General features: G+C 44.3%; 1 protein-coding gene and 1 pseudogene across 3 annotated transcripts; one reads left to right on the forward strand and one right to left on the reverse strand.

Annotated features, from left to right (window-relative positions):
• Positions 1–13,754: 13,754 nt before the first annotated feature.
• On the reverse strand, positions 13,755–14,257 carry LOC114213700 (large ribosomal subunit protein uL24 pseudogene; annotated as a pseudogene).
• A 14,430-nt stretch (positions 14,258–28,687) lies between these two features.
• EGFR (epidermal growth factor receptor) lies at positions 28,688–224,883 on the forward strand. 3 transcript variants are annotated; one of them, XM_028108917.2, is made up of 28 exons: positions 28,688–28,775; positions 166,849–167,000; positions 167,816–167,999; positions 170,707–170,841; positions 175,682–175,750; positions 176,599–176,717; positions 178,052–178,193; positions 179,743–179,859; positions 183,637–183,763; positions 183,863–183,936; positions 184,771–184,861; positions 187,392–187,591; positions 188,750–188,882; positions 190,796–190,886; positions 192,253–192,410; positions 194,658–194,696; positions 196,760–196,901; positions 197,727–197,849; positions 198,523–198,621; positions 204,628–204,813; positions 215,210–215,365; positions 216,267–216,342; positions 219,525–219,671; positions 221,174–221,271; positions 222,445–222,612; positions 222,989–223,036; positions 223,756–223,858; positions 224,525–224,883. In XM_028108917.2, the coding sequence occupies exons 1-28, from the start codon at positions 28,688–28,690 to the stop codon at positions 224,881–224,883; spliced, it is 3,624 nt and encodes a 1,207-aa protein (XP_027964718.1). The 3 variants fall into 3 exon arrangements, with proteins under 3 accessions (XP_027964718.1, XP_027964719.1, XP_027964720.1); XM_028108918.2 differs by lacking the exon at positions 28,688–28,775 and having other exon boundaries at positions 166,857–167,000; positions 222,989–223,035; positions 223,749–223,858; XM_028108919.2 differs by lacking the exons at positions 28,688–28,775; positions 170,707–170,841 and having other exon boundaries at positions 166,857–167,000; positions 222,989–223,035; positions 223,749–223,858.
• The last annotated feature ends 63,475 nt before the right edge of the window (positions 224,884–288,358 follow it).

The raw sequence follows: 288,358 nt of genomic DNA on the forward strand, positions 1-288,358 counted from the left end.
AGAAGGGCCTAAGCTTCCATGACAGAACAGAGAAGGAAGAAACTAAAACTGCGTGAGTTCGGAATGAGAGAAGACTGCCCTGGGGGGTGATGAAGCGTTTTACAATGTTGTTTTTTAAAACATTCATTTCAGGACGCCTGGGTGGCTCAGTCGTTAGCGTCTGCCTTCGGCTCAGGGCATGATCCCAGGGTCCTGGGATCACCCCGCGTCGTCGGGCTCCCTTCGCCCTCTCCTCCCTGCTCATACTCTCTCTCTCAAATAGATAAATAAAACCGTAAATAAATACATAAATAAACAAACAAACAAATAAATAAAACATTCATTTCTTCGTAATTTAACAAGTTCTATCTGGAAAAAGCAGGTCACAGCAAAAACTATTTCAAGTCAGACTTTCCACAGTAGAATCCACTTTGGTTAGTTTTGATAACTTATTAACATAACTGTGTAAAGGGTGAAAAAACTAAAGTGGAAAAGCATGGACTTGGAGGCCATGAGGTTGTTTATTTACCTTAATGAAAAATAGTTTAAACCTTACTTGAAGAAGACACTTTTCCAAAATTCATTTTCTTCATTTTAACAATCATTTTCTTTTTATCTTTGTAAAAGATGTAATTAAAGCCAAACACTGCAGTGTAACCAGTAACCTACCTTTTTCATTTATATATAAAATAAAAAGGAGCATTCAGAAGTTTACTTTTCACAATAAGCTGGAAATGTTCCCAATCATTAAGGAGCAAGTATTAATTTGCCCTTTATCTTCATCTCTGAATATACAATCTCATATATTTTCACTCCAGACTTGGTGCCACACCAAAAACTCTTATACTAGCAGGGATGCGTAATCGAAATCTTTCACTGAATCTATGTCTAATATTTGTACAGTTGACTGCATGTCACCATCTACTTACATGATATCATTGTGTAATAACATAATTGGCCATGATTAAATCATGGCGTTGGGCATTCACCAGAACAATCTTGCCCATGATCCTCACTATCCTGACGTATGGTCACTGAGCCCCCAGCTCAGCACCACTCGCCAGTTGGTCACTTTTCATGACTGCAAAGTTATGCACAATCTAAACAAGAAGACTTCCGTGGGACCGATCTCATTACCCTATAGGCATACCTAGTATAGTCTAGACTAATCACTATTTGTGTCCAAGAGAAATTTTTAGGTTGCAAATGACAAAAATCCATCTCAATCATGTGTAAGGAGTAGAAAAAGGATGATGGGAGTCCTTCTGTGGAGGGATGCCGAAGTAGACGATATGATCCGGGACACACCACCACGACCACCAACAAACACAAAGCAGTCTTCGGGATTTTCTGCTGCTCTGAGGACCAACACCCAGTGAAGTCTAGGAGTTCTGAGCGAGGACAGGCGGTAGGAATCCATCAAGGTATTTCTATTAGAGTATCTATTGGGAAACCTTTCATCTTGCAATCAATTGATTGTCTTTTTTTCACTATGGCCTAGTGCAATGCCGGTCGACACAATTGTTCCTTGCGAGCTGCTCACTGGCAATGCCTGCCTTAGAGTCATAGAGTCACTTCTTCTCCAGGGTCGGCCGCAGTAACGCTGTGCGTGTGGACACTTAATGCTACTTTTTTATAACAATGAAAATATGGCTTGAACCACTTTCACAAGCTCATGACACACAAGCAATATATAATGGCAACACTGTCCACAGACCGCATAAAAGAAATGTCATTTTTGAAGACCAAATGTGATGATGTTTGCGGAGTACTTAACTCAGAATACATCGCATGTGGTCGAATAATGTTTGTGAAAACCTCATGTTGTATTTCCTGATGTGTGTGTGTGTGAAAGTGTCTGTGTGTTGGAACTTACGGTATATGCTTTCATCTCTTTTATGGTTTTGACAGATAAAGAGGGTGGGGTGGAGACAGCCGTAGGGACCTACCTCACCCTGGAGTGACTGGTTGCAGGAAACCACATTTTTATACCCATGTTATTATAGAAACTTACTGGGTTTGTTCATTAAGGAACAATACATGAATTTCATCATCACAGATGATAACTGTGCTCCCAAGAAAAAGTCCACAAATTCTCATTTAAGAGACAGAATCAGAAATGAAGCCAAGCGCCGAGATGCTCCCTTAGACAAACAGCATGGGTTCTACTCCGAAGTTGGGCAAGTGACTCAACCTCTCTTGAGTTTTACTTTCATTGTCAGGAAGAAACAGAATCTCACTTTAGAGTTAGATTCTCTGCTGTGTGACAAACATTTCTCTTACATTCTGTCTAGGCCTCAGAAGAAAATTCAACCACCCCCAGATGTTTACCGTTTAAAATCAAAGGCCAGTGGCTCATTACCTCACATGGAATCTCAGCTACAGCACACTGCTGCTTACCCCTACCAGGTCAATTCGGGGAGGCCCCAGTGGGCATCCAGATTTGCTCAAGAACAAACGCGTGTCACCTGGATGCCAACCTGTACATGTTCCCGGCAACCTCCACTGTTGCTTCCTGGGTGTTCATTTACTCCCCATCCTCCCCACTCCTCAGTCCCTGCTCATCGGAAAGAATGTAGCCCCAATCAGGGCATTTCCCAAGACTTCCAAAGCTGCAAACTCTTCCAGTATACCCAAACACTTTATCCTTACTTTAGGATCTCCTTCTGCCTGTGCTTCCTGCACACTGGCAGGGGATTATCTTTTAGAGTTAACTTTTAGAATTAGGGTCAATGTTCCTCTGTCTTTCTTGCACTGACAGTACTCATAGAATATGCACAGACTCCTTAGCGAATCATATGTAACGCCCATCATGCCATGACCCTTTTCCTCCTGGCTAGCTCTCTCTCCTGCAACATCCTGGTTTTTAGAAACTTAGATTCTGTCAATACTGGAAACCTTGCAGGCTGTGCTATACTTTTTTGCCCTCGTACATGTTCTTTGTGCTCCTTTTCTAACCCTGTTCCAAAAGAAAGTCGGATCTTTCACCTCCTCCAGGAAGACTTGAGCAGAACTCGGAGGATGGTTCATCTTTGCTTCCTCTCTACTCTGTGGTGGGTCTAAACACATTTCTGACGTTGCCTAATCAATTTTATCATTTGTTTTGCTTTGCTTTTAATTTGGATCTTTCCTACTAATCTTCACCTCCAAGGCTCAGCCAATTTTTAAATTCCTTTGGAAATCCCTACCACCTAGCAGAGTGTCTGGCGTTCAATAAACAATTGTTGATGAATGAACAAATGAGCCGATGATGTTCACTGGAAGAGCTTGGTATGAAGGTACCCAGCACGGTGGGCTCTGCATGACTGAGCTGCGTTTGCCCTTTGGGGAAGCGCCCAGCTCACTAGACATCATGGATGCAACAGATGACTTAGAGGTAGGAGTGCCTGCAGAAACACAGAGAACGCTCTCAAGTTCCAAATGATGATCGCTGCTGGGCTTTCTCATTAGAGCATATGGAGTCAGAGATGCTTTGGGGGATTATAGCTGCTGGGGAGCCAGTGACAGCCACTGATGGCAGAAGCATAAATGACACTAGCTGTCAAACAACTGCAACCGCAAGGAGGGAGTGTTGAGTGGCCCTGTGAGATGAGAGCTGATGACAGGCCTCCCGATGCCTGTGTGCATCACATGACAAGCATCGGGTAGAGACCAGCTGGGCTGCCATCATTGCTCAGAGAACAAGGGCCCTCTCTTTCCCAAAAGGCATCCTCTCTGGTCACCCTGTGGGGAGGGTAAAGAAGGATTCCTATATACTCCGCCTCAGAGAGACAGAAAAAACGTTTCCCACCAGAAATCTAGGGAGCAAGAAGACCTCAGTGGGGCTTTCAGCTAACAAGGGAAAACTTGAAATGAAATCCAGTCTTCTGAGTTTGGTGGAGGGCCGGGGCAGGAAAAAAGAGATAGAATTCACATGTCCTAAAAATAGAGTAACAAGACTGACTTTATTTGAAATATAGAAAGAGAGAAGTGTTGAATAAGAACCAAGGCAAATAACAGAAAGTGAGGAATTTCAAACCAAAATGAGGTGTAATGGCCCTTGTACTGGAAACCTTGCAGGCGGTGCTATACTAGAAAAGAACAGACTCCTTTTCTCTTTTCTCATCCTACAAAAGAAACTAATATGTGGAGAGTCTGATGCCAAAATTCCAGCAAATCATTTTAACTGCTGAGGTTTTTTTTTTTTTTTTTTTTTTTAAGATTTTATTTATTTCTTTGACAGAGAGAGGCACAGCGAGAGAGGGAACCCAAGCAGGGGGAGTGGGAGAGGGAGAAGCATGTTTCCCCACTGAGCAGGGAGACCGATGCGGGGCTGGATCCCAGGACCCTGGGATCATAACCTGAGCCGAAGGCAGACACTTAATGACTGAGCCACCCAGCTGCCACTACTGCCGAGTTTTCTAAGTATAGAGGATTTCTTTTCCAAAAGGTTGATATTTCCCAAATTCTGCTCAATAGAAGAATCTTCCTATTTTTTCTCCCCGGTGACCACTGTGGCCTGTGAAATTCAAACAAGTCACCTAAATTAAAATATTTCTGAGAAGACTACAAAACTGCGTGCTATCTTTGCCTCAGGTGTTTCTTTTAAAAGTAAGTTTTTGCATAGAAATTAAATATCTAATCCAAACTTTTAGGAATAAGTATGAAGCATTTTATCAGATGGATTAATTTGGATGACAAAATAATTTTGCTACTCTTACTGTTGGGCATAATATCAAGTACACAATATTTCAAAATAAAATAGTGTTCATTGATCACAAAATAGTTAATACTCAAAGAAAAACGTAAAAATGCAGAAAAGTACTCAAAGGAAAAAACCTTTAGTGCCATTATTCAAATAGAGCTATGTTTCCAAGAGTGCATTTTCTTTCTTTCCAGTCTTTTTCCTTATGTGTAAAGGGGCCCTGTTTTCATAGTTATCATCAGCTGTATGTACAATTTAGATTATGATTTTAAATGACATATTGTAATTTCAACCATAAACATAACAATGGCTCACCAGTTGGGGGACATTTTCGTTTAACAGCCTCTTTGTACACACCATCACCACCTCTAATTTTACTTAATGCTGTATTGACTTCAACATCCCCATATAAAATGTCTAAATGGATCTTTAGGACTTCCATAAATCCACAGTAGATGTAGACTGGTCCTAAAAGTGCCCGATGTATCCACAAAAGCAGCATTTCCAAGCTGGAAGAGTCTAACAATTATTAGAGCGCAATCTCATTTTTAAGAAGAGGAAATTAGAACCAAAAGAAATTATGCAATTTGGTCGAAGTTATACAGTGAATTAGTCTCCAGGTCAACCACTGTCACTGGGCCTCTGGATTGCTCTCTAGTGCTTTCCACAACACCCACTGCCTGTCAATCATTTGTTGCTAAAATTAGTACCCCCTGGAGGAGGCTCTCTGGAGCTCTCCCAGCCCCTCATACCTCGTTCTTAGCTCTTGGGCTAGGCCAGATTTTTGGAAAGCTCTAACAGAAAGAGGACATAAATACTACATTTCTGTTTTGAATTCAGAGATAGTACCTGCAAACTTGTCCTGTAATTCTTGAGTCCTCTCAGGGGCTGAACTCTTCATTTACTGAGGAGGGGACATATTCTCGAATTCAGCCGCACAACTGAGAAAAGCATTTTAGTAGTAAGAACAAAATCTCAATATCAAATCTACCCTTTGTTCCCCTGTGTCTTCAGCTGGCCCTGACTTGGAGTTATCTGAAACAGGGCAGGTATTCTTGGGGGAGGGAAGATGATCTAGAAATAGGAAAAAATTACCCTGGAGGGGAGCTATGGTCACAAACAGAACACACAAATTCCCATTTCTCTTTAAGGATGGAAAGTTCTTTTAGGACTTGCTTTCCTTTTCACTCACCTCCCGCTCATCAAGCTGTCTTGTAGGAGGGGAAAGTTAATTTCAGATGAAACTGGAAAAGGGGTTGCTATAAAAACACTCCTTCTATTTATTCTCTCTTCCATGTGCCTGATCAAACTCAAGTTCAATATGTGTTAGGGTATCTCTGAACTTCTAAAATGACTTATCCATGAACTTGACTCAGGAAGTGAAGCACCTCAGCATTCCTCTTAGTGCATTTCCTTTTTTTTTTTTTAAAGATTTTATTTATTTATTTGAGAGAGAGGATGAGAGATAGAGAGCACGAGAGGGAAGAGGGTCAGAGGGAGAAGCAGACTCCCCGCCGAGCAGGGAGCCCGATGTGGACTCGATCCCGGGACTCCAGGATCATGATCCGAGCCGAAGGCAGTCGCTTAACAGACTGAGCCACCCAGGAGCCCTTAGTGCATTTCCTTTTACCCTAAACACAGTTCTCCTCCCAAAGTAGTCTGTCCCAGGAATGCAAACATAGAGGTTCTGATGAGGGGACACCTTGTCATGTGGCAGAGTTGACAACCATGAGTGGAGAGACAACCATGAGTGGGCTCCACACAGATTCAACTGGTCACCTAATTTGCAAAGATAATGTGCCATAATTGCTTAGGGTTGCACAGCGTCACCTCACTCGTCCAGAGGTCAGTTAGCCTAAGCCCCACTTGTCAGAGTTCAGCCAAGAACACAGGGGTGAAACCATCCCCTGAGAAACGTGATAAACTGGAGTGAGGTTCAGGCTCTGAAGTTTAGGTGCTGGACTCACGGCAGAGGCCTCATCCAAAGCCAATTTCATCTCCGTCTTTACGTATTTCTAATCAGCATGAGTATGAGATTCCTCAGTCCACAAATAGATTAGAAATAGCAAGTATTTTAAAGGTAGTTGCCTTGCTCAACTGGCAGGTGGTGAAGGAGAAATACTAAAAGTTAATGAATGCATAGCCACCTTGATGTGGATTCTGTTTAGAGGCTAATATACCAACAAACCTCATTAGTTCCTAGGGGACCACCTCATGATGGGCCAGTCTATCCATGAGTGTCAAGAATGATAAATGTCCGTGGTTCCTTCATGCCCTTCAGAGGGCAGCTTGCACATCAAATGCTCAGAAAAACTTCTCCAGTGATTCTACGGGAAACAGCCCTAACCCCTCATTTTGTTTCTTAGCAACCTTGATGTTTTCTCCCCAGCACCTATCAAAATTTATAATCATGTTATTTATGACCTTACTTTTTTTTTTTTAACGTTCACCTACCTGCTGCACTAGATATGAGCTCAATGTGGCAAAGAGCCATGTCCTTCTGATTCATCACTGACCGCCCAAATCCTGGCTCAGTGCTTGTCACACGTAAGGTACTTGATAAATAAATGTTGGGTGAATAAAGAAAGGTTACCAGGGAAGCATCTACATTCCTTAATTACAATATATCACTTTAGTAGCTTTTTTTTTTTTTTAATTTAGGGATGCTTCTTAGAAAGATTGGCTAGGGGCGCCTGGGTGGCTCAGTGGTTAAGCATCTGTCTTCAGCTCAGGTCATGATCTCAGGGTCCTGGGATTGAGCCCCGCATCGGGCTCCCTGCTCAGCGGGAAGCCTGCTTCTCCCTCTCCCTCTGCTGCTCCCCCTGCTTGTGCTCTCTCACTCTCTCTGTCGAATAAATAAAATCTTAAAAATAAAAAAGAAAAAGAAAAAGAAAGATGGTTAAAGGGATGTTATTTCCTGAAAAGACAGGAAGGTCAGGAGAGGCTAACCACCGTTTATTGAGCAGCTATCATGTGCCAGGCATGTTAGTCCTCATGATAGTGCAGTAAAATAGGTATGATTAGTTCTCATTTCACTGATGAGGAAACTGAAGTTAAGCAACTTTCCAATTTTGTGCAATTAGTGGAAAAGCCTGCACTCAAGTCTGAGGCTCAGGTCCCATTATTTAGATTGGTAAAGCTCCAGTTATCTTCACTTCTTGGGTTAGCTTTTGTGTCGTCTGAGGTGCTGGATGCGCCAGAAACAACCAAGATCTTGCTTCCAAAGGGACTGATTAGGAAGGGAGGAGGGTCTCGTAGACTGTGGCTGAGTCAAGTCTGAGAGTCACGACAGAAAGCCAAGGCTCAAAGGGCAGACATGGAATTAGGAAAGGACAGAATCAAAAGTCAGGAGTCCTGTGAAGACAGGATCTGAGTCACTCTTCAGCCCACTAAAATCTGGCCTCCAACCCCCAAACCTTGCCCAGACAGCTTATTAATGTCGCCAATGACTTTGAAATCAACAAATCCAATGGGTAATATTTATTCTTTACCCTGCATGGCTTCTCAGTAGCCTTTGGCGTTCTGACCATTTCCTTCTTTGTGAATCATTGTTTACCCATGGCCTCCCTGCCACCCTGTCTCCCGGTTTCGAGATCAAGGTGAGACTTGTTGCTCTCCCATCTCCCGATCTGTACACTTTCTCTAGGTAAACCCATCTCCTCCCATGGCTCTAGATATTGTTGACCAGCTGATGACTCTTTAAAATTTTATTTCCAATCTTACACTATCCCACTATCCTTCTGAGCTTCAGACTTGATTGAGCAATTGCCTACTTGGCACTGCTGTTTGGATATTTCAGAGGCAGTTCAAATTGAACATGTTCAAGTACAAACTTACCCACTGCAATCCTGATTGTCTTTAATAGTCCTAATCTTAATGAATGAGTGCGTCTACCCACTTGAGCAAAGCAGAAATTTAGCATGAACCTCATCTCCCTCTCCCTCAATCCTCACATATAGAGCTACCAATTCTCTCTTTCTCTCTCTCTTTTTTTCTTTCTGGAACCACACTTAATTGGTCTCTCCACCTCTGCTCTTGGTCTCCTCCAATCCATTCTCCATGTTTTCACCAGATATATATATATTTTTAGGATTTTATTTATTTATTTGAGAGAGAGAGAGAGCATTAGAGAAAGAGATCATGAGCATGGGGGGAGGGACAGAGGGAGAAGCAGGCTTCCCACTGAACAGGGAGCCCAATGTGGGGCTCCATCCCAGGACCCTGGGATCATGATGTGAGCCGTAGGCAGATGCTTAACCAGCTGAGCCACCCAGGTGCCCCCAGAGATATCTTTTTAAAACACAGTTCTGACTATGTCATCCCACTATAACCATAGAACAAAACTCCAGTTTCTACACAGTCCATACATTCCTGAATGATCTGACTTCTGCTTTTATTTCTAGGCCCATCTCAATCTATACTAATTCTCTATTTTGGAGTTCTCACCACCAATAGCCTTCCTTCAGTTTATAGAACATATCATGCTCCTTTTGGCCTCAAGGCTTTGACATATTCTTTCCCTCTTCCTGCAACATGCTCACTCACTTCCACCAACCCTCATTTGGTCAATCCTTAGATCTCAACTCAAAAGTTACTTCCTCAGGATCCCTGTACATTTTGGACCCCATTACATGCACAGACACAGGATTAAGTTCCCCTAATACCTAATATACTTGTTCATAGGTCCCTATACACTGCATAATTTGATTAATGTCTCTCTTCCTCAATGAACTATAATCTTGGAGGGGTGGGGCATAGAGATTGCTCATCATTGAGTCCCAGGGACAAGCACAACATTTTGTACAAAGATGATTTGTGAGTATTTGTCAAATTTATTCCTTAAATAGGGGCACCTGGGTGGCTCAGTCAGTTAAGCGACTGCCTTCGACTCAGGTCATGGTCCCAGGGTCCTGGGATCGAGCCCCGCATCGGGCTCCCTGCTCGGCGGGGAGCCTGCTTCTCCCTCTCCCACTCCCCCTACTTGTGTTCCCTCTCTTGCTGTCTCTCTCTGTCAAATAAATTAATAAAAATCTTTAAATAAATAAATATAAATAAATGATATCTTTTAAAAAAGTGAGGGAGATTTGGTGTTATCAGGGGAGAATATGTGTCATTTATTTAAAAGGCAATAAATGTTTGGTTTTTTTTTAAGATTTTATTTATTTGACAGAGAGAGAGAACAAGCAAGGGGAGTGGCAGGCAGAGGGAGAAGCAGGCTCCCCGCTGCACAGGGAACCCAATGTGGGACTCAATCCCAGGACCCTGAGATCAGGAGCTGAGCTGGAGGCAGACTCTTAATGGACTGAGCCACCCAGGCGCCCCAAGGCAATGAACGTATTACTTCATCTTTAGATTTCTTTGACTTTACGAAGCTGAGTTATTGCTAGTGATTTTGTGTTGTGATTGTTGCTGTTTTGGTAAATCATATTTCCCCATTAATTTTCCATTCACTATTTAAGATATATTTCCATTATAGAAATTTAAAATAAGCTTTATCATTTTTTTCTTTTTTTTCCCCAATTTGGACAAAAGTGCAATTAAAATGGCAGCCAAGTCTGTGCTAAATGTTGTAGTATTGATGGCAATTTTGCATAGATCTATGACCATTTCATCAGCTCCAGACAGTCTTTCCTATTCTTATATCCAACTTTTCCTTCTCCAAAAAGAGAGATTTCTTAAGGCCCGAAGACCATCCTCGGTGGATTCAGATTGCTTGGGTTGGTCCAGCACCCAGCACTCTTCCTGCTAATAGCACCTAAGAATACTATCTTAGCATACCACTCTGACTCAGTCTACGTGGTTGGGGTGGAGCTGACCCACCCCCAGCCCCAGGGGTGGGCAAGTGACCCGTGTCTGGAAGCACAGCTTCCCCTGGCCAAGGTGACTGGCACACAGATGGACCCAGGCAGGCCAATGGGATTTAATTCCATTCTCTGAACTGAGTGGGAAAGAGAAACTCTCCTTCCTCTTCCCTCGGCTGAGAGGATAGAGCGTGCCATGGCTTTCTGCACTCTTGCCCCCACAAGATGAAAATGGAGCCAATGCACAGAAAAGCAAAAGAGGGAGATGGTGAGGTGATATCACAGGCATAATTTGAGTGTGACTGCCATCATACATCTAGGGCAGGGGTGAAAACTTTTTCAGCAAAGGGTCGGCTAGTAAATGTGTAAGGTTTTGTGGGCTATCTTACTGGCCTCACTGCACAAAACAGCCCGGACGGTATGTAACCTAATGAGCACAGCTATGTTCCAACAATTTTAATTCTGGACACTGAAATTTGAATTTCACAGAATTTGTATGTGCCCTGACACATTATCCTTCTTTTGATTTTTTTTTTCTAACCATTTAAAAAGTGCAAAAAACCATTCGAAACTTGCTGGCTTTATAACGGGCCATCAGCCAGATTGGCTCACCGAGGATACTTGCCAACACCACTCGAGGCTTTTCAGTAACCAGTAGCGGGGCTTGTAAATTCTCTTTTTTGCCTTGAATCAATCAGAGTATGGGGGTTCTTTGTTTTGTTTTGTTTTTCTTCTGTCATTTGCAAGTGAAAGAACCCTGACCTTATCCCACACCTGGGATTTAGTTTCTCTTTCTTTTTAGCTTTAACAGTTTAGAGGTCTGGAAACCTCCTAGAAATGAATGTCTAAGAAACTCTTTTCACACTTGCTAAGGTGGGAAAAAATGGTTAACAATGTCTCAGCTGGTAAGCTGTAGGAAAGCTGGGACTTCCCGGATGTGGATGCTTCAACATCCATAAGAAAAATTCATTAATAAAAGTAACAATGCAGGGGCGCCTGGGTGGCTCAGTCGTTAGGCATCTGCCTTCAGCTCAGGTCATGATCCCAGGGTCCTGGGATCGAGCCCCGCATCCGGCTCCCTGCTCAATGGGGAGCCTGCCTCTCCCTCTCCCGCTCCCCCTGCTTGTGTTCCCTCTCTCGCTGTGTCTCTCTGTCAAATAAATAAATAAAATCTTAATAAAATAAAATAAAATAAAAAATGTCTTTTAAAAAAATAACAATGCAGTTTGTTATAAATTGACTAACTTAAAAAAATTACTAACATAAGAGCCTGAAATTTGATGAAAAGAAATTATTTCAGCGTGGCGTATTTGTGTTTGACCCTTCCCAGATTGATCTACCCTGACTAGAAAATACCATATTGTATTTTAATGTTAATATTTTTGCCATTATTTACTTATTTATTTATTATTTATTAGCAACCCAGAGTATATTGCTGACTGTATTTTGAACAGTACCCTCAATCATTTACTCCTAATTCAAGTTTTCTCTATCAGTTTGCATATATCTTTCTTTCTTCCCATTACCTCTTTATTCATCATTTGGTTGGTTCTTGGTGTTTTAAAAACTGATCATTAGGAAAAATGAAGGGGGGGAAATCGGAGTGGGAGACAATTGGACTATGAGACTATGGACTCTGAGAAACAAACTGAGGGTTCTAGAGGGGAGGGGGGTGGGGGGATAGGTTAGCCCGGTGATGGGTATTAAAGAGGGCACGTTCTGCGTGGAGCACTGGGTGTTATGCACAAACAATGAATCATGGAACACTGCATCAAAAACTAATGATGTACTGTATGGTGATTAACATAACACAATAAAATAAAATAAAATAAAACCTGATCATTTCATTTAAAGCAAAGTGGTAACAAAGAGAAAGAAATGAACAAATATAATAAATTGATCTCTATGCTAATAATTAACCCAAAATACTCTACAAGCTTGAAATGCATGCTTCAAATTACTTTTAAAAAGAGGAAATTTTTTTTAAGATTTTATTTATTTATTTGAGAGAGAGAGAATGAGAGATAGAGAGCATGAGAGGGAAGAGGGTCAGAGGGAGAAGCAGACTCCCTGCTGAGCAGGGAGCCCGATGTGGGACTCAATCCCGGGACTCCAGGATCATGACCTGAGCCGAAGGCAGTCGCTTAACCAACTGAGCCACCCAGGTGCCCCAAGAGGAAAATTTTTTGAGGATTTTTTTATTTATTTGAGAGAGAGACAGAGAGACAGAGCACAAGAGGGGGGAGGGTCAGAGGAGAAGCAGACTCCCCGCTGAGCAGGGAGCCCGATGCGGGATGATCCCAGGACTCCAGGACCACGATCTGAGCTGAAGGCAGTTGCTTAACCAACTGAGCCACCCAGGTGCCTGAGAATAGGAAATTCATTTTGTTGCCACAATGTGCATCCTAAAGTTGACACTGAATTACTCAGATGTGCAAACTAACATGAAAGGATTGTTATCCATACATCCAAATCCATATTGAAACATTAACAGAGCCTTAACTTTTGAAAAAGTATCCACGAATGACATGCTGCTCTTTGTTCTTCTACTGTAACAAAATCACTACTTATGTGTTTGCATGTTCTCTCTCAGGAAGATAATTTTTACACTTAACCGTTGTTGTCATTATTGCATCCAAACTTCTGCATGTGTTGGGCTCCTGGGTGGCTCAGTCGGTTGAGCATTGGAACTCTTGATTTTGGCTCAGGTCATGATCTCAGTGTTCGGAGATGGGAGCCCTGTGTTGGGCTTCGTGCTCAGTGGACAGTCTGCTTGAGGTTCTCTCTTCTTCTGTCCCTCCCCTCCCCGGCCCCCCTCCCGTCTCCCCCCTTGCACGATTCTGCACACACTCTTTCTCAAATAAATAAATAAATAAAATCTTCAAATTTCTGTATGTGTTTCTATTTTAACTTGCCATTGAAATTCTGCATTGCTTCCTGTTTCTACACAGTCTTCACCGTGACCATTTTATTGGCAACATTACATTACAAAACATTACATTTCCTTTATACAGTAAGCAGAAAGTTTGCATTTTCTTGATGTTCGAGAAAATGCTTCACTGAATGCTCACATGGGGTCTCCGAATCCATTTAGAATCTCTGAGGACCTTTAAAGAGTTCCTTCACCCTTTCCTTCTTGGATATGAAGCAGCGCCTTCTTGGTTTAGTAACTGTCTATTCTCTCCCATCCAGATCATGCAGGTCGTTCATCTACTTTATGGATATACCAAAAACAAAAGTACTAATTCCATTACAAGTCTTTCAGCTAAATATAGATTTCTTACTTTTTTTTTTCATTTTAACAGTTTTTATTTCAAGTCGCATATAAGATTACTTTACTCCTGCATCTTCTCAATTGTTTCTTCCTTATATTTGCCCTTTTCCTTTCCTCCTTGGCCAGATTTGGCTTTACATTCCAGGATCTTTTTGCTGTCTTTGTCCAGTTTTAGTCTGGTGAGAAGCACCTTGCTAGGGTGAATGCCCACAGGGAGGGTTGAGCCGTTTGCCTTCTCTTGCTGCACTTGTTCAATGTAGATGACGTGTAAACCTGCACTACTTTGCCACTCTGCTGACCTTTGTAGTGTCCTCGCACAATCTGCACTTCATCATCCTTTCGGATGTTTCGAACGTTGTACTTTTGTGTCAGCTCTTTGGAAAGACGGGAAGACATGATCTTCCTGCGAATGTGGGAAGGTGCACTGAAATGCCGTTTTCAGTTCTTGCTCTGGTCAGAAGTCACAAAGGGATTGAACTTCATTTTGGCTGCTGATGCTTCAGCAATGGCCACAAGAGGGAAGAGCTATAGATTTCTTACTTTTAACTACAGGCAGTTGTTAGTCAGAGCAGCATGCACATCCGCCGGGAAGACAGGCTCTGGGGGTGGCCTGAGAGGTTTCATGACTTCACCAGCACCTCCCCTTCGCTCCACCTTCCCTTCTCCCCTCTGCCCTGCAATCAAGAGTGGTCAGACCTCCAGCTGGGAGGGTAGCCAGGGCAGCATCAGCAGCCTTGGTGAGCTGATGTCTGCAGCCAGGGTCCCTAGACTGCATAAATACTACATTTTCTTTCACTGGGTCACTTTCATCATTTCTGCAGAACTTGAGGATGATTCAAGCTCCTCTGGTCTCTAAACAGCAGCTGTGAACAAATTCTTAGCAGCAGGGAAATGAGGCTGAGGACTTACCCACACTGGGAAGGCCAGGAGGGCAAGTGAGCCTCTCCCCATGTCTTTTTGGACTAAGAACTGGATCATTTCTCTGCATAAAGACTAGCTTATGACAGGTGCAGGTTGACGTTTCTCCCTTACAGGTTAGATGGCAGATGGCAGGCTTTGGTGTGTTTGTCTATTTGTCCCATACCTTGAAAGGTGGCATTTGGATGAATGCTACATACTGAATTGTTGCTTTAAGAGTAAACTCAGTGGCTCCAAGGGTATTTTTAAAGATCCTGAAGTGTTTTTTTTTTTTTCCATATTGTTTTCAAAATTTTAGAATGATCCCAGAAGGAAAAATATCTAGCTTCACCCTGAACACACTGGCCCTATATATACATCAGATCACTGAAAAGTGATTAAGTTTTCTCTTCTTTGAGTCCCAAGAAAGAAAAACATTTTTCATTTCTATTTTTTATTCCCATTTGAGTTATACAATCATGTTTTATGTCCCCTTATTTGGATGGGTTTTGTTTTGCTCTCCACTGTCATTTATAATTCCCTTTGAACCCTGCCCTGGCTATCATTCTTTGCTGTCCTTTCCATTTTAGATTTTTATGTGTGGATTGTGCTCCATTTCCTTTTATATTTTCACTTTGGCTAGGTGATAAATATCCTCGTTTTTAATACCATGTATATTTACTTTAAGCTCTTACAAAAATATTACTTTATATATCTAATTAATATTGTATTTTGTGTGTAATTTTTCTAATCTTTATTAGTTTAGTTGGAAATTCTGTCATCCCTATGATTTTCATTTCAGCTACAGTTAAATATTTTTAAGTTATTTTATTATTTTTTGTGTGAGAAATAGAGTGTGCGATTTCATTAATATTTAGTATCTCCATGTTTCCTTGAGAAGTCTGAAAAAAGTGCACCCCCCCGAAGAGAGATTGATCTCTGATTTTAATTTACTAATTAACATCACATTTTTAATGCTCACATAGAGTGTAGGCACTCTTCTAATAAATTCCAGGTGACTTGTGTTATATATGAGTCAAAGTTATTTGATTACAAAAAGACATCCACTAGGAACTCATTTTCTATTGTTTTCCTTGGGCAGGTTGAGTCATGGTAAGGAAACAGCAGGATCTACAACACTCCTGAGCTGTCTCACTCATGCCAATAACTGTTATCATGTCCAATCTTACCTCTAGATTCTACCCAAACGGAAATTATAGGAAGTCTGAAACATCAATAAAGATTATTGTTATGCTAAGCTTTTAGAGTTTGTTAAAATACGACAGTATTTAGAGAAATGTGTCGCCAACTTCTTCCCTTTTCTAGCTGTAGGTACACACTTCGATGGAGAAATGAGAGGTAAGCATGACCGTAGAGTCGGAATGTTTCAAGTTATCGCCAACACACTGTCTAAATAACATCTGCTTTACCTTAAAATCCTTAGCGATTTCTTCAAACATTTCAGAAATGTTTTTGGCAGCCCTACCGAAATACAGCAGCTTGAAGGCAGACATGATACAGAAGCACAGGAGGAAAAAGGAGCAGTGAAACCAGCATTTGCCCTGCAACTCCCTAGTTCTGCTCCTAGGTATTTACCCAAGCGAAACAAAAACATATGTCTACACAAAGACTTGTACCTGAATATCCATAGCAATTTTATGGATATCGATAATAGCCAAGAATTGGAAACAACCCAATGTTCCACAACCAGTGAATGGATAAACAAAACATGGCATATCCATACAATGGAGTACTAACTCGGGAATCAAAGGAACAAACTACTCATAAACGCAACAACATGGATGAGTCTCAAAAGCCAGACCCAAAATACTTTATACTGTGTAATTCCTTTTGATGTCTAGATTCCTTCTGAAATTCTAAAAAATGCCAACTAGTCTATAGTGACATAAGGTAGATCAGTAGTTGCCTGAAGCAAGGGACAAAGAGAGAGGTCTGCAAAGGAGTACAAGAAACCTTTTTGGGGAGATGAAAATGTCCCCTCTCTTTCTTTTTTAAGATTTTATTTTTAAGTAACCTCTACACCCAATGTGGGGCTCGAACTGACAACCTCAAGATCAAGAGTCACACGCTCCACCTACTGAGCCAGCCAGGCCCTCCAAAATGTCCCCTGTCTTGGTGGTGGTGATTTCACAGAGGCTGGAAATGTCAGCACTCATTGAATTTTACACTTTAAACAGATACAGGTTATCATATGTAAACAACTACACCTCTGTCAAGTTGATAATTTTTTTTCATAGGCAAAAGATTTAAAACAGATACTTCACAAATGGTCAATAAGTACATGAAAAATCTCATTAGACACAGAGAAATGCAAATCTAAACCATACAAAGACATTTAATGCATACATTTTACTGCATGTAAATTATACCTTAATTTTTAAAGTGCAGATCTTAAAAAGAGAATTAAAATAAATTTTCTTTTAAAATCGGAAACAAAACACTCAGAAATTTCACTTGCCAATGTGTGAAATCAGTACTCCAGGTTATGCCTCTAGCATCGCTTGGAAATACTCTAAATGTCTTTCTGTAAGGAACCAAGAAAATAAATCATAGTATATGCATCAAAGGAAGCACCGTACTAGGGCAGAAAGAATCCCACTCATGTACCTGCAGGTTCTGATGTAGCTGATTAACCCCTCCCCATTGAAACCTGTTCTCAACTTGCTTCCAAGACAGTAGATCAGGCCACTCCTCTCCTTTGCTTTTTCCTCCTTATCTCCTGAGCCTTTTTCACATTGAAGGCCCCAGGGCTCAGGACTCTAATCACATGTCCTTAGCAAGTATATTCTCTACTAATCCCTTTATGATCTCATTCAATCTTAAGACTTTGAGTACTATCTGTATATTGATGATCCCAATTTTTATCTCGTGCCTGGCCCTCTGTCCTAAAGATCCAACTCCCTACCTAATATCTCCATTTGAAAATCTAAAAGGATCTCACACATAGCAAGTTCAAAACCGGATGCTTAGATTTCCCCCTTCCAAACCTCTCTTCCTCTTCTGTTTTCCATATCAGTGAAGACTACCATCTCCTACTTGCTGAACAAGGCCTTGAGGTCATCGTTGGTTCTTGTCTTTCTCTCATACCCCAGATTCAACTCATCAGTAATTTGTGTCAGCTCTTACAGCTAACTACGTCCAGAATCTGGCCACATGTCATTATCTCCACAGCGCCAAGCCAGGCCCACGTCTCACGTGGGTTATTGCAATAGCCTCTTCCCTACCTTCATTCCATTCTGGACACAGCGCCCCCCAGAAGGGATCCAGTTAAGACCTGAGTCAATCATGCATGTCGCTTCTCTGTTCCAAGTCTTCCAATTTTTTCTCCATCTATCTTTCAGTAAAAGCTGGCAACATTACAACGCCCTACCGAGGCCCTGTGGTCCCCCTGCCCCTCTGATCTCAGCTCCTGCCCCTCGCCCACTCTCTACTCCATTCCAGCCACACCAGCTTTCTTGCTGCCCCCGTATAAACAAGGTCTCCTTCCAGACCCCTGTCTCACTGACTCTTCTCCATATATTCAAATGCTCCCTCCTGAGGCACCTGGGTGGCTCAGTCGGTCCAGCGTCGGCCTTCAGCTCCGGTCATGTTCCCGGAGTCCTGGGATCCAGCCGCACTCATCAGGCTCCTTGTTCAGCGGGGAGCCTGCTTCTCCCTCTGCCTGCTCTTCCCCCTGCTTGTGCTTGCCGCCCCCCCCCCCACCACCCTTCTGTGTCAAATAAATAAATAAAATCTTTTAAAAAAAAAAAACCCACCTTGGAGAGGGCACAGCATTCTGGAGCTGGTCCTGGATTGTCTGTTCATAGCAGAGGCCTAATTCCTCTGCCTTGGGGTCGGATAACATTCTAGCCAGAATCCTGGAACCAGGGAAGGGGGCCCTGCAGGAGTTAAAATGTGCTGGAACATGAAGCAAAAGAACTGCATTTTCCAGAGACAGTCTCTTCCTGTCTTCTCTACTGAGAGAACAGCCTGAGGTTAATGCAAGACGCATCACGGACCAGACTGGTCCATGAAGCTGCCCGAAGTCACAGAATTTATCTTAATCTTTTATGTAGAACTTGGGGGCATTAGATCTTTCAGAGATAGGTAAAGATGTCGTACCCCAGTAAAAAACACAGCTGGCTGACCTACCCAAGGGCTAGCAGTAGGCGAAACACAGGGATCAGGAGACGCGGAGAAGATGAGAGCTTCTCTGCTCCCCAGTTTCAGCGGCGTGGGGAGGGTGTTTCCCCCAGAAGATGTGGCCATGGACTAGGGTGAGGGGAGTGGGTGCTGGAGGAGATGCTCAGCTCTACACCAAAGCAGGCTGACCAGGAGAACCCTGGCTCCGTCTAGGGTAAACGTAGAGCAAAACAACACGTTGGGGAAGAGAGTTATCCCCATGCTTGTCTGGGGAGCCCCGCATCTTGGGACATGCCCTCTCTGGGGAGGGCCAGGACTCCTATGGTGGAGCTAGGAGCTCAACCCACTGCACCTTTCGCTGGTTCCCTGAGGCCCCAGGTGTCCGCGCTCAATGAAGCCCAGCTGAAACAGAAACTGCCCCAGCCAGTTTCCCTGGAGACATCTTCCGCAGGTGCTGGGCAAAAGACACTGCAGGAAATCTAACAATTCCAAAGAGAAACTTGAGAAGCATCCCAAATCTCAGAAAAGGAGGCAGGGGTGGGGTGGGTGGGGGGTGGAAAGGAACCAGTATTCCCCTTATCCATCCTGCGGAACCCAGGGAACGCCCCTCAATTCTCCCTGGCTCCTCTTGCATCCAAGCCCTTATTTAAAAGTGAAAGATTTACAAAGAGACAAAAAAGCACCCCAGGAGGAAAAAAAAAAAAAAGAGGGCAAACATAATAAAAAGAAGGAATTGCAAACACCATACATACATATCCCAAGGTGTGGCTCAGATGCAGGGCCAGCTTCCCACACGTCTCAGGTGAAGCTCTACAATGTCAAAATCCCACAGAAATCCTGGCCAAGCGCCTGGCGGGGGGGTGGGGGGGTGGGGGGGGTGGGGGAGGTGGGTGCGGGCAGGAAGCTCTGGGGTTTCCCCAGGCAACTGCCTCTAGTCTGTGCAGAGGCCCTCAGAGCACTACCAGCCTCCTCCTCCCACTCACTGCACTTGGCCTCCAAATCCCTCCAGCTTGAATACAGCTAACTTTCACCTTCACAGCTGCTCTAAGATCCTAAGATCAGTCTGGAACCCGAGACTTCTCCCCACCCGCACCCCACAGGAAGGGGAGCGGGATTGAAAGCAACCTTTGAAGAAAGGCAATCGGGGAGCTATTGTGCTGAGGTGCTGGCGAGTGCCAGTTGATGGAGTATATCGCGTGGTCCCTGTTAGCACGTCCATCTGCAGACGGCTGGAGCACTGAGTGTGGGTGCCAGCCCTCTTTGGGACATTCATTGCCCTTTTTTCCCCCTGCAGCTGCTATAACAAATAGCAGTTCTTTTGAAGGCCAGGAACAAGGCTGGTCCTCAAAGTTCATAATTAGAAATCTCAGAGAAAAATCATTGTTGCTAAGTTATGCCATGGGGAAGGGGGAGGTCTTTTTTTAAATAAAAAAAAAATTAATGACCAGTTCTATGTTTAGATTGTTCGTATGACCGTGAAGACCAACTGAAGGATAAATCTAAGGGGGTGCGCTCCATGACAGGGGGGCTCAGAGCTGAGCCAGTGATCGGTCTTTGTTTACTGTTCTGTCTGCATATACAGAAAACTCCAGGGGCACCTGGGTGGCTCAGACGGTTAAGCGTCTGCCTTCGGCTCAGGTCATGGTCCCAGGGTCCTGGGATCGAGCCCCGCGTTGGGCTCCCTGCTCGGCCTGCCGCTCCCCCTGCTTGTGCTCTCTCTGTGTCAAAATAAACAAAATCTTTAAAAAGAAAAGAAAACTCAGGGAAGTGAAAGAATATTATACATGCAACCCATAGCTCCAAAAACATATGTACGTGGCAGTTATTGTCAAGCTATGTGCTAGGTGTGCACATGATTTCAAGTCATAACAAACCTTTGGGGCAAACATTTACGACAATTTACAGAGAGAAAAAACTAAGGCTTTTGGTTGGAAAGATTGAAAAAATTAAACATGCTCAAAGTCGCATTTACTTACTTATTTTTATTTTTTTAAAAAGATTTTATTTATTTATTGGTCAGAGAGAGAGAGAGAGAGAGTACAAGCAGGGGGAACAGGAGAGGGAGAAGCAGACTCCCTGCTGAGCAGGGAGACCAACGCACGGCTTGATCCCAGGACCCTGGAATAATGACCCGAGCCAAAGGCAGACACTTAACCGACTGAGCCACCCAGGTGTCCCTCAAAGTCGCATTTAGTTAATGGCAATTTTTAGTTCATATGGTTACTTCATGTCCACCCCCTGCCAGTAAAAAAAAAAAAAAAAAAAATACGTGTGTGTATATATTTAAATATACGGAATATTAATATGTATATTGTTTTTAGGCAATCAGGCTTGAGCAATGGGACCCACCTCAAAATATCCACAGGCCCTAGCTGACCAATGGGCTACTTACAACTGGGCACAGTGACCAAAAAAAGGGAGATTTCCATATGTCACTGTCATCTTACCGCTTTAGAAACAGCCCGCACCCACTACCTCGTGGCAGACAGCCTTCTCCTCTGCTGTCCTGTGCACAGCTCCCTTGGTGTATACTCAATACACTTCTATCTCCTTTGTTCTGCCTTGGGTGAATCCTTTTTCTGCCCGAGCCACTGGCTTCCACCTGATCATCACCCCACATTTGGGGGCCCCCATGTGATCGAGAGACACCCCATTTAGGTATCACATATTTATTATAGAAACATATATATGAATGCTTATGTAGCAAACAGAAAACAATTTCATATGAAGTAGACATAAAATATGCAAATATTTAATTAGGGGTTGAATTCTTCTTGTATAAGTTAAAGTATGTTCGGGTATAAGGGAGTAAGAAATAAACTGAGGGGCACCTGGGTGGCTCAGTCGGTTAAGCGTCTGCCTTCAGCTCAGGTCATGATCCTGGGTCCTGGGCTCCAGCCACCGTCAGACTCCCTGCTCAGTGGGGAGTCTGTTTTTCCCTCTTCCCCTCCCCCCTCCACTCCTGCACTCACTCTCTCTCTCTCCCCCCCAAAATAAGTAAAATCTTAAAAAAAATTTCTTAAAAAAAAAAAACAAACACCTGAAAATCCTGATAGCCTGAAAGGGATGATTCTATCCCACTCTTCATGCCCATCATGTAGAAGTGACCTATGTGTCCAGCAGAAGGATCTGCTCCTTGTCATCAATTCCATTGCAGGCCCACGCTGAGGAGGAAGCCCCTCTCCGGAGCATTACCAGCCAACAAGAAAGAGGGAAAAGGGGTCTCAGGGAAATCTATCCAGCTTCCAAGAGCTTCTACACAGAAGGGATCCATTTCCCTCCACTAACGTAGCATTCAGCTGACTGCCAGGGGACCAGAAAGTACCACCATCTTCCCTTGGGGGATGGGCTAGCCAGATCCTGAGGGACACACTCTACATTTCCTCACTGGGCTACAATGAATTGTTCTCAAGCGAGATTACTCAGAAGGAAAGGCAGTAGGCACTTGCCAAATCATCTTACTAGGTAGCAAAACTAAATGCCACACTATCAGAACAACTCACTCATCTCCAATGACACAGTAATCTCCCCAAATGCAGGCACTGAGAATTGGTTTTCATAGTAGAATAGTAAAACATCCTATTTTGGGTGGTGTTTGGAAATCAGTGAAAACGATGATCAAGGTAGAAAGGTTCTTATTCTTACACACACACATCTGGCTAGTCTAGGTGACCTTTTGCAGGCTGACTATAATTTCTATGAGCACAGGAACTGGTGACTGACCTCTGTCTCCCAGCCACTCCAGACTCAGTGAACGTAGAGTAAATGCCATTTATTCCAACTGTGAATTTTCATACAATAGCTAACAGCCCCGAGAACTCCGAACTCCGTTGTGTTTTATTTTATTACTGAAATGTTATTTATTAATCCTTCCCCTCCCGAAACAATTCTTCTGGACAAGGTGCTCACCCTGTCATCTGAAAAATGGCAGGGCCCTATCTCCGATGTTCCTCCCCCGCCTAAGTGGAAACTCAGGCTTTCTTGTGGCTCAGTTCTGCAAAATTAACAACTGCAACAATGTCTCATTTTCCATTCAATTGAAGAAATAGAAAAGCAATTAACTTGGATTTCTCTAGCCCTGTTGATCATTTTTAACCTACAATATCTTCCTCCTTACAGACCCTACAGACCCCACCACCATCTACAAATGCCACTTTAAGGGGCACCTGGCTGACTCAGTCAGGAAAGCCTGTGACTCTTGATCTCAGGGTTAAGTGCAAACCCCATGCTGGGTGTAGAGATTATTTAAAAAAGAAAATCTTAAAAAAAATTAAAATGCCACTTTTAATCTAACTTCTGGAGACTTCCTCAAAAGTGATTTTTTTCTTATTTAGTACAGATAAATCCTTTATTCACTGCATCTATATTCTTTGTGAAGAAAAATAAAGCGAGACAATTCTCTTACTTTGTGGAGTTTCCTGAATTCCCATTTAGAAGAATATAAGCTTGACATAGGTCTTTGCCACATGACCTTTATTATGTGAGAGGAGATATAATATTAATCAAAATAATTAAATTACAAATAGCTAAAATAACTCAAAATGTCTCTAGTTGTTTCCTAATGAAGCACATATTTTATCATTTATTATAATTTATTATAAACAGATAAATGGACAAAACTTGCTGATTTTCAAGGTAAGCAATAATATTTAGTCCAGGCACCCTCCTAAACCCCCACCTCCTACCCCCAGTTTGCAACCATTGCCACCTCATGGTTAGCTCATGGTACATGGTTATTGTACATACATCATCCATTGAGAAGCAGGTCTTCTTTCTCTGTCCTACAACAGGACTCTTATCTGTCTCTAGTAACTTCTAATTGAATTATTATATATATAATTATTTTTTTTTAAAGATTTTATTTATTTATTTGAGAGACAGAGAGAATGAGAGAGAAAGCACATGAGATGGGGGGAGGATCAGAGGGAGAAGCAGACTCCCTGCCGAGCAGGGAGCCCGATGCGGGACTCGATCCCGGGACTCCAGGATCATGACCTGAGCCGAAGGCAGTCGCTTAACCAACTGAGCCACCCAGGCGCCCTATATATAATTATATATATATAATAATACATAAGTTAAAATTGATATATATGTATATATCAATTAAAATATATGCCTGTAGAATGTCAACCATGATAATGGTATAAACATGAGCAGTGATAAACATCTGTTTTTTGGGAAAAAAATCGAAATGTGCTAAAATGTGAAATATGCTAATTTAAGATGAGGTCTATCGTGATATACAGTGTATTATGACCTCTGGACCAAAATCTATCAACAAACGCATATGCGCACACATGAGGTGAGCGAGGACGAGATGGAAAGACAAGGGAAGATAAGGAACACCAGGGATGAGAATCATACCTACAGCATGGTTGACAATACTGTTGCTTAACCAGGAAGGGTGCAGTTGCAAACTTGAATGCCTACAGTTAGCCACAGAGGATCTGTGAACTGATGAATCAAGCTTGGTGGTGTCAGTGTGAGCTGGAGACAGAATACCCTTTCTGAAGGGGACTGTTAATCCCCCAGCCTATTGCCATGTGGCTTGAAAGTAGACCCAGTTGACCAGCACTGCCCCTTTTTCAAAAGAAACACAAATTCCGTATTTTAAATGTGAAATGTCCTGATTTTTAAATGTTGCCATTAATTCAATTAAAATAAATATTGAATGAGCCACACAAGCCACATCTCTATCCTGAACTTGGTCTTCAGGCCACCAGTTGCAACCCGGAGGCTGATGTTTCTGGTTGTAACTATCCCTGACACAAGTAGTATAATACCTTGGACAAAATTATTTAATCTGTTTTAAACCTTTAATATGGGCAAAGCATTGTGCAGGATCCAGAAACTTCCTACAAGATCCTTTGCAAAGTAATTAACAAACATCTCAACAATGCCAGAAACTGGCATTCCAAAATGTGATCCTGCTTTTTAAGCATTACGTAACCCTCAACCCTAGAGATAATGAAGAATACTAATGACATATAATGCTAATAAGAATACTAATGACAAAAGAATGCCTCAGCAGTTTTGTGTCAGCCTATTATCTCTGAAAAAGAAGCGGCTTCTTCCCTCCTGGGCCAGAGATAGGTCTCAAGTCAGAGTCGAATGCAAATAACTTGACTCAAAGGGAGAGAATAAATGGCTGAAGAAACCAAGAAAGTCTGTCACCAGCAGCGCCCCCTTCCAACCTCAACAGGGGGACTACTGAGGTCGCTGACCCTTATCTTACGGAAATAGGTGATTAGGTGATGCCTATTCACAGTACAAAATGGCAAAGGTATAAAGGGACCGTTGAAAAATAAGCCTCCTTCCAACCCCTACCCCCAGCTAATTCTTGTCCCCAGAGGCAACCCCTTTATTGCATTCTTGCGTCTTCTTAAAATATATCTTCAGAAGAGCTGTAGAATGCATGCACGTTGAAATGGGAACCTATTTCTGAAATGCATGTTCTTTTGGAATTTTGGATTGGAAAGGACCTAGTTCAGGCCTTAATTCACAACCTCCCTTAGTATCGCTCCTGCATACAAAGCTTTCTGAGGATGAGAAACCATTCCACTCAGAGGCAGCTCATTCCACTTTTAGATACCTCTAGTAGTTTCCTAAAGATTATTTAAAACTTTTGAAATCTGCCAATCTGTGTTTTTCCTCATCACTCTTTGCTTTGCCCTCAAAGGCCAGAGAAAACAGGTGGTCAAATGCCTCTCGTCTAAGAAGGAACTTAAAATATTTGACACCCTCCTTTCTTTACCCTGTCAAATAACCCGTTTCTCCTCCCTTTCCACGGAGTGTGTGGTTGCAGGGGACTCACCACCATGTTCTTCTAGAAAAGATTAAACTCTTATTTAAAATACTCAGAAAGCTCAAAAAGAGGAAAACTGCTCATCAGAGGCGCAAATAAGTCTCCAATTTGTAGCTGGCAAAGAAACGTGTTATGGAAATTGATGGACCATATGAGATTTAATATGGGAAATGGTAGAGTCTGAATACATACCTGCTAATATGGTGTGCATGGGTGCTTTACCCAGAAATTTTTTGGCCAAGCAGAAATTTTGGTTGTAACTTCTCTAAAAACTTTCCAAGACATACTCTGAAATAGAATTTCAGGTCCTGATGTCTCTACTTGAAAAGTTGTAGTATTAGAGTGATGGAGAACATGGCCTGGATTTGGGTTCAAGGCTGACTTCATGGCTAGCAAATGCACACTTTGGTACATTGGGGAAGTTATTTATTTAACCTTTCCAAGCCAGTGTCATGGAATGTCACCTTGATATGAAAAGCAGATGAAATGTAACCTAGCTAACGGGTAGTCAGATGAGCTAAGTTCTGTTCAGTACTTAGCATGGAGTTGGGGCTGTCCCTGCAACATTCCTATGGTGGTGATGATGGTGGTGGCCTTTGCCTGGCATGTGGCCTGGTACATGCCCTGGGAGCACTCTCTGCAGAGACTGGGTGCATGAGCATCCTTTACGCAAGGCCCAGTCTGGCCACAGCTCTGTTCTCTTCAGAGGATGCCATTCTTGCAGGGTTGGCCCATATAGTTTTTCACTTCACAAGTACCACATTATCAGTACACCCCCACGAACCTGCCAAAGAGTACAAAATCATCTGGAATGTCACCCCTTACATCACAAACTCAGAGGAGAAACTCAAACTTGAGATAGGTACCCCAGTAGGATGTTAAGTTCATCCATTCCTATCCATTCCTCAGGATCAACCCAGTATCAAATGGTGTTTTTGAAGTGTCCCACTGCCTCCTTGAGTAATTGTTTTCCTAAAGCTTTGCTTCCTGAGATGCCATCAGATCAGATCAGATCAAAGGTTGGTAGAACAAGTTATCACTATAAAGGTTAGTACTATCACAAAGAAGTGGCTAGTGAGAACTCCGAAGTCTACACATTGTCTTCTTTGGAGGGACTCATGGAAGAAATGGCTATGCAGTCTTAAAAAGTTAGTTGTAGCTTCAATCGACGGGTGTTTTAACATGTGGACACTATGATTTGTGCCACCCATCATGTTTCCTTGACAGAAGTGTGTCAGAGCCAAATCTGTGGTCTTGTTAAGTAAATGCACAGGACTTTGTGGTGTGCCGATCTTCTCTAAGACTCACTTCCAGATTCATTCTATGTTCCACTGTGATGTTTCTGGTTTGCTCTTCTCCAGCTTGTGTTACTTGTGTGGTTGTGTTTCTTTGCAAACTGCTTTAAGTCCTTGTTTGGAACAAGTGGAGGAAACCAAAACATGGCCTGTAGAATTGTCATAGCCTTTTTCACCCAGGGCCTAAATGAGTTCAGAAGGCTCAGCGGCTGTTCTTATTTGTTAAAACAAAGGAACAAACAAGAATGACTCCACATTCACATGAAAAAATATAGGTCCTACGGATAGTGAGAAACCCTGTGCTCTGGACCCGTCCTCCAGCAGCCGGAAAGTTCTGGGCTCTAACTCCACTTCCTTAGGTTGGTGACTCAGGAAAGTTCTGGGCTCTAACTCACCACTTAGGTTGGTGACTCCTACTCGAACAGTAGGGCGACCAGTGTTGAACTGGGCCTGAATGTCAATAACGAATCTTGTGAGGAGAGGAGGGAATTTGGTTGTAGAATTGGGCCAGAGTCTATGTGTCTGGTCTGGGAAGGAACGGGAGAATAGGCCCTATTTTGCAAACGAAATGTAGCTCTAGTCTGCAGCGGGAGAAAGTCCAATTTCTTCCGGCCGAACCCTTAGTGAATTTCCCCGGCCTTTCTCCTGCTTGGGTTACCTGGTTGTCTCAGGGCAGTGGGGCACCTCGCTTCTTAAAAGTGTCTCCACGGGTGTTTGTGTTAAGCCTTTATTCGAAGCGCTCATCTCTTCTGCGAATTGACCACACGGTGTTTGCTTTTTAGCTCCTCCTGGCTGGTTCCTGGCATATGAAATGCTGTGGACTCTCTTGGTACTCATGCATTCATTCAACTAGTATTTTCCAAGGCCCGTCTCTGAGCAGAGTTAGGTTCCCTTATTTCGGTCAATTTCTAGGGTGCTTGACGGGATGTGAAGGACCCTCAGACTTAAGAGCTCCAACTCAGATGCTTGGCACTCCTGCCAGGCGGGCGCGGCGAGGAACGACTTGGCTGCCAGGCCAGCCTCTGACCCCCATTAGGATCCTGGGGTGCAGTGGAGGAGTTGGGAGCCAGAATAAAGGAGTGGTTTCCAGCCCTGCCATTATCTGGCCTTGGGCCTAAGGCGCGGCCAGTTTGCCCGGAGCTGGTACAAGTCCGCTCCGCAAGTTGGAGGGACGAAAGGCGAAAATGGGGGACCCTGGTACAAATCTGGCTCAACGGAGGCTGGGTCACTTTGTAACTGGGCCAGTCCGCGAGGACTGGGACTTGAGGGAGAGCGCGGGGAACGTCCCACTCGGAAACGATCTCCCCAGTGCGCCCGCTGGCTCCCGGACGCCGCCTCCTCCCTGCACGCCGGCCCTCCCCGGTGCGCTCGGGCCGACAGGGGCCACCACCGTCCGCCACCGCTCCAGTCGGTGCCCGCCTGCGGTCCTCGCTGCTGATTCTTCCTCCCTTCTCAGGCACGCCGCTCCTCCTCGGCTCCCTCCCGATCCCTCCTCCGCCGCCTGGTCCCTCCTCCTTCCAGCCCGGCCTTCCCGGCCCCCGCCCCCACGAGCTAGACGTCTGGGCAGCCCCCGGCGCAGCGCGGCGGCAGCAGCCTCCGCCCCCGGCACGGTGTGTACGCCCGCGGTCAGGGCGGCCCGAGTCCGGAGCGAGTCCCGAGCGAGCCCCGGCGGCTGCCGCCTCCCAGACCGGACGCCAGGCTACCTCCGCGTCCACCCGAGTCCTGACTCGCCGCCGCGGCCGTCGCCGCGCACGGCCGCCCGACTCGGTCCTAATTGCGGAGACCAGGAGCCAGCGCCTGGGGGCAACGATGCGACCCTCCGGAACGGTGGGAGCCGCGCTCCTGGTACTGCTGGCTGCGCACTTCCAGGCGAGTCCGGCGCTGGAGGAAAAGAAAGGTAAGGGCGAGTCCCGCCGGCCGCACGCCGCCTCCCGACGCGCTCCGACCCGCAGCCGGCCCAGCCTGCGCTCGCCGCACCGGCTCGGCGTCCCGCGCCTCCCGCCCCTCCTTTCCTGTTTCCTTGAGGATCAGCTGCGCTTCTGGCCGGGGCTGTGGGAGGAACGGGACGTTTCGTTTCTGGGCTGAGCGAGTCTAAGGCGGCCCAGGACGGGAGGCTCCCAGCGCAGGGCAGCGGGGCTGCGGGCGGGGTGTGGGAACCACCGGCTGGGGCTCGGCGCCCCGGAGCGCTCGCAACTTTCCTGGCCTCCTGTGCGGGGTCCGCGGACGAAGGCGAAAACTTGGCGCGGGGCGGCTCTGGTTCCCGCACGTGCGCCCCGCTCCTGTCCTCCCGAAGGGCCAGGCCGGGCCCCGGGCGCGCGCCCGAGGGGCTTTGGGAAGTTGGGGAACTACAGCCCCCCCGCCCCCCCCACCCCGGGAATCCATCTCACTCCTCGGGCCTCCTGGGACAGGCGGCTTCCCCAGCAGACCCACCGCACGTCCTCCCTACACCCGGGTCTCGTACTTGAGCCACTCGGCTGGACCTGGCCTTGCCAGCCTGGGTCCAGGCCTGGGTGGGTCGCAGGACCCTGCAAGCCCCTTTCCCACGTGTGGTGATGCAACCCTGAGCTGAGAGACCCGAGGGTCTCGTGTCTGTCTCTACCTGTGGCTACCGGGAAGGAAAGGCGTAGTTTTCGTCTTAAGCAAAAAAAAAAGGGGGGGGGGTGGGGTCGGACCCGCCCCTTGGCGCAGACCCCCCAGACGCTTGCGGGGTTCTCCATCCTCCTGCAGGTCGGGGGGGACCCAGACTCCTGGCCAGCCCGGAGCTCCCACCCAGGCGTCCACGCCCCTCGGGCTTGTGGGGTTTCGCTAAGTCGTCGCTTCCCGGGAACTTCCGAGATTTGCCCCCACCTGCAGCCCTTTGGTGGCGTATCCAGGCTTTAAGGCGAAGCTGGACAGAGCGGCGGGACAGCTGGGTCCTGCTGCCGAACTTCATAGGGGCAGAACCCATTCCGGTCAGGTCCCCACGGTTTTTTCAAAATAAGGCTCACAGCAAACTTTCCTTCTCAGAATCCCGAAGATTTTCTCTTTGGGATGTTCCTTTGAGCTTTTGGAGGAGTTTGACATTGGGCCAACCAAAATACTAATTTTTTTAAAAAAGGACCGATGTCCATGGTTCATGGGTGCCAAATGTCCAGACTGAACATGAGCGAGTCTGGCTTCGTGACTACCGGCCATAACCCCACTTGACATGGGAAACATGCCTCAGAAGGTTTAATTACACAATTTCAAAATCAAGCAACCCGGGTTCCAGGAGTCAGGTCGGTACTTGCCGTTGATGTCATTGGCATAGGGAGTCGGGGTTTGGTGCTGAGTGAGTTTGCTAGGGGAGCATTAACGCATAAACCAGTGGTTCCCAAACTTTGTTGCACGTTGGAATCACTTAGGATTTTAACAAAACAAAACGAAAACTGATGTCTGGCTCCCAACCCCAGACATTCTGATTTCATTGGTCTGGGATGAGACCTGGACATCAGGGTTTTTAAAAGCTCCTCTGGTGATTCTGTTGGGCAGCCAGGTTTTAGAGTCACTTCGGTGGAGAAGAGACTGGTAAAGTCTCTGGAAAGATTACCTGCCAGTGTACGGAACATACAAACTTTTGGAACACTGGAGTGTTAATCTTGCAAAATATAGGAAAGAGGAGGTGGGGGTGATTTCAGTAATAAGCTATTGGTCTTATCACTGACAGAGGTGGTGGAAAGCTTTGCGTCCTCTAAGGGGTCTGAAGGGCTCACCTTCATCTCTGCTGGGAGTCCTGGAGACTGGTCCTGCTCCTGAATCAGCCCAAGATAGAGTCCTCTCAGGCAGGTGGTATCTCTCCCTCTCTGCTACAGGGGACCCCCCCCTCCTTATTTTAAATTGACTCTTGGAGCACCTCCAAAGCATCACTTTTTTTTTTTCCTCCATAAGTGTTCACAGCTCTTTGCTATTACCCCTTTGAACACAGCTATTAGTGCTTGGAGATTTGTTTCTGAGAAAAATATAAATACCACTTAATTTGACTGTCCTGTATTCGCTTAAAACAGGATGCTCCTGAATAAAATTGTGAGAGTAGGCGAACAAATGTCATTCTGTTAAAGTAACATCAAACAAACAATTTAAAAGGGTAAATTATTAAAAATATAAAATGAGATATTTTTATAAAAGGTGTTAAAGACCCCTATCAAATTCAGTCTGTTCAAGAAAATTGGTTCATTTTAGAGAGACTTTTTTGGTTCTAAGATATGGTATCTTCTGTTCTTATTGCACTCAGTACTGTCAAACACTGTTTTAAGTGTCCTTTTAATCCTTACATTAAGCATATGTAGTGGGTACTCTATTTATAAAATGAGAAACTGAGGTACAGAGAAGTAAAGTGACTTCCACATTTCGTGAGAAGCAGAGTCAGGATTCCAACTCAGGCCTTCTCACCCTCGAGTCCTGCCTCAACCACCGAACTCCACCACCTTGTGCGAGTTCTGGTTGCAGGACCGCCAGCTCAGGTGTGTGTGATCATCCAACGCCCGATCCTGGGAGTGGGGAGGAAGAGGGCCAGGGAACGGATTCCTTAGGATTGGTCTCTGTGTGAGACTTGGAACAAAACGTCTATTTGGTGGTCTAGACTCTTGCTCATTTCCTCACTAGTCACTCTGCTTGCCTTATGTGGAGGCAGCTGTCACCAGAACAGCAGTGAGCTTGGAAATTGCCTGGGGGTTGTTAAGCAAGCCCCTCCCTCTTGCAAAATGGAGAGGTCAAGGTGTTGCTCTAGAAGAGACCCTGGGGGGTGTTCTGGAGAGTGCAAGAATTCTCAAGAAGCGAGGAGCCTGTCTCAGCTGCTTCTCTGAAGACATTCTCCATTCAGGAGGTCTGGGCTGTGTTGAAGAGGAATAAATGAGAGGATTTTGAATCGTATCCCAGGTGAAGAACCACTACCCTCTTTTCTCTAAGGAGTTCAGATGTGAAGAAGCCCAGTTCAGTCCTGGCCTGGAAGCCAGGAGGTCTGTTTTCTCATTCCAGCTCAGTGTCAAGGGGGACATGTCACTTACCAGCTCCAGGCTCCTGAGTCCTCATTTCTGAATTCAAGGAGTATTTATTGAGTGCACAGAATGTGCCAGACATTGTGAGTTAAAAGGGGCAGCGGTGATCTTAATAGTTTCTACTCTTGCTTCCACAGTGTGACTCTTTAAGCCATTAATTAAGTACAGATGGTCTTCGATTTACGATGGTTTGTCTTAAAAGTTTTTATTTTACGATGGTGTGAAAGCAACACACATTAAGTAGAAACTGTACTTGGAATTTTCATTTGAATTTTTTCCCGGGCTGGTGATATGCGGTAGGCTCCTCTCCCGTGATGCTGGGTGGCAGCCACACAATTATGAGGGTCTACAACCGACACACTGCATCCCATTTTTCACTTTTAGGACAGAATTCGATAAATTACATGAGATATTCAACACTTCATGTAAAATAGACTTCGTGTTAGAGTTTATCCACCTGTAGGCTAATTGTAAGTATTCTGAGCATGTTTAAGGTAGGTTAGGTGTATTAAATGCATTTTCAACTTAAAATATTTTTACTTTACAATGGGCTTGTAAAGTAAAAAACACAGCCCCATCGTAAGCCAAGGAGGATGTGTGTTAGTAAATTGCTTTCCAAATCTGAAAAGGAGACCAGAAATCTATGTATCTGTCATGTATTCACACCTGTGTAGCTCTGTCTAGCAGTAACTGGTTGATGCCTCCAGTAGGTTTTTGACCATTATTTCCAGCTTTATGTATTTAGTTTCCTAGTCTGTAATTTTTCAAGAACTCATTCTGAAGTTTGAAGAAGCCGATTGCCAAAATCCGTCGTGCTACATAATTAGACTTGGTCCACGGGACAGCACTAACGTGTTTTGAAATGTTTTTAGAGGTAGTGTCAGTAAAGATGAAGGATTCCGCCCTGTTTAAGAAGAAAACACTCCCTTTCTTTTTCCCCCCCTTTGATCTGAGCTACAGGACCAGCAGCTAGTGTCTGAAACTTTTCTGACAGGAGTGGCAAGCCAACTCTAATATTAAATTGATGATTATGGATGTTCAGGGAAGATAGCCCCACACTGGTGCCCGAGGCCCCAGCATTAGGGTGGGATCAGAATGTTAGGGATCAGTTGCTTAGCTTGTTGAAGGACCCACCTGGGAAATCATTTGGCCCTGGCCCTGTGGCTTGCTGTGGAAGTTGTGTGTTTGTGTGTGTTTTAATTTGGACTTAGTAAGTACAGTAGAAATGGGCTGATTTAAAGTTAGGTTTTACTAATAGGGGTATGTTTTGAGAAAAATTCAAAAGCTCAAAGTTCTAGAATGGTTCGTTCACCCAGGCATTGTTTCCATGTATAGTTTCAAAACTAGATTCTGCTCTTCAGATCTGTACTGAACTACTTTCACTTTGTTTTCTTCTGTCACTTTCGGACATTTGTAATTATCATAAACACTTTTGGCCTCAGTTATTACTGGTTTATTCTTAAACCATCAACACGTAGGGAATAGAATATAAAACTTGTTCCCATAGGCCATTCTTATTGACATCATAGCTTCTGTCCGTTCCCTCTTTTTCATTTTCCTCCCAAAAAGGTTGTCTTCTAGAAGACAGTTCCAACAGTTGGCTCTTTGCACAACATCTCAGGATAGTCTGCCATCCAGCCCATGGGCATGGGCAGGTTAGTTTGAATTCAGGCAAGGATCCAAGCTTCTGTCAAATAACCGGTTTGACTGAAATTTTCACTTTTTCAGAGTCATTAGGTACAGCCTCCTTCCTACACATTTAGATGGACACACTCAATTCAGTTGTCTAGAAAGTTCCCCCAGCCAGCTGGGAGCAGGAGGGGTATTTTAGGGCCGGTGAGCAGCGGTGGCTTGTTTACTTAGCCCTGTTAGAAACTAAGTGCTGGATTTGACATTTTAATCTCTGAAGGCCCTGAAGTATAATATCAAGTGCCTGACCCTGTTGACTAAGCATCTGTGAATTGCATATGCTTAAAATACATTCTACTCCTACCGAATTTCAGCAGCTTGCTTCAGAAAGTAGTATGTGAAAGTGAACACAGGGGGGATAGAATTTCCTTCTTCGCTCCAAGTTCTAGCCCATGCTGGTGGGCCAGCACACCTGGCCCTGATTTAGTAAAATAATTACATAAGTTACCTCTATTGTTTGTCCTTCGAGTATAAGGACACAAAGTGCTACCTATTACAACTTAAGCTTTTATTTTCTTTGTGCGTGAGCCACAGTGAACAGTTTGCACTGTTCCATCCACATTTGGAGACTTAGGAATGAATCAGAGTTGGTACTTGCCCTTTAGTCAGCCAGGGGAAGAGAAATCTCTAGATAACCAGTGCGTCACAGAGGCAATGATAGAATTCTGTGCAGGATGAATTCTTCTGGTATTACTCTTTGCTTTTAATGCCACCTGGAGAGGGGGCCGAGTATCCGCCCCAAGCTGTGGGTATTTCCCTGGAGACTACAATACGAAGGCATCCCAAGAGTAGGTCCAGTAGTTGCAAAGGCCCGAGTAGCCCTGGTTATTATTCAGTGCGATGGGGGGAGAAAGGGGAGATGGGGCGGCTACCCTTCACAAGGGCTTCGCTGTCCTCCCGTCCCAGGGGAGGTGCACCGGGGACGTCTAAGCTGGGAACTGGCACGAGGGGTTTGGTGTTTGGGAAGGAGAACTCTAGCAGCAAGGTGGGGAGTGGACTGCGGAGACAACAGTGGAAATAGGGGGAGAGAGCTGACTTCTGCGGGCCGGGAGAGATGTGGGCGGGAGAGCAGAGAGGATTGCAGAAAAGTGACTCAGGCTGACCTGGAGGCAGTTAATGTGTAACCAGGACAAGACATAGAGGATCCCAGGTGACACACAGGGTTCTGGCGTGGAAGGCAGGATAAACACGGTCGCCACTCGCAGGGGCTGTGAACACTCCAGGAGGAAAAGCGTCGGTTGGGTGGATGCGAAGTGCCCAGATGGAAAAGTCGAGGGGCCGGTAGAGTATACAGGTCCAGAGCCCAAGAGAGCAGCGTGGCCTTGAATTGTCATTTTATGAGATGTTTCAGTTGCAGGTATTGTCTTTGGCCATACAAGAGCCCTCCCCCAGCCTGTCTCAGGCTCGCTGTCTCCGTCCATGTGGATCCAGGCTGGGTTCTGGATTACCGGCTGCTTTCTTCCCTAGGCTGCTGTGGTTAGCGGTCCGATCAGTTGCATTTATGAGCAACTGATAAGTAATGTAGTGTGCGTATAAGAACCTTGGGAGTCATATTTGTATAATGCCACACATTGGCCATCCCGCATTTTTTATTGACGACACCGTCACCCGTCATCATATAAATGTGAATGTCTTATTAGAGCACCTGCTAAGGTTTTAGAATTTCCTGCTTCATTTTCCTGAACGACCACGAGGAAAGTTACAACGTCAAAAGTAAAGTGCCTGGGAGGTGACACATTTTACGTCTAAAAATGAAAATGGCATTTTTAAAACATATGGCCAGATGTGAAGAATTAAACTAGAATCTGGATTATAGTTGATAGTTCTAGCATTCTTCCCGGGAGCATGATTTGGCCCTTTACAACTTGTTATGAATAAGAAAAATGATTGCTTGACATCCTTTATTTAACTCCTACAGAAAACAGAGAGACAAAAGTTTTCATAATTCTAGACATAATAAATGCACACTGGGTCACACTGAAGTCAGAAAGGGGCTCTCAAATTAACTGGAGAGCCACTGCCACTTGTGAGAGGACATCTGTGTCCTGATTCACTGTTGGAAATTGCACAGATTTACCTGTTGATTTGCAGAGAGCATTTGGAAACAGGTGGATTTGTAACAAAGGATAAAGTATGGCTGTTGGTGCTCCCTTGGGTACTCATGCCTTTATGTAAGAGGAAATAAAGAAGTGGTTCTAGACCGCTTTACTTAGCAGCAGTTTTAAGAACATTTTTGAAGGATTTTACTTTAAAACCAGAAACGTGATACATTGTGCACATGCAGGCATGTGCCTGATGCTAATGTCATGATTGCCTTAGCAATTGCGTTGCCTTACACATGATATAATGATATCCTTATAACTGTTTGAAAGATCCTTTCTTTTACTCCAGGTTTTGTAGAAAATTGATGCATTGCATATAGTCCCTCCGATATGACAAACTTAACATTTTGAGGGGGAAAAACAGTGCATGTTTTAGTTTATTTGCCCATACTCATAAATTCATCCCTATTTTAGAGTCTGGAATAAAAACAAATCACTTATTGAATCTGTGCTAGTCCTCAAGGATGCGCATGTGTGCCTGAAAAAATTCTTACCATCATAAATGAGATTTCAGAAAGATTGTTTTATAACGTCAAAAACCTGGGTTTGCTTATTTACCAGCAAACATTGAATATCTGACAACTGCTGGCTTGTCTGTGTTTGCACAGCATCTCCTAGTTCATTCTTATATATCACAAGTCGTAGCAGATGGTTAAATTGTGCTGAGCAAGATCAGTTAGACAAACTATTTGAAGTGTGTTCTAGTACTTTCTTTTTTTTTTTTTTTTAAGATTTTATCTATTTATTCGACAGAGAGAGACACAGCGAGAGAGGGGACACAAGCAGGGGCGGAGGGAGAGGGAGAACCGGACTCCCCGCTGAGCAGGGAGCCCGATGTGGGACTCGATCCGAGGACCCTGGGATCATGACCTGAGCCGAAGGCAGACGCTTAACGACTGAGCCCCCCAGGCGCCCACTAGTACTAACTTTAAAGATCCGTTTTTGAAAGTATATTTTAACACAGTATTAGAAATTTAAATAATTATCATCTCTTTTCCAAGAAAAGAAAAACACCCAGAACCCCCCAATTTCATCTATTTTGATTCCACATGAATGCCGGAAAAAAGAAAGGTGGTTGTTGAAGAATTATTATGCCACCTGTTGGCCTTTAAGATGCTGATTTTAAGGGGCCTTTCCCTACGATGAATTTCAGAACATTTTCTTGGCTTTGATTTGCTGCAAAGTTAATAGAGAATCAGAAACCTTATCCTTATAGCTACTTCTTGCTTTCTTTACCTCTGCTGGCCTTCCCTGGTGGTTTAATAGACTGTATGCATGCACTGTATTTATGAGTGAGAATAATGTGCCTTAATCTGTCCTCCCTCCCTCCCTCCCTTTCCTGCTTCCTTCCTCTCTTTCTTTTTTGCAAGAGGTTATGAATGCATCTTCAAGAAAGAAAATTTTGATGTATGACTGTAAATGAAAAACTTGGACAAATGACTGCAAAAATATATTACGTAGTTTTTTCAAGTTAGAACGCCAGAGGCATTCAGTGTTTACGGTTATTTTTAATACAAATATGAATAGACATGTACCCTTCCTTCAAAAGTTGTATTGCTCAAGGAGTTTTTCTTAGGACATGCCTTAATGCATTCTTCCCCCCTGCAATCTGCTGTTAGTTATAATAGAGAAAACAGGTTAGGATCTACCTTCCCAGTTTCAGCTTCCATAAAAACAACTAAACTAGATGGTTTGATGGCTCCTAGCAGCTGCAAACATCTATGAAATTAAAAGCCAATCTAAATGCGTGCAAGATACATATTTAAACTTGTAAATAATAAGTGTGCTGTCTATGTGATTTAGATGTTAAAACACTGATGTCATAATAATAATAACACCTTGCATTTGTATAGCACTTTACAGTTTACACAATGCCTTAACATCCATCTCTCCAAGCTTCCTAACAACCCCACAGGATGGGGATAATTATCCACATTGAAGGTGAGGGACTCAGGCTTTCAGCGATTCTGCAATTTGCCCATGATCACCAAGTTAGTCAACATTAGGTGCGGGGAGGTTTTCCTGCCATACAACAGACACCATTTCCTGACACCAGTATCAAATGTCTCCAAAACTCTCCTTTCTCCTCCTTTAAGACACCATTGCTTTTTAGCTGTTGATGCCTCCCCTCACTGGTAGTCCTATTCGTGAATCGAAAGACTAACAGAATATTCTCAAATTTTTTTGTTACACTTCTATTCCTTGTACCCAGTGCCCCTCACAATTCTGGTATATTCTGCTCCAGTTTTGTTCTTTCCCACTTTTTTCTTGTTATGAAGTTTTTGTGTTTTTTTTTTTTAGAGTTAAGTCTCTTATATATGCATTGTAATTGCACATTTCATATGATACAGGGCAATAAATTTATGAGCCCGGAAAACATGTACTTTAGAACTATGACTTTTTGAAGTTGTGTCATGAACTTCCGTAAATTGCCAGACCTATAAATACTTGAGGTAAAAATGAGGAGAGAAAGCAACTTGATGTAGCAGTTGGGTCCGTCAGCAATGCCTATGGCAAAAATGCGGTAACACACACAGATGTGTAGAGTCATTTCTGTGATTTAAATGAAGCACACACTTAAACTCATTAGGGTGGATAAATAGCTATTATGAAGAAGACAAACTTAACGAATTGTGGACACTCCAGGATTGCTGGTTTTCTATATCAGATCCTTTATAAGAAGCCATTCTGCCTGAGATCATACATGGTAGCGTTGAGTTTAAGGAGAAACTATTACAGAAATCACAATTCTCACTTAGAGGAGTGTCATTGTTTGAATGAATAGAATGTGTGATGTGACAGTTAGTAGATCTGTCATTTGATGGTGGTATACCTTTTCCAAAAGAAATTTCAGAATACGTGTTTATTTTCCTCCATTAGGAAGGAAAGAACTTTTTTTATTATTTGTTTCTAACATAGTGGAAACTTCAGCACTCCAGCAGAAATTCCCCCCACGCATGTTTATATTTCTTAATTATAAAGCAAAGTAGGAAAAAGCCCCATATGTAAACTGAATAAATGATCTTTAGTTGTCATTGATGTTGTAGAGGTTTAGAGAATATCACTCAGGGAAAACTTTTTTTTTTTTAAGAGCCAAAGGTGTTGCATCTTTTGTTGAATAAGTAAATTTTCCAGTCAGCATGCAGTTAGTGTATTGATTTTCAGGGTGGCTTGCTTAGTAATTGGTCTTTATGCATTGCAAAAATTATTTGGGCAAAAGCTATGCCACTTCACCTTCAATCAACAAAAGTCCTCCCAGCCAAGGCAGAACAGACAAAGTTGAGCAATTTGGTGAAATGGGACAGCATAAAGTGTCAGACTAGTTGCTCAGTTTTTCACTTCGCTTTTGACTTCTAAAGTCTCTCTCTCTCTCTCTCTCTCTCTCTCTCTCTCTCTCTCTCTCTCTCTCTCTCTTTCTCTCTCTTTCTCTCGTTTAAATGCAAACTCAGTGATGTGCCTGGTTTGGAGTAGAGGCATCGAATGGGAAAAGTCCCAGACGGATTGGAGACCTGGGTGGTTATCTGAGTCCATCTTCCCTCATGCCAGAGTCTTGTTCTTAAAGTCTTGGCTAGAAAAGCCAGGCTTTGAGAGTGTTGGGCAATGACTACTACATATTCATAATGTTGCCCAGTTGCAAAAACAAAACGTTCAAACGATAGCCAGGAAAATAAGTAGGCATGAATTCCAGGCCTGAACCATGCTAATGAAGCCAATGAAAACGGGGTGCCAGGGTGGGGAAAATTGCCAATAGTGTATATACTTCTCTTGCAGTTTGGGGGAATTTTTTTCTTTCCTCCTCGGATCTTGTTCTGGGAGGAGGTCAGACTTTATTTCCCTTCTAGGCTTGCTTTCTCTCATCTAGGTGATAGGGGAAGCGGTAGAGCAAGTAGTAGCCACAGGTGAAGCTCAATGTTAGTCAGCACAGGTGTGCTGAATGCAGGCTTGTAGTCTAGTTGAAATTTTATAGGTTGGGTGACTTCCGAACACTATTTACAAGGTTGAATTTTAATTAAAAGGGAACCACTAGGTACCACATAGTGTAATAACAGTAGTCCTGATCTCATGATCATCCCGAATCCTGTTCACAAGATGTTCTGCTAAGCCCAAAAAGGCCTGAGCTAAGTTTAAGAGTAGTTTTAAAAGTAACAGATAATAATTAATACCCGGTGATTTTGAAAGGGGCCATCAAACAGGTCAACTCAATAGGTGTTGTCTTAGAGGTGGAGAGAGAACGATGAGCTCAGTAAGTCCGTCTCTGTCTGAGGAAGCAGCATAGTGGAGAGGTTCAGTGCACCTCTCAGGGGACAATGTCTGCAGATGAATTTCCTTACAAAGAGAGTTTGACCTGGTGAAGCTTCACCTGCACACACTTCTATTGAGCCTTCCAATATGGAGTAAGCAGAACCTGGTACGATCCAGATTGGTTCTCATATTTTTTGGCGGGGGGGATGTGCATCATGACGTGAGCGACCAGGGTAATGCTTACAGGGGAACACTGACTCCAGATATGGGTGACTGCTTGGTCTGCTGGCCATCTGTGTGGGCGATGGCATCTGTCTGGCTCTCGGACTCAACCACACTCCCTGTTGGTAGTATTATTTCGCAGCAGACGCTTCTGGTCGCCTGTCAGGTGGGTACGCCCACTCGCTGGTACAGATTCTCCCGAAGAATCTCTGTCCCTTTTGTATTTTTTTTTTTCTGGCTGCAAAGTGGAATGCATAGGTCATTGATTAAAAATGGGAAAAATATTCCAGGGTTTCGTGACTAAGAGGAAAAGGGGACATTTCCTCAGCCAAGAGTTGACTACATTTTCGGGGTGAAGGGGACTGACCAAGCCAGAGGTCAAAAAAGCCACCTGTGCCAATTGTTTAGGGCTCTTGGCATAACTCTGCTCTTAAAACAAAGGCTACTCAAGGTAGATTTTGTGAACGTCCTCTGGTTCTAAGTGTGTCCGAAATGATCATGTCTAATTTTCTCAATATGAACATTATTTTTTTTAAGATTTTATTTATTTATTTTGACAGAGACAGCGAGAGAGGGAACACAAGCAGGGGGAGTGGGAGAGAGAGAAGCAGGCCTCCCGCTGAGCAGGGAGCCTGGATGCGGGGCTCGATGCGGGGCTCGATCCCAGGACCCCGGGATCATGACCCGAGCCGAAGGCAGATGCTTAACGACTGAGCCACCCAGGTGCCCTTCAATCTGAACATTATTATAATAGGGAAAGAATGCATTAGGTCAGTGATTCTAGACTAATCATCACTAACATTTGATGGATGTTTTTGTTGTTGTTCCCGAAAAGGCAATAATAACCTTCTTATGGCTAGCATCTATTTGATGTTAAATATTTTTATAAGTAGGAAAACCAAAATGTATACATGGGACTAAATGAGTATACAAGACAATAAATATACCAAAAAAAAAAAATCCCTAGACCTGTTGTGTGGTGCTTTTCTTTGGATAAAAGGAATGCACTAAGGCTTTGTCTCCTCCACATGTATGGGACTGTGCAGGATGTGACGGATAGGGGTGCTGTCTCTGGACCCAGGCCCCACTTTGGTTGCAGGGTGCTGTTGGCCAAGTTGAGTAACTTCTGGGAGTCCTGGTTTCCTCATACGCAGAATGATGATAATAAGGGCACTTACCTTGGGGCACCTGGGTGACGCAGTTGGTTAAGCTTCTGGCGCTTGGTTTCGACGCCGGTCGTGATCTCAGGGTGGTGAGACCGAGCCCTGCGTCGGGCTCCATGCTCAGCGAGGAGTCTGCTTAAGACTCTCTCTCCCTCTGCCCCTCCTCCCACGCTCACTCTCTCTCCCTCTCAAATAAATAAAAGTTAAAAAAATAATGGCACTTCTCTCATGGGGCTGGTGAGGATGGAGGGGGATGATTTGTGTAGAGGAAGGAGCGCACAGGGCCTGTTCCCGGAGCACATTCTAGAAGGCCTGGATGTTATCACTGTTTGAAGGGCTGACTTGCACTGCGACCTATGCCCCTCACCATGACCTTAATGACCCCTCTTGTAGGTGTAGAGGAACCTGAGGTTTAGGAAGGTCCTTTCACTTATCCAAGGTCATCTGCCTAGGAAGGGTAGACTCTGGCCTGTGACTGGGGAGCTCATGCCCTTCGCGGCTGCAGGCCTCTGCCCCAGATGTTGGCCCTGCTCTCGGGCCCTCGAAAGGCCACAGGACCCAGGCAGGGGAAGGCTCAGCCCGCTTTGCCCCCTCGCTCCCCATCTCAGGACTCCCAGGGCACAACCATTTGACCCCTCTTTCCTTCCATGGCAGGTCTTACTTTCCCTTGAAAGAGGATTGTTGTTTTCCTGTGTGGCTCTGGGCCAGCCTTTGAAATGCTCTTCATTTCATTGTACAGCCCACTGATTTATTCCGGTGCTGTTTTTACTTTCAGACTTGTTATGGCTAACGTGAAGGTTACTGTTTTGTCTGTTTTCTCCTGCTGCTCATTCTTTCTCCCCTTTCGTGGCATACATGGCCATGAGGGGCATGCACGGTTCCCCCATCCAGCCTTCATGTCTTCAGGGTCCCCTGGACACCGGGACCATCTCACAAGAGGAAGGCAAACACCCTGGAGCCCTCGGCCCTTTCGGCGACAGTTAAGCTTCCTAAATAGAGAAAATAATGGGTATGCATTCTCTCTTTTAATTATTACTTGATCTGAAATTAATCAGGCTGCTTCAGGTAATGCTTAGTGCACTTGTGATGGCGTTTGAGCCACTGCATGCCCCTCCCCAGGGACTGATACTTTCCTCCGGGACTCCATCCTCACACCTGCCTTTGGTCCCTGTTCTTCTCCTGGTTCTTAATAGCAGGTCCTGCAGGTGTTTATATGGACCAGGAAAAGTGCGTCAATCTCTCTATCATTGTTTTCAAATTTGCAAGGTAGCAGACTGGTCACGAATTAACATACGCTAGGGACTTGCTATTTCCTACCAGCAGTATATTAAAGTTATTTTTAAAGTTGTTTTATATCTGTGAGTAAAAATAAATTTCTTATGCTGCAAGAAACACCAAAAATGGAAAAGCTAACAGTTCAAAGATGGTAATTTATCTTGTAACTACGGCTAGCAGCCTAACTGCTTTATTAAACAGACGATTTCTGAGATTATTTGATTTACAAGTGGGTTGAACAGGGTGGATCTAACGTTTGGGCCAGTTTTCTCCATCCGTGAGCTTTCTGGACTCACCACGGCGTAGTCGTGGAGACGTAACATGCCCAGAGCGCTCTATTTGGAAACAGAAGAGACACAAAAGGAAGAGACTCTCACTACCTATACGTAAAGCTCTGGGAGGCAAACTTTTTCTTTTCTTTTTTTTTAGTATTAACTTCATGGTTAGCATTTATTTTTTAGTGTTAAAGCAGCGGCAGGGGGTGAGTGTAGGGCAGGGGGAATGTGTGGTTAGAAAGGAAGAATTAAGGAAGTTAACTATTATGCATACCCTAGATAATGTTTTTAGGCATTACATTCTTCACTTTCAAAACACATTTTAGAGTAGGTATTTGTTTGAACTTAATATTTTGGTCTCACTTCTTTTCAGTATTTTTTTAGAGGTTAACAGAGAAGTTTAGATTTTTTAAAATTGCTGTAGTTCTTAGAAAAATCATACTAAAAACAAAACGCTGAGCATGTTATATAAATAAGAATAGTGGTTTGCTGCAATAGCAAAGCTTTTTGTTACTAGCTTTTTATTTTGAAAGAATTACGGATTCACAGGAAGTTGCAAAATAGGCACAGGGAGGTCTGGTTGGAGGCGCACCCTCTCCCTAACCTCCCCCAATGGTAACATCTTAGTACAAAGTTTTAAATATTTAGTTTGACATCTTTATCTAATATTGACCTAGGCTAAACGCTCACTGTTTTAATTAGCTAGTGAGATGGTATTATAGAAATCATCCTCTTCACAGTACTGTTTAGAAGTTACTTTTTACGCTTTTTGGTCTTTAACTCTTGGAGGCCGTGCAGGAATGAGGGGGAAAGGGAAAAAGGGATAGAGGAAAAGCATGGGTACCCAGGCAGACAAATTGAGAAACAGAGATAGAAAAAAACAGTATAGAGGTTCCTCAAAAAGTTAAAAATAGAACTGCCCTACAACCCAGCAATCGCACAATTGGGTATTTACTCAAAAAAAATACAAAACTACTAATTCGAAGGGATACATGCCTCCCTGTGCTTCTAGCAGCATTATCTACAGTAGTGAAAATATGGAAACAGCCCAACTGTCTATCAACTGAAAAATGGATAATGGATAAAGAAGATGTGTGTATGTATGTATGCATATATATTATATATTCCATTACATATATATGTATTCCTATATATATATAGGAATATTACTCAGCCACCAAAAATAATGGAATCTTGCCATTTGCTATGACATAAATGGACCTAGAGTGTATTATGCTAAGTGAAACAAATCAGAGAAAGACAATACCATATGATTTCATTCATTTGTGGAATTTAAGAGACAAAACAGATGAACACAGGGGAAAGGAAAAAAAAAAGAGAGAGGGAGCCAAACCGTATGAGAGACTCTTTAACTATAGAGAAACTGAGGGTTGCTGGAGGGGAGGTGGGTGGGCGGATGGGCTAGGTGGGTGATGAGTATTAGGGAGGGCACTTGTTGTGATGAGCACTGAGTGTTATACGTAAGTGATGAATCACTAGATTCTACTCCTGAAACTAATATTACGCTGTATATCAACTAACTAGAATCTAAATAAAAACTTGAAACAAAAAAAAAAAAAAAAGAGAAACAGAGAGAGAGATGGGTTTTCTTTCATTGACTGGACAAACCAAACACCCTCTTGTAGTTTTTGGGTCAATTTGCATGAGCTAAGTTTATCTTCTATTCAAATCACAAATGGTTTGGGTTTCTGTGTATGTACCACCTGTTCTGGAATGCTGATGATGTCATGTTTTTTTATTTAGATAGTGATTACACAGATGTATTCATTTGGTAAAAAATTCACGGGGCTGCAAAATTTTAGTTTGTACACTTTTCTACGTTTATATTATACTGCAATAGAAGTTTTAAATACTGTACTCACAGTCACTTCGTAGAGAAGATAAAACCTTATAGGCTAAAGCTCATATTTTATTAGGAAATTCAGGATCTCAGAGAAGGTGTGGGATGTCAGTCAAGGCAATGAATTTATTCTGTTTTGGTATGTATAACAAAAAATACCCCTTTAAAACTGAGACTCCTCTTTTACTGCTACTTCAGTTTGCTCTAAGTTACAAATTATTTTAAAAATAGGGTTAAAAAAGAGTTACAGCAAAGTAGCATGCTTCTCCTCCTTTATCTGTATATCTAAATCCCTGGAGGGAAAGCCTCTTGTAACATATTAACCAACTGCAGAATCTTTGCAGAAAGACAGTGTCCTTTGGGGGTAACCACAGCTTCCTTCCCTGTCTGTTACTTCCTAGGGTCAGGCTCTCGTGGGGCTATCTTCAGACCAACACAGGGAAAGAGAAGAGAAAGTGAATCCCATGGTAAAGGAAAGTTCTCACTTCACTTAGCAGGTACATACCCATACTGCAGATCCTCTTGTGGAGTTTCCAGAGCCTTCCAGCTCTCTAAGCATTCTGAGCCCCAATTCTTACACCTGTTATATTGCACGGCCATAAACTACGTTTGCAGTATAACAGGGCAGTTTACTTTAGTAGACTGGTATAATTTGGCAGAATCTTACGTGCATGTTTCTTTCTCAGTTATCAGTGTGGTTCAACTCAGTAGGCAAGCATTAAATGTGTATTGCATACTGTATGCGAAAAAGCTGCTGGGTGCTGGGTTACACAGGCAATGTAATCTTTACCCGTAAGGAGCCTGTAGTCCAGAACCCCATTCATTCTGTCACATTCTCCGAAGTGAGAATTTAGTCTAATGTGATTTGTGAGTACTTCACAACTGAAATGATGGTCATAGAAACCAGAATGGGTGTGTATGAATGTTAAGTGTAACATAATTTTGCAGCACACTTTTAGCTTTCTAAGAGCCTTTGACATACCTTTTCTCATTTGAATAATCATATGAAAATAGCCTCAGTTCCCTTTTTGATCTCTTGATCAGGGAGATGCCAGAGATAAGGAGCCTCCAGCCTTTGTGCCCACGGAAGGACTGAGCTAGCTCTGAACATCTGTGTACTCTCTTCATGTTTCTAAGTTGACATCTAAAATTGTTTACCATAGGGGACACCTGGGTGGCTCATTCGGTTCAGCATCTGCCTTCAGCTCAGGTCATGATCCCAGAGTCCTGGGATCGAGTCCCGCTTTGGGCTCCCTACTCAGCCGGGAGACTGCTTCTCCCTCTCCCTCTGCCCCTCCCCCTGCTTGTGCTCTCTCTCTCTCTCTCTCTCTCTCTCTCTGTGTCAAATAAATAAATAAAATCTTTTAAAAAATGACCTTATTTAAAAAGATAATAAAATAGAATAAAATTGTTTACCATAGGCTTAATAGCTATAAGAGATATAATTTCAGCCATTTAAAGCAGCTAGTCAACTGCTTTTCTGCCAGATTGACTGACTTTTTTTGGATTGATTTTCTGCCAGAAAGATTGATGTGGTTTTTTTTCTCCTGATCAAACAAAGCAAAACAACATGTTAATTCTTTCCTCAAAAGATCTGTCTCAGTTCTGCATGCGGATTCTAAGATGGGTATTTGACCACACCGATGGGAGGATGGGACAAAGTGACCCATCATGAGCTGGTCACCTTCAGCCTCAGTATTTCAGAGCTGAGTCAGACACTCTGCACTCTGCCGTCCCTTTGTCCTGGAGGACTGGGGAGGGAAGGAGGAGAGCCTGGGGCCCGTGGCCCGTGCCGGCAGGTTGGCTGTAGGAAAGGGCTGACGCTTGCGGGTGGTGAGTCTGCCAACAGGGTCCCATCAGACTGGATGTGAGCCTGTTTACAAAGCAGCCTTGCATTGAGCACCTACTACGGATCATGACCTGGGCTTGCTTCCGGGACGCAAACTTGTATTTGTTATCCCTGCATCAAGGAGGCGATAAAGAAGCAGTGGGACCTTTATGAACCAGCTCCAAAATCATTTCCTCAAACCGAGAGCCACAAATGTACCCTTGCGGGAATGGCTTGAGCATTTTATACTATTTTAAAATTGTGTTTATTCATTTTTGAGGGTAATCTAAATTCTTTTGAACTTAGGTACAGACAGCACCATTCTGCAGCAATAAATCACAGTCACCCCACCATGCAGTGATATTATTCTAAATAGTTGTATCTTAAGGAAATTAAGAGGGGGGGAAAAAAGGGAAGCTGCTGTGTTATATTGGCTCACATATTTACCATGTGTTTCCCTTCTCTTTGGCCACTCAGTCCCGCGCTGCCCCATTGTCCGTTGCCTGAAAACAGTTGCCCCAAATATTTTGCTTGGTTTTCTGGTTGTTTACAGCAGGAAGATAAGTCTGGGACCAGTTTAGTAGTTGCCAGAAGCAGAAGTGTGTGGCTGACATTTTAAAACCTAAAAACTTAGTTCTACAGTCAGTCCTTCTTCAGTTGGAGTCTGTGGAAATTGTTTTTCTGTTGGGAAAAAAAAAAAAAAGCCAGTATATTATTAAATTTGAGAAGAATCCCCATAAGCGAATGTCCTAGATGTCATGGAGCTCAGAGGAGCAAAGAGATGGACCACCTTTTTCCACATAATATGTTAGGGAGCTGCTCATGAAATGCTTGGTTGACATTTGGTAGTAAAAGTAAACTAAGGATCGGAAGTTCTCTGTCGAACATGTCATCCTTTAAGGGGAACTTGGAAAACAGGTGTGAAATGGTAGAGATGGCCAAGAGCAGAAGCCTGAAGCTCAGTTAAGACAACTGAGGATCTTTAATGGGAAGACGAAGAACCGTAGGGCCATGAGAAGAGGCAGTAAAAGGCATGCGGAGGTACACGTCATTTCAGATCCTATCCAGGAGGAGGGAGAGCCTCTATCAGTGGAAGTTTCCAGAAACTGAGCAGTCATTTGTGGGGTTATTATTGAGATACATGTTCATTTATAGAGAGGGTGATAATGAAAGGTCTAGGAATACTTGAGTATATAGGTATTTAAGAACTAAACTCTGTGCATCCGTTTCTCATCATATTCTCTTGTGTTGTTACATTGGCTGCCAAGGAAGCAGTCCCTGAACTGTGACCCCAATAGGCAGGGGGACTGGAACTGTTTCTAAGCTGTTGAGAGTGCAGGGGTATGGGGATTACAGCCGGGACCCTCTGTGAGTTTGCTCTTGACGGATACCTTTCTCTTTTTCAGACCAGCTAGTTAAGCTCTGGCACATGGCTGTCCTCTCAACTCATACCCTGATGGTGAAGCAGAAATTTAGAGTTCCCAGAATGTGTCACAATTTCTATGTATGAATTTTCAAACAAGTTTTTGTATAATTTAGAATCAGTGTTGTCTCCACTGGGTCTTGTTCCCACAAGGAGAGTTGCTTATCATCCGGTTTTCTTCCAGGGATGCCTGAATTTTCTGCATCAAGCTTGGAAAGTGAGGTCAGAGGAATGTTCCCCGCCCCCCGCCCCAGGAAAATATAAAGAGTAGATTATACCTCTATAGTTATATTGCCTAAATTATTGCCTGTATATGTGTGTGTATATATATCTTCTGTCTTTTTTCAAAGAAATATTAATCCTGAGACCCACAGCTAAGGTAGAATTCACAGAGACCTTAAAAAAAAGATGAGCTTAGAAGATCTGCATAATTATATAAGTTCTCTGCTTGACATACAGGAACATTTTTCCATTGGAGAGCAGCTTTGGTAAATGCAAAATGGGTGGATTAGACTTTTGCCATTTATTTTACCCATTGCATATTTTTATATCAGAACTGATTTGAAATATTACAAAATAAAATTTAAAAGTACTCGCCTCAACTTTTCTTTACCCTGCATTTCATCATCAGACACATAAATAACTGGAGAGAGAAATTTCTTTGTTTTTGTTTTTTGGTGTCTACTTAATAAAACATGTTTTTTTAACTACTGTGTTTTGGGGACAGCATGCGTTTTCCCAGAAAATCTCAGGTTAACGTTAAATAGGCGCTGGATGTTTATCTGATCTTGTTTATAGGAGCATGAGAAATTTGGTAACCTTTGTATATACTTTATGCTGTTAACTAGGTAAGAGGTCATTGAAACATTTAGTATTTCCCTACAAACTTCTAAAATTGTCAGGTCAAGTCTACTGGATCTCGATCAGAAGAAGATGGTTGTTATTCATCTAGCAATAACATCAGCTATGTGAGAAAGAATATATATGGTTCTTTTTGGAAAATTGGGTTCAGTGACAGAAATCCTGACAACTTCATGTTAACTTCAGAGTTAACAAGGGTGGTCTGGACTGTTCACAATGCTGGGCGACCTTCGTAAATTCAGTCTGAGCCTCTGTTGTGGTAAATGTTGTCACTACATGCATGATGTTAGACTCCTTGATTATGAGTGAAAGTTTTATACACACATACACACACATAAGCAGGAAGTGAGCCTTGGGTACCCTGTACTTCTTTTATGACGTTGTCTATTGCATTCTCATTGTTTATGTTCTGGTATCGCTTTCTCACTAGATTGCAAGCTCCGTGTGAAAAGGAGCTGTCTGGTTTATTCAGCCTCATTACTCAGAGCACCATGCCATGTACACAGTGGGCACTAAATAAATACCAGTTGCATGCACTGAACATATCTAAGGTATAATTGCATTTCAAATAAACCTCTGAAATCCTAACACGTCTTTATTCACTGGCAGGCATGAATGTATTTTAACAAAAGGGAGGGAGAGACTTTGTTTAAACCAGCAAATTATTAGATTATAATGATCTCAGTTCATGAATTTCCTCATTGGCCTTCTTTATACTTAATTTGCAGTATATAGAAAAACAGGTATGTCTAACAGAGTATGACAAGTGTTTTCTTGTTTTACTTTTCAGAGAATTCATCTCCAAAGTAAAGAGCATGCGTTGGTTTAAAAGTACTTTTAAGGAATTAGTAGTTGGATTAAAATTGAATTATCAAGGAAGAGGGCATCTTAATTTCATGCAGTCATGATTAGACGTCTTCATACGGAAGAGCCTAAGCGTTATTTGCGGTATTCACCATCATTCAAACAACACAGGGGTATAGACTTCTTTTTTTTTTTTTAAACTCAAATTAGTAGAAATGAGCAGGCAGTTCAGAGAAATATATCATCTTCAGAGTCCTCTCAGTAATTAAAGGAAAACTATTTTTATATGGAATATGATAAAATGAGTTTAAGTGCATAATAAAAGGTCATACCCATGATAACTCTTAAATATTACATCAAAGAAAAATAAGTTTGACTTTCATTTACTTGGAAATAGTCATTAACTGTAACCTCAAGAAACACTATGAACAGTGAGCTCTCTCCCCACCAGAGTGTTATAAAAGTCAAACGACAAGAGGCAGAAATCATGTCCTATGTGTCTTTGTGTCTGGAACTGCCCAGAGTTGGCACAGTGATGATAGGGCCACAGGTACTAAATGAGTTATTAATGAAATAAAATTGAATTTCAAGGGCAGTGAAAACAAAATTTAATTCTGTGATTCACATCCCAGGTAGCATATGCTTTTATACATTCAGGGCAGGGTATCCCATTTTCAATTTATAGTTCCATGTGGCATGGATGTGGGTGAGGGTCTCACTTCTAAAGAGAGTTAATGCGATTTATTCTATGTAAGTGGATGAGGAAGCTAGTAAGAAAATTTTGAATGATCGGGTGCCTGGGTGGCTCAGTCGGTTAAGCGTCAGCCTTTGGCTCAGGTCATGATCCTGGGATCGAGCCCTGCATTGGGCTCCCTGCTGAGTGGGGAGTCTCCTTCCCCTTCTCCCTCTGCCCTCCCCCACCCCAGCTCATACACTTTCTCTCTCTCCTGCTCTCTCTCAAATAAATGAATAAAATCTTAAAAAAATTTTTTTTGAATGATCAACCATGTGATATTTTAAATCTTCCAACCAAGACATAAAATTGAGGGAATCAAAGGAAATATTTAAACAAAATAATGATAGTGGGTCAAACTTTGCTGCCACATGTGAGTCTGGAAGGAGTATTCATCTTGATTTTGCACGTACACGTTGAACAAATGATTATTTTTCATTTTATCTCTGGAAATGTAAATTAGCATTGCAAGTGCCTTCACTGGGATGTAGATGCTGTCTGTAAACTTCCTTTTGCCGTTTTTAAAAAAATAGACCAACACATTTAAATGTCAGAAATTAGGATAAACTGTCATCCTTTAGAAATAGAAAGCACACCCCTCTAGGAGTGTACATTCTACATTCAAATCCAATAGTATCCTTCAAACAGCCATTTAACGACTACATGTAGTATATGCAAGGTGTTATCCTCGAAGTTAGGACTTAAAATGTGGCCTAGGACTTGAGTCACAAAGCAAGTTAATACCTTTCAGGAATATGGAGGTCTAGACCAGTGGGTCAACTGGGGACAGTTCTGCCCATCACTCTCCTCCGCCTCTCCCCCCCACCCCCTACCCGAGACACTTGGCAATGTGGAGCAGTTTTTGATTTTCACACTGGGGGTTGTTACCGGCATCTAGTGGGTAGAGACCAGCGATGCTGCGAAACATTCTTTCCTGCATAGGACAGCCCCCACCACAAAGGATGGTCCCCAACCCAAGATGTTTACAGTGCCGACATTGAGGAGCTCTGGGCTAGGCGGAGCCAACCGCATTCAGCTCTTCCTTATCCATCTTCTTTAATATTACAATAGAATACACTTGTATTCTTTATTCCCCTCGCTTTGGAGTTAGTTATTCCTTTGCCTGGGTTTTGTATGTGCCCAGAAAGGCAACAGCCAGCATGAAGACTGCCATTCCTGACAAGTCGCACTTGCCAACATTCCAACTTCACCTGCACCAGCTTGTCCAACCTGAAAACTTACCAAGTGAAAGCAAGAGTCATGTGAAGACGCCTTAATTATTTATACCCACTCATAAACTTGCTTAAAAAGGAATCATTGGGGCCCTGGGAGTTAAAAATTGGCTCCTTCACTGTTGTAGAAACAACATGAATTTAACATAAAACACGTGCTTTTCTTTTTCCTTTTTGTTTTTCCCCCCTTTCGGCAATGTAAGAGCGCCATTAGGTGAAGAAATCTTTCACCACACCACTTTCTCAGAACCAGAAGAAAAACCAGCTTGTTAGAGCCCAGCTTTGTCATGGAGAGAAGGGAGTTGCTCCATTCTCAAATATCCTTTCTCTTGATAGCAGCCTGCCCAGGGGTGAAAATGTGTTTAATAGCTTGCGTTGTACAAGTGATCAGGAAATGGATGCCTGTTCTTGCTCGGTGGCCTGTTTGCGCTAAGGTTTTCTATTACTATGCCTAATGGCTTAGCAGAGGGAAGGACAGAGTCCTGCCGGGCAGAGGTCATCAGGTCAGTGTCGGCCCCTACCCCACCAGTTGCCTGAAATCCCCCCAAGGGCTGAGAGGTCCCATGCCTTTTGCTGTGCCTGATGGGAGTTAACCAGAGTCTCGTAGCAGAGTCACACACCTGTGGGGTGTTCCCTTGGCATTTGCACAAGGCAGGTTGACCATTGGTCCTGTTGGAGGTGGAGGCCAACTTGAAAAACAGATCTGCTTGTGAGCTTGAGTTGAGTAATACTGGTCTTTCCCCTATAATTCATGTGTATCATAAAACACAATAATTTCTTGAATTTTATGGTCACATCCTATAATAATGCCTGGCATACACCTAGTGCTCAATAAATATTGGGTGAATGAAGGAGTTCAGAACTAGATGAGATCTTGGCCCAACTCTCTCATTTAACAGGGAAAGAGACTCAAGGTCCATAGAGGTTGTATGATTTCAAAGGAAAAAGGTTGTTTTCTTGGCCTGTGGTTGCGTGGCTCTGTGAATCATGTGCTGATACACCCAGAAAAACATGCGACTAGCCACCCTGCTGGCATGGGTACCCTCCTGGTCCTGCTCCCGACTTTCTTAAAAAGGGCCTCCAGAATTGCATTAGCTTTAAGTTCCCCCAATCTTGCATCACCCCCAGTTGAGAAAATCTAAAGAACAGTCAGGGGATTGAAGACCTCCATATAACTCTTAACTTTAAAAACAATGAAATAGATTTCTTCAAATGTTTGGCTCCATTAAGTAAGTTTTTTTTTTTTTTTTAAAGGTTTAGTTTTGGGGCGCCTGGGTGGCTCAGTCGTTAAGCATCTGCCTTTGGCTCAAGTCATGATCCTGGGGTCCTGGGATCGAGCCCTGCATCAGGCTCCCTGCTCAGCGGGAAAGCCTGCTTCTCCCTCTCCCATTCCCCCTGCTTGTGTTCCTTCTCTCACTGTGTGTCTCTCTCTGTCAAATAAATAAATAAAATCTTAAAAAAAATTTAGTTTATCGTATGTATTAGTTATTGCTCTATGTAAATGCGATGCAAGCCTTCCTCTCTGTATAAATTGCTAAGCTTTAGAGTACCAAACATCATTTTTTAAATAAATTGGACACATTTTAATCAAACTTAGTGTGACTATACCCAGCCATATAACTGATTGAACTTAATTTGAATTTGTAAATGATATGTTTTTTTTCCAACAAAAGAACCCAGTTTTCCCATCAGTAAAAAGGAGAGGTTAGACTGCATGGTAGCTGAGGTACCTTCCAAGTCTGAGAAAAGTAGCCTAAAGGGAGGATTCTGGACAGTGTTCATAAGGGGCTCCTAGAGCCCTAAAGTCTGTACCATCACTTGGTGGCTGTGCAATTTAGCAGAGACACCTGTCTGCCTTAGTTCCTCACCTGCCAAACACCCAGCACAATGGCACCTAAGGCCACAGGCTGTCATGGGGGATTCAGAGAGGTCATATATGAAAAGTACATGGCATGTAGAAGGTGTTCCATAAATGTCAATCCTTTAATGCCACTGCTGTTGTTGTTGTTGTGGTTCTAGATCACTGCCGTCCAATATGGCAGCCATGAGCCACATTTGGTGGCTGTTGGGCACTTGAGATGTGGCTTGTCCAAGCTAAGATGTGCTGACAATATAAGATACCCACTGGAGTTTGAAGACTTAAGTATAAGAAGGGTGTAAAAAAATCTCATTTAATGGTTTTTTTGAATTAATTACACATTGAAATAAAAATATTTGAGGTCTGTCAATGAGATACCACCTCACACCCGTCAGAATGGCTAAAATTAACAAGTCAGGAAACGACAGATGTTGGCGGGGATGCGGAGAAAGGGGAACCCTCCTACACTGTTGGTGGGAATGCAAGCTGGTGCAACCCCTCTGGAAAACAGTATGGAGGTTCCTCAAACAGTTGAAATTAGAGCTACCATATGATCCAGCAATTGCACTACTGGGTATTTACCCCAAAGATACAAATGTAGGGATCCAAAGGGGTACGTGCACCCCAATGTTTATAGCAGCAATGTCCACAATAGCCAAACTGTGGAAAGAGCCAAGATGTCCATCGACAGATGAATGGATAAAGAAGAGGTGGTATATATACACAATGGAATATTATGCAGCCATCAAAAGGAATGAGATCTTGCCATTTGCAACGACGTGGATGGAACTGGAGGGTGTTATGCTGAGTGAAATAAGTCAATCAGAGAAAGACATGTATCATATGACCTCACTGATATGAGGAATTCTTAATCTCAGGAAACAAACTGAGTGTTGCTGGAGTGGTGGGGGGTGGGAGGGATTGGGTGGCTGGGTGATAGACATCGGGGAGGGTATGTGCTATGGTGAGTGCTGTGAATTGTACAAGACTGATGAATCACGGATCTGTACTTCTGAAACCAATAATGCAATATATGTTAAGAAAAAAAAAGAAGAAGATAGCAGGAGGGGAAGAATGAAGGGGAGTAAGTCGGAGGGGGAGACGAACCATTAGAGACGATGGACTCTGAAAAACAAACTGAGGGTTCTAGAGGGGAGCGGGGTGGGGGGGTGGGTTAGCCTGGTGATGGGTATTAAAGAGGGCACGTTCTGTGTGGAGCACTGGGTGTTATGCACAAACAATAAATCATGGAACACTACATCAAAAACTAATGATGGAATGTATGGTGATTAACATAACAGTAAAAAAATTATTAAAAAAAATATTTGAGGTCTGTTGTATGAAGTGAAATATCTTGTTAGAATTAATTTTGGCAGTTTCGTTTTTGTTGTTTTTAATGTGGCTACTAGCAAATTTTTAATGATATATGTGGTTCTCATTGCATTACTAGACACTACAATGAGTAGTACACATGGTGAGGGTCCCAGAAATGTGCTGCGTGCTTTGTTACAACCTTACAGTATCTCCTAGTCTCCTCTGCTTCCGGCCCTTGCATCTTGGACCTGAATCTTTTACTTTTTTAGGCTTTATTTCTCTGAAGGGTTGGCCAAGACTGGAAAAAAAAAAAAATAAGCATCTAGGGAAACATGAATTTAATTTGCTGTCTGACCATTCTATTTTGGCCAAGTAGAAAGTACTATCTAGGCATGAATCTGCCTCCAGTAATTGAAGAGAGCTCCAATTCCTTATTCTTCAGAGAGCCCACTGAGAAAGTGTCACCGAACTTGCTGGGTTATCCTTTATGGCAATGGATATCATTGTCAAGGGCAACACTCTGCTTGGTGCACCTTTAATCAGTGGTTCCCAGCTGTATTCGTTAGACACGTTAGTCTTAATAGATATTCTCGAAAAAAAAAAAAGCATTCTGTAGTCAGTTAAGCTTGCAATGCACTCTATCTACAAGACCACTCCTTGTGTACATTTCATATTAAAGATTCTGAAAGGTCCTGCAATAAAGAGGCCCATCTAACATGTTACAACCCACAATTACTTCAAATTTATTTGACTATAGATCATTTTTTCAAACAATACCTATAAGACACACCCCACTGCCCACATGGAACACTGTTTCAGAAACAGTCTCTTAAATAATGAAATAAATAATAAAAAAACAATGATCCACTCACCTGAGCAGTGTTTTTAGGGAAGGACAGGTGGAAACAGTTTCTCTGCAAATGTTTGCAAGATCGCTCTTTACTGATTGCCTTTGTAGAAAGAAATCATGGATAAGTATGTATCTCTGAAAGGAGTGAGGGTGAAAAAAACAAAGGAATTGCTGTTTTGTAAATACATCAGCTTTTTGAAAAAGAACACCTTGTTTAGATAAGGAAAACATTACAAAAGTTCTGCCTTACATTTATATTTATTTATAGTCTATTTTCCGCAAATAGTGGAGACATCTTATGAGAGTTGCAAATATGATAGGACCATTCTGGCAAAATTGTAAAGTGACAAGAATGCAGTCATAAAGGAGTGGAGATGGCTTTTCTAGCAACTGTAGGCGAAAGGGGAGCCAGCCTGTAGCCTCCCAGGTAGAGAGAAAGCCTTTGCAGGTCCCCGGTCCCCAGTCCCCACTCCAGACTTGGCTTCATTGCTGCCTAAGTCACCGTGTGCACGGCCAGGTCTGGGAGCATCTCCCGGGAGCATGTAGTTACTGCAGACTTCTGTTTAGAGGATTATGCATTACTGGAGAAATTGTTATGCAGAAAAACTTCTTTAAAAAAAAAAGAAAAAAGAGGAAACCTAATGCCTATAAAGAGAGAAACCTAATGCTTTCAAGCAAAATGTTCCTTTAAATGGAAAAATGTATGGGGCGCCTGGATGGCTCAGTCGGTTAAGCGCCTGCCTTCGGCTCAGGTCATGATTTCTGGGTCCTGGGATCAAACCCCACATCATTATTTATTTATAAATAAATAATATTTTTAAAAAATGGAAAATGTTTTTGATCCGGCCTACTGGTTTGCAAAGATTAAAACTGAGGTCAAAGAAGTCGAAGTAAAATGATGTAGCTGATAAAGGGTTAATTTCTAAAATATACAGGGAACTCATAGAAATCAACAGCAAAAACCCCAAATGATCCAATTCAGTATGGGCAAAGGGCCCAAATAGATATTTTTCCGAAGAAGACATATAGTCAACAGGTACATGAAAAGATGCTTACCGTCACTAGTCATAAGGGAAATACAAATCAAAACTTCAATGAGATATCACCTCACATCTGTTAAAGTGGTTATTGTCAAAAAAGATGAGATAAATATTGGTGAGGATGTGGAGGAAAAGGGTTTTTTTTTTTTTGAATATTTTATTTGTCAGAGAAAGAGAGAGGGTGAGCACAAGCAGGGGGAGCAGCAGAGGGAGAGGGAGAAGCAGGCTCCCCACTGAACGGGGAGCCCAACGCGGGACTCGATCCCAGGGCCCGGGATCATGACCTGAGCTGAAGACAGATGCTTAACTGACTGAGCCACCCAGTGCCCCAAAAAGGGTTCTTTTGTACTGTTGGTCAGAATGCAACCTGGTACAGCCACTGTGGAAATTTCTCAAAAAATTAAAAATATTTCATTTTTATCTCCTCATTTTCTGTTTCTTAATGCACAACATGTAATTACTGGAATACTATATGTGTGCCTTATAATTAAGTGACATTTTATTAGAAGGATGTTTTCAGAATGTTTTTTGCAAACAAGTAATGATGGTCAAAAATATTTAGACCTTCCTGCTCTACTTGGTCCACTGATTTTTTTCAATCAGCAATGACGGATATTTATAAGAAGTTTTTAAAAGGGCATATGCCTTATTCTGGGGTGACGTGTGAGTCATAGGTGACAAGCATGTGTGTTGTGTAAAGCTGTGTAAGCTGGTATCTGGGTCCTGCAAGGAATGTGAGTTATAAGCAATGATGGAGTTGGCAAAGTTTAGGTAAACACAGCTGGGACTGCCCCATGGCCTTTGGGTGACCTTGGACATCACTGTAATTTACCTTTGGAGATGCTCACATGCTTCTTTTTAGCATGATAGGACCTTCCATGATGCTTTTCAAGGGGTTCTGTTTGTTTGGTTCCTTTTTTTTTTTCCCCTTCTTTTTTTTTTGGTTAACAGACTTTCATGGAGCCAATAGAATACAGTGGTTAAAGGCATCTCTTTATAGACAGACTGGATTCAAACTGGGGCTGCGTCTCACGGGCCTTATGACCTTGGGTGTGATCAGCCTCCGATTCCTCAGCTTCAGAGTGAGGGTAAAGCCTTTGCCTTCTGTTGGAGCCCTGAATGGGACAGTGCATGCAGCTCAGGACCCATGTCGGTGGCGATCATATGGTACCATCTGTGGTACAGCTAGGTAAAATACAGTAGCAGCCGATTCAGGATTTAAACAAGGACAAAAATTAGGTGACCTAGAAGAGATTTCCTTCTTTTGAATGACTTTAAGAATTAAAATAGCGTGGGGCGCCTGGGTGGCTCAGTTGGTTAAGCAACTGCCTTCAGCTCAGGTCATGATCCTGGAGTCCCTGGATCGAGTCCCGCATCGGGCTCCCTGCTCGGCAGGGAGTCTGCTTCTCCCTCTGACCCTACCCCCTCTCATGTGCTCTCTCTCTCATTTTCTCTCAAATAAATAAATAAAATCTTAAAAAAAAAAAAAGAATTAAAATAGCGTAAGATGCTGATGACTCTAGGGAGGAACTGTCCGTCAAACCTGACCAGTCTCTTAATTAAAGGAAATCCAGACTGTTAACACAAATGGTGTGAACAAGCCATTCATACACATCAAACCAAGGCTCACCAAGGATCTCCTTTTTCTGTTAATAAATATTTCCCAGACTTTCCTCTCTGACTTTTGGTGCAGACACTTAAGCAGCCCTGGGCATGTGTCCTGCTCTCTCCCTTCCAAGGACCAAGAGGGGAATCTTTGGCTTTATGAGCTCGGTGTTTGAATTATAGTATGAAGTGGCCATAAAAATCAACCGACTGTTACTGCCTGAGCTTGGAGCCACTTCAGTTAAATCCTTTCCCCAAGTATATTGTGATGCTGGCGTTAGCCTGGCTGCCAATCCAGGTTCTGTGAAACATACAAAGGGTGACCCTGTGTTTAAAATCAACTCCAAGCAAATTCTTGTTCGCCTTGCCTTCTGAGGCACCCAATTCTTTGCAAACTGTGTTACAGGGAAGGGTACATTGTCTTGGTTGTGCTTTAATTGAGCCAATGCTTACAATGTTCTCTGAGTTTACATTTTACAGGAATCATATTTCATTTTGCCAAATGCTTATGACTGGGTCACTTTTAACCAGCATACCTTCATGGAAAGTTTAATCTATAGTTAACTTTTTTTTTTTAAAGAAAACTCTTTGTTATGAATGTATGTTGTGTCCAACGCTTATCCACCTCACTCTGCGCAATTAAAATCAAGCATGCATGGTTATATTTGTGATACGAGAGGTATTCAAGTCTCAACTGGTATACACACACACACTCACAATTTGACAAGAATAATAAATCTGAAAAGCAGTTTAGTAGTCAGAAAAAAGTGCTGTGCCAATATTTTTATTAGCTGTGAAAGACCAGTGAAAGTGTGTGACCAGAATTGGATCATGCGTTCGGCAGCTTTTATAGAATTGGGTGCTGTCTTCAGCTCTGGTGTCCCTAAGGGAAATGTGGTCAGGAGACCATGTGACGAGTTCACAAAGAATTAGAACCAAAACCTAGATCTTTAGACCTTAGTTGCTTCTGTAACATCGGAAGAAAGAAAGTCATTTAGGAAAAACTCCAGGTCTGAGGATAACAGAAGCCAACCAGCTTCCCATTTCTTACTAAGAAGACATTCCTGTGGCATTGACTATATTCCATATGCTGTACCTTTTATTCCTGTCACTTATTCATTCCATAACTGGAAGCCCGTATCTCCCACTCCCCTTCACAAACTTTGCCCACCCACCCCCCCAGCCCTTCCCCTCTGGCAACTGTTAGTTTGTTCTCTATAGGTCTGTTTCTGCTTTTTGTTTGTTTATTGTTTATTTGTTTATAGTCCACATGTGAGTGAAATCATACGGTATTTGTTTTTCTCGGTCTGACTTAGCATAATACCCTCTAGGTGCATCCGTGTTGTTGCAAATGGCACAATCTCATCCTTTTGTTATGGTTGAGTAATAGTCCAGTGTATCTCAAGTAATATTTTCAATTCTTTAAAATAAGCAGAAGTGTTATTTACTTTTAGTAGGTATGCTTTAGCACTATGAAGTACTTGGATCTTGCTAATTCAGTACAGGATTATGTGACTTTTTATGCTAGTAAAAGCATGAATTCCATCCACATTATATATCATAAAATGATCTTTATAGATTGGCCATAGGAATAATGATCATTGATATCTCCATAGAAAGTTCTACCCCATGTTTATAACCTTTGGCAGGAGGCACAGAGAGCATAGAATTTTAATACAGCTTCAGTACGGGGAAAACTTGAAACCACTGCACTCTCCTGCCCCGACAGATTTCGCTCCCAAACCACTCTCCTCTTCATTATTTCCCCTGAAGCACAGATCCGTGGAGACCCCTGCCGCCCAGACTCCCCCCGCCGGCCCCCCCAGCCCCCGCTGCACACCACCATCCACCAGGGCTTAGACCTGAGCTTCTGTTTACATCAGCTTTTAAACATCTCCAGAGAAGGAAGTTTGATACTGCTCTCGTAGTTGGTTTTTGACAGTTGGGGATTAGGTGTTCCTTCACATCAGGCCTCACTTTCTCCTTCCTTCCTCCTCCAGGCCCTTTCCTCATCAGCTCCTAGTGGAGGCCCCTCACTGTTCCATGCGGCTGCCAGCCCCAGCCGTCCACCGTGTCCCTCCCAGGGGCTGCAGGAACCAACAGAACAGGGCCCCGCAGGGCCCGTCTCAGGAACAGACCAACAGGGAGCAGGCAGGGCTCTTTTATTTATAAATGGATAAATTCAAACAAGATCTGGACTGTGTGTCCACACGATCCGAGGAACACAGATTGCTTGCTTACATGTGGTGTAGAGGGCAACCTCTAAAATTAGCCTGGGGCTGGAATCTGGGCATCGTCTTTGCAGAACCCCCACGTGTGCCCTCACCTCCCTAGGCTCCCGCATCATCTCTGGAAATACTGCTTGAATCTGTCCCCCCCCCCCCCCCGCCCCGCCCCGCCCGCGGGTCTCACTGCCAGCAGGGCATTGTGACAACCTCCCTACTCCTCTGCCAAGCCTCCTTTGACCCACCCACCCTTCTGTCTGTCTCAGACTGTTTTTAATTGTGATAAAATACACATAACACAAAATGTGCCACCTTGAGCACGTTAAGTGTGCAGCTCCGTGACGCGGGGTTTAACCACACTGTTGGGCAGGCATTGCCACCATCCGTCCGCAGAGCTCTTTTCATCTCGTCCCCACCAGACCACAGCTGCTCGTGCTCCCCCGCCCCCAGCTCCTGGCAGCACCATTCCACTTTCCGTCTCTCTTGAGTTTCACCTCTCTGGGCACCTCATGTGAGTGGGATCCTGCAGTATTTGTCCTTTCGGGACTGGCCCGCGTCACTTTGCACGATGTCCTCAGGGCTCGTCCGTGTCGTAGCGTGTGTCGGAATTCTCTTCCTTTTTAGGGCTAATGATGTTCCACTGTACATCTTCACCACGTTTGGGTCATTCGTGTGTCCACCAGTTGATAACCTGGGTTGCTTCCGTGTTTTGGTTGTTGTGAACAGCACTGCTTTGAACGTGGGTGTCCGCTGTCCTCTTTTAAGCCCAAATACGATCAAGGCGCTCCTCGGCTGGAAATCTCCCTACAGCTCCCTGCACCTGTGGCACGAATTCCAGGATCTTCTCTGTTCTCTCCTGCCAGCCCTCCCTAGGTCTTCTTGCTCACTGACCTTGGCCAGGCCTTGCATTTTTGTAGCCCTCCGCCTGGGTCCGTGCTCTGCCCTCCATCTAGAATGTGATTGCAGTTATCTCTACTTGGTGAAGTCTTACTTCTTCTTAGCACAAAACAAGACCTAAGGAGCTCAAGTGCGCTGGCCTCGGGCAGGGCCTTCGGCAGTGCCTGCTCCCCATTCCTTCCTCCACTGTTGCACCTTCAAGCGCGTCCGTGTGTCTGTGTCACTCTGGGATCTGAGCTCCTGGCGGGTGGGCAGGGCACCCTCATTTTGGCAGTCCTAGTCTGAAGTGTATGCTCTTCCCTGATTAAGGGACGAACCTACTGGAACTAACTCACTTTAGCAGTGTGACAGATGGGACAGATCCTGACCCCCAGGAGAGCCCCTCTTAAGTGGTTTTTTTTTTTTTTTTTTTTTTGCAGACACCACTTGCTGCCAGGGTCATAGGTCTTTGCATGTGTGTGCCTGGTCACCAGAGAAATGACCTGTGTGGCAAGTGTGACTCTCGGAGCCTTCTAAGCAAAGATCAGGTTTTAGCCCTTTTTTGGTCAAGTGACGGTCGTGAACCTCTGAAGTCTGCTTGTCCAGCGTTAACAGGAACTTTTCAAGAGCTGCTCTTTGGTGCTGTGGCCTCACCGGCTCTCCAGTGTATGTTATCCCTCTGTCCCCTGGCTCACTTAGCTCTGGTCACACTGGCCACGGCTTCGTTTGTCAAACCCAAGTGCTTACTCCCACAGAGCCCAGCACTGACCGGCAGCGTGATTGACACGGAGTGCACTGGGTTGAAGTGAAAGAACCTGGATCCTAGCTCTGGGGCACCTTCTTTAGCTGCGTGAGTTTAGTCAAGTACCTTATTCTCCCTGGGACTTAGCTTCCTCTTCTGTAAAATACGATGACAGCCCCCCTCTTATGGGGTGTCTTGGAGGACTCATGTGCAGGGGCACTGAGGCAGTGCCTGCGCAGTTAGGACAAGGCATAGTCAGTTCCAAGCCTGGCAAAGGAGCCTTACACAAAATTCCTTCCTCGTGCACGATTTAGTTGTTAATTAAATATGTAAGGAGAGATGATTTCTTAGGAAGCGATCCGTCCTCAGCCCTGACTGCGCATCTCGGTCTTTGATGTCCTTGCCCGAGCCCTCCACTTCTGAACCCTTGCTATTCTTCAAAAATCAGACTGACTTTTCAGGGCCCCTGGGTGGCTCAGTCCATTAAGTGGTCTGTCTGCGGCTCAGGCCATGATCCCAGGGTCCTGGGATCGAGTCCCGCATCGGGCTCTCTATGCAGTGGGGAGCCTTCTCCCTCTGCTCGTGCTCACTTGCTCTCTTTCTCTCTCTCTCTCTCTCTCTCTCTCACAAAAATAAAATAAAATGTTTTTTATTTAAATAAATAAATAAAAATCTTTTAAAAAATCAGACTTTTCTTTCAATAGTTTCAGTAATCAATCCGTCAATTCTTACTAACAATTGTAATTATCAGTGGTTGTAGTCATATTAGTAGTAATAATAACAATGAGAGTAATCCTGCCCCATGGCCGTGTTGTCATAAAAGCCAGTTACGGGCTGCTCTCCCCAGAAGCCTCAGGGAGCTTGTCACAAGCTCAGGTGTGTGGATCGCGCATGGATGAGGAGAGGTGCGTGCAGGCAGAGAAGGGCTCCTGCCTCCCCCTGCATTTGCAGCTGTGCTGTGCTGGCCCAGCTTTCCGCAAGGAAAGTTGAAGTCAGTGGCCAAGGAGCAAACGCTGGGCAGGGCTGTGGGTGAGGAGAGGCTCCCGGCGGGGTTGGGGTGGGGCCAGCTGCCACATTGTAAAGGTGGCTGTTCTGGAAAAACAACAGGTGAGAGCTTGCACAGCTCTTGAGTCTCCTTGACTTTTTGTTCCCGCTTCAGCCAAGCAGGTCAGCTCCCCAGTGGTCCCGAAGACAGTGAAGTTGTGAGGAGAGGAAACGAGCCGAGAAAACTCCGCTTCCCCGCGTTGGAAGGTGCCCCTCCCGCCATGTCTGAAAATGGTGCCCTTCAAACATTTTGGGGATATGCTTTTGATGAGAAAGCTGTTATTGTAGCTTTCTAATTCTTAGAAGATATTCGCCTTTCTTAGGTCAGGGAGAAAATGCAACCCGTTGCACATTCTTCAGGGCAGACTATTTTAATTATTACCAGTTTAATGTGTGTTTTGCTTATTTAAGGAAAATCCCTGCGGTTCCCCGACCTGCTTCAATGTCATAACTTCGTGTTTGAGTAAATAAGACTTCACAGCCTGACTCCTGCAGGATCTAATCCTTGGGGCCAGGGAACCTCCTTGACCACTGGGTAGAAAGGACATGCGTCTAGAAATGAGGCCAGCCACAGAGCCGAAGTCACCATTGGCAAGAACCACGTGTGTTCTCAGCTCCAAAGGGTGGGGCCTGGTCTGCAAATGTGTGTATTCCATGGCATTCCGCTTGCCTGTGGCAACTTTTCAAGACCTGCAAGTTGGGTGTCTTTTGGCCTTCCCTGAAATGTTCCAGTTTTGATAGTCATTGGAGCTGCCTCCCTCCCGTGCATGCTTTCTGTTCCCAGGAGGTTCCCAGAGCGATTCCGGGACAACACGTTTCACTAGAGAGCTCCATTTACACTGCTTTGCATTTAGAAACAACGCTGTCCACCTGGGTCGAAGGCACAAAAGGCTGCAGCTGCCTGTTGGGAGGCCTGGAGCCAGGAGCGCTGAGAAGCCATCCTGAGCCTGTCCCCGTCCCCAGTAGACCTGGGAGAAATGTGGATTATGTCATTAGTTACTGGTTTCCCGGCGCCGAAAAACAAAGTTTACAATTAAAATACGAAGGTTGACGGACCCTAGAACTCCTACCTCCCTCGTTGGGGGCAGGCCTGCCCTCTCCTCTCCCCAACCCAGCCTCCCGTGTCCCAGGTAACCTCAGAGGGGTGGCGCATTTCCTAGGAGGACATATGATTCCTGGCCGTTCCTTCGAGGTGATTCACATGAGCTCAGTCTTTTTCTTTCTTTCTTTTCTTTTTTGAGCTCTTAACTGATCCACTTTACAGTGAGCCAGTTTTGTTTGTTTGGAGCAGACAAACCCAGTGATGATTTCTGCCATCTCTGAGGAAGAGTTTTCCTTCTCCCCAACTTGCAAAAAGACAGGTGCCCTCCCTGCCTCTCAGTGGAATGTTCTCCATTGGTATTCAGAGTCACTGAGTATGGTACATGGCAGAAACTTCTGTTAAGTCTGGAGGAGGAAAACACTGTCTCGTGGCTGCCTGTTCTTCTTCACTCTCTGTCTTGGATTCCCTACCCTCGCCCTTTCTGGAAGGTCTAATCTGTCCTGCTTCCAGCTGGCATTTCCACTCCACTCCCTTGGGCCACCTAACCTGTGTCCCTCAGATCCCCCAGGGCCAGATGCTTCTTAAGAATGCATCAGTGCCCCAGCCTGTAGCTCGAACCTAGGCATTCAGGTCTGATACTCCGTGTCTGCGTCTGGGTTCACATTCCTCATGAAGCTGTGAATCCTTGCGGTTCCTCGTGGCATGCGTTACTGCTTTTATGTTCATGGCAGGATCCCCCTGCCCCCATCCTGGGCCTTCCCCTCCTTCTTGTTCTAAATGCTCTTCTCCACGCTCACATTTGAAGGCTGCCTCTGACCCACAGATGGAGAGCCGTCCCCACCAGCCCAGGCCTCCCGTCCGCACCGTTGTTATAGAGCCCTTGGAGGATATACTGGCAGGCCCTGTAACCACTTGGAGTCCAGCTTGTGCAGATGCACCTCCTCCCTCCTGCAATCCAGTGGGGAAGTTCACCCCTGTTCATTTATGCACCTGAGTCACGCACTGGAGCCACCCTGGAGGTCCCCAGCTCCCCCATGATAACGGTCTTGGGTCAGCCCTCACCATCCTCCATAAGAATGGCTAAAATTGCATGCTCCTCATCTCCCCTGCTCTGTCTTAGAGCTTCTCTACAATGCTGCCAGAACCATCTCTAGAACAGGAGTTCGCAACATTGCACATCGGGATCGCCTGGGGGGCCGTGAGAAATCGTAAAGCTAGCCCCAACCCCTGAGATTCTGCAGTAATTGGTCTGGAATGGGGCCCTACGGGTATCTTCTGAAAGCTCTCCAGGTGGGGATGTGCGGTTAGGAATGTTCTGAAATGCCACTCTGATCATGTTACTAACTTTGTAACTCTTTGTGGTAGCTCCTTTTATCTGAAGTTCAAAATAGAACATATCTGGAATCGGGCACATTGAATGAATGAGTTAATGCACACTGACACTTGTGCATTAACTCATCCAGCCCACAGGCATTATTTAGGAACTGTTTAGTGTAGTAGATAACATGTGATATGGGTAATAGTATACATGATTATTTTCCTCATAAATGCATGACAAATGGGTCCGTCCTTGAACTGATCCACGCCTGGTCATCCTCTGCTTCCCTGAACAATCCCAACACGCACGCACGCACACACACACACGCACGCACACACACACACACGCACACACACGCACACACGCACACGAGGATCCATGTTATCTACATTGAACTTTTTCTTGAACTCCTTTAAGTTTGAATGATTTACTTTTTTTAAAAGATTTTATTCATTTAAGAGAGAAAGCGTACACAAGCGTAGGGAGGAGGAGGCAGAGGGGTTGGGGGGGAGGGAGAGGGAGAGAATCTCAAGCAGACTCCTTGCTGAGTGCGAGCCCAACATGGGGCTCCATCTCACAACCTTGAGATCATGACCTGAGTCGAAACCAGGAGTCAGATGCTTAACTGACAGAGCCACCCAGGCGTCCCACTGAATGATTTACTTTTTTGTTCACCTGTGTTTTCTCTTCCTAACTGTATTTCCACCCACTTGAGCTTTAGGCATTCACATGCTTAGCATGGAGCTCAACATACCTGAAGGAAGGAAGGGCAACTTCTGTGAGCCTCAGTATCCCCATTTGTATCATAAAGCATTGGGTTGGCTGATCCACTGGGTGACTCCAGCTCTGAGCTTGAGTTTGCTTTTAATAATCAAGTGATTCGGGGCGCCTGGGTGGCTCAGTTGGTTGAGCGACTGCATTCAGCTCAGGTCATGATCCTGGAGTCCCTGGATCGAGTCCTGCATCAGGCTCCCTGCTCAGCAGGGAGTCTGCTTCTCCCTCTGACCGTCCCCCCTCTTGTGCTCTCTCTCTCTCTCTCTGTCTCTCTCTCTCTCTCTCTCATTCTCTCTCTTTCAAATAAATAAATAAATCTAAAAAAGTAAGTGATTCTTATTTATCGATTAAAAAGAGAATACAAAAGGTGAGTTATATCCTTGGCTTAGAGCAAATGATTCACAGAATATGGAAAACCAGATAGATGAAGGCAGGTTGAATACGGCCATCCTGTAATTCTATAGCAATGTCGGTAGTTTAAGAGGTTTTATGGAAAACTCATGAGAATTTTCAATATTTAAGTAAAATGATAGTCATCCTGAGTTTATGTGTAGGTAATACCTGGGAAATTTAGGATCTTGTCTGATGTGTCATAGTCAAGCATACTTATATAATTTCTACAAATAATCTTTTTCACCTAAAGATTTTATTTCCACTGATTTTCAAACTGACGATAGCTAGTCAGGATCTGCCTCTCAGAAATATACTTTGTGCCCCTCTAAACAAACTCATTTGAACATGACATGAAACATGATGGAATTTTACCTCATTTGTCTCTTGCAGTTCTCGTTTCACATTTCACTGGAATTCAGTGTAGTTGCTTTGCCTTTGACAACAAACTGATAAATAATATAGCTAACTTTTAGGTTAACGTGGAAAAATTTAATTTCAGGTTCACTTGTAGGTCAAAAGTTCTTGTGTTTCATTAATCTGTTTGTCGTCCAATCATCTTGTGGAAAATTGTCGGCTTTTGGTGTGGAAATAATTTTCTTGAAGGCAATATTTGTTGAATGACTGGCGGAATGAAAAAAACACGAATTGCATAAGTGTGAAAAAGATCTGGGTGTTTTAGTTGGCTACGAGTTCAATATGAGCCAACAACAGTGTGACGTCGATGTTGGAGTACGTTAAGAAAAGTCCAGTGTCCTGAATTCAGGAGGTAATCATCTGGCCAATGCCATGTGCTGGTCAGAGTGTATGCGGAGTGTACTGTGTGATTTAGGGCACGTTTTAAAGTGACTACAGCCCACTGGAGCTTGTGACTTGGGGAGTGGCTGAGGGGGTGGAGAGTTAGAGTGCGTGCAAAGAGTAGCTGGAGGCAAAGCGACACTCCGCACAGTGGACAGACTCATACGAGCATCTCATAAGTTAACAAACTCAGGATTTCGAAGAAGCCATTTTATTTATGTTAAGTTCTGCAGCTTGGATTTCTTGGCAACACTGTTCAGTAAAACTTAGCTACTCTTCTGCAAGCACTATAAAAAATGGAAGATTTTTGGTTCGGGTACACTGGAGTTCGAGAGAGGATGTTTATGGTGGGTGTGGTTATCCTTAAGTATTTTATAGGACTTCACTTTGAACTGACACTTCTGTGCAAAATGCAGTTTCACCAGCTTTCTTCGGTGTTTGGGTCAAGTCATTCAATGTAACATCTCAGGGGCTTGATTTTCTTATGTACAATAAGGGTGGAGCTGGAACGTTTGAAGTTCTTGTGGTCTGCACCCTAAATTCTGGCAGGTCAGTAGCCATGTGGTATGGTGCATATTCCAGGAAGCCAGGGGGAGATACACTCTTGCGTTAGGACAGTCATGGAACCTCTGTTTTGTGGGTAGCACTACCTGGTGAAGAATGTGCAAAGATCGATGCAGCACTAAAGTTCATTTCACTAAAGAAATGAGTTCTTTTAAAATAGTTGATCAGGGGCACCTGGGTGGCTCAGCAGGTTGAGCATCTGCCTTCGGCTCAGATCATGATCTCAGGGTCCTGGGATTGAGCCCCCCCCATCAGGCTCTCTGCTCTGGAGGCGAATCTGCTTCTCCCTCTCCCTCTGTGATCTTTCTTACTTTCAGTCACTCTCAAGTAAATAAAATCTTAAAAAAAATAAATAAATAGTTGATCAGAGTTGCATAAAAGCAAGTGGTAGTTTTGCTGTTAACCAAATCAGGAGTTGCTTATATATAGTGTGTGAAACAATACGTCAGTTAAGAATTAGACTGGGCAAATGTTGATTTAGTAGTCTAAAGAATATGTGTCTGGAGGACTCTAGCAAAAAAAAAAAAATGAAAAAAGAAAGAATGAGGTTTTCAGTGATGGTAAGGCTGAAATAAATCAGGAAGTATCAGAATTTTAACCCTTCTTTTTTTCTGTTGGGCTTGGTGCTGTGTCCTGAGGTTTTAGATTTGTGTGTGGATATGGGAGTCACGTGAGCACTAACACGAAACACTGAAGTGAACAAAGGATTAAATGTCACCTGTGAAAATCTGGGGGACAAGTCTTCCAGACGCAGATCACGCAACTAAGATTTCCAAAGGACACAAGAACTAGGAAGCAAGTTCTTGTTCATGATCCCATGAACATGATCTGTGCTAGGCAGTGGTCATTCTCCCTGGTAGCGTCAGGGTGGGACGCTTCTTAAGTGTTTGGAGCAGTTTTAGGTTTATAGAAGAATTCAGAACAGAGGGTTCCTGGATACCTGCTCTTCCTCCACAAACCTTCAGCTTTCACCTTTTATTAAGGTCCTGCATCAATGAGGTGTATTGGTTACAACTGATGAACCAATATTGCTACATTATTATTAACTAAAGTCCAAGGTTACATTAGGGCTCACTCTTGGTGTTAGATAGTTTATGGCTTTTGACAAATGTATAATGACATATGTCCACCATCACAGGATCATGTGGGATAGTTTTGCTGCCCTAAAAATCCCCTGCGCTCCATCTACTCATCTTTTTCTTCTCCAAGCCTGCTGGTAACCACTTAACCTTTCACTAAATTTATTCTTATATTTTGTATTGCATACTGCATATGCAATGTATTTTGTATGCTTGTGACTTGGGGAGTGGCTGAGGGGGTGGAGAGTTAGAGTGCGTGCAAAGAGTAGCTGGAGGCAAAGCGACACTCCGCACAGTGGACAGACTCATACGAGCATCTCATAAGTTAACAAACTCAGGATTTCGAAGAAGCCATTTTATTTATGTTAAGTTCTGCAGCTTGGATTTCTTGGCAACACTGTTCAGTAAAACTTAGCTACTCTTCTGCAAGCACTATAAAAAATGGAAGATTTTTGGTTCCACTCCCCAAGTACTGCATACTCACTGTATTTTGACAATATGAAACTACTTCTACCTATAGTAAGTGTTCCACAAATCTTTGTTAAGTATTTGCATGAATGCATGAATAATCAGAGTTTTGCACGACTTTTCATCCATTACATCATCATTATGAGAAAACAGTGTTCTCACTGAGATATGCTGAGGGGACACTGGATGTGCTCTTGACCCAGAGGGCCAGCTAGTTCTGGGTGAAAGTTGAATGGAGAAACAGAAAGCCAGCTCTCAGTTCCAGGCACTGCTGGGCCTCAGGGGAACAGAGAGGGGCTGAGGGCATGTGTTGAATTCTCTGCTGGCGGCTTCAGGGAATTACAGGCTAATCTATGTTAGCTACCTGAGGAAGACACACAGGCGAGTGAGAGAGACTTGCAGAGAATCCCTCTACCCCACCAAAGAACAATTTAATTTTTTTTTTTTAAGATTTTTTAAACTAATCTCTACACCCAACGTGGGGCTCAAACTTACAACCCTGAGAACAGGAGTCACACACTGTACTGACTGAGCCAGCCAGGTGCTCCCAGAGGAACAACTTAATTTGAATTTATTTCTGTCGCGTTGTTTTCCTGACTTTTCAAGTGCACAATTTTATGCATTTTTAATCATGGAATTCTCATTGAGAGTCATAATGATTTTATTTCATTAACGTGTTCTTGTTTGTTCTACCATCCTTTTATTGGGCCAGTTTGTGTGGTTGTGTGATGTTTCTGTTTTCAAGAGCGCATCAGTAGTTTTACACACAATTATTTTTCTCGGTTATTTCCTGAAGTTCAAGAAGTGAAGTTAATACAATCTCATGGTGAATTTTTGAATTGTACAATGTAATGCTGATTTTCCAAGTCCCATATTCTGTAAGGAAAGTATACTGAGGCACAAAAAAACTTTCAAAACTGACCTTTTCTTAATATCTTTTCCATTTATCTTTGGATTTGGAATAGCTGGCTATTTCCAGAACCCAAGCTCTAATAAATATCCCTGCATAAGTATTACCACAGTGGGCTTCTTGATATGTAACATCCATTTTAGGAAAACATTTTATAACTTTTCACCTTGTGTTTTGGGAGCCGTAGGTGGTTAGGGGCAGGAGGCCAGCTGTATAATAGACACCATAGTTTAGATGATTATTTGCAGTTCCCTCTGAAAAGTAGGTGAGTAGGTTTTTGGAACTCTGGAGGCTGCATGGCCTGGAGAAGGAACCCAGGCTTTGGAGCCCAAGAGACCTGCGCTAAATCCCAGTCCTACCCATTATCCATTGCGTAATCATGCGATCCTTAAAAATTACGTGCATGTTTTGGTTAGCATAGAATGGGAGCTCAGTAAATTATTTTTGTTTTCAATTGTTATATGGACATGGCCAAATCTGTATTTTATCCTCTGCCACAGAGCAGTCTTTTAAAGCGACTCTTGGGGCACCTGGGTTGCACTGTTGGTTAAGCGTTTGACTCTCAGTTTCAGCTCAGGTCACGATCTCATAGTCATTAGATGAAGCCCCACATAAGGCTCTGCACTCAGCACAGAGTCTGCTTGAGATTCTCTCCCTCCCTCTCCTCCCCTGCCCCCGCCATTCTCTCTCTCTCAAATAAATGAATAAATCTTAAAAAAAAAAAAAAAGTGACCCTAAAGAAGGTACACTGTATGTTGGGAATTATTCCTTGTGCTGTTTAAGCAAGGTGGTGCAAACCACAGCCAAAGCACCCATGCATGCTGCTCCTGACCACATTTCCACCAGCAACATTTGTGTGGAAAAACAGCCTGTTCCACCACGAACCATTTAAAATGAATCCAATGGATTTCGTTCATTATATTTAATAGGCCACTTAGTAATGGACGTTAGGTCTCTTGTGTGGAGGGGGATTCTGCCTTTTATGTAAGGTATGTGTTGCAATTCAGCTTTCAGGTCCCAGGCCTGGGAAGGCCATGGGGCCTTTATAAGCTGGCCCACCCACGGCAAGGAAAGCAATTGTCCAAATGTGGATAGCTTTTCCTCCCACTGTTCTCAGCTGTTTCCAATTAGCTCCAATATCCATAACCCTGGGTTGTGTCTTTATCAGTACAATTCTCCCATGTCGATGCAAATTTTAAACCACAGAGGGAAAGGAGACAACAATGAATATGCTTTTATAACACAGCTCTTCCTTTTATTGCAGCTCTTGTACTGCATAAATTTCTCTTCTCTGATTAAACTAGTGCTTCATAGGCCAGATTTGGTGTTTGTGAGGCAAGCTTTTCTGTGCCACGAAGAAGGGTCTCAAAGGATGGCAGAGAGGTAAATCACCATATAAATATAAACATATCTCTGTGTGAAACTTAATATTCCATATGCAAATTTTTGGAACCAAGACAACTGGAACTTAGCCAAGAGACTGAAAAAGGTAGACCAACTATGATCTAATCTCCTTAACCTACTATGCAATTTATTATAACTCGATTGGCATAATTTATATGGCATTCAAGGAATGAGTCTGTTGAAGTATTGCAAACACCAGAATCACTAAGGGTATGGTTTTTGGAGATGAGTGGTTTGGACTAACTGTTCCTCAAAGGATCAAGTGTTTCTTGTCACTTTTCATTGTAGGCTGTGATGGGGGAGCAGGGATCTAATTGCCCAGGGTGATGGAACTTTAAACTATAATTTAGGGGACTTTAGGATGCTGGAGGGGAAATTAAAAGACCCCAGTGAACCGGGAGAGGAACTCAGTGCTGGAGAGATAAGTGAAGAGTAATAAATCCAGCCTTTAGGAACAAGAGAGCCCCAAGGCTGGAAGCTAAAGGTGGAGTAAGGGAGAAGGTGAGGAGGGACTGTTCTAGAACTAAGTCACAGCCCCAGCAAGTCCTAAGACTTGGTAGAGAAGGAAACCTCATTTCTGAGTTCACTGGGAAATCTACCAAATATTGAAAGAAATAATACCAATCCTTCTCAAACTCTTAAAAAAAAAAAAATAGAAGAGGGGCGCCTGGGTGGCTCAGTCAGTTCAGCGTCTGCCTTGGCTCAAGTCATGATCCCAGGGTCCTGGGATCGAGCCCCATGTTGGGCTCTCTGCTCAGCAGGGAGTCTGCTTCTCCCTCTCCCTCTGCTGCTTCCCCTGCTTGTGCTCTCTCTCTCTCTCTGTCAAATAAATAAATAAAGTCTTAAAAAAAAATGGAAGAGGAGGGAATTCCTCCAAACTTACTTATGAGGCCCACCTTACCCTGACATCAAAACCAGACAGGGATGCCGCAAGAAAAGAAATGTAAAGGCCAATCTTCCTGATGAACGTACACGCAAAAATCCTCAACAAAATACTGGCAAACCAAATTTAACAATACATTAAAAGGATCAAACAAGTGGGGATTTATTCCAGGGATGCAAGGATGGTTCAACTTCCATAAATCAGCCAGTGTGATACACCACATTAACAAAATGAAAGATAAAAATCATATCATCTCAGCAGATGCAGAAAAAACATTTGACCAAAGTTCAACATCCATTCATGATAAAACTCTCAACAAAACATAAAGGGAAAGTACCTCATAATAAAGGCCATACATGACAAGCCCACAGCTGACTTCATACCTAACGATGAAAAACTGAGAGCTTTTCCTCTAAGAACAGGAACAAGCCAAGGATGCCCACTCACCGCTTTTACTCAACATAGTATTGACTGTCCTAGCCAGAGCAGTTAGGCAAGAACAAGAAATAAAAGGCATCCAAATTAGAAAGGAAGATGTAAAACTGTCACTATTTGCAGATGACATGATATTATATGTAGAAAATTGTTAAGACTCCATCAAAAAAAATGTTGGAACTAATAAATCCGGTAAAGTTGCAGGATAAAAAATCAATACACAAAAATCTGTTGTGTTTCTATACACTAATAATGAACTACCAGAGAATTTAAGGAAACAATTTATAATTGCATCAAAAAGAATAATAAAATGCCTAGGAGTAAATAAAAATAACTAGGGAGGTAAAAGACTTGTATATTGAAAATTATAAGACATTAATGAAAAAAATTGAAGAAACAAATGGATAGATATTTTGTGCTCATGGATTGAAAAAGTTAATATTGTTAAAATATCCATACTACCCAAAGCAGTCTACAGATTAAATGCTTTTCCTATCAAAATTCTAATGGAAGTCTTCACAGAAATATAGCACAGAATCCTAAAATTTGTATGGATTCATAAAAAAAACTAAATAGCAAAAGCAATCTTGATAAAGAACAAAGCTGGAGGCATCACGCTCCCTGATCTTAAACTATATTATAAAGCTAGAGTAATTAAAACAATATGGTAGTGGCATTAAAAAACAGACACATCGGTCAGTGAAGCAGAATAGAGAGAAATAAACTCACATATATATGGTCAATTTATGACAAGCCAAGAGTATAGTGAGGGAAGAACAGACTTCAATAAATGGTGTTTGGAAATGTGAACAGCCACATGCCAAAGAATGAAACTGGAACCTTATCTTATAACATACACAAGAACTAACTGAAAATAGATTAAAGACTTGAATGTAAGATCTGAAACCATAAAACTCTTAGAAGAAAACATAGGCAGTAAGCTTGTAGACGTTGGTCTCGGTGATGATTGTTTGAATCTGACACCAAAAGCAAACGCAACAAAAGCAAAAATAAACAAATGGGACTATACTCAAAATAAAAAGCTTCTGCACAGCAAAAGAAACCACCAATGAGGGTAAAAAGGCAACTTACTGAATGGGAGAAAATATTTGCAAATCATATCTCTGATAAGGGGCTAATATACAAAATCCATAAAGGACTTGGACAACTCAATAGCAAAGCCTACAAATCCCAAAACAATCCAATTAAAATATGGGCAGAGATCTGAATAGACTTTTTTTCCAAAGAAGACATAGAGATGGCCAAGAGGTACATGCAAAGATGCTTTACAGTACTAACCATTAGGGGAATGCAAATTCCAACCAAAATGAGATGTCACCTCACACCTGTTAGAATGGCTGTCATCAAAAAGACAAGAAATAACAGATGTTGGCAAAGAGTGGAGAAAAGGGAACCCTTGTGCATTATTGGTGAGAATGTAAACTGGTAAAGCCACTATGGAAACCTGTATGGAGGTTCCTCAAAAAATTAAAAATAGAAATACCAGGGCACCTGGGTGGCCCAGTTGGTTAAACATCTGCCTTCGCCTCAGGTAATGATCCCAGGGTTGTGGGATCGAGCCCCACGTGGGGCTCTGCTTCTCCTTCTCCCTCTGCTTCCCCCCCACCCCTGCTTGTGCTCTGTCTCTCAAATAAATAAATCTTAAAAAAAAAAAAAAACAAATACCATATGATCCAGCAGTTCCACTTCTGGGTAATTAAATGAAGAAAATGAGTATACTCACTTAAAGAAATAACTGTACTGCCGTATTCGTTGCAGCATTACTTAGCATAGCCAAGATAGAGGAACAACCCAGTGTCCAACCATGGATGAATGGATAAAGAAGTTGTGATTTATACACACACACACACACACACACACACAATGGAATATTATTCAGCCGTAAAAAACATGCCATTTGCAACAACATGGATGGACCTTGAGGGCATTATGGTAAGTGAAATAAATCAGAGAAAGAGAAAAAACTGATCTCCATCCATGTAGAATCTAATATATATATTAGATTATCTAATCTACTGTACATGGTAGATTAGATAATATACATAGATATAAAGTTGCAGGCATATATTTGTAGTAGATTATATAATATACATATATTAGATATGGATTAGATAATATATATTAGATTCCACATATACACAATATATATAAAATATATAACATCTATATGTATAGAATATGTTATATATATGAAACAAGCTCAAGATACAAAATAACAGATTAATAGTCGCCAGAGGCTGGGGTCAGAGGTGGCAAGTGGGAGAAATGGATGAACTGTTTCTGCCTTTGTTTTTAGTTTAAATAAATTGAATTTAAGAAAAGAAAGAAACGAACAGATCAGAGCCCTGGAAATAACTCACAGATAATTAACTGTCGATCATGTATATCTTACTACTTGAATGGACTTATGTTCTCTCTTTTATCCCTGTTCATTTGCAGGGAAAAGTGGACGTGGGTTTCTAAATATAATGTTGTGCTTCTTTCCATTATATTTGTGCCATTTGGATTATATTTGACATACAGGCAAACAGCCATGTATTACTGCACATTGTTGACAAAAATTGAACTGAGTAAATGTAAAGATCTAATTGACATTACTTAATGATTCATGAACCGGGGCTGCATCCCATCTAACAAGTAGATGGGAGCCCTGAGTTGTTGTATAAAATGAAGCTCTTACAGGCAGAAATGGGGCAAGACAAGGAAGAAAAGAAAGGATTATTTCAGGCAAGGTCACCTTCCTTTAGTGGGAAGGGCAGGGGATCCCTAACTAGTGCTGATCAGGAAATTCCAGACTGATTGGCTGAAACTGCAATGAGGTTAGGTATTAAGTGTGGTGGGGCTTAACATAAGCAACTCCATTTTCAGCCTGTTTCTTTTTCACAACATTTATTCACATTATTATTTGACATGGAGGGGGTTGGGGAGTGGTTTTGGGGATTCCCAGCTGCCTTCTTTCTTTCTCATTTCTTTGAAAATATCAGACACTGACTTTTGGCAGCTTGCAGAGCTACTTAAAATGTAATGCTGTTCTTTGTGCTTGAAAACGTGCTCTTCGTGTGAAGTTTATGGAGCCCTTGCTGCTCAGATGAGATGCATCTTACCATGTTGTGGATGCTTGTTTCATGGCAGCCACTGTGTTTTGAGCCCATTATTTCCTCATTTTAGTGCTCAAAATTAGCCTGCAGGAGACACACCATGGTTCCTTTTATTGGGGGATCAGAGAGGCGAAGTGATTTCTCCAAACTCACGGAGCTAAACCCTGAGCCAGGGCTGTTTGCTGCCAAAGTGTGTTTACTCCTCTACACCACATTGCTTCTCCATTCTCATCATCTAGGGTCAAATGAAGAGAACAGATGGGGTCAGGTTTCAAATAATAAGAGAAATTAAGAAATCTGTGCCCGGAAGCAAGAACGCCTGCCCTCATTAAAACTGGCTGCATTCACCTCCTCTCATTCCTATCCTGTTCTGCCTCTTGGCAGTTTTTCTCTCCCCCATATTTCCTCCTTGATCTTGTTCGAAACCTCTTCCCTGGCGAAGTCATTAGGTCCAAGCTATTATTTTCCTTTGGTCCATTATTTAGATGGAACCACATGTGCTGATGTGATTATGGAAATCTCTGGACAGCAGTAGAATTGTGGAGGGGTTGAGTGTATGTATTTGAGATTAAAAGACCAGGTCTGGGGGAGGAAATATAATGAACAAAAAGTAGATTTTTTTGAAAAGTGAATACCAAACCTATACTGATGGAAAAAGCTCTCTTCCCATGAGATCCCCTCAAAGTATCTTACCATTGGCACACACACAGGTTGTTATGCTCAGTCTTCTGAGCTGGGGCCATCTTGAAATCAACTGGAGGACACAGAGCATCGGCCAGGTGAGCAAAAAGGATGTCGTGAGCATGGAAGGCAGGTAGTGACTTCAGTTTGGGACCTGTGTCGTGAGGGGAGCAAAGCAAGTAGACAGAGTGATTTAGGGAGATGTGCTATTCATAAGAGAGAAGGAACAATGAGGCAGACCAGCGCACCTCAAGCTTGGGGGCGAGTCTTGATCTGGCTGGTAAATTCTAACTTCCCTTCTTAAACTAAACAATAAAGCTTAATTAGTGTAGCGGTTCTTGGGATTATTTGCTTAGTGCTACACATTTGTCTCGTTTTCCTTGGCTTTCACTTCCACATGCAGACCTCAGAGAATAAAAATCTTAATATGAAAAACGGATTGCCACTGTTTTTCATTGCTGATGAGAAAGTAATTCCTTTCAGTATTATTTCAGCAGTGCCTCATGATGTGTGATGAGCAAGAGGCAGGAAAAATTGTATTAAGTATTTTAGGTTTATTTGCCTGAACATAAGAGGAGATTTATTATTTTTTTTTTTTAAATATGCTGTAGGCCCATGAATACAGAGAACAAACTGAAAGTTGCAGAGCAGGGGGATGGGCAAAATGGGTGAAGGGGAGTGGGAGGTATGGGCTTCCAGTTGTGGAATGAATAAGTCACAGAGAGAAAGGTGCATCTTAGGGAAGAGAGTCAGTGACACTGTAATAGCATTTTATGGTGACGGATGGTGGCTGCATTTGTGGTGAGCATAGCATAACCATGGACTTGTTGAGTCGCCATGTTGTACCATTGAAACTAAGGTAACATTGTTTGTCAACTCCAGTAAAAAACAAAAACAACAAAAAACAAAAAACAATCGTGTCTTTCATGGACAAAGAAACTTCCAGGCCCAGGTCAACATCAGTTTTTGATGTACAACAGGATATAGTTCTTTATGTCCTTAATATTCAGAATTTAAAAATGCATGCAAGTTTATATATAAACCAATAGATACAGACTGAATGTTTAATAATAGGTTATATCTATTATTCACAGGCCCTGTTTGACTGTCAGAAGTAATTTTAATTTACAATAATTGTGTCATGTTCTTCCCCATCAGAAAGCCAATTATGCAAGCTTTGCCATCACAAATGGAAAATAATTTAATGGAGTGTTCATTGCAATTTCATGAGTCCAGAATTGGATTTTTTTGTTTGTTTGTTTGTTTTTACAGAGCAGCCTGTATTGCCTTGTTAAGGAGGATATATTACTATCCAGACATCCAGAAAGGGCCCCTCTGCTTTTTTGGAGTCTGCTTTTTTACTGATTCTTAAGGTGATTCCACTGGTGTTTATGCACTTTTTTTTTTTCCTATTGGGTCCTTCAAATTCTTTTTTTTTTTTAAGATTTTTATTTATGTTTTTGACAGAGAGAGAGAGACAGCGAGAGAGGGAACACAAGCAGGGGGAGTGGGAGAGGGAGAAGCAGGCTTCCCGCTGAGCAGGGAGCCCGATGTGGGGCTCGAACCCAGGACCCTGGGATCTGACCGAAGGCAGACACTTAACGACTGAGCCACTTGGCATGCCAGGTCCTTCAAATTCTTAATCAGTGCCATTTGCTCTTAATTTAGGTACAATTCAAGCCTAATTAGAAACCAGAAACACTTACATGTCCACAACAGATTTAAAAAGCTTGACAGAAGCTTTTTAAAGAAGAGGCATTGAAGCAATTGTATAGCAAGGTCAAGGTTATTTAACAACACAAAGATAGATTTTCTCATTGAATTTTAGAAATTCTCATGTCAAGTTCTACAACAAGAGAAAGGTCAGGGGATAAAGGACATGGTGGAAAGTAGACACAACCTAGCGGGCTAAGTCATTTGTGTAATGGCAAACATCCCACACGTAGGAGCCCCAAAGACCTGGGTGTCTCGGCACTGCCTGGTCAGTGTGACCAACCTGCACCACCATGGAAAAGTTCAGCTACGCGCCATACCACAAAGCAAACATAGTAACATTGGAAGGCATATAGCCAATGATTTAGAGATATGTATCCAGAAGCATTAAGTAAGCATTCTCAAGGCTTACAAAAGTCAACCTGCGTTATCTAGAAGGTGACTTTTTTTGATGATGGCTTGATCTTTAATAAATGGGAAGAGCAGATGAGGGAGGATTTCCCCTTCTCCTTTCTCAGAAATGTAATTCTGGAATTCCTTAGTCTGCCTGGAGATTCTTGCTGCATTCTGGGGTTTTCATGTATCAACACTTAGATGTTCTAACTAAGTGACTCCCTTGGGAGGAGAGGAGTGAACAACGAGTAACCTTTCCTGGTGACTCATGTGCTGGGTGGAAGGTCCCTGTACAAGAAAGCTGTGCTGGGTGAGTCTGAAGAGTTAATGCACTTTCAGAAGCCTCTAATTTACTACTCCCGAAGAGTAATTTACTCACTAGAAGTATCTGGGTGACTATTAACGCATTTGTAGCCTTAACAAGATCGGTTCTATTTTAAGATTAAAAGTACAAAGCCAGAGCTGGAAAGCCATTAAAAACGGACAGCCAGTTTCCCATTTTTGAGAGTATTCATTAAAAGGTTCCTGTTGCAAAAGGAACAAGGAATAGCTTGGGACCATGGCACCATGAATCATACTGTAAACATGTTCACTCTGGCTGGGGAGAGGTCTGTGAATAAAACCAGAGGTGAGACAAAGAAAGTCTCTGGAAGGTGTTGGAAGAAGCAGGGGACAGGGACCAATGTATTTCCCCTCTTCTCTCCACTGACAAATTCTTGCAAGGCGGAAAGGCACTGGGGGACAACAGAGCAAGTGAAATAATTTTTCTACCAGATGAAGTTGATTCATAATAGCCTCTGCCAATACAAGAGGATCCTCTGCTATTGTATGCCTCTCCCTGCTGTCTCCCTTTATAACTCTGGAGAGGGGCTCCTCAAGCGTGTCCCTCCCTATGCAGTATGAAAAAAGTAACTATTCCAAATAGTTTCACATTGTTTCTAGCATCATTGTTTCCTAGCAGTGACTGCATGATTAAAATGCAGGGCAGATGTGTCACCTGTTTATGGAGCTAAAAATGCCTCCATCAGCATTTGGAGAAGTCACCCTGTGCATTCCTTTCTAGCTTCCCTTTTTTTTCTTTGCAAGTTAACACTTTCCCTCTATTTAGAAAGACATTTTTACCTTCTAGCAGGTGGGGGTCTCATCTTCAGAAATATAAAGTAACATTTGCAAATCACTATAGACTGATTTTGGAGAATGATAGCCCGTGTTAAAAAAAAAAATCACAGAATTGGTACCTGAAGAATTAATACTGTGGTCATAATATTGTGGCATTTGTTAGAAAACGAGTCATTGCCATGATCAATATTATTTTCAGACTTTTGCTGTACTGTTTTGTTTTGTTTTTAATACAAGGAAATGTTTTGTGTGAAATGTGCCCTGACAGGTTGGTGGAGGTATAACTAGGGTGCTCAGGTCATAATCTCAAATACACACCAGCCGAGGAGTGCCATCAGCCTGCACCGGACCGGTTTCAATTCTAACAAAATTTGAAACCAAGATTTCTAGGTGCAGTTTCATTCAGAACTCACCATAACAAATTACCTTATACTTCACAGAGACGTCTCTTTTCACTGTCAAGTCTGGTTTGCTGAGTTACAGAAAAGGGCAGCTCAAAAACTTTGATTCTTGGATTAATATTAGGAAAATAAGATCACCTTTTCCTCCCTGCGGGCCTGGGGGCCAAGCTCAAGCTGAACGTCTCACTGTACTCAGTGCTGTCGATTTGCAAGGAAGAGGGCACCTCGCAGAGCAAGCCTCTCTGCACCTGAGGGTCATGTTCTCTGGCTGCCCCTGAGGCTGACTGAAATACACTGCAGCATAAGCTAATTTTTAATATTTTATTTTTAAGCAGTCTCTACATCCAGTATGGGGCCTGAATTCAACCCGAGATTGAGAGTCCCATGTTGCACCAACTGAGCCAGCCAGGCACCTGATGTGTGTAATTCTTAAGCTTGAAAAATGATACAGCAAGAAAAAGTACATGCTTTCACATTCACAGGGACATCCTACAACTTGAAAATAACTCATATACTCATGTAGAGTTGACATTCTAGAACTCGATCGAGATTGAGGTTGGTAGACCCAGGAGGCAGGGTGGTGAGACACAGGGGCTTATAATCCAACAGATTCATGATGATGCCTCTGCTCTATCCACCCAGTAGCTGACTAGGTGATCTTAGGTGATCCTGAGCTGCTGCTGGGTTGGCCAGAGGGGAGGGTGCGTGGCACCTACTACAGCCCCTGGCCCATGGAGACCACGTCAGATTGAGTACAACTCTGCAATTTCAGAGTAAATGGTGAAGGTCTGGGGGGGTGGGCGGTGGGAACTGAAGATGGAAAAGAATGCTGTACCCTAAAATGCTTTCAAGGTCAATTAGGAACACAATATGAGGGGAGAAATGGAACCTGTGAGAAAATTATTAAAAAGTATTCCATTTAGGGGCACCTGGGTGGCTCAGTCGGTTAAGTGTCTGCCTTCGGCTCAGGTCATGATCCCAGAGTCCTGGGATAGAGTCCCACATCGGGCTCTCTGCTCAGTGGGGAGCCTGCTTCACCCCTTACTCGTGCTCTCACTCTCTCAAATAAATATATTTTTTTAAGATTTTATTTATTTATTTGACAGGGCACAAGCAGGGGGAGTGGCAGGCAGAGGGGGAGGGAGAAGCAGGGTTTCCGCCAAGCAGGGAGCCTGCTGCGGGCCTGATCCCAGGACCTGAGCCAAAGACAGACACTTAACCAACTGAGCCACCCAGGCGCCCCAAATAAAGTCTTTAAAAAAAAAAAAGTATTCCATTTATTAGAGAAAGTCCTCATGACCTAGAAGGTCTGCAATCCTTGAAAGAGGACAGCGTTGAGTGGGGGGGAGTTCAGTCTTAGCAGGTAAAATACCTGTTGAGGTCTGTGGCCTCCGGGACCGAGCAGAAGCCAGGTCTCACGTACGTACTCAGTAGGACACATGGGGCCCCGTGGGGAGAAGTCAGGGTGAGGTGGAGCTGGGGGTGTTTCAGGCATGGCACCACAAGCCCTGGCCATCACCTACTGCCTCTTTTACTGAGGCTGTTTATTATTCATTCAACAAATACTGAGCCTTAGGCTCAGCTCATAATCCCGGGGTCCTGGGATCGAGTCCTGCATAGGGCTTCCTGCTCCGCTAGAAGCCTGCTTCTCCTCTGCCTCTGCCTCTCTCTCTCTCTCTGTCTCTCCTGATAAAAAAAATCTTAAAAAAAAAAAAAAGATAACAGACATAGGTCTTGTCAACTAAAATTATACTCTTCTGAGTCTGCTAATATCATGGATTTATTATTCTCTTTTAGGTGTTCCTATGAATCGCTAACTTTCCTGCTTCAGCAAAACCTCCACTGCCTAAAATATAGTAAGGTGATCCGTTTTTGTTTTTTTTTTTTTTAATTTTATTTATTTATTTGATAGAGCAAGAGAGCACAAGCAGGGGATTCAGTAGGAGAGGGAGGGGCAGGCTCTGTGCCGAGCAGGGAGCCCGATGCAGGGCTCGATCTCAGGACCCTGGGATCATGACCTGAGCCGAAGGCAGAGGCTCAACCGACTGAGCCACCCAGGCGTCCTGTGATCTGTCTTTTAAAGGATTGCCGTAACTAGAATGGGAAAAGAACCAAAATGTGGAACTTCTGTATCTAATTTCCACATAGAGGTCTGGGATTTACGTACATATATACACACATAAATTCATACAGAAGACAAAACCGCACCACCCTTTAGGTGACAGCAAGGTGCCGGAATTGGAAGCCGTCTTTGCGGGCTCGGGCTCCGTGGTCTCTTTTCACAGACGAGAGAATCAATGTGGATGGTTCTCTAGTCCTCCAGGGTATGTGGTGATCATGGCTAGTGCTTATTAGGAAGCAAATGTGTGCAAGAAGGAATCACTCAAGCTAGGGCTTACATTTTTTCCTACCTTGCTGTTTTCTATCCATAGATAGAGTATCTGATCTATGGCTCTGTTTCTCTGATTCCCCCATATCCTGTCTTGCAGATGGGAAAGGAGGTGGAAAAAAGGAAAAAAAAATGAACAAAGCCGGTAGGCTTTCTTCCCGGAAGAATCTTATTTAATCCTAGCTTTCTGTGTTGCTTTATTCCATGGTAACATGGAATACATCTTGCTGGATGTTTTGGTCACTTGGAGCAGGTGAGGTCTGTGCCAGATTCTTCGAACTGGGAGCCATGTAAAGATGAGCCCCAGAGTTAAAATGCTGGCTCTTCACTTATTCCCTCAATGTCTCAGCCTAAAGATCTCCCTACTACCAACCACAGCTTGCAACACTGTTAGGAAGAAGTAGCAAGGAATTTGGAGGATTTGTGTTACAGTTCAAAAGCAGGAAGAGCTATGTGAGTGAAAGAGAGACCTGCCACTCCCATTCCATTAATTATACGTGATAGTGGAAAACTCACAGAGGATACAAATGCATATGCTTCTTTCCAGAGTTGACTTTGTGTGTTTCTGTGTTAAGGCTTTCAGGGGCAAGAGGAGAGAAACCGTCATTGTGAATATATGCTTCAGTTTGTCTTCTGTTACTTACAGTTCTGTTTTACCTCTTCTTTTTCTTTTTTAAATTTCAGAATCTTCTAGCACTAAATGAAAATTTCTCTCAGGATTTTTTAAAGAAAATTGAAAACAGGTAGCTTGAGTGTATTAAAACACAGGGCCTGGGTTATTCTGTTCCTCACACCCTTTCCTGTATAAATTAGCAGAGTCGTGGTTATTAATCTGCTCTGTTCGATATTATCATCTCTTTCCAAGTGCGGATGTCCTTCCTTCCTACACAGTCTTACCAATGTGCGTGCGCGCGCCTGCAAACACTGGGTAGCTCGCAGGGCCTCTAAATAGATGTGTTTCTGCATATGTTTGGAATCTTTATTTCTAATCAGTACAGAATCACGTGATTCTCTACAAATTGTATATGAAAGAGAAAGAAAAAAAAACAACAAAATTTATTTTACAAAAATACCCTCAGCACATTTAGGGCACATATACAAAAACGTTCCAGAACGTAGCCTATCTCTTTAAAGACAACACTCTTTTCTGGGCAAGTCAAGGCAAAATATCCAGTAACTTAGCAACATAAACAGAATAGAGGTGATATCGCAGGACATTTTTCTCTTGGATTGGATCAGAAAGTGCCACAGAGGAAACAGCGAAGAGAACCCTGAAATACATCAGTACCGTTAGTAGGTATCCTACAGAAATACGTGCGCGTTCCCCGAAACTCCCTGACGAGGACTTCGAATGCAGCGCTCCTTTTGTATGTCACCTGCAGGAGAGTGAAATGTGCATGGTTTATAAATTTCAAGTGCAAACCTGTTTTTAAATTTACGTGACATTACTTTAAGTGTCACAGTTACCACTAGCAAAATAATTTGAGACTTTCTTCTTCAAGGCACTTTGCTCAGACTTTGACACATACAGTTTACTGACAGTGGGTTGATGGTAGTGCTTTATTTGTCGAGTTTTATCACAGTGACAAAGCCCGTGCCTCGGAGTCGGATGAATGAGGTACAAATCCCAGCTCTCCTCCTTAGCAGCTGTGGGCTTTTAGGAAGTTCCTTAAGTCACCTGTGCCTGCGTTTTTTTGTGAGACCGTGAAGCTGATCCTCGCACTTCCCTCGGAGGGCTGTGGTGTGGGGGGTGGGCTGGTGGGTGAGCAGGGGAGCAGGGCCGGGCACATGGTATGTCGGCTGTCACTAATGATGCCTCCAATGGGCTTCCCCGTTTAGGGAAGAGACCTCTTGCCGAGGCACCAACTACATAAGGACCGTTTCATGTCAACTCCGTTCACTGTGTTCACGAACAGGACCAGAGTCAAACTGCTTAGTTATGTTTACATAAATACTGGGAAATGCTTTTAAACACTTGGTGTTTTGTCTCCTTTTGTGGTCCTTAAACAGGTCTCTGAAAGTTGACGGGGCACATGTAAAGATGTCAGGAGCCATCCCACATCTCCAAGTGAATCGGTTTCCCTGTGTATTTGCCAGTTTCTAAAATGTCACATGCAAAGGACTTCCACTAATTTATTTTAGGCACATAGCTACAGTTCAGTTCATTTCACCATTTGGAAAGTTTCCTAGCAGACTAAAATTTCTCATGCTGGACGCCTGGGTGGCTCAGTCGGTTAAGTGACTGCCTTCGGCTCAGGTCATGATCCGAGGGTCCTGGGGTGGAGCCCCGCATCGGGCTCCCTGCTCCGCGGGAAGCCTGCTTCTCCCTCTCCCACTCCCCCTGCTTGTGTTCCCTCTCTCGCTGTCTCTCTCTCTCTCTCTGTGTCAAATAAATAAATAAAATCTTAAAAAAATAAAATTTCTCATGTTAACATCTGATTACTTTTAGATAAGAAATATTCAGGCTTTGCTGTATCTGATCACCCTTGCAGGCCAGGCTTCCGGCTAACGACCTGACCAGTTTTGTCATAGTTTTCCCTCCCTTGCAGTGATGCAAATGTCAAATCTCTGGCTTTTTTCTGTTATTTAACCGTTTAATTATGATTCTTCCAAATACTCAATTCAAATATGTCCAAGATCCAAGGCTGGGTGATCAGTTATTGGGAAACATCATAATGTGATGGCTGAGTACCATCACCCACATCAGACTAATGGGTTCTGTGTGCCCACCGTTCCTGGGTGTGAGTATCGTGCCTTCCTAGTAAGACTTTTGTGAGGATAAAATCAAACACTCACCGACAGACTTTAGCAAGGCGTGTGCCGTAATGCTTCTGCAGTCTCCTGGATCGACCCCACGCCCAGTGTAGACACTGCAATGATATATGCGTATTACCCCAAACTCCTTGTCTCCCAACTTTCGATGCAGCTCACGGTCTGTGTGTGGCCCCTAGGGAAGTGAAATGTGTGACATTTTATAAAGTTCAAGTGTGAACTCAGTTTTGAATTTACAGAACATTATTGGCTCTTGGCTGCTGCTAAGAGAATTTATATCTATGCACTCTGTCCCATTTTCCCCTGAGGGAACCAGGGAACACACATTACTTTCTAGAGTCATCTAAATCCCATTCCTGTTCTTTTGCCACACTGTTAATTATACAGGGACATCCACACCTACATCAGATTTGGTTTTTCCTAACTCTTAAGATGTTATCAGCTTTGTATTAAAAAAAAAAAAAGCAAGCAAATTTGCTATTTACTCTGGCCCTTAGTCAAGCAATTATAACAACTATAACATAACATTTCTCCTTCAAGATTTTTGCACACTGACAGGGATATAATGTCCTCTACAAGTAATAAATTTTAGGCAAATTATAATTAAAATACTGGTTACGTCTCTTTCCCTTTAGAATTGACATAAAAATTTCTTAGACCGTGTAAAAGTAGGCATGGGGCAGGTGGAGGGCTTACTCTGATCACATGTTCGGCGGTGACCGGTGGCCATGAGTGGCTCTCTCGTTCACTATTTGTGGTTCTCTGGTAGTACTCAGCCACATTATGTTATTCCCGCAGTGCCGTGGCTCATTCTAAGGTACACACTATTAACCCCAAGAGAAAACAGAGAGGCTGGCGCCGCACCCTTCTTGCTTGCTGTGAGTCATGCTGCAAATGTTTCAGAATATCTGTTTTCACAGTGAGTCCTCATCTAGATCCACGGACAACTTCTGGAGAACCATGTGTTCACTATAACATCCCATTTTGATCTCCCCACCATCACTGATCGATTACTTCATGACTTTTTTACTCATGCTATGTTTGCATTCTTGGCGTCTCCAGGTTAGAACTGAAAATATGAAGATGTCATCAAAACAGAGCGCTGGCTAACAGCTGGTTCCCTTGTTGGGTTTGTGTATGTAAAATACAAATGCAGAGTGTAAGTCGTGACATCATATTTCACTCAATGTGAAAGGCCACTAAAAGTTTTTTCAGAATTATTTTTGAGACTAATGGATTTTTTAAAAACACCTAGTTATTTTAGGGGCACTTGGGTGGCTCAGTCAGTTAAGCGTCCAACTCTTGATTTCAGCTCAGATCATGATGTCACGGGTCGTGAGATCGGCCCACATTGGGCTCCATGCTTAGTGCAAAGTCTGCTTGAGGTTCTTTTCCTCCGCCCTTACCCCCACTTGCTCATGTGCTCTAGCGCGCACTCTCTTGCTCTCTCTAAAAATAGATAAATCTTTTTAAAAAACCTAATTATTTTAAACATCTTGCTTGGGCGCCTGGGTGGCTCAGATGGTTAAGCGTCTGCCTTCGGCTCAGGTCATGATCCCAGAGTCCTGGGATCGAGTCCCGCATCGGGCTCCCTGCTCCTTGGGGGCCTGCTTCTCCCTCTGCCTCTCTCTCTCTCTCTGTATCTTGTGAATAAATAAAAATAAAATCTTTAAAAAAAATAGAAATAAACATCTTGCTTGTTCCCCAAACACCTGATGCTTTTACCTAGGATATATGCGGTATTATTAAAGAATATAAAACATTTAGGGATGCATTTTTTATATTATAAACTACTACTACAAATTGGCCCATTCATTGAAGTCAAAAGAAATTTGTAATTAATTAGTAAGCTGATTAGCTGGCAAAATCAATATTATTTTTTCTTAAGGTAGCTGAGAAATAATGGTTAACCTGTCATTCTAATTACTAAAAAAAGAGTTCTCTTCATAAGGGTATTTCAACAAAGCATTGTCATCCAGAATTTGAACCTTATGATTGTAAAGTATTTTTTTTTTTTAAAGATTTTATTTACTTACTTGCTAGAGACACAGGGAGAGAGGGAACACAAGCAGGGGGAGCGGGAGAGGGAGAAGCAGGCTTCCCGTGGAGCAGGGAGCCCGATGCGGGGCTCGATCCCAGGACCCCGGGATCATGACCTGAGCCGAAGGCAGACGCTTAACCACTGAGCCACCCAGGCGCCCCTGTAAGGTATTTTCGAAATCTGTTTTACACATCTTTAGTGAAGGTTCTTACTGAAAGAGTCACAGGAATGGAAAATCCATATAAAAAAACAACGCAGGAAGATAGCTCACAATACTAGTAAAGTCATTTTGTCACCAACTTAAAGCTTTTACAGAATTCTTGTAAGTAAATAGAAGGTCAAGGGTATGTGGGTAGCCAGAAACTTCAACTAACTGCTAGAGCAGGATCAAGAGGTTCTCGTGTTCATTCCTCTAAAGGGAGGAGCAAATTGACACAGTGGAAGGTAAAGCTAAACGAAACAAATGTTTTAAATAATTCCACTGAGCAGAGGGCACCACCTATGACAATTTGGACTGCACTGGTCTCTGTACTCTTATACCCTTGTTTTAGGATGAGCAGAGCCTCCCGCTTCTCCAGCACCTGGAGCCATGTTCCTTTGGGTCTTAGCCCTTCTTACGGAGGTCATTTTGTCAATTGAGTTATAAACACAGTAACAGAAGTTCCTGTCTTCGGGCTTTTATAATAGAAACATTATATCGAATTTCAGAATAGGCTCCCTGGGGAGAGAACATAGCAACAACAATGACCCAAACAGAAAAAGAAACGTGGTGGATTTGGGACCAAAAATGTCAATCTGATTTTCCCCCGGATTTGGTCACACTCACATCACAGCTGACACATAGCTGTGTCCCTCCCAAACCTTGGCACCGTGTCTTCTTGCTCATAATTATGACAGGTTACCTGAAGCCCAGGTTCCTCTGACACGGACCCTTGAGGAGGCGGAGCCAGCCGCGGCGGTGGGGACGATGCTTCAAGGCTATCAGAAATGCACAGCTGCCTTCTCTGGCAAGCTCCGAGCTACACGATGTACTCTGGAATTGGAATGCTTGATTTTTTTTCAGTTGGTTTGTAAATAGGATTGCACAAAAATCCATGCAAATCAACTCTCCAAATCAGAATTTGCTCAGCTGAAAAGACCATTAAATTAGATGGGCTGGCTTTCAGTTGGTTGGGGCGGGGGGGGGCAATAATGTAACTCTGCCTAACAGTCCTTTAAAAAAGACAGACAAGCACATTACATGATAATTTCCATTAGACTGGAAATGTCCAAGCCTGTTTACCTCAGTTACTTGTCCTTGTCTACTTTCCCAGCCTAGCAGTTATCCATTAGTAATTAGTCATGAATGGGGCATTTGATATTAAAGCATCTCATTTAAGGTACTGTTGCTGTTTGTTATGACATTCTATTAGAATTTTTTTTTTTTTATCAGCTTGAAATGTACTAAAATCCAAACTATATGGTGAGCTTTCTTAGTTTTTCATGGGGCATACCTAACTGAAATTCTGAATTGAAATACGATTCTCATCCTAATAAGGGGCACTACAAGACAGTTTTGTCATCAAGACTCAGGGGTCCCAGTAAAAGCTGGCTACATGGATTAGAGGGAATCCTGATAACCACTGTGCTTTTTCGTTTTTGTGATTAAAATTTTCAGGATATTATGTGGCCTGTACTTAGGGACACAATGTCAACAAGAAATCTCTTATTTTTTAAAAGATTTATTTATTTATTTTAAAGCGAGACAAAGAAAGAGCATGAGTTGGGGAAAGGGCAGAGGGAGAGAAATCCTCAAGCAGACTTCCCTGCTGAACAGAGAGCCCGATGCGGAGCTCAATCCCAGGACCCCGAGATCATGACCTGAGCCTAAATCAAGGGTCAGATGCTCAACCGACTGAGCCGCCCAGGTGCCCCAATAAATCTCCTTTCTATTTCTATCATCTAGAATACCTATTTTGACAGACACACACCCCCCCCCCACGTATACACCAGCCTGAAATAACCAAGCAAACACACACGCGCACTCCGCTACCTTCATCTATATCATTTCTATGAAACATAGTTCATCTGAATGTGACTGACTTCATACCTGATCCCTGCTTCTCCCAACAGTCTTCCCTGCAAAGCAAATTTCTTATCCTTTGAATTTCTTTTGTAGAATATATGGCCCATTCACCTCTGGAGGAGTTATTTGTATATATGTGGTCCCTCCTTTACTTAGAATATAATGTCCTCAGAGCTCTGAATATCCCTTTATTTATTTGGACCTTTGTAATCCCTGCCACCCTGTCATTGGCATTGTCCTGCACGCTGTCAATAAATCTGTGATGAATAAAACAGCAAGAGAATGAGGGAAATTTACTAGCCACCAAAGATCTGAACCTTCTCTGCTTTGGTGTTTGAAAACTGAGTTCACTACCATTATAGGACATAAAAGGCAGAATGAAAATTGTACAAAAATCCATTTTAATACCACTGTGTCAGTAGAAGTGAACAAACACCTATGTAGTGAGGAGTTGATAAGTTGATAAGGATTCGATGTCTTGAGGAGCTTTATTACAGATGTTTAATTAGACTCAAAAATTCCAAAAAGGATCCTTAGATCCGATCTTCATCCTTTGTAAATGTAGGTGAAAATGGGCAGTTTAATACTCTGCACTAGATGTGGTGTTCTTTAAAAGACACATCGGTGTGCCTGGCATAGGACCTCGGGCACATGGAAATTCTTTGATAATTATAGAATAAGATTGCAAGGTAAAAGATCATATTAAGACTGAAATTGTTTTCCTGGGTGGTTACAATTGTAAATAAATATTTTGCACGAAATAATTGTACAATTTTATTGCAAAATTTTCTGATCTTGGTCTTGTCATTTATATAGACAAATAAAAACCCATCTTCCCTATTTTCCTCTCTAGCCGCAAGAAGTAGGTTATGTGTTGTACGCTCTTTCACCTGCCCTGCCATACAACCCCTGGTCTGAAATGTTCTGGGAGGCCACAGAGACTCTTTGGAGCTAGAGTTGGTTAAGTCCTCATAAAAAGAGGCCTCGGGAGGGTACTTTTCTGGATGTAGCCTTGGTTTTCCTTTTAAACTAAGGTAGCAACAGACAGCTGGACATTGTCCCCTGGGCTGGGACTGGAGGGCAGGCTCTGACGCCATTGGGCTTCGTTTTGTTTGGCTAGCAAAGCTTCACACAATTGTAATGTTTCACCGGCTAAACATTATCATAGTAAAGCCAATGACACTGGGTGTGGAGGTAGAGGAGGAGGCGAGGCCCTTGAGCTGGCTCTCTTGGGGTAAAGTACACAGTGGGCCTGGCTTCCGGCTCTGGGCAGAGGAATTGTCTAGAATAAGGCTGCATATACCCCTCTTGGCTTTCTAGAAACTTTGGAGTGTTTACCCTTTCCCTTTTTTGATATGTTCTAGTTCCTGAGCCTTCTGCTGCTTGTGGGCATGTGGAGAGGGGAAGGTAAGGGAACAGGGTGACGGCTTATGGGGGCCGAGGGTGGGAGGGGAAATGAGGACCCTGCCCTCCATGCCCCACCCCATGCCTTCCCTAACGCCCACAATAGTCCCAGAAAGGTTTCTCTTTACAGCCATACCTTTAGGTATCCCACTGTCTCCAGAGGTACCATATGCATTTAAAACATACCTTTTTACTTTATTTTCCTTAATACTTAGAATATATGCTGAATGTACTACTCCAGATAAGACCTACATCTGCAAAGAGTTTATAAACTTCTTCCTCCTTTTCTCTGATCCCAGCGCCCTGAGGAGAACTGTGTTTATACACTATCATGTGTCTTTCCACACCTGGAGAAGATGTTCATATGTACTTTGAGGAGCACATTGATGCTGCGGTGGATGAGTCCGCAGGGCTAAGGAACTGCCCATGTGGGCCGGAGTGATAAGAGCTTGGATGCTATGACGGGTCCACAGACGGGGCTCTGCTCAGGACCCAGGTTTGGGCTGCCCGTGGACAGGGCGAGGTTTCTGGGTCCCAGAGTATCTGCTCCACCACCTGTGCCTTCTCCACAGAGAAATGGGGGTGAGACAAGGGAAGTAAAAGGTTCAGGATTAGCCCACCTCGTCAGAGGCCGATGAGACAAGGACGGACGGGCCTCCAGGGCTGGATGGAGCAGAAACACTTAACAGAGGGTTGAGCTGGAGCACCTGGGAGGTGCCGAGAGTGGGGACCACCATGTTGGAAGAGGGACAGGCAGGTGAGCAAGGGGACGCTTTGGGGAAGCTCAGCTACGCAGGGAGGAAGATGGGCACCTCCAAGAGTGCGGCTGCCATTAGAGGTGGGAGGAGCTCCATTGGTATGTCTGACGTGCTGAAAATTACTTAAGAAAAGAAACCGAAAATGTCAGGATTGCGTATTTTTACTTTCTTCCCCACACAGCCTGTTCTTTCCATTGTTCTTCCTTTCACGGCCAAAATTAGGTAATGAGTGAGGTGGGCGTTAAATCTTGTGTGCATTAAATTTTGATATTTGATTCATCGTGGATTTTATGACTTCTATTTGGGTTGTTAGAAATACGGCAATGAATATTATTCTCATTACACAGTCTTTTGGTGTCCCCTTCGATTAAAATGCGTGAGGAGCGGGCCCTGCTTCCTTCTGACCTTCCATCATGAAACTAGCCCTTTCTCCCCTGGCCCACACATCTTCCAAAGCTGGCAACATTTAAGCTGTGGCCAGAAGTAAACATTTGTATATCTTGAGAGTTTTGTGTACGTTCTGTATATGAATCTTTGGTCAGATATGTGGTTTTCAGATATTCACTCTCAGTCTGTACCTTGTCTTTTCAAGTACAGGGCCTTTTGCTGAACAAAAGTTTTTAATTATGAAGTCTAATTTATCCATTTTTTTTTCTTTTATGGCTCCCTTTTTTTTGCATCATGTCTAAGAACTTTGCACTGAAGTCTGAATCCTAAAGGTCTTCTCTTATGTTCTCTTCTAAAAGTTTCATAGTTTTGTGTTTTAGACGTAAGACTAGGATCCATTTTGAGTTCATGTTTGTGTAGTGTGTGAAGTTTAGGTAGAGGTCTTTTTTTTTTTTTTTTTTTTTGCCTCCGCTACCCACTTGGTCCAGCACCATTTGGAGAAAAAAACTACCTGATTTCAAGCTTGATTCTATAGCCATAATATTCAGGAGCTCTTGTTTCTGTTTGTTTTGTTTTTAACAACTGTTGGTCACTGCAACATGGATGTGGTAGGGACAAATGTGGGACATTCCACTCTGTTGAGCTACAGTCTGAGGTGACCCAGTGATATTAATCATTTATCAGGAGGTCGGGGTGAGGAAAATGTCCTGCAGAAGGTACACATCAAAGAATGGGAGGTCAGTCCTGGATCTTAAATGCTTGAAAAGCATTCCTGATTGCCGCGTTATGTCAAAGAGTTTTACAGGTAGAATTTTTCCTCATGGAAAGCAGCAGCGATTTAATCTGAACAGAAAGCATTTTGAAATGTGCTCTTGGCAGGGCTCCTTGCTGATAGGCAGTGGAAATGATTAACAGGGGAGTTATCAACTGTGGACTTTTGGTAGCAGAGGGAACATTATCTTTCACTGTGGTGGGCCTGGGACACATACCCTAGATATTGGCAATTATCACATCACCCACTAACCTGGAATAGGACTGACCAATGTCTGCACAGCTCCTGGGTTCCTGCAGAGTGGGCGAAGTTTGTTTTTAATTTGCAAGCTGTTTTCCTCTCTCCAGAACACGCTATCAGTGTTTTCTTGTTTATTCTATAAGGAATTTTTGGAACCACTTGTAAACTCCCAAAAAGGTGGCACAGGAAAGGCGGCAAGATAATACAAATGTTCAGTGACTTTCAAACCATTTTTAACCTTACCAAAGTAAGAAATGTGTTTTAAAATCAGGACCTGTGCAGCTGTACATAAAGTTTTGTGAAGTAATTACTATCTTGTCAGTACCTCGTTGAGTAGAGGGATAGCCTTAACCTCCCGTGTCTATAGAAGATGCATCATCTCACCTTATTCCCCGATCCTCTCCCTTTTGCTGCGTGCCCCCCCGACCCTACACTTCCTTCATAACCATCTTTGTTTTCCTTTCATTTCCTTTGTCTCCTACCTATGACTTTATAGCCTTTTGGAAACTTGCACAGAAACAGTTTATTGAAACTCAGCTGGTGGCCCCAGGGCTAAAGAGATTCCTTAGACCCAGAACCACCGAGAGGAGCAAAGCAGTGCCGCATTGTCATGTGGTTGTTTTCCAGAACCTCCAGCAAGGAGTTGTTTCATGAAAAATTATTGTCCAAGGTTTGCATTTTCATCCCCCGGTCTACATACATAATGGGCCACTCTTCCATCTCTGGAAGGCAGTGTGTCCGAGACCCTTCCTTGGAGGTCTGGTGGGAGTGGCAGGTTCAGGCAATCATAGTGTATTAGTTCCTAAGAACTAATAGCAAATACAACCAACCATAGCAAATTACAACCAACTGGGTGGCTTAAAACAACAGAAATGTATTCGCTCACAGTTTTGGCAGTCAGAAGCCCAAAACCAAGGTGTTGGCAGAACCGTGCTCTCTCTGAAACCAGTAGGAGAGAATCCTCCCTTGCCTCTTCCTAGCTTCTGGTGTTGCCAGAAATCCTTGGTATGTCTTGCCTTGTGGATGAGTCACTCCAGTCTGTGGCTCCATCATCACATGGAATTCTCCAGTGTGTCTGTTTCTATGTCTTCACTAGGCATTCTCTTCTCTGTATAGGTGTTCAAACTTCCCTCTTCTGAGAAGGACACTAGTCACTGGATCAGGGCCCACCCTAATCCAGCATGACCTCATTTTAACTTGATTACATCTTCCAAGGACCAGTTTCCACATAAGGTCTCAGTCACAGGTACCAGACAGAGATTAGGACTTGAACATGTCTTATTGAACCATTCAAGTCACAGCACAGTCATTTATATATACTCCTCCCTCAGGACTTTGAGTTTGGTGGTCTTAACCATGACAGTGTCGATAATAGCCACAGACAGCCGACCTCGAAAGGGAAGGCCTTCCTTTGGATTTTCTTCCTGACTCACTCCTCTGAGTCCTTGCCACAGTCCAGGACTGTAGCAGATGCCTGTGCCCGTTCCATAGAGCTCTCTGTGGAATACTGCCTTTGGTGACCGCGGCACGAGAATGATCCTAAGACAGAGACCACGGTAAATGGAATAGAATTCGGGAATTTATTCATAACAAGGTCAAGGCAGAGTCAGCTGCCGAGATGCAGGGTGGAAGAAAGCTGGCTTAACAGATGCAACTGCGGAAAATCATTGGTCTAGTTTACCATAGTGGAATAAAAGCCCAAACTGTGATGTTGGAGCAAATTACCACAAATGTCATGGCTTAAAACAACACAACACGGGCACCATCACATTGTTTCTGTGCCGTGTTCTTGGGGTCCCCCAAGGCTGGGTTCTCATCTGGAGATCCCAGTTCTCCGGGTTCATCCGGGTTGTTGGCAGAATCCAGTTCCTTGAGGTGATAGAAGACTGAGGGCTGTGCCCATCGAAGCTGCCGCTCTCCATAGCCTCCTCACAGTAGAGCTGTCTGCTTCTTCACGGCCAAAGCGTCTCCTGTCAGGGACCGTGTAGACCTTTGTTCAAAGCTTTTACCTGACTGGGTCAGGCCCACCCAGGGTATATATCTCCCTTTTGATTTGGGACCTCAATGACATCATGCAAAATCCCTTCACCTTGGCCATTTGCCTAATCCCAAGAATATTACCCATCACCCATTTGGGTCAAGTTGCAGTAAGGGATAAGCAAGAGGCATGAAGTCGGACAAGCTTATGTTGGTCAGAAGTGCTCATTTCCAAAGCTGCCCTTGGGAGGGGTGTTGGCAAACTGAAACGGGCTAAGAGGTAGGGAAGGCACTTGGAAAAAGTCCCAACCACGGATAAAGACGGGGAGGGGTGCTTTTGTGGGGGGAACTAAGAGAAGATATAATAGTTGTCTTCAGTATTTGGAGGGCAGTTACTGGGAGGAAGAATTTGTCGTGCTGGTGTTCTGGCCTCAGACAGGAGCGATGAGATGCCCCGAGGCACTCAGTCCAGCCCGATGCCTGCTGCATTCCAGCTCGGTCACTTGTAGGAATTCCAGAGGAGTGCAGCCTGACCATAATCTTTAGCCATCAGACGTGTTGCGGACACTCAGTAAAATGTGGCATTCAGTTTTCTTTGGAATGATCTACTAAAGGGCATGCTCAAATCCAAGAAAGGTATTTCCTTGCCTGTTCCATTTCTCTAGACCCTCAAATGATCATTTAGCAACAGAAAGTCAGGACACCAGAAGCCTTCAAAAGTGGACCACAGTCAGCCTGCCTTGAATAAAAACACCCTCACAGGTGTTTTTATATTTCATCAGGTAATGGACACATCCCAGATTGAAAACAATACTAAAGGCCACGTTATGAATGGTATCATGCCCGAGGTATGAGAGAGTTGACATGTCAGTTGCTCCTTTTCCCTCACATTCTTGCAAATCCTTTCAGTGTAACAAAACCCCAAGTCATTCCGTATTCCTGAAGGCTGCTGAACGCATCTGTTCTTCCCTGGGTTTCTGTATGGTGGAGTGGAAAGCACACGGGCTCCTGGGTCAGAGAGGCACTGGCTTTTTAAATCCCAGGTCTGCCCTACTCCTGAGCCCCTAGACGTCCCTCCATCGTAGCCCATTTTATTCTCTATAAAGTAGGGGTGATTCTTATCTCTAAAGGAACGGAAGCGTACGGTACATAGTTGGTGCTTCCAAAGTAACATTTCTGCTGCTTCCGGAAAAATTACATCGGAGGTAACTGGACAAGAATCCCTGAACATTTAGACATTTGGTTTTAGCCATACCATAAAGTCAGTGGTATGAAAATCTGCTAAAGAAGATTTGCTGAGTATCAGGGCAGAGGAGAGAATTGACATGTAAGGCGTGTTTCTGTCTACCGGCTGGATACTGGGTTCTTTATATATCATATCTTTTAATTCTCACAAATAACTTTTTAGTCCAAAAATAAGGAAATATGGGTTCATCGTGGCCCTAAGAGACAGTGGGGATGCAGAATGCAGGCTCATGTGTATTTTGCTCCAGGTTTCGTCTGCCCTGGTTTGACAATACTCATGATTTGTGTTGGAACATGACCCTGCCCCAGAGGCAGATGACCCTCTTCCCCTAATAACTTCCTTTGTGTCTCGTCCATAGTTTAAGACCATTATGAATAGTACTGTAATAGCTGCTGTTTGTCAGATGCTTACCATATACCAGGCCCTGTGCTAAGTAATTTCTACGAATTACGTCATTTCTATATTGCTTCACAATTTCCCTGCTTGGTCCCTCCATTTTACAGTTGAGGAAAGTGAATCTCAGAGAGAGAGCAGTTTGCTCAGGTTCACACAACTGGTCAGTACACACTCAGGACACTTGTTTTTTGTTTTTTTTTTTAAGATTTTATTTATTTGAGAGAGAGAGAGAGAGAGAGAGAGAAAGCAGGGGGAGGGGCAGAGGGAGAGGGAGAAGCAGACTCCCCGCTGAGCAGGGAGCCCGACGTGGGACTCGATCCCAGGACCCTGGGATCATGACCTGAGCCGTAGGCAGACGCTTAACCAACTGTGCCCCCAGGCGCCCAACCCAGAACACTCTTAATACCTTAAAAGCATAATGACAGTTTGTAAGATTTACCAAAAAAAAAAAAAAAAAGTCTGTGGCAATCCCCAAAAGTGAGATTATTTTGCTCCCTCGGAGGAAAAAAGAGCCCTGGAAAGACGTATCACTAGAGTATGGGAAAAAATGAAGCTATGGCTTTTCTGCGAGCCAGTTCTTTCCTGGCAGCCTCTTGGAATAAAACCACCTATCGCAGAGTTTTCTGGTTTCATAGGAGCTGCACGGTGGCACTTTGCTTTCATCTCTGTCCCCTTCCTTATGGCTGCCTGCCCTGCTGCGCGAGGTCCCCGGTGCCAGCCCCCCAGGCAAGGGCCCCGCAGTCTGAGGAGGACGGAGGGCAGCCCCGCAGCTGTGGACGTGGAGTGAGATGTGGGGCTTTGACGGCCCATGAGAGGGCACAATTTTTTTTTTTTCCTTTTGTTTTCCCTTCTGAGCCATGAATCAGTCTCTCTCCCCTCCCGCTCCCCTCCACCAGCCGGCTCCCCTCTCCCTCACTCTGTTCTCCTGTTGCAGGCTTGCAGGCTTCAAACGCACTGCTATCCTAGTATTTCTCTTTTCTTCAGGCAGGAAACGAGAGACCCATTTTTTTTCTTTTTTTTTTAGAGCCATTCAGGAAGTCGTCCAGAGTTATAATGGCCCATTATCTAACGGTCAGAGTTTACTTAGGCTTTCACTACGTCCACTGCCCACTTGAAACCAGGAAAAATATTTCCCCCACCGCCGTGAGTGTGCTATTCACATCTGACCGCAAACGCTCAGAGGTTGTGCCTGTTCCCATCGAGAACTCCCAAGTCAGCAAATCCGTGCAGTGGTGCCCGGCACAACAGTTCTTGTTAACGCTCTTTTATATGCTTTTCAAGACATTTCTCAATTACTTGTTTATAAATCTGTGCCCTGAACGTGCACTCACGCGCCCTTTAAACCCAACATTTCCTCGCGTGAACGCCAGCAGTGGCACTTATTAAAAATGCCTATTCTTGGGCTCTGCCTGGTGCCCACTGAGTGAAATTGTGGGAGGGTAGACCTCAGCGATGTCCATTCTAAGAGTCTGATTCCATGCGGCCAAACTAGGAAGAGCCATTGCCTTGACAAAAGGGGGCCGGCACCAGAAGCATGTGAAGCATTTAAAAGGTATGGCAAAATGTGTTTTATTAGCACCAATGGCGGGGGGGGGGGGGGTGGGGCGGAGCGGGCGGTGGGAAACACCAATGTTTTTTTATTAGGAGTATTCAGAACAAGATCAAACTTTGAAGGGGCACTAGGATAGTGGCATTTTCTCTTTTTGTGATGTGGGGATGAATTAGAAGCTTTCCTATTGGGTTTATTAGCGCATGCACACCCGTGTCCCCAGTGGAGACCCAGCCCGGCCAGGCTCTCATCGGGATGTAGGAAGGCTTGAGCATGACTCACAGCTTACAGCAACTTGTGCAGGTGAGCGGAGAACATTCCAGCACTTGGTGTGCAGCGGCCTCCCCGCCCCCTCAGCTCCCCTCTCCCCGTGTCGCAGGCCACAGAAGAAAGGAACTGATAGTCGTAGTTTCTATTCTTAATCATGTCATCAGAGAGAGGAAAAGGTATGTATGCTGGTAGCTGATTGAGGCGGGCCCACGGGGAAGGTGATAAATGGAAATAGCGATCTCCTTCCTCAAACCTTGATATAATGTAGGAGAGTAAAAAGCTCACTCTCTCCCGTATCCTTGGCACCTGCCCTACCTGCTCCTTTCTCTCCCATCTGGCTAAAGGGCCCTGCAAAGCCTGAGGACGGGGTGGTCACCTTCAAGAAGAAAAAAGGAACCCTTTCCCAGACTCTGCCCTCTGAGTCCCCCTGCCCCTACTCTGAAAATGGGACCAAATCAGGGGAGGCCCCCTTTGGCACAAAGGACCCCCATGACAGAGCCCAAAATAGAATCTCTAAAGCTGCAGAGCAGATGCATGAAATGTCCCAGGACTCCTTCCTGAGTCAGAACACGGGTGCAGGGGACGCCCGGGTGGCTCAGTCAGTTAGGCGTCGGCCTTCAGCTCGGGTCATGATCCCAGGGTCCTGGGATCGAGCCCCGTGTCGGGCTCCCTGCTCAGCGGGGAGCCTGCTTCTCCCTCTGCCTCTCTGCCTAATTGTGCATGCTCGCTCTCTTTCTGTCTGTTGTCAAATAAATTAAAAAAAAAAAAAAAAAACAGGTGCATCTAACACCTTCACTAGAAACGTCGCCCCACAGCCTATACTTTCCCGTGTGCCACTGTCCCTGAGCAGCCCTGGTCACACTTCTGGTTGTTTCAGATTACACAGGGGTAATTTCAGAGTCCTTTTCAAGTCACCCAGCAGGCATCTGCACTCGCAAATTAAATGCCTGGCGCATGATTTTGCTAAGGTAATAGTTCATTATGCTACAAATTACAGGGGTGCGCCTGGGGCACGTGGCCTTCAGTCGTCTAACTTCCCTGTGATTCCTTCGCCTGTCAGCCCTGACGAAAGCCTCCTTCATCCTGCTCATGGGGACCTGGCCACATTATGAACCCCATTTCTTTAATGCTAATGTCGTTTTCTTTTTGGAATGAAAGGCCTTTGCCAGTTGCTCTAAAACGTGTGTCTCACCCCTGTCCCTTTGCCCGTGAGGACGTCGTCATCGAGCTCTGGAATTCGCAGGCTTGCCTTGCTGTCCTCCACTCCTCTGTCTTTCCTTCCTCTCTTTCCATTTTTTTTTTTTTTCTGCCTCCATTTATTTATTCACTTGGCTGTGTTTTAATGACATGACATGGAAACAACCCCTCTTGGGAAAAAGTGCACTGGGGGGCAGGAAGTTGGAAAGTTAGAGGGTGAAAAGCAAGAACTGTGCTTTCAGCCGCCCTCGGAGCCTCCTAACTCGGTCAAGAGCTTGGGAGGTATCCTTCCAGAATTTGTCCTCTGTAGTTTACATACAAATATGTGTACAAGTAAACATAGTTTAGGTTTTGTTCGTATTTTTATACAAATGGGTTCACATACTGCATACCGTTCCCCCCCCCCCTTTTAACTTAATTTCACTTTACTTGAGAGCTTTCCAAGTTGCAGCAGGTCTAAAACAGCATCTCTCTGATTTTGCCTCATCCTCGGTGTGGCCTGTCGCTATTGATGGACATTTCAGTCGCTGTGGGTTTGTCAGCCGACACACTGGTGCTGCCCTGAACATATTTGGACGAGCCTCTCTTGTGCACATAAGAAGTGGTTTTCCAGAAGAGATCTGGAAGGGGGGCGTGTCACGAATGGGTTTTTCAATAATTTTTTTTTAAATTTCACTTACACACAGAAGTCATAGTACGTACCCAGGGCCCCAAATCATCTTTGCATCTTGCATCATCTGCCCTTTTCATTGCTGAAATATTTTAAGGCCAATTATGTCACAGCTAAGAAATCATGTCACATTTCACCACTCTGTACTTCACTATGCATCTCTGAAAACATGGATTTTGCTTGTGTAATCAAATGTCAGCATCCCACCTAAAAACTTAACCACTGATTTTACGTTATCTAACAACCGACCTCATTGGCATTTCCCCAGTTGTCTCAAAAAATGTCTTTTTACTGGTAGATTGTTGGAACCCTGATCCCAAAACTGGGCCCACACCTGCCTTCCATTATCATCTCTAATCTTTGAGCCGGCTCAGCCCCTTTCCACAGTGTGTGGGTGACTGTGGGAACCGTGTTCTTTGCATCTGTGCTGGGAAATACCCCACCTGCTGGACTTGCTTCCCGTACTTTCGTCCAACTTGCTAGGCTGTCTTCTCTACTTCCAGTCAGTACAAGCTGCTCAAGGGATGGATTAGGTGCAAACTCATCTTTTTAGGCTGACTTCTTCCTAGGTAATGCTCTCTCCTTCATACTGCATCAAGGGTTACGTGTGTATTTTTAGTTTGGTCATAATGTTCATTTTCTAAGGAAAGACTTCAGGTGATCTGTGAGGTGCATGCCCTTGTTTGCCGACAGAAAAACTGGGATGAGGTGACAGGCTAAGGAGGCACGGCCAAGAAGCCCCATTCCCAGGCCCACACTCTCCACAAGGAGCACTTTCTTCGGTGCACTTTACCAGCTTCCCACGAAATGGCTATACGAATTAGGATTCAGGTACAGCGATGAAATAGAGCATAAAACATAAGATAGAAACATTGTAAGAGTGGAAAACATATGATTTACCACAACCACCGATCTTGTAACTTGAAAGATTCACCAAATTTTTGAAAAGTGCACACATTAAGCCCTGATTAAAAAAGTCAGGCATATGCCTGGAGATACCAAGGAATGACAAGCCATGTGTCTTGAGGGAGTAATATGTTACACTTCGGATTTTTGAAATACTTTCTGCATCTTATCTTTTTATATCTTTCTTTTAAAGACAACCATCTTGGCTTAAAGGAATGAGGCCAGTAAAAGGTAAAATTTTATCTACAGGAAGCAATAACTCTTATTTGTAGAGGAAATCTCATTTTAACTCTGAAGAACTGAAAATGCATTCTGGTTTTCAAGGACCTAATCTATAGTTGTGTGTTTTATAAAAGACAAGGTATACTTTGATATATGAGTTTTTTTGTTATGTGGATTTTGTTTTTACCAGATATGCGATATTCTTCTAGAATATTCTTCTAGATGTCAGGTGTCATGCTTGACACTTCTCCTTTGACCATGATCTCATCTGACCTTCTCAGCAACACAGCTAGAGGGGCGCCATCCCCATTGCCCGAGATCACCAGGCTGTTAAATAATACAGCCAATATGTTAACCCCAATTTCGAATTTAAAGATTAGTGTTCTTTCCACAGTATCATGCTTTAAAGGAGGGTGCTCTCAACTTTGCAAAATGGGTCCTTCAAATTAAAGGGATCAGCAGTATCTAGAAATAAGAGCTATGATAATAGAATATTATAAATGAGTCTCCTAGCTATAATTATGGGGTAAAAAGTGATGAAAGCTGCCATCCTGAAAGATTCTGGTGATAGTGGTTCCTAATGCAGAGAGGTATGTGGGTTGAAAAACTAGTACCAGTTCAGGAAAAAAGACATGAAGGATTGCCTGGCGAGAGCACATGGTCGGCTGTCCTCCCCTCCAGCCTCCCTCTAACACACACACCTCTGATTGTCACCTGCCAGAGAGCAGGGCTGGGGAGAGTGAAATGATTCAAGAAATGCCAAAGCTGGGGGACTCAGTTGGTGAAGCGTCTGCCTTCAGCTCAGGTCATGATCCCAGCATCCTGGGAGCGAGTCTCGCATCAGGCTCCTTGCTCAGCAGGGAGCCTGCTTGTGCTCTCTCTCTCTCTCTCTCTGACAAATAAGTAAAAAATAAAATACTTTTAAAAAATGCCAACGCTATCAGTTGAAAAAGGCCGTACTGTTTTTTAAACTCTCGCCCTGACAAGTGGCGAGCAAGAGTCATGAACTTGAACCACGGCAGAGCTTGCCTCGTCATCCCATTCAAGAGTGGCATGCTGGTGGCAAGATCCAACCCTAATTCAGTGTGAGCCCACACAGTAGAGGTGCGGCAAAACTGTGTGTACCAGAAGGAAGCCTTACTGAAAACTAAGCTGCCTCTGTTCTCCCCTCATGCCTGATTCCTGAGGTGCCGAGGACAGACTCACCTGTAACACAACATTGTGGGTGAGATTTTGTCAACTGTCCCTTGCTTCCCTTTGCATTTGGCCCAGCAATTCAGTGAGATGCTGAATCCTGCAGATTTATTTGAGGAGGACAGGAAATGCCCCAGAGGGTGAGATCAGGTGGCTCCCCATCAGGCTGAGCGTTCACCTTAATTACTGCAGCAAGATCTGCATCAGTCGGATTAGCTCCAGCCTCGTTTGGAGCCCTGCAGTGACGTGCGACACACTTGGTGGGAAGCGTGCTCCTATTTCTTTGTTATCCCACAGGGTAGAGCACTTGCAAATCCACACAAGACCCCCAGTCCATCACCCTTAAATTTTACCCACCCCCATAAAGGCAGCAAAGAAATGGATCCTGGTTTTCATTCTCTAGAACTGCCTTTTCGAGATTTACTACGGAAGAATCGGTTTGGAAGAGAGTGTTTGAATTTTATATGACTTGAAATATCTTTATGGAATCAAGTTTATGTGCCTTTTTCACCAGTTTGAAATCTGCTGTGCTATCAAGTGTCACCTGGCACGGTGACGAGCAGATGGATGTCATTTCTATGCTGGGCTAATTACAGTCGCCTGCCCTGGCGTCAGCCACTGGGCAGGGCTAGCTGGCCTTGCAGCTCCGGCGATTTGCAGGTACTGCCTGTGGTTCTGATGATGTTGCTAGAGTATTGTTCATTTCGAGACCGGGTTAGGCACGAGGGGTTTGGAGGCTTCTGTTCATAGTCGTCGTATAATTGACCAGAGTGTTGAGTTCTAGCCCAGAAACCTCTATGGAAACCCATATGGACAAAGTTTAGTCAATTGGTTACCCGCACATGTCCTACCCTTCTAACTTGCCCAACATTTTCACATGGGCCTTTTCATTTTAATCAAAGAATCCAAACTTAGGGGCGCCTCGGTGGCTCAGCGGGTTAAGCGTCTGCCTTCGGCTCAGGTCATGATCCCGGGGTCCTGGGATCGAGTCCTGCATCGGGCTCCCTGCTCAGCAGGGGGACTGCTTCTCCCTCTCTCTCTGCCGCTCCCTCTGCTTGTTCTCTCTCTCTCTCTCTCTGTCAAATAAATAAAATCTAAAAAAAAAAAAAAATTCCAAACTTAAATGGGACCTTGGCCTAAGGGGTCCCTTAGTCGTGAACTACTCATGCGGGGATCAGGCCAGTGATGCCCCTTTGTCAGCAGTGCTCCCTTATAACACCTTTTATCTTCTACCCTTTTAGTTCTATGTTCCGTGTTTGAAATGATAGAAATCCTATTTCTGTGCTTTGTGAATGGAATGGCTTTTGTGGTTGTATTTGTCATATTGATCCTACTTGGTTTTGGAATCGCTAGCCTGGCCAATTTACAATCCAAATTGGTAAAACACAGTTAGCAACAAATCACACACTCTCCCCACTGCCTGTGTCCAGGTTGGAGTCCTAGTTAATGATAAACAAAACAAGAGCATTCCTCACCTGATTGTGAGGTGCCTCTAGCCACTTGTCCTCCTTTCATGGTATTACACCAGTTTCCATTCTGGAAACTCATGTCGGTGCACAGTCAATAGCGAAGAAGTGATTTTTGGATGAGGAAAACTGCATTTGGACCCGCTCCAACTGTGATGGAGACTTTCTGCCAGGGACTGGGGGTGTTGTGTGTTTAGGGCTTTCGTTTGTTCACTTTTGGCTTGTTTTGTTTTAACATATGAGAGTTTTCTTAATTTAAGCGCATGAAGAAATCGGTGTCTGTTACCTAAGCACTGACTTCTCAAAGCTTTTCATAGGCAGTGTGGTTTAGGGCCTAACGCTGGAGTCCAGTCTACTCGTGGCGGCAGCTGTGGGTTTTCCTGGTGGTGGTGTAACTGTTCCTGGAAGCGCGGGGAGTTGCTGAGGAAGCATGGGAGAGTGGAGGTGCCGGCAGATTGGAGGAGTTGGCTCCATAAAACATCGCTTACTTTGCAGATGATGGCAAAACCGTACATGGGACAAGAAGCGCAGCCACCAAGGCTAATAATAATACGGTCGGCGTGAGGCGTGTATCGCACACACCAAAAAAAATGAAACTTTTGTACAGAACTGTGTGCAGGCTCACTGAAGTTACGTTTTCCCCATTACTAAGGAAAAGTTTGTTTTCCAGAAGGGCAGAGGCATAGAATGGCATCTGGTGGTAACACGTATTCGTTTGGAAATGCACTGTAGAGCGAGTTTCCATTGACGGGTGAGGGAAATGAATTGGCCTCAGTAGCATCCGGCTCCTTATTCTCAGGAGAGATAGCTCGTGGCCGGGCATGAGAGGCAGCTGACTTGTTGAAGGGCCAAGTCTGGGAGGTTTGCACGGCGCCTGTCCGGAGCCCAGCGGTGGCGCCTCGTAGGCGTCGGCCCCCCTGCTCTTGAGGTGGTCGTGTGGGGACAGACTGGCCTGTTGTGTCAGGAGGTCTGGTCATAAAGAGGTTTCCGAAGATCCAGGGTTTGAGCAGCCAAAGACCAGTGCTTGGAGAATCCTTAAGTTGGAGGCTGATGTCTAGGTCTTAGTTTTCTACTGAGTCCCTAGGAAATAGGGAAAGGAATGTGCTACAGAACATTCCAACAGTTCCCTTCAAACTTCCTCTTTCACGTATGCTAGATCCTCTAAGGCTGTGTATCTATGCCGTCATCTTAGATCCGGTGTGGAAGCAGGGTGAAAAGAAGTAAATTCACAGTGCCGTAGGTGTGTTTTTGGCCATCATAATTGCTCCGGAGTTAGAGTTTCATGTCTGTTTATCCTGCGGGCTCTAGACAGACCCTGCTCTTTGGCAAATGAGGCAGATGTCTTTGGGATATTAGAAAGGCCCAGATTGGATCGCCTGGGTGGCTCAGTCGGTTAAGCGTCTGCTCAGGGCATGACCCCGGGGGCCTGGGATCGAGTCCCCATCGGGCTCCCTGCTCAGTGGGGAGTCTGCTTCTCCCTCTGCCTGCCACTCCCCCTGCTTGTACTCTCTCTCTCTCTGTCGTGCACGTGCTCTCACTCTTTCTCTAGCAAATAAATAAATAACTATAAAATAACTCTCAAAATAACTATTAAAAAAAAAAAGGCCCAGATGAATTTAGCAGCAGCATTTTGGACCATTCAAAACCAAGACTAGTAGTAATGCAAATTCATGGGCTCTAACTTTAGTTAAGCAAAAGAAACAGAGTTTTCTGGGGATGTCCAGGCTCGGGAAACTGCTTTGCAGACTTTGTAAGACAAGGGGAGGGGGCTTCCTCCTGAGTAGTTGGTCTCCTCTCCTTTCTCAAGTGAAGACGCCAGTAATTTGGAATTGCCCTTTTCCAGCTGAAATGCCTTGCAAGTATGAACGAAAAGATAGTCATTTCCTTGAGGACACTGACTTGGTCCTCTTACTCTTTTGTAACTCTCCCGGTGCCCAGACTCACGGCTTTGATGGCGTGGTCTCTCGAGACCATCTCTGTACCCTCGAATGCTCACCACAATTCATGGGTGCATACACTTGGGAAATGTTGGAGGGCATGAATTTGTGACCTTGGGAAAAGAATTATTTCCAGCTAAACAGGAAAGTCAGGGGTGAATGCAGGTTGACCCTGGGGCTTTATCCACTCCCAATCCTGATAAGGGAAGCATTTTTGGAAGATTTGGTTGAATCGATGTCACAGAGAAAGGAGGAAATTGTATTTTAAACCTAAAGTTTGTATTTTCTTTTACTTTTGGTTCCGTCAGCACCGTAGAATAGTCTTCTTAGAAGTCATCTTGTGAGGACTGAATGTTTGAATTTTCCATTCCACAGCTTTGAGGAAACGATCTCGTTTAGTGTCTTAAGCCAGCCCATCTTGCACTCTGCTCCCTGTTACCAGCTTCTGGGAGGTGCCTTCTCTTCCTGCATGTGAAATCACTGACATTCTAGTTGTCTCCACAAACACAGGGCAGATTTCCTGCCAGAGGAATCCACCTCAAAGAACTAACTCTCTGGGGTCCCTCTCGCATGCATCCTGCACACCTTGCACCAAGCATTTCTGCTGGGCGCCCAGTCAGCCATTTCCAGCGTCTAGAGCTTCAGGTGGAAAAACAAGGTGAGGTGGAGAGCAGTCCCAGGTTGGCCTCAGATCCCATAGGAGACAGCAGGGCGGCGGCAGTCCTGGGAAATCCTTCCCCACAAGCTCAGCCCAGTGCGCGATCTAACGCCGGCAGTCTTATCTCTTGCCTCTCTCATCTCTGGCTTTTATTTCTCCTAATAAAAGAGGAAAAAAATGACTTGTGTCTTAAAGAAAGCCAGGATACAGAGGTAGGTTCTCTCAGAAGCTAATGACGCCCAGGCTCCTGGGCCTCTCTGGGTCCTGCTCCCACTTCTGTAATCATAATTCAGCACTGTCCTCTGAAGCCCCCACCCCACACGTCCAGTGTCAGGCCCCCTAAAACAAGGGTCCACCCCTGCAGGAACATCTCTTTTGTCCTAGCTGTTTGCTTGGTTTTCCCTCCACTATGCAAAATTCAAAATCACTTTACCCTTTCTAAAATGCAATTTCCTTTTCTCTCTAAAGTAGAGAAATCATGAGATAGTTGTGAGGATTCAATGAGGAGAGATGCCCCATGATGCGTGCCTGATAAGGTTCGTGGCCATTATTTCTTATTAGTAGTGTCCTCGCTGTTTCCAGCCGGCCAGCCACGGAGGATTCACTTCAGTCATGCTGCGGTAGGTGCTGTCGTCTGGGAGAGACAGCCCCGCTTCAAGTGACCATTGCCCTGCTCTGTGCAGCTGTGGGAGTCCAGGCCAGCTTAGGCTCAGTGCCTCGGTTTCCTGACTTGTGCAATGAGAGAATGAATACCTGTTATCAAAGGATCACACAGACACACAGACACACCTACACACGTACACATACACGCACAAAGAGACACACAGAAACACACACACGGGCGCCTGGGTGGCTCAGTCAGTTAAACGTCTGTCCTTGACGCAGGTCATGATCCCAGGGTCCTGGGATCGAGTTCCTCCTGCTTCTCCCTCGCCCTCTGCCCTTCCCCCTCACTCGTGCCCTCTCTCTCTCTCTCTCATAAATAAATAAATCTTTTAAAACACACACACACACAAAGAAAAGTAATATTTACTAGTCAAGAGGGGTAAAGTGAAACTCATTTCTTTCCACTTTTCATGGAAGGAAACACAGACACTCACTATGAGGCGAGTAAAGTACAAGTGAATCCCAGGACCCACCTAAGCCTTTTCTCTGTGATATTTTCTCTCGCTCACACTGATACACATCCTCAAATATTTTTCAGTGTCTTTTTTTCAAACTTAGTCTGCCATGATCTGATAGCAGGAAATGATTATAATTATGCAGCTTACCTCAAAGGGACCGAGGATAAATGTGATGAAAACATACTGAGAAACAGACTCTCTAAGTGGGAAAACCAAGTTACAAGAGCAGTGCCAAGAGCATAGAGGCGAGCAAACAGAAATAATTCCTTACGTGTGCCTCTGTCTTCATAATTAAAATACACATGCACATACCAAGTTAATCTTGCTTAAATTGGAGCCTATATTAATATCCAGCAGATGGGAGCATGCAGCATCAGCTCTTAGGACCGAAGCCAGGTAGAATGCAGACCGAAGTCAGGCCGCTGTGCTCCCACCAGAAGCTCCTTTTCCTTTTGCCAACCCTCAGGTCAATGGTTCTCAGCTCCGGCTGGCCAGTGGAATCATCTGAAGAGCTTTTAAACACCAATGCCTACCCCAGAATGATCAATTCAGACTCTGCAAATAACATTTTTTAAAAGCCCTCCGGTGCCTTAGTAGGACTTACTGAATATCTGACCCAATTAGGCAGTTGACAAGTTTTTTCCTTTTAATTGTCTTGTTTGTAAATGGAAGCTTCCTACTTGTGTCTTCTCGGTTTGGTACCTCTTGGTTCTAGTTCATGGCAGTGCTGACCCTGCCAGTCAGAATTCAACTTCTGACGACTTTCTAGAAAAGTGTAGGGGGATTTGTGTCCCCACTACGTATTCAAGTGAATTTGTACATTAGGAAGTTTCTTCTTACTGATGGCAGTTGTCTGATTGTTGTGTGATAGGTCTGTTTCTAAACAGTTTACAGTTACATTGGATGAAAAAAAAATGTGTTGGCATATCGTGAGTTATCGTCGGTGATGGCTGGTTATTAAAGGATTCATTCCCTCACTTGTGTATTCCATAAGTATCTACCAGGTGTCTAAAAAGTGTGTATTGACTGTTGGGCACCTCTGGGCGTGTAGACCTGAAGCAGGCTCTGCCCCACCTTCTCATTGCCCCCCATTGGGACAGTCCTATTAGGACACATCCAGCTCTTAGTGTTAAGTGAATTTCATACACCTCTTGGTATCCTGACAAGCCCTGTTCTTAGCGCCCTTGTTTGTTGTTGACCTGAACTTTACCTTTTGGGTTCATTTTCCTCATAGGTGAAATTTAAATACTAATAGATGCTATTGGCTGGGTCCTTAACCTGTTCTGCAACAAATAACTTATCTTCAGCTCATTTATGCCTCCCCAAATTTGCCTCTGCTCTGTGCTTCCGTACGTGTGACTCCCAGAGGGATGGATGGTACTTCGTAGCTCTCACATGCTCTGTCCAGACAGGTGCTCACCTCCTCATCCTTGAGGCTTATCACTCAATACTGAGGAGGGTGACTCATTGAGAAGCCCAGAGATCCTCAACTCCAAAGCACTTTTTCTGCCTACTTCCAGGATATTGGAGCTGTGGAGCTGTTTCACTTCAGAAATCTTAAAAGCTTAATATCACAAACCCAGACTTAATACTGTCATTTAAAAAAAATGCTAGGGTTGCACAAACACCTACTTCATTTCTTCATAGTGAAGCTCTTGTCCCTTTATCTAAGGATGTGTCTCCTTGACCCTCCTGGTTAAATTCTAGTATTCAAGGCTTCATTCTGCCTTCAGTTGAAATCAACTGTCAGAAGGTCAGTAGCTCATCGTGGTATTCTCAGGACACTGTTTCCTTTTCTGTAGATATCCAGTGTGTTGCCTGTTAACAGTGCCCCAGGCAGCTTCCCTGGCTGAGGGCTGCCCCGTGGCGTTAGGCTAAGAGAGATTTGGACAAGCTGATGAGACATGTTCGGTTCTTCTGTGTCCAGCCTTCCAAGCATCCTGATAATTACTGTCATTCCTCCTGCAATTAGAAGCCGTTTTTCTTTGTGTTAATTTACATAAAGCTCACTTTGCAAATTCTTGACAGGATGAAGACCTTAAACTTTTAGTTGAGATGATTTTCCATTTATATTGACCGAAGTACTTGGTAACAATGAAGACTCCTGGTAAAACATACCCACGTGTATGGAAATTTGTTTTAGAGTTAACTTACGAAGCACCCGTGGACTAAAGTCTGAATGCATGTAATAGAAATAAGATATCTTTGCAATTCATGTGTAGTTTTTTTCTGCTTCTATGTAAAAATGATACCAAGCAATGGAATTAGGTAGCAGAGATCACCTGTTATTTAAAAACAACAAATTCTATATACAGCTATTTACCTCCAGGAAGCTAACGGAGCATCGTGATCTCAGGGACCAGGAAACCAAACTGTTTTTTCTGCCCTGACATAAATTTCTGCTCTGTTGGGTGTTCCAGGCCAAGCTGCACCTGATGAAACTTCCACTTTCACGTTCGTAAAGTAGAAATGTATCGGTTCTCTTGGAAGAAGAAATCTCTCCTCTCCCTCATGCTGGTGACGGAGTCTGCACCATATTGTAATCATCTGTCAGCTCCAGCCAGGCTTGTGAGGCCGGGCAGAGCACTGGGGTGGGAGTATTGCTTGATTTGCTCCCTTCCCAAAGTTCCTGGAGGTTCTGCCTGGATCAGATATGAATGAAAGCTGCCAAGTACCAGGCTTGTGTGAAGGATCTAATGGGATGGAATGACCGTAATGTAAATTCATTACCCCCCACCACCACCACCACCAGTCCTCAGGCACTCCTTATTAGCTTCTTTAGACCGATAAGGGAAATTGTGACTTACCCAAGGCTATGGAGCCTGTGATCTTTCTGAAGCCTGAATTACTGGTTCTAGAACATTAGCATACAAAGAAGGCTCTGAGGATTTTTTTCAAAATGCAGGTTTCTGTGCCCATCCCCGCGTCTCCCCTCCCCGAGACAGAACCAGAGTCTCTGGAGTGAGGCCCAAGAATCGGTGTTTTTCACGGGCACCCAGGCGAATCTGATGACGATTTGAAAGCCACTTTCCTAGGGGTCCTGCCACCTGGAATACAGAGCTCCAGCCTTCTTGCCCCTGGCCTGTGCCCTCAGTGTTCTCAGATCCACAGAGGAAGGAGGCACAACACAATCACTGTAGGGGATGCCTTCAGCTGACAAAGCCTCCCCCTCAAACATTTAGCCAGTACTGTTTTCAGAAAACAACAAAACAGAACTGTAACCAACCTAAATATCCCATCAGAGCAAATGGAGAAGTATGTCACCCCACATTCACCCAGAGGGGATTCACTGTAAAGTTAATGAAATTTAAGCCCCTTCTGAGGCCCTCGGTGGTCCTAGCAGTGGGCTGGCAGAGTCTTATATTTTATGAAATTTGCATAAGGGGAAAACATTTTGTCAAATTTGTGTGATTTCTCATTCCAGTATTCACTTCCACTTTGTACCTAATTTTGTATGCATCAGCCTCAGGACCCACAGACCCTGTGTCCGGGAAACACATCGAGACTGAGGACAGTGTGCCCAGCGAGCCATGTCCAAAATGGATTCTGTACTTTGCCCAGCAGTCTCCACAGGACAACTCTATTTGTGAAACAAATACATTTTTCTGTGCATCTAAGTGTCTGTAAAAAATTGCATACTTTTTGCCCCATACCCTTCTGTACTCTTTCTCTCCCCAAACTTTTAAAAAAACTCACATTCATTTATTATCTTTCCCAATTAAAAAGGCATAGATTCTTGTCCATAGGAAGTTTGAAAAATAATTACAAATATAATGAGAAAAAAATAATAGGAAAAATTCTCAAGTCAATAGCAGTAACTATTGCTAACATATAGAAAATTGGAAAGAAAAAAGAAAATTGATGTTTCTTCCAGTATAGGCCCCAGAATCGCCCTTTGCGCTAATGGTGTAGGTGCTGGAAAAAAGTCTCCTAAATTTAGGTTCTGTTTGGTTTCAGACCATGAAGAGAGGAAGAAAATAAGGGTGTTGGTACCTTAGCAGCAGCTGAGAGCTCATTGCTTTTTCAGTATGTAAATAGCTTGAGTTTCTCTGAATAACCAATTTGTTGACTGGAGGAGGGACCCTCCTACTCACCACCTCCTGTGAGTACCCTGGCTTGACACTGCATTTCTAAAGACCTAAAAACATGCATAACCTTCCAATAACCGGGGAGGGACGGGTTAAGTACATAATGGTTAAGTATATAACTGTATATGATGTAATATTCTCACCCAGCAAAAAATATGTAGATAAATATTAAAAACCTTTGTAATATAGTAAATGAAAAAAGGCAAGTGTCAAGGAGTATATGTAGTAAAATCCCACTTTTTGGTAAATAAATTCACCTATCTGCCATGTATATATAGAAAAAAAATTCTGGGGCGCCTGGGTGGCTTCAGTTGCTTGGGCGACTGCCTTTGGCTCAGGTCATGATCCTGGTGTTCCGGGATCGAGTCCCGCATCGCGCTCCCTGCTCAGCAGGGCGTCTGCTTCTCCCTCTGACCCTCCCCCATCTCATGCTCTTTCTCATTCCCTCTCTCAAATAAATAAATAAAATCTTTAAAAAAAAATTCTGAAACTATAACTGCCATATGAATATTGTTGGTTATTTTTTTTTCCTGTTTGCTTATCTGTGATCCCTGTTTGCTTCAAAGAACATGTTCCTCCATCAATCTAAAAGTAAAATAATTAAAATATCTTATACTCAGAAAGAACGAACAGGCAAACCTGGCCCTCCAAGCTGTCATCCTTTGTGATGTGAATCTTGTTTTCTCACTTGTTGAAAGGTTCAACAAGGCACAGAAAAAGCATTTGACAAAGTACAACATCCATTCATGATAAAAACCCTCAACAAAGTAGGCTCAGAAGGAACATACCTCAACACACTAAAGGCCACCTATGAAAAACCCACAGCATGCATCATTCTTAATGCGGAAGAAACTGAGAGCTTTTCCCTTAAGGTCGGGAATGACACAGAGATGTCCACTCTCACCACTTATATTCACCATATAGAACTGGTAGTTCTAGCCCCAGCAGTCAGGCAACAGAAAGAGATAAAAGGCACCCATATTGGCAAGGAAGAAGTAAAACTTTCAGTGTTTGCAGATTACATGATACTACATACAGAAAACCTGAAAGACTCCACCAAAACACTATTAGAACTGATACGTGAATTCAGGAAAGTTGCAGGATACAAAATCAACATAAAGAAATTTGTTGCATTTCTATACACCATAATGAAGCAGCAGAAAGAGAAATTAAGTAAACAGTCCCATTTATAATTGCACCCAAAATAATAAGATACCTAGGAATAGACCTAACCAAAGAGGTGAAAGACCTATACTCTGAAAACTGTAAAACACTGATGAAAGAAATTGAAGATAACACAAAGAAATGGAAAGACATTCCATGCTCCTGGATTGAAAGAGTAAATACTGTTAAAATGTCTATACTACCAAAGCAATCTACACATTTAATGCAATCTCTATCAGAATACCAATAGCATTTTCCACAGATTTAGGACAGACAATCCTAAAATTTGTATGAAACCACAAAAAGACCCTGAATAGCCAAAGAAATCTTGCAAAAGAAAAGCAAAGCTGGAGGCATCACAATTCTGGACTTCCAAGTTGTATTTCAAAGTTGTAGTGATCAAAACAGTATGGTACTGGCACAAAAATAGACACATAGATCAATATAACAGAATAGAAAAGCCAGAAATGAACCCACAATTATATAGTCAACCTTCAACAGAGTTGGAAAGAATATCCAATGGAAAAAAGACAGTCTTGTCAACAAATGGTGTTGGGGAGACTGGACCATTTTCTTACACCATACACAAAAATAAATTCAAAACGGATGAAAGACCTAAATGTGAGACCTGAAACCATAAAAATCCTAGAGGAGAACACAGACAGTAACTTCTTCGACATCAGCTATAGCAACTTCTTTCTAGGTATGTCTCTTGAGACAAGGGAAACAAAAGCAAAAATAAACTATAGGGACGACATCAAAATAAAAAGCTTCTACGCAGCAAAGGAAACAATCAACTAAAAGGCAACCTATGGTACGAGAGAAGATATTTGCAAATGACATATCCAATAAAGGGTTAGTATCCAAAACATATAAAGAACTTACAAAGCTCAACACCCTAAAAACAAATAATCCAATTAAAAAATGGGCAGAAGCGGTGAACAGACATTTCTCCAAAGAAGACATCCGGATGACCAACAGTCACATAAAAATGTGAAAGATGCTCAACATCACTCATCATCAGGGAAATGCAAATCAAAGCTACAAGGAGATATCACCTCACACCTGTCAGAATGGCTAAAATCAACACCCCAAGAAAAAAAGGAATACTTGTGCACTGTTGTGAGGGATGCAAACTGGTGCCATCACTGTGGAAACCAGTATGGAGTTTCCTCAAAAAGTTAGAACTGCCTTATGATGCGGCATTTGCACTACTAAGTATTATGCAAAGAATATAAAAACGCTAATTCAAAGGAATATGTGCACCATTATGTTTATAGCAGCATTACTAATAATAGCCAAGGTATGGAAGTAGCCCAAGTGCCCACCGATTGATGAATCAAAGAAGATGTGGTGTGTGTGTGTAGATATATATAATGGAGTATTATTCAGCCATAAAAAAGAAGGAAATCTTGCCATTTGCAATGACATGGATGGAACTAGAGAGTATAAGATACAGCAAAATAAGTCAGAGAAAGATACCGTATGATTTCACTCGTATGTGGAATTTAAGAAACAAAACAAGCAAAGAGAAAAAAAATAAGAGACAAAGCAAGAAACAGACTCTTAACTATAGAGAACGAACTGATGGTTACGAGAGGGGAGGTTGGTGGGGAGATGGGTTAAATAGGTGATGGGGATTAAGGAGTGCACTCGTCATGATGAGTACATGTATGGAATTGTTGAATCACTCTGTTGTACACCTGAAAGTAATATAACACTGTATGTTAACTCTACTGGAATTTATTTAATTTTTTTTAAAGATTTTATTTATTTATGTGACAGAGAGACAGCGAGAGAGGGAACACAAGTAGGGAGAGTGGGGGAGGGAGAGGCAAGCTTCCCGCTGAGCAGGGAGCCCAATGTGGGGCTCGATCCCAGGACCCCGGGATCATGACCTGAGCTGAAGGCAGACGCTTAACGACTGAGCCACCCAGGTGCCCCAACTCTACTGGAATTTAAATTAAACTTAGAAAAATAAAAATTGAGAAAAAGAAAAGGTTCAACAAAGTGTTGAAATGATATGTGAATACGCCTTGAAAGGTGTCAAGTGTTTTCTGGGCGTCGACTTATTAGGTAATTCAACTCCTGACTCCCAAAGTCTTCCGCTTTCCAGGCAGCGGTGGGCACAGCAAGAGCCTTCTCTGGCCTCATTCTCTCCTGGCGGAGCCCAGGACAAAACCTTGAAGGTGCCTCCACAGCATTCAGAACCTTAGCAGGCTCTTAGTAAACATGCTTTCTCCCCCTTTTCATTCTTTCTTCTCATGGCCTTAAAGAGGAAATGCAAGCCAATTTCTAAAATATTCCTGTGTTTTCTTTCTTACCTGTTCTTTGCACATGTAGTTGTGGTGCTTGGTTTTTTCCATATTTGTCTCTTGGTCTTTCCTCCGGAATCAGTTGAGTCATGCTTTCATGCCCAGAATGCTGTGAATATGGTGGTTGATCTTCCCCGCACATCTCATTCAATTAGACATTTCAGATGATATCACAGGTACCTATTCTGGGGGAGGGTGGCTCCATCTGACTCCTTGTGTTTTTGGGGGGGACATGGGATAGGTGGTTTGTTTTTTTTTTTATTCTACATTAAGAATGAAAAGTCACCGTTTGGCTGTCAGAGTTGGGAGTCAAGTGTGATGGTACAAGCCATGAGGGTGAGGGCAACATTCCTTTCTATGAAAAGGTGAAATACTTTCTTGAAATAGCTGAGCAGGACACTTGGTCTCAGAGGCATTGGAGGAATTCTCCATTAGCTAGGGAAAGAGCACTTTGCACTTTGTAGCCTTGAGAGCGACAGTCAGACACTGCAGGACTTAGTGCTGCCAAAGCCACCTTCTCGAGGGCTGTCCGGCTGTTACCAGCTGTGGCCCCCCTTGGAGAGCAGTCTCACCAGGCTGTGGTGGGGCGAGGGGCATCCTTCTCAGTCTGATCCGTGAGAAAGCGCAAATGGGTTTCACAATTGTTCCCAGTGCATTCTGCCAACTTCTATGAACAGATGTGGAATTAAAAAAAAAAAAAAGAAAAGAAAGAAAGAAAAAGAAAAAAGCCAAAGGATCTTCATTCTCAACTTAATATTATAACTGGAACATTTTTGATAGAAGAGGATAGGCTAATCACTTGTTTAAAGTCTCAGAAATAGAACCGATATATTAAATGCACTGGTGTTTACAGATATTAGAAGGTGGGCTGCATCCTATGGTTTCTCTTTTCTCTTTTTTCTTTTTGTATTTTGTTTGAGAGAGAGAAAGAACGAACAGTGGGGAGGGGCAGAGGGAGGGGGAGAGAGAGAGAGAGAGAAGCAGACTCCCCGCCTAGCAGAGAGCGCGATGTGGGGCTCAATCCCCGGACCTGGAGATCATGACCTGAGCCAAAGGCAAACACATAACCCACTGAGCCACCCAGGTGCCCCCATTCTGTGATTTCTGTCTTTTTAAATTTTTTAGCCATTGGGTCTAGGAGCACTCCATGCAATCCAGCAGACTTCCTGTTTTGTCAGAAGGAGGTCAGTTTTCATCGTGGGCTTGGTGGCCAGTCTGAATGGCAAGCTCATCTCCAAGAGCGCCCCAAGAATGGCCTGCCTCTTCAGTGGAGCCAGCCTCCTCTTGGACACCTGACCATGCTCGCAGAGAAAAGAAAGCCCTAGAAGATCACAAAGCTTTCCACCGGAGCTGCACTGGGTCACCTGACCCAGTTTTCTCCCATTTTAATTATGTCAAGTGCTTAACAAAGACAGTAGCTCCCTCGGGTCCGTCATGAGCTCACGGTCATGAAAGTGCTTCAGTCACAGCTGTGTCGTGCACACAGCAACCCTCTATGACCTAGCAGATGTTCTTTGTAAACAGTTGTGTTAATTGCATCTTGAAAACATCGTCCTCCTCAGATTCTCCAAGCTTGGGTGAAGTCTGAGCTGGGCGGGAGGGCCCTCGAGAGAGACATGTCTGTAGGAAATTCTCTCCCTCCTATAGCTGTTTTCTGAATTGTCTTAGAGCTACCACAGCTGTTTACTGCAGAGTGACCCTGCTCACAGTTGTGGTTACACGAGGCTTTGAAGGGGGATCTCAGCTTCCACCCTCTTAGAGCACCACGCAGGGATGTCATTGTCAGCCCTGCGTGCAGCCTCGAGGTCCTGCACTCACTGGGACACATGAAAAGGAGCTGGCCACCCAAACCCACCACAGATGCTCGGCTATATGTGGGGCCTGGCCATGAGCCTTACACAACGCCCCCGAGGGCTGCTGGGCCCGAAAGTCCCATTTGAACGCTTAGAACGACAGGGAACTCACCACCACAAGAGACAATGTGTGGGCTTTTTGTTGTTTTTTAGGGGTTGGGAGGCTTTGACAGCTATAAGAGGTGTTTTTTGTTTTGTTTTGTTTTTAAGATTTTATTATTTATTAGAGAGAGAGAGAGAGAGCACAAGTAGGCAGAGTGGCAGGAACAGGGAGAGGGAGAAGCAGGTTCCCTGTTGAGCAAGGAGCCCAATGCGGGACTCGATCCCAGGACCCTGGGATCATGACCTGAGCCGAAGGCAGACGCTTCACTGACTGATGAGCCACCCAGGCGCCCCGCTATAAGAGGTTTTCAAAAAACTTGTTAACACAAGTCTCTGCGTCCCTGCCTCACCTTTCTTCTGGCCCTCTGACACCACGTACTAAGATTTTTTTCCTTCATGCCAGCCCCTCAGTTGAAGGCAGCTGATTCTCCTCTTCCAGAGGCCGAGCAGCCCCCTCCCTGAAGCAGCTGACAGCCCGTGTCAGTTTGGCAAGCTCTGTGAGCGCTGCCCAGAAAGAAGCCTGGTGCTTCCCTTGCAGCCCAGGGTGGAAGGTGTCGGCCAAGACCATGGCCCTTAGCACTCCTGCCCTCTCCCGTCTACTGCTCTCTACCCGAGTCTGATCGGGGTGTGGAGCCTACGCAGAGCACTTGTTATGTGGCCTTCTAAAAAATGAATATTGTTGCATATCTTGAGGTCACCTCAGAGCCAGTTTTGTCACCTGGCATACACACTTCTGCTTGACATTGCTTCACCACGCTCCCTCTGACTCTATTTACTGAATCATGATGAAAATGTTGAACAAGGCTCCGTTTCCCATTATGAACTGCAGGACCCCTCATCTGTTTAGGAATCAATCCACTATCAACAGGCTTTGTTTACGCTGCAGGAATCCGTGAAATCCTATCAGCCACCCCATCTTTCCTTGTAGGCCGACTTGCCAAGTACATTGTTATCTGTGTAGCTTGCCGGCCTCGGCTACTGCCTGATCTGTAAACTTGCATGCTGCCCCCAAAGTGAAACAAGCTAACCGCAGATGATCTGCATTCCTGGACTTCCTTGAGGTACCAGGAACAAATCCCTTGTCTTCAAATGCACATGCATCAGATTTTAATAACTGTATTTTTCCTGAGATACATATTTCTCTTCATTTTCCTTCCCTTTTTGAAAATGAGAACGTTTGCCTGCCCCCAGTTTTCCACATCACAAGATTCCCAAAGGGTGACCCATGGTGTTTCAGCGATCTTGACTCTCCTTCTTCCCATCACGTTCCCAGTTCATTTATATTTCTTACATTAAGCCTTAAAAAATCATTCAAGAATTTTCTGCATGTTCCTTTAGTATTTACCCAAAGGAGTTGAAAATGTATGTCCACGCAAAACCCTGCACAAAGATGTTTATGACAGCTTTATTCATAATTGCAAAACTTGGAAGACACCAGCTTGTGCTTGAGTAGGTGAATGGATAAATAAACTGAGACACCCAAACGGTGGAATACTGTTGTTCAGCACTAAAATGAGCTCTCGAGCCATGAAAGGTCACAGAGGAACCTTAAATGTATATTAGTAAGTGAAAGAAGCCGTCTGAAATACATATATACATACTCTATGATTCCAACTGTATGACATTTTGGAAAAGCCAAAACTATGGCGACAGTAAAAAGATCAGTAGTTACTAAGGGTTGGGTCAGGGGATGAATAGGCAGCGCACAAAGGATTTTTAGGGCAGTAAAACTACTCTGTATGATACTACAATGGCAGGTGTATGTCATTATACATTAGAACATACAACACCAAGAGAGGAGCCTAAGTAAACTAGGGACTTGGGTGATAACTGTGTATCATTGTAGGTTTGTCAGCTGTAACAAATACACTACTCTGGCAAGGATGTTGATAATGGGAGAGGCTATGCATGTATAGGGCCGGGGGTATATGGGAACTCCCCTGTACCTTCCCCTCAATTTTGTTGTGACCCTTAAACTAATCTTTCTTAAGCCATAATAATAAAACCCTGGGGGAGCCTGGGTGGCTCAGTCAGTGAAACGTCTGCCTTTGGCTCAGGGTCCTGGGCTCAAGCCCCTCCAGGGAGCCTGTTTCTCCTCCTTCCTCTGCTGCTCCCACCGCTTGTGTGTGCTCTCTCTCTCTCTCTCTCTCAAATGAATAAATAAAACCTTAAAAAAAAAAAAACAGTAAGAGCCCTGATGAAAATTTTCCTAAGACACATTATATAACTGTTGGTTGATATACTTAGCTAGAATAAACTGTAAAACTTTGTTCAAAGCATGGAGGATGGAAAATCAATCCCTGCAGATTTTGAAGTCCTTATATTTGAAAGGGAAATTTCAGGTATTATAAAAAAAAGCCCCATGCTTTGACTCTGGATTTAAAAAAAAAACCTCTGTATGGTTTTCTCTTTCCTTTGAAGAAACTGGGAAGTTTGGGAAGATGGAGAAAAAAATGGAAGGAAAAGAATTCCCAAGTGGGTCACAGAATATCTTTTTTGCCCTGAAGTTCTTATGTTCAGTTTCAGTATTTGGTTCATTGAGATGGTGAATCGCTACAAAACATCTTAATGCTTCTTTGAGGCTTCCTGGACAAACGAGGCAGGCAAATACTTCTCACTAAGGAATTCTCTCAGCATCCAGTATCTTCAAAGACTGAATTGCTAAATAAGAATCCCAAAGACATCGCTAAGACTTTGATTCCTTTTGAACAGTTCTATAGGAGAGGCAGAAAGGTTTATTAAGTTGATAATTGTTGCCAAGTCTGGACAAGTCCTTCAAAAGTGTCTTCTCTGAGCATTATCTGAATCATGTGCTTAATATATAGAAAAGGATATTTTATTTTGGCGTGACTCTTCAGAATAATGTACTGATTAAAATGATGGTTTAGCTAACTGGATGGCCTCACTGCAGAAGTCTGTAATTGTGATGTGTCTTAAAATATCTCTGCTTTTTCCCCCCTAACACTGTCTAATGCAATGTAAAGGTAAAGATACCCTTACAGAATTAAACATTCATGAACATGTAGTGTCACATTAAGAGAATGAATTGAATACTGGCATATTTCATTTGAAGCTCAGTCTAAGGAAGAACATGTGTATAGATAGAGCCAGGCAGGTGGAACTCTTGGGAAGTAATGAGGTGCTAGTGGTGGTGGTGTCCACACCTGAGCAAGGAATATGGTCAAGGCAATTTAGACATCAGACTATGTTCTTCCAAACACACATCTATAGAATTATATCCTGTAGAAAACCCCGAAGTATTCTGGAAACTGTCTCTTCCTTTTTATATCTTTGCACATAATTGAACCTAAACATGACTTAGGGATTATTCACACAGGTTTTGTCATTTCCATTTGCAAGAGTAAAGAATGCTGTATGGGACGTTCACATCTTTTCATTCATGAGAATTAGTTTGTCTTGAATGATATGGTTTCTATAAACTCATTACTCGCCTTACATTCTTATTTTTCCGTGCCAGACTGTAGAAGTGCCTGTGCTCATATTAAAAAATAGCAGTGTGAGGGGCGACAGGGTGGCTCAGTTGGCTAAGTGTCTGCCTTCGGCTCAGGTCATGATCCCGGGGTCCTGGCATCGAGTCCCGCATCAGGCTCCCTGCTCGGCGGGGAGCCTGCTTCTCCCTCTCCTTCTGCCTGCCTCTCTGCCTACTTGTGCTCTTTATCTCTCTGGCAAATATATAAATAAAATCTTAAAAAAGAAATAGTGTGGATCTCTGCCTAAATCAAAGCCCAGTTTAGAGGATATATCGTGCATGCACCTGTTTGGAAGCACCCATGGACTTGCTGAGTATAAAAGAACATCTGTTGCTAATAATAATAGGAAATATTTATCGAATGCTTGCTATGTGATGGGCACTGCCCTGTGGGCTTTAGGTTCTCATTAACAACCCCGTGTGGCAGAGAGCATTTGAAGCAATTCAACGTGAAGAAATGGAGGCATGAAACTAAGTAAATTTCCCAAGGTCACACTGCCCACAACTCTCCAAGCTGGACTGAAGCCCTAGTCCGTTCGTTCCACAGCCCCCGTGGATGAGTGATGTCTGGATAGATGGAGATTTGAAGTCCCATTGGATGCTGAGACAGGCTGGGTTTAGGTCCTATCCCAGTTCTCTACAGGCTGCATGACCCTGGCGGAGTCATTTTCCTGAACCTCATTTTTTATCATCTAGTGCCCATTGCGGGGTGTCATCTTAAGGATTCCAGGGGTGTGCGTAGCACGGAGTAGTCCCCAGGGGATAGCAGAGCTTTATATTCTCAGAAAGAGGCCGAGTGTGCCAAGTCACACAGCCACCTGGACTGGCCTCGCTCTCTGGGTGATTAGCCCACTTGCCCACTTGGTCCAGCTCCCCACGCCCCAGAGTAAAGAAGGGCTGGACTCGGTAACTCGGGGGAGGCCCTGACTCCTTTCATTCAAAACCCATGTTAATGACCCTGTATTTTCTTTTTCTTGTTGCTCTCCAATGAGGTAGGAAGTGGGCAGCCTGTCAGGGAAAGTGATTTAGAATCACTTATTGTTTCTACTTTGGCTTCATTTGATCTAATGCAGATCAGCTGCTCTCAGAAAGTCACTCAAATGAAGAAAAGTTGGGGGGGGGCACTGATTTTGGTTAGTAATCTAGATTCATGCAATATTATTGAGACAAATATTATTAAGAATTAATAACCTTTTTTGGTTGACATGGTCAACTTATACTACAATAGTTCCCCTTTACAAATTAATTGTACAGTGGATGTTTGCTTTTGATTTTAGGATTTGGCGTATAATCAGTGTCTTAAATTATTATGTGAGCTTGTGGTTGTTTCATGTTTATCTTTATTGCTTATTTTTAGCTATCTCCCCTGATGTCAAATACTCAAGGCAGGAATAATACATTCAATTATAAGGTGGCTCCTTCAGAACAATTCCAGGTACTTTTTTTGGTGTGGTTTATGGCTGAGAAGAATAGAGTCTCTACACGTGGGAAACTGCAGAAAGTCTGTACCTTAATTGCTTCAAGTACTTGAGATGAAACCAGTTCATTTGCTGTTACTTTTTTTTTATCTCATTCCAAGTGGTTTTGTAAGTCCTCCTAAGTTTTAAAAATGGTTTTCTGTTGCTGCAAGAGAGGGATTTACTCTATAACCTTATAAAACAGAATGTTAGTGATATCTTCTGTGATCAAAGAGAAATTGAGTCTAGGGGAAGGGGAAATAGGGAGACGTAGGTCCAGTTTTCAGATGAATGAGTTCTGAAGATCTAATGTACAGCATGGTGACTCTAGTTAATAATACGGTTTTGTAGATTTGAAATTTGCTGAGAATAGATCTCGTGTTCTCACCACACACACATAAAAGAGTTAACTATGCCAGGTGATGGGTGTGTTAATTATCTTGATCTTGGTGATCACTCCACAATGTGTATGTATATCAAAGCATCACACTGTACACTTTAAATATATACAATTAGATTCGTCAATTATTCTTCAGGAAGGCTGGTGGAAAAAAGAAACGAGCAAGCGAGCGAGCGAGAGAACCTGGGTCTAGTAGCTCCATGCCCTGCAGACACTGATTCTCTTCTTTTCATCGTGAAAACGGCTCCTGCATAAATGATGTACATAAGTGAATGAGCAATGAGCACAGCTTAAGGAGCACCTCGGGAGCTCTGCTGCAAACCTAGACCACCTAGATCTGGCCCTACAGGGTTTATCAACAGCCAGGGTGAATCACAGAACTTATTCTAACTGGGGCCTATGCGTAAAAAAGAGTAAAAGAATCCTGGTTGTAGGGTGGCTCAGTCGTCAAGCGTCTGCCTTCGGCTCAGGCCATGGTCCCGGGGTCCTGGGATCAAGCCCCGCATCGGGCTCTGTGCTCAGCGGGAAGCCTGCTTCTCCCTCTCCCACTCCACCTGCTTGTGTTCCCTCTCTCGCTGCATCTCTCCCTGTCAAATAAATAAATAAAATCTTAAAAAAAAGAGAATCCTGATTGTATGCTAAAGTTCTTTTATATTAAGCATTATGCCAAATGTATAAAATCTTTTCACATAGCTGTTTTGGTAGAAAGTTCTATTTGATAGATAGGAGGACATCATTTAAAATTAATGTTCAGGGGCGCCTGGGTGGCTCAGTTGGTTAAGCGACTGCCTTCGGCTCAGGTCATGATCCTGGAGTCCCGGGATCGAGTCCCGCATTGGGCTCCCTGCTCGGCGGGGAGTCTGCTTCTTCCTCTGACCCTCTTCCCTCTCGTGCTGTCTCTCATTCTCTCTCTCTCAAATAAATAAATAAAAAAATAAATAAAATAAAATTAATGTTCAGTTTAATGAACAGGTTTTTTTAAGCTGAGATATTTTTGTTCTTTCCTTTGAAAGAAGTAAGATGATGAGAGTAAGTGATAAATTTGTAAGCTCGAATGAGAAGGGCTGACCCATGGCTTTCTGAGTTCTTCCTTAAAAACAGCAAAGTTCAAGAGTTTGGTAAAGGAGGTGTGTCAAGCAGTATTGAGAATCCCTGGGAGATCCAGAGACCCAGGTCTGGGGCCAACTGTGAGACCTGCAGCTGGACCACTTCAGGAGAAAGCCACAGCCATGGCCGTTCTAAAAAGCAAGTAGAAACCTTGTGTCAGGATGAGGAGCTCAAAGCCTAGGTAATTCTGGTAGCACAAAACTGGATATTAAAGATACACATAAATGCTTAATCATCTCCCGAACACCACGGGGAATAACGTGAGCCCCAGTGTCTTACTGTTTGCCCAGGCCCCCTCTTGGCTCCGGAGTGAGAACTGCGTACTTCTCACCCCAGATCATGAATTCATTCTGGATCAGAATCCGATGCTAGTGTCATTCTACCCAGGAAGCCCCTCCAGCAGGCCATACTGTCTTTTCCTTTTGTACTTGTAGCCGTTGATCTGTTTTTCATAACGAGTTTTGCCCCACTCCTAACATGAAATGGATGTCGTTTCTTTGGGCACCAAATTGTCTAGTGGTTGTTCATCAGCCCTCTGTCATTTCCCTTCACACATTGCCCCATGCGTCTGGAATGCGGTGTTCTCTATCTATCCACAGGTCTGAGACAAACTGTACCTTTGATGTAGAGACTTAAAGTAAAACTAATTATTCCATGTGGAAGTCTAGATCTGATTAATGCAAAAGGACTTTTCAGACTTTCATTCTAAGACATTCTTTGCCCAAACTCTGGAATTTTGTTGCATCCTATCAATGTGGATCCTTAATGCAGTAGTTTATCATTTGTTCCCATAAACCTGCTTTTTATAGTGTATATTTTAAGATTAGTTTTTGGGGGCTCCTGGATGGCTCAGTCTGTTAAGCATCTGCCTTTGGCTCAGGTCATGATCCCGGGGTCCTGGCATCGAGCCCCGCATCGGGCTCCCTGCTCAGCAGAGAGCCTGCTTCTCCCTCTCCCTTTGCCTGCTTCTCTGCCTACTTGCGCTCTTTCTCTGTCTCTCTGCCAAATAAATAAAATCTTTTTAAAAACTAATAAAATCAGGGTTTTTTTTTTTTTTTTTAATGGTATTTGGAGATCTTAAAAACCTAGGAGTCAAGACATTACCCTACGAGCCATGAATTGTTTTCAGTTCTCATAACTCAAGGATTCCTAAGTTAGATTTCATGATAAACACATTCAATACCTATCTGTAAGTAGAAGCATATGTCTGTGCTTCCAACTCTGTCTGTGCCTTTCCAAGAGAATTACAATACAGGAAAAGTCAGTCTGTCTTGTCAGAAAAAAAAAAAAAACATATTGAGAATCATAACTAAGAAGCATCTGGTTTATTAAAACAAAGGAATCCGTGAGGAGGAGGTGTTGGATGGGGTGAGGGAGGAGTGCAGGTCACCTGCCGCTGGTCTCCCGTCCCAGCAAGGTCCTGTGGACAGAGCACCCTGTAAAGCACGGGGGTGAATTCTGCTTATCCACCCTACATTTGACTTCCAAGTTCCTGAGGCTGCAGGTTTGGAGACAGAGCAGTGTTGACCTATGAAATTGAAAGATGATTTTTGCACAAGTGCCCATATATGACCTAGAGTTTGCCCGTTCAGTCTGTCCCTCCCCGCTCCCCTTATCTGAAGCAATCCACTACCAAGATAGGCCCATTGGTAAGATAAATGATTTGCAAACTAAGAAAAATATTTAAAATCCATATAAATAGTTATACTGTGTTACATTATGCATAAAAATGGCCATAAACCAGGAACAAGTCATAAACAACTCCACTGCTGTGTAAGTGAAGCATCTTGTTACTGGATCCCACTGGATCTCTTAGAAGGATCTGTATAGCTCCCATTCAATGATTATCCTTGAAAGATGAAGTTGAAACAAAAGTTCTATTCTTTTTTAAAGTTGGCAGAACTTCTGAAAGGTGATTCTTTGCTGTGTTGTGATTCATCCCCAGTGTAAAATTCTCTGACCCTGAGCTCGTTCTGTGTTTTACGTATTGGAGCCTAGAAAAGCCATGAGGGAGGGGAAATGGCCGTATGTAGGCTCTTTGGTGAAGTGTGGGCCAGGAGACCCGAGGGACAGACCAGCAGTTGTGGCTGACTGCAAGCTTCGTGGGAGGCCACGTGTGGCTGCTTCCATCCCCACCCTGAAAACTAGTGCAGACTGACACGTTGCATTACAGAACAGTCCTGGAGTTCCTCTGGGGAATTAACGGGGGTGGGGGGGTGGGGGTGGGGGTGGTGGTGGCTGGTATTCCCTAGCCAGACCCACTTCTGGAGTGACATTTGGCTTCTCTTATATTCAAAGTAACATTATACTTACATGTGGTATATTTGTAAAAACCTTCAAAATTATAGAAATATATGGCACAAAGTAAAATATCCCCATAAGCCCATCCCTATGCTCCTGAGAAATAACAAGTTTATAGCTTTCCCCCAAATTTTGCCTTCATAAGCAAATATGTGTGTGTATGGATATATATGTATGTGTATGTATAAATATATATATATATATAATGAATTTTCAACAAAAATAGAATCATACCATGTGCTAAACCATAAATCGGAGCTTATAACTCATGTTCATAATCATGTTCTGAAAGTTCCTTTCTCCTTTTAACATCATACTACAACTTGAGCAGATTTCCATGGTGATCCATCAAGGCTCATGTCATTCTTTTAATAGCAGACCTGTACTTCAATGTCTGCTGATTCCCAATTTGTTCAGTCCTCTCTCATTGGATATTTGGGTTATTTCTATAAACAGTTACGAGGAGCATCCTGGTTCATACATTCTTACGTACTGGAGCAAGTCTCCACTGGACCACTCCTAGAACTGAAATCTCTAGTCAAAGGTGTGTGACAGTTTTAAGTGCTACACTCTAGGAAAGTAAGAAACTACAGTAAGACTGAAGAACAGTAGCCTGATTAGTTGTTGAAAAGGCTGAGGGCAGTTAGTCGTGAGGGCTGAGATGGGGAGGGAGTTGCTGTATGGCAGCCAGCCTCAAATTTTCAAAGAGTTGTCCTTCAAAAGCAGAATAAGATTGACACTTGACCCTTAAACAGTGTGGGGGTTGGGGTGCCCACCCTCCACACAGTCAAAAATCCAAGTATAACTTTTGAATCCCCCCAGACTTAACTACTAATAGCCTACTCTTGACCTTACTGACAACGTGAACAGTTAACACATATTTTGTATGTTATATGTATTATTTTTTTTAAGATCTGTTTATTTATTTCAGAGAGCAAGAGAGAGCATGCATGCTCATGCAGCAGAGGGAGAGAATCTCAGGCAGACTCGCCATTGAGTGGGGAGCCTGATGTGGGGCTCGATCCCATGATCTATGAGATCACGACCTGAGCCAAAACCAAGAGTTGGAGGCTTAACCGACTGAGCCACCCAGGCGCCCCTGTTACATATATTACATACTGTATTCTTATGACAATATAAGCTAGAGAAAAGAAAATGTTATTACGGAAATCATAAGGAAGAGAAAATACGTTCATAGTAACGTACTGCAATTATCGAAAAAAATCTGCATGTAAGTGGCCCCCTGTAATTCAAGCCGGTGTTAATCAAGGGTCGTATTTTATCTGTTAGGACCCCAGGAGGCAGAATATGAGCCATGAATGCCAGGGGAGCGGGGGAGGAAGACATGGTACCAAAGTTTGACTTCATATACAACTTCCTTAGGCTTGGAATTAAATGAACTCACAGAGTACCGAGCGCCAGCCGGAGCCTGCTTTCATGGAGCTTACACTTCGGTGGGGAAAATGGAAAATGAAGAAGTAAATTTGTAAAAAAAAAAACAAGGAATTTTTCCATTACAGTCAGTGCTCATGGAAAAAAAAAAAGTGTAAGATGGTAGTGAGGGGAAGGGAGGGGGGCAAGAGCATTTAATAGGATAAACAGCAGACGCCCCGAATGAGGAATAGGCTGCCTTGCTAGGAGGTAGAAAGGGAATATATTAATGTGCACGGAGGATTAAATCATGGGATCTGCAAAGTCACTTAAAGTCTCTTTCCACAGAAGGTATATTGATGTCATCCAAACAAAAGGTATTTACAAGGGCTCAGATTCTTCCCAAGTATCAAGTTTTACTGTAGTTAAACTGGACGCTTACGTTCATGTGGGGAAGATTGTGAGGGGGGTTGGAAGATCTTCTAGAGGAATGAAAGGTCTTCAGACATTGGGCTGTGTTCCCCGGTAACCGTAACTTCAGGCTGATTTTGCCCTTGAGGTGCAGCCTTCACAACGACCAGGGGCCTGTCTGAGGCACAAAGCACAGTGCTCGCTGCTCACTGGTTGGAGAGACCAAGCCGAAAGCAAGACAAGACAGGTCCTGAAGCAGTAATTCAAAATCTTTCTCTCTTTCCCATATGAGTCATTGTTAGTCAGAATATTACCTTTGCAGAGAGGCTTAATTCCTTTTAGACTTTAAAGCGATACTTCCTCTTGGCTGAGGTGTAAACTTTGGTCTCAGAGGACATAGTCTGTCAATTCTTTGACCCTAGGACCGTGGCCATTTGTTTATTTGCATGACAAAGAGGTCTGTTTGGCCTTTCAACAAATAAAAACAGACATATAATGCCATTCTTTTTTTTTTTTTTTTTTTTAATAAGTACCAAAATAGTTCTCCTGTGAACTGCAGAGGAAGGTGGAAACCCTGGGGCCTACTCTGGGGTTGGCTGTGCACGACCTCTAAGAAGTTTCCTCTCCGTACTGAACAAGGTTATCTAGATAAACAAATGTGAAAGTACATTAGGGGGCTTTAAAGGATAGAAAAATGTAGGCTACAATAATATGAACTATGTCGTTAAGAGGTATAATACCATCATTATAAGATTCTGTTGGGGAAGGAGGTAAGGGAGAAGATTCACATGAATGTTATGAGAAATGCCAGAGAGCGAGGACGAGAAGTTTTAAACTTTCCTAGGAATGTAGCCAAAGTGAGAGATAAGGGGTCTAGAGATAGATGTCTCTGTGAATTGATCACCACGAATCCCAGTAGGTCACAAAACCGAAGTGTGTGTCTGGGCCACTGCAGCCAAGCCTGCCCGACCTTCCGGGGACAGTCCCTCGGCGTTGTACAGTCCCCCCCAACCTTGCCCTACACCCCCAAGAAAGACAGGCAGAGAGATTGGGCACAACCCAAGGTTTCCATTGGCACCAACCTCAATGATTTACAGGCCTTTGTGTTACATCTTAAATGTCTTCAGATTATGAAATTATTTATAGCTCGATGAATACATATCTATAACCAAGAAATTCATCAGAGACTCTATCTGCGTGAACAGAATCAAGGACCCAGGCAAGCTCTCTATCTTGTAATTACTGGGCTTCCACACTGCTTCCTGTTCGTATCCGGAAGTTGAATTTCAAGTATTGCTTTTCAGACTTTATTTGGGACCGATTTTAGCTCCGCTTTCCTTTCTCCTGCCTCTGCTGGCCATCCGCCATCAGACTGCACAATGCCCAGCTGGCCCCTGGCAGATCTTGGGCCCAGGTGTGAAGTAGCTGGAGAAGCATTTCAAAGCCAAGAAGGGAGTGATTTCATTTTCCATTGACACTATGCAGAAATGAAGGGGATTCAAGTGCCTTCAGAAAAGCTTCCTTCCAGTGAGTGGAGTTTTGGGGGATTTCCAGACATGCACTGCTTTTATTCTTGGAAGCATCATTGTTGCTTTCCCCCCCCTTCCATTTATATCCCAGGAACTGATTCAGAAACCATAGAAATTGGATTTGGAATCGCTGAATGCTAGCAGACAGCTGACTGCTCTCTTCCCAAGAAATCCTGCCAGCCGGGTGAGGGTATCAAGTGGTGCGGGCCTCTGGGCTGCCCTGCTCGGGCCTCTAACTCCACCGACTTGCATCTTACAGCAAAGTGCGCTAGAACTCAAGTGTTTGGCTTCATTCTTTAGACAGTTTGTGGTTTGGGCTCCATCAACCAGGGTATGATTTGCAATCCACAGTAACCGGTTTCGGAGCAGCTACCCAACTAGGCAGGTTTCATCTTGCTTGCTTGCTGCAGTTTTTGTGTGTGTGTGTGTGTGTGTTTTTTTTTTTTTTTTTTTTTTAGACTTGGCTTTAAGTTTCCTGAGCCTTTCAGTGACCACTGAATCGGACAGGATCCGGGCAGGACCTGTCCGCCTTCCTGAATAAAGGGCAGCGACGAATGCATTTGTAGGTTTAAATTTGCCCCACAGGTGGTCTAAAGATCCTTAAAATATTGTTACCTATCCAGATCGGATAAAATCCTTCAGAAATGAATGCCTTGCCTTGTGTCAGTGAGCTGGGCTTTACCTCAGGAGTGACTGAGTTCAGGTAAATCAGTTAAATTAAGATAAGATCAAAATAGATGAGCGTGAACCTGAGAAGCATTTTGGAGCCCTTTATGGTAGAGCGCTCTCCCATAAAAGACCTGGTCTTTCATGTTAGCAGCCCACCAGGCACGTACCAGATAAATAGCACATTGAGGAGGGCTTGGGATGGTGCCAGTGAAAGGAAACGGTTTTAAAACAGGAAGGAGGTGAATGGGATGCCCCTGATTCTATGTTCCTCGGTGCCAGGCATTGTGCAAAATGCTCGTCTACGTTATCTCACCTCACTTGAGACCAGCCCAGGGCTGAGGTTAGGCTGGGGATACAGGAGCTGGGAGAGGTTGAGGGCTGGGCTTGGGGTCTCATGCTAATGATGCCTGACAGCTAGAACTCTAACTAGAACCAGGTGACTGGTGCCAACCCCCGGGCTCTCCAGCTGATCCGCGCCCGACATTCGGAGGCTGTCGGGCAGCAAAGACCATTCTGCCTGATGCCCAGAAGCTGCCTTTTATGGACTCTCTCTCAGGTTGGAAAAAAAAAAAAAAACAGCACAGGAGGAACAAGAATTTAGTCTGTGCCCTACAGCTGACTCCCCAGTTTTCTAAGAAAAACACCTTCCCAGAGTGATAATTTCCTTTCCTCTGCACCTTATGGATATTCATGTCGGTGTCCACACGATTGTAAGGGTGGTGCAGTCATGATGTTTTGATGGCTCCTTCTCAGTGTTCTTCCTTCATCCTGGCATTTCCGTGCTCCCAGTGCAGCAAAGACATTGGTGCCCCGCGTCGCGGGGGACGGAATCTCGGGCCAACCGTGGGAGCACAACAACCAGGCGACTGAGGCAGCTGGTAGGAGGGGTCTATCCTCAAACCCGTAATTTGGGGTCAAAACAAACAGATGATTAGCTGGGGGTTGTCACTTTCAATCAAGGGCTTTAGCATCGTCTAGACATGGCCTCAGATCCTGGGGGCTCCCTGGCAGGCTCTGTGGCAGATTGGGGGGAGGGAGCAGGGAGGAAGGGCTACAGCAAGTCCCAATCAGAAAGCCAGGCCGCCCCGTCTGTGCATCAGTAGCCTCACCTGAAAAGGGAGAGGGTTTTCCTAAGTGCTTCTCAGGCTTGCTATTAGAATTGAGAAAAAAGAAACAAGGGGTGTGAAGACTATTTAAAATATGGTATCTTCATGATCTTTGGAGAAGCTCTGAAATTGCTGTCCACGGGGGCTTTTGAAACTGGCCAAGGTCACACGGGCACTCAGTGGAAGATGCAGCATTGGTGTTGTCTCTTGACCTTCGCTTTTCACTCCTTACCTGGGGCACACTGCTCATTATACCCCAGAGCCTTCCAGTCACACCACAGCTGTGGAAGTACGCAGATTCCAGCCTTGGTCTCATACGATGGGACGGAGAGCTTGAGATAGTCATCAAAGGGAGATAAAATTATGCTAGAGAGAATCCGGATGTCCCATGTAATTTTCCATCCAAACGAGGACACTCTGAAGAGTGAAAAGTGAGAAACTGACCAGACCCTGGAAGCACAAGCATGAGGAAGACTGGACAGGTGGAACAGTGCCTCCTGGGTACCGCAGAAAGTGTTTCAGAAGTCAAGTAGGAGGGGTGTCTGGGTGGCTCAGTCGGTGAAGCGTCTGCCTTTGGCTCAAGTCATGATCTCTGTGTCCCGGGATCCAGCCCCATGTCATCTCCCTGCTCAGCGGGGGTCTGCTTCTCCCTCTGCCTGTCACTGCCCCTGCTTGTGCTCTCTCTCTCTCTCTCTCTCAAATAAATAAAATCTTTAAAAAAACAAAAAAAAAGTCAAGTTGGAAAGAGGTTTCATAACTCAACCTCCAGTTAAATAGAAAGTTCACCGCATAAGAACAACTCATTACATACACATTCTGACTAATAGTGAGACAATGCTGATCACCACTACTAACTCCATCCCATGGATGACTGAATGATAGTGTACGTGCTTAATGTATAGTGAGCATTCAGGAAACATGTCAATCCCGTAAAAATATTTCCTAGTCAAATCACTAGCGCCCAGGCAATTTCCTTATTTTCCAAGTGAAATACACAGTTGAAAACACCTGAGAGCTCTCACTTTCCCCATGTGTTTACAGGATGGTGATTTTAGTTGCATGTTACCCCTGAAATAGTGGGGAAAGTCTTTGGTATATATAAGCATTATGTTTTTGTCCTGTAGATAAGTAAATCACCTTCTCCCCACATTCCCAATATTTTTTTTGATGGGCCTCCTCCAATAAGAAATCGGTAAGTGCAGGGGGGTGCGCCTGGGTGGCTCAGGCGTCTGCCTTCGGCTCAGGTCATGATCCTGGAGTCCCAGGATCCAGTCCCTCATCCGCTCCCTGTTCAGTGGGGAGTCTGCTTTTCCCTCTGATCCTACCCCCTCTCATGCACTCTCTCTCTCTCAAATAAATAAAATCTAAAAAAAATCAATAAGGGGAAATTCATTGAAAGCTTCGATGACATTCACTATTGACCCAAAAACATGGCTCAGAAATCCAACTTTTGTTCAACATTCTTGCCCCGGACGTTCACAGAGCTTCCATTCTAAAGAAATATCCCTGAATATGTAGTTTTGACAAAGACCCCAAGGTGATTTGCTAAGAAGCAGGGAGGACTGTTTGGGCTCTGTGATTTTTGGATGTAAGTTCGAGTCCTGTTCAAATGTCCACAGACCTCCAGAAAGCAAGAACACACGCTTTACTGCAGTGGCCCTGGGACTACCTAGGGAGCTGTGACCAAATCCCAGACCCCACCCTAACATTCTGGTTTCCTTGGTCTGAGCACTGCTTGGAAAGCTCCCAGGGACTCTAGCGTGGATCCAGGGTAGGAAACTCTGCTCCAGAAATGTGCTACTAATATCTTCGATCCTTTTTCTCTGCACTTACTACCTTCTCTTTGATTTAAAAAGTTAAGACATGGCCATTCGGGATTATTAGAAAAATACAGAAAAGCATGATGTAGTAAATAATAACCACACGTATATTGTTATCCAGAGACACGATTACTGACATGTTAGTGTGTATCATGATTTTTACTCATTGACAAGTATATGCTGAGATTTTTCTATGCCATTTAATATTTTTAAGAGATACATGATTGTTGGAGGACTCAACTTTATGTGCAGTAATTTATTTAATAGTTCCTTAATATTGGACATTTTACGATTTTTTAAAAAGGCTATTTTTAAGAAACCTAAATTTTTACTTTTTTTAACTTTCAAGAAACCATTGGCTTTGATGGAATCGGAGAATCCATTCTCTTCTATAGTATCCATGTCCAATAGACTGGAAGTATTAAAGTACGCGTTTGTGGGTTTTTTTTTTCCTCTGGAATTCCCAAACAATGAAATACAGTGTTACAACCTATGTAAAATATCTGCTTTTGAGAGAAGGACGTTGCATAGAAATAATGAAACATCACCATCTTTTATTTATAATTCTTTAAGTTCACATGAAAAGTTAAGATGATTTCAAAAAAATGCCTTAAGCTAAAATATCACCAAGACTCTACTTAGACAAAAGTACAACAGAAGTGTGTTAGACACTTTACAGGCATGATCTCTTTTAACCCCATGCTAGGTTTGCAAAGAAGGATTTTACCTGCCAGGATTACTGCTGAGCCATCGTGCATACTGGCAGCATAAAGCAAATATTTCGTCAGTGGTTGCTATTTAATAAATTCTGTTTGACAAATATGCATTGTCCTGTATCACATTTAAGAAGTTATATCTATTGGCGTGCCTGGGTGGCTCAATCAGTTAAGGGACTGACTCTTGATTTCAGTTCACGTCACGGTCTCAGGGTCGTGGGATTGAGCCCCACGTTGGGTTCTACACTCAGTGTGGAGTCTGCTTGAGATTCTCTCCCTCTCCCTTTGCCCTTCCCCTCTGCTCGTGCTCTCTCTATCTCTCTCTAAAGTAAATAAACAAGGGGTGCCTGGGGGGCTCAGTCGGTTAAGCGTCTGCCTTCAGCTCAGGTCATGATCCCAAGGTCCTGGCATCGAGCCTCACGTCGGACTCCCTGCTCAGTTGGAGAGTCTGCTTCTCCCTCTGCCCCACCCCCTTCTCGTGCTCTCTCAAATAAATATTTTTTAAATAATAAATTTTAAAAATCTCAAAAAAAAAAGATTCTATTTATCATTACCTAAGATTTTAACTATTCTATCTTCCAATAAACCCTCTTTGGCCATCTATGTGTAGACAGACAAGCCAGGCTGGAGGGCGGGGACCTGTAGTGTGCTCTCAGAAACGCCAGGAGCTCATCCTGTCCATGGCCCTCCTGCCAGGGAGCACGGCACCTGAACTCACAAGAGAGACAGCAATGTGAGAGAGACACTGGGAAAGAACAGCCCATTCTGGCCCGGGTGGATGGCCCTGGGTCCATTCAGGCTGGCAAGAAACAGAGAGATTCCTCACTTGTATCCAGCCACCCAATTAGAACACTGACCTCAGCAGTGTCTGTACATCCAGAGCTCCTTAGACCACTTCTCAGAGCCTGATGAACACTTAAATTGCCCAGGATTTTGTTACAATGCAGATTCAGAGACTCCCGGGGAACCTGAGAGTCTGCATTTCTAACAAGCTCCAGATGAAGCTCATTATGGGAAGAGTTAGGGAGATGATAGAGCCTTATCTCTTATCAATCATGAGATTGATTCTATAATCAGTCAGGAATGGGAGAGTGACTCACAGACCTCCAGTCTCCAGGGTTTCCTGGAAGCCTTCTCAAAGGTGGAGACTGTTGGGAATCCATCAGCACCTTGGCATAGGGTTGCTGGAACAGCAGGGATGCAGCCCACCACAGGCTTCCCTGTCACCCAGAAGTTTCCTGCAGAAGATCAGGTTGCTGCTATGGAGCTTTGAACAAATACTGACCTGGTAATTTCTGTACAACAGTCCTGTCAATTACATGGAGAACTTACTGTGTGCCCATCCCTCTGCTGTCTGAATCCATGACATGCCAGTGTCTTTGCTGGGTAGCTGGTTGGGTTGGCCCCTGATTGCAGAGCTGGAACGAGGAATGACATCAGTAAACTTTATAATCCTCAGAGCAATCATGTATTGTTATAATTTTACATTTTAAAAGACAACAGGTTATGGGGGCGCCTCGGTCGCTCAGTCGGTGAAGCATCTGCCTTCGGCTCAGGTCATGATCCCAGGGCCCTGCGCACGCGCACACACACACACACACACACACACTTCCCAAGTAACGTGGATAAGCATCTGAAGTTGGAAACAGAAATATTCCTAAGTGAAGATTCAGTGTTTTTTATTAGCTTACTCAGTTAGGAATAGGGGGCAAAACACGTGGGTCCGTAGTTACTGTTATAACCCTATTTGTTTGACACCTGAAAATGTATCTTAATTATGCTAGAAAAAAAAAGATTACCATAGGAAAAGGAAGACTTGGCAGCACAGTTGATCCCCTGATATCAGGCTCTGGAAGAACTCAGGCATTTCATTCAGTCTGCTTGTGCTCTAAGGCAGGCGATTGAGATTCCGGAGCCTATGCTATACTCAGTACCCCACCACCCCACCCCACCGCACCGCCCCGCTGGGAAGCCCTCCAGAAGGAGTCCAGTTATACCAAGCATTTCATCTTTTGCAGGTAACTTAGTGAGGGGCTGTGAGGGCCCTGAGCCAGATCACATTATTCTGGCCTCCCCCTTCCTCCTGTCGAGCCCCCTGCACAACTCCATTCTGAAACCCTGAATTCCTGACACGGGATTCTGTTCCACCAGACAGCTTTCCTAGAATTTTGTCAAGTAAATTTTCAATTCAAGAATAATGTAAAGTCAGGAAAGTCCACAGATCAAAAGTGTGCAATTGGACAAATTTCACTAACCAAACCTCCCTTTGTAACCAGCATCCAGATTCGGTCTTCGAGTCTCCATCTGGGATACAGTAATCGCTAACACTGATGCAAACTCTATGGGTTAGCTTTGACTATTCTTGAATTTTGTATAAGTGGAATCATCCAATATGTACCCTCATGTGTCTGACTTCTTTCACTCAACCTTGTGTATTCAATTCTGTCCATGATGTTCTTTTTTTTTAAATTAAATTTAATTTTATTGTGTTAGTCCCCATGCAGTACATCACTAGTTTTTGATGTAGTGTTCCATGATTCATTGTTTGTGCATAACACCCAGTGCTCCACGCAGAATGTGCCCTCTTTAATACCCATCACCAGGCTAACTCATCCCCCCACCCCCCTCCCCTCTAGAACCCTCAGTTTGTTTCTCAGAGTCCATCGTCTCTCATGGTTCGTCTCCCCCTCTGATTTCCCCCCCTTCATTTTTCCCTTCCTTCTCCTAATGTCCTCCATGCTGTTCCTCATGTTCCACAAATAAGTGAAACCATATGATAATTGACTTTCTCTGCTTGACTTATTTTACTTAACACAATCCCCTCCAGTTTTATCCATGTTGATGCAAATGGTGGGTATTCATCCTTCCTGATGGCTGAGTAATATTCCATTGTATATATGGACCCCATCTTCTTTATCCATTTGTCTGTTGAAGGGCATGTCCACGATGTTCTATGTAACTGTTTCGCTCATTGTTAGGTGTACAGCTCATTCTAAGGGAAGACCACAAAGTGTTTATCCATTCTACCATAGACAGATATTTGGGGTGCCTCTCTTCTTTTGCAGTTATGAGACTGTGATATCATCACATGTGTCTCTTGGTGTGCTTTTGTATGCCACAGTGGGGTACCTATTGTGGAATGCTGGGTCCTAGGGTATGAATTTGCTCAGCTTTAGTAGATATTCCCAAAAAGTTTTCCAAAGTGGTTTTAGCAAACTCTATTCCACCTGCAGTGTTTAGAAGTCTCAGTGGCTCTGGACCTTCCCCAAGACTTGTTTTGTCTGACTTTTTCATTTTAGCTGTTCTGATGAGTGGGCTCCCTGGAAATCTAATGACGAAAATGAATATTAATCAGCCTTCTTAAAAATTAATTTTCTTAAATTCATAAATACAGTCTTTCAAACCTAGGAGGCAGCATGGGTCCTTGAACAGCGTATGGGTGTGTATGGAGTCAGGCAGAAATGGGCTTGAATGTTGCTTCTGCCTTTTGTCAATTGAGTGTCTCTAAACCTTGGTTTCTTGTTTGGTAAAATTAAAATAAAGGACGGGATTGAGTGAAGATTAAATGACATAATGTCTAAAACCAGCAAAGCCCTAAGGCAGGCTAGAGTCAGTAATGGTTTGTTGTTTATACCCCCCTCCCAACAGATTTTCTTTTTTTTTTTAAAGATTTTATTTGTCAGAGAGAGCACAGGCAGGGAAGAAGCAGAGGGAGAGGGAGAAGCAGGCTTCCCGCGGAGCAGGGAGCCCAACGCGGGGCTCGATCCCAGGACCCTGGGATCATGACCTGAGCCGAAGGCAGATGCATAACCGAAGGAGCCACCCAGGGGCCCCCATGGATCTGATTTTAAGTGATAATGAAGAGGAAAATTACTTCTGACATCTGCAGTTAGTGTAATTAATCAGTTGCTCGCAATAAACCCTAAAAGATTGCGGTATACACCTCCCATATCAATAACTTGATCATTTAGCAAGTCAACTTCAGAGGGAAATGATCTGCTATTTTGATTCAAATGGTTTATAGAGTGGGATAGGTAGAGTATGGTTAAAGGTTTTCTGGCTACCTTCTTAGATCAGTAAGTGGCTGTTGAGTGGATGGGAGTGATGTGATCTATCAGAGTATCCAAAGAAAGATGTGCAAACTAGAAGAGAGGAGCATTTCCTCTGGGAAAACCCATACTTTCTAACTCCCACATTTGGGAAGCATGTTACAGTTAAGCTGCAAAAAACAAACAAGGCAGCTCATCTAAACGGAAGAACTTTTGGGCAGAGCTGCTGCAGTGGCTGGGGGCGGGGGGAGGAAGGGGAACATTCAATCCTAGGAGAGCTAGGGCAGGCCTGGAGAAAGGGCTCTGAAGGAGCCGCGAAAGCCCTCCGGGAACGGGGCCCTGCCCTAACTGGAAGAGCTCCATAGAATAACCCAGAGGAGCCCCAGCAGGCATCTCGCTATGAGTCGTTTGCAGACTGATTTCTCAGACTCATCCGTAAGCATTTTGCAGAATGCCTTCAACAGAGTGTGAAGGAAACTCTTGTCTCTTAAGGTTCCCATTGGTGCGTATTTGTGCTTGTGAGTGATACGGTGGCTGCAGAAAACCACTGATAAAGTATGTTTGAGGTCTTGGAAATTTCAAAAGATTGGATTTTGCAGACAGGAAAACTGAGCAGGTATTAGAGTCAGGACCTCCGTGCTAGTGCCAGGGAGTCAGAGGTTAGGGTCTATGCAGACCTAGGACCTGGAGAAAGGAGAAGAACAACAGGACCTAAATATGGACGGGCACCATCCAGACTCTGCATCTGTAAATCCCTGTTAGAACTGCATTCTAATTGTACCCTTATGGAACCCTCTTACACTGTTGGTGGGAATGCAGACGGGTGCAGCCCCCCTGGAAAACAGTTTGGAGGTTCCTCAAAAAGTTAAAAATAGAGCTACCCTATGATCCAGCAATTACACTACTGGGTATTTGCCCAAAGAATATAAAAACACTCATTCAAAGGAAAACGTGCACCATTATGTTTATAGCAGCATTATCAACAAGAGCCAATTATGGAAATGTCCATCGACTGATGAATGGATAAAGAAGATGTGATATATAGAGAGAATGGCATATTACTCAGACGTCAAAAAGAATGATATATTGCTATTTGCAACAACGTGGATGGGGCTAGGGAGTAGTATGCTAAGCAACGTTAAGTCAGTCAGAGAGAGACAGATACCATATGATTTCACACATACATGGAATTTAAGAAATACAACAGATGAACATAGGGGGACAAAGAAAGAGAGGTAAACCAGAAAACAGACTGTGAACTGTAGAGAACAAACAGGGTTACTGGAGGGGAGGTGGGTGGGGGGATGGGTGAAATAGGTAACGGGGATTAAGGAGGGCACTTGTTGTGATGAGCACTGGGTGTTGTATGGAAGTGTTGAATCACTAAATTCTACACCTGAAACTAACATTAAACTGTATGTTAACCAACTTGAATTTAAATAAAAACTTGAAAAAATTTCAACTGTACCCTTATATTATCGGTAGCTTTAAAAGTCACGCAAGTTGAATTTTTGTTAATGAATCCTTCATTTGTCTTCATAACATGCTTAGCAGGAAGTGGGGCACCTAGGTGGCTCCGTCAGTTAAGCCTCGGACCCTTGATTTTGGCTCAGCTCATGATTTCAGGGTGGTGAGATCGAGTCCTGCGTCAGGCTCAGTACAGAATCTGCTTCTCCCCCTGCTCTCTCTTTCTCTCAAGTGAATAAATAAAATCTTAAAAAAAAAAAAAACAGCCAGAAGTAAGTTATCCCTTCAGGTTTCAAGCAGAAATGCTGGAGTGTAGGGCCAGTAAGTAACTGAGGAGGCCATCCAAACCCAGGGCGGAAAGAGCATCCCAACCACACCAACGTGCTCACTCCCTGCTGCTTAGAAGACTCATCACCTTTGGATTAGTCATCCAGCAAACGTGTATCAGTCATCAACCTCCCTCCGTGCGTCGGTGACCAACAAGGCATGGGCTGTAGCAAGTCCAGTAGACACCGGGCCTGCACTCCAGAAATCTCACATTCAGTGGACACACAGACAAGTAAATCAGCCATCCACAGCCATAGCCTGAGTCATGGCCACTGCAACCAGGCTGGGAGTCTGGCGGGTCCCTCTGGAAGGCTCCCAGGGAGGACTGAATATTGAAGTGACAGATTAGAAGGCCTCCACGCGTGTTTTCCCAGTACCAAAACTGTCGGGAAAATTGGTCGAGTCATGTCACTTAAAAAACTCCAGCTCGAGTTTTTTAAGTAAAGCTAGAGTTTAACTTTAAAAATACATTGCAAAGATATTTTTATTTTTAACAAATCCTACCTTTCCTCCAAAGTCAAGGAGAAGAGAATAGGGGTCCATCAGGGGATCAAAGAAGCCTGAAACGACTGTCCCCCACCCCCATCCCCACTGCTCATTTTACAATTCCAGTGTTAACTGTGATGCACTGAGTGTCCACACACAGTATCATGGTCTACACATCTCTTTCCCATGAGATCTAACAGAGTGACGTTACAGACTCCGAAGGGGAAGTCAGACCCTCCTGTTCTTTGACACAGTAGGATCTGACGTAAGTGCCTGATACCAACACAGCCTTTCAAGTGTTTAAAAAATATACGGTGGCTATAGTTAATAATACTGTACTATATACTTGAAATTTGCCAGAAGAGTAGATCTTAAGTGTTCTTACCCCCGCTGCTCCCCACAAAAAGCTAACTGTGAGGTGATGGACATGTTCATTAGCTTGATTGTGGTAATCATTCACATCGCCTATTATTAAATCGTCACATTGTACACCCTAAATATGTACACTGTTTTTTTTTTAAAGATTTTTATTTATTCATGAGAGACAGAGAGAGAGAGGGAGGCAGAGGGAGAAGCAGGCTCCCCGCTGAGCAGGGAGCCCGATGCGGGACTCGCTCCCAGGACCCCGGGATCATGACCTGAGCCGAAGGCAGAGACACTTAACCGACTGAGCCACCCAAGCGCCCCTAAGTATAGATACTTTTTACTTGCCAATTTTCCCTCAGTAAAGCTGGGGGAAATATATGGAAATAATGGGCTCTGAAGTTGTACTCCTCCAGCAGCTGTTTCATGCTGGGAAACTAGAACTTCATGATATTATCCCAGCAGATGTTGTGAGTAGAGAATACCATGGTGCATTTTCTCCTCCTATCCAATGTCTGAATTTCTTCCTAATATAATCTCTGTTCTGGCCACTCCACTGAAACTCACCTGAGAAAGGTTCAAAGAATTTGCCACTACAGTCACTCTGGAGCTAAATCTAGCACATGCCTTTCCCTCTTCATCTGCGAGATCTGTTGCAGGATATGACAACGTGGTATCTGCTTTTGTCTTCTGCCTTGGGCCCTCTCCCTGTCCTGGTTCCTCTGTCTCCCTGAGGTCTCTCCTTGTTCGTGTCCTTGGCAGGCTCTCCTGTCGGAAGGACACTGTTGCAATCGGTGAGCCGTACAAGGCTCCAGCTAATCATCTCCCTAACTCCTCCCGTAATGAGCTTCATCTGGAGCTTGTTAGAAATGCAGACTCTCAGGTTCCCCGGGAGTCTCTGAATCTGCATTGTAACAAAATCCTGGGCAATTTAAGTGTTCATCAGGCTCTGAGAAGTGGTCTAAGGAGCTCTGGATGTACAGATACTGCTGAGGTCAGTGTTCTAATTGGGTGGCTGGATACAAGTGAGGAATCTCTCTGTTTCTTGCCAGCCTGAATGGACCCAGGGCCATCCACCCGGGCCAGAATGGGCTGTTCTTTCCCAGTGTCTCTCTCACATTGCTGTCTCTCTTGTGAGTTCAGGTACGGTGCTCCCTGGCAGGAGGGCCATGGACAGGATGAGCTCCTGGCGTTTCTGAGAGCACACTACAGGTCCCCGCCCTCCAGCCTGGCTTGTCTGTCTCCACATAGATGGCCAAAGAAGGCTTATTTGTGATTCGTGTCTACTTCCTGGTATTCGGTATGAAAAACTCAGCTCACTACATGGATGTTGAGCAGCGTGATTAATGGCAAAAGGAACTACTTTCTTGGTTTGACACATAATCATTTCCATTCTTTCATTCGAAAATCATTCACTTTCGTAGGAAAAAGAATGTCTGACAACGATGAGGACATATTTATGTGGAAATGACCCATCTGAAAAGGCAGATACTCATTTTCCCTTTTAATCAGCTAGTGAATGGTGGTGTGAGAAATATTCACCTGCAGTATTTGGTGTCTGTCTTCCTTCCTAGACTACCCTGTCCATGAGGACAAAGACCATTTGTACCTCCAGCAGCAAGCCCAGGACCTGGCACGTATCCAGGGCCCAATAAACATTTGACGAATTATGCAGGAGCCCATTCGTTCTCCTTGGAACATTGTTGACACATCTTCAAACACTCACTTGGAGTGGAGGCTCTTCATCCGGCTGTGTAATATTATTATTTTATTTTCCACTGGTTACAGCGCCTTCAGACTTAAAAGGCATTATTAATATTGCTTGAGAGAAGAAATGTTGATGGAAACGAGTCAAATGGCATTATGGTTAGAAACTTGCCAGGTGTCATTTTTGGGAGATTAGATAACTGTGTTTTCTGGTAGAGTGAATTGCCTGTTTGTTGTAAGTTAAGGCTTTGCTGGACTGGTTTACAGGGCCAGGGGGAAAGAGATAAGTGAATCTTCTAGTGAGAGGTCATCTGTTTTGAAAGCGGGGAAGATTGCATGAACCAGATCCAAGTGTTACAACACAGGGAAATGTCTCAGACTGCAGGGTAATGAAGCCCCCGATGGAACATTAAAACAAAAATCCTTCACGCTGTCCTCTTAGGAAAGCCCACAGAGTTCAAACCTCTGAGTGCTTGGATGTTTATGGCCGTGAGTCGCTTTGGGATAAAACTCTGATACCAAAGGGAAAGTGAATCTGCAGCAGGTATTCACGGGAAAAAGTTGCTCCTTCTCCTTTCCTTGCTTCTGCTCTTTCGGAAGCCATTTTGACCGCGGAGGTGCCAACAGAGTGTATGACTCCTCCCCCAGACCTGGAGCAAGACAGATATGTCATCTCAATGGTATCCTCTGTTTCCCTGCCTCTCAGGTAATGGCTTGACCATTAGAGGAATGTCTTAGGCTTCTTTGTGTTTTCCTTGACAGGAAGAACAAAAAAGCCCTGCCCGTCTAGAGATTTCATGTGTCCTAATAACCAGCTGGCGGGAGCCATGCTCTCTGTTGCTGTCTTCCTCTCCATCCGCCTGCCCAAGCACAGCCACTTCGACTTCTTTCTTTCCACAGAACTCCTGGTTCAGAGAATTACCATTAAAAACAGACTAGAAATACAGCTCTGCAGCATAATGGGTGGTTTTTCTCTTCCGCTTTAGATTACCAAGCTTTCCTGGATACCTTCAGTTAATTGAACTTAATATTAGAAGAACCTCCCCTTCCCACAATAAAAAAGGCATTTATGTGATGTAATCAAGTGTGTGCTGTAATTAATTCAGTCATCTAACAAGTATATTTGTCATCCTGATGTGACTGGTGACCTTGACTGGGGAATGGAGAGCCTCCTGTTAGGATCTGTTCAGTGCAGGGGGCCCCTTGCTGTCCGATTCCATCAAGTCAGGCTGTATTGTGCACTCGAAACTTGTTAGGAGGACAGGTCTCGTGTTAAGTGTCTCACCGCAATGAAATGTTTAAAAATGAAATCGACATATTATTTGATCTTTTTGAAAAGTCAATTCCGACCATTTGAGTCTCTTTAATCCCCATTAGGGGAGCTTTACTATCCAGAAAGATTCAGAGGGTGGGTCTGAGTCCACTTTCTGGGAGAAATAACAGTTTACTTAGATAGTCTTCATGAATCAAACCTAAACTCACCAGAGGACTCTCCTCCCAAAGAGCCCTTTGAGACCCTCCCACACCCAGAAGTCTCTCTCGCCCTCTGCAACCTCAGACAGACATGTTTCGCTCACACCCCCTTCTTCCCTGCTGTCAGCCTGGCTTCTGGCTCGCCAGACCACAGACACCCCTAGCCTTTGATAGCGTGAATTTTCATCCAGCAGCTCCTGGGTAAGGCTGCATCCTCAGGCAGGTGGCTCCCCCTCCCCTCTCACTGCCCCAGCCCTGCAAAGCCTCCTGCCCAGCCTCCTGCGCCCTCCCTCCCTTCCAGCCAGAGTCTGGCTCACCGAGAGGGCAGCCATTCTCTGATCCGACTCATCAGCCGAGCTGCTTGTGTCTTCCTCCTGCCTCCACTTCTTTACACGGGTCTTTCCATGCTCTGTTCCTCTGCTTTCTCCCTTCTTTTCCTCTGCACAGCTGCAAGGTACAGCTCAAGCATCGCATCCCTTAGGAAGCTTTGTTGTTAAGTGCCCTCTGGCCTCTCCTAGCTGGAAACCAGCAGTGTGCGTGCTTGTTTTAACTTCTTTTCCAGCATGTCCCACTCTGTCTCTGTCATTGATGGAGTTCCTTTGGGGCAGGAGCCAATGCAGTGTCTTGCATTCAAGTGACGAAGAGATAAATCTATTGGTTAATTAATTAATAGTCTACAGTTGCACACCTTCGGTGCAAAGAGCGCCTTAAAATAATCCACATGTTAGGCTATTTTAGAATGATGACGAGGCTAATCTATGATCAGCAAAAATCATAAGACTAGGTCACAAATTCCTTTTTAGTCTCCTGGCTTGCTGTAAAAGATATTGGTTCCTCTGTTTTAACAGTTTCATCTTAAATTTCTTGTCTGGAAAAAAATGTGGCTATAGATCCTTCCTGGTGTGACCTAGTAAGTGTAGATTAATTCATGAATTAATGGGGACATGGCGGTGAAACCAAGGAGTAAAAGAGGCATTCTTGGGCACGTAAATATCTGCTCAAGCAATGAAGAAATTAATGTTCAAAATTTACTTAATTAGCACAATCATTCCTTTTATAAACAAATATAAAGAAAACTTAACTAAAAATAGTTTATATTTTTGCTCCAGATTATATGCTCCAGAAAGGATGTATTCTTATTAGTTTTTTGGTCTTTACTTCCCTTTTAATATAGAGTCTGGGAAAATGCATTTCTTCATAGTTGAAGTGAACCTACTTGTAAAATGTGTTCAGAGTTTACTTGTATACAAACAATTGCAGGCAACATCTTGAGGAGTTTCATCTCATATTTATCACGTGCTTCATTTCATGAGGCTTTGGAAGAGGAGCTTTAGAACTGCAGTGTCTCACTGATATAAATGTGAATTCGAGATGCTGTTTTTGAGAAGGAAAGCCTTCAATAGAAGACACAGGGATCAAAATGTGGGGGAAATGGAATAAAAGACTGGAGCATCAGACATGTCCCAGCTCAAACAGAGAATTAAAGCTGCATGTATGTGTATGTGTGGAGGGCAGTGTGCATATGTGTGCATGTGTGTGTGCACGTGCGTGTGCGTGCATGAATAGGGATATGAGCAAGAGAGCTATAGCTTAAGTTACAGGAAAAAACTTTGCTCTAGATCATTCATGCTTTTAAAATGCCCAGACTTGTCCATATTTTCCCCTTGTGCTATTGGTACGAAATGTCCTTGTGACATCCCATACTACTTCAGATCTAAAAGCTGTGTCTCAGCATGTTTTATCGATATCAATGTGTTCCCCATCTCTACCAGGTTTTGTAAACATCAGGCATGAAACTGACTAAACCATTCAAAACAGAGGCTAAATACGACATATATGGACCAAGCAAGGCTTCAGAGACTTCCTTGACTATGTTGTTAAATTTTCAGATTTTCAAAATTTCCAGTTTAAGCCCTGAATTATGGTGGTGTTTATGATATTCTTTGGTTGTAAGCTATGGTTGAAAAATTATAGGGGACCCTTTGTGAATACCAGGGATCGTGGGATCTTGATGAAATCTGCATTGTCTTATGTGGGTTTGGACAGGGTGTAACTAAAGCAAAGGATGGACCCGTCATGGGCAACGCACTTCGCTGACTTGAACCCAACAGAACAGTGAGGAGCCAGCACCGCATGGTTGTCCCTTGGGTGCACTGCTCTTCTCCACAGTTCTAGTGGGGAGACCAAGCACTACCCAAGAATGTCAGCTCTTCTTGCCCCGGACAGACTGAACTAAAGTCTTCCCCTACAATCTAGGCCTTTGATGTTCCTGCTGCTGGAACATTCCAGATTTTTACCTGAAAAGATAATGGCTCCTGACACTCTTTTATAGTTCTATAACTGAGCCATCCCCAGTTCTGTTGATTCAAACCCCTTAATACCTGTCAGGATTGTCTATGACCCTTTCATCATTCCGGTGCTTGGAAAGCTCAGTGCAGAGGCATCTCCTGGAGAGCTTGTGAAGATGCAGATTCTGATACTGGGGGTCTGTGAGGAGGCCCAGGACTCCCCATCTCTAACAGGCTCCCAGGCAAGGCCAACATTGCTAGTCTGCAGACCACGCTCAGAGACTTGTGCAGCCACCTCACTGTTCTGTCTACCCTCCTCTGGAGGCCACACTCGCTTCTCCATGTGGTGGCAAGACCTTTTTTTTTTTTTTTTTTAAGTTAGAAGGGGGAGATTATTTGATTTTATCAACATGCAGCGTGGCATTGAAAAAAATAATTCTTAGTCATAAACCAAGAATGTACCATTGAAACCCCATGCTTTAAAAAATGACATCTATCTTTACAAGAAAAAAGTCACAGTGTTTGAAAATTATAAGCTACTATGCTTTACTCTGTCCATCCCACTTCGAGGGGAAGAGTCGCCTGTCACCAGGGCACTGCCAGAAGCCAAGTTCACTCATTGCCAATAGTACCGAGGGCTCCTGCATTGTGTTAGCTCTTTCCACAAAGCCAACACCTACCTAGGGATGACTGTTCTTTGTGAGACCTCTGCCTTACAGCATGTACTTCTAAACAAGTTGTGTAATTAAACCTTTGTTTTAAGGAAAGTGTAGATTCACCTGTTGCTGTAGGAAATGATACAGAGAAGTCCCACGTACCTTTTACCCAGTCTCCCCTGATGGGAACATGTTGCGATATCACAACCAGGATCTGAACGGCAACGCAAGATTTCTGTCACCACAGGGATCCCTCCTGTTTCACTCTTACAGACATGCCCACTTCTGGGCGCCAGCTAGGTCCTTCTCTAAAAAGCAGCAGGTATTTTAAAAACACAGTCTAGGGCGCCCGGGTGGCTCAGTCGGTTAAGCGGCTGCCTTTGGCTCAGGTCATGATCCTGGGGGTCCTGGGATCGAGCCCCACGTCAGGCTCTCTGCTCAGCGGGGCGTCTGCTTCTCCCTCTCCCTTTGCCCCTCCCCCCCCGCTCGTGTGCTCTCTCGCTCTCTCAAATAAATAAATAAATAAAATCTTTGAGAAAAAAATAAAAAATAAATAAAAACACACTGTAAGGCAAGTTCCTCCTTATTTAAACCCTGCCAGTGGTTTCTTACTGCCCTTAAAATGGAATCAAAACCCTTAGCAACAAGCCCCTCACCTGGCACCTCTGCCTCCCAGCTCCCGGTTCTTTCCCAGCTTCCTCTCTACTGGATTTCTTTTCAGCCAAGGAGCCTTTCACCACCACCATCCGTCCCGCAGGGAAGTCCCCCAAACTCCTCCACACATGTTGCTAAGCTCCTCTCTTGTCCTTAAGAGCTCCGCTGAATGGCCATTCCTCAAGGAATCCTGCCACGACCTCTCAGACCGGGTCAGGCTTCTACACTCTAGAAGCATCCACACAGCCATGATCACAACTGTAATTCCATACCGCATTTGGTGAACGCCTGTCTTCCCCACTGGGATGTAAGTTTCATGAGGCAGGAACAAGGTCAGTCCTATCTGGGCACATCCCTGGACCTCGAGTATTGCCTGGCGCACGCGGACACTGAAGTGATGGCACTGATGATGATGAAGGCTTATGGGAGCCAGACACTATTTTGCAGATATTAACATCTTAACCCTTATGACCGCCCCATGAGCCAAGTGAGGCTCCACAAGAAGTAATTTGCTCAGGTGACACCACCCGGTCCTTCACAGGCAGGCGTCCAGAGCTGAATCCCATGGGCTTAGGTAGGGTAACTTTCTGCCCCCATGGCTGACCTCCACGCACTTGGCCACCATGCCTGTCAGTAAGGTGTTCAGTCAATACCTGCTGGCTGAATGAGTAAGGGGAACGTTTTCTGAGCTGGCACTGATTAACCTACTGGCACGGAAGTTACACGTGGACAAAGATTACAAGGGGCTTTTCATTCTGGTGGCTTGAGTCTCAGTAATTTCCTAATTAGGGTTTTTTAAAAAATAAGTATCAAGTAAAAAAATAAGTATTGTAAAAAATAAGTGTAGTAGGTGTGAATTAGAAAGTCTAAATTATTTGCAAGTGTAAACTCGAAAGCATTTTGTAAATGTTTTTTTCTTTGTGAGTGGCTGAGTGTATAATGAATATAACATTCATTATATGACAAGTATCGTGGGATTTAGGAACTGTTTTATGAAATAACACAAACATGCAGCACAACACAAACATCCCCACTTAACCTCAAATCAACACTCAATAATAAATGAATAGATGTAGGGGGAAAAAGCAAGTGTATTTTTACTGGCAAAAACCATACCCAGTGAAAATTAATTAAGTTAATAAGAGTTCCTCTATCCTTTGGCACATTAATACTTATAATTGTTATTTGATATTTTTGGTTTTGTATTTCTCTTGCAAATTGAGCGAGCATTTGTTGAATGACCGTGTTCTGCTACCCAACTTTTGGACTGTTTCCAAGCATGAAATTACAATTCCAGATAATCCTGTCACAAAGATCTGGGTCTCATTAGGAGGGAGGGGAGCTGGGAGATGGCCCAGTTTGGCCTCCCCCAAACCAAGCTGCCGCGGCTTTCTCTAGTTCTGCACACGATTTAAATTTTTTAGTAATCCTAAAAATTGATGTGCTTTTTCCATGAAAGGAAGTGTGGCCACATTTTCCAGAGGGGGAGGCCTCTGCATCCTTACTCCTTCATGCTCTCATCCCCAGCCCCTCACCCTTGCCACCACCCACATAACATCTGTAGTTCTTAAACTAAAAGCACAAATTATTGTAAAAGTTAATTGAGCTTACAAAGAAATGCTTGTGTAGAAAACTTTCTCAGCTGCAAGGAAAACAATCTGGCTTGAGTGGCCGTTCAGCAGAGTAAAAATTAGTTCACTGAAAGGCACTTCTACAGCCCCTTAGGAGTAACCCTTCTGCGGCCACCACCACCCCCTTCTAAAGATTTGATGATGTGCCAGAATAAACAGCTTAAGGATGAGTTTGGTAAAGCCAGGAAGCACACACTTACAGTTTTTTACTTCTCTGGTTACTGGCCTCAATAACCAGATAGTCAGCTGAAAAAAACAAACAAACAAACAAACAAGGACCTTAGATTACAGATTACTGACTTAATTGAAATATGTCCATGACACTGGGCCTAGGCCTCCGGCCATTTAAAGGCCATTGGATGCCACCCTCACACAGCTCTGGCCTTGCAGGGACATGCAGAGCCCCAGGTTGCCAAGAACGACTTTATCTTCATCAACATGTTCTGTCAGATGGAATGGGACAGCCAGAGAAGCCAGGACTGGCACAAGGACAAATAGAAAGGTTTCTGATCTCCAGGAGTGCGTTGTTGAGCCAGGATTTGGTGCTTAGACATATAATGGGGGTAAGGAGCTTTCATTTTTAGGGGTTTTCTAGTCCCGACGACTTGGCTCCAGCCACATCATTCCACTCCTCTCCCTTAATTACCAAGAGTCTCCTAGACTTACATCACAAGCAAATGCATGAGGTTCCTTTCATTGCAGAGCATCCTGGTGGATGTCTTGTCACTTAACAGGACCCATGTTTTCAGGGATGCTACTGATGAGCAAAAGCAGTGTATGTGGCTCCCGGAGATTAGTCGCTAATTGTCCCCACAAGAAAAACATCAAATAGTTTCTTACTAAGCAATAAGGAAGTCCACTCCTGTATTCTTTGGCCTGGAGTTTTTATCATGGCGGAGCAGTTCACCTTAGTCAGTGTATTTAAACGTGAAGGCTATTTTAAAAAGCTTAACAAATCTGTGTCTCTGAAATGCAATATATGTTAAGAAAAAAAAGAAGAAGAAGATAGCAGGAGGGGAAGAATGAAGGGGAGTAAGTCGGAGGGGGAGACGAACCATGAGAGACGATGGACTCTGAAAAACACACTGAGGGTTCTAGAGGGGAGGGGGGTGGGGGGATGGGTTAGCCTTGTGATGGGTATTAAAGAGGGCACATTCTGCGTGGAGCACTGGGTGTTGTGCACAAACAATGAATCATGGAACACTACATCAAAAGCTAATGATGTAATGTATGGTGATTAACATAACAATAAAAAATTTTTTTAAACTTAACAAAGAAGAGAATTATAAAATGTCTATGGTAAGTAAGATAAAAAACATAAAAGTTGAAGGTAGGCAGTTTTCCAAAGGGAGATATGAAATATGTTTTGTAAACTGCCTGTATGAGTTATTCTTACATATTTGGTTGATTAATAATTAATAACGAGGCAAGGATGGCAATGATGTGTTTTCTTGTTTGTTGTTCTAACAGAGTCATGTTTTTAGAAGACATTGCTCTGGTTAAATCTCAAACATGGCCAATCCAAAAATGGTCGTTCAACAACCGAATTCTATATCTGCACTCAGTAGCAAATCTAATTCTCATAGGCTAGCGCGATGTGATAGAAACTAAAACCTGAGAGAGACCCGAGCAAGGAAAAATACTTCCTCGTCCAAGCTGGAGAGGAATTTACCGTCAGCCCGACTATTAATAGATGCAGTTGGAGATTCCATTTCCATTGCTCAACTGTCATATTAGTTATTAAACTTAAAAGATGTGAATCACATCTGCTGAAAACTTTTTTCTAAAGATTGTTTTATTTATTTGACAGAGAGATAGAGAGGGAGCACAAGTAGGCAGAGTGGCAGCCAGAGGGAGAGGGAGAAGCAGACTCCCTGCTGAGCAGGGAGCCTGATGCGGGGCTTGATCCCGGGACTCCGGGATCATGACCTGAGCCGAAGGCAGACACTCAACCAACTGAGCCACTCAGGAGCCCCAACGTCGCCTGAAAACTGATATATGATGTTAACGCAGACATGTGAGTAATTTCGGCAGCATTTATCCATCTTTCATTCCCTGCTGAATTTCTCAGTGTAATGAACTAAAGGGAAGCCATGGGAAGCAGAATGTTTGCTGCTGTTCTCAGATGACACATTATTCTTTAAAGAGACAAAATGTGCTGGGAAACAACAGAACGCTTCATTCATCACCCAAGTATGAGCAAGTGTAAGACTGTAAGAGGCGGCCGCAGGACCAGGAAACCGGGAAGAGTTGCTGGATGGGGTAGTCTTTCTGGAGGGTATCTCTGTGAAGGGAGGCCACACACATGGACTTCCCAAGAGTGCTGAGGAGGAGGGAAATCTGGAGCAAAGTCCCCGAGTGGGAAAAGCAGGGGTGAGAAGCCACTGTTGTCTTCCCATATCTGCAGGGCTGTAAGGTAGAGGAGGGATGAGGCACATCTCTGTTCAGCCGGAGGAAAGTCTCAGGGGACTAGCTGCAGATCACCATAGGGAATGAGAGGTATAAATTCAAGAATATTGCCTCACAAACTCGTGGCAAGATTAAAATTCAGAACAGACAAGCCCGACTTGACAACCATTTGTCATGAATATGGAAGGCCAGGATTCTTGGGTGTAATGGGGTATCTAGAGTTGGACATCCAAGTCTGAAAGTAAGCGATGCCTAGCACGGAGCTGTAACACCCGCTACACAAAACCACACGCGAATGATGCTTCTCAGCTCCTGACTTCCCCGTCCGTTTTCAGTACCTCGTATCTTCCATTCCTCTAATTTAGCTGATGATGAAATGGGAAGATCTGAACCCTAAGAAGACTCTTTCAGAGTTTGGCCTTGGAGGAAAATGAATCTGTTCAACCACATTTGCCTTCTAGAAAGTACAGGGTGAAGGGAACCCTCATCATAGACCCCCCGACCTCCTGTTAGGCCTTCCTCTAAAGCAGAGCTTGGTGAAGTACAGCCCATGGTTCAAATCCAGCTCCCGCCTGCTTTTGTAGGTAGAGTTTCCAGGCACATGATGGTGCCAGGCCTATTTATTTGCTTCTTGACTATGGCTGTTTTTGAATGGTAGCAGTGGAGCTGAGAGGTTGGACCAGACCCTGTGTGATCTGCAAACCTGATAATATTTACTCTCTGACTCTTCTCAGAAAAAGTTTGCCAGCCCCGGCTCTGGGATGTCATAAAGGACATTTCAGACTCTCTCTTGTCTAGACTTAGGTCTGCGGCGAGGGAAGGCCGGCTTTAGCAGCACCACCAAGTTACTTGCTCAGGCAGGTGACGCATCTAAGAGCAAGTGGTTGCGAATGGGAATGGCTACTTTGAATTCATAGCTATCCTCATGGAGGGGAAAATATGATCTAGAAAGAATAGTATATGAGCTAAAATTGCAGTTCCCTTGTGACAGAAACTTGGCTTAGGCTTCTCCTGAGGTCACTTAGTAGGTGTTAGTGATTTTCAGGTCAGTCTGTCTTAGTCGATGAATGCAGGAAGTGGGCTTTGGGACGCAGAGCTAGCTAGGGAAAGAGGCTTCGGGCCTCCCCCCCCCGCCCCCCCGGGACTCGGTCTGTCCTCTTTAATTCTGCTCTTTGCACTGCTACTTCCTCTTCCCATTTGAAAGTGAAACTTAAAGGGAATATTTAGATTAAGTAGGAGTAATGAAAAGAAAAAATTGTCCATTTTAAAGCAAGCATTAAATAAAAACATGTGCATGCACACAGCACACAAATCCAACTATGCTTACGAAACCACCGCAGAGGGTCAGACGAGGGCTTTTTCTAAGTGCAAAATAACAGTAGAGAATGTTCTGAGCAGCAAGCTGGGAGTTCTCTTAAGGGAATTCTAAAAGGCACATTAGAGGTGTGGCTTCCTCAGCTCTTAAGTGCCCAGCATGGGCTCCCCTGCTCAGGGTTGGGTCCAGATGCCTTACTTTCAAGCCTTGGGCTCGTCCCTGCGACCCAGGCAGGCTGGTTCGCTCAGTGGCAAGAGCCCACAGCTGCTCACCAGGCCACACACAGCTTGTGAGCAGAAGGCAGAGGGGTCTACCGCTCAGAGTGCTCGGAGGAAGGAAGCAATTCATTCTGCTGGGGTCCAGTCCAGATTTAATTCAGATTCAAGCCATAGTTATATTTGTTAAGGGTCTGCCATGTGTCAGGTGCTTGGGCCAGGAATTCTGCCATCTCATTGATTCCTCCCGAGTCATAAGTCCTTGTTTCACAAGAAAAAGAGACTCAACATGATCAAGAAGTTGCCTTGGTGGTGGTAGTGAAACCAGAGTTCTAATCCAGGCCTTGTGACTCCAAGGCCATGATCACTGACAGGTGCCAATGGAAGTTTGATTGCTTATTGTTCTATAGTCAAAATGGCCTTCCGGTAGCTTGCCACATTTTTTGTTTTGTTTTGTTTTTGTTTGTTTTTGTTTTTTGGCTTTTCTTTCTTTCTTTTTTTTTTTTTTACTTCTTTTACTTTTCATATCCTTTATGACATGAGATATTGGTTCAAATAGTTCTGCTGAGAACCTGACATGTTTCTGTAACTTGGAAAAAAAAAAAAAAACAAGCAGTAGGCTCCCCTCATTGGTGAGATCAAGCCACTAATCTTTATAGGCAGATTATTTTTCTTCCTTCCACTGCTTCTCATTTGTTCCCAGCAGCAAAAGGGAGGAGATGGATGACACAGAGAACAATTCCAGCCCGAGGTAGCATTGTGGCTAGCTCAGACAGGAGCAGCCTGGAAACCTCAGCCCCCTCCATGCACTCCAACCCTGTCTCCCAAATTCACTTCTTTCCCAAGTACCCTGTATAGAGTGGCTGAGCTTCCTTTTGCCTCCAATATCTTTGCTTCATTCCCCCCCCCCCCCCCCCCCCCCCCCCCCCCCCCCGCCTCCTTTAGCTCCTTTAGGTACTGATTGTTCTATGTTGATGTTTGGGGCAGATTCCAGATCCACCCTTGCTCCTGGAGGTCCCCCCCCCCGCTCCGTAGAAGAGCTCTTTGATCTCCTTGCACTTCATTTCCAGGCTTGCCTGCAGTTCTGCAAGAGCCAGACCTGTGGAAGTCTTTACACAGCAAAGGCTCGCAGGCTGGCTTAGGCACTAGACATACCTTCCCATGGCAGGTGCCGCCAAGGGGAGGGTCGGAGGGGGGATGCTGGGACTATCTTTGTTTTACTAGAAAACACAGGTTTAATGGCCTTTTCCTGGTGTCTTAGCGATTGCTCCCCTGTTTCAAATTTTTACTGTCGTCATTTGCTTTGTTTTTTTGCGGGGGGTAGGGTGGCTATTTCTGTTGGTTTTTTCCTAATGCTCATTGGTAACCAACTTAAATGTGTGTGTTATTTAGAGAGAGCCTTAAAACAATTGTGCGTTAGAGGCTGATTTTTTCAAAGCATGGATAATAATAGAAAGTTTAAAAGAACATTGAAACAACTTGGGGTGGGGGGTAGGCAGGCACTGCTCCATAGAACCCAGAGGCTTTCTGCAGAGAAACGCTTGCATTAAAGGTCCTTGTTCCCCGTTCTAGACTAGAAATCTTTCATTTCCTTGCAAACTACGCATCTTTTCCAGAATTTTGTTCAGTAAGCATGGATGGAGACATGATCCTTACAGATAACTGTAAACAAACCCAGAAAGGGTCACTTGTACCCCCGAATTAGGATATGGACAATGACCCAGAGGAGAGGAATGCAGAAACACAGACAGGAATGGAAGAAACCTGATTTTTGGCGTGTGGCATATTGTGGGACTGTGTGAGGCAGTCACCAGGCTCAGCACCTGGCACTTGTTGGCGACTTGTTCTTTTACTCTGAAAGTGAAGTATCATGTTTCCACTTGCTTGGTAATAAGAATATTGGAGTCCTTTCCCCAGATAACTCCAGGCTGGTGACTTCGCTGCTTTCTGACTTGTGTTCCTTTAGTACGTCTCTACCCTGAGTGGCTTTAGGATGTCCTGTGATTATTTCATGTGTAAAGTCATCTCCCCAAAGGACTCATATATTCCTTCAGGGCAGTGAGTACTTCTGATTCATTCTTGGCAACTGTGGCTCTACTATTTTATTTTATTTTTTTATTTTTTTAAAGATTTTTATTTATTTATTTGACAGAGAGAGACACAGCGAGAGAGGGAACACAAGCAGGGGCAAAGGGAGAGGGAGAAGGAGGCTTCCCGCCGAGCAGGGAGCCCGATGCGGGGCTCGAACCCAGGACCCTGGGACCATGACCTGAGCCGAAGGCAGATGCTTAACGACTGAGCCACCCAGACGCCCCTGTGGTTCTACTATTTTATCAAATATGCTTTAGTTAAATAAGTGAATGAACAAAAGAACAAACAGCCCCTCATGGCCCAGGTGCAAATCACAGAGCATAGGGGAATGAACCCTTTCTGAGAGGCTGTAACCCCTAAGGCTAATGACTCCACCTTGCCGTGATGCTTCTCAGCCGTGCATGGCATTCAGATGAATTCTAGAAGGACAACTCAACCAGCACGTAAAAAGCCCAATATGGGGACTATTACTCAGCCTTTGTCATTAGAGAGTGAGTCATGTGGACCTGAGCAGAGTACAAAACAGAAGGCAGGTGAGTTGGGTGAGGACTGTGCCCAGAGGAGTGAAATCTTGTCAGCCCTGCCTCGCTTTACCTCCACATCATCTTGCTGGGATTGACAGATTGTGAGGGTGTATGTAGGAAGAGAAAAGCTGCACCCTGAGACGTAACATTAGACTGGACTGGGAGAAGCTATTGAATATGTAGCAGGTTGCCAACCATGCATGCCAAGGGCTTTGGGAATGTTGGACCTGAGGGCTCACACTCTCACCCACCCACTGTTTTCTGCTCACCAGTTCGCTATTGAACAAAGTCAGAATTGAAAGGTGGTAGTAAACTGAGAGCAGTCTTCTGTCAAACCTTCATCAGCTTTTAAACCTGGTTTTCAAGCAATGGCAATGGCCTTTGCCACCAACCCCGTTTTGGAGTTTTATATTTCCCACGTCCTTCCACCAGCCCTTCTCTGGGCTTAACCGTCTGTGACAATCACTCCTGTCACCTTTCCCGCCCCACCCCACCCCGGAAGTTCCCCATCATCCCTTCAAGTCTCCTGGCGTTCTGTGAGGCAGACAACCAGTCAGTTGGGCAAACCCATCCTCATTCAGTGGGTTCTTCGGTGGTAACTAGCTCTTCAACACCTCTTCCTCATCCAGGTTTCAGGGCAGCCTTGGAAACTGGGAAGGACGGTGGTGATGTCAGGCATTGACATGATTCGTGACTCTGCACTGCCCTGCACTGGTAGGTCTGAAGGACTGATCTGAGAAGGCAACAGAACTCGAAAGAAATAGGTCAGAAGCAAAAATGGCAGTGGAGGCGAAGGATAGAAGCGGTGGTTTGGCTACCAGACTGTTGGAAGGGAAGTGGTATTAGTCACTTCGGAAGTATCCCTATATGTGAAGAGAGGGCCCCTGAACATGAGTAAGCAATAGTCCCCAGCTAGGAGATTAGAAAAACAGAACTCAGGCCAGAGAGGAGGAGCTTACTCATGATATCTCTAGAAAGGAAAAACCAGACACACTCAATTCACTGTTTATATTTTCTCATAGAGAGATTTTAAACCAGATCCAGCGGTTCTGTCCTTTCTTCTGTGTGCCCTGCTCAGCCTTCAATATTCAGTGAAGGTATACGTTAACCATGTATACATCTAGTTCTGTATAACCTGATAAAGATGATGATATATGTAATTCTTCCATCCATGAATTTTTGTTCAGTGCATGTCCATATGTTTAAAATACTGAGACCCTGGCCACCAAGACAGAGGGTTGTCTGATACATACTAGGTATTCAAAAGAGATTTATTGGATTGAATGAATAAAAGGTTGGTGGGTATTGCTTTATGAAATCTTTTTTAGTCCAAATCATTTTCTCATAGTTCAGTAATATAGGTCAGATTCATCTCTGACTGACCATTAAACTACCTATAAAAAAATAGAATGGAGGGGCGCCTGGGTGGCTCCGTCGGTTAAGCATCTGCCTTCAGCTCAGGTCATGATCCCAGGGTCCTGGGATTGAGCCCCACATCCTGCTCCCTGCTCAGTGGAGAGGAGTCTGCTTCTCCCTCTCCCTCTCGCCCTACTCATTCTCTCTCTTGGTCAGTCTCTCTCTCTCCCTCTCAAACGAATACATAAAATCTATTTTAAAGATGGAATGGATTGCCAGCCCTGTGATTTAAGATATTTAGTTTCCACAGTTAGGACCATTCTCGGGATAATATCCTATAATAAGAATTACAAAATCTCCCAAATTTCAACACAACTCCTCAGTTCTGCTGAGACTATTTTAAAACAATTTTTTAAGTCCCTGGGTAGGGGGTGGGAAATGGCTCGTTGGTATCACGAAGACATAGGCAGAAGAAATAGATTGCCAAGGTTTGGTTGCTAGGGTAAAGCCCCGGTGTCAGACATAGTTTATATTTAGGGAGTTGTGAATTATGAAGTACTTCCATGTCCATGATCTCTGGTGATCATGGTGAGCATGGTGAGCATGATCATGGTCACCCTACCCCGTCAGATATGCTGAGCTGGTCCTGTTTTTTTTTTTTTTTTTTTTTTTTTTAGGATTTTATTTATTTGACACAGAGAGGGAGAGAGAAAACACAAGCAGGGGAATGGCAGAGGTAGAGGGAGAAGCAGGGAGCCTGATGCGGGGCTCGATCCCAGGACTCTGGGATCATGACCAGAGCCAAAGGCAGACGCCTAACCAACTGAGCCACCCAGGTGCCCCAAGCTCGTCCCATATATAACGAGTGAGGAACACTGAGACCCAGAAAGTTGAGATAACTGGCGGGAGACCGTCCCATAATGATACTATCACCATCATCACTCTGATAGGTGTTTGATGATGTCACTGGAAGCATATTTCAGAGTCTCTCAGAGAATCGAATTTCCTGGGGTTCAGATGCATCAGTTAACCCCCGCGAGAGTAGACACGGTATACAAAGGTATCCTAACGCAGGGGGATATTGTTTAAAAATCATCAACTTGGCTTGGGATTATTTGAGTGGCTAGGACGAGAACCATGGGGATAGAAATCAACCAGTTTAGGTGTTCTGTTCCCTAACTCAAAAATAAAAGAGGTGTTATTTTAAAATCTTCTGCTTGTTAACTTAATTGGAGTTCCTGTGGCTTGCAGTTGTGTTGGACAAGCCAGACCTTGGCATGTTTAGTCCAGTAGGGATATTATAATGCATGTGGCAAGTTATCAAATATTTAAGAGGACCTTTTGACTATTACATATGCATTTCCAAGTCACAGTGTAGATTCAAATTGAGTTTGACAACTGTGTTTGGATGCCTATAAGCTGAGAACTATTTATTAGTTAAAAATCAAATACGATAAAATAAGGAACTACTGATAAAACATAAAGTTCTGGAAAATAGAGAAACATCTTCACAACTATGAGACTTTTCCCGCTCTCCAAAACCTTTGATTAAACCCACAATGACAATGTAAATGCTGCCTTGTATTTACTTTTATTTTTTGCCCAATTATTTCATTATGACTCAACCATAGATTTTCTACTTTCCTATTACCAGCTGTTGTGAGTTAAATAAGTTGCCTAGGCTAGTCTGGTACTGTAGTCACAATCTGTAACATTTTTCTATGGGATAAATTACGCTATGCTCCCCAAAACCAATGTAAAATATGTATAGATCAGGGAAAAAAATGCAGCTTGGGAACTCTTCAAGCCCATTGCCGTATGAACCAAACTACCTCTGTGCAATGCATTGTGTTTTCCAAGAGCTGTCGTATGCAACTATTGAGAACAATAATAAGGTGAATTATCTCCAGCTTATTCTCCCTTCTCACACTTTCTGTATATAGTACTTCACTGTTCATCAATTACATCTAATTTTTAAAGCACTTTTACAAAGACGTTTAACGTGGACAGTGTAAAACTTTGAGGATCTTAATAGTTGTGCTTGATCATTTCTCCATTAAAAATGTATTATATTAAGATGTTTTTCTTTTGGCCTTGTTTAACACAGATTTTTGTAAATTTTCCCCTCAGTAATTTTTTATTATAAAGTAATATATGGTCACTATAATTTTTCAATGAAAAATTGAAAAACTATAAGGAATCCCACTAGTGATAAAAGACCATTTTTTAACAGCTTGGTGCATTTTCTGGGCATTTTTAGCGTAGTTGAGATGGATATACATGCACATTTTGAAATCACCACCACAATACAATTTCAGTAAGGCAAAAGAAATGATAAATTCTGATACAGTGAAACCTCTGGCAAATTCTCTGAGCATCTTTTTCTTCTATATTTTTAAATCTATTATATAAATATCATCTTATTTGGGATTTCCTTAAACCTTCTCAGCATGAAAGTGGAAAAGAGTCCTCCTCTGGCTTTTAAAGCTTCATCAGATATGTTACTTAGACTAGAAAGATTTTACAGTGACCAGACAGAAGGTTGTGAGGGCTGACACTCTTGTAAGACATCCTGTCTCCTTCCTCTTCCGTCGGACGTATGGAAACAAGAGAAGCAAAGAGACCCCGTCAAGTCATCCAAGACTTTCATGGTCTCATCCCTGTCATCCATGGTCATACAGCCACCCATTGCTTTCCCATGTAAAATGGAAATGCAGTAACACATGGACACGCATCATAGTGGTCGGTCCAACGAGATACACATACATCTGTGTAAAATCCGCCTCTGGGTGGCTCAGTTATTTAAGTGGCCGGCTCTTGATTTTGGCTCAGGTCATGATCTCAGGGTTCTGGGATCCAGCCAGTCACGCTCTCTCCCTCTGTCTCTCTCTCTCTCTCTCTCTAAAATAAATAAATCTTTTTTAAAATTTTAAAAATAGGGACACCTGGGTGGCTCAGGCGGTTAAACGTCTGCCTTCGGCTCAGGTCCTGATCCCGAGGTCCTGGGATCGAGTCCTGCATCGGGCTCCCCAGCGGGAAACCTGCTTCTCCCTCTGCCTTCCGCTCCCCCTGCTTGTGCTCTCTCCCTCCCTTCCTCTCTCTCTCTGACAAATAAGTAAAATCTTTTTAAAAATTAAAAATAAAATCCACTACTTCCCACCCTATAGATGAATGAATAAATAAGTACATATATGTGCATAAACAAATGATAATTCTAAGTATTGATGAATTTACTCAGAAGTAGAGAAAGCAAGGTGATACGATCGAATTCAATGGTGGGCACTTACACTAACCTGGTTCTAGGACAGGCTTTTCTGAAGGGATGGCCACTGAGTTGGAACCCCAATGATAAAAGGGAGACAAAGATGCGGACATCTGGAGGGAAGGGAGATGAGACAGCGGGTGGGGCAGCCCCGAAGTGAACGAGGAGTGGGCCAGTTGGAGAGAACTCGGGGAGTGTGGCTGGGAGAGGCCGGGAGAAGCAGGGGTGATGACAGCGGAGCTTGTACTATGTTCTAGTAACACTGGGAAACTTTGCGACGGTTCACACCAACGAGTAGCGTGCTGGGATTTCTGCCTCAAAACAAGGTGTTCTGTGGAAAATGGGGTAAGGATAAAAGCACAGACAATTTAGGAAGCCAAGGGGAGAGATTTACAAGAGCCCAGCTACTCTGGCAGACATTCATATGTAGTTGAGAAGACAACAAATTAAAACAATTATGAATTTGCTTAGGCAATTTCAAAAGTGTCTAAGTGGATTTGGGAAAATCTGGAGAAACTTGTTTTAATATTGTGTCTTAATCAGCAGTACAGATTTGCCCAGGCTTGTGGGAAAAGAGAGGTGTACACCCCCATGATGAGGCAGGTGAGCTGCAGGCCCTGCCCCGTAAAATCAAGGGGATTCCAAGACTTAGAAGAGGCAGATGGTTTTTATTTTCAGTTCAGATAAATTGGGGCGTTCTTAAGAAAAAGAACAACTGTGGCGCCTGGGTGGCCCCGTCTTCAAGCGTCTGCTTCGGCTCAGGTCGTGATCCCGGGGTCCTGGGATCGAGCCCCGCATCGGGCTCCCTGCTCCACGGGAAGCCTGCTTCTCCCTCTCCCGCTCCCCCTGCTTGTGTTCCCTCTCTCGCTGTGTCTCTCTCTGTCAAATAAATAAATAAAATCTTTTAAAAAAAAAAAACTGGGGGCGCCTGGGTGGCTCCGTCGGTTAAACGTCTGCCTTCGGCTCAGGTTGTGATCCTGGGATCCTGGGAATGAGCCCGCGTCCTGTCGGGGCTCTCTGCTCAGAGGGGAGCCCGCTTCTCCTTCTCCCTCAGCCTGCTACTCCCCCTACTTGTGCTCTCTCTGTCAAACAAATAAATAAAACCTTTAAAACACACACACAAGAAAAAGAAAGAACAACCAGACTATGAATCAGCCCTAGATGCCCAAAGATAATGTGCAGGTAACTTCCCATAAAATCTGTCACTAAAAACCTAGTGCAACGTGACATGGATGAATCTCAAAATGGTAGGCTGTGAAATAAGCCTTAGACAAAAGGGCAATACTATGTAATCCCATTAATATGAGATTCTAAAGTAGGCAAAACTATTCTAAGTGAAGACAAATCATTTGTAGTGGTTTATGGTTTTGGGGGGGCGCGGAATCCTCTGAGAAGAGGTATGAGGGGGGCCCCCTAGGGATGATGTACGTGGATGGGGAGAGGAGCGGAGGTGACGCAGGTGTGTGAATTTGTTGGAACTCCCAAACGCTACACTTAAGATTGATTACCTCACAGTTTGTAGATGCTACCTCAGCAACAGCTGTAAATTAATCTCGAGCTGTGATCAACGGTATGCCAGGCTGAAATGTACTGGCATTTATACCTTAGCTTTAAAATGCGTCAGAAAGGGGCACCTGGGTGGCTCAGTCAGTTAAGCGTCTGCCTTGGGCTCAGGTCACGATCCCGGGATCCTGGGATCGAGCCCCGCATCGGGCTCCCTGCTCGGCGGGAAGCCTGCTTCTCCCTCTCCCACTCCCCCTGCTTGTGTTCCCTCTCTCGCTGTCTCTCTCTCTGTCACATAAATAAATAAAATCTTAAAATAAAATAAAATGCATCAAAAAAATAGGATGGATAGAGACGGGATAAAAGGAACACAAAGCTAATCTAAGGATATTCATGGTATAGTTCTTTCAGCTTCTCTACACATTTATGAATCTTCATAACAAAATCTGAGGACGAAAAGGCTAAGTGCTTCGGAGGGCCTGTGTCCCGGGGACTGCTACTCTTGTTTCAGTAGAATTTGTCTTCAGATTTGTAACAGGTAGAGCAAATGACTAGCATTTTGTATGGAGCTTGATACACTTTTAATTGGCTTGTCTTCAAATGGATAGCCCTAAAGTGATATTACATTTCTCTCTATGTGTAAATGGCTTAAACACCTAATCCTCAATGCGTATTTTAATGAAATCATTCAATTCAATGTGTTCCTTTTTCTTTCTTTCCTTTTCTGATAAACAGTCTACAGAATAACTCTGCTTAATGCCCAATATTTGAGGAAAGCTGTTTGCAGATCCAAACACTCCCAGTTCAGATAATACCACAGGGCAAGCATATATCCACAGAGGTCCTCTAATATCTGTGCAGGTGTATTTTGTATTACTGTCACATTTCTCACTAGCTAATTTTAACAAAAGAAGGTTGAGAGCTTTTGTGTTTATTCAGTCTTTAAAACAATTCTGGAAGGTCAATATTATTTTCACCCCGTCTACTACTTGAGGAAAGCATGCGGCAGAAAGCTTGGAGAGAAGTCATTCGGGGTCCCATACTGAGGAAGGGTGGATGAATTAAAAAGCTCTTGCCCTTTGCAGTTTTGTCTTCAACCTGCCTAACTAGTTTGTGATTTTCTTAAAAATAATAATTTTACTAATTCAGTGGTCTCACATTTAAATCTTCTCATTGCTTTATATTCATAATGTGAGACGTGGTATAAGTATGGAATGGAGATGATACTTTGTTGAATCAAGAAGCCTAGGTCAAATCATTCCGATCCTCACTCTGGATTTCAGTTAAGACGCGGTCATCTCCTTTGTGGTAGACGGCGGGAGAAAGCCTCAAAAGAAACAGCTTTGTATTCATTTCTTTTGAGACGTTAGTAATTAACCCTGGAATAGAATTCAAGATGGATTTGCCTTAAACCGAATCACACAGAATATCAACTGCTTTCTTGTTCTCAAGAATCCACGTGTTGGACAGTTGAGCATTTAGGGCTTATTTTATTTTATTTTATTTGACAGAGAGAGAGCACAAGCAAGGGGAGAGGCAGAGGGAGAGAGAGAAGCAGACTCCCCGCCGAGCAAGGAGCCTGATGCGGGGTTCCAGCCCAGGAACCTGGGATCATGACGTGAACCTAAGGCAGACGCTTAACCGACTGAGCCACCCAGGCATCCTGAGGATTTAGGGCTTTTTGCAGTTGTTTGCCATATTAAAAAAAGATGAGCGACATTTTGCATGAAGCCTTTTAAAAACACATTTATTTGGGCGCCTGGGTGGCTCAGTTGGTTGGGCGACTGCCTTCGGCTCAGGTCATGATCCTGGAGTCCCTGGATCGAGTCCCGCATGGGGCTCCCTGCTCGGCAGGGAGCCTGCTTCTCCCTCTGACCCTCCCCCATCTCATGTGCTTTCTCTCTCTCTCATTCTCTCTCTCTCTCTCTCAAATAAAATAAATAAAAAAAAATCTTTAAAAACACATTTATTTGTTTATACAAGTCGTGCGGTTGCTTCCCAAAACGTTTTTTGAATTAATGTTCACATCGATAATGTGTCATGTTGCTATTATTATCTTCCAAATGTAGCATCTCTTTTTCTGACTATAAAAGTAGTCCATACTAATTGTAAACAATGAAGGGTCATGATAGGTATTCATCAAATAAATATTTTAGGAGCTCATTTAGCATTTTTTGAATGAATGAATGAAAGCACAACTACAGTCTTTTTGAAATTATTTTTTTCTATAATGTAACAGGCTAAACTTAAAGGGCATGTTTTCCTTTTTTTTTTTTTTTTTAAGATTTCTTATTTATTTGAGAGAGAGAGAGAGACAGCGAGAGAGGGAACACAAGCAGGGGGAGTGGGAGAGGGAGAAGCAGACTTCCCGCCGAGCAGGGACCCCGACATGGGGCTGGATCCCAGGACCCTGGGATCGTGACCCGAGCCAAAGGCAGACACCCAAGGACTGAGGCACCCAGGTGCCCCTAAATGGCATGTTTTCCTTTTTTACTGACAAAAGTTTCTTTGTCATTGATTTAGTAATAAAAATTCTTTGGTTCAGCTGAGGGAAATTTACAAGCTGATATCCTTTATCATTTAAAATGAAAGCAACTGGGGGCACCTGAGTGGCTCAGTCAGTTAAGCGGCTGCCTTTGGCTCAGGTCACTATCTCAGGGATCGAGCTCTTCATCGGGCTCTCTGCTCAGTGGGGAGTCTGCTTCTCCCTCTTCTCTCCCCCACCCCCTGTTCTCTCTCTTTCTCTCTCTCAAGTAAATAAGTAAAATCTTTCAAAAAAAAATTCTTTAAGATGAAAGCAACTGTTAACAGTTTTAATTTCTCTGTATACTGAAGAAACTCTTCTGAGAGGTGCTCCAGCCCTAAGTTCTAGGACACTGTTCACCTGGCTGGGATGAAGGGCGTGATCAGTCCTCTGCAACCTAGATGACAGCCAATCAGTTAGGCTGAAACTTAGAGACCATAGTCTGCCAGCTAGGAAAACTTTTGTTTCAACGTGTGCCAGCCAAAAGGTCATGGGTTATTGTCACAACCCTGTGCCTACATCGGTGGTGGCATCTTTGAAGGCCTTGAAATTGGGAAATCAGTCTGGCCCCATCTGCACGTTTTGCCACCAACTGTGTACAGATGTTCCAAATTGAGGTTTCAATCGAAGTAGCCCATACCTCTGAGTGAGAGCCGCCCGGAGATGTTGGGTCAGTCCAGTGTTATAGTTGGAAGAATTATGGAATCATTCTGCCCCTGGAGCAGATGGGGGCTCACTATTGTCGGACTGTTGCAGTTCCCATGTGAGAGTTCTCTCTACCACCAGATTTGAATGTGACCACAGAAGAGAAGAGGGAAATCCCCGTAGAGTTAGAGAGGATGTGGCGATTGCTTCACATTTACCGTTGGCGTAAATGCTTCGGGTTGATTAGGTGGTGTCTGAACTTGCGCTCGCTGCCGTGGCCCTTAAGATGCAAGGGCAGACGGTCAGACGATGCTCTTCAGAGCAGTTCCCATGCGGAGGGAACAAAGAAGACTATAAAATATAGATGTAAATTTAGAAAGAGTTTCTGAGGAAAGTACCTGCATATTGACTTTGGCCTTGTTTTGGTGTTCAACCACCTGGCCACTGATTACAATCATGCCTTTGCACATGTGGCAGAACCTGGCTCGTTCTGGACCTAACCTCCAAAGCCAGAGGCCATATTTCTTCACTCTTACGGTAATTTTGGTTCAAAGTGTAGTCCCTTAACAAGCTCCCTGCTTCAAAAGCCCCAACCTCTTTGTTTTGGTATGCTTGCTTAAACATGTCTTTCAAAGAGCTGGGTTTGTAAATATGACTTTATTATGATCTCCTTTGCTTTTAAATATAGAGTGTCAAGTGATCTCCATAGGCTAACTTCATCCCCTAATTTAAACTATTTCTTGTATTAAGTTAAAACATTTGGGAGTTAAGTGTGCCAGGGCTGTGTCCTGCCAAAGAATGCAAAGCAATCACACCTCCACCTGTGCTGGGTGGCTTTCATGGACAAACAGAAGGACATGTCGGTCTCTTAGTAGCTGAGTGTGTTTTTAAATGTATGTTTCCATTTCATTATTTTCTAGATCTATAATTAGTCCTTTGATTTATTCTTTGATGCATTAGCTTAGAAGAATATTTTTAATCTCTGGCCAGTTGGATTTTAATTGACACTCTTGCCATTGATTTTAAGTTGTACAACGTTGTGGTCAGAAAATACGGGCTAGTGTATGTTATGTTTGTAAATATCCTTTGGGCACGCAGTAATGTGATATTCTATCTTTTTTGTAAAGTAAAAAGTTCATTATGTAGTTATTCAACGTTGTAATTATATTATTTAAATACCTTATGGTACACATTTTTATGGTCTACCAAAGCTCTGAAAGACTATTTTGTCTTGGGGTGTTTGGATGGTGCAGTCGGTTAAGTGTCTGACACTTGGTTTTGGCTCAGGTTGCGATCTTGGGGTCTTGGGATTGAGCCCCGTGTTGGGCTCTGCTTGAGACTCTCCCTCTGCCCTTCCACTCCATGTGCTTGCACTCACGCTCTCTCAAATAAATAAATAAACCTTAAAAAAAAAAAAAAAGACTATGTTGTCTTAAAGATTTTCGTAGAATTTTCCCCTCTTTCCCCTGGAATTTTTAACATTTTAAAATGACTCTCTGCATTATAGGAATGAGCTGTCTCTTATTATGAACTATACCTTATATACATAGACAAACATTTTCTTGCCCCATTGGTCTTGAGTGACCTTTTATCAGAATTAATATTGTAGGTCACTGAAACTCGCAAGGTTAGTTGAAATGTGTGAACCTTTTATTTTAGTTTCACTACTTTACTTGGCATTTCATGTGATATCTTTCTTTTTTTTTCCCTTTTTTGCAGTTTGCCAAGGCACAAGTAACCGACTCACCCAGTTGGGCACTTTTGAAGACCACTTTCTCAGCCTTCAGAGGATGTTCAATAACTGTGAGGTGGTCCTTGGGAATTTGGAAATTACCTACATGCAAAGGAATTATGACCTTTCCTTCTTAAAGGTTAGTTCCGTCAGTTTGATTGTCTTACCCAAATATGATAGAAGGAAATATAAGTAGATAAAGACCTTAGTGTATTTTTTTTACTATGCCAATTACAAGTCCTGGGGAGCTACAGATGCAAGTTTTATCAGAAAACCACTTCTCCAGCTAGTGTCAAGTTACAGCTATGAAATAATGTCAAAGAGAAACAGGCCAGCCTGGAATTCCACTATCATCATAGACCCTGATATTAAATGTCTAACCATTGCGTTAGCTGTGGTATCCTGGTATATTGGCTCTTTAAGGAAAAAAAAAAAAAAAGCCTGCTTTGTAGCATTTTCCTGCATACCCCCATTATAGTTGATTTCCAGCTACACCACTTCACACGTTTCCCAAATATTTCACAGTAGGCTCTAGTGAGCCAATAGGAGCCAGCTCTGAAGGCTTCAGAGTTTGGTCCTAGTTGAACTTTGGATTTGATTGGCCTTCTGGGTTTTTCTTTTTCTAATAAGAAGTCAGAAGCAAGACAGATACAAAAGAAATTAATAAAATGTTTTCATTTTTTTCTGAGTATCCCAAACACCACGTGAAATGAGAATCACAGCATTCCTAAATAGTGCACGTTGCCCTTTGTTATTGCCAGCACGCTTAAGGGGCAAAAGTGCAGGAGTCATCGGAAATCCTGTAACCCCCGCCCCTGCTGTGTCCCCACTGAAGTCATCTACATGCCTTACGGTCGTCAGTCACTTGTGTGCGTGCTTCCTTGACCCATTTTCCACCTGGCATTCTTGAGTTCCTCACAAGAGAAGTAACATGGTCACATTTTATCTCCTTAGACCATCCAGGAAGTTGCTGGCTACGTACTCATTGCCCTCAACACGGTACAGAGGATCCCTTTGGAAAACCTGCAGATCATCCGAGGAAATGTGCTCTATGAAAACACCCATGCCTTATCCGTCTTATCCAATTACGGCACAAATAAGACCGGATTGCAGGAGCTTCCCCTGAGAAATCTACACGGTGAGAGGCCCGGGCGCGTGGAGGCTCTGGGTGCAGAGGTGGTACTCAGCGAACCCGTCCCTTCTCTTAAGGCCACTCAGAGGACTACTATTCATCAAATACAAATGCACTGAGTGTCAGCTACATGCAAGATATAGTTGGTAGAAGTTACTAAGAACATGGTCAGTGACGGGAAGGGAAGATTTAAACCAGGTACCACTTCTCCTATATTTGTGGGGAAATATCCAGAGAGTTCGTAAGAAATGGTCATGGTTCTGGGAAATAGACACCGGACGACCTTGGCTGGGATGCAGACTCTCTGTGCCTAGGGAGTGAACAAACTGCCAGTCCTCTTACCTGGACCTCAGGTATAAAGGACGTACATTAAAAACCACCCCAATCTGGGCGCCTGGGTGGCTCAAGTTGGTTGAGCATCTGCCTTTGGCTCAGGTCATGATCCCGGGGTCCTGGGATCAAGCCCCATGTCGGGCTCCCTGCTCAGCGGGGAGTCTGCTTCTCCCTCTCACCCTCCCTCTGTGTTCTCTCTCCCTCTCTGTCAAATAAATAAATTAAAAAAAAAAAAATCTTAAAAAAAAGAACAAACCACCCCTATTTGAGACAGCTTTCAGAGTAATGCTGTTACCCAGAGCATTACTTAAGGACAATGAAGTTAAGGACAGAGAATGACGGTGTTGTGGAGTTTGAATTCCCGTGGGTAGGACACTCATGAGGGTCCTCCGAGTGGAAGCTAAGGAAGATGATAGAAGAGACAGGAAGTTGATTTCAACGAAACTGAAGATAATGCAGAGCGTGCCTTTGCTCTGTGGCAGGTGTGGTGCCAGTCCTGTTCCATCGGGAACTTCATGCCCACCACCTTCCTTCTGCGCAGGTGTTTACACCCCCACCATCTTACCCATAGAGGAATGGGGGCAACGTAATCCTCCTAAGGTCCCAAATTAGTGAAAAAATGGCCAGGAATGGCCATCGTACTCTGCCGTCCGAGTCTTTACCCTTCCCACGTGCTGTGCAATTGTGATGGGGAAGCAGGCCCACCAGGAAAGGGGGGATGACAGCAGAGGGTGTATCAGGCGGTCCCGGGAATGGCAGAACCTGGCAGACGGCAGTGCTGGAATGAGGCGGGGCATCCAGACCCCGGCTCAGAGGCGGCTGGCACAGCCCTCTAGTCGGGCTCCTGGGCTTGGCCATCCTATAAAACTGCCCCAAGACTTCCCACCCACCACTTTAGCTGCTCAGAGCACCCACGCACATGGTCTGCATTTATGCTAATACTAATTTGTGCTATTTACACATTTTGCGAAATGGTACATACATTCAGCATGCCTCAATCTGCCTGTCTGGCCTCATGCTATCTCATGGTGACAGGCAGATGTGGTTAAGAGTGTGGACCCCGGAGCCAGACTGTCTGGGTGCCAGTCCTGGCTCCATCACTCACCAGCCAGATGCCCCTGGAGCGGGTTCTCTCTGTGTCTCAGCTTCCTCCTCTTTAAAAATGTGCATAACAATTGTTAACACACTTCCTAGGGGTGTTGAGAAAATCAAGGGTATTACTATGGAAAAGCACTAAGGAGTTATTCCTATAGTTGCTTTTATTTCTGTTGTTGGTATGGGGTTGTATGCGTGCAGAATATTTATTATTAAATAACTATTTGATGTGAATTATTCAATATTAATTAAGTACGGTTATGAATAATTAACTCAGTGCCCACCATGAAGAATAAAATCATTAAATATGGAGAGTAAAAGTAGAAGAATGACTGCTTCCAGAGTGATGATCTCTTTCTCTTCTCAGCTACCCAGTCAGGGGCACCCGAATCATCCAGCATCTTTGCTGCCTTCTCACGATTGCAGATTGTAGGTGTTCTGTAAGGCCCTTGCCTGTCAGCTCCTGGACCCACTTCATCGTTGCAGACCCATAGCTGCAGCGTTTTGTGCATAGAAGTCATTCAGTAACCATTTCTGTCTACTGTCATAGATGCAACACTCTCCCTCTGCTCACGCTTGCATTTTTTTTTTAATCATTCCTGATTTTCCAAGTCGTATCATTTCTTCCTGGGAAACAATCATAGTCTTTCATGCCATTTGCATTCCTGGCGTCCGCCACCTCTTCATCGTACATAGAGATTCTTCTCAGCCCCCTTCACTCCCCTGCTACCTTTTCCAGTGAGGAGCTCCAGAAGCAGCTCACAGCATCGCCCCCTTCTCCTGGCCTAGCCAGCCTGCAGTGGGTGACTGCCACCCCCCTCTGTCCCCTTTGCCCCTTCACACCATCATACAACTTCCTTCCTTCCCTTACTTCTGAATTCTGATAGTTGCCCCCGCCCCCCCGCAAAGCACTATGGGAAGTCTTGTTCGCACGCTGGCCTTGTTTTAGCAGAACTCCAAATGTAAAGAAATGCATACGTTGGGCCCCTAGGTGGCTCAGTTGGTTAAGTGACTGCCTTCGGCTCAGGTCACGATCCTGGGGTCCCAGAATCGAGTCCCGCATCGGGCTCCCTGCTCAGCGGGGAGTCTGCTTCTCCCTCTGACCCTCCCCCCTCTCATGCTTGCTCTCTCTCTCTCACTCTCTCTCTCTCTCTCACTCACTCTCTCTCTCTCTCCTTCTCTCTCTCAAATAAATAAACAAAATCTTTTTAAAAAAAACGCATACGTACTTTGCGGAAGTTTAAAGACATGGCCTTTCGAAAACTGAGGTTCTTTTCACATGCAGAAATCCTACAAGGAGCTGTGCGGTTCAGCAACAACCCTGTCCTCTGCAACGTGGAAACCATCCAGTGGCGGGATATCGTTGACAGCGATTTTGTAAGCAATATGTCGATGGACTTCCAGAACCAAGCGGGCAGTTGTAAGTTCCACAAACGTCCCCTCTGCCTGTAGCTCCTAGGGTGGGGACAGAGTTGTAGCATGTTGGGGTGGGAGGGGGGTGACAGAAGCAGAGTAATCCAAACCAAAAGTAACTAGTGAACAATTGATCTGCCCGCTAGAAAAGCACTTACTCGAGACAGAGGGAAAGTCTGTTTCTTGTGGTGACAGTCAGCATGCCTGCTAACCGGGCAGATCACCCCCTACCCCTGGCCTCTGAGCCCTCATGTGGCCATTGAGAAGAGCCATCAGTCCTGGCCCGGGGGCCTCTCCCATGCTGCATAGACGAGACAAGCCAAACTTTTGTGTGCTTCCGACAGGCTGCTGAGCCACAGAGCAACGCCAGGCCCTCCGGAAGCACATAAGCTAACCTCTGGCCTCCTACCTAGAGCCCCAGGCAAAGTTGGGCGCAGTGCACAGGGTGGGTGTTTGTCCATACTCCCTTTAGTGCCTGTGACCTTGTCCCTGCCATTCATTGGCGAAGCGGCCCATGCCAGGGGGAAGCTGGCAAGGGGCCAGGCTGTAGGTCAGGCCTGCACCACTTGGCCCCTTGGCAGCGCTGTGTGGGAAACTCTGACGACACATGCTTACAGTTACCAAGCTCCTCTTAGCTTCCCCCTTCCTGATCTCCCTGGTCTTTCAGTCCTTTTAAAAAGAAGTCATCACCATTTCCTGCTTCTCTGTTTCCCTAAACCGTGCAGTGGATGCATGTTTTTGTGTTGGGGTTTCTTTGTGTTTTGTTTGTTTGTTTGTTTGCTTGTTGTTTTTGGGGTGGGGTGGGGCTGAATTTGGAGCTCACATAGATCTTCAGAATTGACTAGATCCCCTTTATTGTTACTTCATTGTATCTTACTTTATTTATCTGTTTGTTTATTGTATTGCAATACCCTTAACATAAAATTTGAACCATTTTTAAGGGTACAGTTCGGTAGTATTAAGTCCATTCACACTGTGGTACAATCATCACCACCATCCATCTCTGGAACTCTTTTCATCTTACAAAACTGTCTCTGTTAAACAGGAACTCCCCCTCCTCCAGCCCTTGGCAACCACCATGCTGCTTTCCGCCTCTACGAGTGTGACTGCTCTAGGGACCTCTTATAAGTGGAGTCACATAGTCTTTGTCTTTCTGTGACTGGCTTCTGTCGCCTAACCTCATGTCCTCAGGTTTCATCCGTGTTGTAGCACGTATCAAAATTTCTTACCTTTATATGGATGAGGAGTATTCCATTGTGTGGATATCTGTGTGCACGTGTTTTGTTTATCTGTTCATCAGTTGATGAGCTCTTGGGCTGCTCCCACCTGTTGACAGTGACGAATAATGCTGCTATGAACTTGGGTGTTGAGCCCCTTTGTTTTATAAATATACTATTCCGACAGATATTCAGCATGGCAAGAAACTGAAAACTTTTATCTACAGTGCAAAATTTTGTATTATCCATGACATCAAGGTTAACATTTCCTCAGCTCTCTGATGGACAGTGGGGAGGTTCAATTGTGCACATTTATAACAACAACAACAAAACTGACACAGGAAAGCTGTGAGACTAGTATGGGTTTGCCATCGACTAGATCGAGCAGCTCAAATGGCACACCCATCCTCATCACACCAAGACCATGGGAAAGACCCTGAAAGAAAATGTTGGGAAGGAAGGATCTTGCAAATAACAAGATTCAAATATGACAAAGCTATGAACTGCAGACTGATAGGGTACTGGGTTAAGAATAGACATGTAGGAATAAGCCACAGACGTACGAGAGAAATTCAGTACGAATAAGCCTCGCTAAATTAAACGTCCATAAAGAAATGACATTTCAAGCAAATGAGGGAAGCATAAGTTATTATTCAGTAAATTGTTCCAGAATAATTGAACTATTAAGGGAAAATATCAAAGTGCCAGAACTATCAGGATTTTTTTTTTAAAAAAGAACGCTATTCACCGACTACCTGCATTCTCATTAATTAGCCGACCAGTGACAAGGTGAGGAACCTGCCATTCTCCTTGTGGTAAGGTAAACCCTGTCCTTGCCTAGAGCTTTTCAGGCCACACATGCCTTCTGAGAACTTGTCTCATTTAATTTTTATCCAAAAAGAAAATCTCATAAGGTGATTTAAGTATTTTATGGACAATGGATTTGAGATTCAGAAAGGTTACCCAGTGTGCCCCCACATGATGTTTTTGTTGATGTAGTTCAGAATTTGAAGTTAGATTGGGTGGGTTTACCTAAGGGGAAATTAAAATAAATGTCATCCACTTTGTACACCAATATAAATTACAAATCATATTATATATAGTAAGTTACTGAATGTATATGTAAGTGCTAGAAGGAAATGTAAAGATGCATATTTGTAATATCAAGCTGAAGAAAAGCCCAGACAGATACTGTACAAGAAAGCTTCTATAGGAAGAAATCTTAACAACAAACAGGGAAATATTGTGCATCGTCTGCTTGCCTTGAAAAGGGTTAATGTTCTTGATAATATGACTGTATAGAGTAGTCTTAGGTATCCTAAGAAAAAGGTGAACCTCCCAATAAAAAAAAAAAAAAGTGCCAAAGACATGAGCAGTTTGTACCCCCCCACACACACACAAGATGGCCAAGAAATAAAGTAAAATGTTATTTCTTACTATAATTTTAAAAAGGTCAAAATAAAATAAGCATAATTTTTGCCTTTGCAAAAGATTTGGATTCCTTCTGATTTTTAGATACCTGGATCAGGAGAGGTGTGGAGAAGCAGAAATTCTCATCTTCTTCTTGAGGGCATATAAGCTAATAAAATATGGTCAGGGATAGAATTTTAGCAATATGTATTGAAGCTTTAAAGTATGCACTCCTCATGTCTAGGAATCCTAAGAAAAAAATAAGGGCAGTGAAAAGTATAAGGATATAGAAAAATATTTTTATGCAAGAATATTCCTTGCAGCCTTACCTATAATGAATTTTAGAAACAACTTACCTATCTAAAAATAAGAGATTAGTTAAAGAAATTATGGTATAGCCATGCCATTGAAAATCATGTTATGGGGGCGCCTGGGTGGCTCAGTCGGTTAAGTATCTGCCTTGGGCTCAGGTCCTGGGATTGAGCCCCATGTCAGGCTCCCTGCTCAGTGGGGTGTCTGCTTCTCCCTCTCCCTCTGCCCCTCCCCCTGCTCATGCTCTCACTCTCTCTCAAATTAATAAATCAAATCTTTTTTTAAAAAAAAAATCATGTTATGTAAAAGGATATTTAAAGGCATGGAAAAATTGCCATAATGTTTTATTAGCTTTTTTCAAGTTATGACTCAAAAGTCTAGTGTGACATCAATACTTATATAGGCATATACTTACATGTATATATTGATTACATCTGGATGATTCTCATTTCCTCCTTTTGCTTTTTTCTATTATCCAAGTTTTATATAATTTGCCTGCATTTCCTTTTCTGTAACAGAGGGTTAATAATAGAATTATAAGGAAACCTTGATCCATTGGTTGGCATTCAGAAAACATTCAGATGTTTTCTCCACTACAGGAAGATGCCATTAAGCATTTTTCATTTCATTTTAAATATTTTTGTTTTGCAAACCTATTACATGCTTATAATAGGGATTTGAGGAATAGGAAGAATAAGGTAAACAGTAAAAATAACATATCACCATACAAACAAGCACTTTTAACACTTCTGTGTACTGCTTTTGTTCTTCCTGTTCCTGCCCGTCTCTCTCTCTCTCTCTCTCTCTCTCTCTCTCTCTCTCTCTCTCTCTGTCCCTCTCTTCTTCACAATGCACAGCCCGCACTGTGCATTTGGGGTTTGGCCTCACCATCTCTCATGATTCCTAGGACCATCAGTATTGCATTGCTGCCCTTCACCCCTGGGGTGATTGGAAGGATTGTCAGTCTAATGAAAGGGGTGTCCTGGTTCCACAGTAACTTGGGAAATCCTCAGCTCTTCCATTTGAAATCTAGAGTCTACCAGAAATTAAATTCTTCCTGACTGTAGGAGACTTTGGGACACATAGGAACGCCTTCCTGTAAGATCTCATGTCTTTGCAATGAAAGACAGCTGCCCTGCTGATCTTTTTTAAACAAACTTTCATAGTCGGCCTGTTGTCTTTATATAGATGGGAGGCTTTGGTCTTCAGGTGTTTCAATGCTAATAAAAATGAAACAACTAATGAGATTAAAAAATCTTTGTAGCTGTGCTTTGTAGTTGATCACCGCAAAAACTAATAGATCGACATCAACAATTTCCACACAGTAGCTCGCAAATCAATAGCTTAAGTTTAGCCTATCAGCAAGGTGATGCACCCTGTGAACATTTGACCCTTTGAGCAGTCCATGCCTCTGTCTGGCTTCAGGTCTAGGAGTCTTTATTTGCAGGACCCCATGTCTCCTAGGATCACTGACCCTCGGGTCACTCGAGACTGGCATTGTGAGAATGTAGTGGGTCATACCCACCCCACCAGATTAGACTCCCTTAGCACTGTTGGAGATGCCGGAAAATTCTCCAAGCCTAAACACATGTGGAAACTGGACCATTTGAACCCCAGTTTTCCTGACCCGTGACGAGTCAGTAATTACTCTCTGCCTCAGTTTCTGCAGCTGAAATGTAAATAAAAGCAGAACGTGGTTCATCTCTCTTTTATTTATTTATTTTTTAAAATGAAAGTCTTTTGAGTCATCTTACAAACCAACCGGCAAACAGACAAAAGGAGAATTAGAAATTTGAAAGCTGTTCCTTGTTTCTAGAACGTCGCTTTGCTCAGGGGCTTGTCGCCAGTTTCTTGCCACCAGGTCTCTTCCTCTGAGATAGGAATTTAACTATTACTTTTACATTTTAGGCCAAAAGTGTGATCCAGACTGTCCCGATGGAAGTTGTTGGGGTCCGGGAAAGGAGAATTGCCAGAAATGTAAGTCAGCCAGCAGAATTTCAGATAAATGTGTGCCCGCTTTCCTCCCCTTCCACTTAGCTGACTGTGTGTGTTTTCCCTTTTGAAGACTCCCAAAGGCCAGATGTTGGCAGTTACGTGGATGACATTGTTGCAGATCTCCGTGCACACGGTTAATCCAGTGTGGGCTATTTGGGGCACTTCAGCGTGTGTAATGAGTGAAAGTCAGCCACACAGATACCAGCCTAGGCTGGTATCTTAGAGCCATGTGTTGGACCTGTTTTCCTGGGAACAGAAGACTCGCCCATGTTGTTACCGGAGGGTCACAAACACCCCTCGTTTTCTCTGCCTGGGGGGCCCATCTACACAGAAGCAGGAACTGAGCTTTTCAGGAGAGTTTTTCTGCAGGAATCCTAGTTTCGGAGCATGGGTGGCCAAGGAATCTGGGGACCTCCGCCTTAAAAGTTCAGCATCTGTCCTTCGGTTTCGTTGTGATGTGACTGTTTCATCCTTTTAAACACGACTTTCTGGCAGGCGCTTTTTGTTCCTGGATGGGCTTCCCATATCACCCTAAATCTCAGTTCTAACTAGCATGTAATTATGGAGCCGGTCGAGAAGTCTAGACTCAATCTGGTTCGTCCTAGAGAGCAGTAGGAAAAAAACGAGGTGCCGTAAAGAAAGGTCACTATTCAGTGTTCTTTGGCAGAGTGTGAAGGTTTGGGAACTTGAACGCTCCAGGGAACCACTAAATTTGTCATTTCGTTCGCCTTTTCACCGACTGTGTGCAAGTGCTCTGCGAGGCCCCTGCAGAATGGCCCTTCCACCCTCCCTGGCTCTTCAGCTCACCAGGATCCTTTGCTCCTTTTCAGTGACCAAAATCATCTGTGCCCAGCAGTGTTCAGGGCGCTGCCGTGGCAGGTCCCCCAGTGACTGCTGTCACAACCAGTGTGCCGCCGGCTGCACGGGGCCCCGCGAGAGCGACTGCCTGGTAAGGCTGACCCAGCCCCCCAGCCGACTGCCCCCCCAGGGGTGGGGGGCCTTCTCTGGCTTCCTATGGGAGAAATTACCACACATATGGTTGCTGCCCGTTGCCAAGGGACAAAGCACCTTTTAAATGCCCCGCCTTCGCCACTGACTCTGTGACTTCGAGCAAATTCTATGACCCCTCTGTGCCTCGGTTTCCTCGACTCGATGGTGGGCAGTAAACACCGCCTGTTCCGAGGTCCGGATGACGCAGTGCCCGTGGCATCCGTGCCCAGGACCTGGGCGTAGGATGAGCGGCAGTACTAAATACGAGGTGTCTGTCATTAGCGTTTTTGGTGGCCAGCAATACTGTTGTCACACTCTCCATTGCTCCATTTCAGTCGAGACCCACCGAGTTGATACCAGAAGGGCCCTAACATAAATATACAGAGATGGTAAGGGACATACCCAGAGCCACACAGACTTGAGTGCACGGCTGGAGCTGCACGTGGACCCTTGGACCCAGGCCCTCTGCTCTTTCCACCACAGCTCAGGGCCTCCTGAAGGTCCTGAAGCACTCACTCTTGTCCCTGTTACTGCAGAAAGCCCTAACAAAAGCCTTCTCACCCCGGTGGGCGGTGGGCACCACATGTAGGTGGCACCTCAACTGCGCGCACCTTGGGCATCCTAGAGACACCGGGGCTGGCAGACATGAGTCCTGGATGCAGCACCAAGTGTGATGAGACCCTCGTAGGCTCCAGAGAAGGGGAAATCCAGAAGACTCTGGTTTCAGGGAGGGGGCGATTTTTTTAATTCCAGAGGCTGCATCTGGCCCCAGGGATTGTGACGTGGTTGGTCTGGGCTGATGCTAATGTGTCGCTGGAGGGGAGAACGGCCTGTGGGTCTTCGGGCCACCACTGTATGTGGTCTGGTCCCCTGTGCACCATAGCCTTCCTCATCAGGGTTTTCTGCAGTTTGGCGGTAAATTCTAAAACATATCCTCAAGTTTTCTTTATAAGAGAAAGCTAGGAAATTGAGTTGAGAAATAATTTCACGCCATAGGGACCACTCCAGTATGTGAACTCCTTCATCATTTTACAAGTTAATAAAGATGTGGGTTTTTATCATCATGATCCCTAAATTATCACAGCTAGGACAGTACCCGAAAAATCATACTTTTAAGGTCTTTCTGAATCTTCTGAAAGTACTTGGCTAGTTTTTTTGGAGGGGTTGTTTGTTTTTGCTTTAATCAAATTCCTGGACATTAAGAACACTAACCTGAGCTTTCTGCACAGAGTTGAAACAGTTCTGAGCATCCTTGCCCACCTTGACCAGTGCATGTCGTCCCTCCTGTGACAGGTCTGCCGCAAGTTCCGGGATGAAGCCACATGCAAGGACACCTGCCCGCCACTCATGCTCTACAACCCCACCACCTACCAGATGGATGTCAACCCAGAAGGAAAGTACAGCTTTGGTGCCACTTGCGTGAAGAAATGCCCCCGTGAGTTCATCCCATGCCAAAACCTTTCATTTATCTGGCAATCGATTTCCTCTTTGTCTCCTACTGGGATCCTTGAGTCCCCTGTCTCGGGGAGTCTTTGGGTCCGTATGTTTGCCTCACTGTCAGGCAGGTGACCGTGGGCCTGTCCGAGTGCACAGGTGAGGGGTCAGGCCACTGCCATAGGTGACAGGCGATGTCTGGTGCTCTGTTCACCGGCGTCTCTTCTCGAGTACGTGGTGGCCAGGACAGGAAACACACCCTGGGACCGAGGTCCAGCTGTAGTAGTCCAGAATATTCAGTTGTCAGTTTGGGCCACTTCACCGTTTAGCCTTTTGTGCCCAGCAGCTATCGAAAAGACCTAAATTAGAGAGTGTGTCGGAAGACGTGCCTGCTTTAGTGGTTAAAATTCTGGTGAAAACTGTGCCTCTTAAGGGAACAAAAACTTCAGAGGGGTCTCTTTGTGTGTTGTTTGGTTTTGTTTTAATTGTTTCAGGTTGGGTTTTGCTTATTTGTATTTGCATTCAACAGGTGGCTATAATGTTCAGGAAAATGATGATATGAATTATGTCCTCGTAGAGAGAGTGTAGCGTTGTCTAATTAAAGAGCTTTAGAAACCAATCTTGATTTCTAGGAAGGGAGAGTAAGAGAAAAAAATTGTAAGCACAGCTATGAGCAGGAGATTTGCCCTACCAGATTTGTGGACAGGAAAACTTTTAAATTCTAACAGAAGAAAATAACACATAAATAGAATAATATACCATTGTATGGAACTAACTTACTAAAATTTTTTTAATTTGTCACAATTCTGACACGGGTATAATCTTTGAGAGAGGGCTTAATATGAAGAGTTTAAAAATCCACAGGAAACCGGAGCCTGAGAACAAAAGCAGACAATTTACAGAAAGGACAATTACAACTATCCAGTAAATATGTTTGAGGGTGTACTTGGGCAATTCAAGACAGGAACACATAGGGCTCCAGAAACATACTGATATCCGTGTTAAATGTTAACACAAATAAATTACTCTAAAGTGAGGGGAGGCTCCCAAGATGACCCATCTCCCTGGTTCGATGCAGAACCAGCTGGTGGTGCCAGCCCCCCAGCCAGGTCCTGTCAGGCTGGACAGGACCACGGAAGGCAGCCCGTTGGCCACGAGAATTCCATGCATCCTCAGATGTGGAAGCTTCCGTGGAACGGTGGGCTTTGTTCAGGGTCACTTATTTTTAGTACGTATTCAGTCTTTAACCACAGGTCCTGAAGGTTGAACCGACAGAAAAATGAGCTGCGAAGAGATGTTCTAAACCTGCGAGCAGGCCCCATGTTCTCCCTGCCACATCTGTTTCCTGCCAGTTTGGGATCAGCTATTAAAACTCTTGAACTTGATTCCTTTTCTGTTTGCAACCTTTCATTCTTTGTCCTTAAAGTACATAAAACCAGAGGCTGATAGGCCCTTTTCATCGGCCCCTTTATAGGAGGCCGTGAGACAATTGTGTGAGGCCCCGAGACACCTGGTGCAGCTTTCGCCACCTTTCTTCCTCGTCCCTCCAGGTAACTACGTGGTGACAGACCACGGTTCGTGCGTCCGTGCCTGCAGTTCCGACAACTACGAGGTAGAGGAAGACGGCGTCCGCAAATGTAAAAAGTGTGAGGGGCCTTGCCGAAAAGGTAGGAAGCCTGCAGCGTGCGGGGACGAGGCTTTCCGTCTGCTCACGAAGCTGGGGTTGACCCGCCCCACGTCCACCAGGCCCCCTCGGCATCCTACTTGGAAGACATCTGAGCAAATCTCTTCCTTCAGGCTCAGAGATTCCTTCCTTCCTTCCTACGGTGCCCCATTCTTGGAGGCTCCTCAGTGCCACTCTTCTCCCGCTCACTGATACGCCTTTTACTTTATCTTTTTTATAAAAATTTCTAGACACCCAGAAATGTTGCAAGAGTAGGGCAGTGAACACCCGGATCCCTTTCACGTAAATTCACCACTTTTTAATATCTTGCCGCATTGCTTTCACTGTGTTTACGTGCATGTGCCTATGTGGATGTGTGCGTGCACGGGTGAAGGTTTTTTCTGAACCAGAAGACAGTTACAGGTCTCGTAACACTTCACCCCTACATTTGTCAGCATGATTCTCACAAATGGTGACATTCTCCTCAGTAATGGAAGACGGGGTCACACTCAGGATTATTTAACATCAACTCAATAGTCTTTTCTAGTATCCCCTTGACTCAGACCTCCCCCGCTCCCTGTCCCACTTAAGTCATTTTTAGCTGCTTCTCAGTCCAGAACCCAGTCAACAATCACGGGTTTCGGGTAGATGTCCTGCCCCCATTAATCTTCATTAATCAACAACTGTGTCTCAGCTCCCCTCCCCTACTTGCTTTTCTTCTCTCTTCCGTGACCAGATGTGAAGAGTCTAGCCCAGGTGTTTTGCACAATGTCCCTCAGTTTGGCTTCATTGACTGTTTTTCCTCATGGCCGCATTCAGGTTGGGTGTTTGGGCAGGAGCGTTGCATAGGTCATGTTGATTTCCTCTCATTGTATTAAATCAGGTGACATATGATGCCATGTTATTTCATTACTGATGGTAAGTTAGATAAGATAATCTTGGTGGGTATAAAAGAGTGATTTTCTATTTCTATCATCCCATTTATTAGTTGGCATTCTCTATTTAAAAAAAAAAAATCAGTTCCTATGTGAGGTCATGGAATCCTTTATTCAGTTTCTTACAATCCATTCCTGTCGTTCATTCGGGTACTTAAATTGCCCCACATGTGGCCAGTAGGAGCCTCTCCAGATGGCTCCTGTGTCCCTTCAGCACATCCCACGTCCCGGTCGTGTCTTCTACTCAAAAGGTACTATCTACACTCTTTGTTCTTTGCTGCTTAACCTTAATATATCCTGGAAATCACTCCAGATAAGTTCATATGAATCTTCTTCATTCTGTGGTGCAGCTACATAGGCTCCCTTCTGTGGCCGTACCATAATTTATTCAATGGATCTCCCTTTACGTGGCCATTTAGATTGTGACACTGTTCTGCTATTATAAACAACACCTGAGCGCATAGCTGCTTACCTTGGGTATCCACCTCAGGTGCCACCTTCCCTGTGAAGCCATCTGTCTTTTCAGTCCACACTGATTGCTCCCCTTTTTGCTCCCACACACATTTCATACATGTTCTCCACGGGGCAGACTCAGCTGCCCTGTTCCATGTCATGGAATCCTCCCAACGCCCCTGGGACCTCTGTGTTATTACGATCCCCATTCTCCAGATGAGGACACTGAGGAACAGTGAATCTAAATGACTTTTCTGCGTTTCAGCAGCAAAGAATGGCAGTCAAGATTTGAAGTTCATTCAGTCTTGGTCCCAAGCCAGACCCACGAGCTTGTCAGCCAAGTCCGTGTCTTCCTGGTCTTATAACTCCTGTGGGGCAGGCGGGTCAGTGCCCTGATGGATGAATATCCTTTGGCTTCAGGAAACTGTCCAGCAGAGCAGACATGGAAGGAGGAAAATGAGAATGTGGGGTGGTGCCTGGCACAGGGCAAGTAAGAGAAGAGGGTTACTGTCAGCGTCCTCAAATGGATTGATAGAATCAGAGATGGTTTGGGTTTTATTTTGTTAATTTTGTGTTCAACAAACAGTGTGATTTTCCTGTAATTATTATGCCCTATTTTTCTATACATCCTCTAATTCAGATCGCTTCGGGCATAGGGCAGTACCACTGGGTAAGGAAGGAGGTGCCAGGAATGTCTAGGGGTGAATATATAATTGGTCTCTGAATTTAGGAGTTAAAGTAACCCCACCATCACTGTTACACACAAGCAGAGAGAGAGCATGAACATTCTCTCAAGCACATGGAATTCTCTGCCAGACCTGTAATTAAATGGCAAGTCCTCATATGACCACCTCATTCTCCATTCTCAGCCAGCTCCCGTGGATCCTAAAGAAGCCTGGCCATGAGCCCCACAACCCATAGTGTGTTAGATGCAGCACAGGAAGGTTGAGTGAGCCCTTCAGCATAGGACTCCTTAGAGCAGCTCCTCGAACCAGGGAGGAGGCTGGCCCCCAGGGTGAGCCGGAGACCCAGTAGTGGCTGGTGGGACAGTCGTGGCCACTGGAGTCAGCAATGGAAGGTTTCCTTGGAAGCAACAAGGGACTCCCAGTGGAGCGGAGCACAGGGGGTAGGGGGAGCAGCAGGGCTTGACTGCATCTGCTAGAACCCGGGGAGGGGGGGGGGAAGGATAGGACCTTATCCTGAGCAATGAGATTTTCAGTGATTATACTTCAAAGTCAAGATAAAGTCTGGAAGATAGGTACCAAAATTGCTCTGCAAATTCTAGAGGGAGAATTACAACAGATAAATGGGCTTTAGGGTGGAGATGGCATTTGAGATGGAAATTTAGGAGTGGATATAAATTAATAAAGGGGCTCAGACTGTGGAAAAGGGCATTTGAGACTGATGTAGCAATAGGACACAGATCAAAGCATTTGGTTCAAGTAAACACAGGGGAAGAAAAGCAGTTTATCTGATAAAAGTTATTACAGTATTCCCTATGATGTAATATAAGACAGCCATGAAAAATCATGTTCGTGAATAGTTTTAATAATATGAGGAATGTTCATAGCAGAATAAGTAAAAAAAAAAAAAAAAAATACTGGGTGGCTCAGTCGTTAGGCGTCTGCCTTCGGCTCAGGTCAGGATCCCGGGGTCCTGGGATCGAGCCCCGCATCGGGCTCCCTGCTCCGCGGGGAGCCTGCTCCTCCCTCTGCCACTCCCCCTGCTTGTGTTCCCTCTCTCGCTGTGTCTCTCTCTGTCAAATAAGTAAATAAAATCTTAAAAAAAAAATACATACCTGGGGTAACATAACCATGGAGGATAGTTGAAAGGAACACTTCTCAAAATATCCTGTAGTGGAAACTCTGGTCATTTTGGTCCCTTTATTCTACTTTTCACCATTGTCAGATGAACACATCTTACTCTTTAATAAAAACAAGCTAGGTACATTCTTTCTTTAAAATAGACAAGAAAACTGCAGCCAGGTTAGGACAATTGAGAGGTGTCAAGTTTTAGTCGGGGGAATGCCCTGATGAGAGCCGGGCAGAGGCGGCCCTGGCGTCAGCAGGGGGATCCCACTGCCAAGGAGGGATGGTTAAGAGCAATGAGGCTAAGTCCAAGTGGGAAGTCATGAGGAGGAGAATACAAGTCCAGTTGAGGGCAGCAACCACCATGAGGACACCATCCCCTTCTCCAACCCCCCTAACCCCAAGGCCCACCATAGTGTGACTGATACCCAGCAGGCCTCCATTACTGTTGAATGAATGAACGATGGCATGGCGGGGATGATCTCTTGGCTACAATTCTCTTCTCGCTCTCCTCTGTTTGGGGAGCCCTAGCTATTCTGAATTCAGCATATGTGAAGGGAATAAACATCTCCTTTAACTTTACAGTGTGTAATGGAATAGGAATTGGTGAATTTAAAGACACACTTTCCATAAATGCTACAAACATTAAACACTTCAAAAATTGCACCTCAATCAGTGGAGATCTTCATATCCTGCCCGTAGCATTTAGAGGGTAAGTAACAGATTAAGTTACTGGAATAGAGAAACACAAAATCCACTTTGTTCACGGGTAGACATTGTTAATCAATAATCATTTTGTTACTTGTTTCAGTGACTCCTTCACGCGTACTCTACCTCTCGATCCAAAGGAACTGGATATTCTAAAAACTGTAAAGGAAATAACAGGTGTGTGCCGCTAACATATCCCATGAACATGAATGGGAAATGGGTGTTCTAGAGAGAGAACTGGTAGCTGCATTTGCTTCTCTCTCAGCATCATAAAAACATTTCTTCTGAACTTCTCCCATCCGTGACTAACTAGTGAGTTTTTTGATAGTTTTCGCGATTGCAGTGTCCCCTGCATGTGAGGGGTGAACACTTTAATCAAAGACTTGACTCATCCCTGATTTTGTGTGAACATGTTTAACACTTGTCTCCTCGGCCCTGGCCAGCTGTCCTGATGGCCCAGTGACTTTTGAGGGTGGAGGAAAAGAAGGACAGAATGTTGAGGGAACAGCACAGGCTCTCCAGCCCACAGACTGACCTCACGTCCCTGCCTTCATCCCTGAAAAGGGAGTGATTAGACCTAACTAACCTAAATAACACGACTGTTTTGAGGACTGGAATTAAGTAAGGAAATTATGTGACTCTCCTTTTGTGTGATAACAGCTCAGAACATGGCAGCTGTCATCAAGAGCAGAAGCGGGTTTGGGTCACCAGATACGGAGCCCAGCCCGGCCGTCAGGGCCATGGCACCATGGGACAGCCTGGGGGGTGGCGGGAGATGGGTGGCAGGAGAGATGCGGCAAGGGATGGGAATTCTATAGGAGAGGCAGATGCCCACTGTAAAATTGTGCCTTGGCTTGTATCTACCCATGGGTATGTACTCGGTGAAGATAAAGAAAAGAATCAAATCCAGTGTTCACCTCTCCTGCTCATATTACGGTCTCTCGAGACTCCTAGAATGGCTCATAAAAAAGACAAGTGGTGGGGGCCTGAGCCTTCCTTTTGCCTTTCTAGGGTTTCTGCTGATTCAGGCCTGGCCCGAAAACCGGACCGACCTCCATGCTTTTGAGAACCTAGAAATCATACGTGGAAGAACAAAGCAACAGTAAGTTGACTCTGCCCAAAGCCTGGTAGATTATTTATTTATCAATTTTTAAAATGAGACCCCATGAAGAGTTTGAAATTAGACTTATACAGCTGTTATAAAGATCCTCCAGAGAGCTCCCACCATCGTTAACGTCTCACCTACGGGTGGTACGAGTACAAAATGGCGGAGTTAACATTGGTGCAGTGCTGTTGACTCCAGCGCCAGACATCACTCAGATTTCACCAGTTTGCCTGTGAATGCCACGTTGCACTTAGCTGTTATGTCTTCTCAATCCCTTCCTGTCTATAACGGTCCCTGTGTCTACTCTTTTCGTTTGTCACCTTGACAATTTTAGAAAGTACTGGTCAAACATTCTGTAGAATGGCTGATGTTTCCTCATGATTCGATTGAGGTTGTGCATTTTTGGCAAGAAGAGCACCGAGGTGACATGTCCTTATGAGCACAGCATATCAGAGGGAGCTGGGAGACTTTTTCACATTAAATGTTTTGTTCGGGATTTCCACTTTTCCAACTCTGACAGCGAAATAATCACATATAAGCATCTTTAATATAGTAAGAGTAATAATGAGTTTTGTGGTGAGGAAAAGTTTGAGAATCTCTTTGTCAAACCTGTCTTGGAAACAGTCTGATGCTGAGAAATGTTACCCATTAATTGGCCCCTAAAACATGGTATCATCCAATATTAAAGAAAATCAAGGTAAGTGCACATAGCTTTTTGAAAACCATCTTGGCCGTGCATCTCTGATACCATGCAGCTGACATCACTTCCCAGAAAAACCCCTTTGTTCTGAGTTCGCAAAAATACATTTTCTTTTGCCCAAGAGTCATGCAGAGACGAGAGATTTAAGTCAATTTTCTTGGGTGACTGGCATGGACCACTTGGCTTAGTTTTAGGAATTTAAGCAAAATTAGAATCACTTTTTTTTTTCACACTTAATGAGAAGTCCAGTGATACACAGGGACAGGGTGACCACCGGCTCCAGGTATGGCTCACCAGAGGAAGGTGACTCCAGCTTTGTCCCAGGGCTTCCATAGGGTACATGTTGAGAGAGAATTTCTAAACAGTAGTTCGCAGGTCTCCTACACAGGGCTCCTCGCTTTCCTCAGGAGCCAGGTTGTGGGAAGGGAGGAGGGGGACGGGGTCAGGAGAGAAAGAGAATCTCCAAATTAAACTTTTGTCATCTTATGCGAGATGTCTCCTCATTCAGTGCGGTCTCAACTGGTCCATTGCCTGTCCTGGTGTCCAGTAAGCTTCCTAAAAATGCAAATCTCTTCCCTGTGGTTTCCATCATTTGCAGACAACAGCCAAGCTCAAGGTGTCCAAGGTCTTCTGTGCTCTGATCTCTTCCACCCTCCCCAGATCCCTCGCCCAAGCCTCCTCACTTCCAGGTTTCTGTTCCAGCAGAAGCTCCTGGGTTTCAGCACCCATCAGCTGCTTTCTTGCCTTCCTGCTCTTCCCGGTGGTTCCAGACTTCCCTCCCTTCAGCATGAATTACTTTCGTCCAGTCATTTGATGAAAACCTATTGACAGCCTTATAGAGTTCTAGCACAGAGTTGGGTGGTTCAAATGTTTGTTCAATAAATGGATGGATGGGTAAGTGGATCAGGGCGTCGGTGGATGGATGGATAGATGGATGAGTGGGTGAATGGATTGTGAATCCATGGATGAATAGATTGATGAGTGGGTAGATGGATGGGTGGGTGGATGGATGGGATGGATGAGTGGATGGTTAGATTGTGAATCCATGGATGCATAGATAGATGAGTGGGTAGATGGATGGATAGATGGGTGGATGGATGGATGGATAGATGGATGGATAGATGGGTGGATGGATGAATGGATAAATGAATGGATAGATGGGTGGATGGATGGATGAACAGAGAGGTGGAAGGATGGATGGACGGATGCATGCATGCTTAGGTAAGTAGATGGACAAGTAGATGGATAGATGGGTGAGTGGATGGATGGATAGATGAATGGATAGGTGGATGGATGGATAGATGAATGGATAGATGGGTGGATGGATGGATGAACAGAGAGGTGGAAGGATGGATGGACGGATGCATGCATGCTTAGGTAAGTAGATGGACAAGTAGATGGATAGATGGGTGAGTGGATGGATGGATAGATGAATGGGTGAGTACGTGGATGGAAAAAATGAACCTGTGATTTTTTTGAAGTATATTTGGATATTTGAGAGGTTAGAACATACTTTCAATTCCCAGCCCCCCCCCAAAAAAAGGCAGTAAATATAATAATGGCATTAACATCTATTCAGCTCCCCGTATGCCCCTGGAGTTAAAAATACTAAGTGAACAAGGAACGAGCTTTTGCCTAGAGGAGCTTAAAACAAATCTCTTGTAATTTTCAAAAGCTACAATGAAAGGCTTCCTACAATATGACTTACAATCACTGGGAGGCCGTTTGTAGTAAACATAAGGTGGTCCAGAAGATAAAAATCAAGTTTTTAGTGATACAGTTTTTTCATACTTTTTCACAATGTCATGTTTCTTCTCTCCACCGTAGTGGTCAGTTTTCTCTTGCGGTCGTCGGCCTGGACATAACGTCCTTGGGATTACGCTCCCTCAAGGAGATAAGTGACGGAGATGTGATCATCTCAGGAAACCAAAAACTGTGCTATGCGAATACAATAAACTGGAAAAAACTATTTGGGACTTCAAGTCAGAAGACCAAAATTATAAACAACAAAGATGAAAAAGGCTGCAGTAAGTAATCACTCTGGCTGGTTGCGGAGATGGTTCACATGGGTCATCTATTTTGATTTAGAATAGTCCCAAACCTTCCAGTTACATTTTTCATTCCTGAAGAAGCAGCTTAAGAGAAATCTCTAGATTCCTAATTGGGAAGTTATCGTGTGAAGTTCCTTGGAATAGTTTCTAGATCGCTCACATTTCACAGGATGAATTGGCCTTGAGGTTTAAGCTATCGATTATTTGTAACTTGCAGAACTAAATTTTGTATTATTTTACCTTTGATCTGTAGGCTTCTTCCTGCTCATTTCAGCCTCTGATGACTGTAGCTAGCAACACACACACACACACACACACACACACACACACACACATGCACACACATACAGATAGAATGAACATTTTACACTGACATTTCCTAGTCTGATGGTAGAGCCACAGGTAGCTGTTGAAGCCAGGGCATGGGCACTGCCTGGTCACTAGGAGAAGCAGGTCTGAGTTCACACCCTGACTCTAGTCCTTCCTAGCTTCCAGACCTGGGTCAGTTTACTTAGTTTCTTTAGGCTTCGGCTTCCTCCGTGATTCTCACTGCTAGTGAGAGAATGAAATGAAATTTTATATGTAAAACTCTTTTTATTTTTTTTTAAGATTTTATTTATTTTGGGTTTTTTTTTTGGTTTTGGGTTTTTTTTGTTTTTTTTATTATTATGTTCAGTTAGCCACTGTATAGTACATCATTAGTTTCTGATGTAGTGTTCAGTGATTCATTAGTTGCGTATAACACTCAGTGCTCATCACAACACATGCCCTCCTCAGTACCCATCACCCTGTTACACCCTCCCTTAAAACTCTTGGCATGGTGCCCAGCACATGGCAAGGAACCACAAACCTTCCCTGTGTCTCCCTCAACTGTGACGTTCATCAGCAGAATGCTACCCAGGTCCAGTCCGGGAACCCTTGACTCCCAGTGGAGAAAGGACTTGCAGTTGGCCTCCAGAGGCCCAGTTGGTGTCACTGCTTCTTCCAGTGGCCCCCCCCCCCCCACTCGCCACCCCCTGCATGTCCGTGCAGCTCAGGGTCACAGAGAACCCAGCACCTCATTTACAGCTCTCCCTTGGCCCCTCTAGTCATTGTGCGGTAGCTGACCACTTGTGGCTCACTGTGTCTTCTCAGAGGCCATCGGCCACGTCTGCCATCCCTTATGCTCATCAGAGGGCTGCTGGGGCCCAGAGCCCAAAGACTGTGTGTCCTGCCGAAACGTCAGCCGGGGCAGGGAATGTGTGGAGAAGTGCAATGTTCTGGAGGGGTAAGGTTATTTTTTACCGCCTTTGTTTTGATAAAAGATAAGGCAATTGTTTTTATAGGTTTACAGTTACTCACATTGATCCTGTTGCTTTTTTTTTTCCCTTTTTCCTTTGTTTTTGTTTATTTGTTGAGAGGTGTTAATCACAAAAGGACTCATGGCTTAACCCAGTCCACCAATTTATAGAGTGTCTGTTTTGGAAATCTCTGATGTTTTTCTAAGCCACACGAAGTTCCCCAGACAAATGGAAAAGTCTTAAGTGGTTCGTGTGGCCAAGACCACAGTCATTTAGACTTTTCTTTGCAATACATTCTCCCTGGCGTGTCAAAATAGATTAATATAAATTACATTTCCTGGTTAATTTTTGTTTTATGTTCAAGAAATACTGAACCGTGCATATAACTTTAAATGTAACCATGGACAAAGAAACAACCAACAACATAACTATTCTTCAATTTATTTGCAGTTGATTTCTATCTGTTGATTCTCTGGGAATCTTGAGATTGATATAAAGCTTTGAATGTCCTCAAATAGTGACTAAAAATAAATTAACAGGAAAGTAAAATTGAAGGACAGAGAGAGGCAGAGGCTTTTTTTTTTTTTTTTTAAAGAAAAGGAAATTTTGTGAGACAGAAGGAGCCGTAGGAATTACACATTGCTACAGGAAACCTTCCTTCTTGTTTCACTCCCAGGGCTTGGATCCAGAAATATTCAGGAACAGGATGAGAAGACCAAGTCCAGTTCTGTAGGAACCCTTTAGCAGATAGGCTCAGGAACCTACCAGAGTACTTTGTACAATTGACAGTGTTGTTTCAAGAAGAAATATTAGTTTCCACAAGAAATATTAGTTTCCACATCTTTTTAAAGAGAGAAGGAACTGGGGCGCCTGGGTGGCTCAGTCGGTGAAGCATCTGCCTTCAGCTCAGGTCATGCTCCCGGGGTCCTGGAATCGAGTCCCACATCAGGCTCCCTGCTCGTCAGGGAACCTGCTTCTCCCCATCCCCCACCACTTGTGCTCTCTCTCGCTCGTTCTCGCTCTCTCAAATAAATAAATAAAATCTTTAAAAAAAAAAAGAGAGAGAAGGAATTAAAATAACTCTGTTGGTGGTGCCTTTCTGTTAAAGAACGCTGGTGTCTGGCACTTGCTCCGTCTGCAAGATTGAGTCCTCCCGCAGGCATTGTAACTCCGAGAAGAGGGAAGGAAAAAAAACCAACTGGGCATATTTGGTTTAATTGATGATATAAGGGAGGATTTATGGAACATGTTGTGGGGTGTAAACACTCCTTGTTCACTGGAGTGAAGACCAGTAGTTAATTACCAGGCAGATTTCAGTCTTAATAGCTGTCACAATTAGTTTGTCTTTTCAATCAAACATCATCTTGCTTAACATTGATCTAGACATCTTGGAGAAATCGCAAAACTCTTCACACCTGTGTTCCATACTTACTGTTTTTATTAATAACCATGAAGTAAGTTCTAACGTCTCTCCTTCCTTTTCCTGTTCATCATTTCTTTCCAGCCTAATTTAAATATCCGTGAATCTGATATTGGGGGAGAGGTCACCTCTTAAGGATGATTACTTTTTTCATTTATCAGCTTGTTTGCCTAATGGACAAAAACCGTGCCTTGTAGAAAAATGCAGGGAAGATGTATGGATTATAAATGAAACTTGTGGGTTTGTTCAGGAAGAAGATGACCAAGGATTCAGTTAATACAATCAGTTTATGATATTACAGTATAATCCAAGCTTCCTAATGGTTACATGTTGACTTTTTTTTTTTTTTTTGCTTTGCTGAGAAAGGGCATTTGTGTCACCTGAAGTTTCAGACAGATTAACTCAGACGGTTGTAACCACCCAGCGTTTTGAAGCAGGATCGCTAGAGATGGTACTGATCAGTTTCCTTTCTTCTCTCAGGGAGCCAAGGGAGTTTGTGGACAATTCCGAGTGCATACAGTGCCATCCAGAATGCCTGCCCCAGGCCATGAATATAACCTGCACAGGACGGGTGAGGAGCGCATTTGATGGTATTCACTCAGACATCAGCAGAACCACGACGATGAGCCAACATCACTGCAACCACCAAAGGCAGCCATCCCAGCCCAGACAAGGGGCCTTGGGACCCCACAGCTGTGTCCAAGAGGCTGTGGTTGAGCTGACGTCATCACGCAACCCACCTTGCAAGAGCACTCACCCTTTCTGCCCAACACCCCCTAACAAGTTTAATGACATCTACTCTTTCACCAAAAGGAGGCCTATGGTAGACTGGGTACATGGTCAGCCAGTTTTCACTATTTCTGACATCTGTTGTCATTGCTTCCTCATTTAAATCAAACATCATCAAATTGTTATTGAACATTAGTTCACAATTATTCAAGGCATTTTTAAAGACACACCTAGCAGAACTTTTCGAAGTTCAGTTTTCTATGTGATGTTTTAAAGAGCATAAGTGAGAATTCAAGTCCCCCTCACACCAATGTCCTAATGTTATTCATTCTCAATATTATTTATAAGGACATCTGTGTGGACTTGAGCTTCAACAGCCATACCTAAATCTGCTAATTGAAATTGTTTTTCAGAAGTTCTCTCTGAATTGGGCAGAAGGCTGTGTGTTTGAAGCATAGGCTGCCAACATGGCAACTTACAAAGTAAACCATTGGTTTATAAGTTCACATGGTGTTGGTACATTTTCATCATTGATATAAATCAGCTGGTGATACTGACTTAGTCATCTGATTGTTCTGGTTCTGAGAACACTCAGTCTTTGGACAAAAGGGAGACATCAGAGAACTTCACCAACAGACACATCCCTCCCTACCCGTTTTATTTCAGTCCCTTTGTGAAGTGTGCAGATACAACCCGAGCAGTCCCCATGCTGTCATTTCTGAGTTTTTCGAGGACACTCTGAGTTTGACAAACAGAATCGAAGGTAGCACGGTACACAGTGAATTGTGCAGCCACCTTATTGTCCCTAGAGAAACATAGATTTAGGCTTTCTTAAATTGGCCTCAGCAAGTCTGGCTTCCCACAGAGCCTTCCTTGAAGCTCAAACGTGTTATGCAAGAAAGTCCATCTGAGCAATAAAGATGCAAATGTACTCATAGACCCATTAGATTGTTTTGACAAAGAAGGATGCCCATAATCTGTTAAGTAAAATGTAATGAAGTACTTAGTATAGTTATATGCTAAGCGCCTTTAAAGTCGGGGAGACTTTATAGGAAGCTGTTAACAGCAGTCCTATCAAGCGATGGCAATTCCAGACAAGCTTGTTGTTTTTCTACTTGAGGAACTTCTGTTATTATTGGCTGTTTTCACAGTAAGTACCTTCTGAAAGAGAAAGAAACGTATATAAAGGTCTCTCTCTGTCTTGGCAGGGCCCAGACAGCTGTGTCAAGTGTGCCCACTACATCGACGGCCCTCACTGCGTCAAGACGTGCCCAGCTGGTGTCATGGGAGAGAACAATACCCTGGTCTGGAAGTTTGCCGATGCCAACCGTGTGTGCCACCTGTGCCATTCCAACTGTACCTACGGGTGAGCCAAAGCTCTGCCTCTGGTGAAGGTGCCGGACAAAATGTGTCCTATTCTAATTATATGTAACCAAAAAAGAATGAATCCAGTGGAGGACAGGGAATGGTTTTTCTGATGCAGTTGAAGGAGAGTCTGAGATGGCTTCTTTGACTTCGTATTCAGCAGTCATTTCTGCAAACCAGCTTTGCCAAAGACCTCTTCATCTCACGACGTGAATCGACTCTCTTCCAGCACCTGGCCTGTCACTGTCCTCGTCAGGCACGTCTTCAGATGTAAACCGGCCTTCCTTTCCCTCTGAGCTACTCGTGTGTCCGTAGCTTCCTGGCCTAGTAACCCCTGCAGGTTCGCTGCAGCTTCAGAGGCTGCAAAAATCCCTGCATGTGGTCCCCAAATTTACAGTTTCGATTTGCACTCACTTTGCACAGTGTCCCCATCCGGGGACTGCCCGTCCTTGTCGGGGAGAACAAGCGAGTGAGCAGAGATATGTTGAGGACAGTTGGAGTTTATCAGTGGTCATTCATTAGTGATGCCTTTTGTCTTTGACTTCTGGTTTTCCTGGGAGATGATAGAGTGTGAAATAGCGAGGCCTCTCGTGCATCCCGCGGCCTGAAAAAGCCTCTGTGTGTGTGTGTGTGTGTGTGTGTGTGTGTGTGTGTAATGTAGGGAGGAAGGCCCAAAGGCCCAAGAGGGAAAGGAGCAGAACAGCATGGAAATGGGGACGGAACAGACCCTCCCCTCCGAGAGAAGTGTACCGATCCCAGCCCTTGACCGAGATAGGAAACGGGGTGCTCGAAGGCGCCCCCGTCCTGTTCATGAACTTGAAAGGTAGTCCTTCAGCCTTTCCCAGACCATGAAATGGTAGTCTCCCCGACCTCCTTTTTCAAACTGAAATAGAGCTGACACACAATGTTATATTCATTTTAGCGATTCGACAATACTATATACTTTATGCGATGCTCGCCACAAAAAGTATAGTCACCACCTGTCATCATACAGAATTATTACATTATGGACTATATTTTCTATGCTGTGCTCCTTACCCCATGACTTCTATCTGTTACAGCTGGAAGTTTGTACCTCTTAACCCCTTCACCCATTTTGTCCAGCCCCCTCAACCCCCTTCCCACCCGTAACCACAGGTTTGTTCTCTGTATTTATGAGTCTATTTCTGTCGCTTGTTTGTTCGTTTGTTTTGTTTTCTTAGATCCTATATACAGATGAAATCTTCTGGTGTTTGTCCTTCCATCTGACTCATTTCAGTTAGCATAATGCTCTGTAGGTCCGTCCATGCACAATAGCATGAGTTGTCTTTTCCGTCGAATTAGAATATGTTGCTTTCCTACTGATGTTTGTATTGGCAAATGCTGCTATTCCTCCAAGCCAATGTATTCTGCCTTTTTACATCATCCTGTAATCAAAGTAGGGGATGGTGGCCTCCCCCACCAGAATGGGAACCCAGCGGCTCAGGAGTCATTGAAGACCAGTGCTGTCTCTCCCGCGTGTGACACGATTCAGTCGTGTGGGAGGGGGTGAAGCCGACTCCTGCTATTTCTTCCTGGCGTTCTGGGTCTGAAATCATCACTGCCATTTCCCGGCCACTGAGACTTGTCTTCCCTCATCTGTTCCTCTCCTCCTGCTCCTTAATCAGTGTGGCTCTAGTCTTGGGTCCTCTACTCCCCTGCCCATACTGACATCCTAGAGCGAGACGTGAGACAGCTACACCTCTATATATATATCACAAAGTGTACGTGAAAGCATTTCAGTAACAGAAGCCAGAAACTGTCTGCTTTGCTCAATGCAAGTACAGCTCCCATCCCAGAGTACGTACGCAAAGATACTTGCCGAGAGAATGAACAAATGAATAAATGCAAAGTAAGTAAATGATTAGCCACTGCCGCAAAATTGGGATTCATGGTGATTTTAATGATGTGAGGGTAATTTAAACACGTTGCCTTATGACTTAATAAAAACTCTCTAAGGGGCGCCTGGGTGGCTCAGTCGGTTCAGCGTCTGCCTTAGGCTCGGGTCATGATCCCGGGCTCCTGGGATTGAGCCCCCGCATGCTTCTCCCTCTCCCTCTGCCACTCTCCCCTGCTCATGCTCTCGCTCTCTCTCTCTCGCTCTCTCTCTCTCTTGCTCTACACACTCTCTGTCTCAAATAAGCAAAGAAAATCTTTTAAAAAAAAACTCGGACAAAATATGAAGAAGTGGAGCGGTTAAAAAATGTGTTTTTCCTCTCAATTCCTACAGTTGTGCTGGGCCAGGTCTTGAAGGCTGTGCGACAAACGGGTAAGTGTGATGATGGCTGTGTCCAGTGGACCCTCTCAGAGATGACCAAACACCTATGGGCAGAGATAATACTCTCCTGCATTTTTGATCGCCCTCTATGTCAACGGTGTCTCCTCTGGGCCAGCACAGCATCCCCAGCACAGACCACCCTGCTGAATGCACCCCCCTCTCCCCTGCCTGCTTCGTTGGTGTGCTTCAGGGGAGGGGACGCAGGGTGTGAGCACTGGGACCTGCTCCGTGTGGCCCTAGCACTCAGTGCCCAGTGCTTCTCTTTACATGGAGCCTGTCTCTGACTTCTTTGGTTACACCAGTTTTGCTGGATCCTTCTGCTAGCTTCTCTTTTTGTCCTTGCTGACCCAGTGGGCCCCATCTCAGACCTTCACGTTTGAGGACAGAGCTCCAGCTTGGGGGGATTTTCTCCCCTGACCGACCTTTTCGAAACAGTGACTTCCTTCAGCGTTTCAATTCTGATTGCTTTGCCATCATTACTTGAAATGCTGCACTAAGAAAAGCAGAATTGGGAATTCCTGGTCAGACTCATCAGGAAAGAGTCTGGCAAGGAATCGGAATTATGCACAAGGCACCTCTTTGCCATTCCTGACGTACCCAACACGAACCAGACTTCCAGGCACCTCTTCCATTTCCAGTAATGTCTACACAGTCCCTTCTTCAACAGCCTGCCTGCCCTCCATGTCAGCTGACTCTTCTGCCCCAGAATTAGCCATGAGAATAAATCCTACCTACTATCAAGTGAAACGTGAAAGACGAGTAAGGCAGTTTCTCAGAGATAAAGATTTCCTTTCATCCCTTCCTCTTTGCTGAGCCTACATCAGCAAAATTTGTCCTATCTTCACACTACGATCAGTACCTTCATAATGAGGTTTTCCATCAAAGCCCCACCTTGAAACTAGTCAATGACCATTCTTTGTTATATTTACTCTTTTTATTTTTTCTTCTCTTTTTATTCACTTACCCTCACTACAGCTCCCCATGGAACACATACCCTGTAATAAATTATTCTTTGTATCGTTCTAGTGTTCCTTTCAAGATAGTAAAAACTCACTAATGCAAACTGCATTAATTGGGGAGATGGCACAATGCAAGACACAACTTTTGCACTCACTAAGGAGAAAGTGTTGTAAATATCTTTGTCGTGGAGCACCTTTGACCCACTTACAAGGAAATTTGTAAGAATGTTGGGATATTTATGTGCTATTGATACTAATTAATCTTTGATAATTCTTTAACATTTCTTCCTGAAAATATGAAGTTTGCCAGAAGCTCAAATGGAATAGATACTTGAGAAGAATAATTGTATAAACAGTCTAAATTCAGAATCCACGAATTCAGATGGTTCTTTCCCCAGTGAACTTCAGAACCTTTGTTCTGAGTTTTTGCTGTCCCTGAAATCAGGCATAACCTCGGTGGGAGGAAGGAAGGTGGTAGAGTGGTTTTGCTGTTACACAGTAACATCACTCATTTATGACAGGGATGTTTTTTCGTGTTGAAATCCTATCACTTTATAATCTCCCCCAAGCTTATTCATAAAGCATTCCACACGGCTGTGGGCCCATCTTGAAAGCCAAGGACTCTTCGAAGAGGCTCAACGTTGTGGAAAGGGTGCCTTCACCCAGGCAAGCCAGGAGACGATGCGTGTCTTATGCATGTGGCATTCTGGGCCTCAAACGTAGGGGGATAACTCTGGGGATAAATGCAAATTCATATGAAAAGCATTACTGAAGTCTGAGTTACTTTTTGAATTATGCAGTTTCTTCATCAATAGATTAAACTATAATTGTCATATGGGAATGTCCAGAAGATACCTCAATTTAAAAAAAATGTAAGAAAGCTGGGAGGGAGGGCCTTCGTATGCTCAAGAAGGTGGAAACACTACCCTAGAAACTCTTTGCATTCTTTCCTCTCTGTAGAAGCCACGTGGAATCTACTTTCTGAGATAATGTTAAATGATGGCAAGGTGTCAAAAAATGCAGGAAATGATACAATGCCAATGTAATGAAATCTGTCAGCAAGCCACACTTTCCCATGTCTCCCTCTCGTTCCAGGCCCAAGATCCCATCCATTGCCACCGGCATTGTGGGTGGCCTCCTCTTGGTTGTGGTGGTGGCCCTTGGGGTGGGCCTCTTTTTGCGCCGGCGCCACATCGTCCGGAAGCGCACGCTTCGTAGACTGCTGCAAGAAAGAGAGGTGAGTGGGTGCCCAGGCCCAGCACGCCCCGCCAGTGCCCCTAGCCCCGGCACCCCGGACAGGAACAGCGGCTCACCTGCCAAGCCTTGGCATTCAAGATTTTGTATGTTAAATATGTAATTGTATTATTATGTTTTATGTCTGATGGTGGAAAAACCAGAAAGAATCTCTGAATGTCCCGTTGATAAACAACTAGTTTCATTTTGGTACAGCTCTGGAATGAAATAAGTCTCACAACATGGATGCAAAGCCGTGTGGCATGCGTGCACATATGTGCACAGAGGGGCTTGCGAATAGGTGTCTGTTGATTCCTATGAAGGCACATGGTTGAGATGTTACTGTGGAAAATCCCATTGTCTACACAGTGCTGTTGCTTTGAGCTCTGTTTGTGACTCACTTGAGCCGGCATCCTTGTGTCCTGCAGAGTGTCAGAAGCCAGGGTCCCTGGGAGGAGAGACCCACGGCAGCTCATAGCATAAAGGCACTTGCGTGTTAGGACGCCCAACAGGCTACCATTATGACCAACCCTCCCAAAATGTTCCTCACCAAAATCCTCTCAATCCAGCTAATTGACTGGAAAAGAGAAATTGCATTTGTTGAAATGGAGCTGTTCTGTTCAAGGGTACCCATACCAGGGAGTCCCTTTGTCAGCATACCTTTCGTGAAGTTCTTTGAGAAGACGTGCATTTCTTCTTTCAAGTGAGCATGGCAGGTTGTTTGTGCTGAAGCACATCCACACGTGGCTGTGTGTGGGCCTGGCTAAGGCCCGCCTCCACGTGCGCCTTGAGCGTTGAGGTGGTGGCTCTTCTTCCTTATCTCTCACAGCTTGTTGAGCCTCTTACACCCAGCGGAGAAGCTCCCAACCAAGCTCTCTTGAGGATCTTAAAGGAAACAGAATTCAAAAAGATCAAGGTGCTGGGCTCTGGAGCGTTCGGCACGGTGTACAAGGTGAGGCCACCAGGGCACCAAGACTTCTGGGGACGCGGGTTGGTGGGCAGATCCAGAGTCCTGGGCTATCTTCTGTTCATCAACCTCATCTACTCTTCGTGTTGCTTACGGTTTGGGAAATTCCAGCGTCTTCCCCAAGTTGCCAAGAGGAAATCTTATATAATCATGGTGACAAATAAGTGGTCCTCTGGGACCCCTACACAGGCATCAAGGTTTTCATGGACCACAGTGGTGACTTTGTAAAGGGGTGGGTGGCAGAGACGGAGTCTGAAGGAGGGCTGCCTATCACTGTGTGACAGCATCCAAACAAAGCCCAAGTCAAAACAGCTCCTCTTAATTCATTTTTTTCTGGATCCTGTTACATCACGGCTGATTTCAATCCGGCTGACACCCAGTATCTCAGAATTCTGAACAAAATGACCCGCACTGGTTTTATAACTGGCACAGGCTTAGGGTTTTTTATCTAACGACTCTTGATTCATGGAACATGATAGCAGAAGAGCTGCGGAGATGTCATGGCTCCTAGCACCGATGGCCTTGGAGCGCAGAGCTGTGCTCAAGGTCCCTCGCCCTTTGGGACGGCGTCACTGGTAAAGTCCGTCTGTCTCACAAGTCAGCATATTGCATCAGATGACAAGTGCCAATTAATGTCTTCTCTCCTTCCCCGTCACAGGGACTCTGGATCCCGGAAGGTGAGAAGGTTAAAATTCCCGTGGCCATCAAGGAATTAAGAGAAGCCACATCTCCAAAAGCCAACAAGGAAATTCTTGATGTAAGTTTCTCCTTTGTTCTCTAGTTGTCCACAGGCCTGGACATCAGAAGCACATTTTCTGGTGTCTAGCAGCACATTGTCCTGTTTTAGACTTTTTTTCATCACCACATTCTAAATGTTCACTTTTCATGTCTTTTTTCTTTCTGGCTGCAGTTGGTATAATTCCCTCTCAGGCTTTAACCTATGGAGAAGAGTCGCATCTTCCATTCTACTCTCTACCTCTCCCAAAAGGATAGAAACTCACAATCGTTAGATGTCCACCAAGGGCCAGTCTCAGGACTAGTTCTTTGCACACACTACCACAGTGACCTCTCCTGACCAGCCTGTGGTATGGGCATTACGCTCTGTATGCTTTGGAAGCATTAAGAAGCTTGCTCACAGTTACGTGGTCGGCATAGGATTCCAGCCCATTGCTATTTCTGCCTCTGAAATGCGTATCCATTTTGCTCCACCAAGTTATCTTTGAAATGACTTTTTTTTAAAGGTGTCTAGGATTACAGTATGATGCTCTATAAACTCTATAAACTGTTGCCCATCTTCTGTACTTTCCCCCCCAAATAATGTATATGTTATTTCCAGTGTCCTTTGCTAGTTTATGGAGTAAGCCTTTGGAATGTCCCACAAGATTATTTTCATGTCTTTACTTTCAGTTCCACTGAACTTTCCTCACCTTCTCTGGATCCTCATTGGCCAATAAGGGGGCAACATCCTCTTAAACAGAGGCTGGCTGAAAGAGGGGCCAGCATGGGATGTGGCAGAGCCCGCGTCAAGGGATGCTCGGGAAGATCCAGTGGGCAAATGGGGTCTTCTTGTTAACACCATTGGCCTCGGGTTGCTGTGGGTCGATGCAAACTTTTGCTCTCATCCCAAAGCAGAGCCAGAGAAAGAGAAGGTAGAGAGGCTTAGCAGAAGGTTAGGGAAAACAGAGTCAAAAAAAAAAACCAAAAAAAAAAAACCACACACAAAAAATGGCTGCCTGAGAAATCTGGACAATTTAGTTATCTTACAGTTGGGAAGGACAAGAGCCAAACTAATATTTCCCACTCTTGCTTCTAACCCACAGAATATATACCAAGCAAGGCAAACACGGGCCTTTTAAAGACTGTTAAAATTAAAATTTTATATGTAAAAATTTTAAATTTAAAAATTAGACACAATGCACTTCCTAGTGGCATAACCACTGTGGACTTGAAATTCCTCCCGCAGGCTTCCTTCCTATATTATCTTGGGGAAATTCCCTTATTATTATGGGGAAATTCCCACTCTGGCACACTCCTCAATGTATTAATAAAGTGCAGTAGCAAATTGTACACATTGAAGATATACTGATCCAGCAAAATTATCTTTCCTTTTAATGGCTTACAAGTTAGTGTGGAGTCCTTTTAACATTACGTCAACCTATCTTAGCATAACCACAGAAATGTGTGCCTGACGTCTCTTCACCTAGAACCTAGAGCTGGCTCGCCTATACCTTCAAAAAGAAAATTTTTTTTTTTTTTTTTTTGGTAGAATTTGCTTCCTTAATTCATTCTTCTCATTCAAGATATTGTAATAAATCTCACAAAACGATGTTGAGTTGTGAATTTCAGCAATATTTACAATGCCGAGTAAGGGTGCTTTTGAAGACAATAGCTCTGCTTTGGGAGGGAAGTAGTTTTCACTGCTAAGGACCTCCGGGACCCCAAAAACTGGAGGAAACCCGCTTTTGTGGGGTAGAGGAGGGGCAGAAGATAAACACTGAAGAGCCTAAAAAGGGAGTCCCTGTTTTCCTCTTGTTCTCCCTCTCTCCTGCTCTCTTCTCCCTCCATTTTTTGGAGAAGTTTTGTTTGTTTTGTTTTGTTTTTGAGTTTTCCCCCCAGTGTTCCTGGGGTGTAACTGGCAGACAGCACGGTGTTAGCTGAATGTGTCCAGCAAGACGGCTTGACTTACACGGTGATTACCCCAGTAAGCGTCGCTGGCGTCCTTCACTGCCTGTAGATATGATAAAAAGAAAAAGTAAAAGAAGAGAAAAAGTGTCTCCCTGCCATGAGAGCTCTTAGGATCTTCTCTCTTGCCTTTCTTATATACCAGACCACAGTCTGGTATACTGCCCCTTTTGTCCTCCATTATTTTATTCCTGCCTTTGATTTTGGTTTCCGCTCGACTCCTGTCTTCTCTCGTGTCTCAGTTCCTCGGTGACAAACTGGAGGGCTTGTCATCTGCTTTTCCTGAAGCTCAGTCTGCCCAGAACTCAGCAATCCCATGGGTGCGGGGTGATGCCTGGGTGACGGGGAGCCCCTGAAGGGAAGGAGCAGGGACAATCTGCCAAATTTCGGAAGCAAAAGCCAGTGATTCCAAAGCAGCTTTCTTTTTTTTTTTTTTTTAATTTTTTATTTAAAATCAATTAGCCAACATAGAGTACATCATTTGTTTCAGATGCAGTGTTCAGTAATTCGCCAGTTGCGTATCGCACCCTGTGCCCATCACATCCCGTCCAAGGCTGGTGTCAACAGTGAGCTAAGGAGCAAGTGAACTCTGTGACCGGACAGCCCACCGGGCTGCACGTGTCCTTTGAAATGCTCACGCTCACTTGTAAATGGCGCCACTCACCCAATACTTGATACCCTGATACCCCGTGGGGATCAGAAGCTGCTGCCTGTGGCGTAGTTAACTGGTACAGTTTCAAAAATGTGGGGGCACCTACTCTTCGTTCTGAAGGCTAACAAGCATATGCCCTTCCCGAAGGAGTTGAAAATCTAGTAGAGTCCTTTCCCCCAGTTCGTAACCTAAAACTGTTCACAGATGAGGGAGACAAGCAAGAAGGCAGGCACCAAAGATCATTTTGGCAATCGGAACAAAACAATAGACTTTCAAGGTCACGGAGCCTCAGAGACACCGTGCCATGTGCCGCAGACCTCAGCCTCGGGGTCTCTGAGCATGGGCGCCTGGCCGGAGCGTCCCCTTCCGAGATTGCTGGGGAATACCAAGCATTCTTGCTGCAGGCCACAATACACCTTTGAAATTCTAAGATAAACAGCTAAGAACAAAGCTCACTTTAACTTCTGCACTCACCAAACAGGACACCCGACCAAACAGCGTCTCCATTGTCCTTGGGGGTGGGGCGGAAGTGATGACCTAGTTCTGTTGCCTATCAGATTTTAATAGGATCGGGGCTCTGGCAGAGCTCCAGGCTCTGTGTGGCCCAACACCCACGCCCGGTGCTCCGTTCCCCGATCCCGGGGTCCAGGTCAGCTCCTCACGGCCCCGCAACAGATGGGCTGCTCAAATTTGCTCTGGTTTGCAGATTTTTCTCCCCTCTAAAATGAATACAATATGTTTCCAAATCTCAACCAGATCTTGAGAAAATAGGAACGGCCAGAGGATTTCTTTGGTGTTATGGTTGTACGGTTTCCCAGACTTGGGGGAGAGACGTGATTTGTGCATTTCTGGCAATCACATGGCCTATTAATTTTTCCATAGCCTTTCCAGTTTAAATTTAGGGCAGGCAGTGGAAAATGAATGCAAACATTTATATACGTGCTGTGTGTGTCATGAGGTCTCGAGCTTTCTGGTAGCCCATTCACCGGAGCACTCAGCAGGGCATCGCAGGGGACCGCAGGGGACAGCATGTGGAGGTGATGAGAGGGCTTGCCGAGGGTGTCGCCCTCGTGAGGAGACCCATATGTGGGCCCAGCTCTGACACAGAGTGTCTCCAGTTAGCCATTCGCGTGTCCGGGCCTCAGTTTCCTTTTCAGACGAGTAATGCACGCGCAGGGCTTTCCAGTTCTAACTTTTTACCAACAGCCCTTCTCAAGCTTTAAGGGGTGTTTGCAGGTCCATAAGTATCAAATGTCTACTCTGCTCTTTAATGTTGTGATATGATGTTTACAACACAGAAGGAAAGAAAGGCCAGCTCTGCTTGCAAGGAGAGGGCCTCACCACTCGAGAAAGCACCCACACAAACGTTCTGCAGCGAGTATTAAAAGCTATAGGGATTTTTGTCGTCGTTAACGGAAGTGCGTGGTCTCTGATTTGCTTTAAATTTCTGGCTTTGTATGATTGCAGTGTAGCTCAATCCTGACATTTTGAGGCAGTTACCTGCCTAAATATGTGTTCGGTACCACTACAAAGACAAAAGAGTTGACATAGGTCCTTGCACCACACCCAGGTATTAACCCGACTTGCCGAGGCAGCAAGAACATGTAAGGGATATCGAGGCAATAAATAAGCAGTGTTTGCCAGCAAAATACAGCGCTAAAAAGCACTGGGCAAAAGCTGAGAGCTGAGAATGCAGTCCTTTCCTCAAGGAGCACGGTGGGGAGAAAGGACATTTTGCAAAAATCACACAAGTATTTGAGTGCAGATTATGATGAGAGCCCCAGAGCCCTCAAGAAGCCCCTGGAGGGTTTGTTCAAACAGATTGCTGGGCCCCACCTCCTCGCATCTCGCACAGTAGGCCTGGGTGGGGCCCAAGAATTTGCGTCTCTAGCAAGTTCCCAGGCGGGGAAGCGCCAGCTCCCCCAAGGAAAAAAACAAGATGCCTGGAGAGTTTAAGACTGGGGATTCGGGAAGGCCCCTCGGAGGAGGAGTCAGACGAAGAAAGAGGAGGTGGGAGGGCATTCCAGGCAAAGGCCCTCTTGTGGCCCAGGGCCTGAGGGGGGGGTTGAGAGAGCTGAGATCCAGGAGGATGAGGAAGGGGGGGGCGGTTTCTGGAGGAGGGGCTGCTGTGCTAGGCGTGGGGCTGCCCATGAACTGTGGGGCCAGAGGATGGCTTAAGGCAAGAAACAAGGTGTGATCCGGTTTGTGTTTAGGAATCTGTGTATGTGCCCTCCGTCCCCAGCCCCGCTCTGTTTCCTCGGTCGCCTCCGGCTCCTCCAGTGTTCTCATCCCGAGTCTCACGCCCCCCCCCCCCCCCCCCCCCCCCCGCCAATGCCCGAATCCACATTCCACCCGCAGGAGTGCTGGAAATATAAAAAGGAACCTCAGAGCTCTCTCTTGCAGGCCAGGTGGTCCCTTTCACAACTGAATTAAAGGTCGCCACCTTTTGTGTTTGAAAGGGAGACAATTTATGGGAGGAAAGTGAGGATTCCCTAATTCTCTGTCGGATTTAAGAGAGGGCCCCCACTGTGTGCACACTTGTAAATAAGTTCACTTCCTCAGCCCAGGAATAGGAGAGGGGTTACAATAAAGTCGATAGTCATGGATCTATGTCCACGAGCAGCATGGTTTCTGAGCTCAATCAAGCCTGAGGGCGATGGCAACACAGACCACCTCTGTTCAGGAATGAATCCTGAGCAGCCAGCAGAGTCTGGGGTCCCTGTGATGTGATGCCCGCTGTCCAGTTCAAAGCCTGAAACAGGCCCACTGGAGGGGCGTCTCCAGCCTGGTGCGAATCTGTGGCCTCCGTGGGGACCTTTCCCCGCCGTACCTCTGCATATGTGTGTGTGTGTGTGTGTGTGTGTGTGTGTGTGTCTGTCTGTCTGTCTGTCTGTCTGTCTCCATTCAGCCGGAGAGTCGATATCAAGCCTTAGGGACCCAAGTGTGTGTGTGTGTCTGTCTGTCTGTCTGTCTGTCTCCATTCAGCCGGAGAGTCGATATCAAGCCTTAGGGACCCAAGCAAGCATTTCTGCAGGCCCTGACAACATTTTAAACTGCAGCAGCTTTATTTAGCCTCAGGACAGAGGGCTTCCCAGCAAAGGCGTCAGCAGCAACGCTCAAACCCAAAGACGTCAGGTGCCATTTTCATTCAGTGTGTTGCCGCTAGGGAACTCCTTGTGTTGCACTCAGTGCTGTTTTCCACTAAAAGACGGCTCAATTCACAGCTTAATATGTATGTAATAGGCCCCGCATAAATGTCCACTGCACTGAATGTTTCATGGGCTACCCTGTCCTCCACCAGTACACATTTTGGAACTCAAAATCGCGTTTGTGCTTTGCTTTTTTTTTTTTTTTTTTAAACCTGGAAAGGGATCTGTCCCATTAGCTGTGGTGCAGAGCCTTTCTAACGCTTTTCTCTTCTCCATGCAGGAAGCCTACGTGATGGCCAGCGTAGACAATCCTCATGTGTGCCGCCTCCTGGGCATCTGCCTGACCTCCACGGTCCAGCTTATCACACAGCTCATGCCCTTCGGCTGCCTCCTGGACTATGTGCGCGAGCACAAGGACAACATTGGCTCCCAGTACCTGCTCAACTGGTGTGTGCAGATTGCAAAGGTAAATCGAGAGGGGACCCTGCCTGCAGGAGTGTGCACAGAGCAGCTCTGAGAGTTGGGCAGATACTCCCACTAAACAGCAGGTGAAGCTACCTTAGCTCACTGTCCCCACCCCCCCACCCTCCACCCCACCTCCTATGTCACTAAGGAGAGCTGCAAAGAAAAGCAGCAAGGGGAGGGGCACCTGCATGGCTCAGTCGGTTAAGCGTCTGCCTTCGGCTCAGGTCATGATCCCGGGGTCCTGGGATCCAGTTCCACATCAGGCTCCCTGCTCGGCGGGAAGCTTGCTTCTCCCTCTCCCACTCCCCGCCCCCCGCTTGTGTTCCCTCTCTCGCTGTGTCTCTCTCTGTCAAATAAATAAAATCTTTAAAAAGCAGCAAGGGGGAAAAATAAAGACAACCGGAAAAGCAACAATCGAGTTCTCCATCCTGGGATAACTAAATTTGCCAAGAGGGTATGTGTGTGTACGTGTGTACCCACACACACCATATGCATTTTGTTTTGGACTCAATCAAATTGATTGCCTTTTGCATCCCATCAGGGCCTGTCCCCTCCATGGTGAAAATCTAATTATTCAGCTACATTTAAACAATGTTCGCTTTATTAGGTGCTCAGTATGGTTTGATGCTAATGTTATTTCTCGGGTGTTCTTTTGGTTGACTATTAGGGCAATTTGTAGTAGAGGAGGAGCTGTGGCTTCTACCCCATCAGGACTTGCTAACAAGGCAAGCAAGGAGGCTGAGGCTGGGCTGGGCAGACCCAGAAGACGGGGGGCTGTGGAGACAGGGCAGGTGCTGTGCAGGTTGGAGGGGCACTAGCAGGTGAACAGATGCTTTTGTGCTTTGCTGTGATTCCTCACGGGCCCCGCCTCCCCCGTTAACAGGCTCATTCCGGAGCAAAGGATGGCGGAGAATACAGCCAGGGGACAGGTGGCCCCACCTGCGTGCTAAGGAGAGCCGCAGAGCCATGTGCTGGGTACTGAGCTAGTCACATGGCCTCCGAAGGACTTCTTACTTTAATCCCAAACTTCTCCCTCTTGATCCCAGCGCTGCACCAGTTACTTGCACCCCAAATGGCTAAATTCTATATTTTCTCCTGGCGCCGTTTTACTCGGTTGAATTTAGGGCATTTGTGGGCAGGTCCCTTTCTGAGCATGTGTATCAGGGCTCGTTGGCTCCCTCCACGGAGCAGGGTGTGGAGGGCTGTGCCAAGGCCGCGGAGTCAGAAAGCCCGACTTCCACGAGGCTTTGCCCGGGTCCTGACCGCCCGTGCCTCCCCTGGCTGTAGTCGTAGTCGGTTTATTCCGGTGCCGTCTGGTGTCGATTTCTCAGCAGCAGCCCCCCGAGGCTCCCGGCACCTCGTCTGACCACCGCCAGCCGCCCGGTGTTCTTGTCCTCCTCGCGGCCATAACCTGGTCACAGAACAGAGGACTTCTTCGTCGGAACTAGATAGTGATCCTGGAAGAGGGGTGTGGGCCTCTCATGCAGTGATTTTATGAAAACACTTATTATTTCTGTGTGTGACTGGATTAGTCTCCTAAGGCTGCCACAAATTACCACAAATTCGTGGTGGCTGACCACAACAGAGAGTTATCTGCTCACAGTCCTGGAGGTCAGTCCAAAATCAAGGTGCCGGCTGGGCCTGCCCCCTCCGAAGGCGCCCCAGGCGAATCCGTCCTTGCCTTTTCTTTTCTGGCGGCTCCAAGGCATCCCCGAGCTCATGATCCCTCCATTGCCACCTCGGTCTTCACACAGCCTTGTTCCCTGTTTCTGAGTCGAAATCGCCTTTTCCTTTCTCTTAAAAGACACCAATCACCCCTAAATCCAGGATGCTTTCATCCAAGATCTTCACCTGATTACATCTGCAACACCCTGTGTCCAAACAAGGTCACTTTCTGAGGTTCCTGGCGGACATGAAACTTGGGGGCCCTGTTCAGTGCAGGACAGTGGCTGATCTGGGGGAGGCGGTGGTTAGCCCCAAGCAGGTTTTACTGAATATAGAATTACTCCTGAAGGTGTACTCATGCACGGACTCCTGAGCCCAGAAATTCTTCCTCAGCTTTCTTCCCCGATTATCTATGGCAAGAAACCGAGAATATGGCCCTCCATACAGACAATGTTGCCTTGCTTTGTTTGCTTTCTTTTCTTTTCTTCTTCTTCTTTTTTTCTTTTTTTTAATTTATCCGAGAGAGCAGAGTGAGTGAGAACACAAGTGGGAGGGAGAAGCGGAGGGAGAAGCAGACTCCCCGCTGAGCAGGGAGCCCGACGCGGGGCTCGATCCCGGGACCCTGAGATCATGCCCTGAGCCGAAGGCAGACGCTTAACGACTGAGCCACCCAGGCGCCCCTGCTTTATTTTCTTTTTAGCACATATTGCTACCTGGGAAGATGTGACTTATTTACCGGTCCACTTGAGTTTGTGCCCACGGACCCCAAGGGGATGGTGAGCTCTGTAAGAATGGTGTCTTGGCCATCCCCACCCTGGGCAGGCCCTCGAGAGCTCTGCACACCTGCAGCCAAGCTTCTGCTTGATTCATAAGGCCCGGTTCACCAGAGGGTGGTGGGATAGTTAGCATTTCTTCTCTCATCATCTCATGTCAGGCCACAACTCCACGAAAGTGACACATCTTGCAATGGGGCACATAGCCTCAGCAAGTTTTGTCCAGCACAGATCTGTGCTTACAGTTCCAGCGGACTGTAGATTCCAACCTCGCTTCTGGCATTTATTAACCACGTGACCTCAGGCAGGTTGCTTAGTCTTTTTTGTGTCTAGTCTCTGACCGTAAGTGAAGTTTTGCCACCTGTCCTCCCGGGTAGTGAGGGTGACACCAAGTTAGCCTCCAGGAAGCACCTAACCACGAGTCCCACAGGCACGAGGTGCTCACTACATGTTCCCTTTGTCCATTTCTTTCCCCCTATGTTGGCTAAATTAGGTTGGATCAATGACCAAAATCTAAGCTGAAGCCTTGTCTTCATCAGCGTTCATTTCTTAGAGCAGCATCTCCTGTTTCCAGATCTTCTCTCATTCTTGAGCTTTTCTCCTCTCTCTCCTTTGTAACCTTACATTTCAATCTGCCTGACCCCTGGCGTCTACAAAGATGGGAATTTATTTTACCTGTTACTGAAATCCACTATTTGCCTCTTGTACTTTGTTTCGCTTTACTTCACATTGAAGCCCTTCCAGATTGTGGTCGTTAGCTCTCTGGGATAGATTTGCTTTTTGATTCAGAAGAGAAACCCTTTCCCACTGTATTTGAATAGCTGCAGTGATGGAGTGCCTGTCCCTGGAGGGAAAGGAAAGAAATTATTTCCTCCATTGCGAAGAGAGAAATTTGCTCTTGGGTCAGTGCCTCTTTATCTAAGTATTAAGCAGTTTTCTTTGTAGAAGTTGGAAGTGAAACTACCCAGAAATGCTTCGTGGCTGACCAGAAACTGAACTCCTGGCGTTTTCAAAGTGGGATTTATTGACTTATAAATGTCCTGCCTTGATTCACAAAGGCATGGACTCTCTTGGGAAGTTTTCTAAATATTGATGGAGAGCCGGCCACTGTTATGCAAGCTTGTTGTCCTGGCTAAACTGCTAAGAGGACAAATTCTATCACCTGGGCAAAAAGAAAAGAAAAGAAAAGAAAAGCGAGTAGGCTAGGGAGGAAGTCAGGATGGGCCGGAGAGCAGAAGAGCCTCCTCGAATGTGGTGCAAATGGATTCTGTTCTCCGGCCTCAGGAGCTGGTGGAGATACCACCTGCTCCCCAGTCAGAAAGATCCTTGCTTCCTAAGCTCCTGGCTCATGAGGCCCTGGGTCGCTCCCACTTGCTGGGACTTGGTTGCCTCAGAAAGTGTATCCACTCTTTTCTGGCTACATAAGGCAGCTAGTAAGTCCCAAACTGTATCAGATGGCGCCATAGTGTCATAAAATGTTCTAATCGGAAAGATCCTATGGTCTTATCATCCTGTCACTTGGAAAATGTTGCTTTTGTGCCAGATTGTTCCCCTTAGAGCATCCATCACAGTGGACGTTATTACGAGGCCCCGCAATAAATAAAGCTGTCTAGACTGTGACTAATCTGACATTGTCCCAAACCTCTGGGACAAAAGAGCTCGTTTATCACCTAACCCAGATTAAGATCTCACAGAATTGAATTTTCAGGTAATTGACAGAAGTTGAGGATCCTCGAGGTCAGGCGCTGGAGAGGTTTGAAGACAGACGCAAAGAGGAGAGAGAGGCTCTCAGCAAGACGCGTTCTGCAGCTTCATCCTCTGACCGCAACTGTATATGCCCCAAACCGTGTTTAAGCCGATCTAGGAGATACAGTTTAATAAGGACTAACTGAAAAAGTCACTTCACAGGATTTATCTTTTTCAGCCTACAGGATTACTTAGTTTGGTCTAAGTTCATGTGAAAAAGCCCCAGGTGTCTTCATTGGCCACACATTTGTCAGAACGATCAGTGCTTGTGAGCCTCTAAAAGGGGAGGAAGACGAGACGGGCTAAGTCATTTGTAGGTTATCCAAGTGAGGGGCAAGAAGGGGATCGTTCTACCCGGATGTGGCCAGAACAGTCCGGGCCGCCTGTGTTCAGTTCTGGGTGCCCTGTCATGAAACCCATGTCGACCCACTATACTGTGGTCATCATAGACAAGCAGGGGTGTGAGAGAAGGAAAATCATGCCGGACAAGGAAGTAGCAAAGGAGCTACAGTCTGTTAGTCTAACCAGGCTGTGGTGGCAAGGGGACACCCACTTCTGTGCACAAGGTCCTGGTCCCATCTGGGCTCTGGCCTTCACCCCCCAGGCCGGCTCCTTCTATGCTGCAGGTCAGGATTCATCCAGGTGAGGTTCAAGGTGCAGCCCCCACCCCACTAACCGTGTAGCCCAAGGGTGCTGATTCACCACTGGCCTCTTGCCTCCATCCTCAGGAAGGAGGACTCACCTGAGCTGATTCCCCCGTAAAGCACGCTGCTCCATAAACTCCCAGGCAACAAGACTAGATCAGTGACAGAGCCAAAGAGCTGATCCTGTTACCAGCCATTTCCGTTATTTGGATTATTTTTTTAATTTATTCTTAAATGTTCCACAAAAGATTACAGTTGGATTTAATCGGCCTAAATGATCACTTTCCAGTGTGTCATCAAAAAGCCAGAAGGTACTGTAGTATTAAAATATCAAAGTTTCGGGGCGCCTGGGTGGCTCAGGTGGTTAAGCATCTGCCTTCGGCTCAGGTCATGATCCCGGGGTCCTGGGATCGAGCCCCACATCGGGTTCCCTGCTCGGCGGGGAGCCTGCTTCTCTCCCTCTCCCACTCCCCCTGCTTGTGTTCCTGCTCTCGCTGTCTCTCTCTCTGTCAAATAAATAAATAAAATATTTAAAAAATAGTAATAAAAACTAAAATAAAATATCAAAGTATCGGGACACCTGGGTGGCTCAGATGGTTGAGTATCTGCCTTCAGCTCAGGTCATGATCTCCTTGGATCGAGCCCCATGTCGGGCTCCCTGCTCAGTGGGGGAGTCTGCTTCTCCCTCTCCCTCTGCCCCCACGCTGCTTGTGCTCTCTCTGCCTCTATTTCTCTCTCTTTCTCTCACTCTCGCTCTAAAAAAAAATCAAAGTATCAAAATATCAACTTTTTAAATATTTCCCTTAACGATTGCTTAGGCATTTATCTTGCCAGCGTTAGGAATCGTGTGCAACAGATATATAAATAAGACAAAATTTCTTTTCTCCCCAACTTACAGACCAGTGAGGGAAACAGATCCATACAGAGCTAGAATGCTGTGCTACAGGGAAAGAGTGGTCAGAGCAGGAGAGAGCTGGGTGCGTGGAGGACCACAGTCCCACAGGCTGCTATTGAAGGGCATGTGGGGACCAGCGAGGGGGGCTCGGACTGTCAGCCGGGCGCCAGGTGCTGGGAGGACCGTGGCGGGGCGGAGGAGGTAGGCAGGCAAGGCAGCCTGTCTCTTAGCCTCAAGAGTTGTGTGCTGGAGATGTGAGTGAGAGGCCCGCCTCCGTCCAAGTGGTGTACCCACTGAGACGTGACCATTGCACAGTGGTGAGAATGCAGAGTGGCTCAGTGGCTGCGAGATGCTGAGGGGAGGGACGGGCAGCAGTGCCGAGCTGGGGAGGACGAGCGGAGACCCTGCAGGGCCCTGCATGCCCACCCAAGAAGACAGCTTCATCTCAAAAGCAGAGCGTGCTTCTCAGGAGTCTATGCGTGATCAGACTCTTTGGGAAGCTGTAATGTAAGCAAGCTATGACAGTGACCTAATTCAGACTCCCAGCAAATGGATGGAGAAGCGGAGGAGGACTTGGCCTTGAGGAGGAAGCCGTGACACTCACCGGCCCCTGCGGAGGGCTCTTGGCTGGGCACCATCCTCTGTTCTGCATGGCTTAACACCGTTAACCATCTGATTAGCCCACCTTACATACCGGGAAACTGAGGCACGGCGGTGCTTAAGTAACTTGCCAGGGTCGTGAGCTAGTAAGTAGCAAAATCAGCATTGGACCCCACGCAGCCTGGCTCCCAGGTCCGTGCTCTTGACCAGCACTTGCTGTCATGGCTCGGGGCAGAACCCACGGGCCAGTGAGCCTGGCCGTCCTCCCGTCCCCATCACAGTACCATGTTGTTGCCAGCCCGCGAGCTCTGTCTGGGATCGGAAATTCTGACACTTTTCTACCTCTCCTGAGGGGAGGGGCTCAGTGGTGGGTGGGCCATACTCTTGACGTAACTCTGCCAGAACCATCTAGTGTGTTCTCCACTTCCTGCTTGGGACTTCTCCCCACGGCGGTTTATGAAACAGAACAGAAATGGACCCCGCGGCAGCCTGTCAGTCTGGACTCCTCCCAGGAGTCGTAGGATGCTGCAGCCCTCCGGAAAACAGAGTCTGCAAATGTCAAACCCAACCACCCCCAGTCCTTTCTTCTTCCGTAGGTGTCGTGCCAGAAAAATCCTTAATAGCCGTGTGAGGCATATCCCTGTGCTTCTCCTTTGTGCTTTGAGGTTCCAGGCTGGCTCTTCGAATTCCCTACTGACCTTGGTGTTTCAGAATTCGTCCTAGCTGTCCTGTAGTAATTAACAAAAATAAATATGTTGATTAAATTAAAGTGAGGATCTTGGAGAGGAATCCGGAAATGAGCTTCCCAAGAGGCCCCGCTAAGGCCCAGGCTGATATGCTTCCTGTGGTGTCTGTTTAGATGGGCTCTGATCAGGGCTCTTATCTTTGCTGACTGGTTAAAATATAACTTCGCCGGGCATGTGATGGCCCTTTAAACTGCCTCCATGGTGTGGGACAGAGACGGATGAATAGAGTTTTATCTGAGTTCAAATGAGCTGAATCTGGCCGCCCCCAAATCCTCTCTGATTTAAACCCCTCTGGCTGATTAGCTGTGCGCCCCAGAAGACGTAAACGGCTCTTTCCCAAGCCTTCCCTGAGGACGGATGGTCTCAGGAAACGTCACCATTTATTAACGTTGTCCGGGTCCTTTACAGACCCGGGGGGCGGAGGCGGGGCCCGGGTCAATTTATTAGGTTTATCCGACAACGTGGACTTAACCCCGTGGCACAGAGCCAAGGGGCTGGACGGCTAGGGTTTTTTGTTTATTTGGAGTTTCTTTGACATCTCAAGCAGCCTCTGGGCCAGCAGGCGAGTTTCACGCGGAGGCCCCGGCAGGAAATTAGGACTAGGTCCCACTGGTGGTCTCAGGGACTCCGAGCACTAGGTCTGACCGGCCTCTGGGCCCGCTGGGGCGGCTCTCGGCGTGGTCCTGTGGGGCACTGGCACTCTGGCCCCAGAGGAGGCTTCTTGGAAGATGTGTTGGAAACACCCGGCACGTCATCAGCGCTCAAAACTGTCAGCCGCTATAACACTCCTTCATTCTTTCATCTGTTCATTTTTTTTTAAAGATTTTATTTATTGATTTGACAGAGAAAGAGAGAGACACAGCGAGAGAGGGAACACAAGCAGGGGGAGTGGGAGAGGGAGAAGCAGGCTTCCCGCCGAGCAGGGAGCCCGACGCGGGGCTCGATCCCAGGACCCTGGGACCATGACCCGAGCCGAAGGCAGACGCTTAACGACTGAGCCCCCCAAGCACCCCTCATCCGCTCATTTTTCAGCGAACTTTTGTGAAAAACATGTCCAGTGTACAGACTGTGGGGGCATTTAAAGAGGCAGAATGAAAAGTTTGAGACGGTAGTTAAGCGAAGCTGGAAATTCCCTCTGAAGTCCCCCCCCCACCCCCACCCCTTGTGCGTCTAAGGAACTCAGAAAACACAAATTTGAAATAAAGCAGAAGGGACAGGGCAAGATGGACTGGTTCCTGTGTGTCCGGCACTGATGTGCGATTATTCCGATACGGCCATGCCACAGTGACTCAGCACCTACCACCGAGGAAGCCTCCGGGAAATATCCGAGGAAGCAGGGTCAGTGACACAGGGTAGAAGGGAAAAGAGAAAACGTGGGTGAGAGAGAGAGAGAGAGAGAGAACAAGTGAGCTAATACAGCCTGGAATGCAGATGTTGCGCCTAACCAGGCAAGAGGCCAAGCCCAATTAACCCTTTTTGAATGGGTAAGAGTACACCATGTTTAATAAATAGAGGCCTTGCTCTTTTATAAGGCACAAGAGGACTGAGCAGCGTCCCAGGAGCCACAGGAGAGATGGAAGCTGATGAATGGAGCATACTGTGACGGGGTCGTGGGGAGAGGTGACAGGGAGTAGTAAGTCAGTCCTCTGTTGGGAGGAGTTTTCTCGGCTTCTGCTCCTTCCCTCTCGCTCCCCACATGCCGTTCCTAAATAATAATCCCTAATTTGGAAGTGCCGTGCCAGAGAGAACCTGCTAGTTTCCTCTTGAATAGGCATGAGCCCCGTTAACCTTATTTTGCTGCATCTGAGGAATCTTAGGAGGGGAACACTTAAATCACACAGCATCTGAAACATTCAGGAACTCTCTAGAAAACACGAGGGAGAAAGGAGACATGGGAGTTAATCATCTTTTTTTCCAAAGAAAGGCCTCAAAAATGGCCCTCAGAGGCTAACTCCTGGTAGCATCTTCCTAAGATCCAAGATTCCTACAATGGTTAGTTCTGCTCCAGAAAGAAAAATTTTTAATTTCACTTCACGAATAATTTTCACCTACTGTCTATGCAAAAGGAAGCACAGAATTTGCCAGAAAATTGGGGAATCCATCCTTAGCGGCAGGTTCTCCCTGCAGGTGCCCTCACATGGAGATCCCACTGCAGCTACAAGAAAGCCAGACACTAAAGCCGCGTGGGTGAAGCCCAGTTGTTTGCATTTCATGCGCTTCAGTAAGCATTTCTGTCCCTGTCTTTGCTGGAGAGCTCTTGAGTGTCAGCTGTAAAGGAGGTTGGAAACGTGGTCCACTCCCCTGGCTGGAGAGAGAGAGGCACATTCGTGAGCAAGTGGGAGAGAATGTGGTACAAACAACGTAAGATGTCTGCAGAACTTAACAGCGTCTCCCGCCTGCCAGTCTGGCCCCGCGTAGAGGTTGAGCTGCCAAGCTCATGTCACCAGGTTGGAGCTTGGTAGGGTCCCAGGGAGCTTGGCTGAGCTGGGCAGGCACGGGTCAAGGAAAAGTAGAGGCTGCAAGTGCTCGTGACATTCGGCAAGAAAGCTGTGGGCAAGGACTGGACTTGAGAGGGAATATTTTCGGGAATTCACGTGTCAGGCACTGTGCTAGGTGCTTCTCAAATATTCTTTTCTTTCTCTCTCTCAGTAGTGATGATTCTGATCGCCACAGAGTTAGGGAGGCGACCAAAGGGGGTGGGTGGGAAGTGCCACCTTGTCAAAGCAAATCCAATGTCCATGTGACTTCATTTTTAAAAAATGAGATCAAACTGGAGAGAAAAAAAAAAAAAAACCTCGTCCATCGGTAGCAGATCACGGCAGGGAGTCTGCAAAAGCGTGAGGGGAGTGTGGCTTCACAGCACTGAGAAGCATTTACCTTCCCTGCTTTACCGATCAGCTACGCGCAGGGAAGGTGACCCCAGGCAGGTGGCACGGTTGCCAAGTTCCAGACAAGCTTCCAGCCAGGTCTCAGCTTGCTCTGTCCCTGCCCTCGGATACTTGGTTCATCTGGGTTTAAAACTGGAGTGACTAGATGGAGAAAAGCTAGCAAGTCAGCAGCTCATTATACCTTCATTAATTTGTCTTTTCATCGATTCAGTTGATAGTTACTAGTGTTTACAGGGCGCAAGTGACTGTGCCCATCAGGGGAGGCACACCAGACGGGGGCAAACGCCGTCCCTGACGTGGAAAGCTCCGAGTCCAGTGTGAACATGACATCAGAGCTTTGTGCGCAGGCGCCTTGCCGTCTCTACTTGAACCCCAGTCTGTGCTCTCCAGGGCAGTCTGCTAAGCAGTGCTTTCCCTCACTGCATGGCCCCATGTTTCAGGGCATGAACTACCTGGAAGACCGGCGCTTGGTGCACCGCGACCTGGCAGCCAGAAATGTCCTGGTGAAGACACCACAGCATGTCAAGATCACAGATTTTGGGCTGGCCAAACTGCTTGGAGCCGAGGAGAAAGAGTACCACGCAGAAGGAGGCAAAGTAAGAGGCTCGCTTGTAGATCGGCGAGCATTTCCTCACCAGCAGACTGACCGATGTAGGGGACGTTCTCAGAACGTTCTGGGTGAGGGCGCAGTGACTGCCACTGACACCTGGGTCTAGCCAGGGTCTTCTTCTGGAAGTACAGACCAGAGGAGCTGCTTTGAGAGCAGGATTTGCTGGGAGAGTGAGAACAGATGTTTCTATCGTGTCCAGAGGCCAAAGCCAATAAACACGAGCTCAGCTCCATCTTCGGGTAACCATTAGCCAAGGTTAGGTATCAACCTCCCCGCTTCAGAAGGGCAGCTGGGGAATGTCACAGCTATTGAGAATATCTCAGAAATGTGGAAAACTCCCCGTGCCTTTCCTAGAGCACCCGAGGGTCTCTGTGACCCTTGGAGGGTTGGCTCCCTCCTCCCAGACAGACTTGGGGGTCCTCCGGGGGACTCTCTCCCAGCACTGGGGGGGGGTGCAAGTCCCCTTTTAGGCCCTCCAGTAGCTCTGAATTGGCTGTACCCCTCTTAAGTTTCTCTCTGACCTGGATGGCTCCAGGTAGCTGGCCAAGCAGCCAAACTCCCATAAACATGGGGTGGCTAGGACCACCACCAGGACCCCCAGCCCCCAGCATGTGCACGCAGTTCACCAGAACCGCCCACAGACCAAAGCTCCTCAGCCGAGGCCTTCATGAAACCACACCTGGGGCCGAAAAGAATAGCCCTGTTTTCTACCAGATTTTTAAAACTTGCTCCTCCTGCTGGGAGGGAGCACTAGTCCTAGGGTATCAGGGTGGGGTGGCCTGGGTTTCCCACGTTTGTCACTTGTAATCTGTTTCGATGTGATTTAATTTTTTGCACCAGAGGGAAGCTAATGGTTATCTTATTACTTCCTCTCTCATCATTCCAAGGTGCCTATCAAGTGGATGGCTTTGGAATCAATTTTACACCGAATTTATACCCACCAAAGTGATGTGTGGAGCTATGGTGAGTCAAAATCGCGATGCTAATGAATGCGTACTGAGCCGAAGCCCGCTTGTATAGTTTGTTGATTTATGTTCTATGCTCTGTCATCCAAATACTTTCTTCTAAGACAGTGCCTAATAATAGCGTAGTCGTTGCTGTCTATCCTACTAAGAAAAGATGGCAAAGGAAATGGAATCTGACTAGCATATTACATGTCACTGGAGATACTGATGAACTTGTCAAGCAGGGGGTGACGGAGGGAAAGAGCTCGGACGTAGGAAGTGCCTGGACCTGCGACATCAAACCAAACTTGACCTCTTGCCATGGATTTGAAGTCAACCAAAGGGAGGTGACAAATGGGGTTTTCTGGGTAGAGACGTGAGGTTTTGTGATGGACTAGCTCGGTGGCCATTGTTTCATGCAGTGAATGGTAGTCTTTGTGTATCAGAGAGAATGGCTTGACAGGAGGGCGCTAGGAGTGTGTGTCTGTGGGGGGGGGGGGCGGGCGGCGCGGGGAAGGAGAAGCAAGGGAAATAGTTATTGCTGGGAGCTCTAGTGAGGACATCTCATCAGGACTGATCCTGTGTTTCCCCCTCCAAATCCTCCTGTGGCCCTGCACAGGCCCGTGCCCCTCCTCTCCAACACGCTTTCGCATTCTTGCCCCATTGCCTTTGCGCAAAGGATGGCTCGAGCCTACAAGGGCCTCGCCATTTAAGAAAGTGTCACTAACACATTCTCACAGGCTGCCATGTTTACACCTGTTCACAGTCGGTCCTCACGAGCCCAGCAATCTGCTGGAAGCCTGCAGAATAGCTTACCTGATACATTTCTCTGTGAATTATCAGTCTATTCCCACCGCTAAAGCAACGGGGGTCGGGGTGGGGGCCACCCCATCTCCAAGGAAATGGTTATTTGGGGAGAGCAAGATCGACACAAATGTTCAAGAGGAATTTGGTTATTATCACAAAAACAAATCATTCAGGCTATCATCCACTTAAGGCTTTTTTCATAGCATTATTAACTTCCTAATATTTTAAATGTATTTTAGTTTCGGGGATCTCTGTCTCTTCTGCTAGGATGCAGGCTTTACAAGACAGAGATCTTTCTGAGTGAATAAGTGAATTTTTTCCATGTACCTGTGAGCTGAGCTGCCTGCAATTAATGAACTAGATAAGGAAATAAAGCTATTCTGATGCCTTGTTATTTTAGTTATTTTCAAGATATGTCTCCTCTCCAAGAAGGATGGGAAGAAACGCTCCTTTTCCCACTCCTGAGTCCCATCCGGAGGCATCTCCGTGGTCGCCTCCTTCCCTCAGGTTCCTGATGGGTCTTCTCTTTCCCTATTCTGCCCATATTCGTCTGTTCTCCAGACAACAGACAAAAAAAATACTTTTAAACCATAGCAGACTTTTAATTCTCTGCTTAATAGCCTTCTTTGGTTTTCCTTGTATGTTCCAAACAAAACCTGAGCTCCTCACTGGTCTGGCTCTGCCTACTTTTCCAGAATCAAGTGGCTGCATTTCCCTCCTTGCCCTCCGTGTGGCAGCCGGCGCAGGCCAACTCGTCATCTGTCCGGAGTTGGCCCACATCTGTTGAATAAATGAAAACTCTCTTAGATTCTGTGACTTAATGCCTTTGGATGATTACAAGCAGTACCAGAAAGTCAGCATCACCATAGTGGTCGTGTGTTTCTCATTTCAGTGGAAATTGTGTTGTCAGTGATTATAATCCGCCGTTCCTGGCAGTAATTGGAATTGTTAAACCACAAACCTGACATTCTAGTTTAAAAAAACAAATCCTGTTGCGGCACCTGGGTGGCTCAGTCAGTTAACGTGCCCGACTCTTGATTTCAGCTCAGGTCGTGATCTCAGGGTTGTGAGATCGAGTCCCGCATCGGGCTCCGCGATCAGCGCAGGGTCAGCTGAGAGATTCTCTCTCCCTCTGCCCCTCCCCCTGCTCGCTTGTGCATGCTCTCTCTCTCTCTTAAATAAATAAAAATCTTTAAAAAAATCCTATTATTCCGCTCTCTAGTTTCAAGACAAAATATTTTAATAAATTAGGAACGTATGCGTTCCACTTAGGAGTTGAAAAGAGAGAATTCATACCACGTTCCAGGCTCTCTCAAAAGCCACAACCAGGTATGCACACTACTTTCTCTTTTAGCATTTGTTCCGAAACCTAAAAAGTTTGCCTTCCCACAGGAATTCATCGTGCATGTTTATACATAATGTTTAAACCTAGTTAGATGGGAATGAATTGACTTCATGGATCTGGAAATGAGATTTTTATTTTTTCATCAAGTCCATACTGACACTGTGGTGAGGAAGGACAGAAGAATCTATTTTCTTGCCCTTGGACCATGACTTTGCTTCATTTTTCAATCTTGCTTGCTCTGTATTCAGGTCATTTGGTTCTGGGATGGCCCCTGGTTAATATCTAGTGGTCAACTCTAAAGAAAATGGATCATCAGACCAGCTGAAGATCAGGAAACCGCCAGAACCCTGTGTCTGCTCCCTTCCTATGTAGTCTGGGGACCTAGGCTCAATTCCACTGGAGTCACCCCAGTGCACCTTCCCTGTGCAGGTTTCTAGAGCAGAGAATCCCATCAAGGGAGGCAACAGAGATGGAAGGACCATCAGAACCCAGGGATGGTCTGGAAAAACACTAGTTCTAAAACTACTGCTTTGATTTTTTTTTAATCATGATGATTGATTTTTGAAATAAAAGGTTTGGGGTTTTTATGTTTATTAAAAAGAACGTAGGGCTTTTTGGTTTCCAATTTTTATTATTTAAACACGTGCAGTGTGTAAGCTTGTCTGCGGTCTCTATCTTCCATACGCACAAGTCGCTTAAGGGCAGATGTCTGAGTGTGGAACTCCTGCTCCTTATGTCATGGTAACAGTTGTGTTGTCTTTGTTGCTATTACTAAAAGTTTTGCCATTTGTTGGCCACTTACTATTTGTCTGGCGTTGTCTGAACAGTTCAGTTGCGTTATCTTATTTGATCTGCGCAACTCTCCCATAAGACAGATACTGTCATTATCCCACTTTACAGAAAGGTACACTGAGGCTTCTGGCCATCAAGCAAGTTGCCCGAAGCCACAGAAATGTAGATTTTTAAAGATTAGAAACATTTAAATGATGACTAAAGACAAGGTGTCATGACTATTATCAACTCATAAAGCAACTACTTCATCCTCTCAGGAGTCACCGTTTGGGAGTTGATGACCTTTGGGTCCAAGCCTTATGACGGTATCCCCGCAAGTGAGATCTCAACCATCCTGGAGAAAGGAGAGCGCCTCCCACAGCCGCCCATATGCACCATCGATGTCTACATGATCATGGTCAAGTGTGAGTGACTGCCGTGCCCATCCACGCTGGCTTTCCCGGGTGTTGGCACTCAGAGTGCCTTGTTGGGCCTAGAAAGGTGTTCCAGCCCTTAGCCAAAAGATTGAGACCTTTGATTCCCAGAAAAAAAAAAAAAAACATTGTCACGTTCTTTACAGCAGGCACCGAAGTCCAGAGGCGTCTGTAAATACCCTCTCCCAACATTCTTCAGGAAGCGTTTGCTTGACCCGTTGAGCGCGGTGACCTGGCATGTGCCCATGTTTGCAAGCAAATAAATAAAATCAAATTCCTCCAGAAACCATTACACCAAAATATTCTCTTCCCTAAGTTGCTCGATGAAAATGGCGCTGCACGTTTTGAAGCCTGTTACCAGAGAGACCGAATGTTTTTAAATACCTAACAATGAGTAAGCACATGAGGCTGATAGAATCAACATTTCTGCCTTGACTTAAGCCTCTCAAATGGTAGATCTACGTGAGGTCTTTTGCAGCGTAGCAAGTAAACATTTTAATCTAAATAAGAGTGTGTAACTTGGTCAATGCTATCATTGCATCAGAAGCACAAGTTCAGCAGGCTCTGAAGATGACCTTCCACGTGTCATGAGCACTTACACAAGAAGGTAGCACAGGGAATATGACGGGGCCAAGTTGATGTAAATACTAATGCCTTTCTGAACTTTAGACCACAGAGTTAACCTACTTTAACTTCCTTGCTTTGGACTGAGGAAGCTGGGATCCAGAGAAGTTACATGATTCGTCTGAGGTCACATAGCGTAGCAGTCTGTCCTAAAATAACTTGACAGCCTGCCGATAAAAAATAAATGTGAACCCTCAAGAGAGACAAGGATTGCCAGCTGATCACTGTTCCTCCAGCTTGTTTAATCCAGGTTTAGGTCATTGTGTAATCACATGGGCTGGCGAGGTTCACCAGTGTCCTAGGGAAGGCCCTGGAACACCCCCTCCACCTGCGTGCTTGGTGACTGAGGATGTAAGACAATGAAAGCATCAGGGTGTGGAGTGCCCAAACCCCGAGGCTCTTAAAGAAAGTCCCTAACTTTCCCTAAATTGAATCTAGTTTTCAGCTTGCAAGACTGCTAAGCGAATATAGATGAAAGTAGATGTCCAGGGAGGACTTGGCCAGAGAGCCCGGACGCTGGGGCTCCCTACAGTCTTAGCAGTTCACAAAGAGCGATGTATCCAAGGCTGCTGGATTGCCTAAGGTGATAATAGCAGAACTCTGGCCCCAGGAAGAGTAGGCATAGAAAATCAGAGGACGGTGCTGTCATTCCGATTCAAGTGTTTTATGTCTTCATGGTCTTTAAACTGTGATCAGCAATCAGCGATCAGCGCTAGTTTGCCAAGACTAAAGAGCCTATCGCAAAGATTCGGTTTCTGCATCACTTCCTTGCCTAAAAGCATCTCACCATAAATGCTCTCTGGAAGCAATGCCATCTTTATCATTTCTTTCAGGGTCTAATTGTACTGTTTTCCTCATTCCTTCCCCAGGCTGGATGATAGATGCAGACAGTCGCCCAAAATTCCGTGAATTGATCATCGAATTCTCCAAAATGGCCCGAGACCCCCAGCGCTACCTCGTCATCCAGGTACCAGATCACAGTCTCTGAGCTTCCACTGGGAGAAGTCCCTCTGATGAGCGTCCAGTATCCCCGTGTTCCACTGTGTGCCAGTGCCATGTCCCTGTCTCCCAGGTCCCATCCTTAAATCCTCAGCGCCTTCGAGCAAGCCTTGGTTAAGGCACGGGCCACACTGTGACCTAAAGTGTTCTTTTGTAGGGCCCCCCCCCCCGACTCCATTGGCCGTTCTCGTCTGAACTCTAGCATCCGGACATACTCAGTGCCGTGTGTCATCTTCATATTTCAGTTAGCCAGAGCCTTTGCTCCATCAGATGGAGAAGCAGGGCTTTGGTGGCAGCAAATCTCACTCCAAATCCCTGAGTCTCTGCTTAGCACTTTAGGTTAAGAAAACCAAACCCACAGGGCTGTTTTAATTCAGTCAGTGAAATCATGTATGCAAAATAATTTGCATGGCACCTGAAGATTCTGCTTAGCAATACCGGCGCGTGTGTGTTGGGGGGTGGGGAGAAGGGGGTTTCCACGTACCTCCCAGCAAGCAGTTCCCTGACACCAGCTAGGTGGCTCTCCCCAAATCTCCATGTGTTCACCAACCCGGAAGCTCTCCGAACCCAGTCCTTGTGGGGCTTTATGGAGCCTTCAGTAAATAGGTGTTATTGATTAAATTAGTGGCGAAATGGTGATTGACCACCTGCAGCCCCTCCGCCATTCCAGGACATCAGGGAGGGTGATGGACTGGAAGTTCCAATCCCCTCACCTCTGGTTGGTTCCCCACCCCCCCCACCACCATCCCCCATCCGTCAGTGTGGGCCTAAAGCCCCTCGTCAAAATAACAAAAGACATCTTTGCCACTCTCACCACTTAGGAGATTCCTAGGGTTTAAGAGGTCTATGCCAGGAATAGGGACAAATGTCTTATTATAAATTATAGGATCGCAGCACCTAACAGCATAATACACACTCGACAAATGCTGCTCCTTCATCCCTTCTTCCTCTTAAGCTGTTTCTGTTTCATTAAGGAGCTTTTAAACATCAAAGAATTTTTAATGTTTTAATGTCAGGTCCGGGGGGGAAGGAACCAGGATGATTGTATTATAACCAAACTGCCAAACAAAGAGGCATCTGCCAAAAAAGTGGCATAGCATCTCTCTGGGTCTTCCTAATTGTCTCAAAATCTCTGCACCAGGGAGACGAGAGGATGCATTTGCCAAGCCCTACAGACTCCAACTTTTACCGTGCCCTGATGGACGAAGAGGACATGGAAGACGTTGTCGATGCCGATGAGTACCTCATCCCCCAGCAGGGCTTCTTCCATAGCCCCTCCACATCCCGGACGCCCCTCCTGAGTTCTCTGGTACGAAATGTCGCTCCTTCTCAAGCGCTGGGTCTGCTGCTTTGAATGAATTGTTCAGAGACAGTGATACCCGTCTAGTAGAGCTCGCGTAGAGGCAGAGAAGTCGATTTTCACCAAATGGTCAAGCCAAAGTCAGAGTGAATCAGTCAGGTGTGTTAGTTCTTTTATGGCATTGCAAAAACTGGACCATAACCTTTTTAGGTCTACTAGGGGCCAGAATTAGGTCAGAACTAACCTAGTTTTTCTAAAGCTAATGGGTCAAGACAAAGTGAAGCGCCTGTAATTATATCCACTCCATGAGACCCCACCTCCTGCGTTCAGGGGGCGTGGGTGAGAATATGCACGCGTACCCTCAACAACTTCGATTCTTTTCCAGAGTGCCACCAGCAACAATTCCACCGTGGCTTGCATTGACAGAAATGGGGTACGTATGAACACCTCATAAACCCGAATTAAATAACAGCTCCGTATCACGGCTCTACCGCACATAGAAGATGCCCATCTTACCCCAACTAACCTTGATTTTCCTTCCTTCCTTACCTTCCTTACCTTCCTTACCTTCCTTCTCCATATGGTTTCCCTGACCCCTACCCTAAGGCCAGCAGTTAGCTCTCACTGATTGCAGGGCTGTTCAAAATGGGGTTTGTGGACCTACAACAGCATCACCTGGCAGTTTGTTAGAAATGCAAATGGTCGAGCCACCGACCCAGACCTACGGAAGTAGGAATGCGAGGGGCAGAGCCCGGCCATCCGTGTTGGAGCCAGCCTTCCAGGTGATGCTGATGCTTGGTACGAAGCCTCGATCTAGACCTATACTTACCAGTATAGAAGCCGATAGCCACACGCGTCTACTTCAGTGTAAACTGGTGACCATCTTGGAGGGCACAGATCATAGAACATTTCTGTCATTGCCAAAAGCCCTGCTGCACGGCACTGACCAGGTCCTTGCCACTCGCCCTGTGGTCTGTGGGCCCCCAGCATGGGCAGCACCCGGGGGCTTGTGGGAAATGCAGAATCTCAGGCGCTTTCTTGGACCCTACTGAATCAGAATCTGCAGTTTCACAAAATCTCAGGTGATCTTCATACACTTTGAAGTCTGAGCAGCACTGACTGGGGTAACCTTGCCTTATTTCCTCCCTTCAGAGCTGCCCCCTCAAAGAAGACAGCTTCCTTCAACGGTACAGCTCAGACCCCACTGGCACCTTGACCGAGGACAACATAGATGACACTTTCCTCCCAGCACCTGGTGAGTGGCTTACCCTGGACAAGGTCGCACTCCTCGGCCTCCCCATCCAGCAGGGCTGGCCTCCATCCCCTGGTGCCCAGGCTGCTTGCTTCCTTCGAGCCAATCCAGAAGTGGACACTGTGGCAAGTTTGCAGACACGAAGTAAGGAGTAAGAGGCAGAGAAATACAAAACAGCTGAGCATGTGTGCGGGTCTGTGTGTTGAACTCAAGTCATGTCCAGCCAGGAGGTGTGTTTTTAGGATCAGTTTGCAGATTTTCTAGAATTTGAAGCAAACATCGAAGACTTGGGCATGTGTGTGCAAGCGTGTGTGTGTGTGTGTGAGAGAGAGAGTGTGAGCAAGCGTGTGTGCATATGATTGTGTGTGTGTCGATGAGTGTGTGAGCGTGTGTGGATGAGTGTGTCTGTGTGCACACATACATCTTAAGGCAGTCTATCCTTTTGAGAACTTTAAATTGGCAGGAGGTAAATGTGCCCACTGCTTTCAGAATTACAGAAAAGAACGTAGTTTATATTGCAGCAACAGCAAGATAGTCGTCTTGCCAGACGCCCCTACCCTCAGTTGCCTTGTGGAAGAGGATCGACAGGGTTCAGATGTACAGATGGAAAATCCTGCTGGGGTTAAGGCTTTGCTGATTACCTCACTTGTGATTTCTTTTCCGTTTCAGAATACATAAACCAATCCGTTCCCAAAAGACCTGCGGGTTCTGTCCAGAACCCCGTCTATCACAATCAGCCTCTAAATCCAGCTCCTGGCAGAGACCCTCACTACCAAAATCCCCACAGCAACGCAGTGGACAACCCTGAGTATCTCAACACCCATCCTCCCTGCGTCAACAGTGTGCTCGACGGCCCCAGCCTCTGGGCCCAGAAAGGCAACCACCAAATCAGCCTGGACAACCCTGACTACCAGCAGGACTTCTTTCCCAACGAAGCCAAGTCAAATGGCATTTTTAAGGGCCCTGCAGCTGAAAATGCAGACTACCTGAGGGTAGCACCACCAAGCAGTGAGTTTATCGGAGCATGACCATGGAGGATAGCATAGGACATAAGAGTCTCAGATGTGTCACCCCCCTGGGACCAAGCCACGGCAGCTACGTTAGCGCTGGTAGTCATGCCCATGTTAACTCTCGGACCCGTGGACTGGTTTGGCCATATTTGCTCTGATGGACCCATCCTTCACCCAGGAAGCACCCCCTCCTCGGATGCACTTTGGAAAGTTGCTGGGACATTCCTTTGTCTTCAAACTGTGAGGCCTCCACAAAAAGGCATGCAGCAAGAATATTGTCTCTTTGGGCAGAAGTTCACCTTTCCATGAGGTATATTTGATACAAAACAAAACAAAACTGCATAAGGAGTTTTATTGCTTGGGGACCCTGGGAGTTTTTAATTGTCATTATTGATTTTATTTCTCATGGGCTTTTCCAATGAGGAAGAAGCTTGCTTATAGCACTTGCTGCACGGAGTTGATCCAGGCCCAACTGTGACCAAGAAGCAAGGGTCAGAGTCTTCCAGCTAACATTTGATTCCACTGACTCTGCTTCAAGATTCTTCCACTGCAAGACAATTAAAAAAAAAAAAAAAAAAAAAAAACTAGAAGTACTCTGTGTCCTAAGCAGGACTGATTGGTACTGTAGCAAATCAGAGCAGGTACAAGAGGATAAGCCACTTTGAACCCTTCCTGAGCGCAAAAGAAATGGAGGGGGTAGAATTCTTCTTCAGACTTCTTTTTATATAAATTTCTTCATGGTACTTACTCTCCATCGGTTGACCAGTGTTTTCTAGTTAGAAGTATTGGACTTACTTGTTTATTTTCCATTCCACTGTTTTGAAACTCAGTATGCTTTCCCTGTCGGTGAGAGGAGACGGTACATCAGACCGTAACCTGGACCGGCTCGTGTTTGATCAGCATTCAGACCAATAGCCTTTAATCAAGATGGAACGATAATGCAAAAGTTCACACAAGAACATGGCTCCCAGATTTGAGTCTCAGAGAAAATACATCAAGTCCTTTGGGGGTTGGGGATTGGGCATATATCAGGACACTGCAGAAATGAGAAGAAGCTGCTCCTAAAACTCCCACCCCGCCCCTTACTACCAAATTAGGCTACTTACGGGAGAACATTTCCTTTTTATTTTACTTTAGGAGTTTTTTACTCAAAGGGTACTTTTTTCCCCGCTCTCTGGTAAGCTGCCCCCAAAGCCCCTCCTCGCCCTTTGTGAATGAAAGGATCCAGGCTTTGGGGCCACCAAGCAGAAACTGACAGCCCTCACCCCTGGGGGCACATTTTACAGGGGAAAGTAAAAACACTATGCGTCGGGGAATTAAAGTGGTAAATATGAAATCGGAGTTTGAAATCGATGATCATGCCCTAACAACATCTACAGGTAATTTTTCGAAAAAAAAAAAAAAAAATTCCCTCTTAAGACAATTTCCCTATCATTGGAGGATCCAGCTAATTTAGGACACCCAAGTGTTTTTCCAACTCGTGGGTCCTCGCAGCCTGATCGGTTCGTGGCAGTCCTTTGTACAGGGGTGTTAAACACTCTTAGTCCATATCCAGTGTTTCAAGGAAAAAAACGTGTCAGACAGTATTTGCGGCCTACGGATGTGTTCAGCCACACACACGTATGAGATTTCCCTTCTGTTGTTACAGTATTTATTGGTTCTCAGATCAGGGCCCCAGTTTTGTTACCAATAGATTGACTTTGTCCCGATGGAGATATAAACTCTATTCAATTCAATCCCACTATGTTTTCAGATACTCTTAAGCACCTATGCCAGCCCAGCATAGGCTCTAAAGATATTAAAATAAATAAAACATAATCCCCGATTCCAAGAAACCCACAATTTAGCAAAGGGAATTGACTCGACTCATAAACAGAAACCTTAAAACAATAGCACAGATGCTAGGCAAAGACAGGTCAGCCAAGGGCAGAGAAGAGTAGGTCCTGCCTAGGAGGACCTGGAAGGCTCATCAGGGAGGGAGTGGTAGAGTTGGGCCAAACCAACTAGGGTCTTAGCCACAAGGGAAATGGAAGTGTGTTCCCAACACATGAAACCTCGACCAAGAAAGCATCCGCCGGAGGAACTGCTAATAAAGTGGGAGAAAAGCTGCATTCGTGCATCTTAACCAGCTGTCCCTTTAAGCCTGGGATCTAGCTTGCAGCGTCCCCCCCCCAGTGCCCAAAATGTGGCGTCCTCACTCAGGATCTGAAAATGATTAGTGAAAAGATTAAATATTGCTAAGACTCTAAAATTTTATGCCATTGTCAGCAAACCACTTTCATTATTTATTCGCCTCAGAACATAAATATTTTCATCGGAAGTTTATGTGGCCCTGGGAAACAGACTGATGCACATTTTGTTACCACTTATTCATCAAGAAGCAAGTGATTGGTGAGGGAGAGCAACTGTATGTCAGTCCAACTGTAGCAGTTAAATCCTAGTATTTTTGTAATTTGCAATATTTTACTATAACATAATAAAACAGCAAAAACTATTCAAGCTTTTTCTCCTTTGTATTTCAGTTTTCCTGCATAGAATCCAGTTGCTAAATTCCCTGGATTTTAAAACTGTGTTTCCCACAGTGTCCTCACCATGGCTGGCTGTCCAGGGAGGTGCAGAGGGGGCTTGGAGATGCTTCAGAGCCTGAGGCAGCAGAGCCCAAGTCAGGGACCCCCACCATCACTATGGGCAGACGAGGAGAGGGGCCACCCAGGGCACCGGTGTTTTCCATCTCATGGCCCAGCTTGGCCAGAGTTCAAAGCTTACACTCCATCTCTTCCATGCCTCCATGTTGACACTGGTCCTAAGACCCTCCAGAGAGCCTGTTCCTTCCTCAGTCAGTTCCTGGCTACTTTTCCCGTGGCCCCACCTCAGATCTGGCCTTTGGAAACAGTTCAGGGGAAAGTAAGCACTGGAAGCTAACACTTAGAGTGGGCACACATCTCGTATAAACTCTTAAGGAGTCCCTGCAGTCGTACTCTACAAGTAACATTCCGTCACCTCATGAAGTAAAAAAGGTGAATCTTCCAAATTCTAGATGTGCTGAGTCCCAGTTGTCACTGATTTTATTTTAACGAGGAGCACTGTGGGGGCATCAGATTGCATTCCAAATGATAACAAGTCTTAGATATTTGTTGGGAGTTCTTAATTTGGGGCTCTAGCCCACACACCCCCCCCCCCCAAACTGCAGATATAAATGAACTGGTTCTCAAGCTTGGCTGCTCTCGGGGATCTCCCGAGGTCTGACCTCAAAGATTCTGATTTAATTTGCCTCAGGTGCAGCCTGGGCCCAGGGGCTTTTCAGAACTTGCACAGGTTATTCTGAAGAGCAGCGAAGTTTTGGGAACCACTGGTGAAAAGGAAAGGCCAATGGGGTGGGGCGGTTGGGGGGAGACCTGTCCCTCGGCTGATGGCATCCTGCTCACCTGTTGCACTCAGCAGGCCTCGGGTTACGCAAGCAGAGGTGAGCCTGTTGGGTTACGGTGACTCGCACTTCTCATCCTGGCTGCCAACCTTAAAAAGAAGGGGCAGGGTCCCCTCAGACCGATAACAATCAGACTCTCAGGGGCTCCCCCTGTGATCCTAGTGGGCAAGCAGAGTTGAAACCCTCATCTCTAAGGTGACCTGCAGGTGTCTGTAGCATGCCCCCCAGTCCGGGCAGAATAGAGAAGCCTGGGTCAGGTAAAGGTTCCAGAAGGAGGCGGCGGACAGAACAAGGTGCAGTCCTTAATAATCCTGAGACTTGGCTACTAGTGACTATTTCAAGCCAGCAGCTTATCCTGTAAGTGGCAAATACCCAAACCTGAGCCTTGATAGGGCCCTGAAACAGTTGGCATTTTCTAAGAAGTTAGAAAAACTGGTCTCTTCTGCAGTGAATGAGGTGCTCGCTCAAGTGACCGCTGGTGAAATTGCCCTTAACGTCTACTTTGCATTTCTTTCTTTTGATAAGTGCACCTTTTTATTACAACATAATGATCTGTTTGTATTTCCTTGCCTAGGGCTGTAAAACCTTACTGAAGAGAAACCCATGCCTTCCTTACCAGCCACACCTGCCATGTCAGGGGCATACATTTTTGTACTATGACACATTCAGATAGGATTTTTAAATGGTAATCTATTTTTGTAACTTTTTTGAGGACTCTTATCCTCTCTGTAGCACTGAGCTTTGTAAGGTATGTTTTTAGGAAAACTCATTTTTCTACTAAAGGTTAGAACAACCAATAGAATCAAAATTCAAAACTGAAATCTTTGTTTAAAGGGATTTAATCGAAGCAAGGGAAGTCCGTCTGTCTTACAAAAAGGCACAACCTCATTGCAGAGCTAAGCTAGGTCATCGTCCTAATAAGAGACTAATACTTTTTATATTTGTAAAAATGAGAAAAGGTAAAAAGCGCATGCGGCTCCGTCTTGCTCTGAAGCAGGTTCTGTCAAGTCTGCAGCAATGTTGGAGGGAAAGAATGACTTACTGCTCACACAGATCCATATGCCGCAAGATGATCCTGTCAGTGTGGAAAAAAAAAAAAAAAAGGCAATAATATAGCACTTTGCTGGCTTATATATACTAATCTGACTTTGATACGAATGATTTTATTTTTATATTTACAGTTGATATGCATTTACCAATAGACTAGAAACACCTGCAGAACCCTAATAATGGTCAGCATGTTTTGGTAACTTGGTAACTCAGAACATTGATGAAGTCCACATTTCCAGCCACCTGTCCCAGAAGGGGTGTTCTCAGCCCTGACTGCACAGTGAAATCCCCTGGGGAGCTTCTGAAACCAGTGAGGCCCCGCTGCACCTCAGACTAATTAAATACACATCTTCACGGGTGAAATCCAGGCATTGGTGCTTTTGAAAGCTCCTAAAGGTCATTCTGATGTACAGCCATGGCTGAGAACCACCGGCCTAGGGTGCCTGGGCTTGCGGGCAAATTCTGCTGGCGTAGGTACCTCGGGGTTGGCTCCCAGGAGGGGAGAGCTCACTCAGCGCGCGTTGCTAGGGGGCAGGAACGTGCATGGCTGGAGGGTCCCTGATAGGCTGCCCAAGCACTGCACGGGGGCCGGGGCGGGGAGGGGGAAGGTCTAACCAACCGATGAAAAGGGAAAGCGATACAGAACAGATTCTTTTTTCCATTTCCTCTATCAAAGGTGGACCGGTAGTAAAATAAAGATGGCAAGCATTCTTGTTGCCTGTGCACAGGGCATGGTGCCCTGCCCATGGTCACCGGGTGACCTTTCTTTCTCAGGGCGGGAGAAAACCCTGACATAGCAGAGGCATTACAAGGGGAAGACACTAAAAAATTGTGTGGGTAGTTGGATGGCTTTTATAAAAACAGGAGTCCAAGAAAAAGGATTCTTGCTTTAAGAAACACTTTTCTATTTTTTCTCATGATTGTATCTGGGAAAATACCTTAAGCGATTTGTACTGTTTTCCATGTTTAACTGTACAATCACGGCGTGTCCTCTGAGGTCGCAGGTCTGTCCTGTCTGATTTGCCCACAGAAGTGCCGCAAAACCCCACCTTTCACCTGGCAGATAAAACTGCAAGGAAAAGCATAAGTACATATATTTTTAGGTGCATTGATTATTTTTTCAACCCTTTTGACCTGATTTGGCTACAAAATAATCCTACAGTGTAACGCCATCTCTTGGAAATGAGGTAGATCCTACAGATCTGATGCCTGATAATCAGAGGTGACCATGTAAACTGGTTGACAACGGACAGCAATAACTTCACTTTTGAAACGAGCAAGAGCTTGATCGCTTCTATATATGGTACGTCTTAACATTGTAAAGTTTTGCTGTGATGAAAGCAATATTTGTACAAATGAAAAACAAGATTCTCTTTTCTGTGGTTTACAGTGTTGATCAGAACATGTTGATTGTATATTGAGTATAAAAAAATTAGATGTATACTATTCATTGCTCTTTACTTATGAGTACCTTATAAATAATAACATTGTATCCTTTGTTAACAATGCAGCGTTGACAGTAGTTATTAATCATATCTGACCTACTGTAGATGTTCTTCCTGGTAACTTTTTAAAATTAATTAATAAACTTTATTTTTAGAGCAGTTGTAACTTCAAAACCTGAACAGTGGAGCAGAAAGTACAGACAGTTCCCATATCCTCCCTGCCCCCCCGCCGCCCCTCCAGCCTCGCCCACTATTGTGTCCACACCCAAGTGGCCTGGTAACTTTTTTTTTTTTAAGATTTTATTTATATTTTGTTTGACAGAGAACGAGAGAGTGAGAGAATGAGTGGGGGGGGGCAGAGGGAGAAGCAGGCTCCCCTCTGAGCAGGGAGCCCGATGCAGGGACTCGATCCTAGGACCCTGGGACCCTGGGATCATGACGTGAGCCGAAGGCAGACGCTTAACGACTGAGCCACCCAGGCGCCCTCCTGGTAACTTTTTAATGTTTGGAGGTTTCTTGTGTGTGACTGGGACGCTCCTCGGTGCCATGCTTTGCAGCCACGTGCATCGGGACCCGGGTCTGCGGACGCTGCACACCGGCTCCTAGGCCTTCTCCCCTGGCTTCCTTCATCGCGGAGAGAAGCACAGAGCCAAGAGGGAGGATGTTTCTATGGCAGGCGCCAAAGCAAACAGCAGTTTTGCTGAGATTCTGCTAAATCACAAATGCTAGAAACCTGAGGAATGAAGAAGCACACCCTCGTGTTCACACCTGCTGCCTACAATCTGCTTATAATCTGGGGACTTGCCCACTCCGTGAGGCCGTCGTGGGGTGGGAATGCCAATAGCCTAGGCTTCGTGTGAGCCAGGAAAGTAACCACCAGCCCCGAAGGAAATTGTTCCGTGAAGGTTGTGGTAAACGTTCTATAAAAACCCGGCCCTCCGGTGAAGTACTTGAATAGGTAAGTGAATAAGCAGTCTTCTTATCCGTGATAACCAGAGTCAGGGTCAGGGGATGTAAACCCATCTCAACCACTGAGCAAAAGCAAGCTTACTGATGCCGCAGGTGACGCCACCGAGGAGGAGAGGTCAGCGTCTGGAAACCAAGGACCAGAAGCGGAGCAGCTGGGCGGTGCGAATGCACAGGGCAGGAAGAGGTGGGCGTGCAAGTTTGAAGCTGGCTTCAGAGAGTGAAACTTGCACCTGGAGTCCACTCCCCTGGCCTGGAATAGTCCACAGGGCTTTAGGTTTCTTTGGCTTCCAGTGCTCTGACCCCAGAGAATAAAGCGCCCCCCCCCCCCCACCCCCGCCACTGCTCTCCCCGGGGCCAGCTGGTCACCACACAATGCTCCACCTTGTTTCTGGTACACCGGAGAACTGAGAGCAGAACTTCAGGCTAATGAGGTCCTTGAAGGACAAGCCAATCAGGAAGTTCTCAGTGTCCCCCCGTTGGACCCCCAGGCTTTCCTGGCTTCCTGGCCTCCTGAACCTCCACACCCTGGCACGGTCAGGTGTCTTGGGAAGGAATAAGCCCCCTTAGAGCTCAAAGCCTCTGATTAGGGGGTTTCGCCCCATATAGAGCACGGCAAGCGGCAGCAAGCGAGGCAGACGTGGAGAGTATTACGCGGCACTGGCCGCCTCGAGCCTAAAGCGTCACCCACCAACGGAAGGCCATGGCCATCCCAGAGGAGCACCCTCACCTCAGGGCAAACTCATTAGCACCATTGTCTCCACCACCCCCCACCATCTCGCTCTCCATAATTCCAGCTGAAGCCCGAGGCAGATGGAGTTTTGGCCTGAAGAGATTTTGCTCTGGGCCAATAAGCTTGTGAAGGTAATTAAAACTACCCGGGGAGGGAAGAGTTTTCCCAAGAACGGGAGGGTCTGAAAAGGACAGAATTGTTCTTCCTGTTTTTTTCGTTGGGTTCTCCCTTTGTTCAGGGCTTGGGCAAGTTCTCTGGGCTTTGCCCCTCTTCAGGTCTTCCCTCCACACCCAGAGACGACATTTAAAGACTTGAGTAGAAAAGCCCTAGGATCACATCTCATTTCCACCCTAGTTTCAAGAATTGTAAACAAAATATGGCAAAGAGCCTATGGGCACACATTTGTAATTTCTAAATGAGTACCTTGAAGGAGCCTCCCCCTCTGCTCCCCATCAGTCCCGCTGAGAGCCCTGAGAGATACAAATCATGGCGAGGACAGCCACGGCTATACTCCAGGTTCTGCCTTGAGTCCCTTTCTCCTTGCCCGGGACACTGAGCTAGAAAAACTGGATTCTAGGGTCTACCCTAGAATCGGGTAGGGTCTACCCCATTCAAATTCGGGTCTACCCGAAACAAAAATATATCCTTTACCCCATTCTTGAAGGCAAATCCAAGCAAAGAGCATTCCTCATCCTAAATCTGTCACATGTGTAGTCCGGAGCAAGAGTACAAGTGGACCTGGAGTGCCCACCACTCTGTTCTCGCCCGTGGCTCAATCTTGCACCATGTAGGCCACCCCGGGGCCACTTCTCGGCATGGAGGTGGGCACAGGTGAAGATGCTGAACAAGCCTCCGGGCCGGGGCCACTTGGGCAAGAAGTCCCTAGAATCCCAGTACCTGAGCATGTGCAGGAGTGGGAGGGCAGGCTCCAGGTGGGTGCTCCCTGCCTGGGAAAGGGTACAGTCCATGGACTGGGTGGGGGGAGGGGAACAGACTGGGGAGACTGGGGAGCTCTACAACCCAGGGTTCCCAACGCCTGGGACCAAAGGTGGTCCTGCTCGAGCCAATGGGACCGACAACTTAATAGAAACTGGGAGGCCCAAAGTTTCCAGGAGGCTTAAGGCCAATTCAGTTTTCTGAAGTGCATAATCCCTTCTTTCCTTAAAAAGTCCAGTGAGGCTCCATCTAGGTGCAGATGAAGGTTGGAGAAAGAAGAGCCATCCTCCCTTCTACTCCAGAGAGAACTCGGGGGCCACTCCTTACCACCTGTTTTTATTTCTAAGCAGCTTGCTTCTTTCCCCTTTTCTACTTCTCCAGACCCTCTTCTTTTATCTTTTTCTATTTCATAATTTAGATTTCCTTGAACCCAAACAGAAATGGGGAGATAGACCAACAAGGATATTTTAACCTATGACAACTTTTCCTCGGCTCTTACACTTGGCTGACCAATTTCCACAAGGGCAAGTCTAAACGAAATTGACCCAATACAGCACACAGCCTTTAACTGTCAAGGACAAAGAGGCATTTGGAGGGGAACACTGTCTTTCATACAGTCCAATAACATAAGATAACTTGGAATGGCAAAGGTCCATCACTAAAAAACTTCACTAGACCCAAAGAGTTTTGGGGTGTTCTGGGGAACCTGCAAAGAATAGTTAAGCTTTATATCTCTTAAAGTATTTCAGAGCATAGAAAAAGATGGGAAGTTTCCCAATTCGCTCTACAAGGTTGGAATAGTACAGAAATCAAAGAAATACCACAAAAACAAAATTATGTCTTCATTCATGATGAATATAGATGTAGAAATCCTGAATGATATATATGGAATCATTTATTTCCGGGAATTCAAAGACAATTCAATGTAAGATACTTTGTTGATACGTATGAAAAACATAGTAGGGAAAATGTTAATATTAAGAGATGCTCACAAGGCACTTGATAAAATTCAGTCATATTGCTGGTAAAATCTCTTAGTAACCTAAGGATAGATGACAACATCTTTAACTGGGTAAAAATACCTATCAAAAATTTAATAAGAAACATCGAATTTAATGCTGAAATACCAATACTTTAAATAAGGACAAGAGAAGGGTGACTATCATCGCTTCTATTAGTGAACACTCTCTCGAAGTTCCTGTTTTAGAAAAACACATTTACTTACATATGGTATATTTGCACCTTTAGAATACAGTCAGCAAGGCTTGTCCCATTCCCAAGGGTTAAATCCAACCACGCAGCCTGTTTTTGTAAATAAAGTTTTATTAGAACACAGTTGCACCTATTCCTTTACATACTGTCTCTGAGTCCTTACCCACTACACCCGCAGAGTTGAGTAGTTTCAGCAGGGATCCAGTGACCTGCAAAGCCAAAACTATTTCCCATCTGGCCCTTTACAGAAGTTCTCGGGCCCTAAAATAACTGGCTGGAATACATTATTAAAACAAATAAGAGAACTCAGTAGTGTGGCCATGTGTCAACATAATCAATAGCTTTTCTACTTACCACCGATCATTAATTGAACAATGTAATGGAAAAGAATCTCATTTAAAATGAGCAACTACAATTACGAGGTATCCTGGTATAAACTTAAATGTGCAACAACAGTATGAAAACAAACACCATAAAATTTTGCTAAGGCATAAAAGAACGCTTAAAAGATATATTACAGGGGCGCCTGGGTGGCTCAGTCGGTTCAGCCTCTGACTCTTGATCTCCGTTCAGGTCTTGATCTCCAGGTCATGAGCTCAAGCCCCGCATTGGAGTCCACTTAAAAAAAAAAGATATATTTGTGGCTATGAGGACTTAACCTTGTAAACATACCAGTTATCTCTAATTATTATATAAATTCAATGCAATTCAAATGAAAATTCCAATCATTATTTCGGGAAGTAGAAGTATTCTACTTCCCGAAATCTAGAAAAGAGAATGCACAGCAATAGCAAAGAACATGTGAGGAACAATTGAGTTTTCATTTGATATCGGTGATATAAAAATACACTGTGTAAAACTATAAAACTACATAATACCAATGTTGTCACAGAAACTAATTAATAGAAATACTTCTGAAGTTTGGAAATAGACACGTGTTGTGCGTGGAAATGCAGCAGAGGACAATGATAACATTTCCAGAGAGGGGAGGAATGGAAGGCTGTCCAGCCAATGGTTTTAGAGAAAACTTCTATGCATTTGAAAATTAATTAGAACTCTATTTCACACTTTAAACAAATCGCAGATGGACTAAAGATCTAAGCATAAAAACCAAAACAAAGTATTAGGCAAAATGTATGTGAGTGTTTTTGAATCGTATGCTAAAGCATAACAACAAAATTCCAAAGAAAAAGATTAGCAGTATGGCCACCTAAATATCTTTTCTTGTTTTTTGGGGGTTTTTTGTTTTTTTTTGTTTTTTGTTTTTTTTAGTTTTTAAAGAAAAAAAATAACTAAACACCGTAAAAAAAAAAAAAAAGCCAAAATTCATATGAGGGCAAAAAAACACAAACTTTCAGATAGAGCAAGGATTAATCCCACTAAAACTCTGACAGAGCATAAATGAAAAATTCATGGAAGAACTACAAATAACTAAAACATTTATACGTTCTACCCCACTAACAATCAAGAAAATGCCAGTTAAAATGAAATGATAAATCTCTTCTCATGACACATTTTGGTGGGAATATGAAGTGTCACAATCTTTTTTTTGGAGGACAATCAAAATATTAAATGTGTGTCTCCTTTGACAGGTCAGTTTCACTTGTAGAAATTAAGTCCACAAAATATTGTTATTGACTGATGTGGCTCCCCTAAAATTCATATATTGAAGCCCTAACCCCCAAGGAGTAGGGTCTTTGGGAGGTGATTAGGGTTCAATGAGGTCGTGAAGCTGGGTGGGACCCCATGTGAGATCAGCGTCCTTATAAGAAAATAGAGAGACCTGGGGCGCCTGGGTGGCTCAGGTTCATGATCCCAGGGTCCTGGGATCGAGCCCCGCATCGGGCTCCCTGCTCCGCGGGAAGCCCGCTTCTCCCTCTCCCGCTCCCCCTGCTTGTGTTCCCTCTCTCGCTGTGTGTCTCTCTCTCTCTCTGTCAAATAAATAAAGTCTTTAAAAAAAAAGAAAGAAAGAAAAGGGGACCAGAGCTCCCTCACTCTCTGCCAGGTGAGGACACAAACCGAAAGCAGCCACCCACAAGCCAGGAAGAGAACTCGCACCAGAACCCGACCATGGTGGCCTCCCGATCTCAGACTCCCCGCTTCCACAATTGTGAGAAATAAATGTGTGTTGTTTAAGCCACCCAGTCTGTGGTATTTTGTTTTGGCAGCCTGAGCTAAGACAAACATTCAAACAACTAGGCAAAGATATATGAATGAGAATGTTCCGACAAATATTCAAACAACTAGGCAAAGATATATGAATGAGAATGTTCCCTATGACATTATTTGTAATAGGGGAAAAACAAAGTTTTCTAAGGTCCACCAAAAAGGAAATTATTAAATAAATCATGGAGCGTGGTAGTACAGAATTCTGTGCAGTTGTTAGAAAGAACAGGATAAATCCATATACGGTAGCATGGAGGTATATTCCCATGATATGGTTTTAAATGAAATCGAGCAAGATGCTGAATATACCTACTGTGCGAGCGTGCATGTGCACGCACATATATATATATATATATATATACAATCTGGAAGCCATCTGGAAATCCTACTGTCACCCCATTATGGTGGAGACCTGTGGTGAGTAGGGAGCAAAATGTAAATAATAAAGTGGCAAGGAGGGAATTTTACTTTTCATGTTCTATACTTCTATGTTGTTTGGATTTTATAATGAATATATATTACTTTGGCAATCATGTTGGGCCAACATTTAATGTATGTCATTACATCGTCTTTCCCTTCCCTCCACTCATAAGGAGACATTTAGCCATTTCTTTCTTTTTTTTTCTTTTTTAAGATTTTACGTATTTATTTGACAGAGAGAGAGAGAGAGAGAGAGAGAGCAGGAGAGCACAAGCAGGGGGAGTGGCAGAGGAAGAGGGAGAGCCTGATGCGGGGCTCGATCCCAGGACCGCGGGATCATAACCTGAGCCGAAGGCAGACGTTTAACTGACTGAGCCACCCAGGTTGCCCCTATTTAGCAATTTCTAGTTTAACATGCTCTTCTTCCTGATCTCTCTCCCCAACAAAATCCTTGCAACAGCATGTCCTGGGAAAGCCATCAGTGGGAGGACAACACAGTCCTCAGGCACTGTGGGTGGCAGGGAGGATGTGGGGGGCAGAGAGCATTTGGGGCTGAATGCATGGGTTCTTGCGCTGACCAAGGACGGACGCACAGTGTAGGATAACAGAACCCCTCTAGTGTGACTGCATCTTTCTCAGCTCGGGCTGCCATAAAAAAATACCACAGACCAAGTGGCTTACACAACAGACATTTATTTCTCACGGTTCTAGGGGCTGAGAAATCCAAGATCAAGGTGCTGGCTGATTTGGTCCTGGTGAGAGTCCTCTTCCTAACTTGCAGAGAGCCACCTTCTCGCTGTGTCCTCGCATGGCAGAGAAAGTGAGTGCTGTCTCTTCTGCAATGGACACTAATCCTATCCTGAGGGCCCTGCCCTCACAATGTCACTTAACTCCACCTCCTGAAAGCCATCTCCAAACACCATCACCTTGGAGGTAAATTCAACATATGAATTTTGTAGGGGGGACAACACAAAACAGTCTATCACAGAAAGTCTTCTTTATTTCAGGAGCAAGAGATTAGGGAAAGGTAGAGGACTTTGATGGGAGTACACGTCTTCTACAGTTCAAGTGAGATCCCAAATAGCGCCTGGAATTTGTTCGGATCTTGTTTCTTTAAATGATTCAAGTATCCACGTGTTGGCCATCTGGGGCTGAATGTTCAAAGTTCCTATACATAACACTTTTTAGAGCTTAGGATATAAAACAGTATCTTTTAAGTTTATTGGCTAGAGGCATCAGCCACAGAAAGATTTGGAGGGTGTTTTAAAAGTGAGTTGGGGGCGCCTGGGTGGCTCAGTTGGTTAAGCGTCTGCCTTCGGCTCAGGTCACAATCTCAGGGTCCTCGGATCAAGCCCCGAGTCAGGCCCTCTGCTCAGCGGGGAATCTGCTTCTCCCTCTCACTCTCCTCTGTGCTCTCCCTCTTTCTCTCTCTCAAATAAATAAAATCTTTTAAAAAAATAAAAGAAAAAGTGAGTTGGAGTAGGAGGGGGTGAGGAAGGCTTTCCTTAAATATATTCACTTTTAGCAGCACACCCTGAAACCAGCGTCAACCCCAGTCCCCAAGAAAATTTAGCCCTGAGGTTGCAGGAATCCACAGTATGTGATTAATAACTTCTCCCCTTTCTTTCTAGAATGTGCTAGTTACGCACCATCCTTGGGAGAATCAAGACAATAGTCACTTAAATTATTTTTGATAAGGCTTAATTCTCTCTGGATACCCTAGTTGGAAAAAGCCTGCTGGTATCCAAGAATAACGGATGATTCCAGAGTTCATCCATTATATTAACCAAAGGAATATATTTCATAAATCAGTAAAGTGCCAATTAGTCCTTGGAACAATGAAAGAATTCATTAAAGAAACAATAATAATTGATAATATATATAATAATATACATAATATATATAATACAATACGAGAGATATATATATTCAACACTGTGCTTAGTGCACATCTACACTTATATGACCGGATTTTCTTATTCTACAGATGAAAAAACACTTAAAATGCAATATTCTACTACTGTTATGGACATAGGAAAAATCATGTCAGCCTCGCTCAGGACCCAAGCCTCCAGCTGGGGTGTTTCCTAGGAGTCGGCTACCCCACCTCCTGGGCTCCAAACACAAAGTAAAACCAGTCACCTCTGGTGTAGGGTTGGTGCCAGTCCCCCTGAGAGTGGACGGACACGACGTGTTAAGCCCACAGGCAGTGAAGAATCTCTGCCCACTCAGCAAACATTAAACTCTGTGCCAGGACGGTGTTGAATTCTATGAAAACACCCAGACGAGCGTTCCAAACCAAATAAAGCTGGCTGCACGCACACACACGCACACATGCACACGCATCAGAGAACTGGCTAGGAGCCATGTATGGGGCCCCTCTCCTCCTCAGCTGCCAGAAGGGGTTCAGACAAGCAGAAACGATGACAGCCAAGGTGAAATCATACAACCTGATAAAGGGCAAGCAAAAAAAAAAAAAAAAAATCAACATGGTGGCTAAGATAATATTCTCCAGCATAAAAAGTACAGATCGTAACACAAGAGATACAGAGGCAGAGTATCCTTTGATAAAGGGAAAGAGAAGTGCATTTTAAATAAATTCTCGTTTGTACTTCTGGTAAAGACTTCGAGAGGGGCGCCTGGGTGACTCAGTCGTTAAGCGTCCGCCTTCGGCTCAGGTCATGATCCCATGTTTGTGGGATCGAGCCCCGCATCGGGCTCCCTGCTCGGCGGGAAGCCTGCTTCGCTTCTCCCTCTCCCCCTGCTTACGTGCCCTCTCTCACTGTGTCTCTCTGTGTCAAATAAATAAATAAAATCTTAAAAAAAAAAAAAAAAAGGCGTCCAGAGACAGCCTTGACCAGCAGACCTCCTCTTCCTGGCAAGTGGGAGACTGCGCTTTCCTGTGAGGGGAAGGGGCCATATGACATTTCTGACCATCGGGTTATGAAGGAAGTGACTCCTGAGGCTTCTAGGACAAAGCATCACATTGCAGTGTGGAATCTCCAGCACCGTCTACCCAGATCCCAGTGCGACAGGAAGCCCCTGAGGAGATGGGCGCAGGGAGCTCAGTTAAGGTTCTGTCATTACCCAGAGTATCCGTGCGCTGTAGGTTGTGTGGACCTCTAGACCTGTTACCTGGCAGCTTCCAATCCCGTCACTCTGCCCACCTCAGGGCCATCCTGCTTCAGCACAGTCTCTTATTTTCAGTCCAAACCCAGAGGTTGTTGAGTTGAAGGGTTATCTGCCAGCACCCATCACAAATGACAATTTTTGTTTCCCCAAAATAGTCCTAATTGTCCATTTTGTTCTTTGTTCACATTTTCTACAATACTCGCATAGGATATTACCCAGGCTGAAACTATTTGTTTAGATCTTACCACGAGGAAATTTCCATTCACTCATCCATTCATTCATTCATTCATTTTCCCGGTAGGTATTTTTGAGCACCTACCATGTGCCAGGAACTGTGCTCGGCACTGGGAATTTGATGGGAACAAAGTTAACAAGGCCATGCTCTCCTCCGAGAATGCACAGCTCGTTTTTGTGTGTGTGCTCCCCTTGGTCTGTAATGACACAGATGATTTTAAATGTCTGGATCTGAAGGTACCAAGGAGTTCCCGGAACAGCCATATTGGATTCTTTAGGTCGTTCCTTTTTCTCTCATTTCAAGGACTTCCGAAGCCTTCTCAGGGAGCTTTCCTTTAAGAAGCTCGTGACTGGGGGCGCCTGGGTGGCTCAGTCAGCTAAGCGTCTGCCTTCAGCTCAGGTCATGATCTCAGGGGTCCTGGGATTGAGCCCCACACTGGGCTCCATGCTCAGCCAGGGAGTCTGCCTCTCCCTCTCCCTCTGCCCCTCCCCCCGCTCGTGCGCACACTCTGTCTCTCTCAAATTATAAATAAAATCTAAAAAAGAAGAAGAAGCTAATGACCTGAAAAAAAACCTACCGTACCAGATCTAGTATTATTTAATATTTAATAATTTATTATTAAAATAAATTTTTATTATATTATATACATTAATATATATTACATATTAATAAATATATTAAAATATATTTAATCTAAGCCCAGACTTCCTTTACCTCTTTATTGCAAACCCTAAGGAAATTCAGACTTTATGTCATCTATCACATAGACCCCCTGATGAGCTCCCAACTTGCCTTCCTAACTCCAAAGATGAGTTTTTCAAATACCTTGCTACACCACCATGCCAGGGTGATTTGTCTGAAACCCAGATCTGACCCGGGTGCTCACCTTCTTAACCCTCTTCACCGCCCGTGCGAATGAAGTCTAAGCTCCTCAGCATGACATCCAAAGCCCTCGTGACCATCCCCGTCTCTCCACCCTCAGCTCATCAGTCCCCCTCATTGCTCTGTTCAAGCACTGCCGAGGGGCTTTGGAGGCCCCTCACTCCATATGGCATCATGGCATCTTTTCCTCTGGACGTAAGGCTCTTCCCATCTTCCTTACCAAATCCAACTGCCACTCATCCAACAAGACCCCCCACACATCTCCTCCAGGAAGCTGCCTCTGAAGCCCAGGTGGGGGTAGTGCTCCTTTTCAGGGTTTTCATAACACACTGCACCTCGATCCCTACATATCACATTCATACTGAAAATTCTGTTGTATGGACTATTTCCTCTACTGGAAAAAGGCACCTTGGAATTAAGGACTGTTCTATATTAGTCCTTACTCTCTGCTGCCTGAGGCAGTAACTGGTACTTAAAAAGTGCTCATGAAGCTTTGGTGAACTGAACTAACACAGCCCCTGCCTTCACCATGCCCTTCCTCTTCACTTAATAAGCAATCTTTCACTTAGATCCAGAATGGGCGGGCACCCATAGTGACTTTCTACTCACTCTGTAAGATTAATTTCTCAGTAATCAAAGGGATAATTCACAGAATGGAATGACCCACGAGATTCTAGTTGAAATCTCTCATCATGAGATGTTCTGTATCACGTCTCTCCTTCATGGCCTGTATCAGGAACACAGCAGCTCCTTTCTTTCTTCCATCCTGTTCCACATAAGCCTCCTCTGTTGCTCCACCTCTGTCCTTTAATCAGTGCTGCGATCCTTGCATCTAGCCCTTACAGTTTATATCCATGTAAGATGTGTTTATGTAATATGAATTCATCCTTCCTTTTAAAAACTGAAATATTGCGGTTGGTGACGGGTTTGGGTTTTTTGATGGGGAGGGTTACTCTTTTTATTTTTATAATTCTGTAGCTTGCTCTTCTCCCTCAGCAATTTGTTTTGGAAACCTCTCTCTATAATGACGTAGAAATTCAGCTTATTCTACCTAAGTATTTCTACGATGTGACCATAGCTTTTATTTTTTTTAAGATTTTATTTATTTATTTGAGAGAGGGAGAGTGGGCCCGTGAGCATGAGCGGGGGGCAGGGGCAGAGGGACAAGAAGACTCCCTGCTGAGCGGGGAGCCCAACATGGGGCTTGATCCCAGCACCCTGAGATCATGACCTGAGTCGAAATCAAGAGTTGGCCACTTAACCAACTGAGCCACCCGGGCGCCACACAGCTTTTTTTTTAAAGCAGCTATCTCCCTGTTGATAGAACTTTGGTAGTTTGTTTCCAGTCCCTTACTATCATAAACAATTTTGTGATGAACATTATTTTATATTCCCTCCTGCGTACCTCTGTAAGGCTCTCCCAGGGGTGCTGCAATAGGGAATTGCTTTGTCAAATGGTGGGCTATTTTAAGTAGATACTATGAGGGACCCATTTCTTCGCATCCTTGCCAATTCTTAATATCATCAAATTTTATAATTTGTGTCAACTCAATGGAGGTTAACTAGCTGGTTTGCTTTAGTTTTTGCTTTCTTTGTTTTTGTTTTTTGCATTTTCCTAGTGAAGGCCAGCATCTTTTTAATTTTTATATTTCCGTAAAAAATATGCTTATTTTAAATAAAACATGCAACACAAATAAATAGAAAAAGACAAATATGCAAAATATACTGACTTTTCTTACCTTATACACATTCAAATTTCATTTGTGACCTTTTTCTCTTGGTATGTCTGTCTCCTTTTTATTGACTCATAGGAGTACGTTATGTATCCTGGGTGCTCATGTTTAATTTTCTAATCACATACATTATAATTAATGATATAATAACATTAATAATTAATACTACTATAAATACTATCATTGGTGAAATATCATTTTAACATTTTTTACATCAAATTTATTTTATTCTTTGTGGTATTTGCTTTGTGCGTCTTGTTTTAGAAAGCCTTCCTTTTCCCCGAGGACCTAAAAATGTTTTCCCGTATTTCTGTCCGTCTCCAGGGTATTTTTACTTTCAGCTGGAAGAGTTTCAGTGGAATAGCTACCACGTCTGGTGCTAGACCACACACCCTGCTGACGAGGCCGTTTTTTTTTTTTTTATCCTGGGCACTCCGCAGTTGACACTTCCGGGCCTCCGTCCCCATCCCACCAGCTGTCCTTGCTTGCTGCTCATACCCGCCCTCACAACCTCCTAATGCTCCCACAATCCCAGCTCTTGGTGAGAGAAGGTGAGGGAAACGGTCTCATGACACCACTGCTCTCAGTTGCCCAGTCCTGACTTCATAGCTCCTTCAGTGAAGGAGCAACTCCCATGCCACCCACCGAGCTTCGAAACCGAGGAGCAACCCTGGGACTTAACCGATAGGAGGTTCAGGTGATTCCTGGACTACCCTTAAAAAGGCTTGTCTGGTGTTTCCTGGCAAATGAATATGTTCCCACATCAAGTAGCAGGAGGGGTAGTAGTGAGGGGATCTGAAAAATCTTGGCAGTTTCTGTCACAGCCTAGACAATTTTCCCAAGAAGAATGCTCAGACGCTGTCAGCCAGCAGAGTGGTGCTCAGCTGCCTCCATACTAAAGAATCAACCCACATGGCCATGCCTATCTTCCCCGTAGGGCCAGAAAAAGCTCCCTCACACCCCCAAGTGCCTGTGAATTCCGTTAGGAGCCCCCACTTCTCAGGAGCCAACAGGCTTCAGACTACTGCACTTTTTCAGCAGGAGAGAACTTCTTCTCTGTCAAAAACCTTCCCTTTTGTCAGAAGACAACCTAAATTCCAAGACTTCCAAGCCTGAACAAAGAAGAATTTAATTTCCTTACTTAGGGTAAGCCTGGAGGTGGCACCCCAGGGCTGACGCAGCCGCTCAGCGATGCCTTCAGGCACCAGACGCCACCTTCTTCCTACCCCGATGTTCTTACTGCATTGGCTTTCATCATCACATGAGTTTGCAGGATGGCTGCTATTCCTCCTGAAAATATGGAATTCCGGGCAAGAAGATCGGGGGAGAGGAATTCCAAACGCCTTTTGATCGGGAAGTTTAGAAGACTGGTGGCGTATCATCTGCCAGAACCCTGGCCAAGGGCTACGAGAGCACCATAACCCTTACCGGGCGGCCATGCTTCATTCACCTGGGCTACCACAGTCGCTCGCCCTCCCAGGATCAAGGAATTTCTGCCAACTACCTAAACAATTGGGGCTTCTATAGTAGACAGTGAGAGGGAGGAAATTGCTGTTGGGTGAGTAATAGCCAGTGCACACAGCAAAGAGAAATTGTGGGAAAACAGGACTATGGTAAAGGATATAAATTCTCCAGGGTGGTAATCAGTGGCCCTATCACAATTTCTGTCAGATAGATCGGCAAACTCAGGCTTGGTGTAGGGAGTGCCCAAGGTGGGCTGGGATGTGTTTCTAGAATGTTGGGGATGCCAGGGCTGTTGGAATCCTACAGTTATAATGCATGCTCTACCCAGTGTGGAGCAGAACCCTGGAAAGCTAATGCAGAGAAGAAGAGCAGAATCCAACCCACGGAAGAGGGATTAGAAAAACCGGAACAGGGTGTCTGGGCTCAGCTAAGTGGTTCGAAGGGCGGGGCTCAACGGTAGCTTCAGGAGGAATCTAAAAAGCACCTGAGAAATCAAAGCACAGATGACTGTATGGCCCAGGTGGACGTAGCTAGCGCTAAAGAGGAAGGCTTGGACTCGGTAGACATACAATGACACAGAATTGCCTCCAGGAGCTCCCAGAACAAGGTCTAAGCAGGAGGACTGAGTGGAGCCTCCAGCCACTGGTTAGGATGAGGCTCTCATAGTCTGCCTGCCCCTACCCTCGATGGAAATGCCCAGGCCTGTTAAAGCTGACCCTAACTGAGGCAACAATGGCTGGAAGGGGAAAGCCCAAGGCCATAGGAACTGATACATTCCATTCAGCTCTTCCTGATGTATCAGACTCTCTGTATCCATCCCTATAAAGAAGCAGACACTCCCAACTCCTTCCCTCTCTCTGCCTCAGGTGCTTCATCCATGTTTATGGGTCTAGAGGAAAGATGGAAAAAACAAGCCTCCCTCCCTTTCTTTCCCCACGACTCCCTTCCCACTCTCTTGACTTGGGTTTTGATTCTTGTCAGTTTTACCAGACTTGGGTACCCTCTGGTTTATTTTTGCATCACTGCTCTCCATTTCATATAGGAGCACTGCATCCACTGAGGTAACCTAGGGCATAGACAGACGTGAGAGCCTTGCCCATTGTTTATGCTTCAGGCCCCACACAACCAGGACCTGGAACCCCTTTACCCTTTTCTCCCACCCCTCTTCCCACCTAGAATTGTAACTTATTGCCTGGAAACACAGCAACCACTTTGCAACCAGGAGGGATGGCAAGCATCTTAGTGCATTTATTTTGTTACCTGAAGACTTTCTTTTTAGGACTCTGTCATCTCTTGCATACTGCAGCTCAGTTTTTACTCTCTACTCCTAGTCTCCCGGCTTTCTCCATCTAATGGAACATAACAGGAATGGTTTTGATGACCATTTACTACAGAGCAAGAGCCAGTGCAGCACTGTGGCACGTGGCTTCATTTATTTGGGGGTTCTTATTCCCAAACAATATAGAATATAGAGTATCTTCTTGCTAGTAAATTATCTAATTATTGGAATAAGGCGTCTTGCTTAATAAAGACTACAGGATCGTTATGAAGTCAGAAGTTCCGTCCAGAAGTTGGCTTAATATCTTATCCCTCCCCTGCCTTTTTGACTCACCACCCAATTTATAAATAAGAACATCACCCGTTCTTGCCTCTCTCTTATCATATTGCAAGAGATGAGGAGAATTGCAGGCCCTGTTCCTCCTACTTTTAGCCTGGGTGGCATTCTGTCCTCCACGGTGATTTTGGGGATGGCTCACCTCTTCATGATGCAATGTTGGGGTATCTGGCCTGCCAGGTAAGTGAGGGCCACCACATGTGTGAGGATTACTAAGTGAGACGGGAACAACTTTCACAGTTCATAGATGATGTTATTGCTTCTCTGGTCTAGAATCGTTCTTCAGAGAACAGAAATTGTCATGTTATTTCTCAAGAATGCATTTAGTGGGTTCTAAGATGACACTGTCGCAACCTATACTGTTAAGAGCGGAGGTGACCCCATGATTTGCTCAGTGCATGATTTGCTCAGACAGATCTCATGAGAGTCACATTTCTCTTGGTCTTGAATGCATATAACTTGAGCCTTAAATTGCTTTCCATATGGGCTTAATCCAGAAACTTCAACAAGAAAACATGAGAGCAACATTATGGGCACTATGGGCACAAAGCTTCATCTGGAACCGGAGCTACAAGACCTGCTCCTGTCCTGAGTCTGCTAGCCATTCACTGCATACCCTGGAGTGGGCTTTCCTTCCTGACCTCAGTCTGTTCATCTCTGAAATGAGAGGACTGGGCCAAATGGGCTTCACTAAGGTCCCTTCTGGCCCCACAATTCTAGCATAGTTTATCTCAGCAAAAAAAAAAAAAAAAAAAAACTAAGAAAGTAGAAGCCTTGCTGCCCAACTCCGAGGTGAGAATAGGGCTTAAGCTGCACTGTCTGTTCTGCATGCATATTCATCGAAGTTTCTCAGCAGCCAGAGACACCCCGTTGTTTCATTAATCTGCTTCACCGAGTGCAACTTTGGTTTGGAGATAGACCAAGGCTAACTGGCAGGTGATGGAGGCTTCAGTTTTCCTTTCTTCCCAACAAAACAATAAAATCCACCGTCTGGGTTCTGCCTATCCATATGGATTTTCCAGTAACAAAGGCACTTTGAGTTAGCTTCAGAAACCATGAGCTTATGCTGACTCTTCAGATTTTAAAATTAGGAGGTAGAAGAAATACCTGCACTTATTCCATAAGTCAATGTGGTTTTATCTAATAAATGGACAAGGAACATACCTTCCCGTACTCATCCAAGGAGCTCATTTGGGCTCTGCCACTCACTGCTGGTTGTGACCTTAGGTAAATCCTACATCCCCCCTTACAGCAAAGAGGTCGGACCTAAGGTCTACCACCTCTGAAGCCCCAAGGTCGGGCAGTCTGTGTATAATGAAAGAAACACATGCAGATACCTATTTGAGGAGAGTTCAACATACAGAAAAACCAAGAAAAACCAACGTGGATCCAGACATTACCTTCCTCCATGTCTTGGGTAGTCCCTGAGCATCTATTCTGTGCTGGGCACAGGCATTGTGTCTTTACACACCCTGCCAAGGTTAGGATGTCTGTCAGTAATATTGTTCCTATTTAACAGATGAGGAAATTGCATCTCAAAGACAGTAGGTAACTTTTTTTTAAAGATTTTATGTATTTTTATTTGTCGGAGAGCGAGAGCACAAGCAGGGGGAGCGGTAGAGGGAGAGGGAGAAGCAGGCTCTCCACTGAGCAAGGAGCCCGATGTGGGACTCGATCCCAGGACCCTGGGATCATGACCTGAGCCAAAGGCAGACACCTAAAGACTGAGCCACCCAGGCGTCCTGGTAACTTTCTTATTAAGAATACACTTATCAGTCCCACAAATACTGCATGTCAGCACTAGGATTTGAACTGAGGCCTGCTCCGAAGTCCAGGCTCTTTAAGCAACAGATCCTGGTGGTCTTTGCCTAGTAGGAAACAGTACAGAAACTGTATATGGTTTTCACGGTGGCATGCTGCTAACATGTCTACACACGGTGTCCCCGTTGGTTGTGTGCACTTCCCAGCGTATCACCTTCTCTCCCACTGTCCCTGCTTTAAAAACGTAACTGGGGAGAAAGGAGATTGAGGAGTGTCTCAGTTACGAGCAGCATGTCTGTAACGAGCGAACGGCACACGGAGGGCAGGGAAATGAGGTTTTGTTTACTTTGTTTTATGTTCTCTGAAACAAGAAGGAAACCAACTTGAATTACACCTGAACAAACACTTCCTTGGCAGCGAGAGTTTCAAATTAGACATTGGTGTGATGCTTACAAGTTTATATGAACTAAACGCCAGGCAATTCTAAAAATGGGCAATGATGCTATGGCAGTGTGCTTTATCATTTTTAAGAGACTCATCTTGAGGAAAACTGGACCTTTTCATACAGTAGGCCAAGTATTTTCTCACCAATTCTAAGCAAATATTTTATAGATGCCTACATGGTCTTGTTCCCAAATGTTGGGAAGCCATAAGGGGACCCCAATGTTAGGCACAAGATAATATAAAATGAGATTCTCTTCCTATAAATGGGGACGAAGTACAAGTGGAAAGAACACATAGAACACGCGGAAGTACAAGTGGAAAGTGAATTTGAAGTTGGGGAAGCAAATGTATCCGTCTTACAGGACACCTCCACGTCTGGTCAAAAGTGATCCCCAGCTTGCGACAAAGCCAGAACTGAGAAAAATACAATAAAACGCAGTAGCCGCCTTCACCGCTTGCCCTTCCTTCCCTCGCCACCCACCCACCCACCCACCGTCTGGCCCATAAAAGATAAACAGGAGCCGACCAGAGCGGAAGAGGCCGACGCAGAGGAGGCCTTGGGCCAAATGTCTCCGCAGGACAGCACTAAGCCATTGGCTTCCAGGGTGGTGCTAGACCCAAATCCCGCCGTTCCAGCAGGGATTCTGGAACAGGACTGAGTTTCACTGGCTGATTTTTCTGAAGGCAGGAGTGTCTCGACGAGGTGACAGGAGAGCCAGGTGGCTCTGTCCCGTCGAGAGGAGGGGAGCTGGGAAGGCCCGGCCGCCGCGCCTGTGTCTCACTGGACCCCAGCCCACGCGGTCCCTGCGGTGCCTGAAGAGCTTCGAAGGCCTCCAGCCGCTAGCCTGAGACCTGCAGACGGACGCCGGGCCACGGGGGACCCCCGTCCAGCTGCTTTGCCGCCGTGCCCCTGTGTCGGTTGAGTGAAGAAACCCATTTGCGCTAAGAGGCGGGATCGAACTTGTGAGTTTTCACCCTCAGCTGGGCTCCTGGATTTGAATCTTCATTCTGGCTGCCGCGCCTACACAAGCCTCCGTCCTTCCACTCCTCTTTTCGGCCTTTCTTTCCTTTAAAAAACAAAACAAAACAAAACAAAAAAAAACCTTGGGGCACCTGGGTGGCTCAGTTGGTTAAGCGACAGCCTTCGGCTCAGGTCATGATCCTGGAGTCCCGGGATCGAGTCCCACATCGGGCTCCCTGCTCAGCGGGGAGTCTGCTTCTCCCTCTGACCCTCTTCCCTCTCGTGCTCTCTATCTCTCATTCTCTCTCTCTCAAATAAATAAATAAAATCTTTAAAAAATAAATTAAAAAAAAAAAACCTTGACTGGTGATAGAAGAAGAGGCACATTGCCGTGAACACATCTGGGCTGGGATCCTGACTCAACTGCATGGTGGCCTTGTGACAGCAGGTCAGTTACTTTGGCCACTGATGCCCCTGCTGCACGTGACCGAATCGCGGGAGATTCGGTGAGAAGGTTGCCGACTGCACGAGTGTAAGTCCAGACCCGCGTCTCCCGCGTGGCTGATATGACAAGGGCCAGGTCTCTTTCTGAAGAACTGCACCCCTGCTGTGCTCCCCACTCATCTTCCTGTGACCTGCCCTTCAGCACATGGAGAAGACAATGCCTCCACTGAACGTTGCCAAATTCGGAGACATATGGGGTTGTTGCCTCTGCTTCTGCACCCAGGAAGGCTGAGGGTTTTCCACCTCAAGACTCAGCCCATCATGTTCCCTGGCACCGAACACTGAACCGGCCCAGTGCCAGTCAGCTCTGCAGGCACCGTGCCCCGTGCCAGGGCTCGTCCCAGGAGCTGTTGCAAACCCAAGCTTTCCTCGGTACTGTGTGGGCTCTTGCTTGTGATGGGAACGATCATACCAACAGGGGCTGAGACTCCCTTCTACTCTAAGTGAGGAGCACCTGTCCATGCCTCACAGGATGGAGGTGATGTCACGTGAAATCGTGTATGTGAAGAGCCCAGTACAGGACCTCGCGCTAGTAAGTGCCAGGAAATGTTACTTTCCCTTTCTGATTTTGTCATTACCTCTTTATGCTTGTCCGTGTTCAGATGTCAATGAAGAGTAAATAGTGAAGGACCATAAACAAAAAGATGAAGAAGAACAAAGCGCATTAACCAAAAGCTTTCCTCTTTATGCGTATCTGCCATGCCTCGTTCACAACTTCGACTCAGTGAAGACAGGCACTGTTTCATTTGGTTTAGCAAATATATTAGGAATGCCTGGTCTAATATCAGTATCAAGGAGAGTTTGGAAGCGTCATCTCTGCAAAGGAAACCCTTCTAGGTATGCATCCTGATCTTTGGTTGAGTCAACCGTCTGTGAACACAAACTTTTCAATAGTACAGGCGCTGGAATTCTAGAACATTATGAATATTAATGAGTCTCCTGAGATGAAAAGAGTGCATTACAAACTAATTCCATTCCAGGCAAAGGTCAAATGAAGCAGAAGGTTGAAAAATGCTGTCACAAACACAAATCCCAGGTTCTGGACCCTGAGTAAGGCTCTACCCTGAGCTGTTTTTCTTTTTCATCAGAATGACACATACATGTCTTCTAAATATCAAATAGTGTAGAGACACTGATAAGGAAAACAATTGTCCCCTGCCTGCCCCCCCCACCCCAACACTCTATCCTGCTCTCCAGAGGCAATCACATTTAATAATTTCTGATCTAGTTCTTCTGTGGCTGCCTCTGAAATTCTCAGTAACAAGCTCATGGAGCTATTTCTGGATTTATCAGCTTTATATATTATCCTTAAACTTTCTGTTATGCTAAGTGTTGGTTTTGTTTGCTTACATCCCCAATAGCTTTCTCTGTAACACACTCACCTACTATATACATATATATGCATATGAAGTATATGTTTACAATACCTTTTCAATTGATATATTTGTTGTCTCTGTAAATTATATCCTTACCTCTCTATTTCTCTTTCCATTAATAATAGACGGGATGTATTTCTCTCTTTTTAAAATATAATCACCAATGTTCATTTATTAATCAAAAGCAAATGGGAAATAAAAATAAATATCAAACTACTGGACAAGTCTCTTTCCTGCTCTGATTTATAATTTGGGATTCCCAGCTGTTGGAGATAGTAAGCAGTCAGCTGAACATCAAGTCTACTGAAAAATGTAGATTATCTTAGTGGTATGAACTATGTTGATCTAAATACATAGACTAGCCATTTATGACTGAGCTCCTTTATGGGATCTTTTGGGGCATCTTCCAAATATCCAAGGCCCGCACTTCTGGAGCCCTGCTTTTCCTACATCGGTGAGAACATGCTGCTTTCTTAGACTAGGAATCATTGCCTTCCATCAACCCTCTTCAGAGCTCTCTTGAATAGGACTATTTCCTGGATCCCACAGCTTTTTCTTTTTTATTTGATCCTAATTTTCCCTAGAGTACAGTTTCCCAGGACAAAGAAGAGTGAAGGTTGGATTTACAGTGATGTTAATGAAGCATAAAAGCTTTAAGAGCCACCCCCCCCACCCCCGCCAAGTCCCACTAGCATGAGCTTCTTCCAAGGCCCTGGGAAGGAAGGGTCTTTGCTTTAGGATCATGACTGTGTGCTTTTATAAAATCTGCAAAAATAAGATAGTTTAACAGCAATTGTTTAGGACAAATTATCTCTCCTACTTCCCATCTGTCACACCCATCTTGCTAAGTGATGATGCAGTGGCCCAGAAGCATGTTGAAATTTAGCTAAGGGGAAGCTGAGTCGAGGATACACTGAGTTTAGATATAAGAGTCATGGGTACCTCTATGTATAGTTGAGTATTTGCCAAATCAGAGAAGAAATGGCTTCCAGAAAACTCTTCTCTCTGTGTCTCCTCCCTCCCCAGGGCCTGAGGTCATATCCAATATGAATGCATTAATTTCCTATACTATCAATAAGAAAACAAATTTTGGCCAACTGTAGTACAGAAAAGACTATTTCTTTTCTCTCTATAAAAATATAAAATTGGGCGCCTGGGTGGCTCAGTTGGTTAAGCGACTGCCTTTGGCTCAGGTCATGATCCTGGAGTCCCGGGATCGAGTCCCACATCGGGCTCCCTGCTCAGCAGGGAGTCTGCTTCTCCCTCTGACCCAACCCCCTCTCATGTGCTCTCTCTCTCTCTCTCAAATAAATAAAATCTTTAAAAAATATATATATATAAAATTGTCATATGAAGAAGCAACCAAAAAGTATGAAGAAAATGTAGAATAAAGTATGACAGAAATCAGTGAATCAAAGTATTTTTTATTTTATAGTGTTTATAATATTTAAAGCTAATGGTTTTGTTTAATTGCAATTTCTTCATGATTCTAAATACTCACTTTTGTACCTAAATGTGGAGTAGTGATTTTTAATGTTCTTCTTAAAGAGAGCCCCCCAAGTTGCCTAGACTTCAGGTCCCACCAAAGCTGAATCTGTCACTTTATTGGAGGTACATTTCCTGAGGCCTCCAAGTCAGAAAATGACTTATATTGGTAGATAATGTGGCTAAGTAAAGAAATCTAGTTTGATTTTTTGTTTCCCAGATACCCGAAGGTATTGAACCAGTGCTGAGAATACCATCTTGATTCAGTTCCCTAGTTTAGTGGAGTGGGGTGAAACAGGCAGGGTGGATAGCAGCTGTTTCACACCAAAAAGAGCTACACCCGTTGCTAAAGTAGAGAAATTATTTTGTAGCAGTTAGTACATGGCCTGTGTCCTATGACCACCCCGTTGCCTGAGTCTCCCCAGGGTGTCCCGTCCACGGCAGACTCTCCTCTTGGATCACCTAGACCTTTCCACAACCCAAACAGCTAAAGGGCTAATGCCAAGCAAGACCCTACTTTCGTGCTACTTCTAGCAGCATCCGTTCTGATGGGTCAGTGCCCAGGTCATACAAAGTGTTAAATATTTTGACTACTGCCATTGGATGGTGGGACTTTGTTTTTATTATTATTTGGTTATTTTACTCTGGAAGCCATTAGCATTTTCTTCTGTTCTATGAGTTCTGAAACGTCACAATAAGGTGGCTCACGTGAGCCTTTTTCTACGCACTGGGTTGCGTCCTCCACCTTGGATATCTTCTGTCAGTCTGGGCTCTTATCCTGACCCTTCTGCTGCAGGAAAGCTTGTTCTGATTTTGAAATGTGTCCAGCCTGAAATGGGATTATAAATTCTTTCCTTAGGGAATTGCCCTGAGATTGTCAAGTCAGCCGACTCTTCAGTTCACTTCAGAGAACACTGCGCACAAATAGACGGAAAACTAGGTTCCCCCCCCGATAGGGCCACCTCACGCTGCCCCCCTTCTCAGGTCAACACACACTGGCCTCGCACCCTCTCCGCTTGCATCCAGCCCTTTCCTTCCTCCCATGTCTCTCTCTCTCTCTCTTTTTTCTCAAATTTTTATTTAAATTCTAGTTAGGTAACCCATAGTGTAATCTTGGTTTCAAGAGTAGAATTTAGTGATTCATCGCTTACATATAACACACAGTGCTCATCACAAGTGCCCTCCTTAACGTCCATCATCTGTTTAGCCCATCCGCCCACTCACCTCCCTTCCAGCAACTCTGTTTGTTCTCTATCATTGAGTCTCTTATGATTTGCCTCCCTCTCGCTCTCTCTTTTTTTCTCTTCCCCATGATCATCTGTTTTGTTTCTTAAATTCCACCTATGAGTGAAATCGTATGGTATTTGTCTTTCTCTGAGTGACTTATTTCGCTTAGCATAATACACTCTAGCTCCATCCATGTCACTGTAAATGGCAAGATTTCATTCTTTTTAATGGCTGAGTAATATATACATATATATATAGCACATCTTCTTTATCCATTCATCAGTCAATGGACATTTGGGTTCTTTCTTTCCATACTTTGGCTATTGTTGATAATGCTGCTATAAACATAGAGCAGCATGTACACCTTCAAATCTGTATTTTTGTATCCTTTGGGTAAATACCTAGTAGTGCAATTGCTGGGTCATAGGGCAGTTCTATTTTTCAGTGTTTGAGGACCCTTCATACTGTTCTCCAGAGTGTCTGCACCAGCTTGCATTCCCACCAACAGTGTAGGAGGGTTCCCCTTTCTCCACATCCCCGCCAACATCTGTCGTTTCCTGACTTGTTAATTTTAGCCATTCTGACGGGTGTGAGGTGGTATCTCATGGAGGTTTTGATTTGCACTTCCCTGATGGCAAGTGATGTTGAGCAACTTTTCATGTGTCCGGCCATCTTGATGTCTTTGGAAAAATGTCTATCCACATCTTCTGCCCATTTCTTAACTGGATTATTTCTTCTTTTGGGTGTTGTGTTTGATAAGTTCTTTACAGATATTGGATACTAGCCCTTTATCAGATATGTCATTTGCAAATATCTTCTCCCACCCCGTAGCTGCCTTTTAGTTTTGTTGATTGTTTCCTCTGCTGTGCGGAAGATTTTTATCTCAATGAATTCCCAATAGCCCAGTTTTGCTTTTGGTTCCCTTGCCTCTGGAGATGTGTCTAGCAAGAAGTTGCCGCAGCCGAGGTCAGATGTTCCACCTGTGTTCTCCTCTTGGATTTTGATGGACTCCTTTTCACATTTATGCCTTTCATCCATTTTGAATCTATTTTTGTGTATGGCGTAAGAAAGTGGTCCAGTTTCATTCTTCTAAATGTTGCTGTCCTGTTTTCCCAACACCATTTGTTGAAGAGACTGTCCTTTTCCCATTGGATCTTCTTTCCTGTTTTGTTGAAGGTTTGTTGACCATAGAGTTGCGGGTCCATTTCTGGGCTCTCTATTCTGTTCCATTGATCTATGTGTCTGTTTTTGTGCCAGTACCATACTGTCTTGATGATGACAGCTTTGTAATACGGCTTGAAGTCCAGAATCTTGATGCCTCCAGCTTTGGTTTTCTTTTTCAACATGCCTTTGGCTATGTGGGTTTTTTTCTGGTTCCATACAAATTTTAGGACTGTTTGTTCCCACTCTGTGAAAAATGCTGGAGGTATTTTGATAGGGATTGCATTAAACATGTAGATTGCTTTCAGTAGTATAGACATTTTAATAATGTTTGCTCTTCCAATCCATGAGCATGGAATGTTTTTCCATTTCTTTGTGTCTTCTTCAGTTTCTTTCATAAGTATTTTATAGCTTTCAGAGGACAGATCTTTTACCTCTTTGGTTAGGTTCACTCCTAGGTTTTGTCTTATGGTTTTTGGTGCTATTGTAAATGAGATCGATTCCTTGATTTCTTTTTCTGCTGCTTCATTATTGGTGTTTGAAATGCAGTAGCTTTCTATATGTTGATTTTATATCCTGCAACTTCACCGAATTCATGTATTAGTTTTAGAAACCTTTTGGTGAAGTCTTTTGGGTTTTGTACATAGAGTATCATGTCATCTGCAAATAGTGAATGTTTGACTTCTTCCTTGCCGACCTGGATGCCTTTTATTTCTTTTTGTTGTCTGATTGCTGAGGCTAAGACTTCTACCACTCTGTTTAATAGTAATGGTGAGAGTGGACATAACTGTCTTGTTCCTGATGGTAGAGAAAAATCTCTCAGTTTTACCCTCAATAACATTGAGGATGTTATTATCTGTGGGTCTTTTGTATGTGGCTTTTATGATATTGAGGTATGTTCCATCTATCCCCATTTTGTTGAGGGTTTTTATCAAGGGAGGATGCTGTATTTTGTCAAATGCTTCTTCTAAATCTATCGAGAAGATCATATGGTTCTTGTCTTTTTTTTTTAGTATACATTTTTTATTAACATATAATGTATTATTTGTTTCAGGGGTACAGGTCTGTGGTTCATCAGTCTTACACAATTCACAGCACTCACCATAGCATATAACCTCCTCAACGTCCATCACCCAGCCACCCCATCCCTCCCACCCCTCTCCACTCCAGCAACCCTCGGTTTGTTTCCTGAGATTAAGAGTCTCTTATGGTTTGTCTCACTCTCTGGTTTTGTCTTGTTTCATTTTTCCCTCTCTTCCCCCATGATCCTTTGTCTTGTTTCTAAAATTCCACATATCAGTGAGATCATACGCTACTTGTCTTTCTCTGATTGACTTATTTTGCTTAACAATATACCCTCTAGGTTCATCCACATCATTGCAAATGGCAGGATTTCATTTTTTGATGGCTGCATAATATTCCATGGTGTCTGTGTGTGTGTGTGTGTGTGTGTGTGTGTGTGTGTGTGTGTGTATACCACATCTTCTTTATCCATTCATATGTCGATGGACATCTAGGCTCTTGTCCTTTCTATTAATGTAGTGTATCACGTTGATTGATTTGGGAATGTTGAACCCCCCTTGCAACCCAGGAATAAATCCCACTTGGTCATGGTGAATGACCCTTTTAATGTACTGTTGGGTCCTGTTGGCTAGTATCTTGGTGAGAATTTTGGCTTCCATGTTCATCAGGGATATTGTTCTGTAATTCCCCTTTTTGGTGGGGTCTTTGTCTTTGTCTGGTTTTGGGATCAAGGTAACGCTGGCCTCATAGAGGGAGTTTGGAAATTTTCCTTCCACTTGTATTTTTTGGTCTGAAAATATGCATCGTATGATCTCAATCTTTTTGTACTTGTTGAGGACTGATTTGTGACCCAGTGTGTGATCTATTCTCGAGAATGGAATCATGTACACTCAAAAAGAATGTATATTCTGCTGCTTTAGGATGAAATGTTTGGAATATATCTATTAAATCTATCTGGTCCAATGTGTCATTCAAAGTCATTGTTTCCTTGTTGATCTTCTGCTTAGACGATCTGTCCATTGCTGTGAGTGGGGTGTTAAAGTCCCCTATTATTATTGTATTACTATCAATGACTTTATGTTTGTTATTGATTTATTTACTCAGGTGCTCCCAAGTTGGGGGCATAAATACTTACAATTGTTAGATTTTCTTGATGGATAGACCCCTTTATTATGATATAGCACCCTTCTTCATCTCTTGTTACAGTCCTTAGTTTAAAATCTAGTTTGCCTGATATAAGTATGGCTACTCTGTCTTTCTTTTGATGTCCACTAGCATGATAGATGGTTCTTCATCCCCTCACTTTCCATCTCCAGGTGTCTTTAAGTCTAAAATGAGTCTCTTGTAGGCAGCATATAGATGGGTCTTTTTTTTTTTTAATCCATTCTGATACCTATGTCTTTTGATTATAGCATTTAGTCCATTTACATTCAGAGTGATTATTGATAGATATGAATTTAGTGCCATTGTGTTACCTGTGAAATTGATATTTCTGGTGATGTTCTCTGGTCCTTTCTGGTCTTTGCTGCTTTTGGTCTTTTTGTCCCCCCCACTCAGAGTCCCCTTTAATATTTCTTGCAGGGCTGGTTTAGTGGTCACGAACCCTTTTAGTTTTTGTGTGGGAAACTCTTCATCTCTCCTTCCAGTCTGAATGACAGCCTTGCTGGATAAAGTATTCTTGGCTGCATATTTTGCCCCTTCAGCACATTGACTATATTATGCCACTGTCTTCTGTCCTGCCAAGTTTCTGTGGACAGATCTGCTACAAACCTGATTTGTCTTCCTTTGTTGGTTAAGGACTTTTTTTCCCTTGTTGCTTTCAGGATTCTTTCCTTGTCTGTATATTTTGTGAATTTAACTATGATATGTCTTGGTGGTGGCTGGCTTTTGTTGAATTTAACGGGAGTTCTCTGTGCTTCTTGGATTTCAATGTCTGTGTCCTCTCAATTAGGGAAGTTTTCAGCTATAATTTGCTCAAATAAATCTTCTGGCCATTTTTCTCTTTTCTTCTTCTTCTTCTGGGACTCCTATGATTTTGATTTTATTACACTTTAATAAGTCGCTGAGATCTCTAAGTCTACATTTATGTCCAGTACCTTTCTTTCCCTCTTCTTTTCAGCTTCTTTATTTTCTATAATTTTATCTTCTATATCACTGATTCATTCCTCTGTTTCATCTATCCTCATTGTCCTGGCATCCAGTTGGTCTTGCATCTCAGTTACAGCATTTTTTATTTCTGCCTGCCTAGTTTTTAGTTCTTTTATCTCTGCAGTAAGGGATTCTCTAGTGTCTTCTACGATTTTCTCAAGCCCAGCTAGTATTCTTATGATTGTTGTTTTAAATTCTGGTTCAGGGATCTTACTTATATCTGTATTGATTTAATCCCTGGCCACTACTTCTTCCTGTTCTTTCTTTTGGGGTGAATTCCTCCATCTTTTCATTTTGTCTGGGTCACATTTTTTTTGCGTGTGATTGTTAGGAAAGTCTGTTGTATTCTAGCTCCTGAGACTAATGGCTGTATTAAGAAAGGATGCTGTAGTGTCTTGGGCCTGGTGCTTCAGAAGGTGTTTCAGAGTGTGCACTCGGCTGTTGTGTTTCGGCTGCTCTTCCTCAGGTCAGTCCTCTGCAGAGTTTCTCCTTGCCTGCAGCAGGGAGTGTTTGGATCTTGTCAACTAGGTGTGTTTTGGTCTACTTGTTAAAAGAAGCTAGATTAAAAAAAAAAAAAAGGAATCTAAGTCCTATTTCCCCTAGAGCTGAAGCTTTGCAGCACTCTATGACCAGTAGACTTGGTGTGTTAAAGGGGTTTGTGCTGGTCTTCTGTGGGAGGGACCTGCTGGGCTGTTTCTCAGGGGGACTTGCCCTAGTGGGGATGCACCAGCAGAGTGTGGGAGGCAGGGCTTGGTGGAAGTGGCCCTGGCCTCCACTAGGTGGCGCTGTGTTGCTCACTGAATTGGTCAGTGCTGATGGGTGCAGGGGGTGAGAGGGGAAAAATGGCATCTTCCTGCTCTCTCCTCCCTGTAGTGGTGAGTTCATGCCTTCCACTCTTCAGGAAGCCTTCATAGAAGAGCAAACAATCACCCCTCCTGTGCCTTCACCCTGTGTCCCAGCTGTCTGCCTGCCAGGTGGCAAAGTACTCCTGTGTTTTATCTCAGGTATTCAGCTGGGTTTCAAAATTCCAAATTTTATGGACCTGCACAGTGCAGAGCCATGCTGATCCTCTGGGGGAGGGTCTTGTCACACTGTGGCTGTTGTGGGTTTGTCCCAGAAAGCAGTCACACAACTGTTCACCAGTTCGCAGTTTATGGTAAAGCACAGCAAAAAGCTGGCTCCGAGGTTTGCTGCCCTTAGCCAGTGTCTTTATTCCTATGCTAGTGAACTGGGCAGTACATTTTGACCCTGGAGAGGCCATGCCACCACTCCCAAATGCACTCCAAGCCTTTGAACTGTTTCTCCCTGTGAGACCCAGGGGATCCTAAGTGCACGGTGCCTGCCGCTAGGCCTTTGCCCTCATTCCCCACAGGAGCACCCTAAACCTGGCAGGCACGACCCTGGCAATAGTGTGGACCTCCAAACCTTCAGACTTTGAGCTCCACTGTTTATAAAGACCCGAGGTAGCCCCTCTCCTTTTCCCAGTCAGTGGTTTGGGGGAAGAGTTTTTCTGGTGGAATCCCCTGGGTGGGCTCTTACTCATTTTCTCTCTCTCTCTCTCTCTCTCCGTGATCAGGGCTTCCTCACATCCATAGTACCTGCAGCTCTTCTCTCTCCCATATCAATCCTCCACAACTCCTACCTTCTATGATGCAGCCATTTCTCTACCTCTAGTTGTACAGCTTGCTCTCTCAGTTCTCAGATCAATTTCTTGGGTGTTCAAAATAATTTGATATTTATCTAGCTGTGTTTGAGGGACAAGGCAAGCTTAGGGTCCCCCTACTCCTCCACCATTTTAACGCCTCCCTCCCGTGTCTCTTTCACTTGTGTTCTCCTTCCCTTATCACTGACATGATGTGAATACTTTCACTCCTAATTGGTCTTTGTGTTTTACTCTTTCTTCTGATGCACAGATGCTTACCTATCATTTTTGTCTTCCAAAATTATACAGAACTGTCCTTTGCATGCAGAATATTGCTTATGGTGTCCAAAGGTCTCTAGAAAGTAACCTCTGTCTGGTTTCTAGATTAGTATGACAATGTCCACCATCACCCCCCACCCACCCACTGCCTCATACTCCAATCCCTGCTTGGCTCACTGTCTCCAGAAGCTTTTGCTTTGCCTGGGATGACCTTTCTCCCCAACCATCCTGTAAGATTTAGCTCACGCTCCACCTTTTTCATAAGGTTGTCACAGATCCAAACATCCCCCTCCCCACTGCCAAACTAATCTCTCCCTTATCCATATCCCATTGACTTTTGCATGTGTAGCTTTCTAACTTTAGATTCCCTTGTGGGATTCTCTCCCTAGGTTGTGAGCTTCTGTAGGCAGCTAAGTCTTTCCCCGGCCGCTAGCACAATGGTTTGTACATCCCCTAATATTTATCGTTTAATTTGGGAGAACGTAAAGAGAGATGGTTCTGTGAATGGAAACTCCTTAGGTAAAAATGTCGAAAAGATCCAGAGAACCAGAACGCTGCAGATTTTTTTTTATAACGGAGGCTTAATTCTATTTGCCGAGACTTTGCATCTCTGAATTTCAGAACACTAGAAGAGGAAAAGTTGGAATAGTTAAGAGCCTTTTTCCTCTGGTTTTACCATCAAGCCTTGTTGCACAGCTGTTCTTTTTATTCTTGACCCAAGTTTAAGGTTCAGGGAAGAGGGTCAGGCAAAGGGATCTCCGCATCCCACTAAGTAAAAGGAACTTGCAGATTGTAAAAACAGGAGGCTAGCCCACCCCATCCGAGAGCCTGGCCATCGTTCCCTCCAGAGGATTTCAAATGCTTCAGGCCTCAGAATTTGGAGGCAGGCATACGGCCCCACTTCTACCCATGTGTGCAAGGAGCCCCGTCCAAGGCGCTGGGCCTGGGGATGAGGAAGCAAAGCCTTTGACTCACTGTTTTTGCCCGTTTTATCAGGAATGAGCAGAAGGCCCATCAACCACCTTTGCCCTAGACAAAAACATATGATCATCTTCCCCAAAAGCAGGAATGTGGAAAAGAACTGACTACTTCCTCCTCTTCTAGCGACACCCTTTGCCTGCGCCCTATCTTTTCTTCCTTTGTTTCTCCCATGTTGCAGTTGAGGGAAGCCTCAGAGTTCTGATCCTCTGCAGGATAGCAGGGCCGGTTACATGTGAGGCTCAACTGAAGATCTGAGCATCTGTAGAGAAAAAAATCAGGGGTCCAAATCTGACCTCTGCTACCAGTATTCCAATATCCCTTTTTCTTTTTTTTTACCAAAACAGTGGAATATTTTAAGAATCAAATTGTCAATTATTTTACTTATTTTCTCTGATATGAGAAAATAATTGAAGTCTTCAGAGAGAAAGTAGAATTTTAAAGAGGCCTCAAATGGTGGAATTTTAGGTTATTTCTGATTATAAATGTAATGCATGTAGAAAAAAATATAATAAAACTTAGAATTTTTTTAAATTTAAATAAAATTTTAATTGTCCATCAGGGGCCTGTGTTTTTTTCTCCTGGGTTGCCCTGACATCTTCAGCACATTACTTCCACCTCTTAATCCAAGATGGCTGTTCTAATCCCAGCCAAAATATCCACAGTCCAGACAAAAAGGAGACAAAGGCAGGAAAGGGCTATGCCTCTTGCTCTTAAGAACACTTCTCAGAGGTTGTGTCCGTGCTTCACTTACACGCCATTGGAGCCATGTTCTCACATAACTACACCTTACTGTGACGGGGATGCTGGGGAATGGAGTCTATTCTGTGTCCAGATAATATTCTTGAATTCATTTATTGTAGAAAAGTGGGAAAGCAGATATTGTACACTACCAGCAGCCTCTAGCACGGGGAGTAAATTCCAAGGGGAACACTTGTTAGATCAGCAAAGGAGTGAATGTGAAGACACAAATGGGAGTTTGTTCTATATTAGGGAAGAGATGGTGTGTGGGGTCTGGAAAGACAGGGCTGGAGCCAGCCTAGCCAGAGAAGCCCGGATGCACTGACTTTTAGGTGGAAAGATGAGGCTGCTGACTCCAAGAAAGAATTCAGGGAAAAAGAAAAAAAAATGTAGAGGATTTTGTAATAGGGGTTTGCAACGTAAACCCTCTGTCTGAATACCTACAAAATCCTCCATAAGCATCCATGCCTTGTTAAGATGGTGTGGACCTGGGTCTGTTTGGGAGAAGGACCGGAATTTCTATGTCCTGCTTTTGGGGAGGTATATAGTCAGGGTGCACTGAGGCATAGCTGCTTAAAATACCAGAGTTTGCATGGTTTCTTGTAGGGGGTAATTGACCTGTGAAGGAAAAGATTCATTCATCCATCCATGAATGGAGAGATCTCTCTAGGCCTGGTCACACTGTATGAAAACAGGGTATGGAGAATGTCTCCAGCTCAACACACTATCCACATGTGTGTTGGGGGATTCTTTCTGGTTAGACATATAGTCTTCACACATCAGAGGGAATTACTGTCCGGTGCCCTGGTGAAGGCAGCCGTACTACCTAGTGCTACAGGCAGAAGACAGTGTGAGTCGCCGCGTTCTCCGCCTTCCTCCTTCCTATACTGATTAAGAAGGCAGGTATGCACAATTCAGAACTACACTCGGTTGCCAATAACATTGATGTCGAAGTTTCCCTGGAAATTTGGGTGTGGTTCTTGTGCTGTCACTCTACAGAGCTGTTTTTGTCTTTCATGGATACTCACTAGTTTTCTCCTAGAAGGAAAGGGAGCATGAGTTTGGGTTGCTTATCTGGCATCACAACAACCTCAAGTCTGAATAGATGGGGTCTTGGCTTGAGGAATTGTTGGGAGGTGGGGAGACCATCCTAGGCAGAAATAACAAGATGAGAAAAGTACGGAGTTAGGAGGGTGAGGCCCCAAATCAGGAGTTAATAGCAAAGTAAGGACACAGTTGCTGTAAAGTGCCAGGCTAGAAAGATCTAAGCCTCAGCAGATAAATCTGTCTCAATTCAAATGCCAGCTCCCATCAGCTGGAAGCAGCTGCCTACCAGGGGTCTGAGGCACTGCGGAAAAGAACACCTTGGTTAGCTAATGATGTTTGCCCCAAGGGTGCAGAGAGAGAAGGGGCAGGAGAGGAGCCATGGAAATCTCACAGTGAATCTGAGACGAGAGAAGAGAGTCTTGGAGCTGCATGAGGAAGTCTGAAGTCTCTCTGAGGGGACTTGTTAGATAGCACATACCAAAATACATCTAACAATTTCAGAATCCTGGGGGCTGCTTTTGACTGAAAATTAAAGTGAAATAAATACCTTTCTCCTAAGAGTTGGCCAGAGAGGTGGTGGGGTGGAATATGATCCCTGGGACTGTATTTGGTTTGAAGAGAGTAATGAAGGGCAGGGCGGGGGCAGGAGAGACCACACGGACACGTGGGCCAGGGGGTAGGAGGGACGTCTTTCAGCTGCTTACCTGATAATGATAATAGTGAAGAAGCAAGGTTGCTCTGAGGAGCTGGTGGGAATGAGCGGAAGAAGACTCAGAGAAGGACTCACAGTTTTGGGATTCCCTCCAACATCCAAGTGACCTCAAGCATTTGAAAAGGTGACTTTGCTCTTCCAATTTGCAGTCCTTCCTGTGAAAGAATGTATATCTCACTGCAGTTGGGCTGATGGCATGTTAGGGTCACCACCACATCCCTTAAGTGTTCTTTTCAAAAGCTGGTGTTCCTGGGTGGAGTTCCCTGTATTTCTAGAGATTCTCCCTCATGCCCAAGGGTAAAGCAACTCTTACTGCTCCCCCTGTGTTCATGAAACTTACCCCAGTGCCTGTGAATCCTGACTATTGGTCCTTAAACCTTCCGGGCCATTTCTCAAAAAGCTCAGAAACTCCCACAGAAAGCCTTCTCCTGGTGGCAACCTGACGCCTCTGGCTTCCTAAAATGTATATTCAAAAAAGACACCTCAACTAATAGCATGACTTTGGAAATACAGCAGTTTGAGGTTTTCCCATTTCAATTTTTTCCATCCATCAAAAAAAAAAAAAAGTAAGATGTAACAATGTCTTCACAATTTCATCTGCCTGTCATCAGACTTTAATGCAACTACCTGATACTGGCAGGTTTACCTGGTAAGGACGATGAAGACTTCTTAAAGTTTTTTAACGACTATTTATTTATTTGAGAGAAGGGGAGGGGTAGAGGGAGAGGAGAGAGAGACATAATCCCAAGCAGACTCTGCGCTGAGTGTGGAGCCCAACGTGGGACTCCATCTCACAACCCTGAGATCATGACCTGAGCCAAAATCAAGAGTCAGACGCTTAACCAACTGAGCCACCCAGGTGTCCTCTAACTAAATTTTTTCAAATGAAAAGATGAATGGAATTTCTCATTTATCAGTGGAAGCCACTCCTCCTTTGTTAATAATGCTCTTTGGTACCCATTCAGTGTTCCCTGTCCTCATCACTCATCTCCCCTGTGACACAGTGTCCCAACTTTGGTTCACATCCCCTGCTTTGCTGCCAATTCTAATACTGACCTCAGAAAGACCAGTGGCACGCTGGAGATGGTTGTTGCAAATGGAGCCTACTTGCTTGTTTATTTACTTATTATAAATAAAGCTCAGAGCTTTTGTCTAAAGGGCACAGTGCAAAGAGTGATCTCCCAGCCTTTGGTATCTGATTGGCCTAACTAGGCCAGATGTTTTTAAGTTCCTTTACTTCCAAACATCCTACTAATTTCCTCAAGGCTAATTTTCTTCGGACTCTCATTCTGCCAGTCTCTTTTTGCCTAAGCCCCTTTTAGACACTGCTTGATCACTTCTCACAGACCCTACTACCCACCTTCCTCACTACCCCTCACTTAGACCACACGTCTCTATAACCCCTTTCTTTTTTTTTTTTTAAAGATTTATTTATTTATTTTGAGAGAGTGAGAATGAGAGAGAGAGAAAGAGCACATGAGAGGGGGGAGGGTTAGAGGGAGAAGCAGGCTCCTCGCCGAGCAGGGAGCCCGATGCAGGACTCGATCCCGGGACTCCAGGATCATGACCTGAGCCGAAGGCAGTCGCTTAACCAACTGAGCCACCCAGGCGCCCTCTATAACCCCTTTCTGAACCTCACAGTAGTTGGGCGTGTCACTATCTTACTTTCAGTTCACATTTACATTCCCTCCCTGGCCCCCAAAGCCTTTAGTTTATGTTTCACGGAGTAAAGTTAAAGAAGATATCCAAGAACATAATCCTGGAAAGCACTAGCAATTAAAGGGAGTAAGCAGTGAAAAAGAAGTTAGTGAAACATAGCGAAAAGAAATAGTCAAGTGGTTTTGCAGAAATCAAGGGAGAGGATAGTTTCAAGGACAGTCTGGGTCAAATACCATTAAGACGTCATGGAAGATAAGGACTGAAAAGTGTCTATTGAATAATTGTGTTAAGTGGGCAGCTGGGCATGACCACAGAGGAACTGGCTCATTGAAAAACTGACGGTCCAGTCCAGTAGGCATGTAGCGTCTGGAAGACAGGTGGGTACTGTGGAAGGAACTTAGATTTTGGAGTCGCTCAACTTGGCTAGAAACTGGTTCTACCATTTCTAGTTCTGTGATCTTGGACAAATAGCTGCACCGAAGCTCAGCCTCCTCTATAAAATGGACTTAAGAACACCTTCTTCAGAGAGTAAAGTGGCACTCAGCGAAGGCTGGTAGGGCCCCCTACGCTTCCATCTTGTTTCTTTAGCCGCATTAGTTCAGCGCTGCATTTCACCTCACTCGTCCACAATGTCATCGTGTGGTGACTTGTTGGTAATTTCAGCAGAGAAGAGACTGTTTTTTGCCCCACCTCCAGCCTCCACAGTAAAGTGGTTTCAACTGCAAAGCCCTGTACTTGCCAAGGATGGCAGCTCATCAGCACTCTGCACCTGAGCTCCAAAGGGTGGGAACTGACCCCCCCCCCCGCCCTGCAAAATCTCTGGCAGTCTCCTTCCCCACTGCATAGTGCTTCCCACTCAGGTCTCCCTGGCCTCTTTGCTGCCTTCTCCTCGGGCTGCTCGGTCCCCTCTTGGGCCCTAAAGGGGCACTTGTCTCAATTTTCAATCCAAGCCCCCTCTCAGCCTCTTTTTTATTTTTTTTTTTTGCTCCTCAGAGCTTTTATCCACACTTAATTTATAACTTCCATAGGGAAAACACCCAACTGTATATCTCCGGTCCTTTTCCCTTCCCCGAGGTTCACATGCACATCTACTACATATATAAACCATACATCATAACTTCCTCTTACCTCTGCTTCCCCCTGAAAGATAATAAAAAATAACAGCAGGCTCGGCGAGTCCCTGGATTTGCAATTTCCACCACCGCCACTCGGCATCATTTCACTGCCAGTGGTTCACCCGCTTCTGCCTGCAGCGCCTAGCTGCTTCCGTCATTGCTGCTTCCACGGGGACCCTGTTAGAACTGAGATCTCACTGACACCATCTCTCACCTGTGGAGGCTCAAAGGGAGGGGGAGGGAGGGGAGCGGAGGGGACGGGAGAGGGGTGCGGGGTAGTGGAAGAGAAGGAAGTTGAAAAGGCTGGGCAGACAGAGATGGGCAAAGAAAGGAAGGAAGTTAATTTTAACAGAAAGTACTTTGGGGCAGGAGCCTCCTGAGGTAACGTCTAATACCCATTTGGAATTGGAAACCTTGGCTTGACTGCCCGCACCACCTGCAGGCTCAGTCCGCTAGTCCAAGACCCAGTGTGAACAAAAAGTGCACAGCCATTTAAATTGCCCTCCCCAGCCCATGCCCACTCCCACAGTCACACACGGTGCCACGCACACACCGACACACACACGCACACGCACAGCGTCCAGGGGGCGCTGACTCGGGTCATGGAGCCATGCCTCTGACCCCTGAACTCCTACCTCCTCATGATGCAGTTCTACTCCCTCTTCTGATCAAGACCCTCCTGAGTCCAAGGACAAAGCTGTGCTCACCAGTTTACCCACGTTCAAAGCTCCAGGCCCCGGGCGCCTGGGTGGCTCAGGAGGTTAAGCGTCTGCCTTCGGCTCCAGTCATGATCTCGGGAGTCCTGGGATCGAGCCCCGCCCGCGTCAGGCTCCTCGCTCTGCGGGGAGCCCGCTTCTCCCTCTGCTCCCCACTTGTGCTCTCTCTCACTATCTCTGTGTCTCTCTCTCTCTCTCAAATAAATAAATAAAATCTAAAAAGAAAAAAAAAATTTTAAATAAAAAAACGAAGCACCGGGCCTCTGCTTTCATCCTGACTCCCAAGCCCATTATCCTATTGGGATTCCTATTTATCAAACATCCCAGACGCCCACTGCCTCCAATCCAACCTAACTGCTGAAAGCCCTCATCTGGAGACCAGCCCTCTTCACTCCGGCTTATTATGCATCAGGTACTGTGCTGGGTGGCTTTCATACGGTGTCTCATTTTACTCCCATGATGGTCTTGCAGAGAGGTCTTATTATCACCAGGTCAAACAGCTGAAATGGGCAGAGCAGAGTCTCACCCCATCTGTCTGCTGGACTGCCCAGGGAGCCTTGGCACTGTGAAAAGCAAGTACTTGTTTGAATATGGTAATGTTGGAGGGATGAATTAGTCTAAAAGAGGGAATAAATCCAATTTTCCCACCTGTTTTATCTCAGTACAACTGGCAGTGTGTGGATGACATAGGGACAGAGATATTCGGTGGCTTCTGGGTTGCTCACCCAATGCTGATACCTGATACTTCTCCAAGTCTGGTTTTCAAATGACCTTCCGCTTGTCATAGAGGTATCTATCTCCAGGTTTAGAGTAAACCGTGATGTTTTGTATCCTTTTGTATCCTTTTTGTATCCTTTTATAAAATCAGTGCCTTCAAACACTCAGTGTCTATTCTTAAAATCTATGAATGCGATATCCCCATATTATATTTTATCAAATATGGTATCCTTTTATAAAATCAGTGCCTTCAAACACTCAGTGTCTATTCTTAAAATCTTTGAATGCAATATCCCCGTATTATATTTTATCAAATATTAATGCACTCCTTAATAATGTCTGGACTGGAAACCAAAATTCTTGAAAACACCAACAGATTAATGGTGCCCTCTGCAGGTCATGTGTGGCATGTACAACATGAAGGCCCAAAGCCATCATTTAATCAATGTTGAGATTCAGGAATGACAGTGTGATATTTTAAGAGTGCTAACTCAGAAATGAGGAAGCTAAATTCCAGCCCCAACTCTTCTGCTAATTGACTTCCTGACATTATATGAACGATTTCTCCCTCCTGGGCCTCAGTGGTCTGTTCCAGAATGAAGAGTGTGAGCCAGGTCAGGTGGTCTATAATGCTTCCAGGTTCCTACGTTCCTGGACAGCGTGGACTCAGTTGCATGCTCTTGCCAAGGTCTGGGAACCAGACCCTTCCACAGCCTGCTGGAGAAGCAATAAAACTCCCTGAACCACCATACTCTTCAGGTCAATAACACATCACAAATTTTATCGAGACTTTTCTACTTTATACGAGACTGGAGAGAAACGTGGGACGAAGGAAACAGAACTGGCTGAATGCCTGAGCACGCGTGTGACAAGCACGCTCACAGGCTTCCCTGCAGTCTGACTCCTGGGAGGTAATGAGCCCTGAGACCGAGTGCCCACTCCTCTCCCCTCCAGGCATGGTTGTTCCGTTGAGGCTCTCGTTTAATTTTTTCACTCCTGTGTGTGCAGATTTTGTATTAACTAAAACGTGAGATTCTTACTGCTGGTGAGGGTCATCAACAAGCTGTCCCGAGGCGGGCACCTGGGCCTAGGGAGCATGGCAGTCCTAGAGACCAGAGTCGGGCTCCAGCTCTGCTTCTACCACCTGTGTGTCCTGAATCTCCATTTCTGTATTGTTGAGAAAGAAGGGGTTTTACCGAGGAGCAAACGAAATAATGAAAACACAATAACTGCTTTATGAACCTGAAGATTGTGCATATAGATGTGATCATTAGGATAAAAAGCCATCAAATAACCACCTGGCATATTACACAGTAAGGAGTGAATCAAAGTAAATGGAAAAGGAAAACACAAATGTATACAAAAAGAAAGTAGGAGGTTTTAAATAGCAATAGGAAGATTATTTCAAGATTATCTTGGGGAATCACTTCCCAAAATAAAACTCCCTTGAGATGTTCCAAAGAAAAAATGATTGCTCAGGCAAATACTTTACCCACCCACCACCCGCCAGAAGATTCACAATGCCTGTCAGTATATACAGAGCTATAATCAGGTCAGATTCTGATTTTGCTACCAAATTTGTCACCAAAAATTTTCCATTTTCAGAGCTGTTTGGATTTCAGAATTGCAGCTAAAGACTTGTAAACCTGCATCAAAATCCATAAAAAATTTCCAATCTGAGTGGCTCCTTTGTCTCTGGTCTTTTCAAAAAGAATCAACCTTTCAATCTGGTTTTAGTTTACATAGTTGTCAGTAACTTAGTAGTCAAAATAATCCCACCAGCTAGGGTCAAGTTATGACTGCATTGTCCAATGTATATGAAATGCTTATCAAGTAGCTCGGCACATGAGGGTTTAAGAAATGGTTACAATTACTGCCTATGGTGGAAGGGGCTCCCTCTGGCTCCAGGTCATGTGGGAGGGACACCAAAACTCTCTGAGAAAGAGGATCCATGCCACCACTTCACACCCATATTCCGAACCCCAGCTGAGGACTGGTGATCTGACACGTATAAGTAATAAGAATCACAGGCTATCACGCGACCTCAAACATAAAACATATAGGATGCATGGATGACGTCAGAAGATGGCATCAATTTAACAGTTGCTCCATCTTAAAACGTCAGATTTGTACCTGTCATATAATTCTTACTTATTATAGAGGATGAAGGAGGAGGGAGAATGATGATTCTACCCAATGCATGTGGTGAATAGCTCTCAATTTTAACTTCCTGAAGTAGTGCCGTGTGCTGTGTCCCTTCCTATAAATTAGGGTCTTTTTTTCAGCTGGCACACACTTCCTTGCCTTGATTATGCTGAACATAAATTCAAAAGAACCACTGTTCCCAGGTCAAGTCATGATCATACACACCTGGGTCCAGTTCTGGGCTCTCTCTGCTGTTCTGTTGACCTGTTTTTCGATTCTTCTGTCTGTGTCACACTGTCTTGATCAATGTAGAATTATTACCTTTATACAAGTCTGGAAATTGGGCAGTGTAAGCCTTCCAATTTTGTTCTTTTTTTTTTGACCATTCTAGGTCTTTTGAATTTCCATGTAAACGTCAGTCTCATCTTCCCAATTTCTACAAAAAGTCTTGCTGGGATTATAATTGAGATTTTAGAGAATGCCTATGTGGGGAGAATTGATGCCCCAATAGTACCAAGTCTTCCAACCCATAAACCTGGTGTATCTCTCCATTTATGTAAGTCTTTAGTTTCTCTCAGCACCATTTTGTATTTTTCAGCGTAGAGGTCTTGCACATTTTTGTTGATTTATTGCAAAGTATTGTATGTATCTCTTGTTATAATGAATGGAATGTTTAAAATTTCATTTTCTAATGGTGTACTGCTGTATATGAAATTCACATTGAATTTTGTATATTGACTATATACCGTGCAATCTTTTAGAAGGTCAAGTAGTTGTTCTTTTCAAATTTTTTATTTAAATTCAATTTGGTTAACATATAGTGTATTAATAGTTTCAGGGGTAAAATTTAGTGATTCATCAGCTGCATATATCACCCAGTGCTCATTACATCAAGTACAATCCTTAATGCCCATCACCCAATATACCCCATCTCCCACACACCTCCCCTCCGGCAACCCTCCGTTTATTTCCTAGGGTTAAGAGTCTCTTATGGTAAGCCTCCCTCTCTGTTTTTATCTTATTTTATTTTTCCTTCCTTTCACCTATATTCATCTGTTTTGTTTCTTAAATATCACATATGAGTGAAATCATATGATACTTGTCTTTGACTGACTTATTTCACTTAGCATGATACCCTCTAGTTAGATCTACATCATTGCAAATGGCAAGATTCCATGCTTTTTGATGGCTGAATAATTTTTCACTGTACATATATCCCACATCTTCTTTATACATTCATCTGTCGGTGGGCATCTGGGCTTTCAATGTTTTGGCTATTGTAGACATTGCTGCTATAAATATTCATGTATGTTTCCCTTCAAATCACTATGTTTGTAGCCTTTGGATAAATACCTAGGAGTGCAATTGCTGGGTCATAGGGTAGCCCTATTTTTCACTTTTTGAGGAACCTCCATACTGTTCTCCAGAGTGGCTGCACCAATTTACAACCCCACCAACAGTGTAGGAGGGTTCCTCTTTCTCTGCATCCTTGCTAACATCTGTTGTTTCCTGAGTTGTTCATTTTGGCCATTTTGACAGGTGGGAGGTGATATCTCATAGTGGTTTTGATTTGCATTTCCCTGATGTCAGTGATGTTGAGCACTTTTTTCATGTGTCTGCTGACCATTTGTATGTCTTCTTTGAAGAAATGTCTGTTCATGTCTTCTACCCATTTCTTGACTGGATTTTTTGGGTTTTTTTGGGTGGTGAGTTTAAGTTCTTTATAGATTTTGGATACCAACCCTTTATCTGTATGTCATCTGCAAATATCTTCTGCCATTCCATAGGTTGCCTTTTAGTTTTGTTGACTGTCTCCTTTGCTGTGGACAAGCTTTTTATCCTGATGAAGTCCCAGTGGCTCATTTTTGCTTTTGGTTCCCTTGCCTCTGGAGATGTGTCGGGCAAGAAGTTGCTGCAGCCGAGGTCAAAGAGGTCGCTGCCTGTGTTCTCCTCTAGGATTTTGATGGATTCCTGTCTCACATTTAGGTCTTTTATTCATTTTTAATTTATTTTTGTGTGTGCTGTAAGAAAGTGGTCCAGTTTCATTCTTCTGCATGTGGCTGTCCAATTTTCCCAACACCATTTGTTGAAGAGACTGTCTTTTTTTCATTGGATACTCTTTCCTGATTTGTTGAAGATGAGTTGACCATAGATTTGGGGGTCCACTTCTGGGCTCTTTATTCTGTTCCATTCATCTATGTGTCTCATCTATGTGTCTATTTTTCTGCCAATACCATACTGTCTTGATGATCACAACTTTGTAATATAGCTGGAAGTCAGGCATTGTGATGCCACCAGCTTTGGTTTTCTTTTTCAACATTCCTTTGGTTATTTGGGGTCTTTTCTGGTTCCATACAAATTTTAGAATTGTTTGCTCCAGCTCTTTGGTGTTGGTTGTGATCTCTCCTCTTTTATTCATGATTTTATTTATTTGGGTCCTTTCTCTTTTCTTCTTGATAAGTCTGGCTAGGGGTTTATCAAACTTATTAATTCTTTTAAAGAATCAGCTCTTTCTTTTGTTGATCTGTTCTATTGTTTTTTGTTTTTTAATTTCTATATCATTGATTCCTGCTCTAATCTTTATTATTTCTCTTCTCCTGCTGGGTTTAGGCTTTATTTGTTCCTCTTTTTCCAGCTCCCTTAGGTATAAGGTTAGGTTGTGTATTTGAGACCTTTCTGGTTTCTTGAGAAAGACCGCATTTGCTGCATCCCAAAGGTTTTGAAATGTCACGTTTTCATTTCCACTTGCTTCCATGTATTTTTTTAATTCTTCTTTAATTTTCTGGTTGACCCATTCATTCTTTAGTATGATGTTCTTCGACCTCCAAGTATTTGTGGCCCTTCCAATTTTCTTCTTGTGGTTGACTTCAAGTTTCATAGTGTTGTGGTCTGAAACTATGTACAGTATGATCTAAATCTTTTTGTACCAACTGAGACCTGATTTGTGACCCAGGATGTGATCTATTCTCGAGAATGTTCCAAGTACACTCAAAAAAATATGTAATCTGCTGCTTTAGAATGAAATGTTCTGAAGATATCTATTAAATCCATCTGGGCCAGTGTGCCATTCAAAGCCATTGTTTCCTTGTTGCTCTTCTGCTTAGATGATCTGCCCATTGCTGTGAGTGGGGTGTTGAAGTCCCCTACAGTTATTGTATCATTGTTTGTGTATTTCTTTATTTTGGTTATTAATTGGTTTATATAATTGGCTGCTCCCAAGTTGGGAACATAAATATTTACAGTTTTTAGATGTTCTTGTTGGATAGACCCTTTATTATGATATAGTGCCCTTCTTCATCTCTTGTTACAGTCCTTGGTTTAAAATCTAGTTTGTCTGATATAAGTATGGCTACTCTGGCTTTCTTCTGACGTCCATTAGCATGGTAGATGGTTCTCCATCTCCTCACTTTCAATCTGGAGGTGACTTTGGGTCTAAAATGAATCTCCTGATTTTCCCGAGGGAGGAGCAAGATGGTGACAGAGTAGGGGACCTCCTTTCATCTGGTCCCTCAAATTTAGCTGGATATCTATCAAACCATTCTGAACACACACGAATTCAAACTGAGATGTAAGAAAATATATCTGGATCTCTACAAGCAGGAAAATGACTACTTTTTGCGAGGTAGGAGGTGTGGAATCTTGAATCTTCAAGGGGAATATCAGAAGATAAATGGAGGGGGGAGAGAGCCTCCATAAGCTGGCTACTGGAAAGTGATATAACACCAGGGCACAAAATCAGGACCCTTAGGAATCTGCTCTAGTGAGAGACATCCCTCTCTGAAAGAGGCTCAGGGGATGAAAAGGGCAGCATTCTAGGTGGGTCATTGCAGTCTCAGGATCCCAGGAGACTCAGAAAGAATGAGGGAGCTTAAATCAATAGAGTGCATAAGCGGTGGAGTGGGGAAACTGGTTATGGTCAGTGAGCCTAGAAGGGACTCCCAGCTCTGGTTGCCATAAACCATGAGCCAGATTGGTCAAGAGACAGCTCTTTGCCTGAGCACCCTGAAAAGGACTGGAATAAGCAGGCTGTTTAACATCCCTGGGGAGGTATGAAACAGCTACACCCATGACTGGGCAACATCTCTCAGGGTAGCAGGGACCCCAAGAAGGACACTAGGGATGGACCCAGCTGTGATCTGGGAGCCGCAGAACCGGGTGCACATGTGAGCCCACAACCACTCAAGGTCACAAAGACACAAAGTTCAGAGAGGCTTACAGGTCACTGGAACTCCTCCTAGGAGAGTGGCAGCGGGCACGAACCATGGGATTTGGGGGTTTGGCACACACAAAGGCTGTGCCCATGACTGGGCAATGGTTCTCAGGATGGTGTGGCCACCGAAAGGACACTGGGGTGACACCCAGCCATGACCTGGGAGCGGTGGAACAAGATGCACTCATGAGCCCATGGCTGCTCACAACTGCAAAGACACAAAGCACAGAGATGCTTGTGGGTCCCTAACACTCTGGGTCCCTCGAACTCCCCCTGGGAAAATTGCAGTGGGCACAAAAAACGCAAGTCTGCAGAGTTTGGTACACACAGAAGTAGAGACGGTTTCACCTGGAGGGTTTATTGAAGAAAGGGGACCATGACCTTGTGGCTCTGGACCAGAGATCCCCTCATGGCCATATTTGCTCTGACCCTCTAAAGAGATGCGGAAACCCTCCAGGGAACAAAAGCCACACAGCTAACCAGCTCACATTAAGCCCATCTCCCTGACAGGGGGTGGGGCAACTCCACCCAGGCAAAGGTGCTTGAGAGGCCGAGCAACAGACCCCTCCCCCAGAAGACAGACTGGAGGAACAGGTGAATGACAAGCTTATTTCCCACATGACTGTAAAACTCCAGTGCCAGGGGAAAATAATATATTGAGCTCCATGTGTTCCCTCACGACTCATTTATACTTCAGGTTAAAATTTTACATTTCCTTTTTGTTTCTTTTTTACCCTGTTCCCATTTCAAATAGATTCTTATTTCCCAATTTATGTTTTTAAGTCGCTTTTTAACTTTTTTTTCACATCTACGTTTTATAGATTTATGCCCCATACTAGTCCGTTTTTCACTCTATTAAATTTTATTTTGATATATATAAAAGTTCTGATATATATACAAGTTCTGATCTCTTTGCAATTTTGGGATATAGTGTCTTCTAACACACAGACCAAAATCAATCAGGAACAGGCTGCTTTGTCCACCCTGAGAGATTATAGTCTCTCCCCAACCCCCTTTATTTATTGTTTTGGATCATCTTGGCTTTGCATATCTGTGCTAGCTTCCAACCACTTTAGTTTTTTTACGGGGCATTTTGCTTGGGTCGTGGTTGATATTTTGGACTCTGTGCATTTGCTCACCCATCCTTCATTGGGAAGAATGACTAGGAGGAACTCAAAACAAAACAAAAAAAAAGATCCAGAGGCAATGTCCTCTGCCACAGAGCTAATGGATATGGATAAAAGCAAGATGTCAGAGATAGAATTCAGGATAGCAATTATACAGCTAATAGCTTTATAATAGCTGGGCTTGAAAAAAGCAGACATGACAATACAGAATCTCTGCAGAAATGAGATCTAATCAGGCCGAACATAAAAATGCTACAAATGAGATGCAGTCTAAATTGGATGCTCTAACAACTAGGGTCAATGAGGCAGAAGAGAGAAAAAGTGATCTGGAGGACAGGCTGATAGAAAGTAAGGAAACTGAAGAAAAGAGAAAAAGAACTCATGAAGAGAACATGAAAAGAGACTTAGAGAATTTAATGATGCATTGAAAAGAACCAATATCAGGATCATCGGGATCCAAGAGGGGGAGGAGAGAGAGAGAGGGCTGGAAGATTTATTTGAGCAAATCATGGCTGAGAACTTCCCTAATCTGGGGAAGGAAACAAGCATTCATAACCAAGAGGCAGAGAGGACCCCTTCCAAAATCAATAAAAATAGATCAACACCCTGATATATAATAGAGAGACTTGCAAATCTTAGAGCCAAGGAAGCTATCCTAAGAGCAGCTAGGGAAAGAGATTTCTTATGTACAGACAGAGAATATTCAGAATGACATCAGAACTATCCACAGAAACCTGACAAGCCAGAAAGGGCTGGCAAGATAGATTCAGAGTACTAAAGGAGAAGAACATGCAGCCAAGAATGCTTTATCCAGCAAGGCTATCACTCAGAATGGGAGGAGAGATAAAGAGTTTCCAGGACAGGCAGAAACCAAAAGAATATGTGACCACTAAGCCAGCCCTGCAAGAAATATTAGGGGGAATACTGTAAGTGAAGAGAGACCCTAAGAGTCACATATACCAGAAAATAACAGAGACGATCTACAGAAACAGGGACTTTGCAGGCAATACAAAATGGCACTAAATTCGTGTATTTCAATAGTTAACTCTGAATGTTAATGGGCTAAATGCTCCAATAAAAAGACACAGGATATCAGATTGGATAAAAAAGCAGGATCCATCCATATGCTGTCTACAAGAGACTCATTTTAGACCTAAAGGTACCTCCAGACTGAAAGTGAAGGGATGGAGAACAATTTACCATGCCAATGGACTTCCAAAGAAAGCTGGAGTAGCAATCCTCATATCAGACAAATTAAATTTTAAACCAAAGACTGTAGCAAGAGATGTAGAGGGACACTATATCATACTTAAAGGGTCTATCCAACAAGAAGATCTAACAATTGTAAATATCTATGCCCCCAACATGGGACCAGCCAATTACATAAACCAATTAATAACCAAAGTAAAGAAACATATTGATAATAATATATTAATAACAGGAGATGTCAACCCTCCAAAGCCAATGGACAGATCATCTAAGCAGAAGATCAACAAAGAAACAAGAGCTTTAAATGATACATTGGACCAAGTAGACTTTACAGATATACACAGAACATTCCATCCTAAAACAACAGAATACCCATTCTTCTCAAATGTGCATGGAACTTTTTCCAGAATAGATCACATACTGGGTCACAAATCAGGTCTCAACCAGTACCAAAAGATTGAGATTATTCCCTGCATATTTCAGACCACAATGCTTTGAAGCTGGAACTGAATCACAAGAAGAGATTTGGAAGGAACTCAAACACTTCAAGGTTAAGAGCATCCTGCTCAAGAATGAATGGGTCAACCAGGGAATTAAAGAAGAATTTCAACAGTTCATGCAAAACAATGAAAATGAAAACACATTGATTCAACCTATGGGATACTGCAAGGGCACTCCTAAGAGGGAAGTATGTAGCCATCCAAGCCTCTCTCAAAAAATTAGAAAAAATCCCAAATGCACAAGCTAACCTTACACCTACAGGACCTAGAGAGAGAACAACAAATAAAGCCTAAACCAAGAAGGAGAAGAGAAATAACAAAGATCAGAGCAGAAATCAATGAAATAGAAACCAGAAGAACAGTAGAATAGATCAATGAAACTAGAAGCTGGTTCTTTGAAAGAATTAATAAGGTCAATCGACCTCTGGCCAGACTTATCCAAAAGAAAGGAGAATGGACCCAAATTAATAAAATCATGAATGAAAGGGGAGAGATCATGACTGATACCAAGGAAATAGAAACAATTGTTAGAAATTATTATCAGCAACTATATGCCAACAAATTAAGCAATCTGGAAGAAATGGATGCATTCCTAGAAACGTATAAACTACCAAGATTGAAACAGGAAGAGATAGAACAACTGAACAGACCAATAACCAGCAAGGAAATTGAAGCAGTAATCAAAAACCTCCCAAAAAACAAGAGTCTAGGGCCAGATGGCTTCCCAGGGGAGTTCTACCAAACAATTAAGGAAGAAATCAGACCTATTCCACTGAAGCTGTTTCAAAAATTAGAAATGGAAGGAAAACTTCCAAACTCGTCCTATGGGGCCAGCATTACTCTGATCCCAAAACCAAAGACCCCTTCAAAAAGGAGAATTGTGAACCAATATCCCTGATGAACATGGATACCAAAGTACTCACCAAGATATTAGTCAATAGGATCCAACCATACATAAAGGATTATTCATCATGACCAACTGGGATTTATTCCTGAGATACAAGGGTGTTTCCACATTCACAAGTCAATCAATGAGATAGATCCCATTAATAAAAGAAAAGACCTACATGATCCTCTCAATTGATGCAGAAAAAAAAATTTGACAAAATATGGCAACCTTTCTTGATTAAAACTCTTCAGAGTATAGAGGTAGAGGAAACATACCTCAATATCATAAAAGCCATCTATAAAAAGCGCTCAGCAAATATCATTCTCAATGGGGAAAAACTGGGAGCTTTTCCCTTAAGGTCAGGAACATGACAGGGATACCCACTCTCACCACTTTTGTTCAACATAGTACTAGAAGTCCTAGCCAGAGCAATCAAAAAAGGATAAGAAATAAAAGGTATTTAAATTGGCAAAGAAGTCAAACCCTCTCTCTTCACAGATGACATGATACTTTATGTGGAAAATCCAAAGGACTCCACCCCAAAATTGCTAGAACTCATACAGCAACTCATACAGCATACAACATGGCAGGATAAAAAAATCAATGCACAGAAATCAGTTGCATTTCTATACACTAACAATGTAACTGAAGAAAGAGAAATTAAGGAATCGATCCCATTCACAATTGCACCCAAAACCATAAGATACCTAGGAATAAGCCTAACCAAAGAGGTAAAAGATCTCTACTCTAGAAACTACAGAACACTTATGAAGGAAATTGAGGAAGACACAAAGAAATGGAAAAGCATTCCATGTTCATGGATTGGAAGAATAAACATTGTTAAAGTGTCCGTGCTACTCAGAGAAAGCTACAGTTTCAATGCAATCCCTATCAAAATATCATCAACATTTTTCACAGAGCTGGAACAAACAATCCTAATATGTGTATGGAACCAGAAAAGACCCTGAATCGTCAGGGGAATATTGAAAAAGAAAACCAAAACTGGTGGCATCACAGTGCTTGACTTCCAGCTCTATTACAAAGCTGTGATCATCAAGACAGCATGGTACTGGCACAAAAACAGACACATAGGTCAATGGAACAGAATAGGGAGCCCAGAAATGGACCCTCAACTCTAGGTCAACTAATCTTTGACGAATCAAGAAAGAATATCCAATGGAAAAAAGTCTCTTCAATAAATGGTGCTGGGAAAATTGGACAGCCACATGCAGAACAATGAAACTCGACCATTCTCTTACACCATACACAAAGATAAACTAAAAATGGATGAAAGATGTAAATGGGAGACAGGAATCCATCAAAATACTAGAGGAGAACGCAGGTAGCAACTGCTTTGACCTTGGACAAAGCGACTTCTTGCAAGATATGTCCTTAAAGGCAAGGGAAACAAAACCAAAAATGAACTATTGGAACTTCAAGGTAAAAAGCTTCTGCACAGCATAGGAAACAATCAACAAAACTAAAAGACAATCTATGGAATGGCAGAAGATGTTTGCAGATGACATACAGGTAAAGGGCTGGTATCCAAGATCTGTAAAGAACTCAAACTCAACACCCAAAAATCAAATAATCCAGTCAAGAAATGCACAGAAAACATGAACAGATAGTTCTCCAAAGAAGACATACAAATCGCTAGCAGACACATGAAAAAATCACTCCACATCACTTGCCATCAGGGAAATACAAATCAAAACCACAATGAGAGACCTGGGCGGAGCAAGATGGCGGAAGAGTAAGAGACGTGGATTTCGTCTGGTCTCAGGAATTCACCTGAATAGGGATCAAACCATTCTGAACACCTACGAACTCAACAGGAGATCGAAGATAAGAAGAGTAACAACACTCTGAACAGAAAAGCGACCACTTTCTGGAAGGTAGGACGTGTGGAGAAGTGAATCCGACGCGATATTCGGGAGGATAGACAGCGGGGGAGGGGACCTCCGTCGGCCACTTCTGGCAGGTGCTAGAGCCGCGGAGCACAAAATCGGAACTACTAGAAGTCGGCTCCACTGAGGGACGTCGCTCCAGTGGCTAAGCGGGGGGTGGCACCCTCGCGGGACAGTGTGGTCTCAGGACCCTCGGGGTCACAGAAAGACCGGGGGTGCCTGAGTGTGGCAGAGCTCCCAGGTATCGGAGCGGGGAAGCCGGCTGCAGAGACGGAGCTGAGGCGCGGGCTCACAGCTCGGGGTGGCCATAAACTGTGATCCGTGGCCCAGTCGGGCCACTGCTCCTCCAGCAGGGACCCAACAGGCAGCAGATCCGGGAGACTCCCCTTCCTCCCCCGGGAGGAGCGGCGCGGGAGCACACCGCAGGGATCTGCTGGGTTTGGAGACTCCACACGGGGTCGGGTGCCAGACATAGAAACGCTCGGTCACAGGCCGGGTGAGCACGGAGTGCGGCCGGAGACTGGGGACACGGGAGTGACTGCTTTTCTCTGGGGGCACACTGAGGAGCGGGGCCCCGAGTTCTCAGCTCCTCCGGGCAGAGAGTGGGAGGCCGCCATTTTCACCCTGGTCCTCCAAAGCTGTACGGAGAGCTTGCAGGGAACAAAAGCTCCTGAGAGCAAACCCCAGCAACTTGCTTAGCCCAGACCCACAAGGGCGGGGCAATTCCGCCTCCGGCAAAGACATTTGGGAACCACGGCAACAGGCCCCTCCCCCAGGAGATCAGCACGAACAGCCAGCAAGCCAAGACCAAGTTTACCGATCAAGGAGAACGGGAGAACTCCAGTGCTAGGGGAATACTGCACATAGAATTCATGGCTTTTTTACCATGATTCATTAGTTTTTCAAAGTTAATTTTTTTAACTGCTTTTTGTTTTGTTTTTTTTTTTTGAATTTTTCTTTTTCCCTTTTTCAAACCAACATCTTATCAATCCCTTTTTTAAAAAAACATTTTTTATTTTTCATTTTTAGTTATATTTTATCCCTTCATCGTAGTTACCCTTATTTTTAGCAAATATATATAAGTTCTTCTCTCTTTAAAATTTTGATATACAGTTTCTTCTAACAGATTAAAATATACCCTAAATCACTAGTGTATGGCTTTGTTCTAGTCTCCTGCCTGATCACACTCTCTCCCATTTTTTTTCTTTTTTTTCTTTTTTTTAAATCTTCTTCTTTCTTCTTTCAAACAACTTCTTATCAATTCTGTTTATAAACCTTTTATAATTTTCATCTTTACAATCATCTTCCATCCCTTCATTGTATCAACCCTTATTTTGTACATATATAAGTCTTTCTTCCTTTAAAATTTTAGGAGGCATTTTCTCCTAACAGACCAAAATACACCCAAAATCTGGTGCGTGGCACTGATCTATGCACTAGCTTGATCGTATTTGATCATATTCTGTTTTTTTTGTTTTGTTTTGTTCTGTTTTTCTTTGTTTTTATCTTTTTCTTTTTCTTTTTTTTTCTCTTTCTTTTTTCTTTCTTTCCCTTTCTTTTCCCCTGGTTTCAGGTCTTTTCTGATTTGTATACAGTATATTTGCTGGGGACATTGTTACCCTGTTAGCATTTTGTTCTCTCATCTGTTCTCCTCTGGACAAAATGACAAGACAAAAAAAATCACCTCAGCAAAAAGAACAAGAGGTAGTACCATCTGCCAGGGACCTACTCAATACGGACATTAGTACAATGTCAGACCTAGAGTTCAGAATCATGACTTTAAAGATAACAGCTGGGCTTGAAAAAAGTATGGAAGTTATTAGAGAAACCCTTTCTGGAGAAATAAAAGAACTAAAATCTAACCAAGTCGAAATCAAAAAGGCTATTAATGAGGTGCAATCAAAAATGGGGGCACTAACTGCTAGGATAAATGAGGCAGAAGAGAGAATCAGCAATATAGAAGACCAAATGATGGGGAAAAAAGAGGCTGAGAAAAAGAGAGAGAAACAACTACAGGATCACGAGGGCAGAATTCGAGAGATAAGCAATACGATAAGATGAAACAACATTAGAATAATTGGGATCCCAGAAGAAGAAGAAAGAGAGAGAGGGGCAGAAGGTATATTGGAGCAAATTATACCAGAGAACTTCCCTAATGTGGGGAAGGAAACAGGCATCAAAATCCAGGAGGCACAGAAAAACCCCTCTCAAAATCAATAAAAAGAGGTCAACACCCCGACATCTAATAGTAAAACTTACGAGTCTCAGAGACAAAGAGGAAATCCTGAAAGCAGCTCTGGAGAAGAGATATGTAACCTACAATGGTAGAAACAGTAGATTGGCAACAGACCTATCCACAGAGACCTGGCAGGCCAGAAAGGACTGGCATGATATCTTTAGAGCACTAAACGAGAAAAATATGCAGCCAAGAATACTATATCCAGCAAGGCTGTCATTGAAAATAGAAGGAGAGGTAAAAATCTTCCAGGACAAACAAAAACTAAAGGAATTTGCAAACACAAAACCAGCCCTCCAAGAAATATTGAAAGGGGTCCTCTAAGCAAAGAGAGAGCCTAAAAGCAGCATAGATCCGAAAGGAACACAGACAATATGCAGTCACAGTCACCTTACAGGCAATACAATGGCACTAAATTCATATCTTTCAATAGTTACCCTCAATGGAAATGGGCTAAATGCCCCAATCAAAAGACACAGGCTACCAGATTGGATTAAAAAACAAGACCCATCAATATGCTGTCTGCAAGACACTCATTTTAGACCCACAGACACCCCCAGATTGAAAGTGAGGGGGTGGAAAACCATTTACCATGCTAATGGACACAAAAGAAAGCTGGGGTGGCAATTCTTATATCAGACAAATTAGATTTTAAAACAAAGACTGTAATAAGAGATGAAGAAGGACACTATATCTTACTTGAAGGGTCTATCAAACAAGAAGATCTAACAATTGTAAATATCTATGCCCCTAACATGGGAACAGCCAATTTTATAAGGCAATTAATAACAAAATCAAAGAAACGCATTGACAACAATACAATAATAGTGAGGGACTTTAACACCCCCCTGACTGAAATGGACAGATCATCTAAGCAAAAGATCAACAAGGAAAGAAAGACTTTAAATGAAACACTGGACCAAATGGACTTCACAGACATATTCAGAACGTTCCATCCCAAAGCAACGGAATACACATTCTTCTCTAGTGCCCATGGAACATTCTCCAGAATTGATCACATCCTAGGTCACAAATCAGGTCTCAACCGGTACCAAAAGATTGGGATCATTTCCTGCATATTTTCAGACCACAATGCTTTGAAACTAGAATTCAGTCACAAGAGGAAAGTCGGAAAGAACTCAAATACATGGAGGCTAAAGGGCATCTTACTAAAGAATGAATGGGTCCACCAGGAAATTAAAGAAGAATTTAAAAAATTCATGGAAACCAATGAAATGAAAACACAACTGTTCAAAATCTTTGGGATACAGCAAAGGCAGCAATACAAGCCTTTCTCAAGAAACAAGAAAGGTCTCAAATACACAACCTAACCCTACACCTAAAGGAGCTAGAGAAAGAACAGCAAATAAAGCCTAAACCCAGCAGGAGAAGAGAAATAATAAGGATCAGAGCAGAAATCAATGAACTAGAAACCAAAAGAACAGTAGAACAGATCAACGAACCTAGGAGCTGGTTCTTTGAAAGAATGAACAAGATTGATAAACCCCTGGCCAGACTTATCAAAAAGAAAAGAGAAATGACCCAAATCAACAAAATCATGAATGAAAGAGGAGAGATCACAACCAACACCAAAGACATACAAACAATTATAAGAACATATTATGAGCAACTCTATGCCAGCAAATTAGATAACCTGGAAGAAATGGGTGCATTCCTAGAGATGTATCAACTACCAAAATTGAACCAGGAAGAAATAGAAAACCTGAACAGACCTATAACCACTAATGAAATTGAAGCAGTCATCAAAAAGCTCCTAACAAACAAAAGCCCAGGGCCAGATGGCTTCCCAGGGGAATTCTATCAAACATTTAAAGAAGAATTAATACCTCTTCTCCTGAAACTGTTTTAAAAAATAGAAATGGAAGGAAAACTTCCAAACTCATTTTATGAGGCCAGCATTACCTTGATCCCAAAACCAGACAAAGACCCCATCAAAAAGGAGAATTACAGACCAATATCCTTGATGAACATGGATGCAAAAATTCTCATCAAAATACTAGCCAATAGGATCCAACAGTACATTAAAAGGATTATTCACCATGACCAAGTGGGATTTATCCCTGGGCTGCAAGGCTGGTTCAACATCCGCAAATCAATCAACATGATACAATACATTAACAAAAGAAAGAACAAGAGTCATATGATCCTCTCAATAGATGCAGAAAAAGCATTTGACAAAGTACAGCATCCTTTCTTGATCAAAACTCTTCAGAGTATAGGGATAGAGGGTACATACCTCAATATCCTAAAAGCCATCTATGAAAAATCTACAGCGAATATCATTCTCAATGGGGAAAAGCTGAGAGCTTTTCCCCTAAGGTCAGGAACATGGCAGGGATGTCCACTCTCACCACTGCTATTCAACATAGTATTAGAAGTCCAAGCCACAGCAATCAGACAACAAAAAGAAATCAAAGGCATCCAAATCGACAAAGAGGAAGTTAAACTCTCACTTACAGATATGGTACTGTATGTGGAAAACCCAAGGCTCCACCCCAAAACTGCTAGAACTCATACAGGAATTCAGTAAAATAGCAAGATATAAAATCAATGCACAGATATCAGTGGCATTCCTATACACCAACAACAAGACAGAAGAGAGACAAATCAAGGAGTCGATCCCATTCACAATTGCACCCAAAACCATAAGATACCTAGGAATAAATTTAACCAAAGAGGCAAAGGATCTGTACTCAGAAAACTATAAAATACTCATGAAAGAAAGTGAAAAAGACACAAAGAAATGGAAAAATGTTCCATGCTCATGGATTGGAAGAACAAACATTGTGAAGATGTCAATGCTACCTAGAGCAATCTACACATTCAATGCCATCCCCGTCAAAATACCATCCACTTTTTTCAAAGAAATGGAACAAATAATCCTAAAATTTGTATGGAACCAGAAGAGAACCCGAATAGCCAGAGGAATATTGAAAAAGAAAAGCAAAGCTGGCGGCATCACAATTCCAGACTTCCAGCTGTATTACAAAGCTGTCATCATCAAGACAATATGGTACTGGCACAAAAACAGACACATAGATCAATGGAACAGAATCGAGAGCCCAGAAATGGACCCTCAAGTCTATGGTCAACTCATCTTGGACAAAGCAGGAAAGAATGTCCAATGGAATAAAGACAGTCTCTTCAACAAATGGTGTTGGGAAAATTGGACAGCCACATGCAGAAGAATGAAACTGGACCATTTCCTTACACCACATACAAAAATAGACTCCAAATGGTTGAAAGACCTAAACGTGAGACAGGAGTCCATCAAAATCCTAAAGGAGAACACAGGTAGCAACGTCTTCGACCTCAGCCGCAGCAAATTCTTCCTAGAAACATCGCCAAAGGCAAGGGAAGCAAGGGCAAAAATGAACTATTGGGATTTCATCAAGATAAAAAGCTTTTGCACAGCAAAAGAAACAGTCCACAAAACCAAAAGACAACCGACAGAATGGGAGAAAATATTTGCAATGACACATCAGATAAAGGACTAGTGTCCAAAATCTATAAAGAACTTATCAAACTCAACACCCAAAGAACAAGTAATCTAATCACGAAATGGGCAGAAGACATGAACAGACATTTTTCCAAAGAAGACATCCAAATGGCCAACAGACACATGAAAAAGTGCTCAACGTCGCTCGGCATCAGGGAAATCCAAATCAACACCTCAATGAGATACCACCTCACACCAGTCAGAATGGCTAGAATTAACAAGTCAGGAAACAACAGATGTTGGCGGGGATGTGGAGAAAGGGGAACCCTCCTACACTGTTGGTGGGAATGCAAGCTGGTGCAGCCACTCTGGAAAATAGTATGGAGGTTCCTCAAACAGTTGAAAATAGAGCTACCATACGATCCAGCAATTACACTACTGGGTATTTACCCCAAAGATACAAATGTAGGGACCCGAAGGGGTACGTGCACCCCAATGTTTATAGCAGCAATGTCCACAATAGCCAAACTGTGGAAAGAGCCAAGATGTCCCTTGACAGATGAATGGATAAAGAAGAAGTGGTATATATACACAATGGAATATTATGCAGCCATCAGAAGGAATGAGATCTTGCCATTTGCAACGACATGGATGGAACTGGAGGGTGTTATGCTGAGTGAAATAAGTCAATCCGAGAAAGACATGTATCATATGACCTTGCTGATATGAGTAATTTTTAACCTCAGGAAACAAACTGCATGTTGCTGGAGTGGTGGGGGGTGGGAGGGATCGGGTGGCTGGGTGATAGACATTGGGGAGGTTATGTGCTATGGTGAGCGCTGTGAATTGTGCAAGACTTGAATCACAGAACGGTATTTCTGAAACAAATAATGCAATATATGTTAAGAAAAAAATAGAAGAAGAAGATAGCAGGAGGGGAAGAATGAAGGGGAGTAAGTCGGAGGGGGAGATGAACCATGAGAGACGATGGACTCTGAAAAACAAACTGAGGGTTCTAGAGGGGAGAGGGGTGGGGGGATGGGTTAGCCTGGTGATGGGTCTTAAAGAGGGCACGTTCTGCATGGAGCACTGGGTGTTATGCACAAAGAGTGAATCATGGAACACTACATCCAAAACTAATGGTGTAATGTATGGTGATTAACATAACAATAAAAATTTAAAATAAACCACAATGAGATATCACCTTATGCGAGTCAGAATGGCTTAAATTAACAAGACAGGGAACTGCAAATGTTGGCGAGCATGTGGAGAAAGGGGAACCCTCTTACACTGTTGGTGGGAATGCAAGCTGGTGCAGCCACTCTGGAAAACAGTATGGAGGTTCCTCGAGCCATTAAAAATAGAGCTACCCTATGACCCAGCAATTGCACTCCTGGGTATTTATCCCAAAGACACAGATGTAGTGCATCGAAGGGGCACCTGCACCCCAGTGTTCATAGCAGCAATGTCCACAATAGCCAAACTGTGGATGGAGCCAAAATGTCCTTCAACAGATGAATGGATAAAGAAGATATGGTCCATATACACAATGGAATATTACTCAACCATCAGAAAGGAGGAATACCTACCATTTACACTGACATGGATAGAACTGGAGGGTAATTATGCTAAGTGAAGTAAGTTAAGCAGAGAAAGACAATTATCATATGGTTTCACTCATATGCAGAATATAAGGAATAGCACAGACGACTATAGGGGAAGGGAGGGAAAACTGGGAAGAAATCAGAGAGGGAGACAAACCATATGAGACTCTAGACTCCATGAAACAAACTGAGGCTTGCAGAAAGAAGGTGAGTGGGGGGATGGGGAAATGGGTTATGGGCATTAAAGAAGGCACATGATAGTATGAGCACTGGGTGTTATACTCAACTAATGAATCATTGAACATTATATCAAAAACGAACGAGGTACTCTACCACGGCCAATTGAATTTAAATAAAAAGAATTAAAATTAAAAAATAATAAATAAAATGAATCTCTAGTAAGCAGCATATGATGGGTCTTGCTTATTTTATCCCATCTGATACCCTATGTCATTTGATTGGAGCATTTATTCCATTTACATTCAGAGTAATTCTCAAAAGATATGAATTTAGTGCCATTGTATTACCCATAAAGCTGCTATTTCTGTAGATCATCTCTGTTCCTTTCTGGTCTATTTCACTTTTGGTCTTTCTCTCCACTCAAAGGGTCCCCTTAAACATTTCTTGCAAGGGTAGTTTAGTGTTCACAAATCCCTTAGTTTTGTTTATCTTCAAAACTCTCTCTCCTTCTATTCTGAATGACAGTCTTGCTGGATAAAGTATTCTTGGCTGCATACTTTTCAATTTAGCATGTTGACTATATCATGCCAGTCCTTTCTGGCCTGCCTGGTCTCTGCCAGCCTTCAGTGTCTACCCTTGTAGGTTAAGGACCTCTATGTCCTGAGCTGCTTTCAGAATTCTCTCTTTATCCTGGTAATTTACAAGTGTCACTATAATATGTGGAGTGTTGACCTATTTTTGTTGATTTTGAGGGGATTTTGTCTCTTGGACTTGAATGCCTGTTTCCTTCCCCAGATTAGGGAAGTTCTCAGCTGTAATTTGTTCAAATAAAACTTCTGCCCCTTTTTCCTTGCTCTTCTTCTTCTGGGGCTCCTAGAATATGGATATTATTTTGCTTTATGGAATTGCTGAGTTCC

This window comes from Eumetopias jubatus, unplaced genomic scaffold (assembly GCF_037043125.1).
Source record: "Eumetopias jubatus isolate StellerSeaLion01/CBP00866 unplaced genomic scaffold, mEumJub1_p1.0 scaffold_14, whole genome shotgun sequence".
Classification (NCBI taxonomy): Eukaryota; Metazoa; Chordata; class Mammalia; order Carnivora; family Otariidae; genus Eumetopias; species Eumetopias jubatus.

Coding starts and splice junctions, on each gene's coding strand:
- EGFR (XM_028108917.2), top strand. CDS start 28,688: ATGCGACCCTCCGGAACGGTGGGAGCCGCGCTCCTGGTACTGCTGGCT. Junction 28,776..166,848: donor GGCGCTGGAGGAAAAGAAAG/GTAAGGGCGAGT, acceptor CCTTTTTTGCAG/TTTGCCAAGGCACAAGTAAC. Junction 219,672..221,173: donor CTACATGATCATGGTCAAGT/GTGAGTGACTGC, acceptor TTCCTTCCCCAG/GCTGGATGATAGATGCAGAC.